Below are 272,242 nucleotides of genomic sequence, written 5' to 3' on the forward strand. Positions count from 1 at the left end.
TGGATGAAGTACTGGTTTATTTCATATTTGTGCACTCCCCCTATGTATGACCAGGTGATAGTGATGCAATGTGGTGGATGGGAGGATGACATGCAAACTGAAGCCCTGCACAGGCTGCATAGGTTTTGGAGCCAGCAGGTTTTGGACCTGCACAGCCAGCAGTCATTTCAGAGGTGGGCAAGAGGTGTGTTCTGGAGGTTGAACTGTTGCCTTGACTGAAAAAGTTAACTAGGATCAGTTGCTTGGATGGGAGATAAAGGCTGCTGGCATGTCTGTGTGGAGGAGTCAGCTGGTAAAAAAAAAATGGATTAACATCCTTGAGAAGCTGATCTGAAGCTTTGTTTGCAGCTGCTGGCAAGACCCTGGAAAGTGCAAGAGCTGGCAGCAAGGATGATGACTGCACTATGAAGGGAAATCTGGGGAAATGGAGGTTCTACGAGATGGTCTCATGGAATAACACTTGTAAAAATCTTACTGAGAAATGGATTTATGTTCAGTTTGCCTCTGTGAATTGCCTTGAGTCTATTGAGAAAGGCGGTATATAACTATAATAAATAAATATAATCTGAACTAGCTCAATAATTTCTTTAGCACTGGAAGCCTATGCATGTGTACTAGAAGTAAATCATATTGTGTTCAGTGGGACTTGCTCTCTGGAAAATGCCTAAATGTAGGAGCATCACCACAAAAGATTACTCAAAGAAAGCCACTGGTTTATGATGTGCAAAGCAATCTGTTATTGTTAGAAAGAGTTTAACATTAAATCGTATAATAATTTCCCACCCTCCCTCTGAATTAACAAATTGTGGCAGAAATTGTCTATGTGACCAAGTTATGCAAAGTATACATATACTAATATGTTTTGATCACCTGTGTGGGATACCTTCCATATAAACAACAAATATTAACATCTAGACCAGCTTCACCTGAAACTGGTAGACAAGAATAAAATCAGAAATTAAAATGTCTTTTTGAATTAGAGCAATGTTTCTCAAACTATGGGTTGGAACCCACTAGGTGAGTCACGAGACCATTTCAGGTGAGTGCCCATTCATTTTGATATTTTAGTGACTTGATGCTACCATGGTAGATGACTGTATTTGGGGAAATTTTACAGATCTGTACTTTAACAGGTGACTATATACATATATGCTTTTAACAATGATAGTCAATGGGACTTACTCCTGGGTAAGTGTGGGTAGGACTACAGCCTAGGATTGTTAAAAAGTTTCCTGCTTGATGATGTCACTTCCAGTCATGACATCACTTCTGGTGGGTCCTGACAGATTCACATTCTAAAAAGTGGGTCCCAGTGCTATAAGTTTGAAAACCACTGAATTAGGGAATACGTGTGAAGCTGAGAGAGGCTATGGTTGCAACAAACTGAAAAAAGGTATTTTTTTTTGCAAAATTCAAAATGGTGGCAGACAAGCCAGACTGTGGGGCTGTAACGTATCCATTTCCTCCACCACAAAAAAACTGCACATGCCATTAAAGCCTTTTTCATTTAAACTGGTCAGATAGTGATAATAAAACTATCTTAATATCACCCAAAAGGTCAGGAATAGTGCAACCCAACCTCCTGAGCCATAATTCCGTTTTGTAAAGATTCTCAAAATGAAAGCCATAAATTACAGGAGTTTGCCTCTCCTGAGAAAAATCAATGCTGCCTTCCTGCACCCGTTCCCCGAGGGGCGAATTTATTTATTTTTTCTCTCTTTTGAGATAAGATTTTGAAGAATGATGGAGATTTGTTTTTGATTTGAGCTCTGGTGAAATAGCTTGAAATAGCTTGAAATGGCCTTTTTATCTCCTTTCACTTGAAAGATCATAGCTGTGAGAGGCTACCACCATCATTATCCAGTGGCCCGGGAGCCCAGTCAGTCCTCTTAAGCATCTCCAGCAGACCCTCCTTACAATACTGGACACCCAGCTAGCTGCCACTGGGGTGCTGGCAGACATCACGAACAATGCTTAGGCTATGTTGGCAACTGGCCCGAAAATAAAACAGCCTGGACCGCTCTTCTGCCTTCAGCAACAGCAGCTTGATATTTAGAAATCAGCAAATGAAACTTTTCACAGGATGGGAAGGACCAGTAAGCCCACACGGAAGACCAATGATCCCAAAGTAAAATATCTCACCATGAGGTAGTTAAATAATTTGTATCATCCTGCTAAGTGGTAAGACGGTTTTCAAATATGCTAGAATATGTGATAGACTGGTGGTCTGCAACCACCAAATAGCCAATTCAGCCAAAAACAGATCTGTGTGTTATAAATCTGGATGCCAAATATTTGTAGCAGTGGGAAAATGGAAGCATGTTGACAGAACTTCCCTTGTGCTAATGTGTCCCCTAGCCATGTCCCCAGCTTTCCCCACATTCAACATTTATCCTTTCCCATGTTCAACATTTATCTGCAACATTTATATAAATAACTTTGACATTTAACAAGTGCTGAATTCAGTCAGTCCCCCTGGCCCCCCCCCCCCACACGCACATTCTAGAACCCTGGATTTTAGATTGTGCGGAGATAATCTCCCCACATTTAGAACTGGCATCTGCAGACAAATAGTGAACATGGGAATGTTCAGGGGGCACAGGTAAGTAGTGTGTCAACCCAGGGGGCAGCCTAGCTGGCATGGCTCTGTTCTTCTTCACTACAGGCACGCAATACACAAATTGGTTACACCCAGAATAGGTCTAATATAACCTGCTAATGTCAATGCAGAGCCCAGATACAAGGCTGCCAGCTCTGAAGAATAAGTGATAGCCTGTTCCCTGCATCCCAACCGTATTTGACTAGTTTGTCAGTGGATGTTGACAGGATACTTGGAGAAATAAACCTTCATCCTAGGCAGCTTTGGAGGGGATAACTTATGTATCCCTGAGGGAGGAAAATCTTGAAGACTTTAACGGGTCAGAGTGATCACGTGAACATCCAGTGTAGTCATTGTGTAGTAATTTTTCTTTGATTAGAAACAGCAAATGGTACAGAGTAAGAGCAAGGGAAGAGACTCCAGACATGGAAAAGTTAGGTGATGGAAGGGAACAGAAAGGAAGGTAGGGACAGACAGCCAGCAGCAAAGCAGTTTGCGGTTAAGATGTCCATAGGGAATTGGGGCTCCCTGCTTATTTATTGGGGCTCCCCAAAATGAACAACTATAATAAGAGTTGCGTTAGGTGAGGAAGCTAGGAAGTTGAATAACAGCCCAATCCTATCCCCTACCACCAGTGGCAATGCAGCTGTACCAAAAACACAAATTCTGCATCCTATGGTGGTGATGGGGGTGTCGATTGGACAGCCTGCAGGAGGTGCATGAAAACATTTTGCACTTATCTTCTGGTAGGCTGCCCAAGGGTCTCCTCAGACATGTGCCACCTATTTTGGTGGCTTATGTCCGAAGAGAGTAAAGGGGCCGGGAGGTTTGGAAAAGGGGGGATAGGATCCGGCATGCACCATTGCTGCTGGATCCACCCATCCTGCTTCCTCCCTACCCCCGGTTCTTCCCACTCCCTTCCTCTCATCACCCATGGCCTGCCACTAGTGCTGGGGGTTTCGGGGGGGGGCACTGCCTTATGGCCAGTACTGCTTGCCATCCCTGGCAGTAGTCCAGTCGTGCACTATAGGGAGTGTCAAGTGTTGTGATGTCTGGCCATGCTGTCAGAATGCAAGTTGCAGCAGTGCAGCCCAATGATAGGACTTGATTGCAAGAGGTTAAATAAGTGTGTAAAACTGTAAGCAAATAAAGCAGAAAGTTGTCCGACAGCCCAATCTTCACCTTATCACCTGACGGTGGCGAGGGCCCCATAACAGTACTGACTGCCATAAGGCTGCCAGCGCCTGATGCAAAAGGCATTCCGATAGTGTGTGAGTTAGCATGCTACTGAGAGCGCTGGTGGGAAGTCCTGTGCCATCCCGCCCCCACCAGCGAGGGAATCCCCCACTGTAAGGGATTTTACAATGCTGAAGCCTCTTGGCCTCCCCCTCCCACCACGGATGCACTGTTCACCAATCTGGCTACAATGGTGGGGGGGGGGGGTAAAAGAATAAGATTGGGCTCTGAAGCAGGTAAGCAAGTAAATGTGTAAGTGTACTCACTTGGGAGGAAAATGAATGAGCTCACTACTTAAGAGAAGAATAAACCATACACAATTGAGTGGTAAGAGTAAACAAGCCTGGTCAATGAGTAATACTATACTCTTGAACTTGGTGGGACTTGATGGAAAGTAAATATCTAAGTAAACAAGGAAATGAGCAAATATGGGATGAATGCCCTGAATGTGGGAGTTTGTAGTAGTGTTGCTTGTACAGATTTGGACTTAGGGAGTGCTCTCTTGAGGGCTACACTAGGGTACTACTGATTGAGCTACACCCCTTATTATCTGCTGTTGATTAACCATAAAGAATGTCACTCACTTGGTTAACTACATTTGCAGATGTGCGGCCCTTAAGAGGCAACTGACAGTCCCTTGTTCCCAAATGTGTTGTGAAGAGGGAGGAATGGTCCCAGCACTGCCCTGTGAGCATGTAGATCCGGTCTGTCATCTTTCTATAAGACAGCCCTGCCCCCAACCAAGGCAAAATGGAGAGGGAGCTCCTGCCTTTATGACTGTGCTGCTGGACATTTGGAGAGCCATTTCCTTTTCTTGCAGGGAGATAAAAAGAGACCAATACTATGTGGTCTGAGAATGCAGTGTTCTGGTCAATAAGGCAGGCCACAAAGGTCAATGGCTTTAAGCCGAGCCTGTCTGAGAGCCCCCATAAATTTTCATAGGTAGAAGAGAGAGATTTAGAGATTGACATATGCTGTCTGACCAAGAGGCAAGGGAAAGAGGTATAAACTGCCATTCTGTAAAAGAGAGCAGCACCTGAAGTCCTATTAAAAAACAAAAAAACAAAAAAACAAAACAATGTATTATAAGGTATGTATCTCCTTCAGAAGAGGTGGTTTTGCTCAGCCAATGTTTGGGTGGTGTTGATGATGCTGGAAGGCAATGAATTCAGTTTTGAGATTCAACTACAGAAGCCTTAGATTCACATACCATTTTAAAAAAATTCTTGACAGCAATATAGTACTTCCACAACAGACAGATATTATTTATAAAATCATGTCAAACTTCTATGGTCTACTTTTCCCAAAATATTGGTTATGTTTTCTAAACTTGCTTGATTTTGCTAAATCATCTTCCCATGAGACCAGTGAGGTTGAACCTAATTTTTATTTTATGATCTCATTCACATATGGAAATGTGTTGGGAATGGCAGAAATGTGGATCATGTCAGGATAGTAGTTGCGATTGTATGTTGCATGTCTCTTCAAAATTTCTGTTGGCAACTTCTGAACTTGTTTGTCTGGTCCTTTCTAGGGATTTGAGGTTGTAAGTACAGTATAAAATAGTAGTATTTTAAAAACACAGTGTAATGGATTTATCTAGAAATACAGACTGTGGAAAAAACTTTTATGAGAATGATCCCACTACAGACTTAACTATATTATTAAGACCATCACCTGATCAAAGAAATGACAGCTGATTAATCATGGTGTAGCGCAATCCTGAGCTGGACTTGGGCTTGTGCAAGTCCCTTGCATAAGGCACAATTGTGCCTCCTCTTGAGTCGACTAGGCTCAGCCGACGCAAGACTCTGGGGTGGGCAGGGAGGAGGCGGGAGGGACGTGTTCTGGGGCAGAGGGAGGGTGGATGGTAGGCAGCCCCGGGGGTGGGCAGATGGGAAGTGGGAGGAAGGGCTGGGATTCAGCAATTATGCGGGATCCCAGCCCCCGTTCCCGGGGGGTTTGGAGAGGCTTCAAGCTGCTCCGCTCTCCTCAAACTTGTGCCACCTCAGGAGGTGGCACAAGTCTGAGAAGACCCATAGGGACCAGGGTCTGGCTGAGCTGCTTTGGGCACCTATCCTGCGCTGGATACAGTGCAAGCCTCTTGGCTTGCCTGTTCCAGCACAGGATAGGATTGCACCCTTAGGGCCCAATCCTATCCAACTTTCTATCACTGGGGTAGCTGCAATGCAGCCCCGAGGTAAGGGAACAAATGTTCTCATACCTTGAGGAGGCCTCCAAGACTGCCTTCCCAACACAGGAGGCAGTGCACATCCCATTAGAACAGCTGCACCGGCACTGGAAAACTGGATACAATTGGGCCCTAAGTCAATTAATTTATACATTTTGGTTAGAAGCAACAGCTGTGAAGTTGGCAGCATACTTTCTTTGTTTTTAGATGGTCACACCTCTGTCATCTTCAAGAAGACATACCCCTCTGTGCAAGAGGAAAGGGGAAACCCCATTAGTAGAGCCTCTAAAAACCTTACTTATGGTATTTGCCATCTGCAGGTTTGTATAAGAACTTGGTTTAAAAGTAATAAGTTTAAAAAAATTATTACATGCTGAAGAATAAGAAAGAACAGTGGCAACATTAGGGAGGTGCAGGGTGTAGGCCACACAAAATGATGCACACAGAAGGGTGACACCACTACTGGCAAAAAAATTTAAAATCTTGATGTTTTTGAATAATAGCATCATGTTACATATCAATCAATGTGCAATTTCATGCAGAATTCAATGAAACAAACCACAATGAAATATCTCTATCTAAATGCAGGGGGTGGGGCAATGGACATCATCAATCAGACAAAACTATAATCAGACCTCCTCTAAGTTTAAACCCCCCACCGAACTTATCCAAGGGTCATAGAAAATTCCACGATTTTTGGCTCAAAACCTGCCCTCGACTTATCTGTGATATCGGCTTGTAGGCGAGTGTCTACAGTAGTCATAGACTTGCCGGGCACCCTTGCACATGTCACTCTTTCTCGCTGTTAGTCCTTCATCATAACATGGAAGATACTGTACTGTGCTATGAATAAAATCGGCCACTCTGATCTTAACACTTTTACTTGGAAGCAGATAACTAGTTCAGTAGCCCCTGCCTTCATGTAAAGATGTTTTGGGCCACAGATGACATCTGGGAGAATTTTCAAAATCAGGGTCTATGTTTATCATTATGGAATACTGAGAAAATGGCAGAATAACCTTTTCAATTGTGCATGGTTTTGTTCCGTCTGCTGTATGTGAAATTGATATTATTATATTACCAATATTTATATACCACTTTTCAACAAAAAAAGTTCACGAAAGCAGTTTGCAGTCAAAACCAAATAATTAACTGATATATCTTGAACTGATACATGATATGTTTACCAGTTCAGCTGCTTTTTCTTTTAAGTTAGCAATGAACTGGTCTACCCACCAACAGAATGGGAGAACACCATTCCACAAAATGTATACAGTCAAAGCCAGACACAAAGGAGAGCACATTCCAAAGCAAAGTTAAAAAACAACAACACAGAGCTGCCGGTAATTTCAGTGAATAGCTGACAAAATTGCTTTACACAAAAAAGAAAGGCCAGGATCCTACAAACAACAGAAGCGTCTGTGTCCTGAATGCTGTCCATAAATAAGAGCAATTACTCAGTCCCTCTGACTTCCAGGTGCTACAGTGTCTCCAGGCATTTTCTGTCTTGCAATCCTATTCAGAGCCAAGCCCAATAAAAGTCTTAACAGAATCCTGTTTAACATCCCTTTACATTCTCACTAGTCCACTGTGCATGCATGCCTTCTGTTTATTTATCTGCCATTTTTCTACTGGAAGTATTCCAAGATGAATATAAAAGTAAACACTCAAACCTCCTCTTCTGGCAAGCAGAGCCTGTACTTCCAACTTCATAGATAGATAGATAGATAGATAGATAGATAGATAGATAGATAGATAGATAGATAGATAGATAGATAGATAGATAGATAGATAGATAGATAGATGTTGTTTTGCTCTGTACTATACATACATCATGCATCCAACAAAGTGGGCTCTGTGCCACAAGAGGTTAAATGCTATAATATAGTTTTTAGCCTTTAAGATGTCACAAGACCCTTTTGTTCTTGCTGCAAAAACGTTTCTGTAATTCATGGTTTGATTTTTCCACTCTTTCAGTGAGACATCATGGCTCAATTCTGTATATTATGTATTATTGCTTATGGTCCCATTCTTGTGGCATGACCTCAGGGAGGCTCTTCTTCCACCTCACCCAGCCCACATCAAGGCTATGGTTCTTCTCATTCGTTACCATCTTTCAGTATAGACAGTACAGTATACACCCAAGAAATCATTCCCTCGGTTTGCCGCTAGATGGCAGTGTTTTATTTGGTGAAATGGGAATGCTCAGGTCTCATCTCAGAGACTTGCATTCTGAATCAACAGCAGTGCTGCAGAGGTTTAATGTAAAGAACACTAGTACCGTATTTCTTCTTGACATGACAGTGATTTGGAATGGAATTGGAATTGCTGAGTTTTGAATTGTGAAATCTAAATCTTCGGTAAGCAGCCAAGTAGGAAATGCCAGATTTTCTAGCATCCTTTAATGTACAGTACTACATCACCAAACTCCCCCTCCCTTTGTTCAGTGTGAACAAAGATACCAATTAGTTACAATAGCAGCATGGATGGGGATATTCATCCTCTGGGACTTGTGCTGAAACTGAACCTCTTTCCCATTAGCAAATGTTATGGGAATCAAAGAGTAACAACGATTGTTTGTAGACTGGAACAAGCTAGGCTCTGTTGTACATCTTGAGTCACATTTGTGGACAAAAAATGTAGCTGAAGAAGAACTTGATTTGTTTTAATGACATGTTTAGATTCATGGCACTTTGTAATGCAAGTGCTTTAGTAGATTTTGTTGTTGTTTAAATGCACTTGTTTGTTATAAATAAATGTTATTGGTCTAAACTTGAGTGTTTCTTGAGTGTGTGAATGATTCTTGAGTGCTGGAGTGTTTCTTGAGAAACTTGATTGTTTCTCAAACTGCGGGCCAGGACCCACTGGGTGGGTCATAAGCCAATTTCAGGGGGGTCCCCATTCATGTCGATATGTATTTTATTTTTAATAGATTAGACTTGATACTACCGTAGTATGTGACTGCATTTGGGAAATGTTACAGATTGTACTTATTACAGGTTACAATGTATATTCTTTTAACAATAGTCAATGGGGCTTACTCCTGGATAAGTGGGGATAGGATTGCAGCCTTTGGGATGTTTGAGGAATTTATTTTTAAACAGATAAGCAACTGCTTGGGAGGATTAGGAGGGTTTACATTTTCTTTTTAAATTTTCTTTTTAAACTTACACTGAGTGTAAACTTTTACTTAATCTTTAATTTTGTCATATGGGGGTTGTTAAAAATTTTCCTGCTTTATGATATCACTTCCAGGTTAATGACATCACTTCTTGTGGGTTCCGACCGATTGTCATTCTGGAAAGTGGGACCTGGTGCTTAAAGTTTGAGAACCACTTGTCTAAAGGACCAAGTGTAAGTGAATTGAGACCATGATGGGGCCAAGGGCTAAAGGTTATGGCCCGCTTTCCCCACACCATGATCCTAATCCTGATTACCCCTTTCCATGAATACCATTTACTCATAAAAAACCAAGCATGTCAGGTTGTTAATATAGTATGCAGTTTGGCTCTTATGTGTCATTGACAAAGACGTTGTAGAGGGATGGTAAGTGTCTTTCTATATAGAGCATACAGAAATAATCAAGCCCTTCACAAACATCCATTTTAACGCTGGGCAATTTGATAGTAATAAATAAGTTGATGCTGAGGGCCACCATCTTGTTAAAACAGTTTGTTCAACATCAGTGTAAAAACCAGAGTATGAAAAGTTTGCAAATGCAGGGAGAACTACATCAGCCCTGAAAGGAAACTATGTGGAACGAACCACGCAGCTGGAACATATGCATGTTTACTCAGAGGTAAATCCAATGTATTCTATGGTATTTGCTCTCAGGAAGCATAGCGTTAGTGAGTTCAAATGATCTGTCTCTATAACTGAAAAGGACACTTTTTAAATAAAAGCAATAATTGTGTTTGATCAAGGCTCCTGGAGCAGGGAGTTGTGTAGTTGCTAAACAATTGTATACATAGAAACAGTGTTCGTGTTCATTGACATTTACTGGGAGTCTGTTATTGGAAAAAGTTCCTCAGTCCGAGGCCCTATTTAATTGTATTGACTGTGTTTCTTTTTCTTTTATCTCTGGAGTTGACATTGTGCCACCGTATTCCAGATGGTCACAGTTGTTTTCAAAGAGAGAGTGTACATTCCTTTCAGGGGGAAAAAAAAAATCTGTCTTCCATCTTTCTTTACATCCCTACACAGATCTTAATCCTCAGATTTTAAGTACGGGGAGGAGGATGAGCAGATCCATGAGACCATGGCTAACACCGCCCAACTGTAATTAAAACAGAGTCTGGTATCATTGTTTCTTCTGAGGCTACAACCAGGTGGCTGTGCTATGCTTGACTAAGAATTAGACATGAAAAGGAGATCTAGATTTGAATAGAAAGAGGTATGATGGCTGTTTTAAAAGAAGCAACAGGCTCAAAATGAGATGGAGGAAACAAGGAAGAGATGAGCAAAGCAAAGTCAGACATCACTGACTAAACCAGACATGTCGATATGCCTACAGTTTTCCTACATTCTGTATAGTAGAATATGAATAGAAAGGTAAGGTCCTTTCTTTAGTCCACTGCAAGGACTCAGTGCATATTCTAGAAACATGTTTATAGTGCTCCATGAGAGCTTTCACACAGGCTGTATAATTCAGGATGTTATATGTGTATCTTTAGAATCTGTCTGCTACACTATGGCATAATATTCTTATTTAGAATCAAGGTAGCACCAAAATTCTTCTTTGTGAATCAAAGGATAAGTTCATACACACCCATGCCTTATTTTTATTAATTATTCTTATCTGAATAATTCTTTTAAAATGTATACTGTAGTCAAAAGAAAGAAAGAAAGAAAGAAAGAAAGAAAGAAAGAAAGAAAGAAAGAAAGAAAGAAAGAAAGAGTATTAGATAGACACAACCTATCATTTATGTGCTAATGCACTCCCAAGCTTTGCAAATAAACTTGGTATTTTCACAATACGGTAGAGGAGTCCTACAGGTTAATTGGCTTTTTGCTCCTCTTGAACCTGAACTATCCAGCATTTGAAAGTCGAACAAAAATTATACGGCAATTATACTCTTGCAGACAAAGTCTCAAGAACGATTTTAAACTCCAGGAAGCTTTTAGCTGCTCCTCAATATGTAAGGAACAAACCTCTCCAACAAATGATTTACAGTAAATGCTTCAGTGAAGGAAAAATCATAGTAAACTATATTTTGCTCTGTTCGTTACAAGCTTCAAAGAGCAGAGAATTTTCAATCAACAGGTGGCTGAGTGCTATGTTGATGCAAAAAGATCAGTATGTTTCAACAGTACTAATTTATAACCAACAAGGCTGAGCTGTCATCTAAGTTTGTGAACAGCAGTTACATTGACTGGCCTGGCCATATTTTCTAAAACACTCCAGATGTTGCCATGCAACCTATGGAATCTTTGTGTGGATCATTTGCTAGACCTAGGGACAGTGGCAGGGTTCAGATGTAACTCAAACCACGAGGAAAGTGTGGTCTAATCTTTCCCATCACAAACATTGCTGCTGGGTGCTTCACCTCCCCTTTGCAACTGGCAGATTCTGTTTGTGGTTTCAAACAACCCAGGAGCCACCATTGTTTCTGAACCCCACAAATCCCAGTTTGCTCAAGCCACCATTTGTGAACAAGTCAGGCTATCAGAGCTGTCATATAACCGCTGATCTTAGATTTAATCCCAGAACTTGCACATAGCTCATGTGCAAACCACCACTATACTGCACTATCCTTCTCTATTCAGGCAACTGGAAAAGAAAAGAGCTTATTCAAGCCAGTGTTTCACCAGGGTTCTTTCATGCTCACATGGATTTAGTGTATTAGTTGATTAAATCTATAATAGAGTTGGTGTTCTGGACTTTAATTAAACTCAGTGGCTCAATAATATGTCTCCATGGAACTACTTCAACGTGTTTTCTGAAGGTGGAAAGGTGTTTATAGATGATCTACTTTTATCTTCTTGACACCTAAGAGGAATATCTCAAGACAAAGGCACAAGCTACTCTTTGTAAGAGGGTCCCTGTGATAGGATGTGAACCACAATATAACACTTTGCGCCATATAGTACAAAACTTATGGGAAATAGTACAGATTAATCAGCCTTTGGACAGAGTTCATTCCATGCTCCAGATGCAAATGAGAGATTTATGCTGGCGAAGAAGATTAAAATGCAAAGGCCACACATTCAGTTAGAAGCAATCTTTCTATGGATAGCATGGTTTTTGTTGGAACAGATGAAAGCTGTATTATTTCTTGTGGTGGTCTGTTCTTTGAGATCAGTGAGGACTGGATATCCTTAATATATCAAGCCAGATTTTTTCAAGCCAGACTCACACATACACACACACTTTATATGAAGTACAAAAGTATGCATATTTTTGCATGCAACTTGTACAACTTTGCAAGATTGCATTGTGCTTTTCTACTACAGGAATAGGCAAAGAGCTTTGAAAGGACCCACACCTACTAATGTGCCCTTCGGGAGCAAGGCAGATTACAAATCCAATAAATAAATACTGGAAATCTCAGAACCAAACTTGGCATGATATCTCATTATTGGTGTACCCAGGGCACACCCAGGGGGCAGGGGGTGCAAATGTCCCGGGCACCAGGAATTTAGGTACCGGGGGAGACATAGTGATCCACTCCCACCGTCATTGGTTGTTTTTGCAATTGGAACTGTGCCGACAGTGGCTAAGCTCTCAAAGCCACTGTTGTCATGGTTCTACGCCAATCTGAGGGCTACCCTCAGATCAGCCGGGAACTGAGCCTACAGTAGCTATGCTTCTCTAGGCGCAATTCCCAACCATGTCTGAAGGCCACCCTCCACTCCACCCCTTTACAGAAAGGGGAAGGAAGGAGAGCAGCCTTCAGAATGACAAGGGAGCTGCTCTAGCCAGAAGTAGCATGCGTCTCCTCCAATTTTGGAGAAGGTGTGCACTGCTTCAGGTTCCGAAAGAGCCATTCACACTGCTCCTAGCAGTGCAGAAGGCTCCTTCAGAGCTTTTTCATGCACTGGAAGGTGCTTAGGAGGTGGGCGCACTCACCTCCTGGGTGCCTTCCAGTGGCACAAAACAACTCAATTGGAGTCTTCGACGCCACAAGAAGTGGTGCGAACAGCTCCTTTGGCGCCCAGGTTGTCGCCTCCCTCCCCCCTTTTTTTCAAAGGGGAAAAGGAGAAGGTGGCATGCCAGAGGTAATTGCAGTGACGATGATACCACCACGATTACTTCCAGGTTGGGGCAGCATGCCAGAGGTAATTGCAGTGACAATGATTTCACTGCAATTACTTCCAGGTTGGTGGGCAGTGCTTCACTGTGATGATGACTTCACTGCAATTACTTCTGAGTTAGGGGGGCAGCAGGGGGGCAAGTGGCCCCTGGTGGGAAAACCACCAGGACTGCCACTGAGTTAGGGGCTTAATTTTACTTAAAAATAGCAGTTTAAATGGGCCTAATCCAGATTAGGACCACAGCATGGAGGTAAGGAATGTTTCACTATTTAAGGATGCAATCCAGTGTGTACGTCCCACTAAACTCAGTGAGGCTTACTTCTTGGTAGGTAAGCATTGGACTGCACTGTGAGGCTGCAACCCTGAAAATCCCTGCAACTTTTCTGAAAATCCCACTGAACACATTAGACTTACTTCTGAATAAACCTATAGAGACTTGCACTGTAAGTCTGCAATGGTTTCCTGCTGAAAATCATTGCCCCTGCTGCTTGGAGCTCCCAAAAGAGCCATTGTAGCAATGAATGCCCTCCCCATGCACCTGATCTTTTACAGTAAAATTAAGTCTGAACTAGTCACCAGATGGTGGAACATTTAAATGGTTGGCAACCTTCAGTCTCGAAAGACTATGGTATAAACCTACAGCACCCAGTATTCCCAGGTGGTCTCCCATCCAAGTACTAACCAGGCCTGACGGAACATTTAACATCACACCTAATTTGGCCCTTCTTCACCTACCTCTCCAGTTCTGGGCACTACCTTTTAAGAAGGACACTGACAAGCTGGAGTTGGTTCAGAGAAGGACAACCTGGATGGTGAAGGAATATAGCCCTATAAGGAACGGTTAAGAGAATTTGGTATGTTTAGCCTAGAAAAGGCTAAGGGGAGACACAATAGTGTCATCATCTTCAAATACCTGAAGGGCTGTCACACAGAAGAAGGACAGGACTTGCTTTCACTGGTTCCTGAGGGTACATCTAGAACCAATAGGTTGAAACTACAGAGAAGTAGCTTTAGGCAGGACACGAGGGAAATTTTTCTAACTGTAAGAGTTGACAGCACTGGAACAGCCTGCTTTCTGCATTTGTGGGCTCCCCCTTATTGGAGTTTTTCATTGGTCATCTGTTAGGGATGCACTGAACAGGGGTTTGGACTGGATGACCTGCAAGTTCCTTCAAACCCTAGTCTTCTAAGTTTCTCTCTTGTTTGTGAGTTTTTGGTAAATACTGCCCATTCACTTTCACCTTTGCTGCATGAACTAAGAATGGATCTTAGACTACGCTGGGCTCCACATGTAGCAGGTTTGAGTGTCTGTGGGTGTTCGGCCCACAGCTGGAGGACCTCAGAGGGCCTACCAGACGTGACTGGAAGTGCCTTCAAGAAGTGTCCAGGAGACTTGTGAGTAGACTGGTAGGCTGCACACAACCTTCGGAGAGCCAGGCATGCACCCAGGTAAGTGTAGTTGCGGTGCTGCATTGGCCTCTTATGGATTTCGTTATCCACTGCTCTGTGTTGTGTGCTATAGAAACAGATAGGGAATGGCAAGGCAGCTATCTTTTGGGGAAGCTTTTCTGCTGTGACTGATGTTCTGATGAGGAAGATGTTCTGATTGAGGAACACTTGACAACTCTTCCTAAGAACTCCAGGCTTCCGGAACAGTTTGAAAACCACTGTGCAAGTGTAAGTGGGTTAAATACAATACATTTGAAGTGAATTTACTCCTTCTGGAGTCAATAACTAAGCGATTACAATCAAACAATTCATTGGGTTTGCATGTTTTCTATTTCTGCTCGGCTCTTTTTTTTTTTTTTTTAAGAAATCCAAGGGTGTCAGTATTACGACAGCGTGAGAAAAATTACAGAAAAGGAAACTAGACGATAAATAGCAATGATCGCCCAGGAAGAAAAAAAAAGCAAGCATTTTAATTACATCAAACAGTCATTAGCTGAACCACAAGTAGGTCTTTTTAGACACTCCTCAGGTATTGCATGCCACTCACCGACAACCACAAAGGAAACTCTCTTTTACTTCTGAGCTCTGGATTCTGTATTCAAAAGCAGTGAAAAACAGACCCCACTGCACAGGCCCCATAAAAACAAATTGGGTAGTTTAATTTAAAATCAAATTAAAATGCTAATCACTAGCGATAATAAACCTGTAAACAAGACTGAGTATTATTATTATTTATACAGCAGCATGTACGACATAAAGATAAATGAAAGGCAAAGGGAAGGCCCAGCATTCACCCTGGCATACACGGAGTTCACCAAGCACTGGTGTGGGACAAGCAGAGCTCAGTGAATTGCATTCAGCAGGGAGAACAGGAGACTGCAAAAGAAATATCCATTACTGGCAATACAGAGATCAACTTGCATTCTGCTAGTAGCCGCATGCAGGCCTGCTCTCATGCTTTCAGTGGAAGGGTTTTGGTTTTAAAAGCACTATCTTGCCAATACTGTTCTCCCCCATTGATTCTGCTGTGTAAACCACTTTGTGAATGTTTGTGTGGAAAAGTGCCATGTGTATATTTTATTAGTAAAAAGAGCAAAGCGGTACCTTTCAAAGTGGTGTCTTCTTCACAAAACAGAGGTTAAAATTGGCATTAAATACAACATGTACTTTGGCTCCTGGGTGGCTTTCAGTGGAGGGCCTGCCATTTCACACCCTGCAGCTGTTCTGCAGGGATATTTGAAACTTTTGGCAATGAGTTGTAGGACAATCATGTTTTTTGTTTTTTTTTAAAATACATCTTTCACCAAAAAAACAAGCACCCACCTGCCTTTTAAATCAGTGGAAGACGGCAGGATAAATGAATGCAGCAGGTAGAGTACCTATGCTGAAAGGCTCTGCTCTGTGTCCTGCACAAAGGGAGAGGAGTGAAGGGAAAGGGCAGAGAAGGAAGGTCACTTTAGCAAGACCAGATGGAGAGAGGCACTTACATCCTCTTGGAGCCAAGTAGATCTTCACTCACGGAAGTTCTTCCTTGAGCGACAGTAAAGCAAATCCTTCTTCCCATTTCTTCCAAAATATCACAGTTCAAAAGAAGGATATTCTTGTAACACCCTAGTGCTCATACCAAAGATCCCCTTCTGTGATTAGGCTTTTCAATCGAAAAGCCCATGGGCAGGGCCTGCACTTTCATTTTTATTTATATCTAGTAATCCAGCGCTACCCAAACTGACCTCTGTCACAATGCCCGCCGTGCCGCAGACACAGTGCTCAGAACTCAGAAATACGTGGCAATTATGTGTGACACGATGACACCATCGCCAGTTATTTCTGGGTTGGAGACCACAGAGTGACCCTGAAAACAGCGGTGAGAGGCTCACAGTGGGTGGGCAGGCCCTTCCAACAGTGAAAACCTCGCACATGAAGCCCTGCCTGCTGAGCCGCCTACCATGATTTTCAGGGTTACGTGCTCACTGCTGGGTGGCCACACCTCACAGATTTGGGACCAGTGAGTTAATCTAAGAGCTCTATCATTATTTTTACTGCCCCAGGACAACATATGCTTCTAGCCAACTCATCGTCTTCAGCATGGCCAGAGGAGTTGCCTTTATACATTCTGTATGCTCTCCTACGTGCTAGGTATGCATGTTGAAGAAAGAAATCTTTTTCTTCCAAAAATGGAAGAGAAAAGCTCACTGGGTTGTGCTGATAACATTGCTGGCATGATTTTTAAGAAATGGCCCTGAACATAATTTCAGCTTTTAAAAAATGGTGTTTTAATCCAGGAGTAGTCCAGGCTTAATCTGAACCCTTTCTCAACAGTTAAATAAGAAATGGCATCCTTAAATTTCTTTCGCCCTTTCCACTTCTTGTGTTGCTTTCAATTTTCCACTTGCCACCCCCCCCCCCCCCAGGTCTGGATGTCAGATCTAGCAGTGATGTATTTAATTTAATCTTGGAAATTTCCGTGGACATTCAAGACAATGGCAGTGTAGCATGGCTGTTCTCAAAGCCTGAAAGGCCACCTGCATCTGTCTATGAGACAAAGGAGATTTAAAAATAAACGTACTGGTTGTACTGGTGTCCCTCAATTTACACCTAGGGAAGCCCTCTCTACTTCCTGATACTTGACGTGGGCTTGCTAGATAAGCCTGCCCCAAAACATCTGTTCTGCTGACATGTAAAAAGGCAGTGGAGGCGAAAATGTACTGCTGTTGGCATACGTACGTTCCACAGATGCACTTAACTTCCAATGAATAATTATCTTGCTGGTAGTTTTGCTGGGACATGCCTGGGAGTTTCCCTGCAACCTTGGCAAACTTCACTATGCAATTAGTGCTGGGTCCTGTTGAGTGCCATTCTTTAAACACTTCCTCTTAATAGATCTCTCTAGGCTGCTTGAGGTTATATGTTGGCTGGGCTTCCTTCAACAGATCTTAACTTACACCAATAGTTGCCATTTATAACCATCCTTAAAAGTGCATTCTACGCTGTCAATAAGAGTCAAAGCAGTTTTACCCTCAGCCCATCTTTCTTTTTCACATACTTTTTTTTTTTACTGAGCTCAAAAATGCAAAAGCTGAAGTAAATCTCAAACTTCATTCTTTATTTTCACTCAGCGAATATTTTCTTTCTCTCCTCACTCTGCTGCCATGCAAGATGGACAGGAGTCTCACATAACTTTTGCAGGGTTGTACTGTATTAGACTGCAGGGGAATACAGGGGTGACATCATGGGGGGGGGGGAGACAGGACCTGGCTCATAATGTTGGCACGGGAATGATGATCATGCCTCATGCATGCACTGTGTGCTGCCTTCTGGGAACTGTGGTTCCCAGCACCAGCCATGATGGACAGCCATGCTTTATGCACAGTTAATCCCAGTGCTTTGTAATATTATTGATCCTGCCTCAGGATCACTTATACCTCTCCCCAACTCATGGTTTAATGTGGAGAGATGACGTGGCACCTTTTGACTCTTTCAGCCTGTGAGATCATGTCTCAAGTCAATGAGATTAAGAAATCAGAGTAACAGAGATGGTCATGGAGCCAACAAGGAGGAGGATCTGGTTACTGTTCCGTTTCTGTTACAACCCTATGAAGTAAGTGAGGCCAGGAGGCTTCATGACTGAGAAGGGATGTGAACCTGGATCTTCCAGGTCTAAGTCCATCTCCTGAACCACTACACAATCCTGGTTCTCTGTTATAGCCCCTTGCCCTGTTCATGAGCTCCCAGAGACATCTGGCTGGCTGGCCAATGCAAGAAACAAGACAACCAGCCTAGATGATCCAGCAAGTCAGTTCTCACGGCGATAGTGAAGTGTCTGTATGAGCCTATACAATAGATAAATTGCTATACAGAGAAAAATAGCATTAAGATATAGTTTTCCCCCTTCAGTACCAGAAACTGATACACATGTGTATGAAAAGGGGATCCTGGTGTTTCCACTTCCATTTTCTTTCCAATCTGTTCAAAGACCACCCAGCTGCCAGTCAGCTGCTCTCCGGCACTGCTGTAATGAAGTCTGCTTAAGAAGTGAATATGGATGAAAGAAACACAAAAAAGCTGGAAGAAAGCAAGCCAAGAAGTTTGTTTAAAGTATACACATAGTTCTTCTGAAGTATTCCAATATTAAGCAGCTGACAGACTTCTTGTGACATCTGAACTTGCAAAGTCTCCCAGTCTGCCAGTTTCTGACTTTTAAAGGACTATGTTTTGAGGGAATCCCATCAACCAATGTTTATTTTTCTTGTCCATCAAAAATGGTGTACAGTTTGCCTCATGGATATTTCAGAAGATGCTAATACTTGGCTTTGGGACAAATTATTTCACAGTCTTGAAGTTCCCAGGGTGCCGAGTTATGATATTTTTTTTAAACCTGAATGCCTCATGAAGAATTCACAAGGCAAATGTAAACCTCTTTTCCTTCCCCCCTCTGTGGTTCCCATTGTCACCTTATGGGGCTTCATATGGGATACACAATATTTGGCCGAATTCCCACTGAGGTGATAAATCTGCATCTGGTCTGGTTTGGCCTACAGCTAAATAATTAGGAAGAGCCCCACAGTAGATCTGTAGCCCAGCCCTGTTTACATTCATGTTTTCTAGGAGAGAGTTTTTAAAGATTAGGAAAAAGGATTCTGCCCCAACTTTAACACAGCTGGGCCACGGAGTTCCTCTGAGTTTGGTGAGACAAATTCAGGAATTGCACTGGCATTCCTGGAGGGAGGGCAAAACACTAAGTTTTGGCAGGCTCAGGACGCCTGTGCAAAGCTCCCCTCCCCTTACCTTCCAAACCAGTCATGGCACCTAAAGCCTTTGCTTTCCAGCTACAACTGGCTCTGAAGGCAAGGGGGAGGGACGCATCATTAAGTCTGCAAAAACTTAATGTTTTGCCCTGTCCAGGAATGCCAGTGAGAGACTGCAGAAATCCCTTGCCCCAATATTCCTTGGCATCTTACAAATCAGCAGTGATGCTTTTTGCATAGCACTGAGTCCAGAACAAATTACCCAGAGCATCCCGAAAACCAAGTGGACCCATAAATTTCAGAGAATGGATCATTCTAAATGGGCTACTATCTTGCAAGCAGCATGAGCTGAAAAATATCTAATGCTTTATAACATAATGATCTGGCCATGATGAAAATGACCCCACTGCTACTTGCCCCTAACAATATCCATGTATTTGTAGATCATTCAAAATAAAAAGTCCAGCGTTTGATCTGCCAACAGCCAATGACTATTACAGCCCAATCCTAACTAAACCTCCCCCTGCCAGTGCAGCTGCCCCAACAAAGTGTGTGCAGCATCCTGCTGGAGGACAATCCCTTGGCCTGGGACAAGCCTTCAGTGCCCCAATGGGTCTCCTCAAGTCTACACCAGCCATTTTTGTTGGCATAGGGCTGAGGAGAGTAAGGGAAAGGAAATGAGGAAAATAATGGGCTAGGGCAGTGGTTCTCACACATTTAGCACCGGGACCCACTTTTTGGAATGAGAATATGTCAGGACCCACCGGAAGTGATATCATGATCAGACGTGACATCATCAAGCAGGAAATTTTTTAATCCTAGGCTGCAATCCTCCTCACACTTACAAGTAAGTCCCATTTACAATCATTGTTAAAAGATTATACATGGTAACTTGTTAAAAGTTCCCCAAATGCAGTCGCATGCCATGGTAGCATCAAGTCTAATATATTAAAAATAAAATATTGAAATGAATGGGGACCCACCTGAAATGGGCTTGCGACCCACCTAGTTTGAGAAACACTGGGCTAGGATACCAGCACAAGTCACTGCCCTTCCTTCCCTGTTCTGCTGCCCACTCACCTCTCCTGCCCAGACATTCCCCTGTTCCACCCCTGCCCTATTCCTCTCACCAACTCCTCTGCCAGCTTCCCTGTGGCTCCCCATGTAGCCAACTGGCAGCAAGCCACCAACACATCATTTGTGGCAACAGTTCCAAAATGGATGCCATTGGTGTACTGTGTGTCTTGTTGTATGGCCATTTACAACAGCAGACCCGCTGGGGAAAGTACCGCCCGCTTCCCAAAAAGGAGGTATTTTCCTTTTTTTTTTTTTTTTTAAAGTGTTACAGTTCTTCCCCCAACTTCCTTGCTAGTTCAAACAGCAGCAGTTCAAAGTAGGAGGAGGTAGGCAGAGGCAGTGGCATAGCTAATGATCGTGTAGCCCGGTGCCAAGCTCAAAATGTTGCCCCAGAAATTATGTCACAACCGGAAGTGACATCACACCCCGGCATTTTTAAAAGTGAAAATTGGGAGAAACCCACCTCCTCCCCCCAGTAGCTCGCCACCCACTTGCTCTGCTGCCTCCCCCCAGTCAGTGGCATAGCTAAGGCATCTATCTGATACCTGGGGGGGTCAAAGAAAATTTGTTGCCCCCCCCAGACAAAATCAAATTTAATTAAGTAAATAAATAAAAAGTGTGCCCCTGATTGGTTCGAGACACTGTGCTGGGGTGAAGAAGGATGGTTAGTCTCCCCTTGCTAAATATAAGAGGGGCACCCCTTGAAAATGTGCCTTTTTACCCAGTTAGCAGGGGTAACTATTATGATACATGGAAATGTGAGCTGACTCACATTAACACCTTATTAGTTTCATGTTGTATCACGATAACATGTCATTGCAACATGTCAATAACATAATAACATGTCTTTGGCTCTCACAACAATCAGTCTCATAGGTCAGTTTTGAGTTAAGAAAATTCACTTTTTGTTTCACGTGGCAGTTGTGTTTTCATGTTCTGGTTAATTGGCCATAACTTTTGATAGACTACAGATATTCCAATGCAGTTTGCTTCATTGCATTCAGCATTTAATTACCTTTCCGATGATATATGATGGTACTATTCATACATACCAAGATTTTCACAATTTTGATCACTAGTGTCAAGCTCAGCTTGTTGCCCCCCTAAAGCTTGATGCCCAATGCAACTGCTACCCCTTGCACCACCTTAGCTACGCCACTGGGCAGAGGCAAATGAGGTGGCTGTCAAAGCGGACAATGGCCACAGGCTGCCTCTTCTGTTTGCCTGTCACCCAAGGCATCCAACTTAACATCAACTTAAGAGTTGATCTCATGTTTACAATAAACCTCTATTTGTTTAGGTCACAATAAATGTGTTGGTCTTTAACATGCAATGGGTAGAGGTGTTTGCTTTTGTTGATCAGCGATAAAAACAAAAGTGGCATTTCATACATTTTTCATAATATCTTTGCATATTGAGGGCATTAGAAACCTTTGAATGTGAATTTAAATTGTGAAGTTCACAAAAACACAAAGCACCACATTTTGTTCAGTTCAGTTTTATTACTGTCACCGACCAGCATAAAAATAACAATACATTCATAGTATACAACTGAACATACTTACAAGTGACCCATCACAGCATCCTAACATAGGCACTTAACAACATAAAACACTAACAATTAATAGACCTAAGTCTAGATAAGACTAAGTTTGGTCTAGTTATTGTGGATTGAACAGGGTACAGTAACTGAGGAAGGTACTTCTGAAAGTCTTCTAGTCCATATTGAATTAAAAACTTATTCAGAATATAAATACTCCTCTATGAGCAACATGGAAGGCCACAATCCACTCTCTTCCTCCTGATGCTAACTGCAGTGGCTAAAAATTTAGCCACCCTCCGCGTTACCTCTGGATTTGCATCTAATAGAAGAGAATGACTATAATCTTGACCTGGGCATTTGGTGAGCTCTTCTAACAATGGTGAGATAAGGGATAACCGTATATCCTTATAAAAAATGCAATCCAGCAAAACATGACTGGTGGTTTCTGGTTGGTTTGCCCCACAAGGACACAGTCGCTCCAAAAATGGGACCTCCCGAAAGCGTCCTTCCACTACAGCTGAGGGTAATTTTTGCACATTTTGCATTTTAATTCACATTTTGCATTTTAATTCAACAAGTTTTCTAGAACAATAACACCATTTTCAAACACCTCCAGCCATGGAACGTTTGACCAGATTAGACCACCTTAAATATAGACAAAGGTAGCAACTGTTACCCTGCAAATGCCTGATCTCGGAAGCTAAGCAGGGTCAGGCCTGGTTAGTGCTTGGATGGGAGACCGCCTGGGAATATTGGGTGCTGTAGGCTTATACCATAGTCTTTCGAGACTGAAGGTTGCCAACCAGCACATCTTACATTTGCTCTTAAGAGGAATTCTCCCCCATAAAACCTGGATATATGCATTTTGTCATGATGCACACGAGGGATCTGCTGCTGCAGAACAATGAAGTACAGATTTCAGACAAGAATCTGCACGTTTCTGGCAATGAATGAAAAGTTTCACTATCAATGTAATTTGGATGCATGTGAGCAACTTTCCACTCATTCACTGTTCACATTCTCTTTCAGGAATAATAACCCGAGGATGGCACCAGACCAGACATCAGAGAAACGTTCTTTTCTGATTCCCATCCATCTCCAAAAACTTTAAGTCACTCTAAGCCAGTGGTTCCCAAACTGGGCAGTGGCTTCATGGGGAACCACAAAAACCAGCCAGAGGAGCTTTGGAATCATTGCAAAAAACCCAATGCCCTATACATTGAATAGGGCCTATTCAATGTATAGGATTGTAGCCCTAATGGGGAGCTGCGGCCAATGGCACACTAGGTCAAAGGAGTTGCCAATCAAAAAAGTTTAGGAACCACTGCTCTAAGTGATCATGATTTGCTCCCTGAACTATCTCCAAGGATCTCATAGGTTTCTTAGATGTTAGGCTGATTTTGATTGCTTCTGAAAACACATGGTTATTCATCCCTGAGACTTTGGGAACCACAGAACTAGGATACAAGCATTCAACTTTATGGGATTTTGAAAGCAATGCACACAACCTCAAGCATCCCTTTCTTCCAATAACCCTCCTCTCCATACACTTAAAAAGAAACCTGGTTCCCCCAGGTTCCTCAAGAGACACTTCTGCCTTCACTTGCACATCTACCTACCTTTTCATTCTTAAGCACTGAGAGAGCCCAATTAGCACATGGTCTAGCACAGTGGTTCTCAAACTGGTGGGTTGCGACCCACCTGTTCGTGTAACGCTTCCCCTGTCCCTCTAAGGGGCAGGGGAAGGGGAGGGAGGCAGTGATGTGATCCCCAGGATTTTGTCATTAAGGGGGGGCGAGGGGGGTGCTTTGCACTTAATTTTAGAAGGCAGGGCTGCAGGGCTACTGGAGGTGCGGGCAGCCCCGCACAGTGCTTCCTGAGGCTTGGAACTTTCACTATAAGCAGGCACAGAGCAGTTCCGTTTTGCAGGAGGTGCTTTGCGCCCGCTTTTAGTGAACGTTCCAAGCCTCGGGGGGCACTGTGCAGGGCTGTGCAGGGCTCCCCACACCACCTGAGGATCGTGTCGCTGCCCTAGTCCCTCCCTAGAAAGAACTTATTGAGGGAGTAAAGCTCCCTCAAAGTTTGGGAACCACTGGTCTAGCACATGGACAAAGAGCTTCCACAGGCCACACCTGGCGTATGGGCTGTATGTTTGCCTTCCCTGTCCTAGACTCATAAACAACCCAGAACCAACACAGGCAAGGCACCACAGTTCAGTGGTAGAGCATTTGCTTTGCATGCAATAAGACCCATGTTCAATCTCTGGCATCTTCAGGAGCAGGAAATGACTCTTCTGAAGTCTTGGAGATCCACTGCTGCTCAGTGTAGACAATACTGTGCCAAGATGGACTAATGGTTTTACTATATAGCAGCTTCTGCTATATGTGAGTTAATCTGTTTTGAACCTGGCCTTTCCCAGTTTGAAGAGACACTTGGCCAACAGTCTGAGGCAAAGAGGCAAAGAAGGAAGGCCCATAGCCAGGGAGACAGACCAGGGACAGACTGCACTTGCTCCCGGTGTGGAAGGGATTGTCACTCCTGAATTGGCCTTTTCAGCCACACTAGACACTGTTCCAGAACCACCATTCAGAGCACGATACCATAGTCTTTCGAGAGTGAAGGTTGCCTACTATCTGTTTTGAACTGCATACAGTGATTGAACGCTGCCAATCCCCTCTGTCATTAAGAAATGCCTCTCCCTTCCAGAACCAGCAAAAGACTCTCAGAAATATAAAAGTGTTGACTTGTAAATTCTCCTTGCACTGTTTCGATCTTAAATATGTTAAATTATCTCAGCCTTGTATGCAGTGTGATGTAGCAATTATGCCTAACTGATGTACAGAGAGTTAGTGTGGAGTAGTGGACAGTGAGATGTGAATTCCAATGTGAATCAGTCCTGAAGTTCATTAGTGGCCCAGTTCTATTCCCTGCCATTCCAAGTGCTATTCCACCTGCCATTCTGCTGTTCCAGAGCATGCAGCACTGCTGAAGAAGCACATGCTGCATGGTGTGGTGGAGCGGGTGAACAGATGGCCTGGGAGAGGTAAGTAAGAAGCATTTTTATTTATCTCTCCCTCCAACAGGTCTCCTTGGACCTATGCCAGCTCTTTTGCTGGGGCAAGCCTGAGCAGACTCCTGGGGTCCAGTCTAAGCTGGGAAAGGAACTTGGTGTGTGATGCTGCTGCCATGATCCTCTTCCTTTTGTCCCCATTTGGCCCATTTTACACCTTGATCCTCCCCATATACTGCCCCCACACCAATTTACCTGCTCTGGCAGGGCATCCAGGAGCCACTGGCACATGCACTGGTGGCTCTGAAGCATATAATGGCGGTGCAGTTTTTGTGGCACCACACCAGGTTTTATGGTGGTAGATTGTGGGATCTGCTGCCATAACAGCACAGGACACTTTCGGCCAGTGTCCTTCAAGTTATAGACTGATGTGAAGCATGCTGCCCTGGGCAGAATATATTTCATCTGATCCAACAGAGGGCTAAATTATGGTCTAAATCAACAGAAGAAAATGGAAAAAAGGCTCTCTAGAAGGACGTACTAAGGAATGGCTGCTTTCATCCATGCTCCTCATGCCATTATTCTTCACCTTGTGGACAATTACAAATGCATTAACTGGAAAGTGGTAATTTAGCAGAGTCTGCCAGTGTCTTGAAATAATTCTGAATACCATTGAGATAACAAGGTCTCCAATGAAATTATTATTCAGCTCATATTTGCACTGGCCTGGCAAGAAGTAAGATATATGCAAAAGATGATGCCTGTGATTGTTTCTTTGGAAATTATTCATCTAAGAGCATCTTGGTGTACATTAAGGCATCAAGTAAATTGGCACTCACTAATTTGGAACACTATTGAAATAGCTCAAACACTATTATTTTCTCCCATCTGATGCATGAATTTTTTTGTTCGCACACAGTAATGGTGAATGTATTCCATCAAGGGAATGGCACTATTCAAATATTTGCTGTGATGCCCAAGTAATTTCCTATCTTCCTCTGTTACCTGTTAACCCCATTACTGTGGGTCGCTAGCCGGATTTTGGAGATAATGAGAAAGAAAAAACACAGCCATCCTAAGTATAATAGACAATTCTGTTACAACAGGTTCAAGAGGATCTTAGCTTTGTAAAAGTGTCACAGGCGTACAATAATTACAGCCTACACTAGCACAAATAGTGATCTGTAGGTACCATATTGCACAAGTTTGATTTGAGGTTTCCATGACCTAGTCCTAGACCCATCTTTGTAGCAAGACATATTTTAGTTAAATCAATCTGGTGCTGTTCATGGAAAACTAGAAAGGCAAGGATCTGTGTAGTGTGTTATCACTTGGTGGGATTACCTATGTATACGTAATGTAATGTAGACTAAATGTAATGTATGAGAAGCAATTAAGCCATAGCAAACATATAGTACAAGAGCTGTCACAAGAAGAGCCCAAACTATCAGTAACTGCACAGAGTGACAATCTATATCCAGCTACTACCTGCAAGCCATCTTGCAACTCAGTTACTATGAGATCATGGAATACGTCCAGAACAAAATTGTCCCTGGGGAAATTCCATGAACCAACCATGGCACATTGGTTTTAGCTCTCTGGAGAACCATTCAAGACACAAGGCAAGGTAAGAAGTGTAATATCTGATCACTTCAGTACACATACATGTACAGAACAAGCCTGGCTTTGCCAGGAGTGAATTCACTCTACTCCTCCAAAATACTATGGAATTTGGAATGAATTCCACAACTCACTCTGAGCATGCAGAAAGAGGACTCTTTGTACATGCTCCTCTGAAGTGAACCACGCTAATCAGGCGGCCTATACAAATGAACCAACCGCTGAATCCTAAGTGCAAGTGGTAGTGCCCAATGTGTCATGGGATTTGTGTGGGCATGTGACGGGAGGGTCCAGTGCAGAGCTTGCTCCAGGGTCCTCACAACCTGGCACCAGTACTGCTTTGAAGACTGGTGCAGTGGGGGATTGATATGGTCACTAACCTATTGCTGAATGGAGGCATTCAGGCCTGCAAAGAGGGGGGACCTCATATGCTCCAGGGACATCCCTAGCTTAGCTAGGCCTTGCCTTGCTGCTGGCTGTGACAGTCTCAGGCTGTGACAACTTTCCCCTCTCATCTTACCAGAGGGCCAAGATATACATAGAAAGCATAGCATGGCATTGGGTTATTTCTGACCACCAGTATTTATCATGGTGTTTCCATAATAGGCTTGGAACCTGCTGCATGTGAGAGGTTCTGGAATCACAGCAGTAATGCTTCCAGCCCAGCTGAAACCAGGGAGTTCAGCCCAAATTTCAAGTAGATGACCACTGCATGCCTACCCAACACATCCCTCCTGTTTGTAGCTGAACATTTCCTTAAATTCAGGCCCAAACATGCTGTGTTAATGCATATTAACCCAATTTCTATTTTACCTGATTGCTTTCAGCTCTTTTGACTCCTGTGGAGGATTATTTGTCATTTGTGATGTAGGTCATTTGTGTCTGAAGCTGCAACATACCCCACTCCAACCCACTCACATAGAGTTGGCTATTGACTGTGGTGGTATACCCAGCGTTACAAACAAGAGCAAACATGTTAGTCAGTACACAAGGAATTTAATCCTATATAATAAATGTATTATTACACAGCAGGAAGAGAATTCGATCGATATATTTCACACTTCTTAAGTTTTACTTCAAGAGCACCAAACTTCTCCTTTCAGGCATATGTTATATAGTGAGGACTTTCACACGTCTAGACTACATTGCAGAAGAATTTTTCATGGATGTAGGGGAGGCCATAATTCAAATAGCCATCAATAGGGTAATAACCAGATTTGATATATGATTCCAGATGAGTAATATTATACTGTACATGTAAAGACTTCTTAGAGAAAAAAGGCCAAAGCCTAGTGGTGCAATTTGTTTTATACCAAAATTGATCACATTGCCCGGCTGTGTTAGTCAGTCACTGTTTTGTCGGAAATGTGCCTGTAATTGAATAATCTCCCAGACTGAGTTTGTGGCTCAAATGACATGTTTCTGTAGTATGGATGTTTATGTCCATGCCCCACTAACCCATCCTAACGATGGGCAATTTTGCTAGTTAACAATAAAAAGATAATTTTGCTCGTATGTTCATTTTTAAACATTTAAACATTTTTAAACATTTGCTTTTACATCCCAGTAATGGGAATTCCAAAAACGCCTAGGCATCATAAGATTAAAACAATAAAATTACTTAGAATATAATCAAAAAGTAATACAACCCTAAATACAGTATTACAGAATTCACAGCAGAAACAAATTAAATTGTTTTATTTTAAAATATGGCTAGAGTCATTAAACACATGTAACATTAACACACAGCACATGGTTATGTAGCAGAACTTTGTGTATATTCTCCTGATACTATCAAGGCTAGCTGAACACAAAGTTTGGACTTGGGTGCAGAGTTGCCATCAGGTCATTTTCTTGTGTCCAGCTTTGTTATTTTTAAGGCCTGGTATCACTGTTTAATGGTCTGTTTCTTTGGGACAGTTGCAAGGCAAAAGCAAAACAAGATATAGCAACTGTACAATTTTTTAAAAGAAAAAAACAATCATTCTGTGAAAATGAGAAGTACTCCTCGGAGTGAAGACTGCAAAGCACTTTTGATATCTTCTTATAAAAATGCAGAGTTATTGCTGTTGGAGAAAATCCAGGAGTCTTTTAACACATCATTTGCACAGCCCTAAAGATGTAATCCAATTGAATTAGGCAAAAGTGCTGCCTGGTATAGAACTGAAGAGAAACTAAGGAGCTAGTAATTAGTTAGAGCACATTTGTGCCAAAGATGGGCACTTTTAAGATCCATTGCTTTAAATGGAAGAGCTAAGGGTGCAATCCTAACCAACTCTCTGTGGGCCAAATTGGGGGTCCCCGAGGGCCACAAATGGCCCCCGGGTGGGGTTTTGGGCACCCCTGCTCCATGTCATGGAACCCCACTTTGAGGCTGGTGGGTGTCACATTCCAACTGTCCTTCCATGTCATGGAACTCCACTTTGATTATATTTGACAGCTGACATGCAGCAGAAATCAACACGTCACAGCATTTGACAGCTGACATGATCTGGATGTCAGCATTCAACAGAATCAAACAGTCAGCAATCAATCAAGCAGGACGCAGGACAATGTGCTGTGGCATTTAGACAATCTTATTCATGCAACCATGCATTCAGTTTTCAGTTCCAAAATTAGCATGTTAAATGTTGGCGTTAAAGTCAGAAATTGTCAAATTTCAAAACTGTTATGAAGCTCTTGGGATAAGCTAGTATAGATCACAACTGGAGTCAAATAAATATATTGACCACATTTTATTCAATGCACATTCCTTTTCTGCAAGTCTGCAGAAAGGTCCCATTTGCTGTAAAGCCTGCCTACGCTTTACACCAAAAATGTGCACATGGAGATGGAGTAAATTCCACCTCCTAACCTGCTTTACCTTGCCCAGTCATTACCTGCTTGCAATCATTTCCCCACTGCCCAGCTATCTTCTGGTATTAGAATTGGGATGGAGAAAAACTGTTTGAAAGCAGTGAAGCTCAGCAAGGTAAGGGAAGGATGGAGTGGGTTTTACTTCCCTCCTGGTGCCTTCCTTCTGGTAGAAAAAATAGGTCCCCCCACCCTGCTTTATAGTTGAATGGGGCAAGAATGTGTTCAACAAAACATATGGTTACCCCTAAAGTAATGAGAAAAGTCCTGCTGGTTCAGGCACAAGGGCCATCATCCTGCTTCCCATAGTGACCCAACCCAGTTATCTCTGGGAAGCCTACAAGCATACAAAAAGGTATACCTCTCTTCCACCATTGCACTCCTTCTGCTGGCTATACCACCACTGAACTTGGGGTAGTGCATAACCATCATGACTAATAGCCATTGATAGCCCTGTACTCAGTGACTTTATCCAATCCCCTTTTAAAGTCATCCAAGCTAGTGGCCATCACCACATCTTGTGGCAATGAATTCCACAGATTAATTATGCGTGGTGTGAAGGAACACTTTCCTTTTGTCTGTCCTAAATCTTCCACCAATCCATTTCATTGGTTAATTCAGCCTGGTTCTAGTACGGTGAGAGAAGGAGAAGTTTGGCCCTGAGTGAAGGTTGGCGATTGTTCCAAGAACAATCGATGGATTGTTGGATCGGATGATGGATCGGATCAAAGGTGGATCAGATCAAAGATCCACTGATGGATTGGAAGTCCACTGAAGCCCTGTGCTTTTCAGGCAATCATACTAGTACCACCAGTGGTGCTTCACAGTATGGCAGGTGGTACTTGCCCCATTACCATCGTGAATATATGGCACTGCTCCAATTGGCCCCATCTCCACCCCTGGATGTGGGGATGAAAGGATGTATGCTTGGTGGGCAAGATGCTTGGCTCTTCAAAAGAAGGCATAGTCTGGATAGGAGGATGCAGAGGAATGCCCCAACTTCTATAGTGGGGCACTTCTATACTCAACTGTGATATCTGGTGGTCATGGCAAAAATGGTACTGGGGGGAAAAGACTAAAAAACCTTGATTTAGTCTAGCATCTTTCTTCCCAAGATGGCCAGCCACCAACTGCAAGAAGCCCACAAGCAGGACATGAAATTCACTAACAATTCTGCCCAATGTTACCCCCTGGTGACTAGTACCCCCTGGTGACTAGCCGCCCTGGGTCCCTTTAGGGAGAAGGGTGGGATATAAATAAAGTTTATTACTATTTATTAGTATTCAGAGGCATAGTACCTCTGACCCTGGGCAGTTTTGTATAGCCATCATGGCTAATAGCCATTGATAAAACTGTCCTCCATAAATTTCCCCTTTTAAAACCATCTGTAATAACCAACAGCTGAAATGCCAAGACCAAACAACAAACTTTCCCATCATCCTGCAAGTTTTCAGTTGAATAGCATCGCTTCCTTCCTCTTTTTTTTTTTTTTTTACACAAATATAATACAAAGAAGCAGCTTTGTTTAAATGGTAAAATAACTGGCTGGATTTTAAGCCTTTCACTTTGCCTATCATTGATCACTGGAAAGGGGGCATTTTTGTGGAGGGCCTTGTTAAAATACTGGCAACACATCAAGGAGGAATGCCATGCTGCAATTTGTTTTCCTTGCCAACTGTGTAATCTGACAACTATATTAAGGTGAATACGCTTATTCTGATAGCTTCTAGACTCTCTGTATTATGTTACCATCAATTGTCTAACAGCTGTAACAGCTCTTCCTCCTTCTGCTTTCTTTGCATGTCGTAACTTAGCCTCTATTCTCATTCACACCCCCAAGAATTTGCTGGTGGAAGTGTAATTTAATTGAAGCTCATCTGTTCAAGGCTGTTCTACATTCTCTCTCTCTCTCTCACACACACACACAAATTGTATGTTGCAACATATGCAAGGACTTTGGATACACTGGACTAGAGCCAGCCTGATACCTCTTGATGCCTGATGCAGCATGCCAACTACTGAGCCAGCCCTGCATCGGACCTTCTCAATATATTCTGGATAGTGTCATAATTGAGCAATATTTTGGTAACCTGGATAACTTCTTTTAAAGCTTTCTGAGGAAGACCAGTGTCTGAACTCCACTATAATAAAAGAGTCCAGGGCCCAGGACATAGTCTGAAAGCATATGATACAGGCACTTTGCTGATGTCCTGGCCAATGCCTGGATCGGTGATCATCCAACGACTTCATGTGCATTTCTATATTTCCATGATGGGAGAGCAATGGTAAATAGATGTGCTAAATAAATGCAACCAGAGAAGATTTGAGTTCCTCAAGTAGTAGCTTTTCCCATATGTATTTTTCAGTTTGCGTAGACTTGGCCAAGACTCTATGCCCTGCAAGCCATCCTCTTTGAAGGCAAGGACTGCATGGCTTTCTGCATAGTGGGCACCCATTTATCAAATAGCCTCTCTAAGTTAAACATAGCTTTTTCACAAAACTTAGGGCCTATGGACCTCTGTAGTGGTATTATGCTCATACTGCTGGCTCTATGTGTTACAAACTTACTGTAAATCACATTTGCAGCATCCTTGGAGTAAGCAGCACTGGTGGGGAACCCTCTGTTGCCCTGTTGCTGCTGCTTCAGGAGCTCCAGCCACTGATGGAGAGAAGGTGAGCGCCAGCGGGTGTGAAGGCACGGTAGGGTAGCAAGAGGGTGTGGGGGAGGCATTCCTGGGTGGGGGAGGGCAGAATGGGAGGAGGGACTGGTCCAGAGGGTTGGACTGGCAGAGGCCTTCTCCATTGCATCCTATCCCCCATGTCGGGCTTGGACGTCTGACATGGGGCTTCTCAAGTCTGCGCCTGTGATTTAGCTGGTGCAGACTCGGGAAGCCCCATTGCAGAGGCTGGGGGTAAAGGGACAAATGTTCCCTTTCCCAAAGGAGACCTCCAGCGGCTTCCCTGGCCCCACAGGATGCAGCGGTGGCCATTTTGGTGCCGTTGTAACCCGCAGTGCCGGGAAGCTTAAGATTGGGCTGCTCAATTGCTGACTAAATTAATAGCAGTCTTTGGTTTTGATATCTTATCTAGGTTCTTATTATGGTTCTTAGTTGATGCTTTTATATTTTTGGTTTTATGCGTCTTTTTGTGGTTTTAGATAGTTTCTTCATTTTAATCTATATGTTGCTTCAAGTGCCGTGTGTGTGTGTGTGTGTGTGTGTGTGATAGAGAGAGAGAGAGAGAGAGAGAGAGAGAGAGAGAGAGAGAGAGGATATGGTTAACAAATGTTCAACAGGACCAAATGTTGTTAAGAGAAATGCTGAAAATCAGAAGCAAAAAGCAGTGGGGGAGGGGTTGGATTGGGATTGGGATGTTTGGGGGGGTGAGGTTAATTATTTTCCTGGCTTTAATTTCTGTTTTCATATCTTTTTATTGAAATTTTTTTTGAAATTTTGGTTTGACATCACCAAATAGAAATTTAGAACAAAAGTCAACAACCAAATATGTACTTTTAACATAACAATGGTAGGTTAAGAGCTGACATGAAAATAACACAGGTTGAATTTTAGTACAAGTATAACCTAATTATCCACAGATTTTTCACCTGTGGTTTTATCTCCACACAATGAGAAGGGCCCTTTAAATTAAAGGAAAACAGTCATTTAACAATAGCCTCATTAATGCGAGAGAGGGCAGCTGGCTGACAATCCATCAATCATTCTCTCTCCAGGCACTTAAAACAGCTTCCCCCTGAGCATGTGAAAAAAAGCTAATCACTTTGCATTCTTTCCCAGCACTGCACTCTGGGTGAAGGGAGGGGTTGCTGACTCAGAGTGAAGCCTTTCTAAGCACCTGGGGAGAGACTGATTGATGGATTGCCTGCTTAATGACTCTGTTTTACATCATGAAGGCTGTTTTTAGCAAAGGGTCATTGTTTTTTAAATAGATTTGCTTTAATGCAATTTTGCCATCTATTGTGAGTTCTGGGAATGGAACCCTGGAGAATGAGACTCAACCTGTATTAAAAAATAAATTAGGTATCAACTATATCCAGTTGTGAAGTCTAAATAACAATCTATTTTTGTCTGTCTTCCAGGGCAGCAATCCTATACATGCTTACTGATGAGTAGGGTCCATTGAATTCAGTGGAATTTACTGCTGAGTAGATGTATAGTATATAACTATGCCAAATTATTAAGAATATTTATAGACTACTTTTCAACAAAATGTAGTTCACAAAACAGTTTACATAGCAAAATAAATCAATATGTCACTGGATAGTGGTTTAGGAGTTGGACTTAGACCTGGAAGATCCAGCCATGAAGCTTCCTGGGTGACCTTGGGCCAGTCTCTCTCTCTCTCAGCCTCACCTACCTCACAGGGTTGCTGTGAAGACAAAAGGAGTGGAGAAGCCACGTATGCCACCCTGAGCTCTTTGGAGGAAGGGAGCTATAAAAATGTGAAACAGAAATAAATATAGCAACATATCAAAAGATATCAGTAAATCACGTCACTGCTAACACCTGAGAATCCAGATAATGTATGAGAATCCATGGATTGCAGCCTTTCCCCTAAATATGAACAGCTTCACCTTTGAAGGCTCTGTCAGGTGATTAAGTGATACATTGACTGCACTTTTCAGTTCAGCTTTTCTAGATTTCCAGCTGTGCAATAGTCTGTCTGGAGGGAGGTCTCGTGTGTTAAATACTACTAAGCTGAACTGGGAGCCAATGCTTTTTGGAGCAGCTTGGGCCGCCTTCCACCTGCAGCGTAGCCCATGCCAAACCAAATTGTAAATTTATCCTCAAATACTTGGGAGTTCTGCTGTTGGAAATGTACTCTCTCCAGCAGTGCCGTTTGCCAACCCGGATGTCAATCCAAAGCTGTTTGGCCAGCAGCCTGTTTGTGAATATCAAGAAAACCATAGGGGTAAATAGGATCCACTGGGGAAAGAAATGTTTCATTTGGAAAACAGCTCTTTTTTTTCCTACCTAATTTAATATTGCATCGGAAAAGAAAAAGACACAAACTAAACCACAAGCAACTGAACAAGGAGAAGAAAATGTAGACCTACAAAGGGGGGGGGGGTATGCATTGCATAATTCAATCCATGGGGCACAAATGCTCATAACTTTAATAAATGACAACTGTCTTATATTTTGCAGAGTGGGGTGGATCTGTTTGACCTTTTGACAACTTGGCTGAAAGTATACATTCAGCTTTGCCTTCCCTGCAGCAATTTTATGGTGGTGTGCTAGTTTTTCTGCAGTTGAAAGAATCCCCCCCCCTATAATTAAGGGGGAAAGCATCCAGTTTTTTTTTTTAAACTAAGAAGCACTCATCACTCAATTTCCCCCTTAACCTCAAAGTCCAAAAGAAACGCGTTGAAATGGGCATTGTGTGGTTGTATGTGTGTGGCAGGGGACTCCTGGCACCCAGCCAGAATATCTTATTTACATTTGGTCATCAGACTTGCACCAGATAAGAAGCAAGGTTTTAAATCAACAATGAAACAAACAATGCAGATGGATTTTTTCGAAGAACTACATGCACTTGTGAAAATGAATAGACTCAAGAAAGAGCCCATTCTAACTACTAGTAATACAAGGCAAAGTTGTTTTGTTGCAGAGATATTTTCTACTCCTGAGAGAAGGCTGCACTAATTAAAACAATTCCTCCCCAATTAGGGGTGACAAGAAAATCATTGTTGCAAACACTAAAACACTCTTCACAATTAGACATTCTGTGGGTGATGAAGCCTTGCAAAGTATTTCTCATCTCTAAATTATATGGAGGGTTAATATCTACGCAAGTCTGGCATTCATCTTTTGTTGTCTTTTGGAAGGCCCAAGATTTTGCACATCTGAACCAGAGGAATTGATGTATGAGAATAAGCCAAGAGAAGAGCTACTCCCAACACATGCTGGAGGATAAAAAAGGAATTCTGCTCTTTTGAAGTTGACCAAAGTGTGATCTATGTGCCAGTACTCAGCATTTCTGGAGGAGATAAAGTGCGTGTCTGTGCCTCAAGGGTGCTATAAACTAGCTGATTTTTCTGAAGGCTACGAACACTTCCAGGCTGGCTCTATGTGGGGCCAGCCAGTTATTGCTTTTCTACTTACAATCACATGCAGAGTTGCAATGTTCCTTCTACACAACAGAATAAACCTCCTTTTTTTACACTTCCCTGTTGCTGCTGCAGTTGCCACATGCCTCTCAAAAGACAGAACAATAGCACTGATCACAGTCCGTACTGTAGCCATTGGGTTCCTGCACCTCTCTTCTTAGTGCTAAGGGATTTGCTCTGTTAATGAATGTGATTGCCTATCCATGGGAATGTACCTGTGGAGAACCGATGGATGACAATGTCTGCGACACCTACTGACTCTGTGGTAAGGAGTGAATGAAATGCAACAATCTCAGACTAAACAGTTTGGAAGTGCCCGATGAACTCTTGTCTGTTCTGGCATCTGGACCTTTCCAATGGATTCAGTTGACTGCTGGTGTTGCTGGTGGAAAAAGGAGCATTTCAGGACTAAGGGGATGAAGATCTACCTGCCTCCTGGATGGTGCTCAAGAGACATGCTCATAATCATATCTGTGACTGAGCTCTGGTCCCCATTCAGGACATTCCACTGAGTCTGCAGCCCCTCTTCCAAAGGTCACCAGTGGTATTTACTGCTGTTGCTGGAGAGGAGCATTCCACCCGAAAGGGAAGCTTTAACTCCCTCCTTTGTAGAGTTCAAAAGGTATCATTGCCACCACAGCTGGGACTGAGCTTTTATCCCACCTCACCCGCAACAGAGTCATTTAGCAAGTGTTCCCTCCTAGAAAACATCGGCCTTTCAATAGCAAAACTATATGGAAGGGGTGTTAAGTTTTTTTTTATTGAAACCTGTTGTCTATAAAATGTCATTTTACTTCCAGTTTGCCACTCTTATCCCTCAAATACTTAATAAACACTTGTGTCCCTTGGGGACAGAAATATTTGCGTTTGGAAAAACAGCCCAGATCCTCCATGAAGAGGGATATAGAGCCCTTGTAAAGGTGCTGGATTGGGTGCATTTCTGAACCTTTCCCAGTTGGCAAGAACCAGCCAGAATGGGCTCAGCTGACTGAGGAGACCCAGATTTGTAATAAATGCATTCCTCTGGAAAAGGATGGTTTCCATATCTTTTTCTTCAGACTGGAAAAGCAGCCTAGAAGCAGCAGAAAAAATGCAGGAGAAAAAATTAAGAAGACCATCCACATGTGCCTGTATTTCACTCCAGATTGTGCTCCCAGTAGCTGTATTTAGTTAAAAAAGAAAGAAAACATAGGAAAATCAATGTGTCTGAGCATCACAGTTAGTTTGAGTCATGGATTTTTTTCCCTACCCATAAACTGAGGTATTAGGAGGCCCTAACCCAGGGGTTACTGGGATCTTGTGAAATCTCACGAGATTCAGGCATCACCATTCTTGATCTCACAAGATTTTGTGAGATCCAAGATGGTAGTGCCTGGCTAAGCTGGGGAAGAAGATGCTGTGGTAGCATCATGACCCAGGTAAGTAGCCTGAATAGCAGTATGGAGAAAGGCCAGATTGGAAACAAGGAGTTTGGTCTTTGCAAAAATGGCTGCCTCACATCTTTTGAGCAGATTGTGAATAAGGGGGCTTGGGTGCACAAGCAGAGGGAGGTCTTATTGATTAACATGCTAGGAGAGGAGATACATTCTGTGGAACTCTGTTGAAAGTTTTAAGAATATTCTGCTCTGGCTAATTTGTAGTATCTATTTAAAAAGTATGTTAAATCAGTATGAATGTTTTATAACATATTGTTAGTTGCCCTGAAGGTTCCATGGCATCATAGTGGCGGGGTATAAATAACTAAACAAATTACCCTCAGCAAGTCTTACAAGACAGGCTAGATTATAAAGCTAAAGGAGAAATACTGCATTGTGTGTTTAAGAAAAAAAAGTTATTCTAGAAAGATCATGCGTGTACACCATGCTCCAGCTATTTTTATCATACAGGAAAATAACCAATTCAAATTTTCCAGCACAGTACAGTGACACACTAAGTACTTCAGTATTGTCATTGTTGTTAAATGGGTTTCAACAATGTGCACTTGAGATGAAAGCATGGCCATTCTTATCACAATATCATTATACAAAAATATGGAAATTGAAACTGTGGCACTATTTCAGAGCAAATTTCAATCACCAGAATTTTCCCCAGTGTCAGTGATATTTACACGTAGCAGCTACATAAGTCACAAACTTGCAGAAGCCCCCACAGCACATGTTTATGCATGGTGGCTCTCAAAGTGGCATCCATGGGGCCCTCAGGCAGTCGTTCATGCAGGCACTGACAAGCTCCAGACCTATTAGACCAGGGGTGCTCAATAGGTGGATCGCGATCTACTGGTAGATCACGAGGCAAAATGAGTAGATCCCGGAGCCCTGTCTCTCCAAACTGTTAATATGTCAGTTTCATCTAGTGACTAGACGAAACTGACATATTTAGCTGACACTAAACTGACACTGAAACTGACACTTTAGTTGCTCTTCAGGCATGCAGCAACAAAATAGACTAGACAAAACTGACTAGACTCCAGCAGGGGCTCCATAGATTAAAGGGGGTGTCTGTCAGACACTTCCTTCCCCCCTGGTAGATCTCAGGGCCTTGCTGGGTTTCAAAGTAGCTCTCGAGCCAAAAAAGTGTGAGCACCCCTGTATTAGACCATGTGTCCTCACATTATCCCCTGGAACTGATTTCAAAGCCAAGCTGGGTCAACTTTGTTCAAGATGTATCACAACCCAGTTCCAATTATTTACAGCCGGTTTGACTCCCTGCCAGTCCAAAGCATGTCGTACCCCCAGTGGCGTGCTTGCTGCATGCTATGGTGGGGAGAATGACCAGATGGTCTGGCTGCAGTAAGTAAAATTACTTTATACTTACCTTTCCAGAGGCCATCTAGCCATCAGTGGGTCTTCTCAGGCCCCAGTGCTATCCCGTCACCAGAGCCGAAATAGCCATGCCAAGAAAGGTGCATGCTGCATCCAGTGGTACAGGGAGCAACCCAAGAGTAAACAGGAGGTAAATAAAAATTATTTTTACTTCACTCAGCATGAGCCCTATGGGTTTAAAATGGCGGGGATAGGATCCAGAGTGTGCCATTGCCATTGGATCCATCCTTCCCCCTCCTTCCTCCACCTTCCTGCCCAGTTATGCCCCCAGTCTTCCCACTCCCTTCACCCTCCCCAACCACAGCCTGCCCTCACTGCTGACTTACTAGCACCGGGAGCTCCAGGCAGTCTGCTGCTACACTCCTGGCCCCACTTTTCAGTAGCCTGGCTGCATGCTACATGGCATCACATTCTGCAATGTCTTTGGTCAGGCCATGCTGCCAGCATGCTAGTTTGGCAGTGCAACCTGATCATAGGATTAGGCTGTCATACCCACACCAGCTCTTTTGCTAGTGTAAGTTTGAGGAACTCACGGGGCTAGTCTGGGCTAGGAACAGAGGATAGGATCTGGTATGTGCTGCTACCTCTAAGATTCATCACCTACTGCCCCCCAAAACTGCCCTGATCCTCCCCTCAGTTGCCCATGACCTGCCCCAGCCACCACCTTACTTGGTCCAGGGCATCTGGCTGGGCCATCGGTGGGCAGACAGAGCCTCAGGCCATTTGCCCTAGGGGCTCCAGAGTGCCTGATGGTGGCATGCCTTTTGTGCCACCGTAACTGGACAGATTGTGAGATGTGCTGCTGGAGACCCGGGATACGATTGGCTCATTACTGAGAATAATGATAAGCAGAGCAGAAGAACACAAAATGACTATTAGCCATGATGGCTCTGTAGAACATCCCTGTTCAGAGTGCAACTGAATAGAAATGTCATTTGCTGGAGACAGGAAAGGGCTGGTGCCTATATGTCATACATCTGGGCTTCTCAGAGGCATCATGGGAAGTAGAATTCTGAGCTAGATCCACCTTTAGCTGGATCCAGCAGAGCTCTTCTTATGCCCTTAAAATACACAGCAATTTCTTTTGCTCTCTTCATATATTCCTGAGTGTTACTGCTTATTCCCTCTCCTGCATGAGGCACCAACAGGGGAGAAAAGGATTGTTACACCAGAAACGCAGGCAGAGAGACAGGCTATATTTAATACGTAATCAGTTACACAATCAGTGTGGCAGCTACATTTTTGTCTGTCTCAATAGCTGCAAATTATTGTGCCACAATAGCAACCTGTTCTGTTAATTACCTTTTCCTTCTTGCAGTAGGGAAATGAAGAGAGGATTTTCACTGATAACTACACTGATGAATCTTGGGAGGCACCTTAAAGATGAACATTTGGATTTTGTTTTTTAAATTGAGCCACAACCAGTGGCGTCGCTAGGGGGATGCGGGGTGTGTGGGCTGCACCGGGTGACACGCCTGGGGGGGTGACGCACTAAAATCGCGCCTTTACGAGCTACTGCGTCATGCCATACACCGTTGGATGCAGCCCCAAAAACACCTGAGGAGGAGGGTCCCTCCCCCCAGCTGCGAGTGCTTGGAGCCCTATGGGAAGTTAAGCAGCCTCACGTAGTGTTTACTCACGCGTAGGCAGATGTGCCTTGGCTGGTGGTCAGGCCAGGCAAAGGGGAATGTGAGGACACCAGAATGGTCCCAATCCAATGGGACTGGAGTGCAACAAAAGCCCCAAAAGGCAGCCTCCCCCCCCCCCACTAGAAAGGACCAACAAGGAGGCTTGAACTGGTAAGGGGAAAGTTTTCTATTTTGCACTTGCAAAGTTTCCCTCACAGCCCAATCCTACCCACACTTTCCTGGGAGTAAGCCCAACTGACTCTAATGGGACTTACTTCTGAGTAGACATGCATAGAATTGTGCTCTGAAGCTGGACTCCTATCCCCACTTTCCTGGGAGTAAGCCCCATTGACTCTAATGGGACTTACTTCTGAGTAGTCAGGCATAGGATTGGGCTCTCAGACTTGTAAAGCCAGGTGGGTCTTTGTATTGATGTGCTTGAAATAGGACTTTAAACTGGGCACTGGGGAGGGCTGAATTCTTTTTGGGGGGTGTTATTGCAGGCAGACTACAGAGAAAATTCACTTGGTGGAATAGGACTGGCTCCCCCTTATTTAATTATTTCTTTTATTTTGATTTAACTATTTATAATTATTTATTTTAATTTGCTTGATGATGTCACTTCTGGCCATGACATCACTTCAATGGGTCCTGAACAGATTGTCATTCTAAAAAGTGGGTCCCAGTGCTAAAAGTATGAGAACTGCTGCAGTAAGGTGTTAGTAAGTTGACACGGGTGTGTGTGTGTGTGTGTGTGACTCCACAAGTTTTCAAAGTCACTAAAATCAGAATTTGGAGGAATAATACCATCATGTTATATATCAACCAATGCGTAATTTCATGCAGAATGCAATGAAACAAACCACATTGAAATATCTGTGTTCTATCAAAAGGTACTGCCAAAAAACCAGTGGGGGCGGGGCAATGGTACATCACCATGCCCACCACCTGGGGTGTTGTCCCGTCCACTGCATGGGGTGACGCGCAGGCCTTCCGCACCAGGTGACGTGAATCCTAGTGACGCCACTGGCCACAACTATAAAAAAGCCAAAAAGAGTGATGCTTTGTTGGTTTTGCTGCAATAGACTAACACAGCCTACACTTCTGAGAATGGTTGTCAACGAGAGAAGCTTCGGCACATGCTTTTGTTTCTTTGACAAACGGAACTCAGTACTTCCCCACAACTGGAGCAGCATATGGAAGCTGGAAGACTGGTTTAGGAGTGCCCTAAAATGGGGGGGACGGGACACGACAAATACAGCAGCTATTTGGTTTGCAAACACAATATCACCACCAGAAGAAGTTACAGTTGGTTGTGCCTGAGAAATGACAGCCTTATGCTGAAATGCAATAACAGCCGAGCAGCTGCAACCATTGTACTCAGGCACAAAAATGCTGATGGGGTCAGAAGGACAAAAGAAAGAAATAATCATTTATCATATTACTGGCACATCATGCCACAAAGCTTCAGAAAACATTACTTGAGACATTCCTTTGTCCTAGATGTGGCACTCTAAACCCATTGCTCCCTGGCATACAATGCTGAACTATTTAGAGTGTAATTTAAATTTAAATCATTTGCCATGTATACTTCACACTGCTGTGAGTCCATTGGGCAAAAGTGCAGTTTTAGATGGGATGTGAGCATCCTGAGAACCTCAATGCTTACTCTTGTATTCTGATGTTTGCCAACGCTGACCACCAAAAGCAACTTGGAACTAAAATTTATGGAAAGGTACTAAGTAATTAAGGCTGCAATCCTATACACTGTTTCCTGGGACAGTCTCATTTAATTCAAGGAAACAGGAAACAGGAAACAGGAAACAGTCTCATTTAATTCAATTAGGGCGCAATTCTAACCCACTTTCCAGCACTGGCATAGCTGTGCCAGTGGGGTATGTGCTGCATCCTGCAATTAGGGGCTGGTCATGGAGAACACCTCAAGGTAAGGCAATGTTTGTTCCCTTATCTTGGAGTTGCATTGCCCTTACATCAGTGCTAAAAAGTGGGTTAGGATTGCAGCCTTAGACTTACTTTTGATGCATAGGACTTTGCTGTTAGTGACATATTGGCATGCACAGCTGGGGGAACAATCCTTTCTGGGTCCCAGTCTCATTCCTGCACATTTTATCACAGGGATTAGGATCTAAGGAGGATAGCTTCTCCCACCTTAGGAGAAACCATATGAAGAAGCTCAGTCTTGGCATCTTTCATCAGACCCTGCACACTACACACACACACACACACACACACACACACACACACACACAGCCTGTCACACTCCTCCTCTTAAATTACTTTGTAGTTGGAGTGCTTTTCACTAGCATGTCAAAACTTACCAACCAGAATATAAACCTTACAATAATTTGTTAATGTCCTTAGTCATCTGGAACAGAGAACCTTAACACACCCAAGTGCCAGAAGAAGACAGATCAGGCAATAAATTTTCTCAGCTGGGACAAGAGAAAACAAACAGAGCCTTTTGCTCAATGAATGTCATGTTAACTAAGTGCAACTGTGTAGCTCAGATTGTCACTCTGCACACCATTTCTCTCCTCCTGTTTGGTCCACTTCAGAAACAAGCAGTGTAAATTCTTGTGTTTTTGTTTTCTTTGATTTTTTTTAAATAGCTATTTCACACACACACACACACACACACACACACACACACACACACACACACACACACACGAGATAAGGAATAGTTTATGGCTTCTGAGGACTTGCTAGTTTCCTGTTTGAATGTGCTAACAGAGAACAGTTAAGTCTGGAGAGAGAAAGATATATTTGAGAGCTAACAAAATATAGATGAAGACATTAAACAAATACTATTAATGAAGCTGAAGATATTAAACAAATACCATTGCAAATTAACTTTGCAGTGCAATCCTATCTTGTGCTAGTACTGGTTGGCCGCATGTTAGGAGGTTAGGAGCAGGCTGGAGGTCACCTCAGGGTAAGGGGTTATTTGTCCCCTTACCCCAGGTAATGCTCCAGCCTTAGCTGGGGCAAATCAAAGAAGGAAACTAGAATGTCAGCAGATATACCAGTTGTTCTGGTAAGGACCAATTGTACTTACCTGAACTGGAACAAGAAAACACAACATTTTGTTACAGAAGTTTAGATGCACCTGGAATTATTTTTCCAGCGGCACAGCTACATTATTTGATGTCCTCTAATAAAGAAATTTGAAGAAAACCAAGACATTTCACAGGATTTCTACCCTTGGATATAATAAATCAGGAAAATAGAACCAGGGCAGAAAGTGTGTGAGAGACTGTGAATCAAAGCTGGGTTACATGTCCATAGAGAAAACAAGGCTGGTACGTAGGGCAAGTCAGGCAGAGTGGAGCAATGGTGGAGGCTGAGACCTATTGTGGGTGTTTTGTTGCCATAGGTGTATTCACCCACCTCTCAAAATTCAGAAAAGAGAAGCTTTTAACAAGAGAAAAAATAGGACAGAAGCACTACATGCTCAAGTATAATAGAGAGGGAATGCCCAATTCTGCATTTTTGCTTAGTGACATCAAACTAACCTTGTTGTCACACAGTGACTGATCACTGGAAGGTGACATTTTCTGGACTTGCACTGTATTGTAAAAACTACCCTTGAGAAAAATTCAAGAAGTATACAGTACAAGCTGTAAATAGCTCTAGCCCCATTTTTGCAGAATAAATCAATTGACTTGGATCCTTCCTTCCATCATTCTTTCATCAAGGCGTAACTTAATTGCACTTGACACTAATATATCTTGAGTATGTGAAGGTTGAATAAACATTCCCTGGAGGAAAACAATTTAGCAGATGTACTGATTCATAAGAGGTTTCTTTGTGTGTGTTTTTTTAAATTGGTATTTTGCTTTCTTGGCAACATACAAACATTCTTGGATAGCAACTTATAATTATAAGCTGCTTTCCCTTGTATGATCTAAATGAAATCAAATAATGCCATCCGCGTAAGTAGCTGTAGGTCCTTAGATCCTGTTCAAATGCAGGAGGGACAGTGTTAGGTGTTGGCCAGGTTGAGCTCTGGCCAAGAGCTTGTGTCCAACAGAGGGCTCACTTGGCCAGACCTCAGTCGCAGACCTCTGCAGCCCTGCTCTCGGGGCAAAGCTTTATGATGGTCCCCCCTGCGGGCTATCACCACTCCCCCACACAGAAATCTGCCCCCCCTACTCACCATAGGCTCACAGAGCCTCATGCAACTTCTGCCCTCGTAGGGGAAACCTCTCTGAGGTTCCCCGGTGCTATAAACTGTGCTTCCAGGAAACCAGAAGCACAAGTTTCCACCCCTGTCAGGAGCCTCAGAGAGGCTTCTGTGGATCCTAGCAGCTGGCGCCTGGGGCTTTTGCCCAATCTCACTCTTTGGTAGGCATGCAGCTGCCAGAGCTGTCCAGACATGGACTCACCTGGGGCCCTAGAGGGCTTCTGCTGCCATGTAGCTCCTAGTGATGGTGAGAAGGAGCAAGCCCAGAGGATAGAGAGTTCGGCTGTGAGTCTCGCTGTGACTCAGTGTGTGCTGCTGTGAGTCTGGCATCTGCATCTTGAGGAGCCTCTGATGAGGTCAGGCATAGCCACAGCAACAATAAGTCCTCCTAAAAGGGCCCTCAATCAGCAGGGGGCTTTTTGGAATGGCCCAGGGGCAGCGGCCAGCTCCAGCTTGACCCCTCAGCAAGGGAGAAAGGAATACTCATGAACCAGCCAAGCACAGGGAGTCCTTGTGGGAGGGAACTCATGGAGGAGGGAAGAGGGAGGCAGGGCAAAAAGGGGCACAGAGGCCAATGGCTACCCAAGACCAAGGCCTGACCAGTGATGAGCAGGACAATGGCTGGAGGACTGGGGGAGTATCTGATACTAGGTGACAGGCAGACAAAGCCCAGGACTCAAAGAAGGAAGGTCCAAAGAAATGGAGGAGGGGGCAGAGTTCTAGAACTTCATCCCCACCCTGAACTCTTGGAAGCTTTGTGAATGTTTGTGCACGTATGATACACTCACTCTATGTTACACTATTAGACTGGCCAGCACTGGGCCATAGGTAGCCTGACCAGATATACAACAGTGGCCAAAACTGTGGAAACCTTTTGAAAACTTCATGTTTTGCAACTTTGCAGGCTTATAGGAACTGTTACGTTTCACTAAATGCAAATGTCCATCTATCATTTGAAACATAAGGCCTTCTGAGGCATGGGGGAAGCAGCAGCAGAAGGCCTCTCAGAGGCCGTCTGAGGAGCAAGGAAGATGTGTAAGAAACCACAAGTGCCTCTCAGATGCCTTCTGAGGTGCAGAGAGGCTGCAGGCCTTCCAATTTCTTGGCAAAACAGAAGTGTCTCTCACTTAGGCTGTGAAGACAAGCGCCACCGCTCACAAGGGTGAATAGAGCGGAGGAGTCTGCTAGATATGGAAAGCAGGGAGGTATGGTGGCGAGAAAACAGATTATAGGCAAGCAGAGCAGAGAAAAGGGAATCACACAGGCAAGGCCAATGATAGCTGTTACTTAATTCCAATCTGGAAGCATTATAGCAATGACACGACCTGTGTGTGGGGCTGTACTGCCTTCTAGAGAGGACAATGCTGTTTCTTTTCCAACTCTTTATTTTGTAAGTGGAGTGGGTCACCTAAAGTGCTAGATGTAGGCTAGCTAGACGGTCCCTCCTTCAAGTCCAACCAACACAAACATATGACCAGCTCGCAACAATCTTCAAGAATAAATATGCTTGCAGTCTACATTACCAATACAAAGCCTGCAGGATAGATAGTCATCAATCAACAGTCGGCCTGGTACAGATGTGGGTCCTCCCACATTGGACATTTTCAAGCAGAGGCTAGATGCCATCTGTCACGGATGCTGTTGTCGCCTGCACTGAGCAGGAGGTTGGACCAGATGACCTCTGCTTTCCAATTCTAACATTCTAGGACTCACAATTAGGTTTAGTGATTTTATTACTAAGTAAATAGCTCCAATTGTTCCTATGATTCTACGCTTTCCTCCAGATTGGTTGTTCTTTTTTCCTGCTTAAATCAGTATCTTCTTTTTAACCTGAAAAAGTGTTGTTAGGGAGCAAAGACTCTCTCTCTCTCTCTTTCTCTCTCTCTCTCCATGTCATTTTTCAGACAGAGTGCACCAAACGAGCCACAAAGAGGACCAAACATTCCCCATTTATCTTAATGGCATGTTAACCTCAAAGCAGAGCTGTGACCACTTAAATCCTGAAACTGTAAAACAGCTAGCCGAAACATAAACACCCAAGCTGGGAATTGTCAAAGGCTCCTGAGAAGAGACAGCTGGTTTGGGAGGTGAGTTGGATTTTACACAGAAAACAAAATATTCCATAATGAAAACTAGATTTATCATTGCAGACTTCACTATTTAATCCTCACAAGATTTTTTTTTTAATGAGGTTCTAGTATGCACAGACCAGTGTAATTCATCAACCAATATTCACCAGGATACCTGCATGGTTCCACTCCCACATCTCTGTTCCGACCCTTCCTCAAAATCTACCTGTTCTATGAAGACTTTCTCTTTCTCCTCAGTCTCCATGCTCAATCAACAAGAAAGGACATGTAACTTCATTTGTTCATATTCATTCTTTGACTCTCTCATCTCCTGCAGACTCAAAGGGAGAGGCCAAGACACGCTCATGTCATTACAGCATATACAGGGTGGCCCTTGGTATCTGCGAGGGTTCTGTTTCCAGAACACGCATGAATACTGAAATCCACAGATTTCAGGCCCCCAAGCCCTCCAAATCTGACTGGAGCTGTACTCCGGTAGCTTCTGGGGAACCTTCTGAGCACTGGAGATACCCGCCTAGCTGTCAGAAGACTTTCTGAGTCCTCCAGAAGGTCGAAAATCACTAGTTCCCGTTTTCAGCTGAAAACTGGAAGTAGTGATTTTCAGCTTTCAGGAGGCCTCAGAAGGTCCTCCAGAAACAATGGGAACACAGCTTCCATCACCTCTGGGGGGTACAGGCTGGACCCTCTGGAGGGTACTTGTGGCTTTGGAACCTGCGGATGATCAAATCTGTGGGTTCCAAAACCATGGGTAATGCGGGCTGCCTGTATCTTTTAATGTATGGGGCCAGTTAAATGATAAGAAGTGTTTACTAAATCACTCCTTTACATCAAATGTTTGATTGTGGATTGCTTAGGGCAAAAACCCTTCTTCATGCTTTCTCCGTTTTTGCTATAATAGACACACCTTCCCCCATGTTGCAACCGCTCTGTGCTGCTCAGGTATGGGGGCTAGGATCTGGCATAAAAGTCAGATGCCAGCCCCGCCTTCCACGCCCTGCCCACGGGGCCGCCCTCCCGCCATACTGGAATGCCTCCCTCCCACCTTCTTCCCGCCTTCTCCCCGCCCTCCCCAGACCCCTGTGTCAGCCAAGCTTGGCTGACACAACTTACCCAGGGCAGGCTGCCACGGAGGCCAGATGCAGCCTCTGTGCTCTATCGCACCTCCATGCACTGGTGCGGCTTCCTCCTGAGGAGGCGCAAACGTGCTTTACAGCATGTTTGCAACCCTCCCTGGGCCAGCGCAAGGGACTTGTGCCAGCCCAAGGGCAACCCAGGATTGCGCCCTTAGTCTGTTAAATCAGGAGTTCATTGTAGCGAGAAAATTTCCCATCTCTATATGGATAGTTTGATTCTTGATGTTATTCCAGCAGGGATTCTCTCTGAAGGCAGCAGATTTTTCAGAATATATGAACCTTCCAAAGAACATGCAGAGGTTTCTTGCCATCAAAGTTCACAGTGGAGAATTCTGAGAAGTCATTTGGGGAGGAAATTCATTTCAGGCCTACCATGGTGGTGGATGATTCAAAAAAACATGCACAGAGCATGCAGCAACAGTATACTTCGAAATACCTGTTAGCAAGGTGAGTCATGTTCTGCTTGCAGGCTTCTGGAACACAGGCATCACTAGGGTTTGCAACATCCAGAGCATCACCCCATCATGATGGACCTCCTCCCATGCAGTGGGCGGGGCAATTCCCCAGGTGGTGGGCGTGGTGAAGCACCATTGCCTGCCCCACTGATTTTTTGGCTATACCTTTTAACAGAATAGAAATATTTCAGTGTGGTTTATTTCACTGCATTCTGCATAAAATTACATGTTGAATGATATATAGCATGATGGTATTATTCAAAAATACCAAGATTTTAAAAATTTTGACCAGTAGTGGTATCACCACCCTTGTGTGTGTCACCCAGTGTGGCCCGCACTCCACACCCCTCTAGTGATGCCACTGTTCTGGAAGCATCTGGCTGGCCACAACTGGAAATCATATGTTGAACTGGATGGATTTTGGGGCTGATCCAGCACGGCCCTTTGTTCTTAAAAAGAGAATGCAAATATATTTTAAAGATTACAGTTCTACGACACTATCAGCAGACACCAAAGAGTTTCAGTTTGCTCTTTAGTGGAAAAAATCCACAAAGCAGATACGACAAGCTATTTAGGCAACATCATTTCACTGAAGTCAGCATGGCCTTTGGATGAGGCCTTAGAGGTTCAAGAGATGTATCCTAAGAAAGTTAGTCATGATTATCAACCAGTTCTATGCATGCGTACTCAGAAGAAAGTTCCATTGGATTGAATGGGACCTGCTACAATTCGGTACACACCTACTTGGGAGTAAGTTCCACTGAATCCAATTGGACTGCTGAGTAGACATGCACAGGCTTGAACTTAAGTTCCATGGAGGGGATTTAAGTTAGTCATGGCTACTTTGGTTCAATGGTGCTGAATCAGGCTTCATTTTCTTATGCTATAACCTGAAGTCTTGCCCACCACAGAGGGAATATGGCAGAGCAAGATTGCTGTCCCAGCACGTCATTATTTTTGAATCCTGCTTTCAAGTTGTTCTGTCATCGTTTGGAGAGACAGAGTGTTATTCGGAATGGTTAAAATTGTATCAGCACCTTTTACTATATTGATCACACTGTGAAATTGCAAAGTTCAGCAATGCGTGACATTCAGGTTAGAGAGACAAAATAACACTACAAATTGAAACACACATAAAAAGCTAGAGTTCTAGGGAGACATGGAACATGATCACACTAGGGTGACATTTCAGTTGTTCGCAAGTTAGGCTAAAACCAACCGTTGCTTCGCAAAAATTATGATTGCAACATCTGTGCCCATCCCTTGCTCCTCCCAAGGGGGCAGGTCTATGTCATCTGGGTCGGGGAAGAGATGGACAGCCCAATCCTGAGCTGCCCGGAGCGCCCAGGCTCAGCAGCACCGAGAAGGGCTGCTGCCGAATCCTGTGCCTCCCGCGCTATCGCAGGAGGCAGCTCGGGAGAAGGGGACATTTGTCCCCTTCCCCCAAGTAAGGTAAGGGGCTTTTGGTCGGCGGTAAGGAGAAGGTGCTTGTGTAGGGAGTGCAGCTCCGCGGATCCTCCTCCCACCTGCCCTCGGCACGCCTGCTCCCCGCTACCGTTCACACTCCTGCCTCCCATTCCGCTGCTCTGCAATCTGGTAGGCCGCTGAGCCACGGGAGCTGGGTGACCTTACAGCATTTTTGCAGTTGTGGTCGGCGGCACGCCTCCGTGCCACCGACCACAGAATTGGGCTCACAGTGGTGATCAAATAAGCAGAGAATGTTCTTCTGATGCTCTCTTATTTGATTAAGGAGTTCACTTAGCATTTCTTCACCAGCTTCCCCCAAAGCTTTCCTGACCTTTCACCCCTCACTAACACCTCAGTCTTCATGCTGTGTGGGAGGACAACATAGTGTAAGGGCATTACATTTAAAAGCTAGGACTTTGCCTGGCTCATGCTCCCTGAGGGCTGGAGGCCAAGTGGGAGCTGGTTCCATGGGACAGGCCATTGGCTAATGAGGATTGAACACTTAAGGCCCTCACCCTTCCTCAGCCGAGTTCCTCTTTCTTCTCTCCCCTTTCTTCTGTTTCCCCTTTTATTTATTTATTATTGTTTTTATATACCACCTTTCTCATAGATTCAAGGCGGCTTACATACACAGGTTGACCTTAAAGACCCTATTTTTCAATGGTTTTTTTTTTTACAAAAATGGGATCTCTCATTGGTCCATGAGAGAGACGCACAGAACCCTCAGTTTCTCCAGATGCTTCCCATTCACCATGCAGTCTCATCCTGGTTTGCCAGACTTGCGCTTCCAAGCATTAGTAGGTAGCTGCAAATCAAGCCTCAGACTGAATCCCTAGATGTCACCCATTTTACTCCGCAAAGATACATCAGTGGCCTCTCCATCTCACTCCCTGAAGGCTGCTCCAAGGCAGCAGATCCTGCTTAGCTTCTTCAGGCAGGATGACAGCTCAACCTCCAGACTGTGCCTTTTGCCTTCCTTCCCCTTCCAGCTTTCCTTTTCCATCATGTTTCCAGTTCTGCCACTCCTCTTCCTAGCCCCCTTCCAAGACTGCCAGCCTGCCTCCTTCCACTTCTCCTTGCCGCTTCCTCCCTTGTCATACTTTCTCGCTGTCTCCTGGCCCCTCTCTTGCTCCCATCACGTTTTCCCACCACACTTCTTTACCACTTCTCTCTCCCTTTCTCCTTCCTTGCATCTCCTACTTAAAAAAAATAAAGCAAACTTGCAGCATGACTTCTGTAATGTTCAAGCACTAGTCATCCAAGAGTCATTCATCAAATATAATGTTCAAGTTGTTGACACATCTCTTTTGCCTCCTGCAGACAGATCTCCATCTATGTGGGGTACATGGATCTGAGCACAGGTAGATTGGAGTGTGTCAGCAATTTTACTGTTATGTAATTAAAAGGAGGTGTTGAGGTGGGAACGATTAGCACATCTGCAATACCTATTAATAACCAAATGCCTGAATTAGCTCCGTCAGCTCTGTGAAACATCTCACAGCAGGAATGAATGTTAATGAGAAAAATACAAGCTGCGAATTGGCAGCATTGTGGTGCATGGCTCTGTGTTCCTCCCCTGTCCAGGGTGTCATTACATTTCTGCCTCTGAGTTCCTGAAAAGACCTCACATAACAAGCACTTGAGCAGATGCAGCCTAGTAATTATCCGATTGCTTGTCGTGTTGCAAAACAAGATGCTCTCAGAAGCAGTGGGATACTGAGCTCCTCGATGTCTCCCTGTCTGTGATATTTGGCTCACTAGACTGAAGCTCGGAACTTCAAACCCTCTTCAGAAAACTCCTATGGATGCCTCAAGAGAAAGAGATGGTAACACCAAACCTGTCGGAGACACAAACATCGACACAGGCATCGCCCAAAGCAGTATTTGGGGGTGCACAGGACCATCTGTGCTGCAAAGCAAGACAAGTGCACATGCCCATCGACAGAGGCTGCCTCAGGTTCAGACACCCACACTGCAATGCACAAAGGAATGCTGTGTGAGTCAAGCTCTTTGGTGCATATACTTTCTTTGCTGGATTGGGGAACTTCTCTTAACAAGTTACTGCACTAACACTGTGCAACAAAATTTGAACAATTTCATGTTTATCTGAATACGTTGATTTTTTTTAGTTTTGGTGCAAAGATTTCAAAAACGCTGCTGTTTCTGGTATAGCATCAATAGTTTAGTCACAATTTACGCTATGCAGATGTATGATATCACATGCATTACACTGCATTAGGCCAGTGGTGCCTAACATTTTAGCACCTAAAAAAAAGTTTCACTTTACCAGTCGCTCAGGCCTCTGCGGCTACAATGGTAATAGGGCTGCAGTGCTTCTTCCAAGTTAACCCTTGATGCATACAGCCTAATCTACCCTGTCAGTTTCACAAGCCACCAAAAATTGGGTCATGACCCACAGATGGGCCACAGACTCACAGTTTGAGAATCGAGGCATTAGGCAATAGGATAGGTACAAACACAAAATTTAAGATAACTAAAAAAGTTTTGATGATACAAAAAAGTTAAAATTGTGGTCAGAATCAGCACCACTGAATTGTATAAGAAACATTAAAAATTCAACATAAACAATTTTTTTTTTACACAGTGTATAATTCTTTCACTCTTTTTTAACCATCATTATATTACTTTAAAAAAAACAAACAACCTAACTTTATACAGAGACATTCAAACATACAGGTTCCTAATTTTTAAAAGGGAACAATAATCAAATAGCGACATAAGTTTAAGCTTCCAGAAGTACTATCACAGCCCATGATGAATGTAAATCAGATGTAATTTGGCCATTTTGATTGCTTCTTGGAATGTCATTTCATGTTTCAGAAGAGGGAGTGTACAGATTTCTGTGGGAGAGGGAAGATTCACTACAAGGTATAAAGATCTGCTCTTGGATATATTCCAGATTAAAATGCAAAAAAAGCCATGCATTTCAGGAACATTTGTTGTGGTTACAGTTTTCTCTCACCTAAAGCAGCGATATAAGAACGGCAGAGGAAAAATCACATATAGTCTGAAATATGAGGTGAGGGCACATGCCCCCCTCCACAACCTCTACAGTGCTTATTATTCTGAGCAGGACATGGAACTGTTTTTCTTTTGCTCATTTCAAATGACATATTCCAAAAGCAAGTAATCCACAAAAGTCAGAATTTCCGAGGCAACAAAAAGGTTTTTACCTTATGTTTAAAAGGTGGGGGGGGGGGGGGAGTCAACTATAGACTGTTGGCTGTCCCCCTACCTTTTAAACATAAGGTAAAAACCTTCTATAGATTATAATCTATAATCTTCAAATGGCAAAAAAGACAAGGGAGCCCGTTTACTACTGTAAGCTAAAATCTTAAAACAGACTCTTACAAACAGACTCAGAGGATTTTCAGTAACTAAATCAAATGCCTTTCAGAATGAACCTTAAAAAAAATTTTTTTTCCTTCTATTAGTGTTGGTTTATGTTGAAACTTCCAAAAGCCAATGTTAGATCTGATCCTACCATGAAATCCATTTGACATTATGATTCTTATGGATGGTTTGAGCTATCCATTTTGAGAGGTTTCATCAAAAGGGGAACTTTTAAGGGGCCTTGCGCTTAGCATAGCATGATGCTGCCTTTGGAAAACTAACAATGAGCCCAATGAGGGTCCCCAAGAGTTTGAATGCTGCACAGTTTCCTTAGTACCCAAGGCTAAAGCCCCTTTTATCTCCCCATGTAAAGCCTCCCTTGCATTCAAGCCTCAGATGCCAGTGGCTAGGCCTTCACTTGGGGCAGGAAAAGGAGAAAGAATCAGGGGGGTCTATAAAAATACTATCTAAAAAGGACAATCTTGCTCCAGCGAAGGCTCAGTGGATCTGGAAAGGGTGAAGGTCAGGAGAGGCACCATTTAGAATATGAGAGGGCTACAATAGGAGAACTATAAAACTATCTGGGAGGAATTACAGCTTAATTACAGGCCCCGCTGGGCAGCAGGGGTGTAGGTTAATTCATTTCAAAGGCACATGATTTCTTGGATCAGTCGTGACAGACAGCTTGCACCAGCTGCAGGAAGCCTCAGCGCTATGGCCAGCACAAGACTGGACTAAGGGAGAATGAAATTAACTTGTGTGTCACCTGCCACACCCAGGCGGCAAGGAGGCTGCCCCTGTGACTGCTGCTTCCTGCATTCCAGTTTCCCAGCTGTGCTTTGGCATTATGGCACAATGGGGGGGGGGGATTTCCTATATAACATCCTAGCCTTTTACAGTTACAAGCCAAAGCACACCGGAAACCATGCAACACTAGAACTATGAATGCTTGTGCTATCCTGACACATACCTCACAGGGTTGTTATGAGGACTAAAGGAGGGAACTATGCCTACCACCTTGAGCTTCTTGGAAGAAGGGCAGTATAAAAGTGTTTTTAAAAGTAGTAGTAGCAGCAGCAGTCGTACAGTGTGTGTTTCTTTGCTCTTAAGTTTAAAGTTTAAGTCATTATGTCTATTCCCACATATTAGAAACCTTTTTTGCAAGCAGTCAGCCCCTCTCCTTTTGCAGAGTTTATTCCCTAATAAGTAGAGGCAGTGTTTTTTTTGTAAAAAAAAAAAAAGGTGCAAGAACTCACAACTTGTCAATCATTTATTTATTTATTTTTAAACCATTTTTTATTGGAGAAATAAAATTTTTATGTGCTTCCCCCCCTAAAGATGAACTTACTTCTGAGTAGACATGCATAGGATTGGGCTGTCAATCTCCACATCCCCTTCCCCCTAGCTACTTTTTCTACACACGGGGAAAAATACTGTACAGGTGCACTTGTAGCATGTAGTATGTAGTGTGGCACTACTTCCAGGAGAGGAAGAAGTGAATGGATTCAGAAAAATGGCTTACATGAGTTCCATGTAGTAAAATTACTCTAAGCAACTATGGGAGTAAGAACAAAAAAGGAATTCTTACACAAGAGGGGTCCTTAGGTGCACATAGAAACAGCTACATTTGCAAACAAGCCATTAAATATGGTTTAATTCAGGTATCAGAATACTCTGTGTCTTTGGGAAGGCGCTTGGCATGCAGTTGTATGTTCTCTGCTGCCCTGAGCAGCTGCTGTGCATTGCTGGAGAGGAGCTGCAAACGCTGGCTGGCGGAGGGCATGCTTGTGGGGGGAGGATGAGGAGGATCTCTGGCAAGGCTGGACATCACGTTGTACACACATAGAATCCCTTTTCACCTGCCCTTAGCATGCGAAAACGGGTGCAGATATATATCTCTGCCAGGATTAAGAGCCCAATCCTAGGTATAAGTCTCATTCTAGTCAATGGAGCTTACTCCCAGGAAAATGCCTAGGACTGTAGCCTAAGAGCCCAATCCCATGCATGTCTACTCAGAAGTCCACTTTAGTGAATGGGGCTTACTGTGGATAGGATGGCAGCCTCAGGGCCCAATCCTATGCCTGTCTACTCAGAAGTCAGTCCCATTAGAGTCAATGGGGCTTCCTCCCAGGAAAGTGTGGAGAGGACTGCAGCCTCAGAGCCCTTCCTCTGCCTGTCTCCTCAGGCTGCGAGGCTATGACACTTTCCCAGGAGTAAGCCCCATTGAACACAATGGAACTTACTTCTGAGTAGACATGCATAAGTTTGGGCTCTCAGGCTGCAAGGCTATGCACCCTTTCCCAGGAGCAAGCCCCATTGAGCACAATGAGACTTACTTCTGAGTAGACACGTCTAGGCTTGTGCTGCAGATTGGCATGGGGGCTGCACCAGCCGCTTCCTTCCCCTCCTCCTCTGCCAAACCAGTACCTGGGTGTTCCGTGGCTGCCGCAGCCTGGCTGGCTGTCCATCCGTCTGTCCTCCTTCTCAGCGTCGGCACGTGTCCCCCACGCCCTCCACTGGCTTGGAAGCTGTGTGGGGAAGCAGAGTGCGGGGGGAAGGGAGGCGGGCTGGGCTCAGGCGAGAGCTTGGAGATGGGGCAGGAGGGGGTCGTTGTGCGGTCAGGCAGGGGCCAGGTGCCCGCCCACCCTGCACCCCCCAGCACCCATCCAGCGAATGCCTGTTTTGCTCCCCCTCTCCTGGAATACCTCCGAAGGGGAGGGGCCCCTGCAAAAAGGTGCTGAAACTCCTCCCCCCCGCATTCCATTAGAAAAAAAGCCCTGAGCAGAGGTATGATAAGATTACAGCCTAAGTCTTACTGAACACAATGGGCTTATTTCTGAGTAACAGCAGCAGTTCTTTTTTTCCCTTCAGAGCCACAGCTGGCTTTTATAGGGGAAAGACTCAAGTTTTTTTGAGCTGTAAAACCGCTCTGGATGACTTGGAAAGTCTGCCCCTTAGGACTTGTTTTTGAGTTGAGTTGCGGGGGGGACGGATGAGGACAACTCATGACTCGACTTGAGTCAAGCCACTCTGGATTTGCCCATCCCCGTCAGTCTCTCCACAAGCTAGATCTGGTCAGGCAGTCATAAAAGACCATAGTCTACCTATGTGCTTGCTCTAAATTGGTTTGAAGAAAACCGAACTTTTTCTTTGAACATTTTGCAGCATTTCTTGAGTGCATGAGTAGGCTCATAGGGTGGCCTTGGAAGTAAACACTCCCTTACCTCATATAAAAATTGACCCTAATGCAACCAGTTCTCTGGGAATTGCAGTTTGTTTGCTTGACGTATTTATTTTGAGATCTCCACAATAGGGCTTCTAAACTACTTAGAAAAATATGTAAAGCAAATTTCAGACCCAGCAAACTGTTCAAATAAAAACAGGCAGGTTCAGCTCAGAGTTATGTGTGGGTTCAAATACATTTGTTTGAAGATTCACACCTGTGACATGAAAAGGGAGACTATTGGGGGGGCCATGATACACCAGTAGTTGGCATAGTGCTTTTCCCAGATGAAACTTTTTGCCTCCCGTGCCATAAATCACCAAAATGTGCAACTGTTACATGCATTTTTTTTAAAGGTACAGAAGATTTAAGGGTAGTCAGAAAACGTTCGAATTGTGCATTTCAAAGATGGCATGCTCCAGATGTTTCCTACACACCCAGAGACAGTGCCAGATGTGGCCTACTGGAAGAGAGCTGCAGAGCCTGAAGTGGACAGCTGTAGTCAGTGAGGTCATCAGCACACTTTGGGGATGGAAAGAGTTCACTGGAAAGAATCAGGCCTCTTCGCTCTCTCACCCCCCCCCCCCGTTTGAAGTCACTAAGCTTCAGGGTTCAGGGAATTGTTGCTTTGACTTTATTCTTCTGTAGGCGGGTGGCTGGCTGCCAGTGGCAGCTGCATATGGGATCATTTGCATTGCATGTAGAATCTCCAGTTTGAAAGAGAAGCTCCTTCCTCCCCTTAGATCATCTGCTCCTTTAGAGTCAGGGCCACTGCTCCGCACAGATTGTATTCTCCCTTTAATCTTTTCCCTGACTTGCTCCAAAGACTTTAACAAGCATCCTAGAGTCAGGTCCAGCCGGCCCATCTCGATAGCTGTGAAAGCCAGTCCAAGGGACAAAGGAGGAATTATTTGATATTCTTATGGTGGGACACATGCAAGAGGCTTTCTGAGGCACTCGCCAAGTGATTCTCGGAGTAAAAGAGTAACTGCCAGTCAATCCACCCACCACCCAGGACATAGTGCAGAATGTGAAATCAGCAATTTTCTGTTCACACCTCATGCAGACAAGAAAGTGCATGTAAGCTCACAGGTCAACATCAAACAAAGCAGTGACTTTCATCTATGAGAACAATGCAAACCTCTTTACTTTGCACCTGATAAAATGGAACTGGTTCGATGCTTTTAATAGGGCTGTGGGGGAGAGAAAGGAAGGAAAAAGGAGTTCCCTGAAGTGAACTGATAAGAGCTTCTGACTGTGTATTAACAACATGAATCTTGCTTTGGCAACAGTTCTTCAAAAATTGGAGATACCGGGAAGAAGAAGGCGATGAAGATGCATCTTAGCCTGTCATAAGAAGAGCCCTGCTGGATCAGGCCATAGGCCCATCTAGTCCAGCTTCCTGTATCTCACAGTGACCCACCAAATGCCCCAGGGAGCAGACCAGATAACAAGAGTGTCAAGGGGCACATCCACATGATATGCTTTTCATGTGTGTGATCCCTGAGTATTTCTGGGGTGAGGAGGAGGTGGGGAGTGGGTGGAACAGGGTGGGGGTGGGGCAGGGGCAGGGCAGGGGGAGGAAATAGCCCAGGAGGGGAGTTGGGACTGACATGGAGACTCTGCGCCAGCAAAATAGCCAGTGCAGACTTGAGAAGAGAGAAGGAGAGAAATGGGAAAGACAAAAGGCTCCCTTAGGAGACCTCCAGTGGCCCTAGTGGTGGTACTGGATGCAGCAATAGCCATTTTGGTGCCACTGCATGTATGCAGTGGAGCTGTCAGGGATAGGATTGGGCTGCATGAGTCTAATCTTAAGTGGTGTTGCCAGAATTAGTGTTCCAGAACACACTATACAGCATTTCGAACAGTATTCTAGAAAATGCATATGGCCATGTGATTCCAGACTGGCTCTGCAGACACCACGGAATATCTCGCGTACAGTGATGGGAAAAAGACACCCACCAACTTCAACATGTCAATGGGGTGAGTGGAATGAGGTGGGAGTGAGAGGATTGGGGTGGAGGGCTGGGGGCATATCAGGAGTGGGAGGGAGTAACACATTGCATGGGAAACTTGCACCGAATACTATCCTCTCTGGATCAAACAGACATACTCCTTTGTCTCCTCAGACTTGTACCAGCTAAAGAGCTGGTGCAGGTCCAAGGAGACCCATTGGCAGTTGAGGGGCTTACAGAGGAGTAAGAGAAAATATTTTCCTGTTCCGTTCCCAAGCCTCCTGATTGGCTCCCTCCACCATAGCATGCAGAGCAGGTTGTTTTGGCACAGCTGTATGCTATAGAAAAGCAATTCCCAAGAACAACATATATGATCTCCCTCAAGGCCAATTTACAGAAAACAGTTCAACAGCACTTCATGCCTTACATTGTACATGCATAAATCTAGGTACTTGCATACATACATCGAGGTACTTGGACATATACACATGTTTCTGTGTGAATGTTTATACAAGTGTTCCTTTTAAACTTCACTGCATGGATTGAATCCCTTGTAAGAACATGCTGCTCAGTGTGTCTTTAATGTAATGTATAAACAACTTTGTGTGTATAGATGAACAATCATGCCTACACTGTACACAGTTTTCATGAGGCCTGAACACAATATGTAAAGAGGGCTACAGTGAACAAATGATGGGGTAAAAATTCCTCAATTTTACAAAAGAAAGTGGTCTTCTACTAGTAAGTGATTTAACAATACACTATGATTGCAATTCACCATGTTTTGGGTCAATGCACTTTACCAAGATGGTGAAGTGTTCAGTTTGGCATCTCACCATGAGAGAAAAATTTAAAAAATCATCATCCCAAAATTGAGAGTGGTGACCGGGGGGAATGCACAGAATGTTTAAAAGTAGGGGCATAATCTTTGCAGAGTTGTGGTGTCTTTGTATTGTACTGAGAAATGGTTATTGCTGATGCATGTTCTTCAAATGCGGTTATCTGTCTCAGAGTGCAAAACGTTCTGTATAATGCAGCCTGAGGACTTCAGGGACCAATGCCCTTTATAAACAAGTGCCCCATGATTTGTTGTGCTGTGAATACAGGGTTGCCAACTAAACTATTCCTCTCCCCCCCCCCCCCAACATGATATAATGTTGGATATTCCTGGACACCCTCTTAAAACCAGTCCTAGTTTTTAGTAGTCACATGGATATGGATTCCTGGAGATTCCAGATCAATCCTGGGAGGGTTGACAACCCTATGTGAACTCATAAGCCTACATACTCCCCTTCCCCCCTCTGACCTCTTCTGATTTCACACTGCCAACATCCTGGTTACACAGCAGCTGTGTGTGTTGTGTGAACCTGGAGTTGCTGTTTAACTTGGTTTGGATGTCACATTTTTAAAAATAACCAAGATGTTCCAAACTCAGAGCTGTACACCCTGGCATCAGTCCATGGTCTTCCTGATAAAACCTGATCAACAATTATAGGTACAATTATGTGGCACAAAGTGTCACTATTAAGGCTTCTGCTGTCCCAGCCATATTCTCAATGCCCACCCAGTATGATGATTCTGCAATCCCCCCACCCATGTTGATCTCCTCTAGACCCACCCTCATCAGTATAAAAACCAAAAGCACAGACGTGTATGTGGAAACTACTGAAAGCAGACAGTAGGAGAAGAAGCTAGGATGCAGAGAAAGAAGAGCATTTATTTTAAAATATTTATATCCCACCTTATTTCTCCCAACTGGAAGGCTTCCAAGGTAGCTCACAACAAAATTTAAAAATACCCTGTAATACAATAACATCAAAAACTTTAAAAATCAACCAAACATTATAGCAGTTGTAAGAAAGAGAGCATTAAAATAAATACTCAAAACAACCAAGGCAACTCCAAAAAGAAGAAACAAACAAGCAATTGATAACTAAATCCCCAAAGCTAAAGAATTATTTTTCAGTCTTCAGTTGCCTATCAAGAGATAGGCAGAGAGGGAGCCAATCTGATATCTTCTGATAGGGAGTCTCACAGAGAAGGTGCCACCAGGGATAAGGTCCTTTCCAGATCATTGCCAACCAAGCCTTCCTGATTGTCTGTGTTTGTCAAACGGTGGGTCGCAAGGCAATTTCAGGTAGGTACCCATTCATTGCAATATTTTATTTTTAATATATTAGACTAGGATGTGACTGCATTTGGGGAAATGTTACAGATCTGTACTTTTAACAGGATACTATATATATGCTTTTAACAATGATAGTCACTCTTGGGTAAGTGTGGGTAGGATTGCAGCCTTGGATTGTTAAAACTCTTCCTGTTTGATGATGTCACTTCCGGTCATGACATCACTTTCAGAGGGTCCTGACAGATTCTCATTCTAAAAAGTGGGTCCTGGTACTAAATGTGTGAGAACCACTGGTTTAAGTGCATGGAAGGGACGGAGCGTTACTGCAGTTAAAGCTATAGGCTTCCAGTCTCTAGCATTTTGCAGGCCACTCAGAGAATGGAATGATGGGGGAAATGGGCACAAAGTCACCTCTTGATAGATAAAAGCAATGCTAGCACAGTACTAGTGAAGCATATGGCTGGAACAACCTCTTCACATCTGTTCAAGCCCATTGTCTCATGAGGACAGATTGTTGCCAACTGGACTGTCTGCAAACAGTACTTCAATAGGTATCCATATTTCTGATTATCCAAATGTTTTTGATGCTTCCTATAGTTATTTGGTTCTCTAACCAGTTTTGCCAAAATCTGCATTGTACCTTTGACTTTTTAAGAATGAAGCAGTTTAGAGACAAGGGGTTTTTTTTTTAACCACTTCAGTAGCAGCAGCAGGAGCTTTCAGATAGCATTTAAGATCACATGACTCACGCTACAAACATGCAAGTTGGCAACTCCATATTGTCCAGAACAGAGGAAAACACAATTGAAGAGCAATGAAGTTTTAATAATGGGTCATTTATGAACACAGAGGAGATGTAGTTTTAAGAGCTCTTTCTCATTCCAATATGTTTTATAATATGCTGGGCTCAGTGGCGAGAGGGAAGGGAAACAGGACGTTTTTCCTTTAAAAAAAATCTTGTTAATCTCTCTTCTTTTCAATCTTTTTGCTGTGTATGTGTACGGGGAGGGGGGGAGGTGACCAAGTAGAACAAACTTGAAAAATATGCTAGCCAGTTTGAGCATTCCCTATTTCTTTGCAGTCCATGCACACATCAGTGGTTGACTAGAAAGGGGGAACATAGAAAAAGGAAGGCCAGGCCAAGCCTCTAATCTTTGGGAAAGCAGCCAGAATTCATTTAGGATCAGCCAATTCAGATGGCTTGGCTGTGATTTGCTGTCGTCGTTGTCCCCCCCAGCCAGGCTGACATGGTGGGCAGGGACCTTTCTCATGTCTCAGTGAATTGCTGGGAAATGCCAGGAACAACGAAATGCAACAAATAGTTGTAACCCAAATGGATATCAAAGACCTACTTTCTGAGTATTGTTCATTTCAGAGCGAGCGTGGGGGGGAGGTGGATGGGAAAGAACCTATTCTGTTTCACAATGGAGAGAAAGCAGGAGAATAAAAAGCATCATAACTGCTCCTTCTCTCTTTTTTAAAAATATTTTGTTAACACCCACTCTGTTAAAACCTCTGGTGTATAGTAACTGGAGATTCCACACTTGGTCTGCTGCCTTTGAAGTCCGTTTGCTTTTGTTCTTTACCTAACACGATGGCATTTTCACAAGACTCATTTGTATGCAGCACCGGTCAGAGCCTGCCACCCAGAATTCTGTATAGGAGTTTCACTAGCAGACAAAATGAATTTACTGTAGGGATTAAAAAAAAGGGGGGGGATTTTGTGGGTTTAGGCAGGACTATGGAAAATGATGGAGTGAACAGCCATAATAAAAATGGACAATTGCTGGCTTCTCTAGATCATACCTGAGAAAAGCATAGTGTTTCATTATTTTACTTATGCTTTCATTCATTAAAAACATACCCTGCTTTGTAACACCGAAAGTACTTCCAAAGCAGTACTTTGCTTTTATAAGTGAACATGTGGATCAAATCAGAATAAAAACCAGCACCAAGCACAATTAAGTGCAACCCTGTTATAGATAACTGCCAGTGCTTATACCCCAGGGAAAGGTTGCCTAGAAAGCCTTGACCATCTTACACAAGCATTGGAAGGAGCTGGCCTCCCTGGGAAGCAGATCCCATTACAAGAGGTCTGCAAGCATGACGCTATTCCTTGTGGCCTTATTTCAGAAGTGGGAGACACTCTAAGTAGGTCTTCATTGAATGATCTTAAAGCATATAGGGGTAGATACAGGAAGGGTGGGGGGTCCCTTGAGGACCACCATCAAGGCCATATCAAAAGATGCCTATGAAATCTAGTTCCATGTTATTCCTTGCTATTCTTACTTAACACAATTGTTTTCATGTGGCAATGCATATACAACTTAAAGAAGTGGTTTCCAAACATTTTCAACTACTGGCTCTATTGACTTACTGGGCCACTGGCCATAACTCCCCATTAGGGCTACAATCTTGTACATTGTATTGGACAGTGGGTTTTTTTGCAAGGATTCTGCGGCTCCCCTGGCTGGTTTCCACAGCTCCCTGGGGAAACCACAGCTTACAGTCTGGGAACCACTGGCTTAAGTGTATACCTCTTACGTCTTTTAAACCCCTCCTTAAAACACAGCTCAACCCCTTAGTCTGCACACTATATTCTGAGCATGTGAAATATTCTTCCCCAATTTATACCTATTTCCATTTCCCTTCTCTTCTTTTATCATATATCTTGTGTCTTTTTGTAAGCCCTTCCTAAAAAAATATATCCAGAATCCTTTGCAGCATGCAGGGGTTCTGTGGCAGAGACACCAATGTGAAAAGTATTCCCCAGAGGCAAGCAGTATAAAAACTGCTCTTTAGCCATTTCCGCTCCTTACCTCTTCACTCCAGCTTATTTAAAATGCATTCAGATTGCTTAGTAAATTAGTGTACGCCCTTTACTGAAATAAGCGCAAAGCCTTCAAATCAATTTTCAGTCTGCAGGACTTAGTAGTTAATGGTTCCCTTTTAAACAAAGGCACAGGGGTATGCCTGATCACCAATATGCACCAATATGCTAATCCAGTTTTCACACTTTTTAGCACCGGGACCCATATTTTAGAATGGCAATCTATTGGGACCTACCAGAAGTGATGTCATTAACCTGGAAGTGATGTCATGGTTGGAAATGACATCATCAAACCAGAAAACTTTTAACACCCCATATGACAAAATCAAAATCAATCAATCAAATAAAAAATTTTTTTACAATAAGTATAAGTTTAAAAATTTACTTAAGATAAGGAAGAACCCTCCTAACCTTCCCAGAGCCCAATCCTATCCAGTTTTCCAGTGCCGGTGCAACTGTGCCAGTGGGGCATGCACTGCATCTTGTGGTGGGGCAGCAGTCACAGAGGCCTCCTTAAGGTATGGGAACTTTTGTTCCCTTACCTTGGAGCTGCATTGTGGCTGCACCGGTGCTAGAAAATTGGATAGGATTGGGCCCCCAACCAGTTGCTGATCTGTTTTTAAAAAATATTCCCCAAACATAAAGGCTGCAATCCTATTCACACTTACCCAGGAGAAGGCCCCATTGTTAAAAACATATACACAGTAGTCTGTTAAAAGCATAGATCTGGAACATTTCCCCAAGTGCAGTCACGTACCATGGTAGCATTGATCTAAGCTATTAAAAATAAAATACACATTGAAATGAATGGGGACCCACCTGAAATTGGTTGTCACCCACCTAGTGGGTCCCGACCCATAATTTGAGAAGCACTGTGCTAGCCCAGTTCCCTTAGTTTGTTCCTAAGTGACAGCAAGGGTGGGGAATGCCTTAGGCTTAGTGGCTTAGGTGGACTTGATGATACTGACAGCACAGCTGAGAGACACTCAGTTTGACACACACAGTCACACAGGTACTTGGCCTTGATGAGCTGCCTGAACCTCTCCTATATTGTGATGGCCCACCTCCTGCTAGGAAGCTCTGATTCAGCTATTTTGTCCATAGACACTGCTGCTTCCTGTAAAATTTCCTCAGTTCTAGTTATCAGAGCTGATCCACAAGGCCCCATATCTTACTTCTACTCATCGCTTTTCATTTTCATTTCAGTATGCGCGGCTTACTTGGAGCCACATTTTCTGAAAGCGCTCTCTAATTTTGTACAGGCAATTACTGCAATCGACATCGAGAAATTAAGCATGGAGATGCAAATTAACATGTGCACATGCTATCAGTGTGTGTGTGTGTGTGTGTAAATTTCTCTGAGCATTTTTGATTGGGGGGGGGAACAACTTCCAGAAATTATTAACAGCTGCAGGAGCAAAGCTGCAAGAAATTGGGGGTTGGGGGGAGGTTTAATCCATTTTGCAAGCCAAGTCCCAGAATAACAGGATACGGCATCGTCTCTGAATTATAGATACGATGAGTGGCAGAGTTCATTTTTTTTCTAAGCAACATAGGTATTGAATGGCATAGTGGCACTAGACTAGACCCTAATCTTTTTATTTATGCTGCAAACACGACCAGCTTTTTTGGGTGCTTCTGCCAACTCCTGCTGAAACTTCAGGACAATGACATTAGAGGCCCACAAAATCTCTGTTGAATGACTCCCATTTCTCTGACCTAAAAATCACACAGGAATTCATAAACATCTGTCATGGGTAGACAATGGTTGGCAACCTTCAGTCTCAAAAGACTATGGTATAAGCCAGGGGTGTCCAAACTTTTTGGCAAGTGGGCCACATAATCTCTCTGACACTGTGTTGGGGGCCAGGGAAAAAAGTATTAATTTACATTTCAAATTTGAATAAATTTACATAAATGAATATATTAGAGATGGAACTTATATGAATGAATGAAGGTTTTGCAAAACCAGCCTTTCCTTCACTGCCACTGCCGCATCACAGACATGAAACAGCAAGCAGTGGAGGGAGCCCTCATCCCACAGCTCACATGAGAGGTTGAACAGTTGCCCTCACACTGAGAGCAGTTGCAACAGGCCAGCATGGGCTCCAGCAAGCCTCTGGAGGGCCAGAGTCTCATTGGAGACTGAGGGCTCCCTGCAGGCCGGATTGGGAGTCCCCAAGGGCCGCAAGTGGCCCCCGGGCCGGGGTTTGGGCACCCCTGGTATAAGCCTACAGCAACCGGTATTCCCAGGTGGTCTCCCATCCAAGTACTAACCAGGCCTGACCCTGCTTAGCTTCTAAGATCAGACAAGACCAGGCATGTGCAGACAAGCATTACTGAATTCAAAGACAAGATGGGTGCTTTCTAGCCCAGCTCCCTGCTGGGTCTAAGTCAAATTCTGCACTGAGCAGGATGGACGGAGGTGAGGGTGGCAAAGGTGAGGGCTGTGGGGGATGGCAAGGCAGTTGAATGGGAATAAGGAGTGTGTATGTGCTGGGGGAGTGCAAGGCATGTTTGTGTGTGTATATGTCTGGAAGGGGCATGTGTGGGTGAATGATTGGGTGAGGTATATGCATGTGAATTGGTAAGTGGACGTTGAATACAAGCATTGTTTTGTGCCTGTGCATGTGGGTACCGTAGAAAGCAGGTGTGATATAGCACTCACTCACCATCCCTTCTGTGGCAACCACAGATACTAACAGATTAAGGTTCTTGGGAAAGAGATTATTCCCTTCCCCCTGAAAGCACTTTGGGACATCTGCTCCTCATTTGGTTAATGAATTTGCTTCACCATATTTCAGGAGATTTCATTAAGTGAGTCTGCAGTGATGCTTGAGAGGGGCTGGGGAAGCAGTGGCAGAAACTCCAGAATCACCAAGGGGCTCCCCAGGATGGCCAACATAAACATCACCACTCCACTGTTTACAAAAATAGCACCACATCCACAGGTACAGATTACAGAAAAAAATAAAATCAGACTTTTCTTACTTTTGTGTTTTTGTCTGTTTACACTTCAGGGACTCTCCCCGCCCCGCCCCCCTTTTACGAAGTTTTTTTTTTTTTTTAAGTTACACAGAGTAAACTGTGGGACAGATGCTTTCACAGCTCTGCATCTGCTCCAAATATTTACAGAACTGTCACTGTCTGAGGATGGTAGGAGGGGGGAAGAAGTCCGTCCTGTGTGAATACCTCCGACGTCTCCAAGCTCAGTGTTGCTGCAACCACCTTCACAGAGTCATCTCTCTCTCTCTCTCCCCCTCCCACAATAGAAAACACTCAAAAGCAAGCAGTCGGTCAGCGGCCTGGTTTCAAAAGAGATCCTCTCCAAGAAGCAACAGGCTGGTGCTAATGAGGAGTGGGTATTCCCCTAAGAACCGCAGCACATCATTTTGAGAGGAAGGGAAAGCAAACATTCTCCAGTCTCTTGGGCCATATGCACAGAGACGGCTGACTTCTGGACTCTGCTTGTTTAAAATGACAAGGGCCCCACCCAGTGAGCCAGAAGGCCCAGCTTGCTTAAAAGACACCCATGCAAAAAAACACGTTTGGTGACAGTGTGTAGTTTCCTTGTAAACCACATGCCATAAAACGCTTTCTAAAAGAGCTATTTCCTTATAGTCAGGCAAGACGGGGCTTAGACTTCATGTGCAGCGATAACACTTTCATCTTAAACAGGGAAGTCTTGATCACCACATCCCTTTTAACCTGCCTCCCACATGCACTGTTTTCATTCAGAAATACTTTACCATTCATTTGCCTCCTGCTACCTTTCTGAAGCTGGTGGTGGTCCAGTGGTCAGTCCTGTTGCATTTGGAGCTGGGAAACTGGGCTTCAGGTAAGTGGGCTGTTATTTCTCCAGCTGCAAGAAATGATAGTTGTGTCCAGCGTGGTTGTGAAAACAAGAGATGAAAGGACTCTGCAGATTTATTTCTTCTTTCTCCAGTTTAAGGGAATTATGCTATTAGATCTCCCAGCAACCCTGTGAGGAGTGAGCTTTATGGCCAGGTAAGGATTTGAACACAGATCTCTTGAGGACACCACTGTCCCATCTGTGCAGTGCAACATAGATGTGTGTTTATACTCCGAACATAGATAGATGGCTATCATGTGGATGAGACCTAAATGTAAACATGCCCCTCTTCCAGCAGATTGGAAGAGACATCTTTAGACAGCCTGGCAAACAAATCATAAAAGCTGCTTGATTTACCAACATCCCCACACACATACATGCACCTGTGTAGTGTTGTATAACCCTGATGGGGAAAGAAGAAGCACTTTTAACAGTGGCGATCTTCTTATATTTAGCAGAGGGAAATCCGTAGAGGAGCATCTTTTCTAGAGACTGTTGCTAGAGTTCCTTTTGCATCTTCTTAGATTATGAGTCCTTTTGGGACAGGGAGCCTATTTAGCAGTGCAGACTGCTTTGAGAACTTGGTTTTTTTCTTGAAAAGTTCTAAATTCGGATGGCTGGATGAATGGATGGATATTGGTTGGCACATCAAAAGCTTAAAAGTACCACCACCAGGAATTCCCATTTACAAAAGTTTCCCAGCCTAGTCACTTGGAAGAAAGTCTTCCACTACAAATAAGCAAAAACAAATATATATTTTCAAGCTAAGTTTGAAACTTAAGTTTCAGAAATTCCTTAGTGCATGCATATATCTGTTTGTGTGCACACAAGAGAGGAAGAGGACTACTACATGCATTCATGTACTTTGCCCTGTCTCCTAACTATGGTAAGCTAGATTCTACCTTGATGCAGTTGTATGGCAAGTATGCCTGTTTTTAGCTGACAAATTGAAGACCCTGCTATTAAAAATCTCCTTTTAGGTATAGGTCATACCCTAAGAGCAGTCTTGCAGCTGTTGTTTAGAGCCTTGTATTAGAACAATTAATTTTCTCCCACTCCACTGTATTCCACAGAGCCATGCTGCAGGATTTTTCGAACTGGCTCTACATCGCTGGAGGCCCTGGGCAGAATCTTGCACTGGGTCCCCAACCCCATCAGCAGCAGATCCCATGCTAGAAGATGCTTCTACGTTCCCACCAGCTAACATAGCACATCCTCTCCAATGATACAGGAGCTTCTGGTGGGAGGGTGCTCCCATTTATGGGCGTCAGGTATAGCAGCAGCCAACATGAGTCTCTCAGTCAACTTGTGTCACTGCTGCCAGGGGTCGGGTTCACCTGGCATGGTGGGTCACCTGATAGCACAAACCCTTGGCCGTTGCCTGACCCAGCTGACCTTTAATTCTGCCTCTAAGTCTTTGCTTTGTTTTATTTTAAGCAACTTTTACCCATTCGTTAGCCAGCAAGTCTCCCAGAATGGCTTGCATAAAATCAACACGCACAAGAACAAATAAAACACTAAGGGTCAGCCTTGGTCTTCAAAGAACCAGCGATGATGGCGGCAGAACTTACTGGCTGCTGCTTCTTCTCCTTTTGCTCACTGGGCAGTTGGTTTTTCTATCTGTTAAGAGAGAAATCTCTCTAAGTCAGATGTGTACCATTTGCTGTTTAGGCTCAAGTGCCTTATGACATACTGCACCTTAAAAATTAAGCAGCACTATTACATGTATATCACATGTTTCTCTCATGCTGGAATCCCACATGGCATACATGGAATCCCAGGTGGTCTCCCGTCGAGCCACTGACTGATCAAGGTGATTGTATTATGTGCATGCACTCAGACTGTGCTCCAGGATAATCAATTCAGGTTCCCATCACACTGCATTCTATAGGGATGCTCTCTCACCCAGACAGAATACGAAAAGAAAATCCACGTGCTAGAGTATGGGTGCCAAATAAAAAATAAAAAGAATGACCTGGAATTTTATGAGCAGCCCAGAGGATGTTTCCATAGAGGGTTTAGTTGGTCACCTTAAGACAGAATGGGAAAATAAAGGAAATTGAACAAATGAGAGTTTTGATGGTGCTGGTAGTTTAATGAGTTTGCTTTCGGCACTCTTTGACGCCTTCCAAGGAGCAGTCTGCCTTGGTCCGTTTTTGTGGTACACCAGGCTTGGCCAGGTGCCAGCGTGACAGTCAATGTCTGAGCAGCTTCTCTTCTGTCAGAGATTATTCCTTGCACTTCTTTGTTTTATTGATGGGGGGGGGGGAAGAGGGAAGGGGGGCAATTTCTAAACTGAAACAGGATGTCCTGCTGGTATCTCAGACTCTGAAAAGGCTCCATTTCAGCGCCTGCCCTGGCAATGCAAGATGGCTTAAATTAATCCAGTAGGACTTAGGCGGCTGCAGGCTCTCTTGAGGCTCTCTCTTTATGATTCTAAAACCTCAGAGGGATGCCGCCTGAGCTGGCAGCACAGGAGAGGGGCCACTTAGGAAGGACAAGGAGAAACTATCACTTTTTAACACGCTCTCTCTTCAATGTATAGCAGATCCAGGTTTCATTTTGAAAGGAGAAGCACTACGAAGACGCAGAGTGGCACTTACCCCCTCCCCACCCGGATCTATGCAAGTACTAAAACCAATGACTTTTGACAGCACTATAAATTGCACATGTTACAACCAATGGTGGTTTTAATAACTCCAGAATCTTAAAAAAATAAAAAACGAGAGAGTTTGGAAAAACTCTCAGTATGAGATTAAGGCACACGTTTTACTATTGTCAACACTCTGTTGCAGTCACTAGCAACAGATGTACAGGATGAAATGAACTCAAGTTACAACCACAGAAACATTGGAATACATGGGGCACAATACACAAGCCAGCTACTTGCTAGCAAACAATCCCACTGATTTCCAGTTCCGTGCAAGGAAAGGGTCTGCAGGCCACAGCCTGAAAGTTCTACTCACAATGACGGCAGCAGCAGGTCTTGTCTTCGGTTTCTGCAGTTGAGTAATTAAAGTGTAGTGATTAAACACATCAAGCATACACATTCCAAGCTAAATTTGTTGGGGGAAGTGGTTAGGTGTGCTGCTTTTGATAATTTAAGGGCTGATTTGCCACAATCATTGTCATGTAGACATGTGAGCATGACTTATTCTCTGGCACAGATTCACATGGAAAATCTACTGCACGCCCCGCCAGGCACAGATATGCTGGCAGCAGGTTGCAATATTGCAGCAGTGCCGTTTCCAAGGCACTGTAGTTGGTGGCTTTGCTCACATTCAGGATAGACGGTGGGCTGCAGGAAATAAGGCTTCAGCTTGGGCCAAAACAAAACCAGTCACTGCCCTCACATTGCCCCCTACCCAGGGGGTGACTCAGCCATGAGACAAACAGCAGTGGCTTGCATCAGTGGCAGATTGTGAGGAGAGCAAGGGAATGGCAAATTTTGAGTGCCCTCCGTGCCAAGTCTGCCACCACCTCCCTCCAGACCACCATGGAGGCAAGCTGCATCCTCTGCTGTACCTGTGGGGGGGGGGGTGTCAGGGTTGCAAATGTCCAGGGGTGCCACCTGGTGGGGGTATCACTGCAACCCCCTCCTCCTGCCACCTTTTTTTGGTTTCTCTTAAGGTCCCATTAGAAGGTCTGAGAACTCCGGAAAGCCTAAAAACATCACTTCCAGATTTTGGTAAAAGCCGGAAGTGTCTTCTTAGACCTTCCAGAGACCTCAGAAGGTCTACTGGGGGTCAGGGAGGCCACATGCTGCCTCTCTGGCCCTCAGAAAGCCTAAAAACGTCACTTCTGGTTTTATCCCAAAACCAGAAGTGACGTTTTTAGGCTTTCCAGAGGCCTCAGAAGGTTTTCTAAGGGGGCCTTAAGAAAAACATAGTATACATAGTCATGAAGAGCTCCTGCACATCAAAATTTACTACTACACCCTTGACATGGGCCCTCAAACGGTATCCCACGTGGCTGACTCCGGACACTAGGCCTGAACTCTCACTGCATGCATGGAGATCACCTCTCCTTGCATTTGAGCCGCCCACTCTTTGTTGCTAGTGGACGGTTTGCATATATGGATATTTGTGCATTTATCACCATTCCCACCTAAAAGGCAGAAAGAGAAAACAGGGGCAGGTCCCAGAGGATTGAGTCAGAGCTCAGTAATGGCATGGAGAAACTGGAAACAATTTTAATGCCTCTTCTGTCTCTTGGTCCTGACCTGTAGCATCGCTAGGCAGGTGTGGTCCACACTGGATGACGTGCATGGGGGGGGGGGGGTGATGCCACTACTGGCCAAAATTTTAAAAATCTTGTTATTTTTGAAGAAGGCCATCATTTATATATCAATCGATATGGGATTTCATGCAGAATTCAATGAAACAAACCACATTAAAATTTCACTATTCTATCAAAAGTTATAGCCAAAAAACCAGCTGGGTGGGGCAATGGGACATTACCATGCCCACTGCCTGGTGCGTTGTCCCACCCACTGCATGGGAGGAGGTCCATCATAGGGGTGATACGCTGACCCTTACATGCAAACCTGGCCTAATTCACAGCTGTTGATGTCAGGAAGTTGGCCCAGAACAGGGATGGTCAACTCTTGCCTAATGTTCCTCCCATGTTGGTGACACAGCTTCATACCCCTATGTAACGTATCATCTTTAAACGACTGAGAATGGAGACATGCCTACACAAGGATCGTGCTATCAGAAATAGTCAAACAATATATTTCATCTGATGAATTGTAGTCTTAATTCAACTTCCAAGGTTTTTGATCAGAGTAATTGCTAGATTACACTACTAAATACAATTCCTGCTACACAGAAACTTGGATGGTCGAGTTTCTGTCAGACTGGAAGTGAAATGACAGAAATCTTTCTATGTAAGGTTTCTACATATATAGTCTTTCGAGACTGAAGGTTGCCAACACTCAGGGGACTCCTGATAACACTTGGATTCCTCACAATAGGCCCGTTTGCATGACCCAACATTCCTCTTCCTGTAGTGGAGGAATAGGGCACATTACCCAGAGAGCGAATAATGGATTGCACTTGTGCTGATGAAGCCTCCACTATCAGTTTGCCCAGATGGCTATCATGACCCATAAAACACTGCAGCTGCTCAGGAAATGAAGATGTCAGAACATTTGCAGTCATCTACCTTATGGAAAATTGCCAGACTGAAATTAAAAAAAAAAACCTCACACAAGCCTAGAAACAGGAGCTCAAGGGGGGGGGGGGAGGCCTGAGGAATAGGAAGATGGCACAAGAGACTGGGAGCTCCAAGGCAAAATGACTAAAAGAAAGGTGTTGCACAGGTAATTAATGAGAAAATAGGTAGAGGCGAGAAAGGCTTTTGTTGCATGCAAGGGATATTCTGTCAGTGACGGCTTTATGTTGGTGGGAAAAGATGTAAGGTGAGCTGAATTTCATATGTCGATTCAAAATAATAAAGAACAGCATATTTGATAGCATGGCTCTAGTGAATGGAAAATTAAGAAATTGCATCATCTGGATCAAGTAGAGAAAGATCATCCATTGAATCTGAGCTGAAAGCATTGGGACAAATTAGGAGTGATTAAGTATAGCCCCATTGAACTCAATGGAACTTGAGCATGATTAACTTTCTCTGTACGTACAGAAAAACTGTACATTGGGTTTGGCTGTTGTTTAGACAATACAAGTAGAAATAAATGAACATCAACATCCTACTAATCTGCCCTTGCTAAGAATTTGAGTCAGCCAATTAGTCTTCAGAACAGTTGGGAATTATTATGAATTATGCTGTCTTATCGGCCCTGATATTTCAAAGTTGCTGAGGTATGCCCTTGGCTTTTCCTGTCAGCTCTCATTATATGTTTTATCAGGTTGATCACCGTCCTACTATATTTGGAGGCATCCATAAAAAGGTTCTGTGACGGTCATCATGCTTTCACATTTACCTTTAAGTATTTTGAATTATTTTTCCTAGTAATAGGCTGAGTTGGAAGCAAATTATGCTTGTCTGTTACTGCATCCATTAACACCTGCCCCCCTCCCAGTCTTGCGAAAGGTTTTCTAATCACAGACACCACCGTAGACAGGCTTGCTTTGTTTCACTGACCCATCGGTCTGTGTTATGTATAGGTTTGGTTGGTCTAGAGACCACATCATCCCACCGTTAGTACATTCAAACCTGTTCTTATTCCATTACTGATGCTAATGATTACAAGCACTGGAACAGTTGAAGACTCAGGAGGTCTCTAGGGGTATCCTGAAAGGGGTAGTCCTGCACAGTTGCATCTGGAGACTTGCCAAGAAGTTTCAGTGGTCTCATGGTCCAAGGCAATCTGTGTATCTATTATTTCCCATGACTAGGTAAGGTGTTTAGCTTGCAATGATGCATTTAGGTCAAAGAAATCGCTTGCCATTACAGAAATGGAGGGTCCCAGTGCTGAAACATAAGTGATGGATTCACTTCAGCCCTGGGAGCCTCTGAGGGCAGTTGAGAAGAACACAAAAATATGGTGTCAACTTATTAAACTCTAAATTCCCATTTCAGCCCTATTAAAAGACAGGCAAATTCAATGTGTTGAAAATTATAGTATGCCAAGCACATTCATGTACACAGCCGATCCTGTTTCTTATACAGCATTTTCTGCAGTTTTGTCAAATGGGAGATTTAACTTATACCTCACAAACCATATTTCTTCAGTTTGGCAAAAGTGTAATCATTAATTGATGATGATGATGATGACGAAGATGATAATAATAACTAGGTATTTATATACTGCCTTTCTGGTCATTGGATTACTCCTCTGACTTTATTCAAGGCGGTTTCTAAATCCCTCAAGGGGATTTTTACCATCATAGAAGTTCTCTCTTTCAAGAACCTCAGAATGGATCTTCCTGGTTTGGTCTCACTTCTGGCCTCCAGTTCTCCCACGCAGGCTGACAGCAGCTCCATCTCTCACATGGAGGCAGCCAAGCCAACAATTGATCCCTTTGTTGAAATGTTGCAACTTGTTTCCTAGGTCCAGACTGCAAGAGGAGAAGAAGATGCTACTTACTGACCAATTATAAACAGGAGACTATGATCTCAATCCTATGCATTGTGCACTGGCTCACTGCCAGCATGCACTATCGCAAATGTGCTGTAAGGCACATTTGCGGTCCTCAGCGCTGGTGCTAGCTCAGCGCTGGCCAGCACTGGGCTAGTGCCAGTGGAGCATTGGTGCTCCGCTGCTTGGCAGTCACATGGACTGTTGGGCAGTGAAGATGTAGGTGGATGCGTGGGGGCAGGTGGGGAGGAGGAGTTCCGGGGCGTGGGAGGAGGCGTGCCGGGAGAGGGAGCAGGGTGGGAGAGAGCTGGGACTGATGAAGCTTTGCTCCACCAGATCCTGAACCTCTGTGTTGGGCTGCCCGCACAAAATGAAGGCTCTTAATTCTATGCCAACCCTTGGGTCACTATAGATCAAGTAGCCCCACTGCAGGGCTACTCACCTTACCTGGGGGATCCCCTTCTTCTGAGGAGCCTCTGGCGCTGCCCACTGAGTGCACAAGATACAGCGGCAGTCATTTTTGGAGCCACTGCAGCCCTGGGCACTGGGCAGCTCAGGATTGGGCTGTATGTTTTTTAATTGCCAAAGGTGATATGATAAATACTTTCCTACAAATCTACTCCCCTCCTTAGGAATTTGCAATTATTTCAACAGCTTCGTTCCCTGAGAAGTTGGACTGATTATGAATATTCTGTGTCATCACAGCAGTTCAACCAATCACTGTCAGAGGAGGAAAGCAGTGAATGTTTGCAACTTTAAATTACACACTCTTTTTATTGTGGCTCCTTTTCCCTCTTTTATTTACACAGGCACCAGCAGGTCAGAAACAGTTCACTTATAGTCAACATTGTTGCATGTAAAAGGAATATGTGCCAACTTATATATTATTATTATTATTATTATTATTATTAACAGTACTTATATACCGCTTTTCAACTAAAGTTCACAAAGCAGTTTACAGAGAAAAATCAAATAACTAAATGACTCCCTGTCCCAAAAGGGCTCACAATCTAAAAAGATGCCAAGGAATACCAGCAGACAGCCACTAGAACAGACAGTGCTGGGGTGGGGTGGGCCAGTTACTCTCCCCCTGCTAAAAAAAGGAGCGCCCACTTGAAAAAGTGCCTCTTACCCAATTAGCAGGGGTAAGTACATATATAGCTTAGTAATACAATGAATCCACCAGTTCCGCTAGATCATGAACTCCATATTGGCCAGAGGGCCCGACACAGAGTCCCACAAGTCTGCACCGGCAAAATAGCCAGTGCAGACTTGAGAACTCCACTGAGGATCTTGGGCCTTTCCCAGGGGGAAAATATGAAAGTCTCCTTCCACTGAGGACACCCTCCAGTGGCCTTGGTGGTGCCGCTCAATGTAGCGGTGATCGTTTTGGTGCTGTTGCACCTGGCAGAGCTGCAGGTTTTAGGACTGGGCTGTGAGATAGTTGTCTCTCAAGCAGGAGACTGGGAAAGGAGCACTCTCCTCTACCTGCCCACTCATCTCCATTGCTTTTCTAATTCAGGTGGGGAGGGGGAAGGACAGAGACTGGCACATCACATGCAGCAAATGGCGCTCTGCCTCAAGTACCAAGGCCCCTTGGATTGGCCCTGGGAGCCCAGTTCAGTCTGCCACCAGGCGGCCTTTGCTTTGCCCTGCCTAGACTTCCACAGCCTTGGGACTTTTAGCAAAAGTTTTAGCTTTGGGACTTTTAGCAAAAGTTTTAGCTTGGGACTTTTAGCAAAAGATAAAAATGGAAAAAAGAAAACAAACAATGAATAGTAGCCATTGAGGAAAACAAACAGCACCTGGGGAAGGGAGGGGAAGGTCTTCACCTAAATCTTAATGTCCTTTGGCTTTTCAAAAGTTAAACTTCTTTAAGACAGGCTGGCATCATGTGTTGCCTGAATTGGGCACTGGTCTAGGGCCCATGCCATTGGGTTGACTTCTGAAGTTCCAGTACCATTGGCAGTACACCATTGAGGGCAGGCAGGAGCACCCTGGCAGCCCAGTGTAGGGCTTTGTCACAGAGTTCTCAGCCTCCTGGTGCTGACATAGTCCCGAGGGGGTGCCATGCTTTGTAGCAACACACACACTGAAGAGTCTTGTGGCACTTTATTATATTTATTGTAGCACAAACCTTTGTGGACTACAGCCCATGGTCAGAAAGAACCATAACAACCTGCCTCATATTGGGTCAGAGCACTGATCCACTTTGCTCAGCTCTATCCATACTGATTGACAGCAGCTTTTTTCAATTTCAGACAGTGGTCTTTCCCAGCAGTGCCTAGAGATGCCAGGGATTGAACCTGAGACCCTCTGCCTGCAAGATAGGTGCACTACCACTGGGCTATGGCCCTTCCCTGATGGTATGGTTTCTCATTTGCCTGATGTATGGGCTGGTCTGTCTGGACACTCTCACTCAAGGGAGATCTAGACCAATAAGTAGAGGTGTTTGAAGATAGTGTTACTTGCCTTACTCAGAAGTAAGCTCAATGTGTTCAGTAAGACTTAGACTGTAATCCTGTGACTGTAATCATCGGAAACACACACCTCTACCCACAATCCAGTTTAAAAATGCATGAATGTTATTGGCAGGTATGCACAGAACACAAGAGATATGTCCCTTCTTGCATCTCTACAGAGCCATCAGCAGTGCATAGCTCTCTCACTTTTTAAATCTGGGTTTGCCAAGTCTGGAGGGAACTAAATGCTTAGTCCTGAGTGATGTTCATGTTTTGTAGTAAGGCACCACGAACATTTGAAAAGCGTGGCAAAAAAATATTTTGAATGAATGAATGAATGAACGAATGAATGAGTAGCGTCTTTGGCAAAGAATTGAACTGAACATGATCTAGTGTTTTGGAATAACACACTTGACTGAGTTATGGAGATCTGCCCTTGAAGAAGAAAAACATCTTTCTGAGAGCCTCACCGAGTTAAAAACTTACCCTTAAAGTCAAGAGGAAAATGGTTCACATGTTAAGATTGTCAACTGAGCTAGAGAATTCTTACAGAATATTCAATCTGCATGCAAGTTCCTAGAAGTGGAACTCTAGACTTTACATAAGGGATTAAAAACACCGATTCAACAGCTTTGGTAACTTTCCTCTAGCAGTGTTTAGAATCAGAGGCAGATGCAAAGCCAAAATGAAATGTGTTCTCTCTCAGTTAATCAGATAAGTTGCCTTTGATCCTTTGAAACACGTGTGGAAACACCCCTTAATAGATTTCAGCAGATTACACAATTACATTCCAAGATTACCACTGTCTCTAAGCAGTGCCCAAGGATGCCTTCGCCTGGACTGGAGCTACATGGAGAAAATACTTTTCTGCTTGTCTAAGGGGGAATGCTTTTGTACTCCAAAAGGATGCATGTAATATGGGAATGGAAATGAGCTCTGTTGCCCTGAATTTAAATGCAAATGGCACTACTCCTGCAGCCAATTCATTTCAATTTGGGCTTTTGAAAATGAATGGCTTGACCAATCTATATGGCTGTTTAGATTGCTTGCAAGTAGGGGCCATGCCCATTTACATTGCGTGCTTGTCATCTCATCTCCTTAGTGCATGGGCTGCCACAGGTGGCAGGCACTTTTGGGTGGGACAAGGGAGTGGGGCACTGGCCTGATGAGTCAGAGCTGCACTCCTGCTTGCCTCTTCTGCATTGGGCTGCTCTCTGCTCTCCATCTCAGTATGTTCGAGGCAAACAACAAAGGGGGGATCTCCATAGGAACCTAGGAAGCTGCCTTGTGCCAGGACAGACCACTGAGCCAATTTCATCTAACACCATTGTGTCTGATGAGCAGCAGGTTTCCACGGCCATAGGCAGAGATCTTTCCCAGTACCTGCTGCCTGAGATTCCTTCCTATTGAATTGAACCAGCAACCTCCTGTGTCCAATGCATGTACTCCACTCGCTGAGATATAGCTCATCTACCTATGTACTTTCGTGCTGTAGACCAGTTCCCCCCAAACTTGGTCCGGGGTTTACGTGAATCCTTCCACCCCGTGACCAGTGCTTACTGTTCCGGTACATTGTGGCTCGATACGCCCCCTGATCAGGATAGTCACCTCTCCGGGCAGTTGTGTCTTGTCCAGAAATCGTGGTGCCCCACTGGGACATTGCACCATTGACGTGACTGCCCAGAGTGTCATGTCGTCCCAGTCTGGGGACATGTCAAGCTGCAGCACATCGGAACAGTTTGGTAAAGGCATTTCCAGTGCGCTGTGGTTTGGAGACTGCTGCTGTAGACTGTGGCAGTCTGAATGTGACTTGTCAGGCACCAATGCTCTCATGACTCTGGGGCAACCTGCTTATCACTGGGCAAAGCTTGGGTGTAGCTCAGTTTTCATTCCTCCTTGATCTTTGCTTTCATTCTCGCTCTTCTACTCTTACAAACTTTGGCAAGCATGGTACAGGTAGGCAATGCAAGCCCCCAGTTTAGTGGCCCTAATTTAACAGACTTTAGAAACAATGGCCATTTTCTGCTTCTCCAACAAATCAAAGATGCATGTGTGTATGTGCGTGTCCACATATGCATAAACACATCTGGATTTTATGGAATTTGGGCCATAACAGACACTCTTTCCCCACATTAATATGTGTAATTGAGGGTTTATTGCATTTGTACCCAGGTTTTTCTTGTGCCTGGGAGATTAGAGGGGGGCCTCTAAGAAAAAAATACTGATCTCACTCGCCCACATCCCCTCCCCAGTCTTTTTGGCCCCAGTGATTTTGCAACTTACAAAACCCAGTAGCGTGTAGATGCCGAACCCAGCTTTCTGTGAAGGCCATTCATCTGCTCCTGCAGGCTTTCCTTCCTGGGCTCACCAGAACTCTCTGATTTATAGGACATTTTCTGTTTGCATCTGCTGAAGGGCTAATGCTGAAGGAAGTGAAAGGAATATTCACATGGTTTTAGAAGTAGGCTACCTCAAAATGCCTGAGGCAAGGGAGGGCATCAGGATGCAGGTCTCTTGTTGTTTTGTGTGCTCCCAGAGGCATCTGGTGGGCCACTTTGAGAGACAGGAAACTGGACTAGATGGGCTCTTGGCCTGATCCAGAGGGGCTCTTCATATGTTCTTAATCCATTCCTGCCCAACCCACAGGTGTGCATATTTGATCCCTGTTGCATATATGCTTAACATGGGTAGTTGCCTTACACCAGGTAGGGTCCTTTGGTCCATCTAGCTCAGTATTGTCTTTTCTGACCAGTAGAAGCATTTGAAGGCCTCAGGCAGGAAGTTTTCTCTGCCCTACCAGGAGCTACTGAGAATTGAAACTGGGACCTTCAGCATGCAAAACACAGGCTCTAGGTCTGAGCTAAAGCCCCTCTGCAGAGGAACTCCCAGACCAGAAGTCCAATCACAGAGGGCCATTGCTCCAACTGCACCATGGTGTGAACTTGCAAAGCTGAGTATTCAACAAAGAGGAAACAAAGTCAGACAAGCCATTCTAAAGCAGGGGTAGGCAAATGTTTTGGCCTGGGAACCAAAAGAGATGCAGAAATTGTATGGAGGGCTAGAATGTAGACTTCTTGTTACAGTTACCATCGTAACTCAGAGTTTAACTCTGAGGGGAAAAAATGCATTTTGCATTACCATGCATTCCCCAATAAATACAGCCGACAACAGGTATGGGATTAAATGGGCCACTTTATTAACTTACAGCAAGCGCAACAAGGCAAAATAGGAAACAATACCCAAACTAAGTGCGGGGTTCTAAATGGGGGAAACGGCCTAGCCGTCTACGTCCCCCAGTCTCATGGGGCGTCCACCCAACACCAGGCGTAGCTCAATTGTTATTAAGCCCGCCTTTCACTGTCGCCCAAAGAGGGTAAGCCAGCCAAACTACTCTGCCTTCAGGTCACCCCTGCAAAGCCCCAAAGTTCAGACCAGGGGCTAGCCAGCCTGCCTCCTCGAGCCAGACAAGCATCCAAAGAGCGGTTCTGGCTCACCCCTGCCCTTGCTGGCTTAGATTGGACGCTGGAGAAGGTCTTCTGTCTACCCACCCCGCACTTCTACCGCCACAAGGGAAGGTCAGCCTCGCGCTTGGCCTTCCCTACACCCAAAAAGAGGGCCAAGCCTTGTTGCAACTCTGAAAGAAAGCGCCCATAACCCAAAGGAGAAAGGTGAACCCCATCGCCATGGTAAAGAGCAGGCTCCTCAAAACCAATACTGGGATGATGGATAGCCGCTCCACCAAGCTCCGTGACGACCCTGCCCAGGTAAGCATTGACCCGTTTTCGTGCTACCTCAATTCTTTTTACACAACTCGCCCAGCACCAAATTCTCCTAGGCAGCATGTCAGACCACAGGATAGTAATCCTGGGACACTGACGGACTAATGAGTCAAAATCCTTGCGGGCCTGGAGCCTCAAGGACATGGATGTCCTCTGACCCAAGTCATTTTTGCCCAAGTGCACCACGATTACCTGCGGCAGGGGGTTAACAGCAATATACTCCAAAATGGCTGGGAAAAATTGGCCCCAACACATACCCCTCTTGGCCAACCAATCAATGTGTGCCACATCACCCAGCGCCAGCTGAGAGCCGAAACTGGATGACATGGCATGCTTCTGGGCCCAAAAAATTATGGAGTGTCCGCAGATCAAGACCCTAGCTGGGCAGCTCCTTCGCGGACCTGTGGGAAAAAGAAGCACATCGTGAGATAAGCTCACTGGACAGGTCAAGAGAAAGGAGGAATCCTTCCTCCGCTCTAATACTCACTCCCATGGCCAGTCACGGACAGTGACCTGGTCCGCCTTAGCTAACTTACAGGACCCCACCTACCCCTTGTGCCGACACTGGCGCGGCAGACGCCCTCCAAGCGCTGCCAACAGAGCCTACGCGGCTCTGACACATCTCGCCAACACTGGCGTGGCACACGCCCTCCAAGCGCTGCCAGCAGAGCCTACGCGGCTCTGACACATCGTGCCACACGGCACTACACATGTTGCGCCCTCCTGGCGCTGCACACGCCCACTGGCGTTGCACATGGAGCCCTTGCGGCACCTTAACGGACGTAGTATTTAAAGGCACCAGAGCGCCATCTACCGATGCGCCTGATGCCCTGGGGGGAGAAACCCATGCTGGCTGCCGTGGATGCTGCCCCAATCCTAAACGAATGCAGCCCAAACAATTCAGGCCTCAGGCCTAATTGACCCAGCGCTCTTTTAAAAATGGCCTGAAACTGGTAAAGGGTAAGGGGGGAACGGTCCTCATGGCGAAAAAGCGGGCCCACTCCAGCAGGCGCCATTGAACAGTACTGTTCCATGACAGATACTGGACAAAGACACCGGCTCGTGGCCTGTTTCAACTGAATCCACTGCCCACGCCCTAACTGGTCCGTTTTGGACACTCGTAAATGGAGGGATAAATTCCCAGGCCTTAACACACAGTCCCCCCACTGAAGGACTCTGTCAGTGGGGGCAAACCGTGACCGTACCAAAACCTCACCAGGGCAGAATGCCCCATAAAACAGTACCAGAGTCACTGCCCTAAACAACAGCGACTCGTAGGCTGGGGAACACATGGCAATAAACTGTATGTGTAACCCCTGTAAAATGGTGGGCGTAATGAGCAGGCGCTTGTCTGCGCCTGTGGGGAATTGCCGGCCAAAACCAGCCACCATCTTATGCACCCTAAAATCCTTGGTAGGATCCTGAATACCCCAGGCCTGGGACTGGAAGGAGATGGCCGCCAAATAAACTGACATAGATTTGCTGGATAACCCCCTATTATGCAGACCCAAAATGAACTGCATAAGAGTGTGGGTCGAAAATGGTCCCTGCTCTAGAGCCCCAGCCGACCTACAAAAAGCACCAAATTCAAGGGACTTACTCAAATAACTGGCACGGGTGGATGGAGCCAGCGATGCCCAGATGGCTTCCTGGGCCTCATCATACCAAGTCCCCAGAGCCATGGGGGCATGGGATCCGGATCCAGCCTTGCCTCGGGGGCTAGCATCCGAAAGCGCTCCTCCTGAAAATGAGAGAGAGCATCGGCTATGCTATTCTCAATCCCAGGCACATGTCTGGCTGAGAAAACATGATAGCAAGACACTGTTTGACAAAGACTCTAACCAGATTCATAACCCAAGGGGATTTGGAGGTCTGCATGTTTACTATGTGGACCACAGCCAGATTATCGCACCAAAAGCGAACTGAAGAGTTGGCAAACTCCCCAGCCCACAAGTGTACAGCCACGACAATCGGGAAGAGCTCCAAAAATGTCAAGTCCCTGGTGATCCCCACCTGGGCCCACACCCGTGGCCAGGGGGCAGCACACCAGCGTCCTCGAAAAAACACACCAAATCCCAAACCTCCCACGGCATCAGAATGAACCTGGAGCTCGGCTTCAATCAACTGTACAGATCTCCAAAAGGAGATCCCGTTGAAATCTTTCAAAAACTCCAGCCACAGCTCCAGGTCCTCCCTCATACCAAGTGTCACACTCAGTCTGTGAGTCGGGCGCCGTAGCCCCGCCATGGCATCACATAACCGGCGCACAAAGGCCCTGCCGGGGGCAATGACCTTACATGCAAAGTTAAGATGCCCCACCAGACTTTGTAATTCCCTCAATGTCAACTTGCTAGACCCTAGGGCGCTAGTCAGCATTGCGATGAGATTATCTAATTTGTCCCTTGGCAGGCGGCTGGTCTGAGTAACCGAGTCCAACTCGATACCTAAAAAGGTGAGCTTGCTAAGGGGGCCCTCTGTCTTCTCGTGTGCCAGGGGGACCCCCAGCTGCTCACACAGCGATGTAAAGTCACCCAGGAGCCGAGCACAGACGCCTGACCCAGATGGTCCCATAAACAGGAAATCATCCAAGTAGTGGGCAGTGGATTGCAACCCAGTTCTGAAACGCACAGTCCATTCCAAAAATGTGCTGAACGCCTCAAAAACCGAACAGGAAATAGAACACCCCATAGGCAACGCTCTATCGACATAATAACCACCCTCAAACTGGAAACCCAACTGACAGAAATCCTGGGGGTGCACAGGAAGCAATCTAAAGGCGGACTGAATATCCGCCTTGGCCATCAAGGCCCCAGGGCCACACTTCTTGAGGCGGGCGACTGCCTCATCCAAAGAAGTATATCTGACTGAACACAGGTGGGACAGTATCCCGTCATTTACAGAGGAACCCTCTGGAAAGGACAGGTGGTGAATCAGTCTAAATTGGCCCTGGGCTTTCTTAGGCACCACACCCAGGGGGGAAACCTGCAAGTTCCTCAACGGAGGAACAGCAAACGGTCCAACTACTCTACCCGCTTGTACCTCCTTGGCTATTTTTTCTCGCACCACCTCCTCCATGCCAGTCACTGACCGGAGATTGTGTGCAAACGTGGGCCTAACTGGAGGCGGGGCTTGGATCTTGAAACCAAACTGAAAACCCTCAAACAACAATCTGGCTGCAGAACGATCCGAATAAAATTGCAGCCAGTAAGCCAAGGAGGGAATCTTAATTGGTGTTGGGCCCCTTGCCAGCACCAGCTGAGGGTCCACCACCAGGCTTTTTTCCACGGAAGGGGAGAAAACCTTGCCTGGGACCACTGATTCGTGGACATTTTGCCACGGGATGTCCAGCCCCACACATGGGGCAGCCATGGGAAAAGGAACATCCTGGCCTGTTGCATTTTCCCGTGGCGTTAAATTGAAAGCATGCGCGGGGGGATTGAACCCACTGCGCACCCTCAGGTGCCGAAGGCTGCTCGGGTCTGGAACGAGCAATCAAATGCCCGCTATCCACCCTATCCCCCAATGCTGCCCTAGCCGGCAGGACTAACTGCACCCTGAGTTCCCACTGGGGTATAGTCCAGTCCAAAGATGGGTCCTGCGGGGCTCTGATGCAGAATTGACGGTCATAAGCCATCCAAGGCGCACCAGCATGATCGCGCAGAGTGCAATGGATAATGTCCAGATATTTGAATAGCTTCCCCGCCTTTTTGGGGTGCAACTGGACAGTGACCCCAGCATAGACAATGAACCCATTCAGCCAATTGGTCCAGTTCTTGTCTATTTTCCTCTGCCTGACGGTTTCCTCGTCACGCACAGGGTCTCCCACTATGGGGGTAGGCTCAGGCTCGATGTGAAGGAGACTGAACATGTCCACAAAGTCACCCCGCCATATCTTCTCCTTGACAGACATGGCGAGGTGAGAGCCCAGAGGGATGGCGATGATGCCATACGAAACCGTAGGCTTCTCCCTCTTTATCACCAATCCAAAGGTATCATCCCCCCAGTCCTCATCCTGCTGGCCCAACTCTGTGTCGGCCATAGCAGGATAATGACCACACTGGGGGGGGGGTGCCCTGCTGGCCCTGGGCCCAGATTTGTAACATGGATATGTCCAACACAGGGCCCAGGGGTACTGTGGGTAATTGGGCCCCTGCCAAAAGGAAGGAGGCCCCCACGGAGACCAGGGCTGATCTGGTGCAGGCCGGCTAGATGCCCAAGGAATGCCCTCCTTGTCCTCCCACACAGACTCAGTATCATGGGCAAAGCCCGCCCATGGCTCACCTTGCCCACCGCAGCCACTATAAGCCTGTGGCCAGGGCCTTTTAACAGTACAGACCACCTCCTCCTGCGCTTCTAGGGTGTTGCCGTCCTGCTCCTCGCCCTCCTCGACAGTAACGTGCTTATCTTCCAGAACATGAGCCTGTCGGGGAGGGAGAGAGGCCCTTTTATTCATCCTACCTGATCTGCGAGGCACGGGGTCCGCCCTTGAGCTGGAGCCCCCATCACCCCGCCCTGCTTTGCGAAGGGCCTTCTCCTTTTTGCGCGCGTCATAGCGAGCCATTAAGGCACGCAACTCAGCCATTTGATCTTCCTCATCTGATGATGAGGGAGGGGAGTGGATAGGCCAAGCTGGAGCTGCCTTTTTGGTGGCCTTGCCACCCGACTTCTGGGCTTTCTTCCCCATGTCCACCCCCCAAGTGAAGGAATATCCCGAGTGGGGCCCACCGCCCCCTGTGTTCTAAGTTTTAACTGGATACGATACGCCTCAGCAGTACGGAATCTTGTCCTTTCGCGCTGCGTCCGCAGACCGCTGTGACTGGAAGTCCCCCAACTCTGGAAATAAGAGACCCTTTCGGCAGTTGGGATCCGCAAAATGGACGAAAGGCTGTATTTAAATTTTCAAAATGGCGGAGCGCCACGAGGCGGGGCCCAAAATGGCGCCCAGCCACAAGGCACCCCCCCAATGGCTGCCAAAATGCTCCCTAAGCGATCCAGGCCGCGGAGGAGGAACGCGGGGCAGATGCCTGCCTCTGGCGCCTGCCGCCCCACGGACCACCGCCGCCGCCGCCGGGGCAGCGGGCCACCCCTTCAGAGCACACCCTGCAGAGCGCACAGCGGGTCACCCCCCGGCGCTTACTGCAGAGCGCGCCGCGGGTTGCTCCCTACCGCTGCCGCTCAGACAGAGCGCGCAGCGGGCCTCCCCCCTCGAGTACCACCCGCAGAGCACGCAGCGGGTCACCCCCCTGGCGTTTGCTGCAGAGCGCGCGGCGGGACTGTCCCTCGGTGTCGCTCACGGGGCCGCTCGTCGCTGCGCCCCGGAGCGAAACCGCAGAGGCTACCCACTGCCGAGGTGACGGGAGCTTGCAAGCGCGGATCCCCGCGCCTCAAGCCCCATCGTGGGGCAGCCTCTCCGCTCCTGGAAAAGCGACCTGCCCGGTCGCTTCCAGGAACGGAACTGAGCCGGGTCTAGCGCCTGCGCGCTAGATCAGGCTCAGTTGTCCCACCCCCCCAAGGCCAGCCAGCCAATCAGCTGGCAGCAAAGCCCTGCTGCCGGCTGATAGGGGGGTTTAGCCTGGCAATCAGCGCTAGCATGCCCATACGGGCACGCTAGCTGCCTTTCCATCCTTTTCTGAATACACCAATGTCTACTTTCCGTTTTTTGCAGCATTCATTTTTGAACTGGAAAAGTTCTGGGGAGCAAAAAAAGAAGTTATCCTTTCTTCCTTGTTCTCTCTTGTTCGTGGCCAGTTTTTTTAGACCTGCACTGCTCCCAGAGAGCACACCTGCACTTTTGCTCATGTCCAGACATGGCAAGACTGCTTGCTTGGTTTGCACCTGCGCTTTTCTTCCACAGATCTTCACACAGTGTCTGGGAGCAAGGCTGCTATGTGCGAGTGGCCAGCAGCAGCACTGGGCTATGCACACAGGGGAGAAGAGTCTGGCAAATGGATTGTTAGCCATGGATAAGGAGCAGTGAGAGGACTGGACTGGAGACTCTTGAAGGTCAGATCTGGGCCTCACTTTACCCATTTCTACTCTAAAGTATAGTTTATGTGGTGTCCAGTTGGAAGCTCAGACCCTGGTGTGACCTTGGTGGGGTCAACTATAGCACAAACAATTGTTTCATCATATGGCTGCACTCAGCTGGTATGTGTGGCTCAGGCTGCACTGATCTGTTCCTGAGATGGGAAGAGTACCACATTTTCCTTTCAAGTCTTGAAGACAGTTGGGTGGCAGAAATAGCCTTTGCCCAATGGCAATTGCTACATACCGCCCAGGGGTTTCTGGTCACACTTCACACACATTTCCTGCCCTTAAGCCTATCGCCCGCTGTGACCATAGGATGAATTGTGGTTTGACTTGGAATACATGGAGATAACAGTATGAATCACAACCCCCAGCTCTACCAAGGCGGCTTTTTCTCCAGTTGCTGTGATCACACTCTTGTAGGGTTCATAAATCAGCCCCTCCATGTGATTCTAGCTAGGCTTTGAGCCTGCTGTATTTGAAGATCAATGCTTCAAAGTCAAGTGCTGTTTCCATATAGATGCACAGATGTTCTTAAAAATGTACCCAAGAGATTGCAGCTTCGACTTGGAAAAGTACTGATCATAAAACAAAACAGCCACTTCGCGACTTGTGCAACAGACTAAAGCAAAGTTTAATATTAGGAAGAAAGAAAACATCAAGTGCCATCGTATTCTCCACCTCTCCAAGAACTGCAGGGATTTTTTTTAAAAGAGGTCACTTCTTTTTAACTGTAATGGTACAGTGCATTACCAGACACTGGTAGCATTCATGTTTCTCTTGCATCTAACCAGCCACAAGGTCAAATGCTCAGTGCTGTGTCCACCCCAGACACGAACAATATAAGACAGATTCTCTCTGAATTTGTTATAAAATGATTTTCTGCTCCAGTTCCTGATTTTTGACCTTTTCAGTGTTCTAGTGATTGACTTCTTTCCCCTTACTTAACTTCCAATTTGTTAGCTTGAATTCATTATGCTCCCATTCCAGTAAAAAAAGGTCTGTTTCTGCATTGATAGTGAATGAAAATCTCACAGCAGGATTGCAGGCACAGATGGGGGGTGGAAATTTCAAATGCCTGATACTTTGATTCTGAAATTTTTCATTACCACGGTTAACTAGTTTTGGTGCTTTTAATGCACAACACAAACTCTGCTGCCAAGTTTACAGTGACAGACTCCAGATGGTCTGTGTGATGTCTGTTGAAATCAGCCCCCTCCCCCATTAAATCATTCAATGTTAGTTTAAAAAAAAAATCAAAATAGTTTCTTCAAAAACAGTAGTAGCCATTTATATTCCAGAAGGGAAAAAGAAAGTCTCTCTTCCACATGCAGCCTTTGATTGGCTGCCCACATGAGCATCTTTTAAACAGTGATGAAAATGGGAAGTAAAGCTATTTTCAATTACTTGGTAGCAGGAACAGAAATGGTCTTGCTTAGAAAGTGTAACAGGAGGAGACTTGTGAAACAGTCTCTCATCTATCCCACACTGACAGTGTCATGACGGAAAAGGGGAGTGGGGTTGAAAAGTTTTGGCTGGCCTGATAGGTATAGACCAGTGGTATTCAAACTGGGGTGTTGCGACACCCCAGCCTGTGGGTCCTGGCCTCTGCCCCCTTAAGGGGCGGGGGCAGCCAGGAGACAGGGGGAAGGCAGCTGCGCAATCCGCAGGATCATGCTGCTCAAGGGGGCTGCAGGGCCTTAGGTGCACTTGCCCAGGCATCCTGCAGCCTCCCAGGGGTGCGGGGAGCCCTGCGCAAACTTTGGCAGGGCTCCCCAGGTCAGGAAAAGTGAAAGCGGAGCAATCGCACCCCGCTCTGCAAAACCGGAAGCGGAGCACGATCGCTCTGCTTTCCCTTCTGACGGGGCTGCAGGGACTGTGGTGCACCCTCCAGTCCCTGCAGCAGCCGTACCTCTGTGCGGGGAGCCCTGCAGGGCGCCCCAGGTCAGGGAAAGGGAGAGTGGGGCGATCGCATTCCGCTTCCGCTTTTGCAGAGGCAGAGCAGATCGCCCCACTCTCCCTTTCCCTGACCTGGGGTGCCCTGCAGGCGCTCGCGTAGGGCTCCCCACAGACAGGGACGGCTGCTGCAGGGACTGGAGGGTGCACCAGTGCACCCTGGGGATCGCGTCACTGCCTCCCCCCTGCCCCTGCTGCCTCCCCCCGCTCCCACAAAGACTTACTGCAGGTTTCAAACTCCCAGAGAGTTTGAAAACCGCAGGTATAGACTATTATTATTATTATTATTAACAGTATTTATATACCGCTTTTCAACAAAAAGTTCACAAAGCGGTTTACAGGAAAAAAAAATCCAATAACGAATGGCTCCCTGTTCCAAAAGGGCTCACAATCTAAAAAGATGCAACACCAGCAGACAGCCACTAGAAAAGACACTGCTGGGGTGGATTGAGGTGGGCCAGTTACTCTCCCCTGCTAAATAAAAGAGGAGCACCCACTTGAAAAAAATGTCTCTTAACCAGCTAGCAGGGGTAAATAATTACCCCTATATAATATAGGAGTAATTCCTATATAATATAATATAATATAATATAATATAATATAATATAATATAATATAATATAATATAGGGGTATTATATAATAATATAGGACTATATAATTCCTTCTAAGCTTTTGCCCTCATTAAACACCTTTTCCACATCTAGCCACTTACAATGAAAAGGGTGCTCAGCATGATATAAAATAAACTGGTTGGCAAGTGTTCTAGTCGGGGTCTCCTTTTGCAATCCAACCTGAAGCGGAGTGACAAAGATATTGATCTTTCCTGTTGTGATGCTTCAGACAAATGTATGGAAAGTAGTTTGTCAGTTCTTCAAAAGCTGGAGCATCAGCTAACCAGTAATGTCTTGGAAAAAATGAAGTAATTGAGGATGAGGAATCTTAATTTTACTAGTTTGGGAAAGACACATTTCCCTACATGTGTCTGATGATCTGATATGGCTGAAAGGGAGAAGATCGCTCTGGGTGAAGGCTAGGCTCCAGAAACTGCAAGCTGCCCTCTGGTTTCAGGCTGACCTCCATATGCCTTTAGATATAGGCTGATGGGTTCTGAGCTGTCTGTGACAGATCAGGAGAGAGATCTTGGGGTGGTGGCAGACAGGTCGATGAAAGTGTCGACCCAATGTGCGACAGCAGTGAAGGCCAGTTCTATGCTTGGGATCATTAGGAAAGGTATTGAGAACAAAACGGCTAATATTATAATGCTGTTGTACAAATCGATGGTAAGGCCACACCTGGAGTATTGTGTCCAGTTCTGGTCGCCGCATCTCAAAAAAGACATAGTGGAAATGGAAAAGGTGCAAAAGAGAGCGACTAAGATGATTACGGGGCTGGGGCACCTTCCTTATGAGGAAAGGCTACGGCGTTTGGGCCTCTTCAGCCTAGAAAAGAGACGCCTGAGGGGGGACATGATTGAGACATACAAAATTATGCAGGGGATGGACAGAGTGGATAGGGAGATGCTCTTTACACTCTCACATAATACCAGAACCAGGGGACATCCACTAAAATTGAGTGTTGGGAGAGTTAGAACAGACAAAAGAAAATATTTCTTTATTCAGCGTGTGGTTGGTCTGTGGAACTCTTTGCCACAGGATGTGGTGATGGTGACTGGCCTGGACGCCTTTAAAAGGGGATTGGACAAGTTTCTGGAGGAAAAATCCATTACGGGGTATAAGCCATGATGTGTATGCGCAACCTCCTGATTTTAGAAATGGGTTATGTCAGAATGCCAGATGCAAGGGAGGACACCAGGATGAGGTCTCTTGTTATCTGGTGTGCTCCTGGGGCATTTGGTGGGCTGCTGTGAGATACGGGAAGCTGGACTAGATGGGCCTATGGCCTGATCCAGTGGGGCTGTTCTTATGTTCTTATGCACTAAACAGAGCTCAATCCAGGGGACAGGGTGTGCTGAGAGAACACAGAAGAAAGACCAAACAGGCCAGCTCCATCTGGTTAAGAAGAGGAAGCAATCAACACTGAGTTGGACCTGGATAAGGAAGGAGATGACTCCTGACTGAGGAGCAAAGGGCCAGAGAAGAAGGTGAACAAGGAACACAGCAGAGCAGCAGAGTAGAGACTACTGACCTACGAGTGAGGTAGCATGCACACCAGAATGCTGGCTTCAAAGACTGTGGTACACTGGAGTCCATTTCAGTCCATTTGAAAGGCTCCATTTCAAAGATCAGACCATTTCCACGCCATTATTCATTGTTTTAGTGGCTGCAGTGTTCTCCATATGCTCAGTCTCCCATTCCACTTCAGAGGTAACATCTGCTTGATACTTTTTTAGGTACTTTGTAAAAGTTTGGTGGCTAAATTGGACATTTGGAGGTCAGAGACCCGGTGCTTATTGTTTTATATTCTTTGTTTCTTCATGCCATCCTTCCAAGGCTATCATTTGGAGGGGAAGAATTATTTTCAATTTTGTACCAGGTTAGTGTTGCTTTTAGGTTTCATTCTATCAGACTTGCCCATTTCTAAACATGAAAGAAACTGTGCAGTTATATAAATAGGAAAACAGCAGTTGGGCTAGTGTGTAGAGCTCAGACAACCACCTTGGTCGACTGAAGCAACCAGCAGGACTATAAACATTTATCTACCAAATTTACTTTTTTGTCTAAAGTAAACCTGAATCACTAATTACATTGCATACATTGATGATGAACCCAGTGTCTCCTTATACGTGCAGTGATTCCCAGGCAAATATTCATCTTGAGTTGTTAATAATAATTCACTGTTCACCACAGTATGGAGGTCCACTCTGCAATGCATATGTAAAACTGCCCCCAGCACTGTGGGGAAAGGAGAAGCTTGCATTCCCAGCATCTCCATGTATAGATTGAAACCCATTATGGTTTTGGAATGGACTCTCCATCTATAATTATTCAGAAACTGTACAGTGAATCCTTAATGGACTAATAGGGGGGATGGGTGACCTTTGATGCTGAAAGTCTGTTAAATCTGAACACATGTAATTCAAAGATGCACATGCGCAAAACTTATGACTAGCTTTTACGAAAGCAGAAAATGTCTGTTAAACCAAGGTCCATTAAAACGAGGGTTCACTGTATTGTAGAAGCTTATCCGTTAGCCTTCTCTTCAGATGAGCAGTGGTCTCGACAAACAGAAACATACACTTGAAAAACACTGTTCATAAACAAAGTCTAGCAATGCCTTAAAGACTAAGAAAACCCATTGAAGTAGAATCTTTGGTTGATACATGACACTCTATGTTCAACTGCAAGGTACATGTGTACGCATGGAGAGAGAATATTATGTCGCAGACTACAATTCCTGTATTTCATAACTATTTGACTCCACCGTTTACAATCTTTTTCTCTATAGACACACATGCATGCATGTCCTCATGTGCATTAAGTATTTTCCTCAGTTGGCACCTGATAAAGTGGGCTCCAATCTATGAAATCATATGCTGCAATAAAAGTCAGTCTCTCTTTAAGGTGCCAGAAGACTCTGTTTTTGCTGCAAGATGGCTCCGACAATGGAAGCTAATATTTGTTCCTGAACAGGAACTGGGTAAAACAGCTGTAAAACAAACAAACTGGTACACATATTTCCACAAAACTCACTATGCAAAAGTGATTCAGCAAAGCACTGCAACATGTGCCAACATGGAAAGTCAAATCACCTGGCTAAATGCAAGCCAACATATTAGACAAGCACTTCCCAAACCTTTTAGCACTAGGACCCACTTTTTAAAATGACTATCATGACCCAGTAAACAAAAAAAGAAAGATTTCAATAGATATGTATTGATTTATGTAATTTATGAATTATCATTATCATCATCATTATCATCATCAGGGTTCTATGCTCCTGAGGTTGCTAGAGACATATAGTGTGTGTGTGTGTGTGTGTGTGTGTGTGTGTGTGTGTGTGTGTGTGTAGATATTTACTAGACTCTCCCTAGAAATGGAGCTCAAGAACTGTTTCTCCAAACTGTTACAGTCATTCCAGTGCACCCGGAAGACTGAACTGGAGAGCAGGATGTGCAGTTAGGGACTTCTAGGTCAGACAAAAGGCTGAAACTGGGTTCACACATGATCTACAGCATGCCAATTTCTAAAGAAAATCATAAAATGTGACATTTTAATTTGGGGGTTTTGAAGATTGAGAAAGGTTATGGTTAGCATTCAACAGGTTAGCATTCCAGCTAATTATGTTCTTCTGCAAACCGGGCAAGGGTGCTTGCAAAGTCTTTTTTTAATGCTTCATAAACTTTTTTGCAACCCACCAAAAATCAGCTTGCAACCTATTGCTGGGCCCTGACCCACAGTTGGGAAACACTGTACTAGACGGTCTGGACTTTGGGCAAGCTAGACTTAACAATAAGCAGAGGGTGTGGCTCCTTCATGGATGCCCCTGATTTAATTCTCCTGGAGTAGGTCACCAGGAAGACGCCATTCTCTCACATATTAAGGAAGTTTTGTGTTTTTCTTAAACATATCAAAAACATCACTTTTGACATTAAATATTTACACCAAATGAAATCTTTCACTCAGTGTAACTGTTACGGTCCTGCTGCACTGTCTGGAATCGGATATACTCTGTTTAGTCTAAAGGCTTTTCAGTATGAACATTTCTTGCACAGTAACTGAACATTTGTTTCCTATTTGTTGCACACAGTCTGGGCATGTTATCAAAAGCTAGCGCTTCAGTTTTGAGATCTATCAGGATCAGAGATAGAGAGTGGGCTTGAGCCCTGGACCTTCTGGAAACCAGACCTTGGGTAAACTGCTTCTCTGGTCACTTAAATACTTGGGTTCAAGTATTTTACTTGGCCTTCTCTTCCCATCATGCACTTTGGCCTTCAGACCCAACTGCTTATATTTAGGTATTTCCAAGCTCAGCTCACCCTTCACAGTTGTGATTCTCATTTTGTTCTCTTGAGCCAAACTCCTCTGCTCTTATTTCTTTGCAGAAAGACCCTACCCAGTGACAGAATATTGCGTTTTCTAAGCTACAGTATCTGGAAACATAGGATACTTCTAATGAAGACAAATGCATTGCTCCTGAAGGTTTTGGGGACTGGATGGTGTTGATGGCACTGTGGTCACTACCAGGATATTGTTTGCAGCATTTGAACAAGGAAATCCCAGCACCTCTCACTATGGCCTCCCTTGGCTTTGAGAAACATTTTGAGTTGTACTTTTGTAATTTTTAAGAAAATAGTATTTTTGTTGGCATGCCCTCGCTGTACAACTCCTATGTGGAAGCATACATTTTTAGCCAAAAACAACCGTTTTAGGATGAGAGCATGGTCTGAAGACATCCCAAGCAGCAAGCAGGCTAACATTCAGCTGGTCTGGGAACAGTCAGTGCTCAGATGGGAGACTGCCTAGGTATCTCCTGTGTGCCATCTTGAGTTTCTCAACTGAAGAAAGCTGATTAAATTTATGACACATGCCTGTTATCCAACTTCATGGTCATCACCTCGGCAACCTTGCCACAGCAAGTCTGTCCTCATCTCTACTATATTGATGATATAGACTTTCATCACTGAATGGCAGTACCCCTACATTATTTTTAATATAGGAACTACAATGACCCTCTTGGCTTCCCAGGTCACACGATTCTTTCTGGGCAGGTTATGATTTCTCTTCCTGCCAGCGTGGAGGGTGCACACTGTGGAACAGCAAGGTTTAGATTTTGTATCCTTGTGAAATATTCCGGTGTTACTGAAATCAAGCTGCCTGAGCTCAGCTGCCAGAATGCCTGGTTTGAGAGCCCCAGTGCCTTACACCTCTCTGGGATAGGTACAGTTCAGATACAAATTTTTTCCAAATGCAAGTAGTCGCCCCCCCATCTTATGCAAGGGTTATGTTCCAGCATGTAAAGTATACTCAAAATTGCCTTGAAAATCCATTACATCCAGAAAAACATGTACTGTTTAAAAATTACAAGAGATGGGCAGGAACCGAGACTGACAGAGGGAACAGCAGCTTCATTCTCTGATCTCACGCTCATTCCCAGGCATGTATGTAGTAAGGGGAACAGCCGACAGAATCACCTGCACTGTTTAAACTGCTGGATTCTTCTCTCTCCCCCCCTCCCCACTACATTAAGTATTTGAATTTGCACAAGTCAACTGTGCCTAAGATGAGGGGTGACTTTATAGTTTTAACTAAGCAGACATACAGTACATACACAGAAGCATGGGGAAGCTGTGTGTAATCTCTCCTACCCTCTCCTATTCACCCTTGGCCACATGACAAAAGAATGCACCTTTCCTGACTTGCAAACATTTCTGTATTCAGGGAAAAACACCATTAAACACACCTCATAAACTGTAACGTCTCTGGTTAGAAATAGTCTAGATAAGCCTCCAGTCTCTACAAATTGCCATCTTGTGTGGCATTCAACCAGCTGCTATATATAGACTCTTCTACAGGATTTATCTTAAATGCGGCTTTTCATAACAGAATTAACTTGAAACAGGTTTCTCCCCCATCCCCTACAAAGGAGCACTTAAAACCAAGAGCTTTGAAGGGAGATTACTTCACAGACAGAGCAAATAAAATAGGACACAATGGATAAGACTTTTTTGTAAAAAGGAAAACACACACACATACCACCACCACAACACACTCGGCCATTTCCCAATTCCCAACAAGTAAAACACCCTTCTTAATACACACCAACAATAATTAGCCATCACAGACAAAATCCCTGCCATGGGGATAGCAATAATACTGAACAAGAAGCTTAAATATGCAAATGAATAAATTTGAAGCTCAGTCTCACAACTAAGAGGAAGGCTACTTTAGGGAGAGCCCAAGGATCTTTGGAGGATGCTAGCTAAGCCCCTGAGTTTCCCTCCACTGCTCAGAAACTAAGCCATCTTGCTGCAGTTAGCATCATTCCCTTTCCACCAGAACAGACCACCCACTCAGACAGGAATACAGAAACCACATGGGCTAGGAATGTCTACTCAGTGCCCGAATCAATATCAGTATTACAACCTTATTACTCCAGCAGCCTGGCTTTTAGCAAAACTCATTTGGTTTTTTCTCCTCTTTTCTTTTGAGTTCTTTTCCCCCCTCCCCATGGTATGTACACAGTCCTTACAAAAAAAGAAAGGAATGCAGAAATAATGGTTGCAAAGAACACATGGTTATTACACATCATCCTTTCTTCCCGTTGTTATTGAAACATCATTTCCCATCCACATCTCATAGGAACCTGCCACTGACAATTTTACTGAACAAACGTTCAATTATATGTTCACTGGGGTATAATAAAAACTGTAATATACATCACAGGAGATGGAAGGTATGGTGTAGAACAGTGGTTCTCACACATTTAGCACTGGGACCCACTTTTTTGAATGAAAATCTGTCAGGACCCACCGGAAGTGATGTCATGATCAGAAGTGACATAATCAAGCAGAAAAATGTTTTACAATCCTAGGCTGAAATCCTATCCACATTTACCCAGGAATGTCCCATTTACTATCAGTGTTAAAATACACATCGTACTTCATTAAATGTACAGGTCTGTAACATTTCCCCAAATGGATTTCCCCAAATTGGACATGGTAACACCAAGTCCAGGTCTGTAACATTTCCCCAAATGTTACAGTCACATGCCATGGTAACACCAAGTCCAATATATTAAAAATAAAATATTGAAATGAATGGGAACCCACCTGAAATTGGCTTGTGACTCACCTAGTGGGTTCCAAACCACAGTTTGAGAAACACTGGTGTAAATATCGAATATCAAAGAATATCGACTTTGAAGTCCAGATTAAAGTCAAAGAGTGTCCAAGATGCTCCAAAAGGAGAAATGAATCAATTTACCTGTTCAGAGCCCAAAGAGAAACTGAGCAAGTAAACAAAATATTATGAACTTGATTGAAAGAAAAAACATAAAATATGTTTTGTAAAAAAGTAAATATTTGCATCCTACAGCCACTAATCAGATCCTCAGCTGTCCTAGGTGGTGACTTTTTAATTGTCAGTTATAAAGGTGGTAGTAATATTCTGAGTAATTCTTATGACAGGCACATAAGGCAGGTTTACATATCGCAAACAAGGCTGAGAGATACGGACTTGTTTAGGGTGGAACTGTCTTTGGGATTTCTCACTTCTCTCTCTCTCTCTTTTTTAAACAAAAGAGGAAACAGATTATGACCATGGCAAAGGAACGTAATCATTTCCCTTACAACATTTTCCTATTGACAATTGCCCCCAGTTGCTATTTGCTAATGCTAATGTTAAAGGCTCTCCATTTGCTATAACAACTGTCCTCCTATGACTGCTCTGGGTCCCCCCAATGACTGGAGAATTTCAGGCACCAGATTCAAAGATGGGTCTTAAGTCACATCTACTTTGGCCCTAAGTGAGCTCACAGCTGAGATTTAGTTCAGCAGAATTCGTGATTCAGAAATGTCAGACACCATACCGAACCGATTTGGATGATACATCCCTTTGCATTGTGTCAGGAAGGAGTAGATACATACACACCTTCCTCCAGCCAGTGAGCCATCCACATGATTACAAAAGGGAGGGTGTGTGAATTTTGATGTAGTATTTGAATAGTGCATGAAGGGCAGTTTAATGTGATTATACAAATTACAACAGTGCAGTAGGAGAGAGGAGCGGGATGTACACATTCATGCTCACTGCATGATAGGCTGGGCCAGGTCACCTATACCACCTGGCTAGCTGGGGCCTCTGCATATTTGGCTAATTTACTGAATGGGTGACAATAGAGGTATGTACCAAGACAACTCTTATGGAAGTACATACATCAGCTTTCTATTGTGCACCAACAAAGATAAGGTTCAAACAAAACTATTCAAAATACAATCTATGTATTGCAAAGAAGGGGATAAAGAAAAAGCTCTGCAGTTGTGAAAAAAACGATTATCCTGCTCAAAAGATTACAAATCCTCCATAGGTTATGTTCAAATTTCTCTTGCAGTGGTTCTCAAACTTTTAGCAAGTCCCATTTACTATCATTGCTAAAAGCATATACATAGTAGCCTGTTAAAAGTATAGCTCTGTAACATTTCCCCAAATGCAGTCACATAACATGATAGCATCAAATGTATTAAAAATAAAATATTGAAATGAACGGGGACCCACGTGAAATTGGCTTGCAACCCACCTATTAGGTCCCAACACACAGTTTGGGAAACACTGTTCTAGGTGTAGTGCATCTCAACTATCCAATGTTAAGGATGGGCAATTTTTTTTCTAGTGTGCCAGAGACCGGTGCCATATTTTTGCCATATTATTATTATTGTCTGTTTCTTTCCTGGAAGTTCACAGCAGCCTGGCACAGCAGAATGGTCTATGGACCACTACTTTGAGAAGAACTGTTTTAGGGCATTTTAATCAAATGTTCTCTAGAATTGCACCCATACTTTATCCTTCAATATTGACATCAGCGTTGGAAAATGTACTTATTCAAAATCTAACTATGTTTTCTGGTGTTTGTTTCAGGATTAAATTAGATGTTACTTTAAATGAATCCCTGCTGCTTAAATGACTACCATAAGATGAGCTATCCCTTTATAATGTTGAATACAACTTACCTGCATCCTTACATCATGGTATTGCGTTATCAAACTCATGCTGGTGAGAAACAGAAAGCATTTTGACTTCACAACAACAGTTAAATATTACTGGTGGTGGAAAATAGTGACATGGTGGCCATTTTGGCAAAAACTGCACGTTTAGGTAATGTATTTTATGCACGTATTTCAGCTTGGACTGAAGCATTTTATATCTTGATGTTAAATACTGGCAAACCCAAGTTATACATTATGACAATACATCATCAAAGCGCATCATAACTTTTTTTTGTTATTAAATTTGTGAACCCAGAACATTAATCCAGCAACCATGACTACTCCATCAACTCATGCTTAAATAGTGTGGCATTAAAGCAAACCCTAAATAAGTTACTCCTTGATTTCAAGGGGAGGGATGCTGTTGGTCAACTCTCCTTAGGGGATATACCCCTAAATAGTCTGAAAAATCCACCTGGAAATTCCAAATGTGTGGCAAAAGATATTGGCCCTCTGTGCCTCTGAAATACTGCTGTGACTTGACTGCTTCCCTGGACTTATTTGTTCCCCCAATGCAGGCCCTCTGAGAGGAATTTTATCAGGGGGTACAAAGTTTCTTTTGGGCCCCTTTGCAAAGGGGGGGGTGTTAAACAGAGCAGGGGGGGTGGCAACTGGCGAGCAGAATAAGAGCAAGGAGGGACGAAGTAGGGTGAGGGGACGGTAGAGACAGCTGGAAAAGTCTTTGGAGTCCAGGTCTACCCACCCATGTGGCATCAGTAGTGTCTCCAGCATCCCGTATGGGCAACAAGTTTGAGTAGATAGGAAAATGTCAGATGCCAGGAAATTCCTGGGCCCCTCTTTTGATTCCTGGGCCCCCCTTTAGACCCTAGGCCTGGGTACAAATTACCCCCTTTACCTCTCTCTCCTACGCCCTGCCCCAAAGGCTCAACAATATGTGTAAAGTCTTGCTTTGTTTATTGTTTCACTAATTAATGTTAAAATTAATGTTTTTAATGCTTTGTTTGATGTTTTTTTCTTCTGATACTTTGTACTTTATTATGGAGCTTTGTAAGCTGCCTTGGGCATTTGCTTTGGCATGGGAAAGGCAGGATATAAATTTCTCAAATAAAAATATAAGGGCTACAATGACTCAAATTACATGAACTCAGAAATGCTCTTTTTTATCATCACGGGTTCAAGGACTGGCACTGAAGACAGTTCTGTGCTGACCTCCAATTCAGATGACATGCTGCAGTGAAAGAACAATGTTATAATTGTACAGTCATAGGTCATGCCTCATCCACAGGGGTCCCGTTCTAGAACCTCTAGTGGATTAAAAAATATCAGTGGATACCAAATCAGTGGAAAAATAGCTTTAAAGGCCCACTTATAGGTTTTTGCTCCTTCATTGTCACCCCAGAATGAATTGGTATAGATGCTGTACTGCATTTCAGCCATTAGATGGTGTGAATAATGGAATCTAGTGGACTAAAATTAATTATTTAATAGCTTGAAGGTAGGAAATTGGATTTTGGTGCTTTTTTTTCCTTGTTAAAAGGCATTTAAAGGTGAACCTTGGTATCAGTGCTAAATCAAATCAGTGGATAAGGAGGCATGACCTGTAGTTACAAGTGCATACTACAATGGTTTAACCAGCCCCTTTTAAAAAATCAGTCTTTTTGTATGCAGCTGAGAAGCTGATTTGCCAGAGAAATATGACTATTCAAAATTAATTGAAAAAGAATTTATTTTGTTTCAGCATACAAAATAACTAAAGAATTTTTTATTTTATTATTTTTTTTAAAAAGGACACCACTTACCAGTTCTTATTCTACCAGAATTTTGTGGAAAACACCCTCCACTTTCAACACACACAAATGCAGCTGAAATGTGTTTATTCCATCCTCATTCTCATCAAACTAGAGAACTAACATTTTATAAGGATGACTGATGAACTACATGCAAGTCAGATTTAAGAGTCTACTGTAATTGCAGTAATATTCCCTTTACATAGTTAACCCTCCACCCCCAACAAATTCTGTACATCAGCTACTATTTTTGTGGCTCAAAGGACTTATTCTTTTTAAAAACACAAAATAAAAAACAGTGACGTATCCAATATGTACTCAAAGTTATGCAGGTCTGTGCTCCTTCTGACAACCTCGTAAGAGTTTTTGCCAGAAAATTTAGTTAGAAAAGTCAATGGACCAAAAAAGCACATGGTATGTGTTTAGCTGAAATGAAACAGGTTGAATGTGCACTATTAAAAAAAGTGAAAGCCTTTAAATTTTCAAATGTTTCATATAAAAAACTGACAAAAATGTAAAAAAACCCACTCAAAACACCCCCCTTCCATACTCCAACATCACATCATATGCCCGATGTCAAGAGATTTAAAAAACCTCCCACCCTTCCCCTCCCTTCCCCACAATTGCACATTAATTAACATGTGGACTTAAACGAACTTAATGCTTCAAGTATGTTTCATGCCAATCATCAATAAGAGTCATAACATTACTGAAGAAAAGTACACTTGTTCTTCTGGAAGCCTGAGAAAGACTTTCCATAGATTATGGTCAAACAACATTTTAATTTAAGAACACACACACACACTCATTCTCACACACACACTTGCACACACAAGGAAATAAAGTTCTTTGGACTTAAAGAAACAGTGTTAAGAATTCCCATTCAATTATGAAGAAATACCCCTAATAGGAGCCTAGCCTTAAACTACTGCACAAAAACCATGTGCATGAAACACTAAAACTCACAGATGCTACTGCAGGTTTACTCTGTAGCAAAAGATGACATCTGGCAAGTAAGCAGACCCTGAAAATACATTGGTTGCCTCTGAAACACAGGCTTTTCTTAAAGCTGTTCAATCCTTCGGACTTTGAAGTATTTCTTAAGCAATTTATTTTTTCGGGCAAAAGAACTGAAATCCTTAAGCTTTAATGGCTTCTTGAAGGAAATGGTGTCCTCCTCACCCTTCCCAATTGGGTTCCTATTTTATCTTTCTAATGAAAGCATTTTTGCTGTAATAGGAAATACTTCTGGAAATTAGGGCTGCAATATTCAGTTGATTGATCACTTAAAGAAACAGTCAATTAAAAAGGTGCCCCCAATTAGACAAATTTAAAAACCTTCCAAAACAGTTTCTAAATACACGTACTTATGAAAAATGTGGATGACAAGTGCCATTTTAGAAGAGATTGTCCCCCTTCTCTTCTAAACGGGAGGACAGGCTTCTTCTGGAGTGGTGCTTGCTGTAACATGGACATGCATCACCTAAAAACAAAGAAGTCTTTTTTCCTTCAGAATTTTATTGTTTATACACATGCAAATTTATGCAGATTTAATTGATTAATCGATTAAAAGTCATCTGATTAATCAAATAATTTTTTTAATCAGGTTGACAGCCCTACTGTAAATAAATGTAGGTTACTGAGCAAGTACTTAGAACTTGGAAATTACTTCCGAACATGTTGTCTAACAACTGTTTAAATGAAGACGCTTTAATTTGTCAGATAGAAAAAGAGCCAAAACATAGATCTTAAGAGACCATATATTGTATCAGCAAAGAACAAAAGAAAAAGGCCTCTATTTTTATAACAAAAGAACTGAGCTGCACATCTGGGCAGCTGAGTGCTGGAACTCATAATAATAAATAGCTCCAAATTAAGGATTTTCTACAACATTTCCATAGAAAACTGGACTAATATTCCTTATTTTTATGGCAAACCTATGGAGTGCCTTCACTTTCATTGATTTCTAGTAACACTAAAACAGACACAAAGTTGTTGGATGGCAAAAACAATGGTGAATTAAAGATAGTATACAGTAACACCTTTTTTTCTTCAATAAAAGTTCTACTGGTTTATTGACTAAGGCTAGAAAGCAAGTCATGATCCTATTTGGTGCATTTTCTACCATGGTCCAAGATCAAATACACAATTACAGCCTGGGGACGCAATGCTGCTGCAGCAGACTCAACATTAAAAGAGAAAACTGGGCCACTTTTTGGCCCCCTCCCCCCAACTCTATCTTCTTTCTGTGCAGAAACAGAAACAAGATGGCAGGGCTTGGAAGTGAATTGCAAAGGTCGGGAAAAAAGCGACACTGAAACAAGAGTAAGGTCAGAAGGCTTGTGATGGTGGTGGTTTTGCATTAAAGGAGCGAACACGGGACACGAGGACAAGTAACATCTGGTAGTGTCATTCCCTCAAGGACTTTAGAAGATGCGTATGTAATAATAAATAGATCAGTTATGTAATAAGGCAGTGTGTTGAACATGCATTCGTCTTGTGGCCTGGAATACCACAGAGAGAGATACATGATACCATACACATTCATTTTTTTTTTTTCAAGGCTATCCAGGCTAACTCTTCCAGAGCTTTTCCTTGGTGAGAAGAGCAATCCTCTGAGGCTTGTTATTTTTCCTCTCCTTTATCAAGAGATGATGACTGGCTTTAACAAAAAATAAAGCTGAAGAGAGTTGATTTTTTTTTTTGCCATTTTGGTTGCATCATTCTGAATGTTTTATTCCTTCTTTTTTTTCCAAAAAAAAAAAAGAGCACAGTGTTTGACGCAGCCAGGAGCTATGTCCTCAGGATGCTCCAGATGTTTCCAAGTAACTCTGTAATTTTCTAACTGTGGTTTTGTCCAGTGAGCAAAGGTCAAAGTCAAAAGTTGTGTTTGTGATATGAAAGTGTCCCGTTTCTTCTATAAGGTTTACAATCTGTCATTGGAAACAAAAATGAAAAGAGAGGAGTGGTTACTTTTAAAATGCTTAAGATGTTGTGAGTGGAACACACCTTAGGAACCTCCATGCTTGCAAGAGCTTCAGATGAGAACTGGCTTCAATCAAATATACATGAACACACACCATGACCTCCTTTGGTTGAGGATCTTTATTATGGAACCTCTTTACCAAGGGAAGCATACCTGAACACCAACTTTACATAAGTTTAAGAATACTTTTTCTAGTGTTCAGGGTATTTGCCATATTCCTTCCCTGCCTTTCTCCCCAAAGGGACCCAAGGCAGCTTACAAAAAAAGAAGAAGTAAAAATACAAAAAGGATAGGCTCTTACAGGACAAAACCTCTGTTCTAAATTTTTTTAATTACTTATCTCTCTTTTGTCTGCATTACTACTAAATGTTTTAACTTTCTGTAATTGGTTGAATACCTCTCAGTTAGATGAGGAGAAATATGATGTTACACTGGATGACTAACAAAAGCAAAACACAAAATTTGAAGCTACCTCTTTGTCCTTCCTTTGTTAGAAATGGACAGAAGAGGGAAAGTGCACAAGCGAAGATGTGCAAGGAGGAGGAGAAATTTGGTCTGCTCCCCTCTCCAAACCACTCGACCTGTTTCTGATAACAGAAGAAAGAAGGGAATCTTGTTCAACAAATTCTTTTCAGTCATTACATCCCATTTGAATTTCTAGATAAGAAGGAGGTTGTACAATTTCACACCAATATACCATGTGAAGCATACAGCATTACTAGAAATTAACCAGTCAACTCTGAGAAGTGCTATCTTTAAAATCACTCACACTTTCACTCACCTGTGTGCTTCGAGTTAAACTTAACATTGCAGCACTGGTTTGTACTGTAGCTTTAGCCACAACACTCAATGGCTAATGTGGAATACCTGCTTTCTTTTCTAGAGTTACAAATGGAACCCTGACTTATATTTCACTTAGCTATGACCACAAAAACTAGCTCATAATTTAAGAAAAACTTGCGAAAGTGATTCTTCTAAAAGGAACTGTATTAGATATGCTTTCTTGTGATATTGTGCCAAATGGGGCCTTCTACTAACTCCCACAATAATAAATTTCATGAATTCAAAAGCAGTTAGGAAGTGTTAACAGATGGATTTTTAAGCAACACAAGGCTCTTACAGGAAAGGAGAAATAAAATCTCATTTGTTGATCACTATCTATGCTTTTTAAGCTCCTAGCTAAGAGCAACATGAACATTTGAACCCAATTCTTCATCCTGGACTCTTGGAAATATAGCCACAGCGTCAAGGCCACCTGGTACATCTGAGCGATACTAACCCCTCAGTTTTAACAGAGGCACAAAATACATCAAGATTTAGCCAAGAAAGCTTTAGGGGCATTCTTGACAGCCTGCCAAGGGGAATCATGTTAATGCCTTTAATATTAGCACTCACGTTCTTAATCTACTAAAAACACTGGGGGGGGGGGAGACTTAAGATCATAGTGGACAAGTTTTCAGATTAAGAATGTTAAAAACACAACATTAAAAATACTTTAATTGGAGACCCAGGATGCAAGGTCCAAGGAACTCTTACTCTGTTCTTGATTATGTATACTGCAGTTTATCATTTTAACTGCACAGTCCTGTTTACACACTGTCATTGTTCCTCACTTTCATTGCCATCCATCATGCTGTAGCAATTTAAATGCCTTTCCAGAAGAAAGTACAGGTGCAGCCTATTTATCCACAGATTTTTTATCTGAGGATTTGTCTCAAAGTGAATGGGGCGGGGGAACCAAAAGTCACACACACCTTTGCCCTGAACTGGCATCTGGATCCTTTTCCAGGCAGCCCAAAACACTGCAAAAAGGCTCCGCCTCGCACAGAGTGCCAGAGTGGAGGAATGCCACTGGTGCCTAAGGCCACTCGCTGAGTTAAAGGGAACAGAAGGTCTACTCTGGTTTCCTATATCCCAATTCAACATCATATAATTCCAACGGATTCAGAGTTCATCTGAATACTAAAATTCCCCATTTTAAAAGTAATGTGCTAGTCACTATATTATCTACTATTACACATCAAGTAATAGTAACCTTGTAACTTAAAAATAGTTACTTGTAACTTGTAAAATAGTAACCTTGATTTTAATTACCTTAGAAATGATTTCACTGGCAGTCAGTTTCAAATGAATGACCAGAGTGACATAACTGAACTATTAATTTGTATGGAATGCAAAATTCTAAAGAGAATAATTCAAATTCTCTTTTTTGGCATATATCTGTTATTTATTTATGAAAACACATAAATGATGTAAACTATGAAAATGACAAAGAAGTGTTTAAAATCAAATTATATAGTACACCAGATAAGGGACTGACACTGGATCAGTGGCGTAGCTAAGCCATTTGCTGTCCAGTGCAAAGAACATTTTGTAGCTCCGCGACCCAACGAAATCAAATTTAATTAATTAAATTGGGTCTTTTTTATTAATTAAAGTGAGTGAGAAATGTTAGTTAATATTTTGAAAAAACAAGCATTTGTTGAAAGGTAGGATTGGGCCGTAAGTAGTATGAATTAAAACTAAGTTGAGTTATTTATTTACCTATTTAATGTTTTATCCCACTCTCTTCTGAGGGGCATCTAAAGTGGTTGACAACAATTTGAACATATATACATCTAAAATAAAACTGTAAAATGCAATGTAAATAAGCAGTAAACAATCACAGGCATAATGGATGAACACATAAGCACATAAAATACAATAATCAATAAATCATAAAACCATCAATAAAAGTAGCAGGTGTCAGGTGCTAGAGAAGACTGAAATTAGAAGGCTTGCTGAAATAGAAATTTTCTTAGAGATCACTGGAGGCTTCTAAAAAGAGAGGAAACCAAAGGGCCCCTCTTTCAAACCACCACTCCTCTTATTTCCACAAATCTAAAAGGCATATCTAATTTAGAACCCAATCCTGTGCCTGTCTACTCAGAAATAAGTCCCAGTATAGTCAATGGAGCTTACTCCCAGGAAAGTGTGCATATACAGTTTGAGAGGTGCAAGGAGCTAGAGACAATCATAAGAGCCAGCAGCTTACCTTTAGGAGCTGGAATAGAATAGGGATTGATGAATTACAAATAAATGATGAGATGATGATTATTACTAAGAGGCCAGGCCAGGCCTGCTCTCAGTGCCAGGTGCTGCTCAGTGCTCCTACTGCAGCTTGCCTTGCATGCCTTGCCTTGTGCCTCTTCAGGTTCCTGTGCAGGGAACTCATCACAGCCAGCCAACTGAGAGCCCAATCCTATGCATGCCTACTTGGAAGTAAGTTCCATTATAGTCAATGGGGCTTACTCCCAGGAAAGTGTGGATAAGACTGCAACCCCAGTGAGCAACTTAGATTGGGCTGCAGTTGTAGGCACTCACTGGCTAAACTTTTGCCCCCCTCCCTTGCGCTGGTCCCAGCACCAAGTGTCTGGTTGCCAGCTCTTCCCTCCCACATGACAATGTTTGGAGGGGAAGATTGTGGCGTCTGAGCCCACCGCAACTGGCACTGGCGAGATCGCAGACAGGAAGGTGAGAGGAGAACAGAAGAGGAGTAACATCAAGCAGTCCCCTCTTGGTTGCCAGCCCACGCCTGCAGCCCAACCTAGGCTACAGTCCTATGCAGTTTCCTGGGAGTAAGCCCCATTGACTATAATGGGACTTCTGAGTAGACATGCATAGGGCTGGGCTTCTAAGTATCTCCTCTCTCCTGTATGCCTCCCTCCTGTGTGCCTGTCTGGAGCTAAATTGTTGCCCCCTCCCCCCCGGCAGCAGAGATCGAACTTCTTGCTGGACATCACAGCAGTCGAAGAGGGCAAGCAGCAGCAGCAGACCACACAGTTCCCAAATGCTGCTGCTGCTGCCGCCGCCTCCACCATCTCAGCTGCTGGGCTGGCTGCTCCGCCCCCCACTGCCCTGCACCTGCAGCCCAATCCAAGTCACTGGGTTGGGGAATGGGAATTGACTGTTGCCCCTCCATCTCCTCTCTCCTGCTGCCTCCCCCAATCTCCTCTCTCCTGCTGTGTGCCTGCAGCAGCCTCTCTCCTCCTGTGTGCCTGTGTATGCCTTGCCGCAGCCCAATAGTCACGAGGGCATTGTTGCCTGTGCGTTGTAGCCCCCCGCATTGTAGCCCGCATGCTGTAGCCCCTCCCACCCTGTAGCCCGGTGCTTTGCTATCCCCTGCACCTCCTTAGCTACGCTACTGCACTGGATCCCCACTAACCATATGTTTCTGACAAACCAACTGTGATGCATTATCATGTCAAATAGTCCTAAATGAACCTAAGTGCAGAAAATCTAGATTAACGTTCATTTATTAGAACACACGCATGTACACACAGGACTGACATTATATCAAGTACCAACAGGTATGCAATCATTGTAATCTATGAAAGACAAGGACATATAAGCTGAAGTTTTATCTATGATAACACATATGGCCAGCAGCCTAATCATCACTAGAACGGTGTCCATTTTACCAGCAAAAGCCACACTTTAGACAAGCATGTATTATTCTTAAATGAAAGGTGATCAATAGGCAGGACTTGAGAAGTTTCAAAAATACTGAGTGTAACCCTTGAAGTAATCCTTATAGGTAGACTATGGAAAACAAATTTTGATGCCTTTATTATTTTGTTTTCAAAGGAGAATGAAACCTATATGGGTTTGAAGAGTTGGTGCTTTACAAGTCATGTAGCAAAAGACATAATCCAATGAAAAAGCAGCTGCTTTGCCACTGAACAACCACTACATTCAAAATAGCAGTACACCAACTCCATAAATAATGACTGAAAAATAAACCCAAACTGCAAATTCAAACTTCAGTATTAGGAAAATAGACTGAAAATGTTTGTGTTCTGAATTCACTTAAAATCTCAATCACTTGTCAATTTTAGGTGAATTATCCTAATATAAAGTATGCTTTTACAGGCGAAATTAATGCTTGTAATTTAGAAAAAAAATGAAAATATAGCATTATTCTGAGTATACTACATGTCAAATCTGTTCACAGATGATCAAGTTGTAGGTACCTGAAACCTAGATCTGAGGAACAAATATAATGGTGAGGCCTTGGTATCCATGGGGGAAGTATTCTTGGTCCTGTTGCCTTCCGGTTGGCTGCCAGAAGCCCTCTATGGGCTTCAGAATAGTCTTTATAGCCAAAAAAACAGCTACTTCCGATTTCCCTCCAGAGGGTTCAGCTGGCGCCAAGTCTGGCTCCATGTGGGTCTGGGGGGACCCTTGTTGAGCTAGATTCGTGGAGGAATAATCCATGGATAAGGAGGCCCCACCTGTGTTATGTTTAGGTCACAAAAAAGATTTCCTTACCTGTTGCAGTACATGTCTTTCCCTTAGTGTCATTAACCTTCTGTGGAGCTCAACTAGTTCATCAAGATACGCCTAGAAAAAACCCAGCCCAAAATTAAAAGGAAGAAACACAGATTTGTTAAGCTGTAAAACTAACGTGACATCAGAGATACAAAATAATTTGATCAGCTAATCAGAACATGAAATATTACGAATATGACACTGCACAAGTATAAAATGTGGGGGTGACAAAGTGTTGAGGGAGTCACTAAGAAATCCTGAATGAAGATACATTCCAACACCTATTTTAATATACTGAAAGACTAAGACTTTTACAAAGATTTTAGAAGACTCCCCCCCCCCATTCCAATATTGTTTCTGGCCAGCTGTTCCCCCATTTACCTTGTCACAATCACCATTCTTTATCTGTTTATCAGATTTGCTCTGTTTTACAGGACTCTTAACTTCTAGAATCTAGAAGATGAAAAACACAAATATTTAAGGGCATCACAAGTACATTATATAGTACATTGATGGTGAATTGCAGAGAATGAAGAATTATTAGACATTCTATAACTAAGCCTCTTTATTGTCCAAGCACGTTTAGCAGTCAGTCTATCTAACCTACATATTCTTCCTGTCACAGACCCTACTAAAAACAATTTGAAATACATGAGAATTATAAATCACTTTAAACACCAAAAAGGCCTTTAGGAACGTTAACTAAACAAACAGTAATAGCAAGAGAAACATTCACTCATGAAATTTTCATTGGAAGAAGTTAAATGACGCAGATGCATTATCTTGAACATCAGTTTAACAGCTCTTTGAACAATTCGTACATAAATATGACCATTTTTAGAAGTTTAAGTAAAAACTGAAGCAGATTTTGGCTCCTTGATAAATGGCTACACAAATCCTACATGCACAACAGCTGTGCTTTTAGTGCATCACACAGACACACTATAATAATTACAGTAAACTGCAATGGTTTGCATTATAAAGACAAGTAATGACCATTAGTAGGGGAACTCATTAACTCACTAGCTCATTTTGCTTCTGTACAATGTATAATAATAATAATAATAATAATAATAATAATAATAATAATAATAATAATAATAATAATAATAATAATAATACAGGTATTTATATACCGCCTTTTTCTTGGTTGTCAGATTTCTCCTCAGACTTTATTCGAGGCGGTTTACATAGGCAGACTATTTAAATCCCTGTAGAGATTTTTACAATTGAAAGAAGGTTCTATCTTTCAAGAACCACAACATTTCAGATGTTTCTTTCTGATCTGGTTTCATATTCTGGCCTCCATCCTCCCACGCTCAGAGCAGATAGAATAACTCAGCTTGTCAGCTGCTTCAAGGTCGCACAGTGCTGGTGGCCTCGAACTGGCAACCTGTGGATGTTATCTTCAGGCAAACGGAGGCTCTACCCTCTAGACCAGACCCCCTGCCCATGTATGTTTTGTATATTTGGGATATATCCAAATGTCTCAAACCAGGGATTCATAACAGTGGTGACAGAACTGTATAGAATTCCCTTGCCTTTTCCATTGAAATTAACAAGGATGAGTTTAAGTGTCTCTGATCCAGAGAAAATCAGTCACATGTCCCAATGAGATCAATAAGATGCAAGTTAGTCACAACTAATTGTCCCATTGATTTTAGTAGGACATCAGTGTGACTAACTTTGTGGTTTGGAGTCTAAGTGTTCATAACACAAATAAACCCCGGAAAATAACTGCAGCTGTCTAAATGGACTCATATATACATGTACTTGATAGCTCATCACTTGCCAACTTGTAGCTTAATCTATGAATACCTCTGTGGAAAATTATTGTGTCTGAGGTGATTTCTGGTGACATGCAATCTCTGATGTGTTTAAGCCGTATTGGCTGAGGCATGTTACACACCTAAATCACCATCTGCAGTTCCTGACTTTTGAATATGCATAAATCATTTATTTTATTTTATTTTATTTCTTTATTTGTAGAATTTATATCCTGCCTTTCCACTCCAGAAAGGAGCACTCAAGGCGGCTAAACAATTAGCCCATAAACTTGTGAAAACCAGAGTTATAAATAACCCTATTAATTCTAAGCTTTTTTCCTAAATATTAAACCAAAAGATTAAATGCTCTGCAGCTGCTTTGGGGCTTGTTCTCTGCCTTTTCACAGCTGACAAGCCAACTTCTTGCAAGTACAATACAAAATATACCACCCACAGGCTGGTATGTTTCAACAGTTTCCAGTTTCATTGTTTAAAACAAGTATATTGCTCTAATGGCAGGCAAGGAAGAAAAATTCCAAATATGACTTTGGGGCATCCCTCATTCTCAAACTGAACTAAGAAGTCAGACTATTTTAAAACTGTGTTCTGCTTCCAGACCTGCCCCACTGTCTCACAGACTCCAGCTGCTCCATCACATCCCTGGTGGGGGAGCAGTCTCCAGCACCAAACAGCCAAAGCATGGCTATACCTTCGGTTTTCCCAATATCCCCTGGGCCATCAAGGCAAAGTGTTGACTGCTGCTCACAGGATGAGGGCCTCCCTACTCTGGGGTGATGCTGACCCTTTAACCCCGAGGCTGGATCAGCTGAAACTGATGGTGGGGATGGGAGAGAGACAGCAAGGAAGGAGAGAGCAAAAGGATTCATAAGACAATCAAGGCTGGTGAAGAGAGGTCTCTGGACAGACTACCTGAGGGCTGCTCTGTGTCTGCTTCCCTGGGACTGGGGCAAGCTCAGGGAAGGAGCCAGGAGACAGGAGGAAGAAGAAGGTGAAGCAACCCCCTCCCCACTGCTGAACTCTGAGGCCTGGTTGAAGAGATCCTGGTTGTTGAGCCAGCAACACCCCTTTTTGTTTCTACTCTTTCCCTAGAGTATAGAACAGAGAAACTAATTTTCAGGAGAGTGATTAACCTTTCTAGGAGTTGAAATTTCAACTTCCAATAATTCTAATTTCAATAAGTTAGAATTATAAGACGTTTTGGAAACATTAGCAAAATGCCAAATAACATATGAAAACTAATGCCACAGATGGGGAGGAGGCAAGAACTTCCTTGGATGCAGAGAGGTTGCTTTGGGCAATGGTTCAGTAAAAGTATTATATTTGATTTTCATTAGATCATATCCAAAGAATGAAAACTAACACAACTGAAATCAATAAGACAAATAGTTGTGACTACCTTACTTAAGTACCACTGATTTCAACAGTGTTTAGTCAGGATTCAGTTTTGTTAAGGATAATCCTTTGCACTATAAATCCAATTCGAACAAAATATAAAGTTCATCAAATGACGCCTATAGGTTCTTCACACTAAAATACTTGGAGAGGAAAAACTCTAAGTTCCTTTAGCAAATGTTACAAATTCAATGATCAATTAAAAATTGCTGATGATGTTTCAATTTGAAGCAATTAATCTGTGTTTTGCTTGTTTAAAGGATTACTGGAAACACATCTATGAAGAGCTTTAACACTTCAATAAATATAATATTACAAATAGTTTGCCTGTTCTGTCAAAACTATGATATGTGAGTTGGGAGCAAGTTGTTTACCTAACTTTACATTTGCTATTTAGATATCATAGCCATTCCTCTGTGTATGGAACACATTCCTCAGGAACACCATGCCAAACAAACACATTTGAAGCCAAACTATAAGGCTTGCACATGAGGTCAGGTGCTTTTGGATATTATGCTTTGGGTATCAGGTGCTTTGGATATTATTTTGGATATTTTTTTATAAACACTACCCTTCTGCCCAAATATGAAGGAAACAACACCAAAACTACCTCTTAGTGTTTGGTTTGAAGGAAAAATAAACAGAATCTTGGCCTTACCCTGCAGTGTCTTAACAAGAAGCTTAAAGGTGAGAGAAATTCTTTTTTTTTATTTTTACAGTATGCAGAGTTTGTTGTACAACTACTCTAGAGGTGACTGAAACCCTGCAGGTCACATCCATGCCTAAAATTAACAGCATGCAACTTTCTTCCTCCAAACTCTTCAGACATTATATAATTTGTTACTCTGAAAAAGGTTAGTTAAGCAGATATGAGATTTAAGGCACTAGTAATGAACCTGTTTACATATGAATACTTAAACAAAAATAATAACTGAAAACTGGGGAAAGCAATTGTAAGTTCAAACAGGTTCCTCACTCTGGTTTACCTGGCTCATTTGTACAACCAAAAGCCTCCCAGACTTGAGGAAAGGAAGTCATTACAGATTTAATGATCACAGATGCAGTTACCATTCCACTAGCTAATACCTGGTTGCTGTTGGTTTTTAATAAAGGTGGTGGTTCGTGGCGAAGTGGTGAAGATGCTGAACTGCTGTCACTGTCACTGCCATCACTTAGACTAACCCTAAGAGAAAGATACATGAGTAATAAAAATAAAGGCGAGAAACATATTTATTATTAACAGAATGCGTAAAGGCATTTTTACATGGACCACAACCTATGTCAGAACGTTGATCCTTTCAAGGAAGAAAGTTATACGACCCTCACTGTTTGGAAAAGCAGTCTGAAGAATAAGATGGTAACAGTATTAAGAAATCAGGAACAATGAAGCAAGTCGGAGAAATCTAAATTCGATTAATCTGCATTTCCAAGGTTTCACTCAACCCTTCCACATTCGAGGGGAAAATTTTCAATAATAATATCAAAAGAACAGCAACACCACCTCTAGTATTAGCTTAAAATCCATGATAGTTTGATGCATAGCTCAGCAAAGCCTCCGTGCCAAGTTGCCATGGCAACTAGTAAGTTCATCACAGCGCCTAGTATCCATCCTGTCTGGCAGTCAGAGGTCTGTTGCAGACCCAAGCAGTGGCATCAGAACTGCCATTCCATTCCACCTAAACACTCTGCTGCCTGCCTCTAGCACAGTGTTTCTCAAACCGTGAGTTGCAAAACACTAGGTGGGTCGCGAATCAATTTCAGATGGGTCCCCATTCATTTCAATATTTTATTTTTAATATTTTAGACTTGATACTACCATGGTGTATGACTGCATTTGGGGAAATGTTACAGACCTGTACTTTTATCAAGCTACTATGTATATACTTTTAACAGTTATAGTCAATTGAACTTACTTCTGGGGAAAATGTGCATTGCAGCCTAGGCTAGCTAAACACTTTCCTGCTTGATGATATCACTTACGGTCATGACACCACTTCCGGTGGGTCCTGACAGATTCTCATGCTAAAAAGTGGGTCTTGGTGCTAAATGTGTGAGAACCACTGCTCTAGCATTTATGTTGTCACATGGAGGCCTCAAAAGGAGCAGCGTAGTGAGGGTGAGCTTTTGAAGGTAGCTGCTGCAGCCTGCCAATTATAGCATGCGGTGGCAGTGGTGCCATTGCTGCTTTGCATCAATTTTTGTCTCTCTTCCCACACCCACCTGCACTCATGGCCCCTACCATCTCTCTCTTAACCAATTTCTTTCTCTGGGGGAGACTGAAGAAGAGAATAATTAAGGGCATCTACTCTTGCAACTCTATCACTATTTTTCTTCTCTATCACTGTCCACAATTCCACTCATGCAGGTCCTTAAATTAAAAATTCTGTCTTCTCAATCTTCCCCTCTCCTGATGATAGCCATTCACAGAATTGTGGGTCCCACAATCTCTCATCCCCACACTCCCCATCCAATATTCCTCATTTTTTCCACTTTCTTTCTCTCTGAAGGTCTGTTCCGCTCGTCAATGAGACTCAATGAGTCTTTCTCTCCCCTTTTGCTTTCCGCCTTCCTGCTCACCTGTGCACTGAGACTCTTTCCTCCTTCAAAATCTCTTACCTACATGCTACAGTGTCCTGTGCATGTTTACTTGCAAGTATGTTCTACTAAGTCCAATGGTATTTACACACAGGTAAGTTGCACAGGTTTGCAGTTCTCATCTCTACTCCCTCACTGAGGCACTGTGCTACTGTTTATCCTTCAACCAGGCTTCAAGCTCACCAGCCCAGTTAAGCAACAAACAGGATGGGATACCTTCCTCCCAGCCCCCATGAGTGTGGTTATCTACTGAGATAGGGGCATATAGTCATCATGTCCTATTTAGTTCCTTTCTTTCAATCCTAAAGAGAAGGGGGGATGGTGGTGTGTGTTTGCCTGCATACACATTTCTAGACTTGCTTGCCACAACTAGCCCTTTCCTCATCCCTATCCTACCTTTCTCCTCCCCCTTTTAGTTGTCAAGATCATTTTTTCCTCTTCTCTACAATTCTCTCTTTTCCCTATTTTCCAAACTCACTTCTTTGCCTTTCTATTTTGGCCTTATTACTCTTTAGTTGCGGATGACTGTGTGAGTTGTCTACATGTCGCAGGAGGAGACAGACAGGGAGAAGAAAGGGTCTGGCTTCTACATTTCTGGGCTGGGTCCTGGATCCAATGTGAATTTGTTGAGTCCTGCCTTAATTACACAAAACCAAAACTGTGGTTGATGGTTTTGGCCTGTCAATCCATGCGATATAGTTTCAGTGAGATCATTAATACTGAACAAACTGTACATACATGAGACACAGTAAGAATACTGCATGTAATGCATTCATGACCACATTTTTGAGCAGGACCACATACAAGCTTCTGGAAAACACTGCCAGTTTATTTTTATGCTATAAATTTCCTTTTTCAAGGTAGCATAATTCCCACAGGACCCCAACAGCAAATCTAGAATGAGTCCAAATTCCCATGATGCAGCAAATTAAAAATAACTTCCTAAATGAATGAAAGGATCTTAGAAATGTTTTCACTGCCCATGACTCCTACATCCCACATGCTATGCAATCAACAAACACTTGCAAGTACTTGGTATTCCAAGGTGGAATTTACATAATCATTATCAGTGTGCTTCTTTTACTAGTTTTCAAAGTGCAATTTTGATCACTTGTATTACAATCCAACGTAAGTGAAAAGATCAGATCTCTACTACAGATCAGAAATAGCCTTTTTCCTTGCAAGTCATGGTTCATGAATATTGTCTTCTCCCTCCACCTTTTCCAGCAGTACCTATTTAAATGTAGCTTGGTAATGGTCTCCTTAGCAAAGATCTTGAATGGTGTGTGCTATCCTACTCCCAAAAAGCAATTCTTTCGGTGGCATTATTTGATTTCTTGCCTTCTCTGTCGTAGGAAGCCTAATGCTGGAGCTGATATTCGCAGCTTTCGTCTGACTGAAAACTAATACAGTAAGCCAGTAGTTCTCACCCATTTAGTAGCAGGGCCCATGTTTTAGAATGAGAATCTGTCAGGACCCACCAGAAATGATGTCATGACTGTAAGTGATATCATCAAGCACGAAAATGTTTAACTAGCCTGGGCTGCAATCCTACCCACACTTATCCAGGAGTAAGTCCTATTGACTATCATTGTTAAAAGAATATACATAGTAGCTTGTTTAAAGTACGGATCTGTAACATTTCCCCAAATGCAGTCACACACCATGGTAGTATCAAGTCTAACATATTAAAAATAAAATATTGAAATGAATGGGGACCCATATGAAATTGACTTGTGACCCACCTAGTGGGTCCCAACTTACAGTTTGAGAAACACTGCAGCAAGTTGCAGTGTGGTGGTCTGAACCATAACAATACCACACCCACATGTCCTCGTCAAAGTTAATGCAGTGAGTTGAGCTTTGAGCAAACAAAACCACACCTGCAACATCCTCACTGACAGTAGAGGCATGTCTAAAAACAGAACATCTAAGCTCAGGTAAGCAACTACAGAAGGATAAACACAAAGAATGTAAACTCAGTCTAGGAACTAATTATAAGTGTTTGATGAAAGCCACAGAATGGTTTAAAAGGCTATCTATTTCAACAACGAAAAGACAGAATCAACCACCTATTAAGTGCCTGACAGAACTATGACCAAACGTGATGTACAGGGATGCCAGAAAAAGATGTCTCCAGAGCATTAGCTCCAGAAGATTCAAACAAGTCTAATGCTACAGTACAGGGGAAGACAAAAAAACAGCCAAACAGCAATTAACCAAAGGAGGGAGCAGCCAAGTTGGCATTTCAAATTAAAAGGATCTTCAGTTTCAGGGCTGAGTGACTGACAGTATTCACCAAGGCACAAGGCAGAGTAGACAATACTGAATCAGAGCATTAGTACAATTCCCTTTAAGACTGTGCAGCCCCACACTTTGAAGCCCTGGGAAGCTGAGCTTCATGTAGCTCAGAGCTTGGCATTACTGGAAATCTAGTGATGGCGTCGTCGCTGTCCGTTCAGAAATGCTGCTATACAGCAGCCGAAGGAGCCTGTGCAGTGGTATGCATTGCTTAGAGGGAATACTGACCATTGGTCTATCTAAGTGTCATATACTATATGTTCACATGCATCTGGGCCACTTACAGACTTAGGAAAAATTAGTGCCTAGAGGTTAAAACCTCAGATCTTGGGGCTACTTCCCTTTTCCTCTCCCCATGCCTTCCCATAAGCCTAAGATTCAAGGAGAGGAGGACTAATTTTCACTACCTTTCCCTCCTCCATTCCAAGAGCACTCAGCTGAAAGAATCAGGGAGGAAACCGATATACAGCTAGAAGCCCTGATTCAAATATAGCAGGGGTGCCCAAACCCCGGCCCTGAGGCCACTTGTGGCCCTCAAGGCCTCTCAATGCGGCCCTCAGGGAACCTCCAGTCTCCAATGATTCTCTGGCCCTCCGGAGATTTGTTGGAGCCCACACTGGCCCAATGCAACTGCTCGCAGCATGAGGGCGACTGTTTCCTCTCACGTGAGCTGTGGGATGAGCGCTCCCTCCACTGCTTGCTGTTTCACATCTGTGATGCAGCAGCGGCAGCAAAGGAAAGGCCAGCCTTGCTTTGTGCAAGGCCTTTTATCGGTCTTGAGGTATTGGAAGACCTTCATTTATTCCTATAAGTTCATCTTTAATATATTCATTTATGTAAACTTATGTAAATTGATTCAAATTTTAAATGTAAATTAATTCTTTTTTCCCCTGGCCCCTGACACAGTGTCAGAGAGACAATGTGGCCCTCCTGCCAAAAACTTTGGACACCTCTGAAATACAGCATGGTGAGTCAATCAATCATTTGAGAGGCTCCTGGTTTCTTACAAGACCTCTAAGCCCTCCAGGGGGCACAGCTGTAGCAAACAAGCTGCAGACACCCAAGCATCTACCTGAAAAGCTTACTGCTGGGCTGACCTGGCAATAGCAGTGCAGGAGTACATCCTTGCTGGGATGCAGTTCCCTTCCCTGCTCCTGACTGCAACAAAAAACAGTGACAATTCCCTATGTGGAAAACACAGGAAAATACAATAAAAACATTGCTCCCTGCCCTACTACCTCGCGCTCTTCAAGATCTGTATCTTACATTGAGATTCAACTTTGGGGACTGGGCACAAAACCCCATTAACCCTTTTCAAACACCCACATCAAATCATACAAAGGGATTATAACTCTTTATTACGTACTTGTAAATAAAACTACCACATGTTCCCACAACTAGAAATTTCAGTCACGTAAAAAAGTATTGAAGTAATGCTCTTGAATTTCTGATATTTTCCTCCTTTTAGAACGCACAAACACTGAAGTGGCATTGCTTTGTCATAAAGGATAACACATATCCTTTCTACGTATGTTTACATATACATTATATTTATAAATGTACAGTCAGTTCTCTTTATATGCAAATTTGCTATATGCAAATTTGTTTATCTGCAAGGTGCAGAATTGCTATCTACCTCTCATTATCTGAGACCCTGTTGTTGTTATCCACCAATACTGTGCCAGTGTGCTCGGGGACCCCAGCTATGAGCAGGCAGGTGGGTCCTTGAATGAAGTCGGAGGAGAAATCTAACGACAAGAAAGGCAGTATGTAAATACTGATACTATTATTATAGCGGCCTCCTTATGAACAAAAGGTAGATCCGGTGCAGTGCATGGGGGGGGGGGAGTTGGGGAAGACACCTATACAATACATGGCCGATGAGCAGCGGGTTGTTGTAAGCAGGTCCAGTCAATTATACTCTTCATTTTTTAGAAAGTTGTCCACACTGGGTCAATTTCCCACATCAAATGGGCATTGCTATTGGCCCATGGAGAATTGTTGGACACATTTGGGTCTGCTTCCAGACTTGCCCCACCATCTCGGGGACTTCATAACCCTGGCGATAATGAGAGACTGATGATGAGAGGTCTCAGGGAGCCATTTTCAACCACTGTGTCATGGCACACTGGTGCCCTGCAGGAGTTTGGTGGAGTGTCATTTATTAATAGGACTACTGGGGGGATGTGAGCCCCCCACCAACAGCATGGTGTGCCTTGTCAATTGTCAAAAACAGATGGTGTGTCTTGACAATTTTAGTACTTTGTCAGTGTGCCATGATACGAAAAAGGCTGAAAATCACTGCCCTAGCAGACAGCGAGAACAGACTATTTACAGCAGTTATCTTTTTTATTTAAATGCCTATCAGTCAAAAGGGGACACACATGAGCATGTATAAGCATGCATACCCCAATCTGAAAAAAAATTGTAACAATTCTTAGTATTCATGGAAAACCATGGATAAATGCTGTGTACCCATGATTGCTGGCCTGTCCAACAAAACTGCCCTTATTTTGTGTAGAAAAGTAACTGGAAGTGAAGTGTCAGTGAAGTGAACTAGAAGTGAAGTGCCTGCTCAGCAGCATTCAACTAAGGGTACAATGAAATCAGAGGCTTGCCCTTACATACACCTGTAAAATTTACAATAATGAGAATTCAGCTCACAACCATTTTCTGTTTTCTACCACCCATTAAAAATATTCACATGACACAAATTGCACCAGAGATGTTCAACTGTGCTTTTCAATATCTTCTGCAAAATAGGATTATGTATATGGTTACACGGGAGCATCAAGCACCCTTTATTCAGCGCTGCGTAAAGCAGCATCTTAAAACATGAAATTTCAACCTAAAACAATATTGCTCTGTATAATATATTATGCCTTGTTACACTGAGGAGCACTGACATCAACTATAGCCATCGATTCCTTAACAATCTAATCTATGTTTTCTTGTTCCACATGCACTTTGTTTCCAAGTGAACTAAGTGAGTTTTCTCTTTTCCTAGCACCTAAGTAGTAGAATCTTTTTACTGCCCCATCACAAAATTTCAGCTTTCAATCAGCTTGAAATTTTGTCTTCTTAAAACCCTCACCTGCGACTCCTGCTTCCTCCATGAGTATTTACAGGTCTCTCCATCTCCGAGTCATTGTCATTCTCATCAGGGTCATCAGATTCATCTTCATTATCATCAGAATGCAGATCTTTCATTATAGACCTCAAAGGACCTAGCGAACAAAAACAAAATGGAACACTAATCAACAACGGGCATTCAAATGCGAGTCTACCTATTGTTCAGCTTTATAAGCAAAACAAGACCTAACAGTTTTTACAAGGGGGAAAGATGACTTGGGCATTAAACAAAAGATCTAATGGGGGGGGGGAGGCTGATGTAGTAAATGCTTAAACAAAGTCAATTTATTCAAAGACCAGTTGATTTAAAGGGATTATTTCTGTCAACAAAGAGATTTGTGTTTAAGTCTTTGCAGAATTAGCCCCTTGGAAAGTTAAGCAAGTTAGCTTTCTGCACAAGAAAATGCATTTTACAAAAGCAAAGAGATTTTTCTATATGAAAACATTCAAAGCCCAAAAGGTTATTATAAAGCTATCTCATACCTGAAAAGATCTGAGACTACCAGTAATAGTACATTTTGTTAGGTTAATCCATGTATTGAAACTCATAGACTAATAAATCATTGTGACTGCAACTTGCTCTGGCCAAGGCTTTCTTTGTCTGTGTGTTTTTGATCTACTTAGATTTAGCTGTCCTCTTTATTCTAAGGTCAATGTCAGGTCAAGCAAGCTCTTTTTTTAGAGCTCATATGTATAAAGTGTGTCAGTGCTAGTAACAGAGACCTAACTTTATCTTAGAATTGAACAAGATGCTAAGCCTGCTCCACTAATAAAGTTGCATTAAGAGAATGGTTTTAGGATAAGGTTCTTAGCACTTTAATGTTTATTTTTATCGTGGTTAAATATGTGTTTTGGGTTACACAAAAGGAAATTGTAGTTAACACAGCTGAAAAACCAAGTTAACCTTGGGAAGATTAAAATTGAGAACCACCAGGTTATAATATGTTTTGAGATTGGCTGTAATTTGAGATCCAAAAAGAAAAAAAAGCTAATGATGTGTTACTAAGGAACCATCTTTAATCCAATTTTAGTTGAATTATAAAGTTCCCAAATGATAATGCTTCCTAGCAAAATTAATACAACTTTTAAGTTATGGTGACATTTGAGATTCTCATCTAGTTTGATTATATAAATTAGTTGAACTGCAACATAAATTTATATGATCTGCTAGATTTAGGTATATTAAATGCATTTTGAAACACTTGTTAATATTAAATATTATAGATTATTAAAATATGGTGATGTGACAAAAATGGTGTGCATGTATCATAGGTGTAAGGCAGAAATTGAACCAAGGTCCAAAACTCAGGGTTATGAGTCACATCCAAAAATAATTATATGGGAGATAGACTATCAGCAGCTTTTACTAAATCCAATCTCCTTTTCTTTCTTGAAATATTTATGAAATGTGCGGACTGTAGGAATTTCCTCTATAGGAGGTGGGTCACAGGTGTCTGTATGGTGCACATTTATAAGCTGGTGGCACCAACTCCTAAAAGAATTGTTTTTGAAATCTTAACAATGCAGTCCGATGCATGTGTACTCAGAGCCAGAATGGTGTAGTGGTTATGGAGTTGGACTTAGACCTGGAAAATCCAGGGTCAAATCCCTGCTCAGCCATGAAGCTTCCTGGATGACCTTGGGCCAGTCATGATCTCTCAGCCTAAATTACCCCACAGGGTTGTTGTGAGAATAAAAAGGAGGGAAGGAACTAGGTATACCACCCTGATCTCCTTGGAGGAAAGGCAGTATAAAGATGTGAAAAACAAAGTAAATCTTGCCGAGTTTAATAGCCTGCAATCTAGGTTTATAAATACAATCACTTATTTTTTAAAAAATTACTAGTATGGCATTTTGAGACTATAATCTTGTGAACTGGCAAGTTTCAATTTTAAAGATTTCAAATTACAAAGTATATTTTGGTGCCTATATTCCTGATGTGAATTAAAATATACTAGGAGTGCTATAGCCTATTGGTATACAGCGGTTTTAGCAAAACTATCTGCTTTGTTTCAGAAGTCTCATGACACACTTTATAGCCGTAGTTCTGAAACACAAAAAAAGATTATTTAATTTCACTGGTGCCTGAATTCCAGGAGTTTGCACCTGCATACCTGGCTGCAAAACTAATGGGGCAATGCTGATGCAATGGTTTGGGACACTGTACTGCATGGTTGCACAGCTGTAACAGCTGCACAGATTTTGATAATCTCCCTAGTAAGAAGTGGTATGTTGGTAAAGAAAACATTAGGAGTGAGCACCTACAATCACAATGAAATATATACATTTGAGGGACTTTTAATGCCATAAAATAGAACTAAACGCTTTAGGGAAATGGGTCCAAGATCTGTTTTAAAATTTCCTGCATTAAAAGTAGCTGGTTAAGAATATACAGATTGTCCTATCTATAATAAACACAGCTGAACAAAAACCCTCTCAACTATTGACATGTAAACTGGTTAGGGCAGGGTCTCTTGGCAGATATACATTCCAACTTCCTTGGAACTAAAAAACGATTTGCTACAAGGCCAAAGTCAATAAAGTAAGGTATGCTTCCTGCAATCTTTTAACAAACCTTTAAATCCATGTTTTGAAAGAGGCTTTATATGCTTATACTTTTTTTTCCAAGATTCAGATAAATTACTTTTCGAGGATGTGCTCCTTATAGCCGAGGGAGTGTTAGTTTCAGGCTGTTCTGCTCAAAGGAAACTACAGCTTCACTTCTTTGTTTCAGATCATCATAGTGCCTTCCTACTGCCATTAAGAACCAGTTCATGCTTGACCTTGGACTTTTGGAACCATGGCCCATTTGGGTGATCAAACCCCATATGGACCAAAAGCTCACATCTTTCCACAGCAACCACTTCAATGACACTGTAACAAGTATATCAGAGAAGATATCAGATCCAAAACTACACATTACATGTAATGCATTACCAGTATTGAAGGTTCAGGAGATAGTGTAGCCAGGTGGGCCCTGAGTCACTGTCTGACTCAGAGGACTCCTGACACCTCCCTGCTTGCGTTTTAAAAGAAAAAACAAAACAGCAGAGACTAACACCTGCATTATACTTAATACATGGTTTGGCTCTGAGTTGAGCTTTGAGATAACAAGTAGAGTGTAGCAACTCCTGTAAATGAAATCCAACATGCAAAATATTGTGCTTTAGTAATTCATCAGATACTCTGCTTATGCATTTGAGTATTTTGAGATTAACATTGTTACCCACCCTCAGTCCCTGGCTTAAATACCGAAGGGCATAAATATTTAGAAACAACTATTTAAGCCATTTCTGCCCAACGTTGCATATATGCAACTGGGACCAAATATGTACACCTGTGGGCCGGGCAAAAACGAGTTAACAGAAAAAAATAAGGGTTAAACAGAATCTACTACTTCTGAATTAAGGCAGCAAGAAAAATGCAGTCCTGGCATGACATCTGTTATCTTTGCCTGGCTTTTGCGCCACCATCAGTTCCTTTCCCTTTAATGGTACCTTGTTGTCGACTGTTCTGAGATGGTGTAAAGCTGGAACTGGAGCTGGAGCTTGAACTTGCAGGACTGGGCTGCTCAGACTTGGGGAGGGGATAGGGGTGGGGACACAAGCACAACAGGAAAGGAAATTAGCACTTCATTTGCTCACAACTAATTAGAATTTACTTTGCAAAAAAAAAAAAATCTCAGGTCTGGTCAATTCCCCAGTAGACAAAGCTTTTCTTGCTATATTCCATTGCACTGAGATGTCCAAAGTGCATGAGATAGCTCCAAAGACAATGGACGCGCTGTTATGGATCATGACTGAACAGCTATATACAGTTGAGCGAGTGGCTATGGAGTTCACAAAAACAAATAAAATGCATTTAACATTCAAGCAACCTAGCATTAAGTTGTGGCATGTCACATTTTAGTTGCCATGTTTTCACTGAACAAATCCCAATTCAGGAAACCTAGGATGGAGATGACTATGGACTGAACTGGATATGGTAGAAATGTATAGGGAATATAGAAACAAGTAGAGCTTGCATTTTAATAGCACTATTGAATAAACTCTGTCCCCTCAGCTTTCAACTAGATTTGTAAGAAACTAAGGATTTATTCAGAATAAAGATATAACATTACTAGGCAGTACATTTTCTGTATGTTGTGGACGTATTTGTCCATAGCAAGAGCAATGAAATTATCTGAATCTATCCCATAATACACTAATACATCCCTAATTCAAGTCAAGGCTGTAGCAAACCAATCTTGGTCAGGTGGGGCTAACACATTTGTAGACAAGGCTTCAAATAAATGAGGGGAAAATCAGATATTTTCAAGTTTGACTGACCCATGTGATATATGGACCCTTGAGGTGATATATGGTAACCTCAAGGAGTGGTTTAGCAAACAGTAACTATGGATGTCTACCTTCCATCACCACTATCATGGCAGAATGTAGCACAACTACCATCATGAGGCAGGCCAGCTTTTTATTGACCACCACTGCCACAGAGCCAAGTTGCTGGCCACCCTCAGGTGAGCACTTCCCAGCAAGGTACAGGATAAGCTACTCTTCACACTGAGAGGGGAAGGGAGCTGAAGAGAAAGAAAAGAGTGTGGTGGGACATCTTGAGTCCGGAGAAATTCCTTATTGCAATTGGGGGGGGGGGAGGCAGAAAGAGCACTAGATGCCTTGGGTATTTTTAAACAAATGTGCTGTTCTTAACAACAAACTCTCATTCTTTAAATAGAGGATGTTCTGTTGCAAACGAAAAAGCTCAATTTGCAAAAAAGTCTCCAGGTGGGGCAGTGTATCCACTATCCCCACCCCAGCTAACCATGACTGAAGTGGTTCTCTGAAAGACATTTGCAGAGAAATGTATACAGTATACGCTTCACACCCATTCCATTAAAAACAAAACAAAAGCAACACAACCCCAAAGAATAAAATGTTCAGGAAATGTTACATCTCTGCTGCCAAAGACATGCTGTATGCTGCTGACCTTTATGAAGCCACATTCTGCTGCTGTATGCTGCTGACCACATTCAAGAGCAAGATGTGGGAACACAAACCACTTCTATGGGTAAAGTATACAAGTACTCAACACTGTAGACAGTGCTTCCTCTTTCCCACAGCAGCGCTTCATGGAAAAAAGAAAGCTGTTTTGACCTGCATTTCAGTAATTTCTCATCTTCAGGATGGTGGATAGCAAAGGTAGACAAGGTGTCCTTTGATAATGGGATGAACAACTGAAATGATATACATGCATGCCAGAAAATAAAACACCAGAGCAATGGTCAATCTTGCTCTAATCATATTTCAGGCACACTGTCGGCCTTTTAGAAACTTTTAAAAAAGAGATGTACCTTTATATATGTTTCTCAGTTATTTGTCCCTTATTGATTAGAAAAGGGAAATATTTGGTGTTCATATAAATACAAAAGATACTCTGAGAAGGTTTCTTGGTGACATCACAAGCACCAGCCACTCAGTAGTGGGCATTACAAAAAGGTGTAGAACCAAATTTTTCAGAGTTTGTCCCTGTAAAAGAAATATATGCTACCACATCCAAATGAGATCTATTAATTAAAAATAAAGTTTTAAACTGTCTTTGCTCTTAAGACTGCAATCCTGTACAGTTACGACTACTATGAAATCAAGACATGAGTTTGGGTTAGGAAAGAGACATCTGTGGTGGATAGCATAATGCAATCCTCAGTATTTCTGAGAGCCCTCCAATGCCTATCTTGTTCTGGCTGAAACACAGGCCTGCACCAGCTTTGCTGCGAGAGCTTTAAGCAACATAAAACTGCTCGGTTTTTGTCCAAGTTAATATCCTAAATCTGCACTTGTTAATACTATAAATTCCCTTCCTAATTAATAAAACAGTAAAACCCTGGCAAAAAATAGCAGCAGTAATATCTAGCTCCTGTAAAATTCACCGCTAATTTGCACTTTCATGCATTCAGCTTACATAAGCCCAACAGTTGCACTTCAGTCATAAATCAATCTATTGTAATGAGAAGGCAGATTTATAGCCTTTTAAAGCTTTGCTTCACAATCAAACAGTTTGTGAGGCAAGTTAATGGAACATCTCTCATTTTCTGAGGGTGGTTGGAGAAAACAAATGAGGGGGGAAAAGGGAGTTAACATCTGTTCCTCTTCGATGAATGACCTCTGTAGTTCTCACAACTGGGACTGAGTCTGGAGAAGCAAGTCATGCTCTCCAAAGCAGACATGAACCTCCAAGCGTGTACAACCATATACAATGCTTGCTTGCTCTGCTACAGTAATTCTTACATGCACAGGTAAACCTGCTGCAATTTGTAACTCTCAAAGCCAGTGGCAAACATTGTGTGAACCAGGCCTAGACAAGTAAGATTCCATGTGCAACTATCTAATTGGTTTAAGGTGGACCCAGACCACCTTATGGTCTGCTCAATGGGTGCTCAAACTGAGTGGGGGAACAATTCCACTCACTCTATGACCTGTAGAGTCTATATTCTTGGACATTTCACTGAATAAGGCACAAGTAAGAACTAAACGGGATGGACCCAGCTAAGTGGTTTAGGAGATGAACCAATTGCAGACTGAAGAATGTGAAACATATGGAGAATCTGGTGAGACACACAGCAAATGCTGTGAATGGGTACAGAGATGTAGCCACAAAGTACCAGTCATTTCCTTACTTCAGGTTAACTGTGGATATATAAGATTTGATGAATATATGCCTGGTTAGTACGCACGCTGCAATATGACTACTACTTCACCCATCATTGCTATTAGCCATGATAGCTAAATGGAACCTGAAAGTCCAGATGCAGTATCTCTGTCCAGTGAGATAGTAATATCTGGTATATTAGGCACACACAAAAAAACAGAACAGGGCCATTTCCTTCATATATAATTTAGGAGCTTCCTAGAGGCATTTGGCTGGCTACTATAAGAAGGAGAATGCTGAATGGACAAGGTCTGATACAACTCCACCCTTTCAGAGATCAAAGCGGGATCTATACCAACTATTTTGGAAACTTTGACATTTAGGCTATTGTTGACAAAGCGTTCAAAACACTTTGTGCCTTACACCCTCCCAAACCCCTCCTGCCTGGGAAATACACAATGAAACTCACACACAACTAAAACATACATGAATTATTCTTCAAATTCAGATTATGCTGAGAGAAAAAAGCAATCTCATGAGACTCCATTTAAAATGTTTCCTAAAGGAAAGGCTGAACTCTTTTACTTTATCAGATACAAAATTAGTAGGAGAATTTAGCATTAGTTCCTGAAATTTAAAAATAAATTAATGCACAGCATTCTAAGCACAAAGTCAGAGCTTTTACTATACCAAAGAAAATTAATAGTAAGAAATGTTTGCCATATATAAAAAGATGAAAATAAGCCTCTGTGCATTAACATAGATTAGTGTCTACTCAGCTGATAGCTTCTGGTAACAAGTATTGTCTATCTCTTGAGCAATGCTCTGGATGTTTTATTGGCTGTTATCCCAAAGATTTTGGTATTTATAGCATATGTTTCTATCCTTATCCACTGCCTTCTAAAAATCAGAAACCTTCCTTTTCAAAGCATAGGGTTGAATCAAAGATTGAGCTTCTCCAGTAGATATCCCAGGAGAATTTGCACGTTTTCACCACTTAGTGACCACAAATGTTGATGTGTATGCAAAAAGATAATTAGACCACACACAGATCACCACCAGAGCTTTTACAATACCTGATATCACCTCAGACAATACTTCAGATGGAAGCCATTCAGCATGTTCAGCCCAAAGTTGGAGGATAAGACAGCAAAATACTCATGGGTGATAAAGTAGACAAAGTGCTACTAGCAAAAGGTCACTTATAAATTCCTCACACTCAAACAACATTAGTATATCAATAATATTAATTTAATGATTAAAGTTTAATGCATATTACTACATTACTATATGTGATCCACTGTACAGTGCTCTTTACAGTTGCACAAGAGGAAGCACAGAAAGGAAGTCTACAGTTGAAATATGTGAGTCACCTTGAAATTGTTTCTGGATAATTTCATTTGCATTCATTTCAGGCTGTCCCCAAGTATCAAAAAGCCATAAAGCAAACAGCTGCCAGCAAATAATGACTGTTTAAAAGAGAGAGATTGAGTGTACGACTATAAACAAGGAACAACACATGTCCTAGGTGTTTTTGAGCCTCTAGGATAAGTGGCTCCTAGGCAAAATCCAGCCACTTTTTGGCTATGTCCACCCACCCACGCAAAATACAGAGGTGGCAAAGGGTGTGGGTGAACAGCATCAGTAACAATAGTACTTGACAGTAGGCCAAGAGTCCGAAACTTGGTATTCCCTTATCATAGTGGCCTTCTGGCAAAAGTAGCTGCAAAATACTTTCTTTTGTTTTCAGTAATTTGTTCCTCTTCTAAGGCATGAAGCCAAGTTGTTGATTTTCTTATAGTTCACTAGACACGCAGGTTGCTAGGCAAATCCATTATGCACCATGTTTGGATGTGAACTCCTGTAGGTCTGAAAACATATCCCTTTAAAATAAAATTTTGAGATGTACATGTCAGAGCAAGAATGTTATGCAGCAAGCTAGCTGAGGGAACTACTTTGGATAGTTTGCAGAGTACAATATTCATATTGGAAAAGAAGATGGCATGCACTCAACCTTGTTTTAATTTTGTAAACTATTTTATGTTACAGCGATACTACTGCACATTTGTTTTTGCATTCAGGATACCCTTTCCACAAGAAACAATTTATGATGCTGTATTTCTCTCTTATAGCAACAGTATAACGTTTATTATGCAAGTCCAAATATATGCAGCACTGTGCAGAAAAGCCCTTAATCCCTCCTGTGCTTCCAAATGTGAAATGTTAGCATATTTTCTTTTAAATCCAGTGAAGCCTTAATGTGGTCTGCATGAAGAATGCCCAGTCATTTTATTAAATCAAATTTTCATAATTTCAGACAATGTCTCTCAACTATCCACATAATACTAAACATATTGTAACAAACCTGCCTTCCAACCTCAGCTAATCAAATGTAAACCTTTCAAAACATTGATGGTAGCCATAGTCATTCTATCATTACAAAATTTTTTCGAGAATCAAGTGATAAACACAACTGGGATCACAATCACGGCAGTTGTTCTGAGGGCACCTCACGTTAATCAATGGGATTAATTAAGTAGTCAGAAGTATGCTTGTTTTGCATTGTTTGAACACAGAATGAGCCCTCCTGAATCAGGCCTAAAGCTTGGTAGTCCTGCATCTAGCTTCCCACAGTGGGCAGTCAGCAGTGTCACAGGGGGAAGCCTCTAGAACAGGGGTGTCCAAAGTTTTTGGCAGGAGGGCCACATCATCTCTCTGACACTGTGTTGGGGGCTGGAGAAAAAAAAAGAATTAATTTACATTTAAAATATGAATTTACATAAGTTTACATAAATGAATATATTAAAGATGAACTTATATGAATGAATGAAGGTCTTGCAATAGCTCAAGGCCTATAAAAGGCCTTGCACAAAGCAAGGTTGGCCTTTCCTTTGCTGCCACTACTGCATCACAGTCGTGAAACAGCAAGCAGAGGAGGAAGCCCTCATCCCACGGCTCACGAGAGGTTAATCAGCCGCCCTTACGCTGAGAGCAGTTGCATTGTGCCAGTGCGGGCTCCAACAAATCTCTGGAGGGCCAGAGGCTCATTGGAGACTGGGGGCTCCCTGAGGGCCACATTGAGAGGCCTTGAGGGCCATAAGTGGCCCCAGGGCTGGGTTTTGGGCACCCCTGCTCTAGAAGGTTGACAAGCAAGGCGTGAAGGTAATAATGCTCCCCTGCAACTGGTATTCAGGCACATACTGCCTGGGTACCTGAAAGGTGGACGATATCCATCACAACTAGTAGTCAGAGATAGGTACCTATTCAATGTACAAGAATAGCTTGCCCATGGAGAATTTGTTTATCAGCAACATCCCAACTTTATTAGGTTACCTTCAATGGTGTCTTCTCTAACAAAGCAAACATCAGAACTATTTAAGACTGTATCAGCTAAGAGTGCAAAAATACGTGAGCTCTGAACAACATCTAACAAAAAATAGTTAATAAAATTGATACAATAAGCAATGAGATATCTAAGATCATGTCATGATGCATACACTGCATTCAAAGATTATAATTTGGCATGTCATTCCCCTCCCCCACAGATACTGTATATATTAACAAGGAGTCTGTCTGTACTTCAAGAACATTAGATAAGAACATAAGAACAGCCCCACTGGATCAGGCCATAGGCCCATCTAGTCCAGCTTCCTGTATCTCACAGCGGCCCACCAAATGCCCCAGGAAGCACACCAGACAACAAGAGACCTACATCCTGGTGCCCTCCCTTGCATCCGACATAGCCCATGCATAATTTTGTATGTCTCAATCATGTTCCCCCTCAGGCATCTCTTTTCTAGACTGAAGAGGCCCAAACGCCATAGCCTTTCCTCATAAGGAAGGTGCCCCAGCCCAGTAATCATCTTAGTTGCTCTCTTTTGCACTTTTTCCATTTCCACTATGTCCTTTTTGAGATGTGGCGACCAGAACTGGACACAGTACTCTCCAGGTGTGGCTTTACCATTGCTTTGTACAACGGAAACAAGCAATAAATGTCACCCAGTCTATGATTCTGCTCTATATCACTACTTTAAAATTTATTTTTAAAAATGTATATCCCACCTTTGCCTTGCCAAAGCAAATGCCTAAGACAGTGTACAGGTTTCCACAAAAACAAAAATAAAGCATACAATAAATAAAACTATATATGAAACATCTGAATTCTATCCTCTGTGCCTGCTTACCCTCTCTTGATACTGACTAAAGAAAAGCTATGTTGCATTTGAGTTTTGATAAAAATTTTCTTCTCCCCCCCACACTCTTTCTGCTTATTTAAGGAGATTTTCCTGACAAATTAACTGAATGCACATAAAATTTACCAAATGCGATTGCAAGTCAGATACTGTCTAATATTGACCATTACAGCGGAATCATTGATTTCAGATGTAGATGCTGAATATTTGCATATCTGATAGCATTCAAGATAAATATTTATGCAGGAGTCTTGGGGGGGCAGGGTGCTTCAGTTCTTCCATTTACTTATCAGTGCTGATGCCATAACAAGGTCCTGAAGGCACTGGGTTTCCATTGGCTTAGCTGCTTTGATTGAAGGACTGGGCAGCCTAGTGCTAGGCAGTTGAGTACTTAATGAGTCCAGTAGTTCTCTGAATTCTAATGTCCTTGAGCAAAATTTAGCAAATTAAACAACTTCATGCATGGTAGCTTGCCAAAGACTTTGAAATGATACCCTTGTTGCTGGAAATAGACAGACAACACTGGTAACTTATATATGAAGTCCCTAATGAATATTTGTCTGTTTAAATGCATACACATCAAACACTGCTGAAAATAGTATTAATAAATCAAGCAAAGCTATGAAATACAGAAAGTGTTTTCTTTGGCTTGAATTATGATGTTTTACTTGCAGGAATTTTCTGCTGATTATGGTTCACTGCCAAAGCAAATTTTGTTAATGAAGGTTTCTAATATATATGTATATATAATCTCTCTCTCTCTCTCTCTCTCTCTCTCACACACACACACACACACACACACACACAGAAGTAGACTTCCTACACAAACAGTCTTTTCTTTCCAGCTTCCTTTTCACATGATAGTCTTTTCTATCTTTTACACTATTAATTATTATTTTTACACTATTATCTTTTACAAAATGACTATTACACAGTCTTTTCTTTCCAACTTCCTCTTCACATGATAGTCTTTTCACAAATAGTCTTTTCTTTCCAGCTTTTCCTTTTCCTTAAATGTGATCTTAATATCCTACTGTTTATTACTGAACACACCAGTACAATCAGTAATCTCTTCAGACTACCTATTTGCACAAGATATAACAGAATGAAATTATGCTATACACTCAGAAGTGCACCAAGCTGAAACTGGTAATAGAAAGTATATTTATACACTGAGGAAAACTTGCTGACTAAATATACACATCCAATGGTCCTCTCTCTGCACATGGAGATAAACAACAGTATTTTTTGCAGCTAATAACAATAGTCATTTAGTCAAACACTGGCTGGAGTACTCTAGCGCTCATGCGGAATTCCAAATGCTAACAGACTCAAAGCAGTGATTCTTACATTTTGATTGTCCTAAATGCCATTTCCTGCTATGAAAAATGGCAAAACAGGGCTCAGAATCTCACTCAGTCCCATGGCTGTTCTTCTCTGGTTTCCATTATCCTCAGCTATGTGAAGAATTCTCTTCTCTTGTATTAAGGTATCAGAAAAGATATCCCAACACTTCAGCTAAAATGTCTTTGACCAGATAATGGAGCACATTATCACCTCTTTAAAACTTCCTCTTCAGATTTATCTCTTAATTACCAAATTATTTTACAGATACTTTACCCAGAAGCTGGTGAGAAGTGGAGACTGAATACAACCACCATCTGCCATGATCCAAACTGACACCATTTTATCTTTCAAAATGACAAATCTCAATTCCTCCAAATTTGTCTACAGGTTTAACAGTGCTTAATGGCGCCCTCTCTCTTTCCCATGTAAACTGAACATGTGCACCTTACTTATCTGACTACATGGGGCCATGGATTTCATAGCAAGGTTAACATTTCAGTAGCTTCCTGAATGCCAATTGCAGCCTTTCTGAGGTCATGTCCCAGTGATACTGTCACTTGATTACACAGCAGGTTTTGTTCCCAATTTCACAGAATCTAATATGCAGAAGGGGCTGCTTCCCGACTGCGATCACTTAATGACAGTGAAATACAGATGGGATCATTCCTAACTAATGTTGTCTTGCCAAGTACCTAAAATTGAACGTGCCAATTAGAGCTCTTAATCTTCCCACCTAGACCAGTAATTCAATTCACAATAATGTGCTGTGAGCTAACTGCAATAGTTTCCTGCGGCAAAAATTATAAATTAAAGGTTCTTGCATGATCCCAAAAGAATCAGCTGACATAGGAGTCTAGTTGCTTTGCTCTGCATGATTCTTAACTAACTTATATCCATAACCAGACTCTACTAGTCCATTGGGGCAGGGGTGCCCAAACCCCTGCCCTGGGGCCACATGCGGCCCTCGAGGCCTCTCAATGTGGCCCTCAGGGAGCCCCCAGTCTCCAATGAGCCTCTGGCCCTCCGGAAATTTGTTGGAGCCCGCACTGGCCCAACACAGCTGCTCTCAGCATAAGGGCAACTGTTTGACCTCTCACGTGAGCTGTGGGATGAGGGCTCCCTCCACTGCTTGCTGTTTCACAACTGTGACGCAGTAGTGGCAGCAAAGGAAAGGCCAGCCTTGCTTTGCGCAAGGCCTTTTATGAATGAAGGCCTTGAGCTATTGCAAGACCTTCATTCATTCATATAAGTTCATCTTTAATATATTCATTTATGTAAACTTATGTATATTGATTCAAATTTTAAATGTAAATTAATTCTTTTTCCCCCCAGCCCCCGACACAGTGTCAGAGAGATGATGTGGCCCTCCTGCCAAAAACTTTGGACATCCCTGCATTGGGGGATGGATGGACTGTCTGTAGTTAAAGCATTAGATTCGATTTCAAATTCCGAATCACTCCAGATACACAAATGCAATAGAATAATCTGTCTTGGGGGATGTTTCCTGTATTGGCATCAGTGGGCATGTCCAGATGGAAGAGGGTCCCAACGTCCCAGTATTCAGTGTGAGATTCATGGCCCAATCCTATGCTGGTTACTGCTGGCGGACCTGTCATGTGTGCTGCCGCAAACATGGCATAAGATGCAGTGTGGCAGCCTGGAGGCCTGCTGCGCTGTTGGCAAAGCCTGCACCTGCTACAGCAAGTAGGTTCTCCACTGGCTGGGGGGTGGATGGTGGAATGGGACAGGGGAGATGTTACAGGGTGGCGGAGTGTGGCAGTTCAGACCCAGGAGGGACGGGGCCAGCAACCATGGGTACTGTCACATTCTAACCTCCCAGGACCAAAAAACCTGATGAGATGGTCCAAAGTTGCACCAGATATATCACTGGAGCAGATCCAAGTAGCCCAATAGAGGCTTCTGGGACTTTACTTGGCATAAGAGGACAAATCCCCCCCCAGGAGACCTCCAGCAGCCTATGTTGGTTTCATTGGAGGCTGCACCAGCCCAGCTGGATTGCAATGAAGGACTATCATTAGGATTGGGCTGTCTGTCAGCTCTGTCCACTGTTTGCCTAGCTAGTACAATACAGGTCCAACCTTGTTATACACAGATTTACACGGATTTGACTCAACACGAATGGCCACTGCAAATGAGAAGGAATGTGCTGATCCCTGGAGAAGGAGAAAAATGAAACCCCTTTAAAATGTTTTTCTTACTGTTGTAGAGATTTTTATCTCAACATGATGAGAAGAGCTCTTTAAATGAAAGGAAAACAGTCCTTTACAATAGAGAGAGGGCAGCCAGCTGACAATCCATCAATCATTCTCTCTCCAAGCGACCCCCTCCCTTCCCCCTGAACACCTGAAAGAAAGATAATCCTTTCTAAGGGTCTGAAGAGAGACTGATTGTTGGACTGTGGTCTTAATGACTCTATCTTAACATTACAAAGATCAACAAGGCTGTTTTTAAATCACCTGAGCAAAGGCACTTAATTTTTTTAATTGATTTGCTATAGTTTGATTTTTGCCATCCATGTGAGTTCTGGGAATGGAACCCACGCGAATAATGACACTCAACCTGTACAAGTATTTCATAATTCAGATAGAGTGGAGAAAAGGGGACACAGTTTTAACTGGTAGCAGGGCATTTTTTTTTTTTTTTTGTAACTGTAACTGTTTCAGCGCACATGCTGAGAGGCCTTTTGTACCTTGCCCAATAAAATGTAAAGCTGAAGAGACCATTCATTTTCAAGAGGACAATTATATTGTACTGGATGTAAAGAAGTAAATTAATCTCATTAATTTCATGTGAATTTTGGCTGCAATACTTTGATATAATCCAAGCTTTTGTGGCTTGTTATTCTTTAAGTAGAGATATCACATTGAGTTTTCTTTTTCGTTTAAATCAAATGTGTGCTCTTTTTTCAGTCTCTTATAGATGTTATAACTCACGCTGAAAGCGTACACTAAAGAATGAACCTTTTTTTGGTAAACAACTTTTATAATGGCAGAGTTAAGAAAATGTTCACTAAAATATATGACAGAAATAATGATGCAACTCTGATATTTATGCTTGCCTTATTTCCCATTCATGGCACAAGTTACTGCTGGATGGTGGCAAGCATTATGGAAAATTGGGAGGACCACAAGCTGGCAGCATGTGAGAGAAGACCAAGAGTCTTTAACTCATCTTGAAAAGTTGATAACTGGTAACCTAAGAGGTCAGCACTCAGGTGTCAACTCCTCCACATACACATCCAAATACTTCACCCTGGCTAGACCACCCTGACTAGATGTTTTCTTCCAAGTCTGCTTGTCAGGCGCAGAAAGATAAGGACAAGAGCTAGGATCCAAAGAAACGCATATTTAATCCCATCTTTTCATCATTTAGCATCGAAGGAAGAGATATGAAGTTTCCATTATCATTCACAAACAGGGTTTGTGGGAAACAAAAACCATCCAGTGAACCTTACTTTGTATTGAAATTAGTGCCCTTATATCTAGTTTGTATTGAAACTAGTGCCCTTATATGAAATATCCCCTTCTTTATCTGGCAGACTTTTGTAATACAAGTCAGCAAAGGCACATACATTTTTTAAAAGGCTCAAGTGTTTTCTTAAATCTACTATGTTTCAACTTGGTGCAAATCTATTTTAATAAATCAGAACAATCAAGTCCCTATCCTTTATTAAGTGACTACACCTGAGAGAGACGGAAGTCAAAAAGTTGCTTAGGTCATGCCTAGCAAGACTTTTGCCCCTAAATGCATTTTAACCACTGACTCAGTCTGCAAATATCATTTCACCTTTTAAAGGGAGTGTATAAAATAAACTTGGAACATAATCCTGTCACAAATGCGCAATTGCGCCTCCCTGATTTTAATGAGAAAGTTCAACACATGTTTAAATCTCTTCCACTGAAATAAGTAATGTTAGGACATTTTGGTTGAACTGAACTATGTTTGAGTGTAAGCATCAAATGGACATTCAGTTATTACATCTTCACATGAAGGCTGAGAACGCTATGAATCAAAAGCATGCATCAGCTTTTCCCAGTTATCCAGTAATAGATATCCACCAATACAGCGTTTCCCAAACTGTGACTGGGACCCACTAGGTGCATCATGAGCCAATTTCAGGTGGACCATGTAGCACCTAGCTCAGCCATCATTGAAAATACAGAGCTGCTGGACAGGGTAGGCTCCCGGTGGGAAAGAGGCATGGTGGAAGACAGGATGCTGGAAAGGGGGGGCTGTGTGGTTGGAGAAGGATCCAAGGCAGGCAGAGAAGGACTGTGGGGAGACTTCTAGGGATGATCAGGCTTTGTCCCAACCTCAGGCGTGCAGCAACTCAGCTGCCCAGGTGGGAAGTCTCAGGGCTGGAGGACGTCATCTTGGAGAGGTGGGAAACAATCCCCTAGGGGGGACCCCTTCTTCAGGGGACGGGCCCGTATCTGAACGCACTCAGGATACTCCTCAGCAGGAGGGGGATTGGGGGCTTCTTGTAGTGGAGGATTCGATTATTAGAAACAGAGAGGGGGCTTTGCAACGGATGTGAGGACCGCATGGCGACTTGCCTGCCTGGTGCGAAGGTTCTCGTCTAGACAGGCTGGTAGACAATGCTGGGGAGGTGGTAGCGGTTGTGGTGCATGTTGGCACCAACGACGTGGGCAAGTGTAGCAGGGAGGTCCTGGAGGTCAAATTTAGGCTTTTAGGAAGGAAGCTGAAAGCCAGAACCTCAAAAGTAGCATTCTCTGAAGTGCTACCTGTTCCACGCGCAAGGCCAGCTAGGCAGGCGGAGATCAGGGGTCTCAATGCGTGGATGAGACAGTGGTGTAGAGAGGAGGGTTTTAGATTCGTTAGGCACTGGGGAACGTTTTGGGACAAGCGGGGCCTGTACAAGAGGGACGGACTTCACTTGAACCAAAATGAAACCAGACTGCTGGCGCATAACATTAAAAAGGTGGCAGAGCAGCTTTTAAACTGATGCCTGTGGGAAGGCGGACAGGAGCTGAGGGGCATCTGGTTCGGGACTCCTCATCCCTATGGGACGAGGATGGGGAGGTTAGAGAACAACAAGACAAAGACAGAGTAGGAGAAGAAATTGGGAATGGTAGCATGATGGGATGTGATAGACGGTTTGGCACAGTGAGAGGATGCGGGGACAAAGGAGCTAATAAGCAGTCCATCCTGGGGCATTCCATGTACAAATGCTTTTATGCAAATGCCCGGAGTCTCCGAGCAAAGATGGGAGAACTGGAATGTCTGGTGACAAGGGAAAACACTGACATAGTGGGCATAACGGAAACCTGGTAGAATGCGGAGAATCAGTGGGATACCGCAATCCCGGGCAATAAACTCTACAGGAGGGACAGGCAGGGGCGTGTTGGAGGTGGGGTGGCCGTTTAAGTTAAGGAAGGGATAGAATCCAGCAAAGTAGAGATTGAAGGCGGGTCTGACTCCACCGTAGAATCTCTGTGGGTTAAATTGCCAGGCCTGTGGAACGATGTAATACTGGGGGCGTACTATCGTCCTCCAGACCAGAAATCGGATGGGGACCTTGAAATGAGGAAACAGATCAGGGAGGTGACAAGGAGGGACAGGGTTGTAATCACGGGGGACTTCAATTATCCTCATATAGACTGGGTCAATTTGTGTTCTGATCACGAAAAGGAGACCTGATTCCTTGACATGCTAAATGACTGTGCCTTAGAGCAGCTAGTCATGGAGCCCACCAGAGGACATGTGACTCTGGATTTAATATTGTGTGGTACTCAGAACCTGGTTAGAGATGTCAATGTTATAGAGCCATTGGGAAACAGTGATCATGCTGCGATCCGTTTCGACATGCACTTCGGGGGAAGAATACCTGGCAAATCTCTCACAAAAACCCTTGACTTCCGACGGGTGGACTTCCCTCAAATGAGGAGGCTGGTTAGAAGGAGGTTGAAAGGGAAGGTAAAAAGAGTCCAATCTCCAGAGTGCATGGAGGCTGCTTAAAACAACAGTAATAGGGGCCCAGCAGAGGTGTATACCACAAAGAAAGAAGGGTTCCACTAAATCCAGGAGGGTGCCTGCATGGTTAACCAGCCAAGTTAGAGAGGCTGTAAAGGGCAAGGAAGCTTCCTTCGGTAAATGGAAGTCTTGCCCTAATGAAAAGAATAAAAAGGAACATAAACTGTGGCAAAAAAAATGTAAGAAGGTGATACGGGAGACCAAGCGAGACTATGAGGAACGCATGGCCAGCAACATTAAGGGGAATAATAAAAGCTTCTTCAAATATGTTAGAAGCAGGAAACCCACCAGAGAAGCAGTTGGCCCTCTGGATGGTGAGGGAGGGAAAGGGGAGATAAAAGGAGACTTAGAGATGGCAGAGAAATTAATTGAGTTCTTTGCATCTGTCTTCAGGGCAGAAGACCTCGGGCAGATACCGCTGCCCGAACGGACCCTCCTGACCGAGGAGTTACATCAGATAGAGGTTAAAAGAGGAGATGTTGCAGACCTCATTGATAAATTAAAGATCAGTAAGTCACCGGGCCCTGATGGCATCCACCCAAGAGTTATTAAGGAATTGAAGAATGAAGTTGCTGATCTCTTGACTAAAATATGCAACTTGTCCCTCAAAACGGCCATGGTGCAAGAGGATTGGACGACAGCAAATGCTACACTGATTTTTAAAAAGCGAAGGGGGGGGACCCTGGAAACTATAGGCCGGTCAGCCTAACATCTATGCCGGGTAAGATGGTGGAATGCTTCATCAAAGATAGAATCTCAAAACACAGACGGACAAGCCTTGCTGAGAGAGAATCAGCATGGCTTCTGTAAGGGTAAGTCTTGCCTCACAAACCTTATAGAATTCTTTGAAAAGGTCAACAGGCATGTGGAGGCGGGAGAACCCGCAGACATTATATATCTGGACTTTCAGAAGGCGTTTGACACCAAAGGCTACTGAAAAAACTCCACAGTCAGGGAATTAGAGGGCAGGTCCTCTCACGGACTGGGATCTGGTTGAAGACCAGGAAACAGAGAGTGGGTGTCAATGGGCAATTTTCATAATGGAGAGAGGTGAAAAGCGGTGTGCCCCAAGGATCTGTCCTGGGACCGGTGCTTTTCAACCTCTTCATAAATGACCTGGAGACAGGGTTGAGCAGTGAAGTGGCTAAGTTTGCAGATGACACCAAACTTTTCCGAGTGGTGAAGACCAGAAGTGATTGTGAGGAGCTCCAGAAGGATCTCTCCAGACTGGCAGAATGGGCAGCAAAATGGCAGATGCGCTTCAATGTCAGTAAGTGTAAGGTTATGCACATTGGGGCAAAAAAATCAAAACTTTGCATATAGGCTGATGGGTTCTGAGATATCTGCAACAGATCAGGAGAGAGATCTTGGGGGGGTGGACAGGTCGATGAAAGTGTCGACTCAATGTGCGGCGGCAGTAAAGAAGGCCAATTCTATGCTTGGGATCATTAGAAAAGGTATTGAGAACAAAACAGATAATATTATAATGCCATTGTACAAATTGATGGTAAGGCCACACCTGGAGTATTGTGTCCAGTTCTGGTCGCCGCATCTCAAAAAAGACGTAGTGGAAATGGAAAAGGTGCAAAAGAGAACGACTAAGATGATTACTGGGTTGGGGCACCTTCCTTATGAGGAAAGGCTTCGACGTTTGAGCCTCTTCAGCCTAGAAAAGAGACGCCTGAGGGGAGACATGATTGAGACATACAAAATTATGCATGGGAAAGTGGATAGAGAGATGCTCTTTACACTCTCACATAACACCAGAACCAGGGGACATCCACTAACATTGAGTGTTGGGAGAATTAGAACAGACAAAAGAAAATATTTCTTTACTCAGCGTGCGGTTGGTCTGTGGAACTCCTTGCCACAGGATGTGGTGATGGTATCTGGCCTGGACGCCTTTAAAAGGGGATTGGACAAGTTCATGGAGGAAAAATCCATTACGGGTTACAAGCCATGGTGTGTATGTGCAACCTCCTGATTTTAGAAATGGGCTATGTCAGAATGCCAGATGCAAGGGAGGGCACCAGGATGAGGTCTCTTGTTATGTGGTGTGCTCCCTGGGGCATTTGGTGGGCCGCTGTGAGATACAGGAAGCTGGACTAGATGGGCCTATGGCCTGATCCAGTGGGGCTGTTCTTATGTTCTTAAGTCTGCATTCTGCTTTGACTTCCGAACTGGAATGTTTGCATTCCAAGCTTTGCAAAATAACAACATGATGCACGTTGTGTAATGGGACCTCTTGGTGACTGTGACTTCGGTCTGAAGACTAAATTGATAATGTCACTTCCAGCCATGACATGACTTCTAGGTTAATGACATGACTTCCGGTGGGTCCCAACAGATTGTCATTCTAAAAATGTGGGTCCCAGCGCTACAAAGTTGTAGCTACAAAGCTACAAACCACTGTACTAATAGATACCCTTAACAACTTTCTATGAATGACATCGAAAGCAGCACAGTTAAAGCCCAAATCTCACATTTCTTTTTGATGTGATTCTCACCATGACTTATCTTTACCATGCCACTGTGAATATTTCTTCTGAATGCTCCCTTATGAATTCAGAATCCTGCTGAAGTGCATTAGTAGTCACACATTCTCAGTTTGAGAGCGAGAGATGCTGCTTAATAATGGTATGCCACACGCCTGAGAATTACAGCTGAACACCTGAGGCAGCTTAAAGGCACACCATATTTTAATCAAAAACTGAAAATGAAAAAGACTGCTTTACAATAACTTTTTCTAACCCCCCACAATGTATTTAAAAATGGAATGCAATTATTCAAACTCCATATGGGCTACTATTTCATAACTACTATATTTTCCGTACATGTTATCTGCTAAAAGGATCATACTTGGCTTCAAGTCTTAGCAGAAGGGAGGGGTTTTTTTTTTAGTTAATAAAGACTGGAGAATGTACCATGGTTCTCCTCCCTCTCCCCCCCCCCCAAGGCAAAATAGTAGATGTAATGCCAGAAGTAAAGTTGCATTTTTATATTTAACTATACAGACATTAATGGTGAACCTTCTAAAAAGTTATTTAAAATGAACAAGCCACTAATTCTATAGAAACCTTGACTCCTGCAATAGACCATCTAGCACAGGTGTGCCAAATAAAAGGCCTGGTCCAGATGTGACAACATAAGTTCTTTATCTGGCCCACATGATAGTTGGGCTCACTTGGCATCACCATCAACTGCTGAGCAGCAAAATGATGCTCAGCAGAAGTGGCACACAGGCAGAAGTGAGGTATCACTGCTGAAAGTGCATCCCATGTGATAACTCGGCTCTCCCAGTGCTGCCCTGTCTCTACCAAGGCACTGGGAGGAAGAGATGGAAGGAGGCTTCAGAAGGTGAGGAACAGTATGAGGGAAGAGCAGACCAAGAGGGGTGAGAAAAGGAGTAACTGCGGATGCACTGGGAGAGCTCAGTTATTACGCTGGCCACCCTTTCAGCAGCTAAGGCATTATTTCGCAGAGCACTTCTCAGCGGCTGAGCTGTGAAGTAATTCCTCAGCAGCAGTGGCGCCTCAAAAAGGGCAGCCCATGTGATAGTTGTGCTCCCCCATATCTTGAAAATATGATCAAGATTCTGATATTTTCTGTCATTTGCAGCTAATGAGTTTCTAAATGAGAAATGCCTATTTCAGGTCATAACCTGCTTACTGATGTCACTTGCTGCTTAATGACAAGCAAGCAAGCAAGCAAGCAAGCAAGCAAGCAAGCAAGCAAGAGAAAGAAAGAAAGAAAGAAAGAAAGAAAGAAAGAAAGCAAGAAAGAAAGAAAGAAAGAAAATTCATCATTGTAATATGTAACTTGGCTCCAAGAGTAAAATGCAACTTCTCTCAATATCTACAGTAAACTTACACTTTAATTCTGCACCTTTCAGTTGTTTGCAGGTATTAATATTATGCACCGATCACAATAATGGCCCAGAACAGGGGTGCCCAAACTCCAGCCTGGGGGCCATTCGCAGCCCTCGGGGACCCCCATTATGGCCTGAGGGGAGCCCCAGACTCCAATGAGCCTCTAGCCCTCTGGAGACTTGCTGGAGCCCATGCTAGCCCGGTGCAACTACCCTCAACATGAGGATGACTGATCTCTTGCTTGCGCTGGCTAAGGGTTCCCTCCACTGCTTGCTGTTTCATGTCTGTGATGCAGCAGCAAAGGAAAGGCCAGCTTGGCTTTGTGCAAGGCCTTTTATAGGTCATGAGCTATTGCAAGACCTTCATTCACTCATATACGTAAGTTCCATCTCCAATATATTCATTTACATAAATTTATGCAAATTTTAAATGTAAATTAATTCTTTTTTCCCCAGCCCCCAACACCATGTCAGAGAGATGATGTGGCCCTCCTGTTAAAATGTTTGGATACCCCAGGTCTAGAAATTCAACTTCTCTCTATTTATTTTGCCCAGTTCTGTCACTAATTTAAAAAAATATTCAACTTTATTTTTTCCACCTATTCTGCTCTTCATTTCTACTGTATTAATTTATAGGTTTCAATTCATATAGTTAAGAGCATTTGTCAAAAGATTTACTTCTAACTTTCATTTTTTTTCTGTTTGATAAGATACACAGGAACAAAATTACAAATCAACACAAAACTACCACTACCTTCCCTCCCAAACTACAATTATTTCATTAACAGCCCTAGCCTGAAACAATCCATAACTGGTTCCAGGGTTTCAAGTTTTCCACTTTCTACAACAGCTAGAAATTTGTGTAACTTTTTGTAAGACCACCACCATATTTAATGATCATATGTTCAACAAAAACAAACTCTCAAGTATTCTGTTATCAAGCTGTTGCACTGACCCACAGAGGAAACTGGCAGGCAAAATTTTAATAAAAATCAAACATCCTGTGATTGAAGTTTTTCACAAAGTAGTTTAAGAGGGGGGGAAATCAAAGATAAAAGCAGAGCTTTTAGAGTTTTGAGTAGACTGGGCTATTCTCCCATTGCCTCAACAGCTATAAATTTTACAGGCTTTCCTTCCCCTCCCTCTCCTTGTTGCTTTACACTCTTCTGGCAAGAGCCAACAAAAGTCTCAGTGTGGAATTTCAAACGGCCTGAATATACAAGGGATTCTGGATAGTTTTGCTACTTCATATAAAAGGTTACTGGTATTTTAAAGGTACTATCACAGTGAGGAATAGTAAGAATGCTGTAATATTGATATTCAACTGATTTTATAGCCACAAGGTTTCTAAAAGGCAAACAGCAATATTCAGTTAAAATACAAGTGTATGAGCTACAGTGTATTTCAGTTTTGCCAATGAAACAAAAACAGGCACAACCTTACACTCAAGTGTCTAGCAAAACACTGTAGCCATGAACTACTAGAAACTCATGACATCATAGTAGATGTCCAGTAGTAACTACACCTGGACATCAGGGGCAATAGAAAATTGCATCTTCAAAAGATGTCATTGAAGATGTTACTGGAGATGTGGGTTGTTCAACAATTTTGCTTTGTAGGTATTTTGCTTCTGAATTACATAAAACGTTTACATTTTCCAACTAAAGTACAAAGAAAGCTGGCTGACATTTTCAGATGCTCCCAAAGTCACAATAATCATTCCTGTCCATCCAGGAGTGAATGCTGCCCCTGCAAATGGCACCACAGAGCACTACTGTCAAGATGATTGCAACCTGAATCTAGAAAATAGTTACCCTAGTAGCACGTATTTCAATTCTCAGCAATTAAAAAAAATATATATTGCTTGTGTAGAACAAAATAGTTCTCTAGAATCTACCATATTCCACATTCCCCACAAGGGAATTGTGTTTAGCTAATACTGTAAAAGCCACCATTTCAGCTACATTATTTTTCTCAAGGCCATTTACTATACTACTAACATGTAAATCTTTTTTCTTTGTTACAAATTATATTTGTAAGCAATTATTTTCCATATGCGGTACAGTACTAAATTGTTTGTCTCTAAGATAACAAAAACAAAGTTCCCGCTTGGAACTTATTATGCACTGTTAGTGGAAAAAGTTTGGAAGGGAAACACTATCTCAGCTATAGTTGTAATACAGCTAGTGCCAAATAAAGGAGGCTATTTCATCAAAACCCTTCCATATTATACAACTTTTACCAACAGTAAAAAAAAGTAGACATTATAGACCCACCTTAGAAATAGCATGACAGACCACCTCTTTGTGAGAAGCTTCCATCGGGTAAAAAACCCAACACTGATGTCTCTGCAGTGGGTAATTTATTGCCTGCTTGAGACAGTTCAAATAAGTCTATGAACAGGATGGAGTAAGAGACAAATAGACTGTAGGAGAGTTACAACTTACTCGGTTCGAGTGCATTGAAGACTTCCCAATCTCTGACAGGCACCATCTTCATTGCTAACAAAATGTGGGCATCTCATTCTACCTCTTTTACGCTTTTGGATTGTCTTGAATTCACTTCCTCTTAAAAGATGCTATTACAGACAAATTTTGCCCAGAATGCTGGAAATGCAATTTGCTTGTGAACTATTAGCTTGAATCATTATATTTTATGTTTGGTTGGGGGGGGGGGGGGACCTCTCTAAAATCCCAGACACGTCTAAATCCTTTAGCATTCTTCTTAGACATTTAGTTTCAAAGAGTCACACCTGGAATCTTCCTCTAATTATATTTAATTTTTAAAAGAAGGTAGTTAAACAAGTGAGCCTATTTAGAATTCTCTTTGCAAACTGAGTCCTTTGTTTGCAAATGCTGTTCCATTCCTTCAACTCATTAAAATGTTATTCCTTGCAAATAAAAAAGTCAACAGTAATAAAGGAAATCTAAATGCTCCTTCTAGCTAGGAAGCAATGGCATTTGGTTGATAACATGGCTATGCAAAACATAAGTCTTCTCAGACCTTTAATCTACTAAGCACTTGGATTTTTCCTAGTGCCACATACCTGTTAATCAGAAGATCATCATAATTATGCACACCAGCCCTAATCTCTCCACCAATTGTGATTTAACAAACAAATGAGCATGATTTCTGTTTTGTAAACCAACAAGAGAGAGAACGTGCTTTGAGCTTCCTTGTTTGCTATCATCCACATACATTATGATGCCAAACTACTACTTTTCATACAAGCTTTTGAAACAATACACATAAGATTAATGTAGTCTTGAGAAAAATTGTGCCCAATTATACGTCAAAATGAAAACAGTCATTAAAGTATTTTACTTATTTTAACCAACCTAGCAATGTCTATGATGGAAATGGACAATATATAGTCAACAACTTTACCTGTCTTCTCTCAGGTTTCAGTTTTTCATTAGACTTCTGAAAATTTAAGCTTATGGTATTTCTACACTTGAGGTTGCACAGACATTTGAAAATGATGGCAACATATGCAAACAGAAGAATTAAATGCCCAAAATAAAACATTATACTGTTTAGATCTTATGATTTTAAAATCTGCCTTAAAAATCAAATTTCCCCCTCTCCATTTGGCATTAACAATATTCTCCATCAGTGGCCTGGTCTCTTGAAAATACTATGGCAAAACTAAAAGAATAAACACAGCCTGAAGACTTTCAGTCTAATATGAAAATAACATAAGGTATTTAAAATAAAAAGTACTATAGTAACTTAGGGCCCAATCCTATCCAACTTTCCGGCACCGGTGTAGCCGTAATGTAGCTCCGAGGTAAGGGAACACCTTGAGGAGGCCTCTGTGACTGCCTCCCCACCACAGGATGCAGTGAACAGCCCATTGGCACGGCTACACCAGCATTGGAAAATTGGATAGGATTGGGCCCTTAAACTGCAGCTGATAAAAAAACATAGGCCAATGAAGAGTTACCTGCAGGTCTGGTATACATAATAAGGTCTTCAATGTGATACTAGATTACAGATTCCTTTTGAATGCTTTCTAAAATTAGGCATCAACATCTCCTCAGTCTCTTGAGTGTATATATTATTAAGACATGAAGGGCAAATGTTCACACTCTTACAAGACCTCAATTATTTCTCTTCACATTAAAGCCTTGATGTGTTCACCTATGATCTCACAGCCATATCAGAAGTCAACTTAGTCTGTCTCTAATCTTCCAGTACCTCTACTTCTATAGAGGTAATCTTCCAATTTACCTCTATAGAGGTAATCTTTCCAATTACCTCTATAGCGCAGGTAATTATGTTGGGGAGGGGGGAAGAAGGTGGCCTAACCTCTACTTCTGATATTACATTTGTCTCACATTCTCACCCTTTTCTTTTCCAGTTAAAATTTCAAAATCCACTTGAATGATATTTTAAACGGGAACAGTGTTTCAATGGCCACTTTTCCTTCTGCTAGTCTTTTATTTCCAAATATCTTTAAATCTAACCTTTTATTTCTTAGAAGTCACACATGAGTAATTACATTACACACCAGAGGTGTACCAAATGTATTTCCCCAATTTATATAGGGTGTCTGTGTGTGAGGCTGAGCCAGATTCATACGCGATTTTACACAGGAAAGATCACAGTTGAAACTTCGAAGTATTTGCCACTGAAACATCGCAACCTATTTTATTAAAATAATTATATTCTCCCTGCCTAACACTTGGTAACCAAAGGTGGCTAACAACAATTGAAAGGCCCAATATTAAAATGCCACTTTATCAAAATATGAAGTTAGGCTATTGGGACATCTTTTCTTGTATGGGCCTGGAAAGGTCCCATGAAAAGGACTCTCTTGGCTCCAGTTCCAGATATCCTTTTTTCATTATGGATGCCAGAGGTTGAACTGGGGACCTTCTGCATTCAAAGTATGTGCTGTACTAACAACTGGTGGCCTCTCCCTTTCCAGCAACTTTTCACCAACTCCAAATATTTAAGACACCACTTGAGCTTCATTCTTTACTGATTTCAGGATTTCAAAGTACTTTCTGAACAGTACACACAAGGCTATACAAGGTAGTCTTATAAGGAATTTTATCTAATGAGATAGATTTTGCCAGTTCAGCCAGAACAGCAGGTTCCAATTTAGAGACAGGCATGATGCAGCCACTTTCTCCCTACCTTGCTTTTGAAAGAAGGTGAATGGTCTTTGGACTCACTATTTGAGTTTTGTTTTACATGTGTCTTCTTTTACAATAAATGGACTGTGCTACCCATATGTGATGGCAACACCACAAATCTACTTTAAGGGATGGTTATAAGGATTACAAGCTCTGCAGGTGAAGCACTTTCAACATGCAAAGCAGTATATAAATGTTAAGTATTATGCTAATTATCTTTAGAGATCTGTGTTGGAAATTCACAAAAGACTATCTAGTTTCATCCATTAATTGAGGAAGGGCTATTCCACACCTCCCCACATGATAGCTACAGTAAATGAAGATCAGTATGATATGATAAAATGATCTTATAAAACAAATAGCTCTGAAGTGATCAAAGCAGGCAAGCAAACCTGCAGAACACATGTTGCAATCGGCAAGGTGATGGTGGTGACAATGATCTTTCACTTCTACTATCTAACCAGGGGAGGGTAATAGAACTCAAACTCAAGCTTAAATTTCCAAACCCAAACCTGGGTTTTCCACTCATTCCATATGACAACTCACCAGTTCAATATTTCATCCCCTTCCTTCAACAAAGTACATCATTCACACAGCCATTAACTCAATAGTGTGGTTCTTCATCTAGTTTGACTGCGACAGCTCTGAATTCTTAATATACACGAGAAGGACATTCTGTTTTCTCACTCTTTTTCAGTTACCAAGTATCTAAGCACAACTTCACAGAAACATGTGTTTCAGATGTGCGAAGCACCCCCCCCCCATATTTTTTAAAATTTCTCTTGCAATCAAACATCCGAAAGCCTGTTTAAACATGTACCACTCATTAATGGTGGTATCAAGTAATGAACTTGATTATGTAAATAAACCTTAAACAGTTTAACCACTACAAATATAACTTTTAAATCACCTAGTGCCAACTCAACACAAAACAGTATTCAAGTGGAGAACATTCACAAATTCAGTTTAAAGCCAACAGGGATCAATGTGCCTTTGGGAATGAGCCTGAAGTGATCCTAGGATTCAGTGACATTTAGGACACAAGAGTTCAAGCAACAAGCATTCTGACTAAGAAAAACAACTTCTATCACATACAAAATTTACACAGTCCTTTCAAGTTCAAGGATGACTTTAATGTACTACTCCTTGCATAGTATTGTTTTGTATTCATCAAGCATCACGAATCATAACAAGACCATCTTAAAAAAAATGCATAAAATTTAACAGTTTCAGGGAAGTGAAAAGTGATCACAATACAAGTGCTCAACTCTTAAACTTATATGAATATTCATATGAATAACAAACTGATGTAAATCCCTGGCAAGATTAAAAACAACTAGTCAAAGAACTGATCAAAAGTAGCTGCAGCCAATTTCCACAATTTTGCATAGCAACGCTGAATCAGTCTTAATATACATATACATATTATCATTATGCACAAGTTTTTTGTGTTTTAAGGCCCAACATGCAGAAAATCTTGTTAACAGGAGAGCAAAGTAATGACAGAAAGATCAAACCTTACTTCAGATTTCGAGGACATGTTCTCCTCCATATCAGAATCATTAGGGTCCACAATATCATCAAATGGTGGTAATGTAGACTTCTTCTCCAGTGTCTCGCTTTCCATTTTGACTTTCCCAATCTTAAACTGAGATTTGTCCTTTGTCTGTTTTTTGTCAGCAGTGGAACAAGTAAGTATCAGGGGGGGAGCACTAGAAAAACTTTTAAATAAAGCCTCCGAGCCACTTTTCTTCTTTTTTTTGGCAGCAAGTTCCTCAGAATCCATACCAGGAGGCCTCTTTGTAGGGGCCTTTTTTTCTTGCTGCTGTCCACCTGTTATGGTCAGTATGTTATTTTCCGATTTTGGCTCCTTTGACATAGGTTTGGGTTCCTTGAAGGCCATCTTAGGAACAATTTTTTCATCCTTTAGAGGTTTGTTTTCTTTGGGTTTCTTAGAGGATTCTTTGGAAGATTTGTTATGTTCCCTGGAAGGTTCTTTGAAGGCACTTTTATGTTCTTTTGAGTCTTTAGAAGGTTTCTCCTTGTGCTCCTTTGTTAATTTATGTGGTTTTGAAAAACTGTTACTACTGTTGCTGCTAGTGCTTATACTCTTACTTGGGTCCTGCAACAATGAAAATCACAAAGTTAAAACTTAGAAGATTTGACGTAAATTTGGAACAAGCAATTCTACTGTGTAATGCTGACCACTTTAATAAGAGCAGTGGATAAGAGATTGTCCAGTAGCACAGGGGCCCAATGAATAGTACTTCAATTCAAAAGCCAGGGGATAGTGTTTTGAGAGTTTAAGGAAACAGTGAAAATAAAATAATTTTTTTTAAGTGGTCATATAAGGTACATTTTTTCTAATTATGTTTCAGACATGAGATACCAAAAGTGTCTCAATATATTTAAAAGTTATGTGCATACACTATACTAAACGAGGTTATTAATCACATTGGTTCTAAAAACAAGTGTTCCCAGAACCTTATAGAACCAGTGGCAGAAGTATACAAGTGGCATGGGAATACTGAAAGGAGCATTGCAGTTTAAGTACTTAGAAAATCTGTGCATGTTGCACATCCTGATTTTATTTAAAAACGAACAAATTGTGGGCTGTATCCTGAACACTTGAGGCAGAACTGGAAAAAGTTCCATTTGTGCAAGAGAGGTGGGGGGAGGATAATTTTTCTTCACTTTCATTAATCCCTACCTCTTGCTGCAACCTGTTGTGCTACCCTACTTTGGAAGTTCCCTACTCAGGAGCAGATTTTTAAGGGTCATAGATAGCTGCTGAGGTAAGCAGAGATTTGCAAAAATCACCTCTCCCCTTTGTGCTATGATTTACTTAGGAGTTAACCCATTGCTACCAATGGGCAAACCTGCCCGTTTTCTTCCAGGACATACTTGAGAGGAAACTGCTCAGGAGTGGCAGCAAAGGCCAACAAGTCAGGCACAGAGTATGGCAGGGGTATCAAACTCATTTCATACACTGGCCAGAAAGCATTCATGATGCCTGCTGAGGGCTGGCAGTGATGTCATTAGGCAGGAAGTGATGTCGTTGAACAAGTAATAACCAGAAATAAGCACTTTTTGTCACTTAGGAACTGATTAGCCACAAATGACAGAAGAGAAAATACAGAAATAATGATCATATTTCAAGATATAAGAGAGCCCTATTATCATTGGGCCACCCTTTCAGTTCTGATACCTCAGCACTGCTCAGCAGCTGAGATCCCGAGATCCAAATAAAAAAATTCTGTGGGCTGCTGTTTAACACCCAATACTCATCACAGAGCACACTATGCCAAGTACTGCTGACAGTTATTGCACCGAAAGCCCTATCAGAAGACAAGTGGGGGAGGTTTCTATAGGAGCCCAGAGGAGGACTTTGCCCCAGGTGTGACACTAGTGACACTGATCATTTTACTGTACCTTTGCTGGTCAGCCAAAAAGTAGTAATAATAAAATAAATTCAGAATCCAGGCTGTTCTAGAGCAGATCAGTCACTATTGCAGGAACTCTTCTACCAGAATCTGGTCCCACGTGCATCTATTGCACAGGTTCCCTGGACTTGTATGACCTCCCCAAATGTACTGAGATGTGAAGACAGCAGGGTCATCACTTTAATCAGTAAATAGCATTATTGAATGTTTGAACTGAGAAGACTTGTGTCCTAATCCCTGCTCTCCAATGGCCTTGAACAAGTTCTATACAACTAAAGTGATTATGCACTCCAGAAGATGAATGATATCAAATAAGACTGTCAAACATTTTGCACGAATAAAGTGCTATACATTACTATTTGTTGTTTTGCCCCAAATACAGCAGATAAAGAATTACTTGATCATTCATTAGCATGTCCAGTTGCAATCCATGGCTTCACTATTCTTAGTGGGGAAAAATTACTTCACCATTTTAAGAACAAAAAGAGGTGGGAAAGTTAAAAGTTTCAGAAAACAGCATCAGCGCTGCATTTAACATAAACCAATTCAAGACAGACTATGATGGCTTTGAGAACCAGGATGAGTAAATCATTCAGGCTCGCTGTATACCAATACCAGGCTCACTGTTCCTTAATGCCAAATACTGAATGCCTTCTACCGCTCCCCTTTCTTTGAAGAAATGCTGCAGACTATATAGTCTGCTCTTGGCTGCAATGAGAAAGTCTCACACTCTATATTTATTTGTAAACAACATTTCCTAGTCTGACTTTCACTTTAATAAAGTACACAAAAAATCAACTACAACTTATTGGCTATACTATCAACATACTGGCTGCATTCACACTGCATTATCAGCATACAAGGAACTTTTAGACTTTCCCAAGCAAAAAAATCACAAGAGCAAAAAGTCCCCCACATAAAGAAGCCTGTAATTTAAAAGCCACTTTTCAATTCTTCAATCAAATCAACAAGACAAAGAAACTGAAACAAATAGTGACATATCTCAAAACAGGATTTAGAGAGGATTGCAGGTAGTAGGTATGGGACAGGCAGACTTCTGAGTGAAACCCTGATGAGTTTATTGTTTATTATGAGTAGCCCAGAACTGGGCTAGGCTAAGATATCTTAGCTAGATAGACTAAGGCTGCAATCCTATATATATTTACTAGGGACTAATCCCCATTGAACTTAAGACTTACAAGCAGTCATGCATAGAATTGTGCTGTAAAAGTCTGATGTAGCACAACCAAATCAGGCCATAGTAAATCAGACATGGGAAGGCTGCAGTGGTCAAGCACATACTTTGCACGCAAAGGTTCCAGGTTCAACCTCTGGCATCTCCAGTTAAAGAGAGCCAGGAAAAGACCCTTGAGAGCTGCTTTCTGTCAAAACAGTACTGGGCTAGATGGACCAGTGGTCCAGATATAAGGAAACTCTATACATTCGAACTGCAGGACCAAAAAAAAATACTGCTTGAGTGATCATAACACTATTCTGTGTTACAGTTTATTCAATTTATATGCAAAATAATTGTAAGTTACAGATTCAGAATGAGATAGTCACATTCATACATGAACACCAATTAAGATTTGAAACAATTCACCATAATAATAGGTCATATTAATAAAGTATGTCTAGCACAAAGAAACTGGAGTCCAGTTCAGACATAACATTCCTGGGAACAAGGTTCAAGCTCTTCTTCCTCCAGATGGTGTACAACCCTGAACTGTAGGAAGTGCTCAGCTAGAGTTGCAAAGTTCAGATGTTATGGCATGCTGTTATTTAACAAACCAGGAAGGCTTAGCTCAGAATGAGTGCACTAGGGTAGAGAGAAAGGAGCAGGGGACATTTGAACTTGTTACTCATTCGCAATACAACAAACCATAATTTGTTCAACTGGGAATATAGTATCTGAACTGGGCCTTCGATTTATGCGCCTAACAATGTGACTTAAACTGGAACTTTCTTCCAACTAAGCAGGAGCAGGTCCGCAGCTTGGGGGTCCACCTGGACTTGCAGCTGCTCCTGGATTCCCAGGTGGTGGCTGTGGCTAGGGGGGCCTTCGCTCAGCTTCGGCTGGTGCGCCAGCTGCGGCTGTACTTGGATCGTGCAGACCTGGCCACGGTGATCCATGCCTCGGTGACATCGAGGTTAGATTACTGTAACGCGCTCTATGTGGGGCTGCCCTTGAAGACGGTTCGGAAACTGCAACTAGTGCAGAATGCGGCGGCCCGTGTAGTTACTGGAGGTAGGCGGTGCGACCCTGTCAGTCCGCTTCTCCAGCGGCTGCATTGGCTGCCCATTCGTTTCCGGGCCCAATTCAAGGTGCTGGTTTTGACCTTTAAAGCCCTATACTGCTCTGGGCCAGAGTATCTTAGAGATCGCCTACTCCCATACAATCCGGCTCGTCCTCTTAGGTCATCAGAGAAGGCCTTTTTACAAGTGCCGCCATCTAGGGAGGTATGTGGGGCCGCGGCAAGAAATAGGGCCTTCTCAGTAGTGGCACCAACGCTATGGAACTCCCTTCCCCTTGACTTAAGAATGGATCCCTCTCTTGAGACCTTTCGGAGAGGCTTGAAGACCCTTCTGTTTAAACAAGCCTTCTGAGTTCTCGGCCTTGTAAACATCTTTTTAAACATCTTTTAATATTTTTTACAGGCCTGATTGTTTAATGATTTGCTGCTGCTCTATGCTCTTTTTACCTATTTTTTATCTAATTGCTGTTTTTATGACATGTGTTAATATGTTTTTATTTGTTTTAAATTATGTTTTTTAATCTGTTGTCAGCCGCCTTGAGTCCCTTCGGCGAAAAAGGCGGGGTAAAAATAAAGTTGTTGTTGTTATTATTAAGCACGTAAAAGATTCCAGTCTGATATTATAACACATACAGTGCTGTGTTCAGTCTTCTTCTGACTGCCTTGCCACTGTGACTTCATGTTGTGAGTGTGACATTTGTGTTTGGCTGACAGATTCTGTAGGGTAAATGCCTTTAAGTGAAAAGCATTACCTAGAATGATAGAAATGCAGGAAAAACCCAATTCTTATAATATAAAGCAACAAATTTTAGTGGTTCATTAAGTACCTCATTATGTTTAATTACTTAAATTTACATTGATAATACCAAACTGAACTGCTGAACTGCACAAGTCTTTTCAGTTTAATAATGTCTGTGTGGGCTTAAATAAATTAAAAATTAATTAACTACTTTAGAAGTTATTAGTGGCTATAAAACATGGCTTCCTAACGCATATAACAGTAATTTTTTTTAAATCTTGCAGATGGATTAAGAAAAAACCTATTAAAATTTCAACAAGGGGAAAAATCTATTCTGAATCTATTTCAGCACAACTAGAAGGGATAGAAAATTAAAATTCAGCATAACATTATACTGTACCATTATGTAGGAAGCATAAATCAACATTAGCATATGGGAAACAGAAGGTCAAATTAAGGAAGCATGACTGTAACAGTAGTGTACACACTGTCCATTTATGTGTACACAGTTGGGTCAGGTAAGAGGCCTCAGGTAGTTCGGTAATAGGGCACTTTTCCAATGCCCTTTAGCAAGTAACACTCCTTTCAGTATGTAATATGCAAATAGAAGAAATGGTAAAACCATTTTATATAGCCAAAAGTCAAAGCTATTATGTCAAATGAAAGATACTTCTTCAAGAGCATGGTTTTTAATTTTAAAATTACTTTCTAATTGCCTCCAGAGTGAATTTAAATCAGAAGTACAATATAGTTGCCCTTATTTCCCCAAGTGTACAGGCAAAATCAAATGTAAATTAATCTCAGCTAAGTCCCTTAGAAATCAAATAAATTGAACTTTATTTTTTTATTTACAAATTTATACCCCGCTTTATCTCCCTCTTGGCATTATTAATTAGGAGACTGTCTCCCTACAGGCTTGAAAAACCACACTCACTTGAATACAATCAGCACTCAGCTATGTAAAGTGTCAATGTCAATGTAAAGTGAAGTATTTGGGGACTTCTGGTAGCCCTTATTAAAGAAGTTTGAAAACTTGTATACATTCCATTTATAGAGGCTCGCAGATGAAGGAAAAGAATTATTGCAGGCTTCCATTTCTGACCTTATGTCAACCTTATGAGTACCAATTGCAGAGCTTTGCAGCAAGAAATAAAGTGTGGACAATAGTACCAAAAATATTCATACTTTGTACCTGTATTTTATTATGGAATTAACTTCTGTGTTAATCTTTAAAAAACAAAGAAAGAAAATCATAAGGAAGCTTCTAATAGTCCAAGTGTCAATAGCTCCTTGAACTGATGTTAGTTGTTCAGTCATCTAATTTAAAGAATACTCTGAATTTGTTCTTTCTTGACTCACTGGCCAAACAATGTTCCAGACTATTACTCAAGGCATTCCTGAAGTTCTAATGCCAACCCATGACCTACCTTTAGCCCATGAGATGATTTCTTCTTCACTTCAGAAAAAGACAGGGAATTACTGGGAAGGTTGGGGAGATGAAGACTCTGCCCGGAAGCAGCTGATGTTCCATCTGACATCACCATGATCTATCGTGAAAAGAAATATATTCGTAACATTTGTAAAATAGCTGAGGATATAGAGCAAAGCTCTTGGAAGCAGAGCAGCAATTGTTACCCTGCATGTGCCTGATCTCGTCTGATCTCGGAAGCTAAGCAGGGTCAGGCCTGGTTAGTACTTGGATGGGAAACCGCCTGGGAATACCCGGTGCTGTAGGCTTATACCATAGTCTTTCGAGACTGAAGGTTGCCAAATTTTACTTGGAAGCAGACAAATATGGATGAATGGGTAACTTTGGTTTTTTCTCCAAGTTGCTCACAACTGCCATTGGTTTTATTAACAACATTTGGCTTTCACCATAATTTGAAATGACAGCCTAAAACAATAAAGATATATCAGACAGTGCTGTTGTCATCCCTTCTAGAAATACAAGGCGGACCCCAATCCTCCAAAGATAAAGAGAGACATTCAAATGTTTGAAATTGTCAAAAATCTTTGACTGCTCGTAAAAGGATCTTCTGATGGCAACACAGAGCTGTGCCAAGCATCTGGATCCCACCCAAAGAATACACACATGACTGACTTGTACAGCGAAGTGAGGATATACTATCTTCCCTCCTACCTCAAGGAAAAACTCTGCGATGGACCATAAGGCCCAAAACAGTTATTTGTCTTGGTTTCATTTTTTAACCAACTTGTTAGTTTTGCATCCTAGAAACTAATATTACTAATATGCAAATATAATAGATATAGCTATCACCACAAGTGTTCAGACACCCCCCCCCCCCAAAGATGACTCAACTGTGCAGAATGCGGCAGCCCATGTGCTTGCTGGAAGTTGGCAGTTTGGCTCTGTCAGGTCACTGCTCCAGGGGCTGCACTGGAGCACCTGAATTTCTGGGCCCAATTCAGGTGCTGTTTTGACCTTTAAAGCACTATATGGCTTGGGCTGAGGATATTTGAGAGACCATCTTCTTCTATACAATCCATCCTATCTTCTCTGGTCATCAAAGAGGGCCCTTTTGCAGGTGCCGCCACCAATGGAAGTGAGAGGGGTGGCAGTAAGGAGTAGGGCCTTCTCTGTAGCAGCACCAGTTCTATGGAATTCCCTCCCCATTACCTTATGAACTGTTCCCTCCTTGGAAGCTTTCTGGCAGGGCCTAAAGATACTTCTTTTTACATTTACCTTCCAAGTTTAGGGCTTTTAATTAGAAGGATTTTATGCTATTTAGTGGGCTGTTTTTTTATCATTTTACCATCTGCTGCTGGTTTTAAAAATCCTACTCTGGGCTTTTAATGAGTTTTTTAGGTTGTCTACTTTTTATGACTTTTAAACATTTATATATGTGTGTTTAATTTTCTGGAAGCTGCTTTGAGTGCCCAGCAGGGGAAAAAATAAGAGAGAAAGAGAGAGAGAAACTGATTTTATAAAATAAGCCCTCCTCCACTTACATAAATATAACAAACTGGAAACATGGGCAGGCTTGCAAGAGTATAGTTTTCTTTAAATACAGTAGTTTTGAAAAATGTTCACACTGCTGTTTTTGGGACAGAAAATTCTGCAAGTGATTTTTTTTTTCTTTTTTTAAATATCATGTAATAACATTATTCAAATGTTAAGAAAATGTTACAGTCTCTGCTAATGCTCAGCCTTTGCTACACTCGTTTTACCCTTTCAGCCCTATTTTCTTCCCACTGTCAAAACTGAGACTGTAAGCCCCTTGATGGCAGTGACCTGTCTTGTTCGGTTTATGAAGCTCTGTAAAGCACAACACACACTGATAGCGGCAGTGGCAAAGAGTAAAAAATATTAATAATATCAGCAGCAACTACTCTTAAGTGTTGCTTAAGAGTACACTTAACTTACTCTTACTCTTAACTTACTTAACTCTTAACTCTTACTTAACTTACTCTTAACTACACCACACACTGTGGTGGAGATAGACTAGAACAGTCAAAATCAGTTACATTTCAATAACACATGAAGAGATAAACAATAAAAGGGTGGGGAGCTTGTTTAAATGTTACACAGTGAAAACCGCTTTAGCTACATATTGGGTATCTATCTACATGTTTGACAAGCACAGACATCAGGATGAGAGACCTAAAAGCAATCTGACTTTAAGCAGACTAGCTGCGTAACCATCACTTCACTAGAACAGAAACATGATACCGTGGGGATAGGAAAGTATTGATCATGTACAGTTTCTCCATTAACTCCTTCTGAAACCATATCCTAACCCAAACTTCAGAGGGACAAAAACAAATTCCCACAAAAACCACCTTGCAACTTTGTGTCAACTCTTTTAATTAAATCTAGTTAACAGGATTGTGTAAAGTTTTCTTGTTTTTTCCTTCCTTCCCAATAAGGATTGCTTTTTTGTTTAAGCCTTCCTTGCATCAGGGCGGTTACAAGAGGAGGATAAACAGTGCAGAATTCTCACTACAGTTTTTATATAAGACTGACAGTTAGCTTTCCACCAATTCTTTTAAGCACTATATATTTGGATTCAAATCTGGTAGCATGCTTTCAGGATTATTGTACTGCTCACACTTTTTACCTAGCTGTAAACATAAACTCCATCTAAATCCATAAAATTATTCTCAAGATCCAGATGGTGGAATTTTGGAGATGGGACAATAGTAATTCAGTAACACAGCATATGCTGTACATGCAGGAGGTGCCAGTTGAATTCCTGACATATCCAGAAACATCCCTGCCTGAAAGCCTGGAGATCCACTGCCAGTTAGTGTAGATAACATTGAACTAAATCCATCAACTGTCTCAGAAAAAGGCAGCTTCATATGCTCATAGTGGACCTGCAGTAGCAGCTGAATTCGGGCCCAAACCTATTAAACTTTCCAGCTGCGGTGCAGCCATGCCAATGGGGTGTGTACTGCATCCTATGGTGGGAGGGTAGTTACAGAGGCCCCCTCAAGGTAACAGAACATTTGTTCCCTTGCCTTAGGACTATGTTGCAGCTGCACTAGCACTGGAAAGTTGGATAGAATTGGTCCCTCAATCCCTTGCTTGTATTTTGCATACAGTTTCTTTGTCCATGCTACTGCTGTTTTACTTTTAGTTAGTGCCAATGTGGAATATGATTTACATAGTAAATATATACATTTGGATTTAAGGTAGCTGGTACGATAATTGTTTGGCCAGCATTCCACTCAAACAAATGCTTTGAAGAACACACAAAAAGCAGAGTATATAGAGTATATCCATGAGTAGAGTATATCAGTTTCATACAGCAAACCTCCTTCACATGTTTGGGGGTTTTTTTTGTTTCTGACAGAGGACACTTACACCGCCTGCTTTCAGCAGCTTTCTTCTGAACTCCTCTGTTGGGTTGTTGAAAGTAAGCTTTTCACAGCGGAGATGGTTTACAGGTGGGTGGCCTTCCAGATGCAGGAACAGATCATAGTCAAAACGGACTTTCTTCGGTTCTTCCTATGGATTAGAAAACAGTCACGCACGGACAAAACATTTTCTGACTTTTATCCAGTTGTTACCATAGATTCATTTTTATTCATCAGCTGCAGGCTAAAGAGGATATTAAACTCATAATGAACAGTGATTTTAGCAATTTTGGTACTGGGTTTCCAGTTGAGTCTTGGCCTTCCTAAGACTGAGCCTTCAGGAACTGAAAATGATGCAATTGGATATAGATTTTCCTGGGAGTAAGCCCCACTGAATACAGTGGGACTTATTTCTAAGTAAATATGCATAGGGTGGCACTTTAAGTCTCCTTAAGTTGAAGTAAGCAAATACACATTTAAAGCTTAGAAAACAGATTCTGGAGTTCCTATTATTTCTTACTATTCCAAACTAAAATTTTGTGTAGTATCAACCTTCTCTAAGAAGGAAACTGTTTTTTAAATCATAAATTGTGACTTCTAAAGAAGTCAATCTCTGATAATTGGAGACTAACAAAATTAGTGAGAGAAGGTAACCAAGTTATTCTGAGACACTGACAAATCAGTCCTCCATGGAGATTATCCTTAATTCACCTAAATTCATTTTAAATTAACAGTTATTCCCACAGTATCTCAACAGTACTGGGTAACAGCAGGAATTTACTATAATGAACTTATTGATGTGACTGGCTCTGGCACTGTTTATAGAGTCCATAGCTTGTTTAGAGTTGGCAGTGGCTAAATCTAGCTTTTCAAGAAGGTGCTAGCTATAATAAAATGCTGGTGACCTACATAACTTAGACATCACCTCCTGCCCTAAGACCCATCACAAGATCATACAAAGGCTCCTAATTAATGGCATCCTCAAGACAGCAGATCGAATTGGTAAGTGCATACATATAAGAGTTCTGTCCCCTGCCCAAATTAAAGAGCTCAACACAGTCCCTTGCTGAATACTTGGCAAACTACAAACTGCATTTGTCAGCAAAATTTTGGGCCATAATGGTAACACTGATAACTTTTCATTAACATTTTATGTTTAACCAATATTATTTGCTCAGAGCTGCGATCCAAGGAAGGAGATTTATGAAAAAGCATTTTATCATTCTGTTCTAATCTATACTAAACTCATACATTGCAAGAGACTGCTGCTTCCATTTTAGAACCAGGGAGACAAAGATGAAAGACAGAAAGTCTGGTCCCAAAACTGCCTGGTGAGTTCATGAGTCTCATGTTGAGAGTGGAATCTAGACAAGTACTAATGACTGAAGTTCAGTGTTTCAAATTGGCTTAATATAATTCATTCCTGACACTGAGACCACTGATGATTTTACAGAGTTATGTGGGCATCAAACCATCTTTTGGTAACGGCTACTGTGTACTGTCAACTAATATTCTCACTCGGGATCAATGAAAAGTTCCGTTGTTCATGTATTGGTTTTAGCTGGTTAGTTTTATAGCTAGAGATAGATGAAAACAGTTTTTTATTTCTTTGCTTTTTAAAAGATTTTACTTTTCCGAAGTGCAGAAAGTGGTGTTAAGTGTTTTTATTCCAATGGTGCATTTTTATAAATATAATTATAAATTTTCATGGCTTTGTCACAAGGAAGCTGCATCAACCAATCAGGCAAAACAGATGCCAAATATACAAAAGTATAGGTCTAACCTTTAAGAAAGCAAATTGTGTGGAGGCCTGTGTTATCAGTGCTTCCTATCATTTAAGCAGCTCTTCACATACAACACACACAGGGCAATAATAATCCCCCTTGTAGTACCAGGAAAAGGAATCAAAATTACTATCCTGTGGTAAATTTCACATAAATTTTTTAGAAAACCAGAACAGGACAATGGTTCAATAAGAAAGAGTACTTAGAAGTAAGATAACAGCTTTTGTCTTCTAGCGTGTGTCACACAAGCTGCCAAGAAACAGAAACTCTGAGATGCACTTTTTAAAAAGCAGCACATGTTCATACAAAAATCCTTCTTTTCTGACTAAAATTTGAGTATGCACATAACACATTTATTAAAAATACAAATTTGTCACAATAGAACAATACAGTTGTGCACCAGTTAACAATGGGCTTTGGGACCGTGAGCCTCATCGTCAAGCAGCGCTTGAAGCAATCTGAACCTTCCACAGGGAAGGGGATGCTCTGCTCCCCACCCCTTCGAAGGGCACGTCCGAGCACTGCCTCTGCGAGGCTCAGACTGAGGGAAATCGTGCCCCTCACATGACTTCCAGTTTCATGCAGAAAGCCAGAAATTGCACGAGGCACAATTTCCCTCAGTCTGAGCCTTGCAGAGGCAGCACTCTGATGTGCCCTTTGAAGAAGAGGGGAGCAGAGTATCCCCTTCCTTGCAGAGGGTTCCAATTGCTTCGAGCGCCACTTGACGACAAAGCTCAAGGTCCCAATCCCCATCATTAACTGGTTCAGACAACCCTCTGGAGGCAAGGGGAGCAGAGCTCCCCTCACACTTGGAGGGTTGGGGTGTGCATCCCCGACGGGCAAGTGGTTACATGTGGTCGTCGCATATGCAATCCCAGCATAAGCTGGTAGGTCACTAAGGAGCGCACATCTGTATTAAGGTTCAGCATTCATGGCACTTTGGTCCTCTCCTCAGCTCTACCTTGGGACTTTCAAGGTGTATTATAAACAATAATACTACAAAAAAATCTAGATAGGTATTATTATAACAGTCAGATAAAATCCTCAAAACTGTCTTTTGTAGGCATGGGAGGCTATGTCTTCTTTAAAACACATAACACAGTATTTTCAAGCTTTTGATATAGGCCAGTAACAGGTAGCTCAGTTTGAAGCATGATGAGAAACAAGATTTCATGCTTCTATAGACATTAGATCACTTCAGGGGAAAGTAATGCACTTCCCATTCTACAGGTTGAGACTAATTATTCGCATTCCAAGCACTCATGTGGATAGCAAAAAACGCACTATAGCAAATCAATTTAAAAAACAAAGTTTCTTTGCTCCAGTGATTTAAGAACAGCCTTGCTGACCTTTGTGATGTAAGATAAGAGTCATTAAGAAGACAATCCATCAATCAGTCCTCCTCCAAGAGCTTACAAAGGCGCTTCACTCAGCCTCTCCCTTCACCAATGCAAAATGATCACCCTTCTTTCACTTGCCCAGGGGGAAGGGAGGGGTCCGCTGGAGAGAGAAGGATTGATGGATTGTCAGCCAGCTGCCCCCCCCCCTCATTAAGGAGGCTATTGTTAAAGGACTGTTCAGTTTTTTTTAACTGATTTTAAAGGGATGCATTTTCCCCTTCTCCAAGGATCAGCACATTCCTTCTTATTTGCAGGGGCCATTCGTGTTGAGTCAAATCAGTGCATAATAAATCCGTGTATAAATAGGCTGGACCTGTATACAAATACAGGTGTGCGCCACTTACCGATGGGGATACATTCTCTGATCCCCATTGTTATTAGGTCAGTAAGTGAACATTCAGTCCAATTGCCTTTGTTGTGTAAACAGACACTCCCTGCCAGACATTAGTTGGCTGCGCAGGCTACTGGAGAGATAGATTGCTTCTTCTTTGCATTAAGGGCCTCTTTGTTGTGTGAACAGACACTCTGCTACAGGCTATGGGAGATGTGATTGCCTCATTTAGAGTATCTTTATTGCGCTTTGACCACTATCATATATGCAATCTGTTGTTAAGCAAACGGTTGTTAAGCAGCATGTGTCTGTAGAGGCAAACCACTTTCTAGGCCTAGGAGCAATAAACCGCAAAACACATTGCAAAACACTTTGCAAAACACATTGCAAAAGTTCAATAATTAAGTAATTCCGCATACACAATCATGTGTTCCATAATAGTTCTTTTCTCTGTTTATCGGAGGCAGTAATTTGTTCAAGCCATTAGCAAGGACTTGTTTTAAGTCTATACAGTGTCTATCTAATACAATTTCAGGAATAAATTTGTTATTTTAAGAGTACACTGAAAGGACCATCCTTGTAAATCTGCAGAACTGACAGAGAAAAATGAACACAAAATTTTAGCTGTATAGCCGATTCACAAAAACATTCATTATTTTCCAGATATTGGAATCTTTTAGGATAAATGCACTCTCTCAGTAACCACTGTATATGGCAGTAGAGCTTCATACACTTAATTTCCTCCAAAATAATCCACAGATGAGAAATACAAGTGGTATGATTTTTATAGAGTGCAGAAAAAACAGTACTCAATGCAAAGAAATTACTGTCATTCTCATCACTCTCTTTTGTAAAGAATCATTTAGAAATTTGCTGTTAAGTAGGAGTTGACTATCTTCTCACTTTCAATAGAGCTCAAAACATTCTCAGTAATTACATCCAATTTCTTTATGTGCCTACCCTATTTCCAGAGTAAACTTCATGTGCTAAAAATGGCTTCTAAAACTATGAGAGCACCTTAGTTTTATTGCAAAGTACATTTTATGCTGACGTTTTACTGAACTCTCTCTTAAAAGTACCCATTAAGATAAGAGCTAAAAGAGTATGAATATGTTCATGTGTCTTAGAAATTTAAAAAAAACACCACAACAGAATTACACACCTTGTTCTTGAAGTAAACCTCTATTGGCAAAATGAAACCAGCATACCCAGATTCCTCAACTTTGTATGGTGGATCTTTGCACACTAGGAAGGAGGAAAAAAAGAAAAAATATTTACACATTTTGTGCAATTATCTATGGATGAAGAACATCTAATTGCCTGAAGAAAATTATTGTTTGCAGAGTTTTTGAAAGATTATTGGAAATATAAGTTCACAAAAGGATCACAACCCTTCTTCTCCCTCCTGATTCAAGATAGGAGAACAACTAGAGCAGGGGTGTCAAACTCATTTCATCCAGGGGGCCACACTGGATTCATGACACCTGCTGAGGGCTGGTACTGCACATCGTATTTGTATAACAGACACTGACTTTAGAGTGGGTAATCACTATTCACAACTATGTTATTGGCTATATCCACCTACACCTATTGCTATTGCTACCCCTGTTGCTCACAACTGAACAATTTTGAAACAATAGAAATAGAAAAAGCATCACTTTTGTACCATGATGTGATTGCTGTTTATTTATGTTGCTACTTGCAAATGACTGCAACCCCCAGAACAGCATTCACACTGAGCCGAGTACAATACTTTGGCTTGTTCATATGAATAGAGAAAACAGCAGTTAACAAGAGTAAGTTGTCCCAAACATGAACATAAATTCTTGCAGCAAAGGCTGCCAACTGGAGGGATTTTGAACTTGCAAAGCAGTAAAATGCTCCCACATCAACCACACTGAAATTTACCCCTCAGTACAGAACCACACTGCATATCAACTGTAAATCAACTCCAAAGGGAGTTCTTATGGGGGAAGACACATGCACATGGCTAAGGGCAGGATCCTAACCAGGTTTACTCAGAAGTAAGTCCTATTTTCTTCAATGAGGCTTACTCTCAGGAAAGTGTGGTTAGGATTGCAGCCCAAGAAACTTATTTTGCAGAAATTGGGGCAGACACACATGCACATGGCTCTGATTTTTTTTTTTTAAACAGAAGAAAAGAGCAGGGGAAAAACAGCAGGTAGCTGCTGGCAGATTCACCTTTCTCAAAGTATCAGAGAGGAGCGTTTCTTAGTGCCTGGTGCAGGAGGGTGGATGAAGCCCTGAGCAGGAGTGCTCGCTGGTGCAGGGGGCGAACCCTGACAAGGAGCGGTGCCTGGTGTGAGGGGGCAGTGAAGCCCTGAGCAGGAGCACTCGCTGTTGGCTGGTGCAGGCAGGGGGTGAACCCCAACGAGGAGCACTTCTTGATGCCTGGTGCAAGAGGTTGGATGAGGCCCCCAGCAGGAGCGCTCACCGGTGGCTGGTGCGGGGGGGGGCAAACCCAATGAGGAGCACTCGCCAGTGGCTGGTGCGGGAGGGGCAAACCCTGACAAGGAGCACTCGCCAGTGTCTGCAAGCTGCGCTAGTGGCTGCAAAGCAGGAGTGCTGGTGCAGGGGGAGGGGCAAAGCCCTGAGGAGGAACTGCGCTGAGAGGAGCGAGGCAGGAAGGAACCTCACACCTCAGCTGCAGCACAGGAAAGGCGAGCGCATTCTTGCGCATGGGATTTTATAGGCCTTGAGCTCACGCGAGACCAGAAGGTCTCACGTGAGCTCAAAGTCTATAAAAGCCCATGCGCAAACAGGAGGCCGGCAGAGGCAATATTAACTTAACTCATGCTTAACTCAGGCAATATCCAACATACATTCTAGGATTAAAACTGCACTTAACTGTCAAATCAAGCTCCATGAACTACCTATAAAGTTTAAGACAGACTTACAGACTACTATTTTTATTTCTGCAGCATCATTACAGCTCCCTGTTCTAGGCAGAAATGTCAACAACCATAACACCTGATGAGAGTTCCCTTACAAACCAAAACACAACTCTTAGAGTATGATAGTAAAAAATTAATTTAGACGTGGGTTAAAATATTATAAAGCAGCCTGCAAAATCCCCCTCCAGAGACGTCGTTAGATCTAGATTTTAAGTAACATGAGCAAAACAGCTCCACTTTGACAAGTTTGGCTGGGGGGGGGGGCGCAAGATAAAAAAGTGACTGTACTAGAAAGATGCTGTGAAATTGTCTTGGTGACATTGTTCTCTTCCTGAAATAGCCTCAAAACTCCATGGGCTAACAAGATAGACTGAAACCAAAGGCTATGAACCTCATGTTAAGAAACTAGAAGTTTCCCAAAGCCTAAGAGTCAAAATACAAATGGTAAGCATGTGATTAGCCCTTATGCAATCCCTCTCAAATAGCAGCACCCCCTCAGGGGAGGGAGTTGATATGGATCATAACCATGACTGAGAAAGAAGAAACTTTAACCCTTGCCCCATCACAGCCCCAATCCAGCTCCCTCCCACCACTATTTGTCTAGGAAGGAAGCTCCCATGGTTACAAGTTTGCACTCTCCCAAATACTGACAGGATTGGAACAGTAGCAGCTAGCCTAAGTTCACGAAGAAAATGCAACACTCAATGAAGAACTTATGGGCCACTTCACTCTTGCATGTTCATTGTTCAGTAACTGCATGTATGGTGATTCATCACAGTTGGATTGCTTATCTTATCTCAGAACACCTCAAGCAGCAGGCTTTCAACCCAAGTTTGTTCATGCGTTTCAACTGGGATGCATCAATCCTCAATTACATCATCAGGATTGTTGTGCACAGAAACACTAATTCTTAGTATGAATATACAGTAGTACACATTCATGTTTATAAGGCTACACACAGATTATTCACAAACTGTTGCCTTTCCCCTAAGCAACCGTATGCCATATCTGGAGTGGAGAAAGAACCCTAATGGACCAAAGAAAATCAGACGATGGAACACAAACAGCTGGTAACTCTCATACACAGGACCTTCTACTAGCCCAGCTGAATTGCACTTGTTCTTTTAACAGCAAACCTTCATTAACGTCCCGAGGATTTCAAAACAATTTTGTTATGTAGCATGGAGTTAGAGATGAAAACAGATTCAAAAACCAGAGGTGCAGTGCCTTCAGAGAGTGAAACCAAGCATGAATCTTAACCAAAAAATGAGTTCAGAGATGTTTTTCAGCAAACCACAACCTAAAGCCAAATTGAAAGATTGGCTGAGGTTTAAGACAACCAAGACAATCTCCCTAAGCCAGTGGTTCCCAGACTGGTGGGTCAGGATCCACTAGGGGAACTGGGAAAGGAAGAAATCACTAGGGAAAACTGGGAAAGGAAGAAATCAGGTTGCTGTGACCCTACTGCTGCCGGGCAGGGAGGGGTTTTTCACATATGTGGGGGTCGCTATGGCTCTCCAGAGGTTCTGAGGAGCCTGCAACCCCCTCTGCAGTCCTCCCTGAAGCTTCAAAATGTTGAAAAGAAAAATAAACCACTTCTGGTTTCCATCACAAAACAGGAAGGGTTGTTTTTTTTTTTCTTTTTACAACATTTCCACGTCTCGGGGAGGCCTGCAGAGGGTATCACAGGCTCCCCGGACCCTCTGAAGAGCCATACTGACTCCCAGGTAAGTGAAAAAACCCTTCCTGCCCAGCAGCAGCACTATCATTGCAATCGTGTTGCTGTCCTCCACGAAAAGACTTACAGGGTTCCCAGAGTGCAAGGAGGACTTTTGGAACCATTGCCCTAAGCACAAAAAGTGATGTCTAGCTCAGTAAGATGGGCAATCAGCATTCAATTGCAGGACTACTACTCTACCTTCCTATGGCATGTATTACGTTTGTTGAACTCTTAGGAATTCAAACACAAGTTAAAAATCAAGTTAAATAGTTATCATTGAATTCACCTTATAAAGTTCCATTGCAAGCAAAAGAGACTTTGAGTGTCTAAAGTTAGTTTTATATCTAAACCAGTTTTGAAGTATCTGAACCAGAGCATTAGAAACCAATTAACCCAGATGGGAACCCAAATGGGAATCAAACACAATTTTTAATGGTTTGATTCCATAAGAACTTCATTGAACTCTTGGAGACAGTTTTACTCTTTTATGGATACTGGCCAGGCTTCTTTCTCTATGTTTAAAGAATCACAGGTGTTCACACCAGTTTGGACTCTTTAGAATCAAATTGTTTCCCCCCCAGACTTACTTGGAAGTTATTTTTATATGCCCTGATAGGCAACACTGAGCTTCTTAAAATAAATTAAGTGGGTAGTAAATATGTTAATCAACTCTCACGACGTTGTTCTCTATTATTCCCAATTCTAAATAAAAATTGGAACATACCTAGACCAGGTATGAAACTTTTTTTAAAACCCTTAGGTGACTTTAGAATCTAAACAAGTCTCACATACCTGTAGAAATCATGTCATTCTTCTGCAAAACATGAAGTTTGTCATCTTAAGCTTGTTCATACTGTGTGAAATTTCATGTTTCAAGGCAAGAACTCAATTTGCCTTACCTCTAAAATTTATTATTTTCACTGTTTGCAGTATGGTCCAAAGATCTGCAACTTCTGAGATGGCTATTGTGCATTTATGCAAGGCTTGGACAAACTGGTTAAATGTGGCTGCTTGAACTGCAAAGGTATACAATGACCATGAAGCAATACAGTATGCAATCTTTACATTGCTAGGAATGGCTAAATGACATCATACTAGGAGAATCTGTGGACCTTATTAATAGTAGTTAAAAAAAATCAAAACACATATACAGGCTAGACATCCCTTATCCAAAGTGCTTAGGACCAGAGGGGTTTTGGATCTTTCTGTATTTTGGAATACTTGCATATACCTAATGAGATACCCTAGGGATGGGGCCCAAGTCTAAACACAAAATTGTAATGTTTATATACACATTATATACATAACCTGAAAATAATTTTACATAATATTTTAAATAATTTTGTGCATTTTCTGCAACCCGTCACAATGAGGTCAGATGTGAAATTTACCACTTGTGGTGTCGGGTCAGGATTCAAAAAAGTTGCGATTTTCAGAATACTTTGGATTTCAGAATTCCAGATAAGGGATGTCCATCCTGTACCCCCCACCAAACCTGCAGCAGACTGAAAAATGGAAACACACACACCCCATAGTTTCCTGAAGTTATTAATGGGATCTAACACACATTCTTACATCAGGTGCTATTAACGGGATAGCAGTAAATACTTTCTTCGCCTCCAGAAGGAAAGAGGTAACGCGAGTACAGTCTGAGCAGCAGCACAGGTGTTTACACCATGCCTCCACCTGTCCAGAAGGGAGCATTTTCACTTAAATTCTTGCCGACAGTGTAGACCAAGTAGAACCTTTGTGTTCCACTGTAACACATTATCAATTCACTACAAAATCCCTGAATGCGTAACACAGACTATTTATCGCAGCACCCAACTAAGACTTGGTATTTTTGCACAGTTTGATCAATATCAAGGAGTAGTGAGGAAAGGGGAAATGCAGACAGCTTCAGCATATTCTTTTCTTGTTTATGACAGTAACATCTGAAATCCCCAGCTGATTAAGGCTCCAGTCAGTTAGGATCTCTCAGGAACAGTCTCATTTGCAACACCAATCATTCACTCCTTCATGATAATTTCATAATCCAGAAAACATCTACAAGCAAAGCAAATAAACTGAAGATGACCATTTTTACTACCCTTGACCTTATACTATACTTCATCAGATCTTTGAGAAAATGGCTGTGTAATGTTGCAAAAGCTAGCTTACCAGGACTTTACGGAACCATTGTTAAAATTTTCTTCTTAAAAATGGCCTGGTATGAAAACTTGGTAATAACTGAAAGGCAAAACAAAGTCACAAACACAAAGGATGACACACACACACACACACAAGAATGGGAGGAGGGGCAGGTGCAAGGATAAACAAAAGTACAACATCCTCCTCATTCACTGCTGTAAAATTAGGTGAGAAGTCTCACCATAACAGTTTCTGGAAAACAGGTCATGTGGGAAATGTAACTATTTATTTATTTATTTATTTATTTATTTATTTATTTATTTTTCACATTTTTATACCACCCTTCCTCCAAAGAGCTCAGGGCGGTTGCCTATATAGCACCTATTCAGCACCTATAACATTTTTCAATGTCACATTGCTGATGCATTGATACATATTAAAATAAAATTTACTTTACATAACAGCAAGAGGAAAGACATGCTAGTCAAACACAGTCACGTGATTGGAACACTAGTTTTTTTTACAATATTCATGACTTTTAAAAAGCAAAGTACAGAAGATTTGAATTTACTGAATCTACCTGATTGAGCTGAATCCTCCCACAGCTTCCTGAGAGTTGAATCTCCTTAGAACCAGGGGTGGATCCAGTGTCTGTTTGGGAGGGGGCCATGAGCACTACCTTCAGAGCCTAGGTCAACCAGGGCTCTTGACTTGGAGCAGCTGGGTAGACCTGGGCTCCCACTTGAGCTTATCGCCTCTGTGGTCATTTGATGGGTGGATAGACCTGGGCTCCCACCTGCACTTGGAGCCCAGGTTTACCTGCTTTGTAGACCTGGGCTCCTGCTTGAGTTTATGGCTTCTGTAGACATTTGCTGGGCAGGCAGACCTCAGTCTGGGCTCGCACCTGCACTTGGAGGCCAGGTCTACCTGGGCTCCTGATGGAGCTTATAGCCTACATAAGAACATAAGAAGAGACCTGCTGAAGCAGGCCAAAGGCCCATCTAGTCCAGCTTCCTGTTTCTCACAGTGGCCCACCAAATACTTCAGGGAGCACAAAAGACAGCAAGACACAACCTGTATCCTGGTGTCCTCTCCTGCATCTGTCATTGAGGTAGCCTACTTCTAAAATCAGGAGCTTGCACATACCTATCATGACTTGTTACCTGTGATGGACTTTCTTCCATAAATTTGTCCAATCCCCTCTTAAAGGCATCTAAGCAAGTTGCCACCACCACTTCCTGGGGCAAGGAGTTCCACAGACTAATTACACGCTGGGTAAAGAAATATTTTCATTGGTCCATCCTAACTCTCCCAACACTCAATTTTGGTGGCTGTCCCCAGTTCTGGTGTCATGTGAGAGGGGAAAGAACATCTCTCTAGATATCCCTTACATAATTTTATATGTCTCAATCATGTTCCCCCTCAGGACTCTTTGGTTGTTTGCTGGGTGGGTAGATCTGGGCTCCCACCTGGACTTGGAGCCCAGGTCTGCCTATTTGGATAGACCTGGGCTCCATATTGAGCTTAAAGCCTCTGTGACTGTTTGTTGGGTGAGTAGACCTGGGATCCCATTCCAGCCAATCTCCTTGACGCCTGATTTTGCTCTCTGTCCTGGCGGGCGCCCTTTCCTGCTAGCAGGACAGTTGGGGGGGTATACACCCATGGCCTCCCCCGGATCCACCCCTGCTGAGAACCTTTCCCACACTTAAGTTCTTAGTTCTCTTTAGCTCAAATGCTTTCCATGTTTCCTCCCACCAGAAAAGGGGTCTCCCCAGCCCCCAAGCAGCAGCCATTAATTTTAAAAGTATATCTGAAAGGCAAGAACCTGCCCCCATGATTTCTCCAAACAGAAACATTTCTCCCTGCCCCCCACCGCAGTACCATTATAGTAATTAGCATGTTCCACAGTAGAAGAAATAGCACCCTCCCTTCCCCCAGCCAGTACAAGTAGAAATCTCTCCAAACCTTCTTGTAGCTGCTCTTGACCAGCCCCGCTTTCCATGCGCTCTGGATGGCGGCAGGGTGATCAGAGGTCATAACTTCCAAGGAGTCCCCCAAGACCCTGTTCTACTCACTCTATGCACATGCACTCCCTCCTCCCCAATCCCCGCCAGAGGCACTTTCCTGTGCACAAAAAAATGTTGCAAAAAGGGCTTCAAATCACCTCCATCTGATGCCAGATTAGATAAAGAGCTTTGGAAAAAATGCTAGGTGGGGCAAACTACTGGCTCAACCCCCCCCCCAGCTATGGCCCTGGCTTCCACACCAGAACCCTTTAGCATAGCTGAGGAATTGCCTTTCCATAGTTATTTGCAAGCAAAATTACAACAGAAGATCCACAAAGCATTCAATATAACACTTCATTAACGAACAATAGCCTTCGTTATGGCCAAGATTCTTTAGGAGTGGCTACTCACAAGTTCCATTTAACAAAGGTCCCTGGCAATTTCAAATGTATTATTTCTGTTTATTCCAGCCAGAAAACAGCAAAGTAGTTGGCCCTTGAACAGCTTCTTTATGAACTGCTCCATGTCAGTTTCTATCCTTACTCACTTCTATATATTTACTTCTATATATATATTTACTCACCTTCCATATATTTACTCACCCATTTCCTCATGTCTTCTTTAAAGCAAAACATTTTCATTCTGCTATTTACACACAAGAATGGGAGAGGGATAGGGAGGAGGGGAGAAAAACCAATAATTAATGCCAAAGGAGGTCCTGCCCCTTCCATGCTTCTGATAGATTTTTTGCAGGACAGGGTACGAAGCATAGATGGCGTGTTTCTGGGGGCTGTCACAGGATCCATGTTGGTTGAGCTGCTCAGCACTGAGAGTCCAATGCAGTGTGCTAGAGCAGGGGTGCCCACACCCCGGCCCGGGGGCCACTTGTGGCCCTCAAGGCCTCTCTATGTGGCCCTCAGAGAGCCCCTAGCCTCCAATGAGCCTCTGGCCCTCCAGAGATTTGTTGGAGCCCACACTGGCGCGATGCAACTGCTCTCAGCGTGAGGGCAACTGTTTGGCCTCTCAAGTGAGCTGTGGGATGAGGGCTCCCTCCACTGCTTGTTGTTTCACGTCTGTGATGCAGTAGCAGCAGGAAAGGAAAGGCCAGTCTTGCTTTGTGCAAGGCCTTTTATAGGCCTTGAACTACTGCAAGACCTTCATTCATTCATACAAGTTCATCTTTAATATATTCATTTATGTAAATTTATTCAGATTTGAAATGTAAATTAATTCGGCCCCCAACACTGTGTCAGAGAGATGATGTGGCCCTCCTGCCAAAAACTTTGGACATCCCTGTGCTAAAGCAATATGTGGGGATCTGGAGCGAAGGGGTTAGGCTGCAATGATTGATGCACTTTTGTCTTGGCATCTACTGTATTAGACTACAAAGTGGACAGAAAGATCTTTTTTAAAAAGGAGGCTAAATTATAGTTAACAAGAGCAACTGCCCCAATTCCTCTCAGGATAGCATCCATCATAGGGGTAGCAATGGGCTACCTGGGGTAGTCCTGTGTGGTGGTGATTTTTTTTAAAACGACAGGATGTTAACCCTTTAGGGACACATAACCTTATTTCTTTTGCTATGTAAACTGCATTTAGTGGAAGAGTAGCAAACAGAACAGATAAAATAGTACATTAAACAAAACAGGGAATGTCACAAACAAGCTCCACTCTCCTGAGGAAATCCTTTTAAATTTCCCCTAAATGACAGCCCTGTGTATACACTGAGGCTGACCTAAGAATCAGTTTGTCACATTCTCCCATTCTATCCAGAGCTTTGGATCACACAACACACACAGGATTCCCCCCTCAAATATATACACTGGCATCTCATGACTATCTAGTTCCCCAGAGAACAACAACCTTGTATCCCTGGCATGTTTAGCCCACACCTAGTAATTTATCCAAAATGCTCACCTAACCCAGGAGCATAAGACCGTAAATCCATTAACTTCAAGTTAACTAATCAATCAGAGCTGTCGGGTGGGGGGCTGGTATCCTTAAAATGGGAGTAAAACGAGAGATGTCCAGCTGTGTTAAGCATGAGATGCACACAGTGTTGTGAGATGCCAACAGTGTTATGATAAAAAATAATGAGGAGAATAAAAAGTAACATAAACTGTGGCAAAAGAAATGTAAGAACGTGATACGGGAGACCAAGAGAGACTATGAGAAACACATGGCCAGCAACATTAAGGGGAATAATAAAAGCTTCACATATGATAGAAGCAGGAAACCCGCCAGAGAAGCAGTTGGCCCTCTGGATGGTCAGGGAGGGAAAGGGGAGATAAAAGGCGACTTAGAGATGGCAGAGAAATTAAATGAGTTCTTTGCATCTGTCTTCATGGCAGAAGACCTCGGGCAGATACCGCTGCCGGAACAGCCCCTCCTGACCAAGAAATTAAGTCAGATAGTGGTTAAAAGAGAAAATGTTTCAGACCTCATTGATAAATTAAAGATCAATAAGTCACCAGGCCCTGATGGCATCCACCCAAGAGTTATTAAGGAATTGAAGAATGAAATTGCTGATCTCTTGACTAAAATATGCAACTTGTCCCTCAAAACGGCCATGGTGCAAGAGGATTGGACGACAGCAAATGCTACACTGATTTTTAAAAAGCGAAGGGGGGGGACCCTGGAAACTATAGGCCGGTCAGCCTAACATCTATGCCGGGTAAGATGGTGGAATGCTTCATCAAAGATAGAATCTCAAAACACAGACGGACAAGCCTTGCTGAGAGAGAATCAGCATGGCTTCTGTAAGGGTAAGTCTTGCCTCACAAACCTTATAGAATTCTTTGAAAAGGTCAACAGGCATGTGGAGGCAGGAGAACCCGCAGACATTATATATCTGGACTTTCAGAAGGCGTTCCAAACAGTCCCTCACCAAAGGCTACTGAAAAAACTCCACAGTCAGGGAATTAGAGGGCAGGTCCTCTCACGGACTGGGATCTGGTTGAAGACCAGGAAACAGAGAGTGGGTGTCAATGGGCAATTTTCATAATGGAGAGAAGTGAAAAGCGGTGTGCCCCAAGGATCTGTCCTGGGACCGGTGCTTTTCAACCTCTTCATAAATGACCTGGAGACAGGGGTGAGCAGTGAGGTGGCTAAGTTTGCAGATGACACCAAACTTTTCCGAGTGGTGAAGACCAGAAGTGATTGTGAGGAGCTCCAGAAGGATCTCTCCAGACTGGTAGAATGGGCAGCAAAATGGCAGATGCACTTCAACATCAGTAAGTGTAAGGTCATGCACATTGGGGCAAAAAAATCAAAACTTCACATATAGGCTGATGGGTTCTGAGCTGTCTGTGACAGATCAGATCTTGAGGTGGTGGTGGACAGGTCAATGAAAGTGTTGACCCAATGTGCGGCGGCAGTGAAGAAGGCCAATTCTATGCTTGGGTTCATTAGAAAAGGTATTGAGAACAAAACGGCTAATATTATAATGCCGTTGTACAAATCGATGGCAAGGCCACACCTGGAGTATTGCGTCCAGTTCTGGTAGCCACATCTCAAACAGGACATAGTGGAAATGGTAAAGGTGCAAAAGAGAGCGACTAAGTTGATTACGGGGCTGGGGCACCTTCCTTATGAGGAAAGGCTATGGCGTTTGGGCCTCTTCAGCCTAGAAAAGAGATGCCTGAGGGGGGACGTGATTGAGACATACAAAATTATGCATTGGAAGGATAAAGTGGATAGAGAGATGCTCTTTACACTCTCACATAACACCAGAACCAGGGGACATCCGCTAAAATTGAGTGTTGGGAGAGTTAGAACAGACAAAAGAAAATATTTCTTTACTCAGCGTGTGGTCGGTCTGTGGAACTCCTTGCCACAGGATGTGGTGATGGCATTTAAAAGGGGGTCGGACAAGTTTCTGGAGGAAAAATCCATTACGGGTTACAAGCCATGATGTGCATGCGCAACCTCCTGATTTTAGAAATGGGCTATGTCAGAATGCCAGATGTGAGGGAGGGCACCAGGATGAGGTCTCTTGTTATCTGGTGTGCTCCCTGGGGCATTTGGTGGGCTGCTGTGAGATACAGGAAGCTGGACTAGATGGGCCTATGGCCTGATCCAGTGGGGCTGTTCTTATGTTGGAATCTGTGATGCTTTTCTTCCAGGCTGATCCTTCAGAAGATCTTTTTCTCTGGAGCGATGAGGATGCCAATTGTAAGCAGATTTCTTTCAGTCAGAGGAAGTTTTAGTTAGAATATGCTTTATACTTTATTTTAAACTTTACCTCTTGATCTATACTCATTTAGAATTTAGAAGTACAGAATGTGACTGTTTTCTCACTTATCTCGTTTTTGATTTCTAAATAAACCTGTTTCATAGGATTAAAAACAATCCTGCCTAGTTCGTTAATCCAAAAGAGTAATCAACCTCTCATTTTCCATGGTCTTACTCTGTTAGGCACTACCCAGAGAAGGCTGGAGTGTGCTGTGACACTGACTGGGATAGGTGGGGCAAAAGAGGCAAGGATACTGGTCAAGGCACTCCCCCTTCCTTCCTCAAGAGAACTCAGTATGAGCATCATCGGTGGCACAACTAGGTAGAAGAACTGCTACACGGGCTTCTGTTGTGGAGGAGGTGGTAGCTGGAACCTACTCAGATGTATGTCAGTAACATATTGTATGTGTGGTTTTTGATACAATCTAAGTGCAGGGGAGAAGCTTAGGTTCACAGAGGTGAACATGGTACTTCTCAGGACTACCCTGAGAATCACCACCTCTATTACAAGGAGTTGTTTTTTTAAAAAAAACAGTTGTCCTGCAAAGTAAGTCAAATCATAACATCACTCACTTAAAGGTATGTTAATACTGCCAACTTCAGACACTATCCTGCATTATGTACCAAAGAAAGAGCTATCAAAGCAGGTGTATAACATAGTGGGACTTAAATGTATCTGCATGTAATGACTAGTAAACCCAACAGACAGGTAACATGATCATCAAGTGTTGCCAATAGAAAATGAGGCTGTTTTGGCTATCACACATATAAGATCTCAGATATTGAATTCTAAACTATTTTAACATCTGATTTCTTCTACAGGAATTATCAAAGCAGTGCAACCACTATTGCTGAAATAGTGTACAAGAAGTTGATCTGTGAGCATCACACATACAACTATGAAATGTAAAAGCGGAACTTAAGAGTTAGGACTTCCAGTCCATTTAGTGCCAATTCAAATCTTATTCCCCCCCCCCCCACGAATCATGCAAATTATCCCCCAAATGCATGAGAAAGCAATAGACAATTCAAGAGAACATGGTCACTAGCTGATAAAAACATTTATGATCTCAGAGAGGAAAGCTCTGGTAAAAAATCATAGTCGCATAGTTGCATCTAAAAGCTTTATCTTCAATGTAATGATATTTTTGCTTATAGAAGAATATGCACAAAGTACAGCACAACTCACCTATGCAAAACAGGGAATGTCTGCACTTCACATTTGACCAATGCTGTAAACCTGCACATGGGCTGTACCAATTGCAAGAAGGAGCTTAAATGACAGTCCTCCACACAAAAACCCAGATGTCTAATAGAAGGCTAGACTACAAACCTTCACCGGAGGGAACTGATTCACCCAGAAAGCTCACAGGAAAGCAAGATTTAAACTAATTCACAGCTCAGTCTGTTCAACTCTATATATCAGCTCTTATAATTTATCATACTTATATTCTGTCCTCTAAGGAGCTCAGAGCAGTATTCTCCCTTCTTAATCCTCACAACAGCAGGCTGAGTGTATCCGATTGGCCTAAGGCAGGGCTTCTGAAACTAGGTCGTTGCCTAGTTGCCCCAACCGGAGGGCCCTGAAGGGGGAGGCTAATGGGGGCACAGGGACTGGCATGCACTTACCAGTCCCTGCTGCAGCATCCCAGGGGTGTGGGGAACCCTGTGCGACCCTCCACAGAGCTCCCCAGCCTTCAAAAAGTGAAAGTGGAGCGATCACGCTCACTTCCGGTTTTGCGAAGGAGGTGCACAATTGCTCTGCTTTAACTTTCTGGAGGCTGGGGAGTCCTGCAGATGGTCGTGCAGGGCTCCCAGCACCCCCGGGAGGCTGCAGCAGGGACTGGTAAGTGCATGCCAGTCCCTGTGGCCCCATTAGCCTCCCCCTTCAGGGTTACTGGTAAGTCCCCGCAGCCCCCTTAGCGATGCGATCCACAGGATTGCATCGTTGTCTCCCACGCGCCCCTGCAAGGACTTACTGCGGCTCAAACTCATCCAGAGAGTTTGAGAACCGCTGGCCTAAGGTCACCCAGTGATTTTTATAAACAAGCAATCCTATGCACTCTTTCCTGGGAGTAAGACCTATCAACCACAATGGGACATTTCTGTATAGACATGCATAGGATTATGCTCTAAGGATCTTGAACCAGGGACTTCCTGATCAAACACTATTCAGTGGGCCCTTGCTTCACACTCCATTCTGGAGACATCACTGAATTGTGAAAATATTCAAATGTGAACCATGTGGGTTTTTTTTTGCAATTCGATCCAAGTTGAAGTTTCAGCCACAGAAGTAGGTTATTTCCCAAGGAGCCTACTGTGCTCTATAAGGGCCACAGTTATCAGATTACACAGTATGGTAACAATAAAAGACAAATTACAAGGTTGTATCCTTCCCTCCACATACACAGCCATGATGTTAAAAATGCTGCTGTTGGCCGAAATGCTACTAAACCCTTGCATTTGCATTGCTGATGGCTTATCTATCATCCATAAGGCCCTGTTGATGGCAATTGTGAGCCCATCAAAAGTGAATAACTTGTGAACCTTGTTTTACTATGAAGTCCACTGTAAAGTGAGGGTCCACTATACTGTGCTCTCAGTGTATCCCAACCTTAAAAAAAAGAAAAGCCCTAATGGAAAATCAGGATATTCTGTTAGCTTACAGACAACCAGCATAAACAATATAAAGAAAAGACTAGGCTACCAGCAGAGAGGCTTTACGTTACAACCAGAGATTGCTGCTTATCCTAAGTACTTTTCAAAATAAGTTTCCAAAGGGGCCACTTTTCTGTATCATGGATCAAAAAGGGATGGGGCAGGAGGGGGAGAAAGGTGCCTGGATGTTTAACATTTACAAGCTTTGCAAACAAATGACAAAAGTAATTTTTGTTGTTAGGAAGCTACAGATTATCAAAATGAATGTTAAAGCTCTTGCTTTCATTCTAATTCTTGCATGTAACTATATCCATAGTACACATGCTTCTTATTTCATCAATCTGCAGACCACTCTTGTCAAATCAAAATGCAAGTCTGTTTAAACCAAAAGTTGCTATTTTAAAAAACATGTCCCTTCTCTACCCGACCCCACCCCACCCCACCCCACCCCCGCTCCAGACACTCCAAAGTTCTGGTATGTCAACACTCTAAGGTTTTTTAACAGTTTTGTCTTTTAAAAAATAACTCATTTGCCCTAATAAGGTGTCACAACTGCAAAAATGACCACAACATTTCTACAATTAAAAACCTATATCTCCCTTGAAAATATTTTCTAGAAAACTTGCAAAGAACTCTCAAATTTGATGACCTTAAAAACTCTAGCCCACCTAAAACAACTGGATAGGTAACTAGAGGTATAACCTAATTATCCACAGATTTTTTCACCCATGGTTTTATATCAACATGATGAGAAGGGCCCTTTAAATTAAAGGGAAAGAGTTGTTTAACAATAGCCTAGTTCAGTGGTTCTCACACATTTAGCACCAGGACCCACTTTTTAGAATGAGAATGTCAGGACTCACAGAAAGTGATGTCATGACCAAAAGTGACATCATCAAGCAGGGAAGTTTTTAACAATCCTAGGCTGTAATCCTACCCACACCTACCCAGGAGTAAGTTCCATTGACTATCATTGTTAAAAGAATATACATAGTAGTATGTAAAAATACAGATCTGTAACATTTCCCCAAATGCAGTCACATCCCATGGTAGAATTAAGTCTAATATATTAAAAATAAAATATTGAAATGAATGGGAACTGTTTCATATTCTTCATATACTCATACATTTAAGATTTTACATAATCAATGCATTTCTTAAATTTTCTTATGTAAATCAAAGATCACGAAGTAAAGAGATTATAATGAAATGAAAGAAAAAAATCTGAGAAACAGCACAGAAGGTTTTCTGCAGACAAACAGACCAAATACATTTGGCTAAGATTCAAACAGTTTTTGTAGCCAGGCTACCCTGAGCTCCCCAAAAGGAAAAATAAGACACATGTTAATAAAACTTTAAACCCATGCCTGATACATATGGTGACATGGGAATTAACATAACACATGGTTATGTGTTTGATGGACATCCTTGTCCATCAAACACATAACCAAAGAAGTCAGCATGATGTTGCAAGAGTCACTTTGTTCTTGCTTTTGTTCCTTGTTTCATAGTGCCCAGACATACGTGACACAGAGATAATATACTGAATTACCCCTCATACAAGTTCTATACGAAAAAAGACAGATACAGGAAGACACAAATCGCTTCAAAGGGGCAATTCATACAACTGTTTTTGACACAGAAGGTTCATTGGAATACAATTTTCACTGTCAATTTTCACATGATAAAATATAGGGTAATAAATTGGGTATACACAAGAAATTGTATTTTTTCCAAAAGGGGGGTGGCTTCATATATGCACAAATTTTTTTCCCCAAAAACAGAAATGGTTTAAATGGTTCTTAAAAATTAGAAAAATTGCTAAATACAATTATTTTGAAAAAGTATTATAAATCTATGCAGTACTATTGTTGGAAATGTCTCAGTAGCAACAGTTGCAAAGAGAAACCAATTCAGTGCACACATAATTTTTAACTATGGTTAGTGTTAACCCTGACTAGGATTTCAAACATACTGTGAAACTATGATTTAGCTTGCAGAACTAAGTTCTGCTGTTGACTTATGCCAGGTGCACTGAAATACCCACACTGTGGCACCAGTATCTAAAACATTTTTTAACCATCATGCTTGTTTTAAGTTCTCTAACCTTGGATACTGCTTGTGAATGATCAAGAGCAAATAAATAAATTAAAATGATTTATTTGCTTTAACTCTACTTAGTTATATTTCTTTCTAAATCATTAAAGGTGATGAATTTAGAACAGCTAACTAATCATTAATAGTGATGGCAATGAATGAATCAAAAACATGTCCATTTCATACTTTATGCTACAACATTCTGTGCCAATTTTGAGTTTTACATTTTTGTTTCTTAATAGGTTCAAACAAGAAATTTCAATGGACTACAAGCCCAATCTATTGTTAAATTAAAAGACACATATTGAGGATCAATACAGGCATTTCTTGCTAAACTACTACAAATTTTATCCCAGAAAGAAAAACCCTACAAAAGATACTAAGGGTTCAATTCTATGGGCCTCTGAGCCAGCAGTATGCTAGTACTGCCAGCTCTGGGTATCACATTTGTGGCACCCTCAGAGTAAGCAGCGTCGATGCAGAGTCCGGCACTGCCCCCTCACCACTGCTGTTGGAGCCACAGCTACTGGCAGAGAGAAGGTAAGTGGCAGTGGGCATTGGGAGGGTTGCAGGAGAGCATGGGAGAGGCATTCCAGCGTGGGGGAGAGGGTGGAATGGGAGGAGGGGCCAGCCTGGGAGGGGGTAGGACTGATGGACACCTCCTCCATTGCATCCTATCCCCCATGTCAGGCGTGGAAGCCCAACATGGGGCTTCTCAAGTCTGTACCAGCAATTTAGATGGTGCAGATTCAAGAAGCCCCAATGCAGAGGCTGGGGCTTTACTAGGGGTATGGGGACAAATGTTCCCTTCTCTTGAGGAGATCTCCAGCAGCTTATCTGGCCCCACAGGATACAGCAGCAGCCATTTCAGCGTTGCTATAACTCACAGTGCCTGGATGCTTAGGATTGAGTTGTAAATCTTCTCTACTAAATTCTCATTCTACCACACTCCTCAGTAGCAATGACTTAAGAGTGAATTCTGATGACCATTTACCAAGTGGTAATTTAAGATGGGGCACCACTTAATTTGTAACCACTTCCAAACTCAACCTTCAATGTCATCCAAGTTGTGCAGAAAGAGTTACCATACATCTGCACCTGATCAAAAATCTTGAAAAGCAGGTGAACAGTAAAATTCTCCTTACTACTTCACAGAATGTTTCAATCTGCTTACCAACTGTTTACTGCACCTCATGTTATTACTGTAACCAATTCAATTTTATGAATCATGTTAACTTCTACAGTTATATTCTACACTAACCTTTCTTACTGAAGTCACTCTCTGAGGCTTCATCCGTATACATCTTGAATTTTTGGCACTTCTCTATGATGCATAAAAATCTGGAAATATTCTTTTATAGAGGTGGGGAAAACACAGAAAGGTAGCTTTGCTGTCTTGAGAGAAAGCACAGACTAAAACAAGCAATTTCAGTAGCTCTTTACTCAAGTGGACGAAAATAAAAATTTACCAGCAACAAAGGAAATAATAAAAAGGAATGTCCACCACACTGTACCATCTGAAGTAACCAGAGGGTATAGAAAAAACATAATCAAAAAGAACAGGACAAAGACTGCATTGTTTGATGCATAGCTTCTTGGTATTACCATCTCTCTTTCTGTCCTAGATTACTTTAAAAGGGGTAGGGGGAGGAGGAAGAAACTTCAAGCACTGATACATGCTATACTACAGTAAGCAAATGAAGAAAGTGTATTGTATGCAAGTACATGAGGTAGTGCTTATGTCACAATCTAGTCAGCTAAACTTAGGGGATTGTTTTGGCACTGAGTTCCCAAGGCATTCAGAGTGTCCCAGCAGCTCAGTACTCAAATGACAAGCTCCAGCTTTCTCCAACAGCAAAGAAGGTCAGAGTTCATTATAGCATAGGGTTGCTTAGAGCCCTTGGGCAACTTCAATCTTCCTGTTCAGCTTGAAATGGTAGTGGTGGTGGTGGGGAACCTTCCTAGATGTTGAGCTGCACTTCCAAGGGAAGTACAACCAAAGAAATGATCCTCTTCTTTCTTCAGCCACAAGCTAGGAAGGAAAATTTTCTCATGCTCACAAAAAGACAACGGGCCATAGTGAGGGTGGTAAGCAGAGTTGCAGAACACTGCTTTATGCAGAAGGGAAAATACATAGCAGAATTGTAAAAGAAAAGCAAATGTGTATAGGGAAGAATGAATAATAATGAAAATGAGCAAATATCTTTAACAAAGGTAAAGATATTATGCACCTAAGGAAAAGAAAAGTAAATAAAGCACTAATTATTTTTACTTACACACATACACAATAACTGGAAAAGATACTATACTGGGGTAAACAGGAACAGTTGCTCTCATCCTGCTAAAGACAAGAGGAGCAGCATTTAAAAGGCATCTCATAGGGCACAATCCTAATCAGGTATACTCAGAAGACCTGTTCAAAATAGAAGACCTATCTTGTTCAATGGGGCTTACTCTCAGGAACGTGTGGTTAGGATTGCAGCCTGAGAGCCCAATCCTATGCATGTCTACTCAGAAGTAAATCTCATTATAGTCAATGTGGCTTACTCCCAGGAAAGTGTGGATAGGATTGTAGCCTTAGTCCAGTATGCAGAGGATGTAGTAGTTAGTAAACCATAAATAAGGTGTCTGAGCAGCAACTGTTAAAAGTTAGAAAACTGCAGGAATTTCAAAAGAAATGAATGCAAGCACTAACCCAGAAAGAAAAAATTGAGTAAAAGCCCTATCTTGAAGAAACGGCTAGCAAATTTATTCAAATATAATTTATAGAATTGTATTAAAAAATAATAAAAGGGTGTTCATATATCCAGATGGGAATACACAGAACAAGCCAATGAAAAGGAAAAAATGGTACTCAGCCTAAGTCACAAGGCATTAACAACAGTGTGAAAACAAATGCACATATACGTTTCTAAACTAAAGTAGCATTTGAAAATGGCTAAGATTCAGTAAGCCAACGACTGGAAGTTCAGAAATTATAGCAAGGCTGTCAAACTTTGTTCATATGGCAGAAATAGTACTCATAGCACCTGCTGAGGGCTGGAAGTAAGCAGGTGATGACAACAAGCAAGCACTTTTTTCTCATTATTAACTCACTGGCTGAAAATCAGCTGAAAGAAACTATGCAAATCTTGATCATATTTTCAAACTATGAGAGAGCCCAATTATCACACAGTTCACCCTTTCAGACAAGACACTTCTGTCAAGATACTTCACAGCTCAAAGGAGCTCTGCAAAATGATGCCTGGGCAGAAGCAGTGCTGCTGAAAGGGCAGCACACCTGGTAATTGGGCTCTCCCAGCACCTCATCAGCATCTCCCTCTCCCACCTCTCTTGGTTCACCTCTTCCCCTGTGGCATGTCTTGCCTTCTAAGGCCTCCTTCCATCGCCTTGGCAGAAGCTGTGCTGTGGAAAGGACAGTGCTGGGAGAACCCAACTGTCACTGCTAAAAGGGTGGCCCACATGATATCTAAGCAGAAGTAGCGCTGCTGGAAGGGTGGCCTGCAAATTGGGCTTCCCAGTGCTGCCCTTTCAGCACTGCTACTTCTGCTGATGTGTCACTGCACAGCTCAGCAGCTGAAAACAGCTGATGGTGGTGCTGGGAGAGCACAATTATTATGGGCACCAAATAAGAGCATCTGCTGGATGTATCAGGCCCACAGACCTCATGTTTGTCACTTCTGCTCTACAGCCTTGCATATTCCTTCCTACTCCACCTTTGTCTCATACACGACGTCCTTGTCCATACTGTTTAGTACCAGCCATAGTTTATCATGATGCTTGAACTGGCAGATGATTCTTGTTTTGCAAACTGCGGTTGGTGCAAAACCACAAAACAGAGGAACCACAACCACAAAACAGAGAAAATACATGTGAAAGAGGGGAGAAAATAGGTTGAAGTTGGAGTGATCAAATCCAAAGTTCCTTCATAATCCTTCAGGTAGTTCCTTGCCCAAATTCAGTCCATGTTGTCAAAAAAGAAAATAAAACACAGACATGTATCTTTTTACAAAAAGATGAGAAACTGAAATAGTTTACATTGGGAAAGCTAAAAGAAGAGAAATAAAATGCCAAGAAAAAAGGCAAAGACCTCATACATCTGCAAAATTTAACATACTAAGGGTGTAATCCTACCCTGCACTGGAACAGGCAAGCCAAGAGGATTGTACTGTATCCAGCACAGGATATGGGTCCAAGGCGGCTCAGCCAGAGGCAAGGGAAAACCCTTCCCCTTACCCCTGGGTAACCACTGTCTGCTCTCCCCCTGTCCAGAAACGCCTCCCTCCCACCCATCACAGAGCCTTGCGTCAGCCCAGCTGGGCCAAAGCAAGACTCATGGAGGAAGCTGCCATGGAGGCTGGATGCAGTCTCTGTGTATCGGTGCACTTCCGTGAGCTGACATGCCTTACTCCAGAGAAGGCATAAACATGCCTTATGGCACATATGAAACCCTCCTGGGCCGGCGCAAGGGACCTGCGCCAGCCCAAGTGAAGGGCAGGATTGCACCCTAAAACAGTGAAGGCACTGTTCAAAAATACAGCGGTTTAGATCTAGATTTTAAAAATCCACTTTATCCAATATTCTATACCAGTGGTGCACAGTGTCTGCGCACCAGGAATGTGTTCCCCGGCACAGCCAGCACTTCGCATTCTGGAGCACTGTACAACCACCATTCCTGAGATCAGGACAACACAACATTCTGGCCCATTGCATCTTTGTGGAAATCCGGTTGCAGTGCCTGCTGGGGCATTGTACTATAGGCGCAAGGGGCCAGAGCATCGCATCATCTCAATCTTTGGACTGGCAGTTACGCGGCTCTCTGGAATGAAGTGTTCCAGACACAGGAGGGATGGATTCGGCTGAACGCCAGATCCAGCCCTTGAGCCAGGGTTTGCCTATCCCTATTCTATACTGACCCAAAATATTCAGATCCGAGAAGAATGCAAAATTTAAGCATGGAAAATATAGAAAATTAAGTGTTAAAGATGAGAATAGAGTTTAACATTGAGAATTCAAGAAATCAAATATTTTCCACAAGGACAAAGGAATTTAGTATATAGTCTGTGGAAGAACTGTGGCACAAATATTACAAAAATACACATTATATTGTTTCAACAAACAGAAAAAGCATACAATGGGCCTAGCACTTGTGCAGAGACGGTCCTAGTGTAAGCTCAACAGAACTCCTTTCTGTTTTTCCTTATGTACGAGTGCACGTTAAACATCTCCAGTTTTTTTAAAATACAAGGGAAACGTGTTAATGGCAAAAAATAGCAAGGAAAAAAGTAATTCATTACTAAATGACAACTGTAACTAAATTATAACTACATTAATTTTTCTGCATAAAGAATATAAAGCTAAAAAAAGTATTTAAAAATCCAAAGAATATTGGGTTTAATTTATAGTAAAAGGAGTATGTGAGAGTCAACATCATAATACACAAATTGCAAACTTTTTCAAAGGGCTTCCCTTTAGAGATTGTTTTCGCAGGACAATAGCTAGACTTTGCTGCATTCTCTGAGATGTGAGCATTATTCTTACCTCGTAAAAATCCCCCACTGCACCCCTCCCTACCCACCGCTAGCTGTTTGTTTGAAATGCCACATCTACGTTATTTAATTGGCACCACACTAGGGACCATCACAGCTGCCGAGTAACATACCTTACATGCCCCTCGTTAAAGGGACATTAATGACTGCAATCAGTCCAATTCCACTTCCTTGCCCAATGATTTAATTTCCTGTACAGTATTGCTTTCAGCTCCCTTTGAAACTCTCTCAGCCAGCATTCTTTCTTTCAGACCTCTGTTCTCTATTATGTAACAGAACCCATAATGGCGGGTCACAGGCAGACTACAAGTTGTAACAAATTATGCCTCTTGCTGCAGTATCTTACTGAAACAGAATTGCATAAACTTAGTTTAAAACGCTGGCTGCTCCTCAATACACAAACATGTGTCTTGTGACCAGAAACAGGTAAACCACTGGGAAAAGAAGCCACAGACTCTCTCTTAAAAGCAGAAAATGAAGCCCAGATGCCAACAAGAGAAATCTAATCAAAACATATAAATGCATACACTGAAATATAGCAATGTAGATGATGCTAGTGGTATAAGAAAGTGGGCTTGAATACTGTTGGCTCTGCCATATGTGCAACAGGCTAAAAAGGAAATTAAAAGCAGAAGCAATGTTCTTGACTGAATATTAATTGCATGAGGTTATTTAGAAGGAAACACACACACCAGTTGGTTTCAGACCAATATTCCAGTCAAGGTTACTTACTTAAACTACACAAAAGCATGATTTTTTTGTTTTAATTAGTGAGATAAATGAGTATAAAACAAAGCTTTCCCTCCCCTGTAAGATACAATTGCTATCCATCAGCTGAAAAGCACTTACGGACTTCACAATTAACCAACCAAATAGAGACTGAACAATTTGCTGTTACATCTTCTATTCCAAAACAACGGGAAATGGTCAATTAATCTTTGAGAGTTATACTGTTGCCTGTTCTCCCTTATATACACCATATAATTAACCATATTCTTCCATACACCCAATTTCTTTAAGAGACCACCTACTAATAACTCATCTGGTGATGAAAATTTGATTATTTCTTTGTCTATCAAGATCAACAGCAAAGCAAGTTTGGTAAAATGCAAAAACTGAATCAACTTGACCCATCCATATTTACATGCTCTAATACAGGGATGTTAAACTTGTTTCATACAGAGGGCCAAAGTTAGCATTCATGGTGACTGCAGAGGGCTGGAAGTGTAAAAAGTGCCATTGTTAAGCGGACAACGGCCAGAAATAAGCACTGTTCTCACATAGAAATTCATTAGCTGCAAGTGACAGAAAATGTGAAAATTTGTTCATATTTTCAAGATATGCGAGAGCCCAATTATTGAGCTGTAACAGCCCATTTATAATGGGGAAGGGGGATAAATAGCTTCCAGGGTCTGCATTTAGCCCATGGACCTTATGTTTTGCACCCCTGCTCTAATACAACTGAAGATGCAGGTACTCCTGTCTTAGATTATCCTCTTAGCTGCTAAAGTGTAAACCAGCCATTTTCAACCACTGTGCCATGGTACATTGGTGTGCCACGAGTAGTCCACAGGTGTGCCACAGGAATTTGGGGGAAAGTCATTTATTAGTAGGGCCAATGGGGATGTGAGCCCCCCACTGGCAGCATGGTGTGCCTTGGCAATTATCAAAAACCTGATGGTGTGCCTTGACAATTTTAGTGCCTTGACAGTGTGCCATGAGATGGAAAAAAACTGAAAATCACTGGTGTAAACAGTGAGAGTCATAGGTTTATACAGGAAACCCTCTGATACTTATATTCGAACTGAAATTCCTTTCACATGGAACAACTGAAATTGTCTACAATTTGACCCTTAGAATCTGCAACAACCATGAAGACTGGCTCAAAAAAACCCAATGAAGTGAGAAAACACTTCCTCCACAGAAAATGTTTTCACCATTGATTACAGACCCTCAAGGGGCAAACTCACTTTCACAAAGGTAAAAATTACTTAAAAAAAAAAAACTACCATATGCCTTCTGTGGTAAACTTCATCCAGCATTTCTCATTCTATAAAAGGAGAACTATACACCCTGGTAGACAATTCACAACTTGAAAAAAACAAAACGCAAGCCTGCTTTCATTACTTTCCACCAGTCTTCAAACCTACACAAATTACTTATGAGAGCTGAACAAGAAGTAATCACTAATCCTGACTGCTTCACAGTGAATCCAAACGTTTTATTGACTGTGCCTATCTTCAAAAGCAGGGTGGCTAGCAAGACTTATTACATAAAACAGAACAAGGCCTACAAGTCCAACCATACCACCGAGCAATACAGAAACACTCTAGAGGCCTCGTGCACTTTCATTTCTATTAGAGAAATTAAGTCCACAACTTCCAACAAAAAGTGGGAAGAAAGCTGCTTCGGGTCATGCTGATGTATAAGCCCACAGCCTTACAGATTTGGAAATATTTCCGGTAGGAAAAAAAACCATCCAATTTCAAGACACAAGAAGCAAGAGAACACTTGTACCCTAAATATCCCATGGTCTTAACTTAGAGGCTATTACTTAAAATTCTTACCTATGCTCTTAATTCTTTTATAAAACTTCTCGTGCAGTTATATAGCAGACGTCACCTTCCCGAGAGTTCTCCCCATCCTCAGAATTCTTAGGACTGTCACCTTGGCTCCCAGGGCCTGGTTTGAAATCCAAATGCGTTACTGATGAAGAGCCTCAGTTTTGTCAGTCACTTATTACATACAACCTATTTATAATTTATATGTCGCATACAAATCAATTTCAGATCAATGCTTCTAGAAAACCAAAGCCCAATGCATATTAATCTAAACCAGGGGTGTCCAAACTTTTTGGCAGGAGGGCCACATCATCGCTCTGACAGTGTGTTGGGGGCCAGGAATAAAAAAACTGATTTACATTTCAAGTTTGAATAAATTTACATATATTTACATGTGAATATATTAGAGATGGAACTTATATGAATGAATGAAGGTCTTGCAATAGCTCAAGGCCTATAAAAGGCCTTACACAAAGCAAGACTGGCCTTTCGTTTGCTGCTGCATCACAAAAGTGAAACAGCAAGCATTGGAGGGAGCCCTCGTCCCACAGCTCATGCAAGAGGTCAAACAGTAACCCTCAAACTGATAGCAGTTGCATCAGGCCAGTACGGGCTCCAGCAAGTCTCCAGAGGCTCATTGGATACTGGGGGCTACCCGTGGGACAGATTGGGAGTCCTTGAGGGCCACAAGTGACCCCATGGGCCGGGGTCTGGGCACCCCCGATCTAAAGTATTCAAAACAAAGGAATGAACAAAGATTTCTATTTGTTTTGCAGTGCAATTCTTTGCAAAATGAAAACATTTAGCTATGGGTAGAGTTTGAGCCTCAGCCACCCAGTAGAACAACTATACTTCAAGTGAAAAGTAACAGGTTTGCTTGCAACATGATTGCAACTGGAAGTCACTTTTAATTTGTGTTAATCTGCGATGACGGAAGGAACACCTTGATTTTTCATGCTAGACTTCATTACTAGATAATGTCACAGGAAACAGCGTCCTTGATGGTTTGAATCGCTCCATATGCCAAATTTTAATTTACTTTCAAAACCACCAAAATTTCAACTCTTCCAATTACATTTCTAACATATGCTTTTATGGATACATTTCACAGAATTTCTTTGGTCTACAAAGTGTTATTGGTACAATTTTTGGAACTGATGTTCTTTTAAAACTGAAGCAATGCATAAACACCCGAAACATGTTTAAAATCATGCTGCCACACAATTTCTCAAAACGATGCATTTTGAACTGAAAAGAGTCTATAAAAGACAGTTCAAACCAACAAGGATGGACCCTCAAGGAAAAAAGCAGTAACTCCACAGTAGAGCAAACCCTGCAGTCTCCACTTAAAAGATGTCAGAAGTGCTAGGAAAGAACTCAGATTTTGACCTTGGGGAGCTGCTGCCAGTTCAAGTAGACTGTACTACTAGATGGGCTAATAGACTATCCAAGTTCAAGCCAAACTTGAAGGTTCACATCTACATGCAGCAAGATCAAGAGCAGTTTTCAGGCTCAGACAGTTCTTTCCCACCTCAAAGGGTGCCCTGCACATTGCAGTGAATGCCTGAACCAGGTAATCTGAGTGTGGATCTCTTAGTATTGGCATTTGCTTCGATGGCTGGGGTGTGAAAAGCATAAGACTATGTACATCTAAATCTGAGAGACGGAGGAGAGTGTAGGAAATAATATCTTGGCAGCCCTTAAGAAATGTGTGGGCTTCACATGTTAACTGTGTTTCAGATTTAAAACTACAAACTTAGCACTAAACCATTACTAAAAAAAGGTCCTTTTTAGCCCAGTCAAACAGTGACCAATTTCTCTGAAAATTCAAGAATGTACTTCTAATAAAGCTACATGGGAAATTCTAAGTTGGAAACAGCTGGCAAGGGAAACAAGGCTGCCTTCACACTGATACAGGTCGAGCATATTTATCCTTGGATTTTGTATCCGGAGATCTGGCTCAACCGAGGTCCCCCAAACCACATTGAACCAGATGTGGCCCAACCCAAAAGCCTCCACAGGCCTTGCAGTTTTGTGTCAAAAATGGAAGTGACATTTTAAGGCCGTATAAGGACTTTGCAGTACCTGGGAGGGCTTCCCCAGCCCTCCAAAAGCCTTATTTGGCCTTTAAACATCATTTCCAGTTTTGACACAAAACTCAAGGCCTCCCAGAGGCCTTAGAAGGTTTCTGAGGTCTACAGTGGCATCCACAGGTCTCAGAAGAGCCTCCAGAGGCAACCGAAGTGCAGCTCCAGTCGCCCTGAGACTTTAAGGGGTGCCTAACTGCAGATTTTTTATCCAGTTTTTTTATCTGCAGGTTTTTTTTTTTGTATCCACAGGGGGTCCAGGAATGGATCCCCCATGAATATCAAGGCACCAACTGTAATCTGAACATGATCGGAATATTTTCATCCATCTGGAAGTACTTTGCATAGAAAGCATTTTTTTTATCCTTCCTTCTTTCCAACTTATTCATTTTACAGTCCAATCTTATGCAGGTCTACTCAAAAGACAGTTCTATTGTGTTCAGCGGGACTTTCTCCTCATAAAGTGTTTATAGGACTGAAGCCTTAGTCTCAGAGACTCAGACCTTCAAACATCATAGCATATCGGTTCCCAAAGTTTCTGTGCTGCAACGCTCTTGAAACCCAGGAGTGGCAGCAATGCGGAATGCATCATGCAATGATATCACCAACCACCCATATCCAGGTTCAGAGGTTGCCGTAAACCTGCAAAGACCTGTGAGAGGGTCAGGGCAGGCAGGAGAATCTCTGCTGCTCATGGTTTTCAGTGTGCTTCAGCTCTTCCCACCATGCTGAACCTGCTGCCGCTGCTTGGAGACTCATGTGCAGTCTTCCTACCAGGGCAGTGGACAGCCAGCGATGCCCCAGCAAACACCTTGTGACTACACAGAGCATCACAACACACACTTTGGGAACAACTGCCACAGAGTAAAAAGGAAGTGTGAATAAAGAGCTGGTGGGAGAGTCACAGGTGCTTCCACCACTTACTTTTGTTCTTTGCCAAGAACTAATATTATTCTGTCCAAGAATCAGGTCTTCTTTGATAACTAAATGGTAAAGTGAAAAAAAAAAATGTGCAAAGTAGGAGAAAATTACAGTACAGGTAGAGACTGTTTATCCATAGATTTCACATCCACAGATCTGGCTCAACATGAGTCCCTTGGACCTGTGTTGAGCCAAACTTGGCCCCACCTAAACCCTCTGCAGGTGACTGCATCTGTGCTCCAGTCATCTCCGGAGGGCTTCCTGAAGCCCACAGAGGCCGCCTGCATCAATCCGCGGGCTTCAGAATGACCTGTAGAGCCAAAAAAGCGACTTCTGTCTGAGGCCCAGGGAAACCCCCAGAGGGCTTCTCCAAGCCTCAGAATGCCTTAAAAGGCATAAAAACATTACTTCCAATTTCCTGAGGCAAATAGGAAGTTGCGTTTTTTGGCTCTATGGATCATCATGAAGCTCGTGGAGGCCGCGGGTGGATGCATGCAGCCTCCTCAGGCTTCAGAAAGTCCTCTGGAGGTGACCAGAGCACAGTTCTGGTCACCTTTGGTGGGTTTAAGGGGCCCAAAAACCACTGATTTTTGGGCCACCGCTTTCAGCATCTGGGGGGTGTGTGTCCAAGAACAGATCCCTTGCAGATACAGAGGCCCCACCTATATAAGTGAAAACACCACAAGAGGAATAGAAGGTATCTACATTTCCCCAATATTGAAAATAAATGGGAGCAAGCAAGGGAAAGGAATGAATTAAGGCTACATATAGACACTTTTCTGGAAGTAAGCCCTACTGAAGACAATAGACCTTACTTCTGAATAGAGCTGCATACAATTACTTATATAATTCAACTGATAAAAGCTAATATAAATTCTTCACCCCACACACCTGAAGGTACCATCTTATTGTGGCAAACGATGAGATAATCAGGCATCAAATTAAAGCACATGAAAAGCATAAATTCATAACAATTGTGGATTGCCTGTTTGTTTAAAAAGAGATGTGCAAAGATCTCTAGACTGGAACAAAAGCATTTAAATAGATTCAAGCACAAAGGGCTTAAATTGAGCATATGTGACAAATGTTATACTTAGAGACTGCTATTAACTAAGGGCCCAATCCTAAACTGGTCCAGTGCCGGTGCTGGGTGCCGTAAAGCATGTTTATGGCACCAGGTGAGCAGGGAGCACTAGTGCTGGGCCCAGGGCCCAGAGCCAGGAGGAGGAGGATGCGCCACCGCTGTGGTAAGTGCAATTGCCAGGCAGCGGTGTAACCCCTGGGGCGGGGGGAGGGCAAAACGAGGATGGGTAGGGGAGAAACTGGGGTGGGATTGGCAGCGTTCTACTCCACTGGATTCTGAACCAAAGTCCCCTTTCCCAGAGGAGATCTCCAGCTGCTTTCCAGCATTTGCTGGATACAGCCATATTCACTTTGGTGCCACTGCTCCAGTAGGTGCCAGGGTGCTTAGGATTGCTTCAAGAGGGATAGCAGTGTTACTGTGCTTCAGGAAAAGCCCATTATCTCATATTACCATCAAGGTTTAATTAATTTCACCATAATCCTATATACAAAATGCATGCTATTTCAGTAAAGTTATTAAAAATATAGCACAGATATGACTAGGAAAGGAAGGGGGCTATTGCTGTTTATTTTAAAACTATGCATTTAAAAAAGAAATGTCTTCTGCTGGAAATGGTCTCAGGTCCGTTTGGTTGTCTTACAAACACCTGCCTATGAAGTGGTTTTGAGGTGGGGGAATGTCAGGAACTATTTCTGTTGGGCACAATTCTAACCAGGTCTACTCACAAGTAAGTCCTATTTTGTTCAATGGGGCTTACTCTCAGGAATGTGTGGTTCGGACTGCAGCCTTTAGATCCTTCTAACCTCATAAGAGCACATTTTCCAAATGCCACTTTGACAATGAATAAGGGTACAGTATTCCAAAAAATATATTTCACTGTATGAATGCTTGATAAAAAATTCTCATTTGGAAACTGCACTTGAAAATTGCACTCACTGTTCATCTAGGAAAAACAAATGGGTTCTGCCTGTCATACAATAGTTGTTCAATTTGCCAGTATTGTTTACTTAAAACTAGTCTTATCAAGTAATTCCCAGAATTCACCTGTATTGTCAAATAATTACTTAGCAACTGCATTGTCTTGATTATACGATGATTAGCTTTAGTACATTGCTGTGAGTTATTTCTGCACAACAGAATCCCACCGATATTATGTAAGTGCCTATTAATTTTAATGAGAAGCCGTATGGAGAAGAGTACACAGCAAAATTAGTGCCTTGAGTGCTGTATAGAAGTTTGAGGCAGAACAGTAGCCTTAAAGCAAGTTAGGTTACTACCACTGTTACATTCCAACTGTGAGGAACAAACATTTCCTCAGATTTACATAGCACCGGGTGAGACTAGTATGCATACTTTCCAGCCGTTTATTGTAATTGTTGCATTACAATTTTTATATCTTGTGGATGCTATTATTCAATGTGTCAAGAGATGAGAGGGGTTATGATAAACGGCATGTTCTCAGGTACACTGCCAAGGTCAGTTAGCTAGTCAGAATGTCAGTAAAACATCTTAAGTACTTGTAAACTTCAATGAGGCATTAGGGTTTCAACACTGAGCATCCTCCAAGCCAGAAAGTGCTTGTGACTCAGTAGAAAGAGAAAAAATATTTCACTCAGCAATGAATGCAAGAAATGATGGGCGAAGAAACAGGCAAGGAAATAGCAGATGAACTGTCTAGTGTAGCACTAGACTCACACAACAACTTTCTTCGCATTATAAAGGAGATTTTTGCAATCATCTACCAACATGACCTCAAATGGTTAAATTTATTCATAAGGTCAACAAGAGGGTTCTTATTCAACCACATGCTGACAAAGGGACCAAAAATTGCTTAAATCAGTTAAGAAAAGCTCCTACATAGAACAAGCCACAAACAATTTTTACAATCGATCACTTCTGTGTTGACAAGGCATCATTTTAATCTGTGCTGTACATTGACAGACCACCACATTGGCCTGTTTCAAATACAGAGAATGAAAGATACTTCTGGGCAACAGAGTGAAACAGGTCAGAGAGTTTCCTAGCCACGATCATAATTTGCCAGGGGAATAAGAATGGATAACTTTTGTTTCTATCAGGAGGAAGCCAAGACCCAAGAGACAACTGCACACAGACACTGTCAGTGATGCTGGATACATAATAATCCACAGCAACACCACAAAAACTATACAGACAACTCTTTATTCTCATCACTTCTGTCATCACACAATTTTTTGGGGGGGGGGTGGGGAACAACTCAACTAGAAATTAAACCTACTTCCAATATTTTTCTTGTTAGCAAAATGTAGGTTCACTGAAGCTTCATTTAGAAACAGGAACAAAAAACCATGTTTATGTTTAGATGAATAAATGAGGCAACCCACCAGATTTGGTTATCCTAGTAATCAGTTTACTTAGGGCTTATTTGACCACCACCCAGAAAGCTCTTCATTTACCCCACTAAGTATGTACACAATTTTATTCTGGTCATTCCAACATCAGAGAGGGGCCAGGATTGGCGATAAGTAACTTATGCGAAAAATCCTGATATATTGGGCAATATAATATCTGACTCCTTTTATAGACGGGTCCTTGGGGTCCCTAATTATATTAAATTGTCTACTTTGTCTCTCGAGCTGGGTGTACATCTCCCTTCAACATGGGCTTGGAAATTCACTTTTAAATTTTGGTTATGCCTTTTTTTTAAGACTGTCCCTGATTCCCTTCTTGCTCATTCTCTTATGGATTCTTTTCAATCTGCTTGGTATGAGTATTGTGTATCCAAATTAGCCTCTATAGGCATTCTTTTAGATTCACTTTTTAATTGTAGTAAAACTACAAAACTACAATCAGGCCCTATCCCTTATATATGAAAGACTCTGGGAATCTGAACGCCTATGGTTATCCTCCCATTTGAACTGGGTGTGTTCCCCCATTTACTATGGAATTTTTCATTTTTTTGCCAAAGGTTCTTCTTATTTCCAGTTTCTTATAAATCCCTTAGAGAGGAGGGCTTTTATGTTAGCCCGGTTAAACATTTTCCCCTCTGCAGTGCTGTCTGGTCGATATACATGGGTACCTTTTGACCAAAGGCGTTGCAATCATTGCGGCATAGAGCCTGATTCTGTCACCCATTTTCTTTGTGTTTGTTCTGTGTTCAGTAAGCTTTGCTGCTCTATTTTGGGCCCTGTTATTTCTAGTTATTCTGGCCCCCCTAACCTTCTTGCAGCATTTTTTAATGTGATTTTTCGCAAGAAATCACGCTTCTTGTTGCTAAGTTTCTTGCAAATGTTTTTATCTTTAACAGTTTAAGGCAGTCTTGATTGGTGTTTTAGCATGTGTAATTTTTAATAATCTCGTTCTTGTGGTTTTTAATCTGTGGGCTATATGTGATTGTATTTATTTATTCTGTGTGATGCCATTAAAGGTTGTTGATTGATATAATATGATATGGTCCAATGGAAAGGCAGAAGCCAATATGGTTGGTTCCCTTTGACATCTGAAGCAGAGTGAAGCAGGGCTGTGTTCTTGCGCCAACCTTGTTTGGGATTTTCTTCACTGTCCTGCTGCAGCAGGCCTTTGGAACTGCAACAGAAGGCATCGATCTCCGGACCAGATCAGACGGAAAGCTCTTCAACCTCTCCAGACTGAGAGCAAAGTCCAAAGTCCAGCTGAAATGTCTGCGTGACTTCCTCTTTGCCGACGATGCAGCTGTCACTACCCACTCTGCCAAAGATCTCCAGCAGCTCATGGATCGTTTTAGCAAGGCCTGCCAAGATTTTGGACTGACAATCAGCCTGAAGAAAACACAGGTCATGGTTCAGGATGTGGACTCACCTCCCTGCATTACAATCTCTGCGCATGAACTGGAGGTTGTCCATGACTTTGTGTACCTTGGCTCAACGATCTCCGACACTCTTTCTCTCAATACCGAGCTAAACAACTGCATCGGTAAAGCAGCTACCATGTTTTCCAGACTCACAAAGAGAGTCTGGTCCAACAAGAAGCTGACGGAACATACCAAGATCCAGGTCTACAGAGCTTGCGTCCTGAGTACGCTTCTGTACTGCAGCGAGTCATGGACTCTTTGCTCACAACAGGAGAGGAAACTGAACGCATTCCACATGCGCTGCCTCCGATGCATCCTTGGCATCACCTGGCAGGACAAAGTTCCAAACAACACAGTCCTGGAACGTGCTGGAATCCCTAGCATGTATGCACCGCTGAAACAGAGACATCTGCGTTGGCTCCGTCATGTTGTGAGAATGGATGATGGCCGGATCCCAAAGGATCTCCTCTATGGAGAACTCGTGCAAGGAAAGCGCCCTACAGGTAGACCACAGCTGCGATACAAGGACATCTGCAAGAGGGATCTGAAGGCCTTAGGGATGGACCTCAACAGGTGGGAAACCCTGGCCTCTGAGCGGCCCGCTTGGAAGCAGGCTGTACAGCATGGCCTTTCCCAGTTTGAAGAGACACTTGGCCAACAGTCTGAGGCAAAGAGGCAAAGAAGGAAGGCCCATAGCCAGGGAGACTGACCAGGGACAGACTGCACTTGCTCCCGGTGTGGAAGGGATTGTCACTCCCGAATCGGCCTTTTCAGCCACACTAGACCCTGTTCCAGAACCACCATTCAGAGCGCGATACCATAGTCTTTCGAGACTGAAGGTTGCCAACAACATCATAATATATGAGAGAGTGTTTCTACATTACCCAGCCTGCACCGGCAAACTATCTGCAGCTGGAATACATCTATATCTTCCAAATAGCTGCTCAGATGGAATGATATTAGGATAAATGCCAATAGGGCCTATAAATAGAATCACAGATTAGGAAGGACCCTAATGAGTCATCTAGTCCAACCCCCTGCCTGCAACAGGAAATTCTCCTAGACCTAGAGCTTCTCCAACAGGTGGTTGTCGAACCTCTACTTGAAGATCTCCAATTGGAATCTCTTCATATCCTAGATATGTCTAAGAATGCATTATTAGACTACATTTCTAGAATAAAAGAAATGCTGTGGGAAAACTAGCTGGAGTGAGAATGAAAGTTAGCAGGAATAACCTAAAAAAAAAAAAAAGTAAGGAAAATGGAAAACCAGGGGTAACAAACATAAGGCAAACTATGGCCTGATATGGCCCCTGGAAGCTCTTTATCCAGCCCTCAGGCTCTCTCAGCAGTACACCATCAGCTGCTGAGCTGTCACTGCTGAAAGGGTAGCCCATATGATAATTGAGCTTTCCAGTATCTTAAAAATACAATCAAAATTTGCATATTTTCTCTTCTGTCATTTGCAGTTAATGAGTTCCTAAGTGCTTATTTCTGGTCATGATCTGCTAATGACATTACTTCTGGCCCTCAGCAGGTATCATGAATGCCATTCAGCAAGCTGGGAGAAATGAGTCTGACAACCCTGGGGTAAACTAACAGTCAAGGTACAAAGTTACCTCAATGGGCAATGTAATTCATTTCTAGAGTACAACTGTACCTTTTGGGGTTCTCAAAGGAAGGAAGCTGCTAATGGTAATTCATTTTAGGATATTTTGAGAACAGAGCCACTAACTTCCGAGTTGGGCTCCTATGGTAAGCAGCTACCTCTAAAATAAATCAATAAACTTGATTATGTTGGTGGGTTTCTGAAAAAAGCACACCTCTACCTAGCCTACTGAAGCTTGGTCCTTGCCTTGAATAGATTGCACTCAATCCTCAGAGACTGAGCATTAAATAAAGTACACAGCATGAATTAAATAATATACTGGAACTCTATCAATGTAGGAATAAGTTTGAACCATTTTTGCTTTTTCCATAAAAACATCTGGTTCCAATTAGTTCAGGGCATGCAAGAAGAATGTCATCAACAGTATGCCTGAAAGGCATTATCCACTTGGTTTTGTAAACCATTCTTTGCCAAAAGATAACCACTGTACAGCAATGCAGGAAGGTTTTAGTTCAATATAAGTATAATAAGCATAGGATAAAACTGCTTTTTGTTCATGTAAAGTTGGTTAGAATTAAATATCACACACTTCCCTCAAAAGCAATTTTAAATTTTAAAAAGTGCAGGAAAGAGCCTGGTTTGAAATTCCATCCCAAATAATCAACTGAAATGGGGACATGCTAAGCAGCCCCAAAGTATATAAGGTCAAGTAAGTATAAGTACAGGTCATGCCTCGTTATCCACTGATAGCAGGATCCAACTTTAAATGACTAATAACAAGGAAAAAAGTGAAAAAAAAATCCAATTTCCTACCTTCATGTTAAACCTCACTGGTTGCAAGTTTCTCAGGGTTAAAGATAGCTTTAAAGACCCACAACTGGGTTTCTTACTCCTCCACTGTGGACCCTGAATGCATCAGTATAGATGCTATACTGCTTTCAGTCACAATTTTGTTCGAATGGATTCCATTATTCATCCCATCTAGTGGTTGAATGCAATATAGCGTCTATACCAATGCATTCTGGGGTGACTATGGAGGAGCAAGAAACCTGGAAGTGAGTCTTTAAAGCCATTTTTCCACTGATTTGGTATCCACTGATTTTTTTTAACCACTGAGGGTTCCAAAACAGAACCCCAGTGGATAACAAGGCATGAGCTGTAAAGAACTACTTATGATAGGTTCCTTAGCAGAAAATCATTACTGCCAACTGGTTATCTCTACTTAGTATCAATTTTTTATGTCCGATTTTAAAACAGAACTACAGAATACCTAAATTCAAATTTAACATGTAGAAATTTGACATGCCCATTTCCTCTTGAACGGCTTCAGAGGCCAAGACAGCTAAGGTACCAAGAGATCTCAACTTGGCCATGACCTTCCATCTCTGGAACCTCCCTCCCCACCTGCAAGAATGCCTTTTCCCTGTGCAAGAGTGCATCACAAGTGTTTGAAGGTACAGTATAAGGTCTATTTTTTGCAAAACCAGAAGTCATGACACCAATTCCTCAGGTCTTGTTTTTAAGGATTATATCTGTGAGTACCAACAAACATTTGCTATTTGTACTATGTACTAGAAGTACTATGCTGCTTAATCAAGAGGCCAGTGAGTAACAAATTAAACTTCATTTTAGACAAAGTTGCTCATTAACGCTAGAGCTTTGGGTAGTTCTACAGCACTCAGGGATGCACAACTCGTGTATAAAATTATTAACAAGAAAATGGAAAGGAATAATGTTTGGTGGAAGAACTGCCATGCATTATTTTTATTCTAAAATAATTGGGGGGGGATCACACATGCTAAAATGAAAACAAGATTGAAAGAGTCCAAGGAATCCCACCCCACCTCCACCCAGCTTATCCTGGCCACTGAAAGCTATTTCAAACAGGCTTATTCTGGGAGATGCTCCAACAGAAGCTTTGGCAAATTGCCACAATTGTGCAAAGTTGACTGAATGCCTGCGCACTTCATACAAATTTATCACACTGGTGGAAGCTGCTGTCAGTTTAACTTCTACACTGTGGCATGATAGAAATGGAGATTACCTTTTCAGTTTGCAGAACTCAAGTCACACTATGAATTGGAAGTAAAGATTACAGGCACATAAACCCTGTTTAAAGCAACAGAGCTACTATGCTCAAGAAAACTAAGTTGTATGTTTGTCAAATTCTATTTTCTCAAATGAATTCTTTTAAAATCAAAAATTCCACATAACACTAGTTTTAGCAACTTGGAGGCTCAGCACTCACATCTCATGGAAATCCCCTAACCAGGCCCTAGTGCACTGACATGGTTTGTATACATCTGTGCTGTGCAAAATGACTTACATACTTTAAAAACCTTTTAAAAAATGGAATTTTTTTTCCAAAAAAAAATTGGAATTAAATTTTCAGAAATTTGGACTACTACTTAGGAAAGTGTCCAATTTATTTATGAGATAGGTACATACTGGAGTAAAACTACCTTCCTTCTGAGACTGGAAACCCTCCCCTGGGTGCCTTTACCTTTAGATATTAGACCTGTGGGAACTGGGTATCATAAGACCTTTAATTTCTATGGTGTGGAGTGCCCACTGAAAAGATACTCGTATGACACTAACCTTATTCACCAGTAGGAACCAGATGAAGACAAATGTATTCTCAAATGAATTTGCCATTGGCTTTATTGGTTTTATTTTCTGAAGCACTGGGGCAATAGGCTGGATCAAATACGTTAAATATAATTAATACTTCATGCAACTGTAAAATTCACCAATGCCTATAGTTCAGAAGCATATAATTAAAGCAACTTTTAGATACTAAACATTACAATGAAGCAGATTTCCACCCACAGAAAACAGAATGTTGTTCCACAATAGATTAACACTACCTTTGTTTTTGTTTTTTTAAATCTTTTTGGTGATATGCTGACTTCAGTGAACAGAGAAAACATTATTTGTTGCTTGTTATAGGAAAAAATTAAAATAGAAATATATTCATGACAAGTTACATGTCAGAATGTTAGATAAACAGCATCATAACGGAGACCCTGTTCTTATCTTCAGTAAGTTATAAAGCAGGTTGTCAAACTCCCTAGTGACACCTGGATAAGAAGAATGATTATATGAGAAATTTAACTAGCACACTCCTGGGGAAAAAAACTGAATTCATTGTAATAACACTGCCAAGACAAGCAGCACTTTTTGGACTGCAAATTGTACTGTTATTTTTATATACAGTATGTATTGGCAACCTTCAGTCTCGAAAGACTATGGTATCGCGCTCTGAAAGGTGGTTCTGGCACAGCGTCTAGTGTGGCTGAAAAGGCCAATCCGGGAGTGACAATCCCTTCCACACCGGGAGCAAGTGCAGTCTGTCCCTGGTCTGTCTCCCTGGGCCTTCCTTCTTTGCCTCTTAGCCTCAGACTGTTGGCAAAGTGTCTCTTCAAACTGGGAAAGGCCATGCTGCACAGCCTGCCTCCAAGCGGGCCGCTCAGAGGCCAGGGTTTTCCACTTGTTGAGGTCCATCCCTAAGGCCTTCAGATCCCTCTTGCAGATGTCCTTGTATCGCAGCTGTGGTCTACCTGTAGGGCGCTTTCCTTGCACGAGTTCTCCATAGAGGAGATCCTTTGGGATCCGGCCATCATCCATTCTCACGACATGACCAAGCCAACGCAGGCAGTACTGTACTAACAAGTATACTGGGCACTTTACAGAAAAGTATACATAATGAACAAAACCCATGTTATGGAAACATAGTCTAAAAGCATTAACTCAATGTGGATATTTGTTCGTCTGAAATGGAACAGATCCATGGACAAGGGAGTAGTTGAGCTTGAAGTTTCTTTTGGCCTCTTCAGCATTAACATGCATCTTTGGATCCCCAAACTCTCTGCATTTGAGAAAATTAGTCCTTGGCATCTGTACTGAAAACATTTTTAGAGCATTTGTAATTTTTATACATGATAATAGTCTTTGTATAACATTGTTCCAGATACAGGACTTAAAGCAAGCTCATTTTATGTATACTTACTGCTGAGTCAGCAGTAACACCCAGACCTTATTGCCTGGGTTGAATCTTTATCAAAGGCCAGTGCTGCTTCAATTACAAATTCCCAAATTATTTTAAGTTACATCATTTACTTGGATCCTTGGTTCAAAACTAAAATTTTATGGAAAGAAGAAATTCTGAACCATTATGGAATATTAAGCCCTCACATAAGGGGTTGCTTGTTTGTTTAGTTTTCCTCTTTTAAAATATGTATAAACCTATTTAACTATTGCTCATTTTTTTATTCCTCAAGGCATAATACAACCGAATTACTAAGGAAGGCCAAGAACAACAGAATGTGTTAAAGACTCTGCTCTGTTGTACCAAAAAAATTATTCACACCAAAAATGTAAGCAGCTTAGCTTTTGTTCTCCAAGAAGAAATACTACATGAACCTTAGCTTAAAGTAGTGATGGTGAATCTATGACATGGGCATCAAAGGTGACACACCAGCATTCACCAACATCCAACAACTATTAAAGTCCAGGGTGAACACATGATAGTCTCCTTAGTTTCCCTTTTCTCTTAACATACTCGCCATCGTACCCATTCAGAGAGATCCATTCCAGATGCGATTCTGCTACAGCAGGATATGTGCATTTTTTTTTTCAGAGCACCTTTCAACTGCAGTGGTACAAGTCCTGCAGATATGGTGGGCTCGCTGTTTTGATTTAAGACAAAACCAAGTTTCACCACATCTTAGTAACGAGTCTTACTAAAACAAAGTTAGCATGTGACATTCAAAATTACAGAAATCAAGGATTAAAATAGTTATACAGTGTTTTGCCTGGGTCAGAAATAGCATAATCAATGGCAGCAATGGTGGTAGAAAAGAAGGTCTTTTCAAATAAAAGTTTGTGAAGTGATACATTCAAAAATGAAGATTTCTCAGCCAAAACAAATTAAATCAAAACTTCATAGAAACTATTTAATGACACTGTATCCTAAACAAAACGTATCAAAGAACACCCACTGATTCTCTGTGGAAACTCATTTACATACAAGCATGTTTCAAAAGGATAACAGATTAAACCTGCTGGGCAAATTTTTGGTTAGCTTGCGTTAAAAGTTATGCCTCCACCTGAAAAAACAGAGGATTTAATATAAAACTGTTCTTATGGGACAGCCTACCATGCACTAGCCAAGGTACTGTTAATAAAGTCCATTGGTCAGATAATGCTAGATAATTACTAGGACTAAAAGGAACCATTCTAGTGCCCAACAAAGACAATTCAAAATTCTCAACATACCCTCCTAAATATCAAATGCATATAGTTTTTTAGGTTAAAATATCACACCCACAAGACATGGGTGTCCAATATCAATAGTGCTAAATAAAACTCCAAAACATTCTTTCCCATTAAGGTTGGAAAGGTAGAAACAAGCATTCTATAAAAAATATTCTGTCATGTGACTTTGCTAAGAAGAGGCTGCCCACATCACAGAGAGGTGATCACCCACCCTTGTCTCTCAGCTCCCCATGCTGCCACCTCCACTGTCAAAAATAAACTCTATGGGAACATGGTTCTGTCATTCCTCGTGACATTCAGTAAAATGAAGTATATCTGGATGGTGCTGCATAAATAGATGTATGTACAGTGGATCCTTGTTATGCATAAGGTAACTCCTTGTTACCCATGAATTAGATTATCCATGGGCCCCTTGGGTGTATGTCCAAGGGGTGTATATCCATGGGCCCTGATGAGAGCTGTGCTCCTGTTGCCTCCAGAGAGTATTCTGAGGCCCTTGGAGACAGCGTGTGGGTTTTGCAGGCCTCAGAAGGGCCTAAAACACTTCTGGTTTCCCCCTGAAAACCAGAAATTACCTTCTAAGGTCTCCCAAAGGCCTTAGAAGGCACAATTCCCATTGCCTCTGGAGGATTGCAGGTGCCCAAACTCACAGATCACATCATATGCAGGTTTTGGCATCTGTGGGGGTTCTGGAGACAGAACCGCCACAGACAATGTGGAGCACCTGTATTCTTTACACCAGTGAGATACACAAACTGCACCTGGGGCTCATGCACCTTTCTGTGGGAAAAATATGCAAGCTTCCCATTTGGACACAACACAAAACACACAAAGTTGCTCCTGTAATTGTTGCTGCTGCTTTCTTTTAATGTTGAAAGGCACATAGAATCATTTACCTCACAATCTGTTTATAGTTTATTTTCTTTGGGTCTATCTGAGTCACCTGCCCATGTACTGAATAGGGTGACTGAAATTCCTTATTTACATAAATGAGAGAAGAAAACAGTCTGCTTTATCTGAAGTGGAAACTGACCGTATAAAATAAAAGTGCTCGTCCATATACAGTGTTCATAGGCAGATTAAAATCTTTCACTCAGGGCACACTTCCCTTCCCCCACAACTAGTTCATTTGTTATCCCTTTGAAATTATGACTTAAGGTGCAGACGCGTGTGGCCTCTGGGAATCAAGTGCCTCTGGGAACTAAGTGCCAGGTAAGGCACAAGAGTTTAGCATCTGGGCGAGGAGAAGGCAAGGAGACCTCTGAGTTTTGGAGAAGGAGAGGAGGAGGAGCAGGAGGAGGAGGTAAGTGTACTCATTCTAACGCTTTGTCTTTCTAACTCCCTGTCTTCTAACCTTAATCTTACCTTTAAAGCAACCTTAAATCAAAATTGAAAGTTAGCACCTAAGGGAGGTACATAGGGCTACTCGTGAGCAGGAGCAGAGTCCTACTCGTGAGTAAGTGCCCAAGGGTCAGGCATTTAAACCAAAATTGAAAGTTAGCTGCACCTAAGGTAGCACTTAATCGAAGGAAGGGAGGAGGATAAAGTGAAAAGCAGGTTTTCTACTTGTTTAAATTAAACCTATACTTAACCCAGGTTAAACCTAATCTAAGTTAGAACATAACCTAAACAGGTCAGTAAATTGGGACACAGGATCTAGTGAGCAATAAATAATTAAACAAACCCAAAAAAAAACTAGCTTGAGGTTACAAAAACAGTCCAGCCTAAGAGAACAGAACTAGGAGGGAAAGGACCTAGGAAGGGCCAATTCCCAACCCATTAAGAGCCCCAGTAGGCTAATCCAAGCAGTCCATTCAGGAGCCTGCAGAGTAGGTCACGCCCATCAGCAGCCATTTGCCTTCCTGAGCTTTTGTAAGCTCACCTGGGAAGGCCAGCCCCCTTTCAATCAGGAAGGAAGGAGGGGGGAGGAGCCAGCCAGGAGTATAAAGCTAGGCAGGCCATCGCGTGAGGCTCTCTGCAGACGCGTGTGGCCTCTGGGAACCCAGTGCCTCTGGGAACTAAGTGCCAGGTAAGGCACAAGAGTTTAGCATCTGGGCGAGTTCAGCGGCAGGGCGAGGAGGCCAGGGCCCCATACACTGCCCTTCCTCTTCCCTTGAGAAGAGGGCTGCTATCCAGTGTACGGTTTTTAAAAGGACCCATAAATAAAACAACAACAACAACAACAAAAAAGCTATGCAGTCAGACAGCCAGCAGCAGGGTGGGGGCTATCCAGTGTTCTGCATTGCGTGCCACATGTATGATTATATGCCTCTGGGGCATAAGTCATGGGTGTGTCCTCGGTGCAAGGAGCTCCAGGCTCTCAGGGAACACGTCCGCTCCCTTGAAGCCTTGGTGGCCGACCTGGAGAAGCGCAGGCAGCCAGAGGAGGACCGTGGGGAGACTTCCGGGGACGATCAGGCTTCGTCCCAACCTCAGGCGTGCAGCTCCTCGGCTGCCCGGGTGGGAAGTCTCGGGACTGGAGGACGTCATCCTGGAGAGGAGGGAAACAATCCCCTAGGGGGGATCCCTTCTCCAGGGGATGGGCCCGTATCCGAGCGCACTCGGGATACTCCTCGGCGGGAGGGGGGTCGGGGGCTTCTTGTAGTGGGGGATTCGATTATTAGAAACATAGAGAGGGGGGTTTGCGACGGATGTGAGGACCGCATGGTGACTTGCCTGCCTGGTGCGAAGGTTGCGGACATCACTTCTCGTCTAGACAGGCTAGTAGACAGTGCTGGGGGAGAGGTAGCGGCTGTGGTGCATGTCGGCACCAACGACGTGGGCAAGTGTAGCTGGGAGGTCCTGGAGGCCAAATTTAGGCTTTTAGGCAGGAAGCTGAAAGCCAGGACCTCAAAGGTAGCATTCTCTGAAGTGCTACCTGTTCCACGCGCAGGGCCAGCTAGGCAGGCGGAGATCAGGGGTCTCAATGCGTGGATGAGACGGTGGTGTAGGGAGGAGGGGTTTAGATTCGTTAGGCACTGGGGAACGTTTTGGGACAAGCGGGGCCTGTACAAGAGGGACGGGCTCCATTTGAACCAGAATGGAACCAGACTGCTGGCGCATAACATTAAAAAGGTGGCAGAGCAGCTTTTAAACTGATCCCTGGGGGAAGGCCGACAGGAGCCGAGGGGCATCCGGTTCGGGACTCCTCATCCCTATGGGATGAGGATGGGGAGGTTAGAGAACAACAAGACAAAGGCAGGGTAGGAGAAGAAATTGGGAAAGGTAGGGTGATGGGATGTGATAGACGGTTTGGCACAATGAGAGGATGCGGGGACAAAGGAGCGAATAAGCAGCCCATCCTGGGGCATTCCGTGTATAAATGCTTTTATGCGAATGCCCGAAGTCTACGAGCAAAGGTGGGAGAACTGGAATGTCTGGTGACAAGGGAAAATATTGACATAGTGGGCATAACAGAAACCTGGTGGAATGCGGAGAATCAGTGGGATACCACAATCCCGGGCTATAAACTCTACAGGAGGGACAGGCAGGGGCGTGTTGGAGGTGGGGTGGCCCTTTATGTTAAGGAAGGGATAGAATCCAGCAAAGTAGAGATTGAAGGTGGGTCCGACTCCACCGTAGAATCTCTGTGGGTTAAATTACCAGGCTTGTGCAGCAATGTAATACTGGGGGCGTGCTATCGTCCTCCAGACCAGAAATCTGATGGGGACCTTGAAATGAGGAAACAGATCAGGGAGGTGACAAGGAAGGACAGGGTTGTAATCATGGGGGACTTCAATTATCCTCATATTGACTGGGTCAATTTGTGTTCTTGTCACGATAAGGAAACCGGATTTCTTGACGTGCTAAATGACTGTGGCTTAGATCAGCTAGTCAAGGAGCCCACCAGAGGACAGGTGACTCTGGATTTAATTTTGTGCGGTACGCAGGACCTGGTTAGAGATGTAAACGTTACTGAGCCATTGGGGAACAGTGATCATGCTGCGATACGTTTTGACGTGCACGTTGGGGGAAGAATACCAGGCAAATCTCTAACAAAAACCCTTGACTTCCGACGGGCGGACTTCCCTCAAATGAGGAGGCTGGTTAGAAGGAGGTTGAAAGGGAGGGTAAAAAGAGTCCAGTCTCTCCAGAGTGCATGGAGGCTGCTTAAAACAACAGTAATAGAGGCCCAGCAGAGGTGTATACCGCAAAGAAAGAAGGGTTCCACTAAATCCAGGAGGGTGCCCGCATGGCTAACCAGCCAAGTTAGAGAGGCTGTGAAGGGCAAGGAAGCTTCCTTCCGTAAATGGAAGTCTTGCCCTGATGAAGAGAATAAAAAGGAACATAAACTGTGGCAAAAGAAATGTAAGAAGGTGATAGGGGAGGCCAAGCGAGACTATGAGGAACGCATGGCCAGCAACATTAAGGGGAATAATAAAAGCTTCTTCAAATATGTTAGAAGCAGGAAACCCGCCAGAGAAGCGGTTGGCCCTCTGGATGGTGAGGGAGGGAAAGGGGAGATAAAAGGAGACTTAGAGATGGCAGAGAAATTAAATGAGTTCTTTGCATCTGTCTTCACGGCAGAAGACCTCGGGCAGATACCGCTGCCCGAACGGCCCCTCCTAACCGAGGAGTTAAGTCAGATAGAGGTTAAAAGAGAAGATGTTTCAGACCTCATTGATAAATTAAAGATCAATAAGTCACCGGGCCCTGATGGCATACACCCAAGGGTTATTAAGGAATTGAAGAATGAAGTTGCAGATCTCTTGACTAAGGTATGCAACTTGTCCCTCAAAACGGCCACGGTACCAGAAGATTGGAGGATAGCAAATGTCACGCCTATTTTTAAAAAGGGAAAGAGGGGGGACCCGGGAAACTATAGGCCGGTCAGCCTAACATCCATACCGGGTAAGATGGTGGAATGCCTCATCAAAGATAGGATCTCAAAACACATAGATGAACAGGCCTTGCTGAGGGAGAGTCAGCATGGCTTCTGTAAGGGTAAGTCTTGCCTCACAAACCTTATAGAATTCTTTGAAAAGGTCAACAGGCATGTGGATGCGGGAGAACCCGTGGACATTATATATCTGGACTTTCAGAAGGCATTTGACACGGTCCCTCACCAAAGGCTACTGAAAAAACTCCACAGTCAGGGAATTAGAGGACAGGTCCTCTCGTGGATTGAGAACTGGTTGGAGGCCAGGAAGCAGAGAGTGGGTGTCAATGGGCAATTTTCACAATGGAGAGAGGTGAAAAGCGGTGTGCCCCAAGGATCTGTCCTGGGACCGGTGCTTTTCAACCTCTTCATAAATGACCTGGAGACAGGGTTGAGCAGTGAAGTGGCTAAGTTTGCAGACGACACCAAACTTTTCCGAGTGGTGAAGACCAGAAGTGATTGTGAGGAGCTCCAGAAGGATCTCTCCAGACTGGCAGAATGGGCAGCAAAATGGCAGATGCGCTTCAATGTCAGTAAGTGTAAAGTCATGCACATTGGGGCAAAAAATCAAAACTTTAGATATAGGCTGATGGGTTCTGAGCTGTCTGTGACAGATCAGGAGAGAGATCTTGGGGTGGTGGTGGACAGGTCGATGAAAGTGTCGACCCAATGTGCGGCGGCAGTGAAGAAGGCCAATTCTATGCTTGGGATCATTAGGAAGGGTATTGAGAACAAAACGGCTAATATTATAATGCCGTTGTACAAATCGATGGTAAGGCCACACCTGGAGTATTGTGTCCAGTTCTGGTCGCCGCATCTCAAAAAAGACATAGTGGAAATGGAAAAGGTGCAAAAGAGAGCGACTAAGCTGATTACTGGGCTGGGGCACCTTCCTTATGAGGAAAGGCTACGGCGTTTGGGCCTCTTCAGCCTAGAAAAGAGACGCTTGAGGGGGGACATGATTGAGACATACAAAATTATGCAGGGGATGGACAGAGTAGATAGGGAGATGCTCTTTACACTCTCACATAATACCAGAACCAGGGGACATCCACTAAAATTGAGTGTTGGGCGGGTTAGGACAGACAAAAGAAAATATTTCTTTACTCAGCGCGTGGTCGGTCTGTGGAACTCCTTGCCACAGGATGTGGTGCTGGCGTCTAGCCTAGACGCCTTTAAAAGGGGATTGGACGAGTTTCTGGAGGAAAAATCCATTATGGGGTACAAGCCATGATGTGTATGCGCAACCTCCTGATTTTAGGAATGGGTTAAGTCAGAATGCCAGATGTAGGGGAGAGCACCAGGACGAGGTCTCTTGTTATCTGGTGTGCTCCCTGGGGCATTTGGTGGGCCGCTGTGAGATACAGGAAGCTGGACTAGATGGGCCTATGGCCTGATCCAGTGGGGCTGTTCTTATGTTCTTATGTTCTTATAGCATTTATATGGCTTATTTCAAGTGTCAAAGTGCTTGAAATACATTCTGTCAATATTACTTAACAGTCCTGTAAGATACACTAGCATTATCATCACCATGGTACAAGATGGGGCAGAAGGAGGAAAGCTGAGTGAATAATGCTTGTTTGAAGTCACCTAGTGAGTCTGGCACAAAACTTGAAACAGGGACCTCCTACCTCACACTTGTAAACCACATTATTACTTCTGAAATTTTTTTACCATTTTAAGTGCCTCCTGACACTCACAATACGAAATCAGTTGACTCAGAATTTTCTTACAGTTTCTTTTGGATTCTGCTGAGTTACTATTCATATATTCACCATGCATAGATAATTATGTTTCATTTTCTAGCATCTAACATGCAAACATTTTGGAAGTGGTTTGCATGTTAGAAGTGACCCAACTTTATTTCAAAAAGTATTGGTATATGGTAACTGTGTCCCACTGCCTGGTAGTTTTAACATTTCTACAAAATACTTTGTTCAAAAGAACCTGAATTAGCCAAGGCTTTCTAAGAGATCACCGGCATGTTTTATGTTATAAAAATGCACATTTCAAATGTTAGAGATATCTTTTTGTAAATTACAGTGTTGACAGAGTTCATGCTGAAAAATGTCAATATCAATCTCCTCAAGAAGCTTGAATGTAGAGCAAGCCTTGCCTCTTAACATAAAAAAACCCTAATGAATCAGGCAAAAGACACATCTAATCCGGCATTGCATTCTCCACAGCAGCCTACTGGTTACGTCTGCCATTCCTCCCTGGCACTAGTATTCAGAAGCATCTACTGCTGAACCAGGAGGTAGTGCATTGCCATCGTGAATAGCAGTGATTGATAGACCCGTCCTTTTGAATTTGGCCGATCTTCTTTCAAAGCCGTACAAGCTTTGACTTGTGGCAATTAATCCAACAGACAAATTATGAAATTATGTACCACTTTCTTTTGCTCATCCTAAACCTCCTACCAATCAGTTTCAATGGATGACCCCTGGTACTAGCATTAGAAGAGAAGGAGAAGAACTTCTTCATTTCTGCATCATGCATAATTTTATTATCAGACTTGTTCCTCTTTAATCACCCTTTCCCCACTTCAAACTAAAAGGCCCAACTGTTTTAACCTTTTCTTGTAAGAAAGTGGCTCAAACCCTCTGAACATTTTGGCTTTCTTCTTTGACACCACGGCACCTACAATGTCGTTCTTGAAGTATTCCAATGTGATGGCACTCACAGATTTCTATACGAACAACATGATAGTAACGGTCTTGATCCCTTTCCTAGTGACCCCTAACATGGAGTTTGCCTTCTTCACTGTTGCTGCACATTGGATTGATATTTTCACCACAGCCTTTAGAATTTTTTTTTTTTAATTCATCACCAATAACTCAGACTCCATCAGGATATATATGAAGATTGGGTCCCCATTTTAACTTAATGATTCTGAAATCATACTGACCATTTGTCCGTTAACCGAGTTTGAAGAAGTCTTTTTGGAGCAATTCACAATCTGTTTTGGTTTTTACCACTCTGAATAGTTCTGTGTCATCTGCAAACTGGACCACCTCAATGCTTTGCTGCCCCTAACTTCAGTTCATTTTTAAAACAAGTTAAAAAGCACCAGTCCCACAACAGATCCCTGATGGACCCCATGCCTTGCTTCTTGCCACTGTGAAATTCCTATTCTCTGTCTCCTTTAACCAGTTACAGATCTAAGAATGGACATTCTTATTCTGTGACTGCCAAGTTTGAGAGTTTTTGGTGAGGGCCTTTGTCAAAAGCCTTTTGGAAGTTTGCATGTACAATATCAACTGGGTCACCTCTATTCACATGACAGCCGACACTTGCAAAAAAAAACACAACGCTTTTAGAGAAAGCACTGTTTCTCCACTAGCACATGATAACTGGCTGCCATCTGCTCAGTGCAGTACCACTCCATGCATGTGCCAGCACTCTGAAGCTCCTCAAGACCCCACACCTGCACCAGAAGGGCTCCCCAGGAGTCTGTTTAGGAGTATAAAGGGCTCCAGAGCCCAAAATGTTTGAAAGCCACTGCTCTAGAGAGTTAGTGAGGCAGGACTTAGCTTAGCAGAAACCATACCAGTCCTCATTCAGCAGGACTCATTCTTTCACATGCTTTATCTTTAATTATGCTTTCCAACAGTTTACCTGGAACAGACATTAAGCTGATCAGCCTGTTGCTACCTAGATTCTCCCAAATCCCTTTTTTAAACATTGGTGCACAAGTTGTTCTTTTTCCCTCCTAGTAACACCTCTACCCTCCCAACCCATGGATCAAGATTCTTGTCATTACCTTCAAGGTCTTTTACATGCAGCAAGCGAGGAGATACAGTGCAACAGGGTTGGACAACGATGAAAACACAACAATCAAGAACTAATGGAAGAACTTCAACATTAAGGGCCCAATCTTAACCAACTTCCTTGCACTGATGCAGCTGTAATGCAGCCCCTTGCTAAGGGAACAAAAATTTCCTTACCTTGAGGAAGCCTCCATGATTGCTTCCCTTGAGGAGGCCTTCACAATTGCTTCCCCACTGCAGGATGCAGCATGCCCCATTAACATGGCTGAATCAGTGCTGGAACGTTGATAGGATTGGGTCCTAAACTGGCCATTCACAATATCGCTATTGCTTAGAAGATCACTCAGCAATGCTGCAATCAAGTTTAGAAAAATCTGCTGCCCAGACTGGTTGATAAATGCAGTAGTTTCCAGGATGTGCTTGCAGACATTTGCAAGATAACTGCAGCTTGCAAAGAGAGCAGGCTTCAAAGAGGTTGAGATTGATGATGCCGAGTTGATTACAGCTCCACAGAGAGAGAAATTAACAAGTGAAGAACTGATGCAACTGATACAAGAGAATGTTGAGGAGATGTGATGTCATAGAAGTCATTTAGCACAGAAAAGTTGTCAGAATTATTCATTGACTAACCAGATGCGCGAGATAATGGAAGATAATGATACAGACATGACTCGAAGGTCTATTTAAGAATGTATTGCAAGATACCCTTGACTGCTATCAAGAACTCTAGAACAGTGTTTCTCAAACGGTGGGTCAGGACCCACTAGGTGGGTCGCGAGCCCATTTTAGGTGGGTCCCCATTCATTTCCATATTTTATTTTTAATCTATTAGGACTTAGTGCTACCATGGTCTGTGACTGCATTTGGAGAAATGTTCCAGACCTGTACTTTTAACAAGCTACCATGTATATTCTTTTAACAATGATAGTAAATGGGACTTACTCCTTGGTAAGTGTAGGTAGAATTGCAGCCTAGGATTTGAAAAATGTTCCTGCTTGATGATGTCACTTCTGGTCCTGACATCACTTCCAGTGGGTCCTGAAAGATCCTCATTCTAAAAAGTGGGTCCTGGTGCTAAATGTGTGAGAACCACTGCTCTAGAGGATAAAAAAGCAGCATTACAACCACAATTGATGAATTTTTTCATCCCAAGGAAGTTACTTCTTCAGATCTCCAACCATCTACTTCTGGTTATCAAGCATCTTTCTTCTAAATACATGGAGATCATCTGAAGATAAAATCATAAATAGGTAAGCAGGAATCGTATTCATTTATTCTGTGATCTATTTGGATTTGAGTTCAGGAACAAATTTGAATTCTTGAGCTCAGGAACAAATTAGAAATTATAACATGGGATCCTACAGAAAAATATATTTGTTATATGAGTTTTTTTCCTTATGAGCAGTTTTCATGGAAAAGCATTCAGCTCCTACAGCAGGATATAACTGTACAAGGTATGACCTTTCAACAATGCCTAAGGCTACGCAGAGTCTCTCCACCTCAAAAAAGGGAACACAGTTGGAATGAAGTCCCAAAGCACAGCTTGAACTACCCAATACACATCAATCCACCAACACACACACACAACATTATGGGTTTTATTTTTCATTGCCCTGATGTTCAGAAGCAGCAGCTTCAGTTTCAGGGAATCACTGCTAAGACCACCAGATATCGGAGAGTTTGGGGAGAGACCAGAAGGAGGGACAGTCTTTCTATGATGGACCCTCCTTCTCCTGCAACATTTCATCCAACCCCCACCACCATTCAATGGACTGTCACTCTCATAATAGTGACACCATCATGTTGGAGCTGTATGGGAGAAGTAGCCCCCCAAAAGCCTTAGATTAGCCATGGACGAGCACCCGATGGCTTCTGGACTGGCACTGGTCTGCAGACCACATTTTGGAAATGCATAGCCTAGAGACAGCATATTACAGTTTTTAGTAGCTGTCATAATAGACTGGGGCTAGTGGTGTGCTCCACAATGATAATACACTTAAGCTCAGGACTACAAATTTTCCACAGACATGATCTAAGCAGTGCTTTTTTTGTAATAAAAAAAAAGTGCAGGAACTCACAGCTTGTTAATCTTTTATTTATTTATTTATTTATAAACCATTTTTTATTGGAGAAATAAAATATTTTTTATGTGCTTCCCCCCTAAAGATGAACTTACTTCTGAGTAGACATGCATAGGATTGGGCTGTCAATCTCCACATCCCCTTCCCCCTAGCTACTTTTTCTACACACGGGGAAAAATACTGTACAGGTGCACTTGTAGTGTGTAGTATGTAGTGTGACACTACTTTGAGGAGAGGAAGCAGTGAATGAATTCTGAAAAATGGCTTACATGAGTTTCATGTAGTAAAATTACTCTAAGCAACTGTGGGAATAAGAACAAAAAAGGAATTCTTACATGAGAGGGGTCCTTAGGTGCACATAGAAACAGCTACGTTTGCAAACAGGCAATTAAATATGGTTTAATTAAGGCATCAGAATACTCTGCGTCTTTGGGAAGGCGCTTGGCATGCAATTGTATGTTCTCTGCTGCCCTGAGCAGCTGCTGTGCATTGCTGGAGAGGAACTGCAAACACTGGCTGGCGGAGGGCATGCTTGTGGGGGAAGGATGAGGAGGATCTCTGGCAAGGCTGGACAGCACGTTGTACACACGTAGAATCCCTTTTCACCTGCCCTTGGCATGTGAAAATGTGTGCAGATATATATCTCTGCCAGGATTAAGAACCCAATCCTATGCATGTCTATGCTGCAGATTGGCACGGGGGCTGCACCAACCAGCTTCCTTCCCCTGCTCCTCCGCCAAGCCAGTACCTGGGCATTCTGTGGGTGCCGCAGCCCGTCTCCCGGCTGGCTGTCCGTCCTTCTCCTCGGCATCGGCGTGTGTCCCCCACGCCCTTCACCGGCTTGGAAGCTGCGCGGGGAAGCAGAGCGTGGCGGGAGGGGAGGCGGGCTGGGCTCAGGCAAGAGCTTGGAGATGGGGGCAGGAGGGGGTCGTTGTGCGGTCAGGCAGGGACCAGGCGCCTGCCCATCCTGCACCCCCCAGCACCCACCAAGCTAATGCCTCTGTTTTGCTCCCCCCCTCTTGGAATGCCTCCGAAGGGGAGGGGTCCCTGCAAAAAGGTGCTGGAACTCCGTCCCCCTGCGTTCCATTAGGAAAAAAGCCCTGGATCTAAGAATTTACTTTTTGCAGGTCTCTTCATAGCTTTCTACATCATCTAAAACAGGGGTTCTCAAACTTTCCCCCACTGTGATCTACTTGTTCTGTGGTTGAGGGTGCCTCAACTCACCTCCTTCTCCAGCGCTGGAGCTCCATAGGCCTCTCGAAGCACACAACTAACACAACTACACAGAGGCCAATCCCTATAAAGTAACAATTAACCTATGGGGCTACATTTGCTCCTCAATAAGCATGTATTTCAGATTTTTCACCCATGTCAGTCAATGTACACAGCCACACCCCCTCTATTTCACCTTAGTGTTGAATTACAGACTTGTGACCATCTATTGCAGCCATTTTCAACCTTTTTCAGCTCATGGCACACTGACAAGGCACTAAAGTTGTCAAGGCACACTACTAGTTTTTAATTACATTATTATGTTACAATTAATTTAATTGATATAACTAAGGGCACAATCCTAACCAGGTCTACTCAGAAGTAAGTCCTATTTTGTTCAATGGGGCTTACTCTCAGGAAAGTGTGGTTAGGATTCCAGCCTTAGATCATTACATGGCAATGAAAGAAATTCCCAAGAAGCTTGGAGAGGGAAGTATACAGTATGTGGTTTCTGGAAAGGAGGAACAACATTTTGAAGTAGGTGATCACATTGTTATCAGTTGATATGCCAGCAGATGTTGGCAAAGAGAGGAGAGACTGAGTACGTACTGGAGAAATATAGGGTGAGGGGCAGTGAGGAGATGTGGCTGAAACAAGTGCAAATTCAATAGGGGGGGACACAGAATGCAGGCACCTGATTGTGGACTTTGGAAGGTAGGAAAGAGGGAGGGAGAGGTAAGAGGGGTTAACTGCAGTTATGATGGGGGAATGTGTGTGCAGGAGGTGGGCTGGGGGGAAGAAAAAAGCATCACTTGCCTGCTCATGTATTCAAGAAAGAGTGCGACCAAGCCTTGTACGCCTACTTGGAAGTAAGCCCCTTTATAGTCAATAGGGCTTACTCCTAGGTAAGTGTGGATAGGATTGTGGCCCATACCCTTAAAGCCAAAGCCTTGCCACTAGAGGCAAGGCAGACAGGGCCACTTTGGGGCACTGCAGGTGAGGAAAAGGGCCTCTCAGGAGCCTTTTCCAGTCAGCTGCTCCTGGCTTCATTCCTGCTTCCACCTTCAGGCTTGCCCTCACTCTCTCCATGCTCCCCCCCCCCCCGCTGGGAACTCTTCCAAGTTTCTCCGGCTGCCTGGCAGGCTGCCCGATCAGCAGGCACCAACAACAGCAGGAGCTTGGGTTGCCCCTTCTTCTCCTGCTGCTGCACCAGGCTCTAAGCTGCCACTTCTCCCATGCACGCAGCTCCTGCTGCTGCTGCCTGACTCCTTGTCCCCACTGCACAAATGAGGCAGCCTCGCGGCACAGCAGTTGAAAACCGCTGATCTATTGGTTCCTTCTCTATACTGCATGGTTTTGTTGCTTTTTAATTGTCGTTTTAGTTACAGCCATGCTTACTTATTTCGGAAAAAACCTACATACCACACAGCACAACTACTATTTTTGCCTATCAACATTTCCCTAATACTTATTCCTAATGAATTTGAGAGACTTTACCTCACAGGATTTTCTTAGAAACGCATTCTTACTTTGATGTGTGCCATAATACTGATGCATTCTACCATTTTAGAATGATCTGTCTTCTCATTAAAGCAGGAGTATCCAAACTTTTTGGCAGGAGGGCCACATCTCTCTGACACTGTGTCGGGGGCCAGGAAAAAAAAAGAATTAACTTACATTTTAAATCTGAATAAATTTACATAAGTTTATATAAATGAATATATTAGAGATGGAACTTATATGAATGAATGAAGGTCTTGCAATAGCTCAAGGTCTAAAAAGGCCTTGCACAAAGCAAGGCCAGCCTTTCCTTTGCTGCTGCATCACAAATGTGAAACGGCAAGCAGTGAAGGGAGACCTCATCCCACACCTCACAGGAGAGGTTAATCAATCACCCTCATGCCAAGAGCACTCTCATTGGGCAAGCATGGGCTCCAGCAAGTCTCTGGAGGGCCAGAGTCTCATTGGAGACCAGGGGCTCCCCCGGGCCAGACTGGGAGTCCCTGAGGGCCACAAGTGGCCCCCAGGCCAGGGTTTGGGCACCCCTGCATTAAAGTGAATTTAAGATGGAGAAGGGGCAAGTATGACAATATCAGCTTTTGAGTGAAATACCTCTGAACAAGGAAGCAAAAGTATCCTACTCAGAGCACACATGATATGATCATGCCTTATAAAACATCCACCTTCAGTAAATGGTAATATGAAAATACACTCCATTAAGACAAACTTGGTCTACCGCAAGCTAGGAGAAGCTTGCGGTAGACCAGCATATTAATTACAGACAACAGATTTAATGCAGCAGTTTCCTCTCACAACAATCCAAGCTGTGAATGACTCCATTCTTTCCCACCTATTACACATCATAAATGCCTCTTTGAAAACTCTCTCTAAAACTCCCTTTCTGTCTATTTATTCTTCAGAAATTGCTACTGCATTCCAAAAAATAAGAAAACCTGGGAACTGTCATGAGCAAGACTTTGCTCTGTAGTCTCAATAAGTTCTTGGCTTGCTGAAACCATGGAGACCAGTGATTCTCAAACTGTGGGTCACTTGGTGGGTCACGATGCAATTTCTGGTGGGTTACGAGAAGCTGGCAGCCACCATCTTGGAAGATGGCAAAATACCTGGGTGGCGCCATTTTGGAAGCGGGCAAAACCTGGGTGTTGCCATTTTAAACTTCCCAGCATTGCTAAGTAACTAAGAGCGGCTTGTACATGTGCAAAGAAAGCAGCGTGCTGCTGCTTTCCAGCTGGACCTACCTCTGCACTCGGAGGCTTCCCCGGGGGGGCAAAATGCAGAGTGTGGGCAAAATGCAGAGTGTGGGCAAAGAAGGACAGGGAGAGACTTGGAAGAGCCAGCCAGGCTTCACCCCACCAACCTCTGTCAGCTCAGCTGCCTGGACGGGATGGGCTGCCTCTGGGTTGCAAGATAGAGCAGCTTCCCCCCCCACAGCTGGACTGGGGCAGACCCATGTGATCTCCCCTCTTGTGAGCCTGCCTTGAAAGCAGCATCGCCGCCGCCACCACACCACTACAGTTTGCACCCCTTATGGTACTGCTCTCTCCCCCTCTGCCAGCATTTCTTCTAGGGCTCTTTGCAGGAGTCTCCTCTGCATCATCTCTTCCTCTCTGGAAGCCGCAATCCTTTCCTGCCCTGGCTAGCACATCCTCTCTTTACATCTTTGCTGGGTGAGGGGGGACCCCTGATTGCCTGGCTGCTGAGAGAGCAGCTAGGAGGGGGGGAGGAGGGGGCCAAGCCTGGTATGTGGGGGAGTAAGCCCCATTGCCGATAATGGGAGTTAATTCTGAGTAGGCATGCTTAGGAAAGCAGCTGAGAGGGGGAGATGAGGGGAGGTGTCTCTCCTTATCTTCCTTCTGAGGGGAATACTACTGTTCTTATTTCCTTTATTTACTAAAGCTCAAGCTACTTCTTCTATTGAGGTGCATGAGTAGGGTGCACTTGCTTCTGATCAGTACTGAGCACAGTATCAACATCCACATAATTGTCAGTTAGTTTCAAGCGTAATACAAGAAGTATTATTATTAACAGTATTTATATAGTGCTTTTCAACAAAAAGTTCACAAAGCGGTTTAAGTAGCTAGAGCTTTTGTAAATAAAGACGGAAATAAAAACAGTAGTAAATACAAATATTTTATTCCAGATGTTGTTTTATTTTTATTCTTTTTGCTTGATAGCAATAGTAGTGAGGGCAAGGAGAATTGGAAGAAGCTTCTGAGCTGGAATACTTTCACTTGTCATTTACGGTTCGAGTTCCTAGGCAAGAACTTCCTACTTGATGACGTCACTTCCAGCTCTGACATCATAGTGATGCCACTTCCCGTTTGATGATGTCATTTCCAGCTATGACATAACTTCCAGGTTGATGACATCACTTCCAGTGGGTCCCAGGCTAAAAAGGGTGAGAACCACTGATGCAGACAGTAGACACTCAGAAGGGAAGCGAACTGCTGGCTATTTAGGGTTGCTTCTTCCATTATGCACCAGTAGCATAGCTGGGTTTTTTGCAAGGAACTTTAAGGCAAAAAAGGAAGAAAGTTTCACATCTGTGTATGTTGAATTGGCAGAGTAACTTACTTATATCTGACACAGATACAGCAGTAGGCATTCCCACTACTTCCCACTTTGTACGCAAAAGCATATTTGGAGAAGCAATTCAATGATTTTAAAACACGGTGCACAAAGCACAGGAAGCCTGTGCTGGCAAACTGTGAAGGATGAAGGGTACTGTGAAACAGAGATAAGGAGATGACCAAGAGCTGTCATGTAGCAGCAACAATGCCACATCTTCCAACATCTTTTAGCATAGCAATGCTTGGTGCAACCACAATGAATACAAAAACAATGCAAGTGTTTTAAAAGTGCAAACCGTTTATGTTCTGCTAATACTGATAAGAGTCATCCTTTTTCCAAGAATCTCTCAACTTGCTTTTCGATTCTTCCTAGTAGTCATGGAAACCTGTTTGTCTCGAATTCCACTAAATATGGAATAGTAGTTAGAAGACAAAATAATAAATTAACTCACAGTGTGAACCTTTTTATTGATTACATCAACATGTTTAAATTCCTTCTGCAAATCGAAGATCACTTCTAAGTAAAGGACTTCTGTGTAAAAAAAAAGAAAGAAAGGAACAAGCAGCTAGAATAGTTTCCTCTAAATTTATTCCCCATAAAGATGGCTAGTGGAGATCTGTTTGGAGGTATTTTACTGCCAGACACATCTAAAATGGCATTGCTCAGTGATGGTTCGTTTATATTTAACCTTTCAGAACAGACACTGGGAGGAAAAAAAACATTCAAAGCCATAAAACCCTTACAAAAGTGGTCTTTAACGAAAAGCCATAAAAGCACACTGCTCAACTCAGGAATGACTTGAACACCAACTTTAGTGATATTTCCACACTTACATAAAAGCTGTGTTAAGATCAAAGAGAAAAAAACAGCTAGCTCTACCAAGCTCTCCCGTATCCAGAGGGCAGTCAAAGCACATCAACATTCTGGATGTCAGCAGGCAATGTGTTCTGCAGTGCTCTAGAAAGTGAAACAATTAGCCGACACCACTATCAGCATGCTGCCATGCCTAGCAAAATACAGTACATAAGGAAACGCTTCAAAACAGAAATGCAAGATGCTCCAAGTATAAATTGCAATAGACCACGATATAAACATTGGTTTCCAACAGCCAAGGAAGAAGAGAACCAATGCTACCAAAAAGGTATACTAAGCATGAGCTTGTTGAAAGCTATGTGGACAAGAAACCAACAACAAGTAGTATCTGAACTCAAAAAATGCAAATACTGCACCAGTTGTAAAAATGCTCATCTCATAGCACACTTCATACAAGCATTCCAAATAGCAAATAACTTTACTCTGGCAACCAACATGACCAGTTTCTGCATGCACGTGTTCAGCAGGCTGCTGAAAAACTTTATCTTGGTGTTACTGATAAATGCACTGGTTCTCCACAAAGTGAGCAACACAAGAGTAAGCCAAACAACTAACACTTCCAATAATAGGCACTCCTTGCTCCATATTTCTCAATCTTTATTGCACTGGTCCTCAATCTAAGCCTGTGAAAACCTCACCTACAATTGGGAAACAGGCAGAGAGTAAAAACTGTAGTTAATCCATGGTCACGTTGGATTTTAAGCAAAAAAACTTTAGCATTATTTCCCTCACCAGCTGCCACATTCATTAAAAAAAGAACTTCTTTATTTGTGCATATGTATCCCAGCATTCCTCCAAGACATTTAGAGGAAAATAAATGGGACTCTCACCTTGGCAGCATGGTCAATATGACAAGTGCATGGATATATAAAGATATACAGAAAAAGTAGTTCAGCATTTTGGACAGCCAATTGGCAGCTCTCTCTTTAAGTAATCATTTAGCTGGACACAATCAAGTTTCCTGGATTGTAGCCATGTGTCTTCTACCAGCAGGCTAGCTGGCAGCCAAAGATTTAAAATTTCCACTCTAAACTGTACAAATCATACACATATAAATGAGGCAGTTACATCTGCCAATGTTCTTCAACTAATGCTGCAAATGAAACACTCACACTCTTTAAAATTTCCTGCTTGACTCATAATCTCGAAATAAGGTAAAATTTCAAAAATATTACACTTAACTTTCTATATGTACACTGCAACACATTCTCTTGGCTCCCCTATTTTTGGGGTATAAAATATAGCTATGATCAACATGGTTGCCTTCTCCTTAGATTTGTGCTCACTGCACATGGTAATTTTAGTCAATGTTTATCAATGTTTTCTAGTGATTATATGGTTCCCATGTCCTTCAGACATTTTAAAAATAGAAGATTCAATTCTTAATCTTCCTTGTACCGTAAACCATAAATTAAAGATTCATGATCAGTAGCCAATGAGAGTCAGGTTACAAAACTTACACAAAAGGTTAAGTCCCACTGAATTTGCGCCAAGTACACATGTAATAGGTAGGACCAGGCAGTCAGGCATGTAGTCTACTGATAGAAGCAAAATTTTTATTGCTATTCATGATGCCACCTTAAGCGAACATTCTGTGCCCGTTTCAAAACACTTCAGATGAACTATAATACTGTAGTCACTTTGAGATTACAGAATTACAGAAGCACTAAAGAGACTACCAGACTGAATCCTGAAAGTGTGGGTTCGAAGTCCAGCTCATTCTTTACTGATTTAAGGCTATCCACCATCTCACAGAAACAGTTTTCCCATCTGCAAACTGGGAAATGATCTAACCCACAGTGTTTCAAGAATCATAAGTAAAGGAATGTAAAGTACTTTCCATCTCACAAATGTTTTGAAGTCAAAGCCAGTCAGGTATGTTTCCTGTTGTACAATTCCACCTGCCCTTGAAGATCAATTCAAGAAGACTTTTTATGCTGCCTGACTGCCATCTGAAAAGATCTGGCAAACTTGAAGAGGACTTTCTCAGTTATGATATAAAAATTCGCCGTAGATACTCGCCTATAAATCGATCTCACAGATAAGACAAGGGCAGGTTTTGAGCCCAAAATCATGGAATTTGCTATGACCCTTGGATAAGTCGGGGGTATAACTTAGGGAGGTGTCTGACTATAATTTAGTCTGATTTTACCTGAGGCCAGATCCTGAAAAATGTCTAGTAATTGTTATCTAAGAACTGTATCATCTAATTTATTAAGAATAAAGTGAAAGATCATAAAATACATTTGTATTCAGTAGCTTTTTTAATTCTGGTCTCCACAACCTTTTTGTAAACACTGTCAGAGTATTAAGTGCACTGTAAACAACATACTAAATAGAACAGTGGTTCCCAACCTGGGGTTCATGTACCCCCAGGGGCACTCAACAGGACCTTTAGGGGTACTTGAAAGAGAATGGAATAATGGCAGTGCTCCAGAATGCCTTGCAGGGCCAGCAAGGCAGGAAGGGAGGTAACTAGTTGAATGTGAAAGCCCCACCAATAGCTAATTTTGGGTGATCAATTCATGTTTGGACCAGTGATTGAAGACCAGCACAGGAAAAAAACTAAAACATAAAGTGATCTATCACTCAGAATTTCTCAGGACATATCTGGTGCAAAACAGTGCAAAGGCAGAGTCCTCTGCTCTTAAGCCAGAAGCTCTACATATAACAAACAACTTAGAACACAACTGGGAGTGTGCAATTCAATTCACAGCAGACACAAGCAATAGCAAATGGCTGTGACCAAGTGCAGCTGCACATAACTGAAACCCTGTTTACTCAGAAGCAAACCCATTGCTTTCCCTGGGTGTTATTCCTAAGTAATGGTACTCTGAATTGTAGTTTGTGAGACATTTGATGGGAGTGTTTCCACTTTCAGGGAAGGTGCATCCTGCAGCTGCAACAAGCCCACCCTCACCTGGTCTGAGGGCTGTTTCCTCCTCTTGATTTACATCAGGATCAAGGCTGTCAGGGGAGTTTCAAAGAAGTGGGGTGATTCTGCCCTTTTCCTCTCACCCCCACCCCCCACTGCTGGCTTAGCTTCACTGACATCTTTTCCTGGGAATAAGCCTCATTGACAATGGACTTTACTTCTGAGTAGGCATGCACAGGCTTGGGCTCAAAGGCTGCCATCCTACGTGCACTTTCCTGGGAGTAAGCCCCATTGACGACACCTGCTCCAGGCTCCTGCTCCCCTTTCCTGTCCTTTTGAAGACTAGCAGGGGCGGAGGAGGAGGAATGCCTGATTGCCTGGAGATACTGTTGCAGCTGTTGCAAGTGCTTTCTAGCTCCTGCCAGCATGCAGCTAAGATCTCTAGCTAAAATACCTGTTGCTGCAGAATAATGCTACTTTAAATTCTACTCTCTGCTTTTCCTGTGTTTTGCATCTTTGCAACGTCTCCAGGACTCTTCCAGTGAAAAGGACACACACACAGGGAGATTGCTTCTCTCTTTCACAGATGCTCCCCCCCATACACGCACAAATGCAGGGACTTTTCCCCTCCAGTCCAACTTCATTGGTGAGGATAGGGGGAAATGAGGTTAGCAAGGTTTGCAAAAAGTTTTGCAAAGGAGAGACTGAAGTGTGACTGTATACAGTAAGGGGTGGAGAGGAAAGCAAGAGGAGGGAATAGACTGGGAGCCCAATCCTAGGCATGCCTACTCAGAAGCAAGTCCCTTAATAGTCAGTGGGGCTTACTCCCATGAAAGTGAGGCTAGAATTGTAGCCTTAACTGTTTTAAGTGCGCGCTCGCGCGCTCTCTCTCTCTCTCTCTCACACACACACAAACTTTTCCTTTTATAAAAGTTAACTCTTCCTCTCCCCCCCAGTACAACTTAATCAGTGATGAATGATTATGGGGAGAGGAGCTAGCAAGCCTTAGCTTAACAGAGAGTTTAAAGTTTGGATTCAATAAGGGGGAGGGGGCAAAAACAAGAAGGAAAGAGGAGATGGACTTAACCCTTTCAATGGCTTGAGAAACAAAGATACAGCCTTCTGCAGGCTGCCTCTCTCTCTCTCTCTCTCTCTAAAAATATCACTCTCCCCCCTTCCCCACCCTGTCCAACTTCATCTGTGGGGAGATGGGAAGGGGGTTAGCAAGTTGGGCTTTCCAATGGAGTGCTTGAAGTTTAAATATAGTAGGAAGGAGGAACAAGAAGGAAAGAGGAGATGGACTCAGCTGTTTCAAATGACTGCTTTTCCCTTGCTCAGACACCCCCTCCCACACACAGATCATTGTCTCCTGCTGTCTTGGGTGCTGCTCCAGAGATGCCTCCATGGGCGCTGGTGCTGAGCGAGGGGGGCTGCTGATGGCTGCGGTGGCAATTGCCTTGCCCTGCCCTGTGTTTGGAGCTTCTGCAGCTGGGCAACAGCCTGAAAGAGCACAGAGCACACCCGCATGCAGCTTTGAAGATCACTTGTTCCCGTGTTCTTTCCCTCCCTCCCACAATAGTGATCAGCTGGCTCACTCGCCACCTCCCCCCCCACCCTCACTGCTTGCCTGCCCCAGAGATAAGGCAGGGTAATAATTCAGGTATTATTGTATCTACAGTATGTACAGCGAGTATCTACAGCGAGTACAGTATGTACAGCGAGTATCTACAGTATGTGGCAGGAGATCCATCAACCCTCTTCTCAATGCAATTTTGTCACCTCCTGAATTCATTTTTATTCTGATAAGCATCTCCCTGAGTGGAGGCAGATAATTCCCAACTTCTTTCTAGGGATATTTTAACTGTTTACCTGCTGCCCTGTTCATTTTTAAACTGTGTTTTCCTACTGATCTTAAAGTTTGTATTTGTTTTTTAATTGGAATTATAAGAAAAGATGAAAGTTTGCATAGAAATGCTCGATACATAAACTGAAGTCAACCACCAATACACACTTTTATAATAAGAAAATGGTCAGAGACTAATCCAATGTGTGTGTCTGGAGGAGATCCTGGAATCTCTCCCTTGGCTCTGGCATTTCTGACTCACCTGTGACTACTTAAACTAGCTACACATTTATTTTTTTCTGGACACCTGCACATATGTACTTTGAATAATGCAACAGAATTGGAAATAGTCCCAAGATACTATAAACTTCTGCAACAGCTTATCAAAGTGCTTTGCTTCCAATAAGCCAATTTAAAGTTCTTATTTACTATAAATCCAACAATTACATCCTTAACTATTTTCTTAACTTGAATGAATTGATTGGTCATTGCTAAAAAGCAGCAGCCTTAAACAACTCAAGTTCCTTGGAGTACTTCAATCCAGTATTTCAAAGATTACTTTAAAAAACACACACACAAAAAGAAATGTTCCGCCTTTAACAGAGAGTTGAATAATCAACTGTCCTAACTTAGTTTAATCTTCCCCTTTTAGGAACCTTAGACTGAGCACACAAAAAAATAACAAAACAGAATATTTTAAAATGTTAAGGATTTGTTATTGCTTGAAACTGCAAGTTTTTTTTACTGAGAAGTGAGCTTTGGGCTGCAATCCTGTCTTACACACTGGAAACAAGCAGCTCTAGTTGCTCCAGTTGTACTTGAATGAAATGTTGTTTTTGTATTTTGGAGGAAGCATCAAATCACCAACAATTCAATCAGATTACCAATCTAGTACGGTATGGTACCATAGTAACCTATTACACTATGAGTGCACAGAGGCCAATAAACTTAACACGTTGCTATCTAAACTGGAGCACTTAGATTGCAACTAACTGAAAGAAATTATGTTTTAAATGCTCTAGCTGCGCTCTCTAACTGGTTAGCTGAAATTCCCAAAGTATTACTCACTTTGGCAAGTCTTGCTTCTATGGTAAATGGAAGCAGGTTCCAAAGGAACACTTTCAAGATCAATTGCAATGCTGTACAATTAATCCTCTCAATTCACTATGCAATTATGATCGGTCAGTGAATTATCCATTAAACGCTTAAACAAAAGAGAGGAAATTGATTTAAGAATAATTCCTAGTCTAGTCACTAGTTCAGAAACAAAAAACTTGGGCTAAGTTTCCAGGTGTGACAAATGCTTCCCCCACTTCAGGTCAACCAGCAGCTAGTTCAAGCTTACTTTCTCCACTGTTGACTGTCCATATTCTGAAAATCCAAGTTTCATTTTGTGACTAGCAAAAGGTTCTTACTCACTATTCATTATAAACAAACACTGAACAGTCTCTCACAAGAATAATTTACTGCTGAAACAGATTTGATAATCTTGTAATACTTGTAACCCCCTTACTCCTCTGCAGGCCATGGGTTTCCATTTCTCTTTTAACAAGTAAACAGCTCTTTTTGCTCTCCGAAAGGCTTATTTGGTTGCAAAAAGGTTCCATCCAGTATTCTTTCACTGCCCAAAACCTGCCCCAAACTTTCTCAACTATTTTATTCACATTTTTTCACCATGCTTAACAGCCAGTCAAAAGGTAGGAAAACGTATATAAAGTTGTAGGTTTATTTATTTACTTATATTCTGCCTTTCCCCTTAAAATATAGGGATCTCAAAAGGAGCTTACATTTTCAAAAAGAACTAAAACAATAAAACAAATGCAAAATATACTATGGAAATACAATACACAAACACAAAAAGTCTAGGTTTACCATAGACAATGAAAAGTATCTTCCAGTGTCTGTGACATTCCACAAAAATATTCAAATACTGCATCCTTGGAAGCTAAAGCCTTCCTTATCCATTTGAATAAGCATAGCTTTATCTCTTCTTCAAAGAGAGAGCTCCTCAGTAAATTGCTAAAATGATCTCTAAATCATGCTCATTTGAAAAACTAAAATAAAATAGATAAAATAGATCTATTCATAAAATAGATTCCAGATGGATTACTGATATCACTTTTAGTCATATGAGTAATTCTCCTGTAATAATGAAAAATTATTAGAGGTAATTAACAGAGGTAAGTGTATTCAAGCTATTCTGCCATGGGGGGGCGGGGTAAAGGAAAGTATATGTACACAAACATTCAAAAGCAATGCACATTCTCATTTGGTAAATTCCAAACATGCTTTATCATCTGTGTATATACAGTGCTGATGCAATTCTGTTTCAACAGGGCACAGGAGCTGATGTACTTTTACAGAACAAGTACAATCTTAAGACAAAGAAGGAGACAGGCTCCTTTAAAAACACTCTCAATAAAAAGCTCTACTCTGGGGTGGGGAAGGCAAAACAATTTGCATTCATAGTTTAGTTCCTCTGTACCCTTTAACTTCTTCTTTTCTCTTTTTATGAGGGATATAAATGGCACCAAATTGTCAACTCGCATATAGTTTGCATGCTACCTAAACAAATAGGCTTATTTCTGACAAGTCATAAAACAATTACTCCTGAAATTCCTAACTACCTTTGATATCCCAGCTTGCCTGCAAGGCTTCAAAGCTGCCCTTTTTTCCCCTGCTCTTTTTTTTTTTTTAACTAGTCTTGGGATACTGCTAAGGGGGAATAAAAATCCCTTCAAGGGATGCAGACAAAAAAAGCATTTACAATTTCCTCCTTTAAGTACCAAAAGTAAAGAATACCTCCCAGATATTGGAACAACCATACCTGAACCAAACACAGCAGAGCATCTTGTGGCACCTTAAGGACTGACAAAAGCATACACTACAATTTGTTAGTCTTTAAGGTGCCACAAGTCTGTTAGGTTTCGCTGCTACACAGTTTAACATGGCTACACCTCTGGAAACATGTACAAATACCAATATTTTCAATGTCATTTTAGTCCCATTACCCATTTAGTCCCATTTCAATGTCATTTTAGTCCCAATTTAGTTACCATTTGGTTGGTATTTATATAGTAAATGTTCTTTACTACAGCTCAGTTAAGAGAAAAACAAACTTTAATATATTGGTTTTATTAATCTCTCTTAGTGCTTTTAACAGGTTCATCAGCTTAAAAAAGAATACAGTACTAGGTGCTTATTGGCACACTGTATATAATTCTGTAGTTAACTGATGTATATTTAAACTATTTTAACAAAATTTCAAATAAAATAAGGTGTAAATACAGGGTTTGAGGATGATCAGGAACTCAGAATTTATGAATATCAGAAAGAGGAAAAAACAGGTTTAATATGAGTACTATAACCAACTCTAAAGACATAAGCGTTTTATATGGGTCTATAAAATATTTCTCAACAAATCCACCAGTGGATAAAACAGGAAATAGTGCAGGAAATAGTGAAGATTGACTATGAACAATGAGGTTGTCAGATATGATGCAGAGAAAAACGAGAGAAGTATTTTCAGTTACTCTTTCAGAATTTATGCACAACAATAATAGGAAAGTATTTTCCATTCATTAAAGATTAGCAAGAAGGTGTTAGGCACTTTTCAAGTTAAAACTAAAAGGACAGTGTAAATTCAGCATACAACAGATGGATTTAGCCTATAGTTAGGTGCCCTTTAAACATTTTCTCAGCTGCTTGAAAGCAACGGAGAGCTTCAGCCATGCAAGTTGGAGAACATTTGTAATCATGAACACACTTACGAGGGATTTAGTGAATACAACAGGGCTTACTTCTGAATGCATAGGATTGCATTAAGTGAGCTAACCATTGACCAAACAGGATGGATTAGGCACTGGATCAGTGAAGCAGGCCTCTGCCTTATCCTAACCCCCCACCCCGTCCACCTGGAATTACACAAGACTTCCTGTATTTGCATATCAGCTAAATAGCTGATGTGGATCCAAGAATCCCTATAGGGCAGCGGTTTTCAGAATGGGGCATCGTGACGCCCCAGCCTGAGGGCCCTGCTCTTTGCCCTTAAGGGGCAGGGACAGCCAAGAGGCAGGGAGGACGCAGAGGCGCAATCCCCAGGACCGTGCCGCTCAGGGGGCTGTAGGTTGCACTCACCACAGCCTCCTACAGCCTCCCAGGAGTGCAGGGAGCCCTGCGCTGCTGTCTGCAGGGCTCTCGAGCCTTCCAAAGTGAAAGTGGGGCAATCGCGCCCCGCCTCCACTAAACCGGAAGTGGAGCACAATCGCTTCACTTTCACTTCTCATGGGGCTGTAGAGACTGGGGTGCACCCACCAGTCCCTGCAACAGCCTTCCCAGGGGTGTGGGGAGCCCTGTGTGAGCCTCTGCAGGGCTCCCCAGATCAGCATCAGTGAAAGTGGAGCGATCGTGCTCCACTTCCGGTTTTGTGGAGGTAGGGCGCGATTGCTCACTTTTACTGCTGCTGACCTGGGGAGCCCTGCAGAGGCTCGCACAGGGCTCCCCGCAACCCCAGGATGCTGCTGCAGGTACTGGTGAGCGCACCCCAGTCTCTGCAGCCCCCCTGAGCGGCACGACCCTGGGGATGTTTAATTTCATTTATTTCTTGCACACTGCAATCAGTTAACCAGTGGTTCTCAAACTCTCTAGGAGAGTTTGAGCCGCAGTAAATTCTTGTGGGGGCAGGGTGGGAGGTAGCAACGCAATCTCCAGGATCACATCACTAAGGGGGCTGCAGGGACTGGCATTTACTTACCTGTCCCTGCAGCAGCCTCGCAAGGGTGCGGGGAGCTCTTCGCGACTGTCCACAGGACTCCCCAAAGCTTAGAAAGTGACAGAAGAGCAATCGCGCTCTGCCTCTGCAAAACTGGAGCGCGATCGCTCCGCTTTCAATTTTTGAAGGTGGGGAGCACTGTGGACAGTCGTCTGCAGCCCCCGGAAGCTGCTGCAGGGACTGATAAGCACATGCCAGTCCCTGCACCCCCCTGCCCTTTAATGGGGCAGAGGCTAGGGCACTTGGGCTGGGGCATCACGACACCCTAGTTGGAGAAGCCCTGAGTTACACTGAAAGATCTTTAACTCTAGCCGAACCAAGCTCCCTGAGTTGAAGTGACTACCAGGCACTAATTGTGGGTGGAGGCGTTCTTCCCAAATTGATATATACTTTCCTTTCCAAAAAAATGTATTGTTTCACAGAAGTAAGTAGGAACAAAATGAATGGATACAATACCAATCAAATTGGTCAGATTTACAGTTGAAAGTAGTTTATTTAAGCAATCACCCCTGGAACTATGATTCAATTGTAACCATGCATGATTCTTTAAGCATTCTAAATCAGTATGTTAACGTTCAGCACCTCCACTTTTTTATGGTTAAACAAGACAAGAAAAGCATATGCTATTGAGCTGACATACCTTAAAATCCCTATAAGTATTCCAATAAAAATAATTTCCTAGTCAAGTTCTGACTGAACATTTAAATTACCTTCATTGTTCTAATCTAACCCATTTGAAAACAATTCCGTTCAAATACTTTTGGCTATTGGAAAAACTTCAGGGCACAGCATTCTCCTGCACAGCATGTAAAATTATTTATTAAATAATTTAAACATAAACACAAGCAATTTAGAGGATTGGAAAGTTTTCAAATCCTCCCTCCACAAGCCTCAAACCTTAAGACAAGATTTAATTTTCATTAACGGGTCTAAAACGGCATCCCTGCAATCTGGCTTTTCTTATAACCCAATGTATATAGAAAAATAGCACTATTACAGAATGTTTTAGTCAAAGAGATGTACTTTTGGCCCTGTAGAAGTATATTGAGAGAAACATTTACATTTTTTTTTTACATCTAGTCAAGGAATTTTATTTGCAAACAAAACTTGCTGTATGAATTTGCAATATCTTAACCATAATTTCAGGTCATAATTATTTCATTCTAATACTTTTGAAGAGTCTCTCATTTATTTGTTCTTGTAGAATCCCTAATGGATACAAAGCCAGAGAGATTTTATAGGTATTTAAAGTATGCTCAAACATGAGTGCACACGCATATAACCTGTACATGTCTCATGCTTCTGCCATCTATTTCTGCAAACCCATAACTCAAACATTACTGTTAGGAAAACAAAACATTTGGCCCTGGACTACGATTATGTATGGTTAACCAATTTATTTTGCAAATGTTCCAGCCGAAACTATTGCAACGATTAACTCTGCCTTCAGTGTAAAAGCAAGAATGCAAGTAAGTGATTTAACACACTACTCTGCTTCTTAGAAACCAGTTGTGGCCATTTAGTTATCTATTCCATTTGCTGAAATGAAAACAAAATTATTCCATAGCCTATTTGCTTGACGGTATACTTTGTGTGCTATGTAAACTTTATTGTCCTGTGTGGTTTGCAGAGTTGCTTTGCTGGGTAAGATTCAACATTTAACTTTCAGTAGGTAATGTAACCATCAGGTATTTCACATGTATCTGTACAGTACACAAATCACAGTGAACAAACTCAGGACTTTTTTTAATGCAACTGTAGGCTAAGTGTATCAAGACACATGAAGTATTGCCATAACCAGTGGACCAGCGGTTATGAGAATCCAGTGGACACAGAATAACAAAGGTAAGTAATATAAAGAAAACATTTGTAATACACTAGACATGTGAATTACATCTGTATTCACAATATATCATGTATATTATGTGTATTAAGTTTACTTCATGCATACAAAGTTAAGAGCCCTTGCGTTTCCATAACGCAACTGTGTAAGCCGAGAAATCTTTTGCCCTATTTTAAGAATCCAATCAATTTATACTTGATTACTTGGGGTTGTATCTTAAGGAATATGAGCAGAGAAAGTTTGTGGAAGTGAACTTCATCTCTTCTCACAGTAACACAGTAAAAAGCCATTTGGAAAAGGGTTGGGGAACCTCCACAATAGCATTGTGTGAGACACAGTGGGCTGCAGAGCAGCATTAACAAAAGTGCCTTTCATTTGTGTTGGAGAAACAAATACAATCTACTAAAACAATCAAACTAAAGATTTGCAGTACAAAAACATCATAAGAACTAATTCAGAAACAGAACGAAGTTACATAACTTCTGAAAAGCAGTATCAGCACAGACATAACTTTGAGGGATTCAAATATAATCCTATAAACTACAGTTATTCTTGGATAGCTCAAACTGATGAGCTATCCCCCCGGATCTCATGGGGTTCAAAGCAGGTAGATATGGTAAAAAAAGATAACGGCACTGTGACAAGTAGGCCATACTATATCAAAACAACGAAGCACGTTTAAAGTAATTGCTCTCATTTTCCATTTTGTTCAAGCATAACTCTCTTCAGTTAGTCTGCGATCAGGGCCCATTACCTTCAAAAGTATTTTAAAGCAACTGTTTTTAAACATGTGACAGTGGCATGCAAATGGATCTAATGACACATCACAAATAAGGTGGGCTATTTCACAGTAAAATATATGTTTAAGAACTATCAACCTTTGAGTAATGCATGCTTAACAATGAGAGACGTACAGTGGCAAGACTTCTCCCTAGAAAATGTATTTGCCCACGTGCGGTCCATTTCCAATTCTTATCTAAACAAGCCTAATTCTAGCCTCACACTGGAGTCTAAGGCTATACATATGAATAAGATAATTGGTTCCAAAGCATTAATGTTATCATTTTTAAAACCATACTGGACAACATTTTGTAAATACATCCATGCACAGCAGTTCTCAACGTAACTGTCCTTGCGAAATTCTATTTGTCTGGTCATCCTTGATGGCTGCATAGTTAAATTGTAGTAACTGGAAGAGTACAACGTTCCTCAGTCAGTGAGCTCATATCAGAGGCTGAACCTTCTGAACTATGGTTTTCCAGGGCCAAATACCAGTTCAGAGTAGAGAGAATGGAATTTCATATTACAAACCTGGAATTTTTTCTTTTTCCTTTTTTTGTAGCATGCAGAGGGCCAAATGCATTTAGATCATATTCAGAGATCATTCTCTTTTACATTAAAGAAAATTAGTCCTTGCTTCCAAGTAAAACTGTCCTAATTAAAGTAAGAATTACCTATTACAGTAAAACTTTGTGGAACAGAGGTTTCAGTTGGTTCCCAAACAACAGAGATGGTGCTGACTTAACTCCCCGGGGAGTTCCACAGACTGGATGCCACTGCAGTCACTGACTCAAGTTTCCAACAATGATTAATACCAACACCTTGAACTGCACTCAAAAAACAAATTGCAACAGTACACATGACACAGCACAAGAACAATGCAATCATTACAAGTCATGCCAATCAGAAGCTATGCAACAGCATTCCAAACAAACTGATGTTTCCATGTGGTCTTCAAGGGCAGCCCCACATAGAGTGTGTTACAGTATGTGATGTAAATCAGTGTGTGGACAACAATGGCTCAGGTATGACACATCCATAAAAGCATGCAGCTAGTGCACTAGCTTAAGATAGGCAAAAGTATCCCAGGCCATGGCCATCATCTAAGCATCCATGTGTATAGCTAGGTCCTGAGTACAAAATGCATCATGCAAAAACTGGGAGGCAGATACACTGGTAAGCAAATGGTAAAACATTAAATTGTTAAAACAAGGCGGAACATACTCATTTGTTATCTTTGAGAATGAACACATACGACTATGGATGTTTATTAATGCATAATTTATGCGAAAGTATTAACTGTGCCCAATTCAGCTTGAATTAACCACAGTATAGCTTTGGCTGAATAGCTGTGTGTATATGTGTGTTTAGTTAGCTGGCAATCAAGGCTGAAGGACCAGGCATATACGCATCTCCTCCTGCCTGGTTTCCATTTGCAGAGCAGTTTTGACATAATTGGACTGCCTTGAAATCTACCTGGAAACATCTTCCAAGGTAAACTCTAGTCCAATACTATACCTTTGTGATTATTCCAAAGGAGCTAAGAAGTAATGTGTACCTATAATTTCATCAACCCACACAATGATATCATGAACAAAAGGGAAATCCAGAAAATGATAACATCTGCATGGGGTCTGACATGGGTGTACACTTATTTCCCCTTCAGAAGAGCCAATACCAATTACTGGTTCCAGATCCATCCCTATTCTTTCCAAGTCTCTCCGCTATTTCTTTATAAAATTAAAGGGCACATCAGAAATGTAACAAAGCATACATTTCACTTTATCAGACCTCTGGAGTTTACCTTTGCTATAAGCCATTCAAAAGGGAGTTCTGGATCTTAATCCCCTACATTTCCACAGGAGTGTAAACCTACGTCTCACCTGCAAAAATTGGAAAGGGATGATCTGGTTGCAGTGCACTTTAACATAACTAGACTGCCATGAGATTTCTATCCACAGAAGCCTCCTCCAAGGTGAATTCCAATCTACACAGAGGCTCTGAAGTAGACAAAATGTGAAGGCCATGCAAAAGCAATTACAAAAGATTAATGAATGAACAGAACAAGATAAACTGAGTAGATATCAGATTTTAAACTCCTGCAAGGTAACCAAACTCCTTTTTAGTGTTCCTCAGGACCACCTTCATGCAACATTTCTAGACTTAGTCTTAAAAGCAGAATTCTTTCAAATATACATCCACTGAAAACATAGTATATAAGCAAAAGTATAACAAAAAGTGACTTTTTACAGGGAGGTTTAATTTACTCTATTCAAAATGCATGTGTGTGGATTAAGTTTGGAACATATTTGAAAGAGCAACAGACCTTCCACAACCATGATCCATTCCACAAGCAAGACAGAGTGTGTGCATGCATGTGCTTTAGCAAGTTAAAACAGAATTATCAAAAAGGAATTCCTCACAAGATTAGAAGGAAACCCCTGTTGTGGCAGAATGATTAAGCATTACCACCATAATTGAAATTTCCAGGTCCTAAGTTATGAATCATGATATGTCTTAAAACATAACACAAAATTCTTAAGAGTAAAAATCTGGCATGATACGTGGGACTTTTCCATCAGCTCATTAAAACTGCAAACTCATCCTAAATATTTTATGCACTTTTACCACAAAAAGTTGCATCTTTTTGACCTTTGCCAACACATACAGTCAAGTATGAACCATATTTCCAATCCTTTACATCACTGATGGGTACTTCAAACACTGAGCAGAATTATTCCTAAAGGATGTGCACCAAGCATTCGAAAACATGATACAAGGAGCACTGTACTTTGTTTCGGAGTCACAACATAGACAATAAAATAGGTCTGCTAGAGAAAGAGCAAGGAAGCCACAACTGTTATCCACTAGCATTCAACAAATATGAGCGAACTGCTGGTATGTACTGATCAGGTTCAGATTACAGACTATGGTTTGTGTTAACAGTATTTCACAAGGTCAGATCATTATTTGATGTTCCAGGTATGCAGGGAAACCATTATTTTGTTGCTATGCAAAGCTCTACTGTACTACATAGTCCTTCATTTCACCTGCCCCCTGTCCAACAGCACCCCCAGCTGCTGTGCCCTGCCTAAAGGCTGGCAAAGCAATACCATGTGAGCTCTCATCTTACCATTGATTGGTTACAGGGGTGGGGGGGGGAGGGGAGAACAAGTTTTCTTGAAGTTTTGCTTTTTAGCAATTTGGGGGCAATTCTTATACCATGTGATCAGCAAAGTCATTTCTGTCAACAGCAGCAAATGTTATTCTGCCATGTTCTCAGCCGGTGACCTTAAGGACACAAACATCTGACTCTGGAGAATTCCTCACCCCATGTAAAGCAAGCATGGAATCCTAATACTTCTCCTTCAGCACAGCTCCTTCCCACCTGCAATGTATACCTAAACTGTGTGACAAACAGCCATCTACTACTTTGTGCTGTGTTACTGCAAGGCTGAGCCCTTGGACCATTCATTAAGGTCAGGGCTCACACAGGAATATCTTAACACCAATGAAATTGCCCCCTAAACAGGTTATTCGACACACCATGAACCAGGAAGCACAAACAAATGTTTCCAAACTAAAAGGTGCCATTTCCAGACACACTGGAGCATTGGTATTCCTTTCTCTATACAAGTTATGTCAAGAGCAGCACATGTTACTCTGTCAAGTTCTCAGCCAGTGTCCTTATGGAAACAAATTTATTAAGTCCAACACCAGGAGTAGTTGTCATTGATTCCAGCAGCATTTACTTAGCAGTATTGCACACATGCACAGGATATAGGATGTAAAATTCCACCTGCAATCAACTGTTTTGAGCTTGTATCCCCAACACCGAAGTAATTCACCTATCACCCTCTATACCAGGTATGTCAAACTTGTTTCATACAGAGATGCCAACGTTAGCATTCATGATGCCTGCTGAGAGCCAGAACTGACATCATTCAGCAGATGATGACCAGAAAGAAGCACTTTTTTCTCACACAGAAACTTAGTAGCTGCAAGTGACAGAAGAGAAAATGTGCAAATCTTGTTCAGATTTTCAAGATATGAGAGAGCCCAATTATCCAGCTGGGAAAGCCCAATTATAATGGGAGCCAGGTAAATTGTTTTCAGGGGCTACATATAGCTAACTGGCCTTATGTTTGACATCCTTGCTCTGTACCAGTTTAAAGTGCTCTACAGGGACAACACTTTAAAACTTTTGGTTTATGACAAAAGGTTCGTTGTTGCCTACTGTCAACACCTGCAACATCCCCCTACTCCTTCCCACCCACCTCTGACTTACCTTCCCTTCATTCATCATTACACTAATGAATAAACATGGTTAACATTCAGCAGAAGTAGCATAAACGAATATAGCACACCTATTCAGGTGCTACTAGGAACTCAACTTTAGCTAATATAAGGTAAGGTAAACAATGTGATTATCCCAGATTGGTGTGTTGATAGCTAAAGACAAAGGAGGCAAGAGCAAGGTGAAAACCTGTTGAAGATGGGGTGTCAGTGTGTTTGGTCCAGCTGCTTTGTTTCCTCTACCTGTACTGCCAGCAGGCCATCTGCATCTTCAAGTACCACATCTCCCCATGTCTCACAACTATTATGCATGAGACAACAAGTTTCCTTAACATCTGTCAGAATATTCTCTTTCAGGTGCAAGAGAAGGACTTATGATTTCCCTTTAGCAGTTCCAACACTCCCTCTGCTGGTATTCTCCTATGGTAGTAAAGTTCCCCCCCCCCCCCACAGACATGTGAGGAGTCAGGTAAAGAGACATGAACTATAGTTGGAGGGCATGTGAGAGAAGAATTTATGCTCCTGGACCTTTGAAGCTAGTGGAGATGTCAGAAGACTGTACAGATATCCACAATTCTATTCACCAGGGCTGAGAGCCCAGCCCACTGTCTGCAGTATCTAACAAATTATTTTTGCCATGCCATTTCAGGTAGATACGGGGGGAGGGGGATGCCTCTCCCATTTTTTTTCTTATCCAAACTTTCATGCATGCAAGCAAGAGGAAATTTTACCTCTCTGTCAATCCCTCCAGCACAGAGCACTCAAGGGAAATGCAGAGTCTAGCTTTATTTGGACAAGAAAAGACAGAGCAGAAGACAGTTTTCTCCCTTCTCTAATCTTTGTGCAAGAAGTCACTGCCTCAGTCAGGTGTGTTCTACAAATAGGTACAGTGTATTCAGATGCAAGGGAATGGGAGAACAGTGGTAGCCACACCCCACACCAACTGCATCCTGTAGACACATCCCCTGCTCTTCCCATGTTATGCATTCATCTGCATAGGCAAGCACTGAATCCCAATACAGTTTCTTCTCATGATCTGGAACATGGACATCTGGGGAGAGCTCCCATTCTGACTGTATCTATTTGTAGAATGCCTGGGTAAGGCAAGAGCAGAGAACTTCAATGAGGTGTAGATTTTTCTCATGGTGTCCTAAGAAACAGCAGGAGAAATTCATGTCTTATTCAAAATTCCACGCAAGTGACACAAGGCTCTATCCATACCCTTTATCTAGACATAAACTAAACAATACATTTAACTCCTTCAGAAAATCTTTTATGAGCAAAACTAACAGCATCACTATGTATACATATTGGAGAGAGAACTGGTATGACAGCTTGCCTATCTGACCAGCTATTCTTCAACAGCAATACCTTGCACTTTCATCTGGTTAGGGACCAGAGCATGGACAAGAGTAAAAAAAAAAAAAAAAAAAAAAGGATGATCAAAGCAACCCCGTATTTAGCTAGCAAATTTATTCTGTCCAGAGAAAAACGTAAGCATCTATATAGCACATGCAAATGCATGCAAAACCTAAATAAACAGAACTAAAATATAAACATAAGAACACTGATAAACGTCATGGAAGGTTGAATGAAACTGGGCTAATGAGGAAACCAAGTGGGCCAAATTTGAAATGTGGTTATAACTGAAAATGGCTAAAAGAGCAAAGTGATGAAAGTCAAGGTATTGCTGTATTTACAAGTGGCATTAACCACTTGAAGTCAGAACCACCTTCACGAACAGCATGTTCTACTCTACATACTTTACTGATAGCTATCCTCATCTGTTTCAACAAAAATCAACACTGCTACTATGTAAACAGCTTTGAACGTAATTAATTAACTCCCAAGGGGTTGAGTTTTAGAGGGTCAAACATAGATTTATACTCTGACCTACTCATGGATGGGTTATACCCCTCTGACAACAGGCAGCTATAATGTAGCCAGTTGCATTGCAACTCAAAATCCAAAAAGATTTCATAGTTCTTATAAGTATGAACACCTGCATAAACACATTTTCTAGTTACCATAATCAGTTTAGTGCAAAAACCAAGAGCAAAGTTTGCTATACTATGCCAGTATTTAGAAACTGGGAGAAAAATATGGTAGGAAGAAAGCCCAGAGTAAGAGCTAGGCAGTTCAATAAATTGTTGCAGCCAATTATATGGAAGGGAATAGGGAGATGCAGAACAGTGTGATGTGTGTAATCAATGTTACAGGGCTTGGGAGCCAGGCACATAGCTGCCATTTTCAGTGATAGAAATGTGGTTATCATAACATCTAGCTTGGTCCCAATATGAACAGGACAGACTGGGCTCAGAAATTTTCAATAGCAATAACTGATCTCTCATGCCAAGGTGAGCTTATTATTCCAAATATTTTTTTTAAGACTACTCAAAAATGAATTAGTTCAGGAAATGAATATGAAAAGTTTTAAATCAAGTGGTTTCCTGAAAAAAAAAAAAGAGTGCTTTACGCTGGTGGCACCATTGTAAATGAGCTGTCTGTACCCTGATTTAGCAAATATGTTTAAGAAAATTATTCAAATAGCAAGTCATTTTGTGGTATAACGGAGGAAAAAGCTCCTCTATATAAGTGATCACCTATATTGATATACTGTAATATTTCTTTCATTAATAAATCATTTAAAAACCAATTGGCTTAAACTCACAGTCAAATTTTAGGGGTCCATTTAGCTACCATGCTTCAACCCATACAGCTAAATAACCATTAATTCATAACATGGCACTCTGCTACACGTATCTACATCACTTGAACAAATAAAGAGGGTTAAATAATATAATCTCACTAGGAATGAAAGGCACAATCCTCATCAAATAAAGTTTAGTTATGATCCACCTTAATGAATAGTCATTTTAAACATCTAATCATTTTAGGAGGGGAATAGAGCAAGGACAGGGGAAGGAGAAGGACTGTCTCAATGAGGAGATGAGACAAGGCAGAAGGTAACATAAAAGCAATTCCTTGGGTAGAAACCTCTTCTATTTCACTCCTTTTCAGGTAATAAAGTACTGCATACATTTTCAGTGAGAGTCTACAGTAAGTCTGTGCTTCATTAAAAACTCAGGTGTTTTAAAGGGATTCCAAAGAATTAAAAAGTGTAAATTTTCCTGTGATATTAAGAGCTAACCCACACCATATACAATATGGCTAAGATGTAAGGATTGTCTGTACAATGCTGTACAAATTATTACAGTACAAATGAAAACAAAGCACAATTCAATTACCGCTCATAGTAAACTGCATTCCAGGCCCCAAAATCTGTGTCTTTACCACACTACTGGAACATGACACCATCAGTGACATTAACAAATGTTGCACAAGAGTATAGCAAAACAAATACTGTACCTTTCAAAAGGTAATACTTTACAAAGAAATGATGCACTCCAATTTGATCTCAAGTATGAATCAGGCTGTGTTAAGAAATGCACAGTACCAAATCTTTTACTGCTACATAGTAAAATTAATCCAGTACCAACATTCCTTCCATTTATATGTTTTAAAACAATCGCTTGCTGAAAACCCTATATCCATGTGAAAGAGATGCAGGAGAGTTACATGAATTGTAATATTCATGGTCCAAAGAAAATAGATAGGAACCAAAATAATTTCAGTCTTCACAGATGGTAGCATCATGTCACTAGTCCCTTAGCCAACCACATACTTCCATGAACCTAAGGTACTTCTACTTCTAGTTGGGAGGGTATTCAGAGGTACTGAATTTCAAGACAGCACTATTTCACTTGTGTATATATTGTACATTTATCACCTCACATGCCATCTGAAAACCCATCAAAGATCACTCATTATGAGTTTTCTAACAAACAGTAAACAGCACATTCAGCATTGTAAATGACAAAGTGATAGCCACAAAACCAGTAATATTGTAAGTCAATGGTTCTCACTTTTTAGAATGAGAATCTGTCAGGACCCACCGGAAGTTATGTCATGACCTTCCGGTGACGTCATCAAGCAGGAAGATTTTTAACAGTCCTAGGCTGCAATCCTACCCACACTCACCCAGGAGTAAGTCCCATTTACTATCATTGTTAAAAGAATATACATAGTAACTTGTTAAAAGTACAGGTCTGTAACATTTTCCCAAATGCACATACCATAGTAGCATCGTCTATATATTCAAAATAAAATACTGAAATGAATGGGGACCCACCTGAAATTGGCTCGCAACCCACCTAGTGGGTCCCCACCCACAGTTTGAGAAACACTACTGTAAGTGAAAGTTAGCTTCTTAATACATTTTATTGCAAATTCAATATGCAAGGATGAGGTGCCACCAGCACAAACTGATAAAATAAGGACGGTGCCACTGACCAACTGCCAATTACTAAAGTGAAGGAGCCCTCTTTCACTTCCTAGATCATAAGGGACATGTCGGGTATCAACACCAGACATTTTTATTTTAACAGGAAATAAATGCTGGGTTTCTAAAACAAAATCAGAAGCTTCACTAGAGAGCACTCATCTTCTGTCCTTTGACTCATAAGAGGTCAGAAATGACCAGAAAGATTTCTGGCATATCTCTTGATCTCTCTTTAGTTTTGTTAAGCCACAAAAGCTGAAGTCAACTGTGCAGGAGACTGGCATATTTAGCATAGCTTTAACTCCATGCTACGTATCCCCAATGAATAAATAATGCTCTCTTACAATCTGAGTCATGTGTAATTACTATATGACAACCCCTCTCTGGGGCTATGTGAGCTGGCATTTTTCCTAGCACTTGTCACATCATGGAAAACACACACATACAAATAAAAAAAAAACCTGAATCCCACACCAGCATTTTTAAACAATGACTATAGAAAAAGGAAAAAAAAACACGAAAAGGAAAGAAAACTCAGCACCACAGAGTACACATCCAAGAACTTCAATTGCCAGCTGCAACCGTACATCTCTTTGCAAACCCTAGGTTACAGCGCACATGCTCCACACCACCTAGCAACAATCCCCAGGTCTGAGCTGGAGAGCAATGTTCCCTCAGGCTGGACAGAAAATCATTAAGCCTGGGGAATCAAGGCAGATTGTCACAAACCGCCAGGGCAGCACAGAAATGAGCTTTAAGACTGAAGAAGACCAAACAACTTGCTACCACCAATTTCAGTGTAGGAGTTTACTGTACCAAAGTGAAATTTACCAAATCTCTTTGTTCTAATACACATGTACAAGAGAAGTAGCAAAAAGAACACATACTGAAGAAGGCCATTCTTATGCACAGCTTTTTTTGTTTCAAGGACTGCAATAACAACAGATGAAAAATAGTGCCATGGACTGATTCTTGGGCAACACTGAAAATGTGACACAAAAGGAAATGTGCAATGGTTGAAATTAAGCTGGTAGCTTCTACTGCAAAAGGAAATATTTAACACTGTAGAAAATGAAGCAAGCAAAGTCATATTCAACAGATTATAAGTTTTCAAAGAGGAATGCAGCTCTTGGGAGTGGAGAGCAAAAGAGATACCATAGCTGACTCTATTCAGTGGAGGATCTTTTCTTTCTTAAAATGTTTCCCTTTAAAGTCATAAAAAAAAGAGATGGAAAGGCTTAACAAATCCTCCTCCTCCCATCCTTTTGTCTTCACTTGGTCCACTGTATTTTCAATAATTCTCACATGATGCTAAGCAGAATGGATTTATTTGGATGTTGTTGCAAGGGACTGCAGGAGTTCTAGATGCCAATAAAGATTACAGATCAGACAGAAGATAACTACCCCATTGTGCCTACTTAGATAAACAAACCTGTTCACAAACAAAGCACCTTATTGTATTTGTACTGCCACCTCTACTAATCCAACTAAAACACTCAAGACTACAGCTTGGCAGTCAAAAGAACAAAAACTGAAGACAAAAGCTTCCTAAACTACCTTAAATTAAGGAAATTATCACTCTCATTGCTTCATATTTTAGTATCCCTTACATGTTTGGGATTTGTTTTTTAAAATATGCCAATGACCACATACTCCCAACACCACAATCTAAAAGGTGCCTAAAACAACAACAAAAATAGCTAAGTCCATATCTGCAACAAGTTTTAAAGCGCACAGTATTTAAGAACACAATGCAGGACAGAAGACAAAAGGTGGTGCAGAAAGAACAGACAGCAATAGAAACAAAACAAACCTGATCAACATGATGTACACCTCCCATGAAAGGCAGAGAACATGAACACCATTCATGCTAATTAATAGTGCCAGGGAATACTATGGCCAGTCATCAGAACTGAACACAACCTTTGCCCAATGAACTGCAGTCACAGGCAGCACTGATTAAAGACCATTGCAGCAGCAACTGAGTGGAGTCATGTCATTGCAGGGGGCACAAGAATAAATTGCTTTGACAGAAAATGCCCAGGTGCCAGTTCCTTCCCAGTGAAAGGAAGCTCAAGGCTGCTATTGTCTGTGCACCTCAAACTGTAGCAAACCACTGGCTGCCAACTCCAAGATCTGAGAGATTACAGAGTTCCCCCCTCCCTCAGTACACCTGAGGGTCATTTTCCACCCGGCAATCATTTCCTGAAAAGCTACAGCCCAGGCTGTAGTTCTTTGCAAAGAGCAGTAGCAGCTGCCCCTGCCTGCCAGCCAGCTCCAAGAGTGTGCAGGCAGAGCCAGGAGTTTGAAAGGCAATTGTTTCCTCTGGCCCCCCTTATGCAAACACATTAAATGGGGATTTATCAAGACACCTTTGTGTGGAAGCCCTACCTCTTTTTGGCCTGGGGAAGCTGTCATGCAAGTGAAAGACGACTTTCTCCACAAAGTGCTGAATGTTACTGTGCTCCGGCCCTCTTACAAACACCATCCAGTCGTGGGTGAAGCCCTCCACGGTGGGTTTCTTCCTCACCTGGGCTCGGTGCCCAAGCTCCAGTTTCACCTGAACAGCACACTAGAGCAGGAGAAGAAAGAAAGACAGGACCATGAAGGGGAAAGAAAGACAGATTCCAGGCTTCCCTGGAAAAGACAAAAAAGGAATACACACAAAGAGAGGGAGAAGAGCTGTGCGCTTAAGGTGGGTGGGAAGCTTTCCCTGAACCCCTGAAACAGGCAGCTGGGATTGTAACGGAATGCAGGCGGGAATAATGCAATCGAGACCAGGGCTGGGGACGGGGAGGGAAGTCATCCCGAGTGATGCTGTGCAAAGCACAAAGAGGGCAGCATCATTAAATAGAAATAATTATTCATCTGTGTGTAAATCAAGGGGACACACTTCCTGCATTCAGCCAGGCAGGCATCGCTCCACAGCACCTGGAGAAAGCGCCCAGTGCGCTGCCCGCTGAGATCCAAGCTGGAGCAACAGTAGGAGAAGGGGGTGCAGAGGAGGAGGGTGGAAGGGAAAATCCGGGGGGGGGGAGAAGAAAGAGGCGCAGAGATTTAAGTTGGAGGGGGGAGGGGGGCTGCTGCTACCTGCTAGGCACAAACACACGCGATCGCATGCAGAAGGGGAAAGAGTGCGAGGGGGAGGGGGGCAGGGTGCCGCCGGCTGTCAGAGGGCCACGCCGGGGCGAACGCACCATCCTGAGCGGCGCCTTCCTGAGCTGCGAGCCAGTCCCCTGTACTGTACTCACGGCTCCCCCTGGGCGCGCGCGGCGGCGGCGGCGGCGGCGGCTGCTGCTACTGAGGCGGCTGGCTGCTGCCGCAGAAATATGGCTGGATTATTATCCGCCTCCACTGTGTGTGTGCGCGCTTCATGCAACTGCACGGAGAGGAGGGGAGGGGGAGAGGAAGCCACACACACCCGAGAAGAAAAAAGCCCCCACCCCACCAGCACCGCCACCCCAAGCAGCCAGCCAACCAACCAACCAACCAACCTCTCTCTAATTGGAAGCACTAAACGGTGCCTGGGCAGCTCCGGGGGGAGGAGGGAGGGGAGAGGGGCGGGGGGGCGCCTGTACTCACCGAACTGGCCATGCCTGGGGGCCTTGGGGTGTCTCCTGCTCTCCCCGCCCCCACCCCTTCAGCTCCAATTCATGGAGAGACTGAGAATGCGCACAGGAGCGCAGTGCCCATGGCGGACACTCGCCTTCCTCGCTGGCTGGCTGGCTGGCTTGCTCTTCCCACCCTTCTCCAGGCGCCGTCTCCTCCTCCCCAGTCTGGAGGTCTGTCTTGTGGGCTCCCTTATTCAGCGGAGCCCCCTCCACCCAGCTTTGGCTCTTGCTGGCGGCTGCTGCTGCTGGGAGCTACCCAGAGCATGCGCCCTGCTGCACCCCTTGCTCAGCTCTGGCACACACAGACACAACACGGGGGGGGGGGGAGAAAGAGAGCGCGAGCGCAAGAGCGAGCGAAGGAAGAGGCAGGCGGAGCCAATCAAAAGCGCCGCCAGTCCCAGGGAAAGCGCTACATGGAAGGAACCCGCTCGCTGCCTGGGGCCACACTGTTGCAAGGAGCCCAGCCAGCCAGCCTCCGCCCCCCTTCCAGTGCTGAGGCATCAAGTCACAGGTTATTGAACCAACCAGGGGGGACCGACTAGAAGCCTCCAAGTCAAGTCCGGAGATCTGACAATAAAAACCGGATTAAAAACTGCTGGAATGTAAGCCAGCTCTAGAGCCCTCCACTTAAAAAGGGGGGGGGCCGCAAGGATGGACAGCACTGGAGCTACTTGTGTGATGGGGCCAAGCGCCTGGAGTTCCCCCTGAATCATCATCATTTTTTTAATTATTAAAACCAGCCAAGCTCTTGAATGAATGGAGATGGGCTGTTTAGGTTGAAGAACCGATTTAAAGTTCTACTGCAGTTGCGTGAGAAATGAAAAGCATACCACCTTGAGGCTCAATCTTTTTTTTAAACCCAAAAGCTAAAGAACACTTGGGAGTGAAAATAAACACGCCCTCCACTTATAATGTTTCATTATGATGTTTAACATAATGCAAGGTAGAAAGTTAAAATGACTTGCAACGATTAAAAAAAATTATATACATCTTAATGGACCACAGCATCCATATAAGTATTATTCCTTTAGATCTCTGAGTCATAACTAAGAGCGAACGTTCCCTATTTGAAAAGTAGATGTTGATCCGGTTTCAGTATAAAATCAACTCTGTGGCTGGCTTCCCCCAAACAGCAGCAGCGAACCAAAGGTCAGCTTCTAAAACAAAAGATGCTGAGGGTTAAGCCTCTTTGGCAATTCATCTGTTTTTCAGTCCATTATAATATCAGGTACATAAGGCTGGGCAGTGACAAAGATGAAGCACTCCGCATGTGCTCAGAGGCATCCTCATTCTGTCCCTGAACAGAATAGGTTCTGAGGTCAAGGCCTGGTTCACATTAAACCCTGCTGGTTGCCTTCTGAAAAAATGCTGACTGGGGCCGGTGGCAGAAGCCATTCACCTTTCGATCACGCAATGCCAAATCTCCTGCATAAGCCCTCTTAGGAAAGGCACCCAGTGAAGTAGCAGTCTCAAAATAGCAAATAAAGTTAATTCTTGACCGTAATGGGTATAAACTGTATTAGAAACTTGATGCGCTTTAGTAGTCAGCATGCATAATCCCTATAAAGAGCACTAATCTGGTTAGGTTCCTAAGGGACAGGAAACTATCTGCTTGCCCTGGTGCTACTCAGATTAAGAATCAAGGCTGGCTAATGTCTTGTATGTTGTAGGGTTGAAGGTAGTGGTGGCACAGTTTCATTTCAAGAAAGGTATCTTTCTTATGGTGAAACAGCTTTTCCTCTAACCCTCTACCTACCAATTTGGCTTTTATTGACTTCACCTGGTCACATAAAATTAGTTAATAAAATTAATCTCCAAATATTTGTCTTGATTTCTCCCCTCTGCCTCATGATGGCCCTATGTGTTGTGAGTTGTGCTGGAGACAGATCTCATACATCTGGCCTTTATCTTTTCAACAGAAAATCAACCATGTTTCTCTCAAACCCTGCAGCCTTTGGTCCAACCAGAGATCTTTTTGCAACAAGCACAGTTTAACCTAATTAAAGATGCATTTCTGTACACACTTTCTTGGGAGTAAGCCCCAATGAACACACTTGGACTTATTTCTGAGCAGATGTGCATAGGATTATGCTGTTAACCTGCATAACATCTCCTCCATTCCAGTCTGATGATCCCATTTTGAAGATGAGAACTTCTTCACAATGCTCAATAAGACCCTTTTCTCTCCCCCCCCACAACAGAACACTGTTTTTATCCTTAACATCCAGTCTAATTCTGAAATCAAAAGTTTGATGTAACAGTAGGGATTTTGTTTTTTAATAAATGAACACACACTTACCTGCAACTTTTGATTACATACTACTATAAGAATCATGCAGCACAATAAACTATTTAAATAGTAAACTATTTAAAAATGCAGAGTGGAAGCTATTGACTTGGTACTTACTATTACGTAACTTTAAATGTTTGATTTCATACTCAGACTAAATGTTAGGGATAAAAAGTCAGAGTGGGGGAATTCTCCACAGATTTCTATTTTTGTACATTTTTCTTCTGCATCAGAAGTTACACTAGTGTCTGAACTGTTATTTCTAACATATTTTCTGGTCTGTCAAGGATATTGTAATTAGAAACTAAACAGAATCCTGTCATTTTTTGAACCACTCTTTCCATTAATATTGTGTCTTGTTGATCTCATGGGATTATATACACTTATTTTGTCAAAGTGGAATATTCGTGTCTTTCATCCCAATCCTTAAGGGCATTCTAGAATAAAAAATCAGCCAGCCCTACATAACTTTTGCTCTGAACCAACAATTTATGGACAAAACTTTGCGCCTGAAAGTAATCCTGTGGCACTTAATAACTTGCACACTTGCTCCAGCAGAAGGTGGTCCTTAAATTATTTTGGGCATTTTAAAATACTGTACATTTGATCCACATCTTCAGTTTATAAAGTTTCTACAAAATGACTTTTTGTTGTTGTTACTACTTCATGTTTGTTCTCTATTGAGCAAATATCCCCACAAAGATGTTTTCAAACTGTGGTCTAAGCATTCCTCAGGAGCTTGTTAGGGATCCCTCCAGAGCCAGCCTATCCTTTAGGCCAGGGATGTCAAAGCCATTTCATACAGAGGGCCAAAGTTAGCATTCATGGTGCCTACTGAGGGTCGGAAGTGATGTAATTAGCCAGAAAGTGACATCATTAAGCAGATTATGGCCTGAATTACGCACTGTAGTTCTTACATAGAAACTCATTAGCTGCAATTGACAGAAGATGAATGACAGAAACGACAATGACAGAAGAGAAAACGTGCAAATGACAGAAGAAAAAGTGTGCAATCTTGTTCATATTTTCAAGATATGAGAGAGTCCAATTATCACGTTGGGAGAGCCCAATTATAATGGCAGCCATATAAATTGCTTCTGGGGGCCACATTTGGCTCATGGGCCTTATGTTTGACACTCCTGCTTTAGGCCAACTGAAATGGTCACTTCAGATAGCAGATTTATTTTATAAATTTCCTTTATTAGTGAATAATAAAGCAAAAAACAATAATACAATTGCTAAACAAAATGTAGCATTAAAACAAAAGGGGGAAAATTAAAAAGAAAGGAATATATAATCAGTAAACATACAAATAAACATAACCACATATAAAATGGATTATAAAGAATCTATACCATTTCTATAAAGGGCTTCCAAATATCCAAAAATGCATCATTATACAACTGTCTTTCATAAGCTATAGATCAGTGGTTCCCAAAGTCCTCCCTAGGAGGAGGGAACCACATAAATCTTGTGTAGGGGGATTGCTGCATGCAATCTCCAGGACCATGCTGCTGCTGGGGAAAGGGGGGGGGGGTTCTGGTTTGCTTGAAGCCAGTGATGGGCTCCAGGGGGAGCAGGGAGCCCCGCATATAACTCCACAGGGCTCCCCAAGCCTGGAAAATTAAATTGCAATCGGAAGTGACTTTCGGTTTCAGATTACGAAACTGGAAGTGATTTCTGATCACAGTTTCTTAAATTTTCCAGGGTTGGGGAGCCCTGTGGAGGTGTCCGTGGGTCTCCCTGCACCCCCTGGAACATGTCGCTGGCTTCTTTCTCCAGCAGCAGTGTGATGCTGGAGATCACATTGCTGCAATGCCCCTGCCCCCACCCCTTAAGGGACCAGACCTGACTGCTTCCCAGGCTGGTGGGTCGCTACCCACCAGTTTGAGAACTAATGCTATACAGAGTTTAAAGGTCAGTCCACTGAAATATACTGGGAGGCAATCAGACAGTAGAGGCAGGGAGGGTGGGGGCAGGTTTGGCAGCAGTGGTGGCCACCTAATCCTAACCCCCTTCCTGGACTCAATCCTGTGGCATGGGTTCAAGCAGACCTGTCCCAGCAATTTCGCTAGTGCAGGTCAGAGTAGACTCCCTTGCGCTTACTCCCAGATAAGGGAACAACCTTTGCAACTCCTACCTGACCCCCCATTCCTGCAGGATGCAGCAGTAACCATTTCAGCATCACTACATTGGCGGGGTGGGGGAGATAGAATAGGCTCCAGCTGTTATAGACTCAGGGCCCAATCCTATTCAACTTTCTAGCACTGATGCAGCTGCAATACAGCCCCAAGGTAGCAAATGTTCCATTACCTTGAGTAAGCCTCTGCATCTGCTCCCTGCAGAATGCAGCATGTGGCCTGTTGGCACAGCTGCATCAGTACTGGAAAGTTGGATAGGATTAGGCACTTGGGGCGCAATCCTAACCCCTTATGTCAGTGCTTTCCAGCACTGTCATAAGGGCAATGCAGCTCTGAGGTAAGCTAACAAACATTCCCTTATTTTGAGGAGGCCTCTGTGGCACCCAACTGCAGGATGCAGCACACGTCCCATTGGCACTGCTATGCCAGTACTGGAAATTACCCCTGCTAATTGGGTAAGAGGCACTTTTTCAAGTGGGTGCTCCTTTTTTTTAGCAGGGGGAGAGTAACCGGCCCACCTCACCCCAGCACTGTCTGTTCTAGTGGCTGTCTGCTGGTATTCATTTGCATCTTTTTAGATTGTGAGCCCTTTTGGGACAGGGAGCCATTTAGTTATTTGATTTTTCTCTGTAAACCGCTTTGTGAACTTTTAGTTGAAAAGCTGTATATAAATACTGTTAATAATAATAATAATTAATAAGGGGTTAGGACTACGCCCTTAGTCAATGCTTCATATGAACAGCCTGAGCATCATAGAAAATGCTCCTGTACGACAAAAGTACAGAGCAAGCAATTTGATGTAGTAGGAATTCCTTGAAGATAGGAAGCTGAAAAGCACTATCCATATGTACTGAGAACCTCAGCTAGGCTCTATGAATGGCCTGAGAGTATCTGCAACTAATATTGCTGAAGCTAAATAAGCAGACTTCCATCAGCCTCTAGATGGATATCCATAAATATTTCAAATCAAATCAAAACCTTTATTGGCATTAACAATAAAACCAGGATGTTAAACAGAGAATTTACCATGTACATCAGATTCAACTTCTTGAGATAATTCTTGAATATATACAATAAAAGTACTTTGCCATGATAGTCGTTAAACTCTCGTTTTTTGCCGGTTAGTAAATGTCTAACCACGTCATTTTCAGATCTACTAAAAGACTTTTAAAAAGGGTATAAATACTGGCTCCGTAGATCAGAATAGTAATCACAGTTAATAAAATGTGAAGGAGTGTCTCAATAGAACCTGAACCACAACAACATACTTTGGATTGTTGAGCATTGAACCTGGCTTTCATCTCATTTTGGACCCATAAATATTTTTAAAACCCAAGATTTGGGGGAGGGGGAGTAGAGCAGCAGAACTAAGGCAGGGGTGTTAGTATAAAAGTGATTATGAGCTGAAATTTGTGATTAGCAAAAAGCCCCTTTGTACAAGGTCAGGAAAAAAAGTACATATAGTAGATCAATGAAAATAATTTGAACACTGACTTGGGATAAGTCAGATTCCATGGCACTTACTTCTGAGTGAAACTGCATAGGACTGGCTTGCACAATTAGTTTAAGTCTGGGGAGGAAAAGAGAAATGAAGTCACAAATGTTGAATATAATACAAGCACTTGATGTTAAGAGGGTTCCATTAAAGTCTATGGAAGCAGTATATCTTCACTTCAAATAGGCTTCGGTTTTAAGACAGACTGCAATCCATATAGTTTTACACTAGTTTCCCACTGAGCTCAGAACTGCATGTTAAAGTGCAGCTATAGATAGTTCATTGTTAATTGTGGCATAAATGGGGCTGTAACTCAGAGTATCTGCTTTGCATATGGAGGGTCACCAGTTCAATCTCTAGCATCTGTAGGTTGGGTATGGGAAAGCACCCCCCATCCAAAACCTTGGGAAGTCACTGCCCGTTGTATAAAGCAGCTTCATGTGTTCATGAAGAACTTTCTAGAGAAAGTGGAACAACTTGTATTACAAGTGTTGATTCTATTACCCACCCACCCATCCACCTCTTAGTAAAACACTTTTAATTCACCGGAGCTGCTTACTTGAGTACAATTATACAAACTGAGAGGTAAAACAATTAATCAGACTGAGGGGTGAAAACCGGTCACAACTAATAATTCTGCCTTAAATGTACAATTGAATCTGTTAAAAAAAATATGTTCTGCTTACAAGTTTCTAAGAAGCATGATCTTTGCCTTTCCTATTGATGGACTCCACGGCCTTCACTGTCAAAAAGATCTACAATGAAGGGAAAAACACACACACACAAAAAGAATTGACAAGTGTTTAAATACTTGAAAGGAGGAAAGATTTTAAACACACGGACACACACACGCACAAGGATACAAAGAACCAGAAAAACAGACTTAAGAAACAAAGAGAAAGAAAAATGCAAAGAATGCATGAATAGAATAAATGCAGCCAGTGATGATGGACTGGAGAAAGAAAGAGGCAATATTCAATATTATTTAAGTACTGTTTGCGTAATTACTCGCCAAATCATACCATTCTCTTAATGTTTCCAGAAAAATGTTTCTTTGGATTATCTAGTACAAAATCTTATACTCGACTCAAAAACAAGTCCTAATGGAGGCACTTTCCAAGTTGCCAAGTCACCCTTTAGTGACTATAAGAGACTCAAGTCAAGCCCCCCCCCTTAAAAAGTCAGCTGTGGAAAAAATAGGGGTGTGTGTCAGGGTTTTCTTTACTCACTCCCCTGATGTCCCCGCCCATCTGTAAAGAGGGCAGGAGGGGTGGGAGGGACTGGGAGAGAGCAGGGACAGAAGTAGCAAGAGGGAGGAGGTTCATGCGCAGCAGCTGTAATGCTTACCAGGACAACCCCATCCTTTGCAGCTCTACTCAGAAGTAGTCCCACTTCAACCAGTCATTCAATGAGGCTTCTCCCTCTCCACCAGCCACGGTGGAAAGCATGATCACTATTAATTGCTTCCCCACCTCCTTTCCCCCCCTCCAGCCAATTGTAAGGCAAGAACCCCCTTGGGCTCCTCCTCCTGCTTCTCTCCCTCAGTCAATAAAAATACCAGATTCCCCATCCTGCATCCAATGATCATCCGTTCCTTCCTTACTATCACAGATGAGCAAAAGAGCTTTCTCCCGCCTCCCCCCTCCTGCTCAGATGCATTAACTCTTTCCTGTCTCCCGGCAGGCACTCCCTACTGCTTGCCCAGTCAGAATGCTGACCCACAAGGTTTTTCACACCACGAAAACCGTAAGGAAGCACAAGACACAGACACATGCAGACTTGAGTCAGCATGTATGGGGACGAGTGCCAAGTCAGGGGGGGCCCTGACTCAAGTCTTTTTCAGAGTCTTCTACATGTGTGACTCATGAGTTGCTGAGTCACCCAAAATCACCCATTTTCACAACGTGAGTTCCCAACCCTGACACACACACCCTTATAGTACAGTGCTGGGTCATAATACAATATTCCAATATATAGCAAGGCCATGTGGAGATTATTTTTTTTTCCATAGGCTATCAGAGGTACAATTTCTCATCTGAATCATTAAAATTGCAATACATAATTGAAAAACCAACACCATCAAGCAAAAGATATTCAAATAAAAAGCCCTCTCTCTTTAACCCTGAATGGGAAGAAACGCCCTCTTGGGAAATGATACATTTTACCAGCAGATGGTGTAAATAATCTTTGAGCTGTTGTCTTCACTTGACCTTTACTGAAGGAGTTATCCCAGATTTCCATGGTCAATTTGAGATTTAACAATGCAAGAAGTATACCAGCACAGGCAAAATTAGCAGTTATGTTGCAATAAGTTGAAAAATGTGTTTCGATATACAGTATATATACACATAGTATTAAAGATGCATGCCTTCTGCCGAGGTTTGGAAAGTGGGCAGATGTTCATCTGGTGTGCATCCACTGTACATAATATACTTCATCCCATGGTAGTACTTCTGCCTGTCCACACTCACAGCATGAATCCAAATTGTATCATCCACATGGCTACACACACACACACACACACACACATATCCTGCATTTTTAGGCACCCACATTGCCAAACAGTCAATTTTATGTGCTTCTGGCTATTCCATAAATACCAAACTTACAGCATAGGATGTTGCTGTCTGGGTAAATATGTGAGACACCTCAACACATGCAGACCACAGTGGTCCATCCTACTTTGTATTCTTGATATGATACCTGGGATTTCAAATGAGATATCCTGGTTTATGAAAACAAAGACCTATATCAGGGTGTCAAACTCATTTCGTACAGCGGACCGAATAGCATTTATGATGTCTTCTGAGGATCTAAAGTGATGTCATAAAGCAGGAAGTTGAAAATATCAGAAGAGAAAATATACAAATCTTGATCATATGGAGATCTCCCATATTCGCAGATCACGTGTATCCATGGATTCATTTATCCATGGATCGGGTCCATGGGCCCCTCATATGTGCCCTCTCTGGAACCAAGGGGAACTCCACTCCCCTTGCCTCTTGATGGTCATCTGAGCCCAGCAGAGGCCGCACACATCTGTCCTCTGCTGGGCTCAGAGTGAGCCTTAGAGTCAAAAACACGACTTCCTTTTTTTTTGCAAAAAAACCTAGAAGTGACATTTTTAATGCCTTGAAATGTCACTTCCGGTTTTTTGGAAAAAACAGAAGTTACATGTTTTTGACTCGAAGGCTCAGTCTGAGCCCAGCAGAGGCCACAGAAGATGTGTGTGGCTTCTGCTGGGCACAGACAATCCTCCAGAGGCAAGGGGAGTGGAGCTCTCCTTTGCTTCAAAGGGTGGGGGGTGGCATTTGCCTATATCCTCAGTTTCACTTAACTGCATGGGAGTTCCAGCACAGAACCCCTGTGGATATGGGGGCATGCCTGTATTTTCCTATATTGTACATTGCCTTGAGCGCTCCAATTATTTGGAAGGAAAGGCAGGTTATAAATAAATAGGTGTATGGCTTTTATTATGTGAGCCAAATAACTGTGTGCCTTAACTGTGTACCTTAAAGATGCAATCAATGAGCAGTCAACATGCCCTCTAGAGCATGAAGATTTCCTTTCCTCGAGTTTTTTTCTTAGCTAAATATACTTTATCAGTGGTAGCTTCTATAGCTAGAAGATGTTTCTTCAATAACTTTTGATGCCCAATGGCTGGTAGCTATGAAAACATCCCCAGTTACTGGGGACAAAACCTCATGATGCATTTTACCGCAGTAATGGGTACTGCAGGTTCAAGGGTCAGCTTGGTCAAGTGGGCCCTTGGACAGTGTCCAACTTGGCCAACCCCCTAATGCCCCTCCCTCCACATACCCCATCTGTATGAGTGAAGGCTGAAGAGAGACAACTGGAATGTTGCCAACAAAGCAGACAGAGACAACTGAGTTTTTGTACACTTCCTACCATTTGTGCAGGATGTGAAAAACTACCCTTTTCCCAAGTTTTATCCTTTTCCCAAGTCTCATCAGTTATACAGTTACATTTCGTCTACTTGTATGAAAGTGTATCTTTGAACCTAATCTGAAACTTACCAGCTGACCTCGGGTCTGATGCTCTGCTGGCACTGACCACCTTAAAGCAGTCAGTGCCATTTGTAAAAGGTGCTCTGTCAGCATGCTATTTGGAGCATGATGAGCTATGCCAGAAGGAAGGCCTGTGCCTTCCTGCTTGTATTGATATGCCCCAGATGCCGAACAACTAAGGTAAGTCAGCAGGAGAGGTGTGGGTGGCAGGAGGTTGGAACAGGGGCAGGGGAGAGTAGACCGGATCCTGGAAGGGGGATGGGATCAGCGGTGCTGGCACCAGCAGTATCCAAACCCTTTCCTGGACCAAATCTGTGGCACAAGTCAATGGACTTGTGACAGCTATTTGTATTGGTATCACGGAAGAACTGGCGAGGAGGTGGATGTGGTGTCAGCAGTGGCCCCTTTAAGGGTTAAGGCCTGGGCATTCAGCAGAGTGTGCTGCACAGCTACAGCCACTTGAAGGCAATAGGGTCCTCAGGGATATAAGGAGCACCTGGGGCAGAAAGGGATTGTGGATTTTGAAGGAGTGCAGGTTGGAGGTAGGGGAGGAGACTGACTTGGCTTATGGAATTTGGAATTGGACTGTGACTGGGCTTTGGACTTTGAATGGGATACCCTGAGGGATTTGACTGACCTACCTGGAACCTGACCTTGGACTGTAACTTGGCTTATTGGCTCTGGACTCTGATTTGGCAACTCTGATTGATTGGACTGGTTTACTTGGCATCTGTAGACTGGAATTGGACTCTGACTTTTGCTTGCTGCACTGGTGAGTTGCACAAGGGGGGCTGATCAGCCTTAAGTGGGCACAAGGCCCAGTGGATTGGGATTTTGCAGAACACTATTTAGTTGTATTTCTCCTTTTTGGTGCCAGTGGATGTCTGTGCTATAGTCATTTCATCCACACCCTCATAACAGACCTTGCACAATCTTACTATTGTCAGAACTTTTACTTCAGAAGCCACTTGAAGATAACTGTAGGAAAGTTAAATGGGGCTTTTCATTTTAAAATGTGTGATGTTTCATTCCATTGTTGAGATAGAGGTGGATGAAGAGAGTATTCTGCACGGCTTGGAGATGCCAGCTGGCTTTGAGAAAACTGTTTAACATTCTAATACTTCCCAACAAGGGAAAAACGAAACAACCGTTCAACAGATAATTAACTGACTAGTTCCTGAAGCTAACAGGAAGATTGAGGATAATATGAAATTCAGAATCATTTAATCAAGCAGGAGAAGACACAAGGATCTGCATAGTTGAAGGAGGAGAATACACTGGAAAAATGAAATATGATTGTCAGGGAAAGATAACCTTTGAATGTGGAGTGTTTATTTTCAATAAAAAGTTCCGGTTGGAATCCTAGCCTAGCCTACGATGTGGAAAAGATTGAGATTGGTATTTAACCTCTTTTACAGAAACACATAACTGAACAGAGAAAAGAGCTGACTTACCATCTACTGATCTAGAACTTCAGCAAGCTATAATCTGAAAAAATGGAAAAAAGTAACACAATTAGGCTGAAATCTCACTATCATAAATGTTTAGTTCTTGTTATTAAAAGTGAGATCAAATAAGAAGGCATGGCAACATTTCCCAAGAATGCTTAGCCTAGAGCAGGGGAGCTCACACTTTTTTTGGCTCGAGATCTACTTTGAAACCCAGCAAGGCCCGGAGATCTACCAGAGTTTTTTTTACAATGTTCGCGCCATCATAACATATAACATTTATGTGTACAATGTATGTTGGTGTACCTTGAGCCCCACTGAGTATAACAGGACTTACTCCTGCATAGACATGCCTAGGATTAGGCTGTAAGGCTGCAATCCTAGCCACACTTACCTGGGAGTAAGCCCCATTGAGTACAATGGGCCTTACTCCCGGCGTTGCCTCCCAGAGGCACCTGAAGGGGGGGTCGGCATTCCACGATCTACTCCTTTTGCCTCGTGATCTACCGGTAGATCACGATCCACCTATTGAGCACCCCTGGCCTAGATGCTGTTGGAGTTTTCCAGGAACTCCTGTGCACATTTATTAGGGAGCAATTTCTTCAATTTAGTAGAATTCTATGCAACCTTCTAAGCAAAGGGGTGGTCAAGGGGTAGCAGAATGTTAAGCAAAGTTCTGGAATTTCTCCAACAGCACAAGCAATGATGTCATCAATAGGAATGCACAAGTGCTGCCCTTGAAACACTTTTCCCAAAGAAGCACCAGACTCAGCATGAGGCGAACTGAGAAATTTGCCCAGAGGCATATGCCTGTATTACTATCTCTAGACCGGTGGTTCCCAAACTCCTACAGGGGAGCTGGGAACCAGGTAAGTCTTTGCAAGGGTGGGGAAGGGGGCAGCAACGCTGCCACAGTAACTGCAGCAGCGCTGGGAGCAAGGGGCTTTTAAACGTACCCACACTCCCCTCGCCTCCAGAGGCAGTGGCATACCCAGAGGGGGTGCAAGGGGGGCAAATGCCTCAGGTGCTGCACTTAGGGGGACAGGACTGCGACCCTCTTCCCCCCAGGTATCCCAGGAATTGCACCGAGAGTGGCTGCAGGAGCGTCGTCACTGTTGGAACAGAGTCCTATCCCAGACATTTGGCAATGAAGCCCTATCCCATTCAGGATAGCCACCAAACAGTCTATATTAGATTAAAACTTTGGTCTAAATACATTAATATTCTGATCCTTTGCAACAGTTTGCGACAATGCAGGGTGTCTGAACAGTGCCATTGGTAGTGGCCAAGGTCTCCGCTCTGATGTGGTAGGAATGCATTTCATGTGCTGTCCCAGTAATCAGGGGTCAGCAGAATCTCTTCTACATATATTCTTCTAATGCCTGCAGCAAGACAGTGCTCACTCTACCTACCTGATACCTATTCTGGTTAACAGGGATGAACTTTCAGACGTGGTAAAAACAAAGTTTCTCTAAAATGACTGCCCATCTGATGAAATGAAGAGGTCTCGAAGTCTGTGCTAGAGGTGATAAACAAAATTATGGTATAAGATAGTGCTTTAAAGCTCCTTGGTGGTTTGGAAATAATCTAATGTAAATCGTTAGGTGAATATGGATACTATGGATATTTTAGGATTTAAGTTTAATTTAATTTACCCTTAATTTACCCTTTTTTATTCTTATTTTATATTTTGCTGTTATTAAGAACAATGTTTAGGTTTTTTTTTAGCCTTGTCACCTGATTTAACTGTAAGAAACCATTACCCTTCCAGTAATATTCCTTACTGGGTTGTTGTTTTTGAGATGTCAATACAGGTGACAGATTTCTAGTCTTGTCAAATGCACACAACATGTGCTTTGAGGGCAATCACCAACCATACTGGTGATTTACCAGGTGGAAAGACTGACTCTATGATTCATTTCAGGGAGGGAGAGAATTAAGCTGCAATGGATACAGTTATGCCTAATCTCTTGGTAGTGGCAATGTATCCTTTGGCAAAAACCTCTAAAATGAGAACTGGATGTATTACTACAGCTTCATACTGTATTAACCACCTTTAAATATGTCTTGATAAGCCTAAGTAAAACCTATACCACCTAATTGGTATGGGTATTTGGGGAGTTGGGGTCCTATACTGCAATGTTCAGCCAATTTACTTTGCAATAAGTTACTTCCTTACATGAGAACTACATCATGCATGAGGCAGCGCCATACAATTTGATTTGAAAATTGTGGAATATGTAAAACAGTGGTCAGTGACAATCACCTTCTCTAGTGACATCTAAACAATTTAGTATATATACTGCTCTTACTAATTAGGTTCCTGCTCGATGGAAGGGGCAAGAAATCAAGGCTAACATAACATGCCATAATTGCACAAGACATTAACTATGGAACTTGGGGGGGTTGGGATAGATGAAAACATTAGAGTCCTCTAGAGACTAAGGAAAGCTGTTCAGAACAGCAAGTCCGGCTGCAAGACCTATAAGGAAGCTATTTGGCTTTTCATTACTTCTACGGTCTTAACTGATAAAACAAACGCTAGCTCAAATAATTCACCGGTTTCAATAACTGCAGTATGGAACTGACAGGAATTCATTCTGATCTGATGACACTTTTACTAGATTAAACATAATTAGTAGCTCTCTGCAGAAGCCCATTATCCTGATTATTTTCTCAATTATGTACTAAGTACAGGAGAGACATTAGTAGCTCATACTACAGGGAAATTTGATCAACATCTACGGTTCTTCTACAGCTTTGAAAAGGAAACAGAAGCCTCAAATCTGTATCCTCTACAAACCTCACTAAACTCTTAGGGAAGGGCCAAGGGAACTTTAAGTAAAAATTATCAGTTCCCAGGACTGAAAAAAGGGAAAAGACTACTGCCTGCTGAGACAGACCCACTTGTTGACCTAAGTCTGAGCTCTATAACCTTACATTTGCAACAAGTGAGGCCTCCCTGCAACAAGGGAGGTAGATATAATCAGTTCTCTTTATATGCAAATTTGCTATCTGCAAATTCATTTATCTGCAAGGGGCAGAACTGCTACCTTTTCTCATTATCTGCACCTCTGTTCTCATTATCTGCTATGCAGAAGCCTTCTGAAGGTTGCAGGAACCTTCAGAATGGTGCCTGTGACCAACATGGACCCTTTGAAAATGGGTGGCAGAAGCTTCCAGCAGTCATTTTAAAGGGATATGTGCTGGTTGCAGGCACCATTCTGAAGGTCCCTGCAGCCTCTGGAAGGTCTCTGAGGCATTGAGAGATATTTTGGTACTTCCTGCTGCATTCTGATGGCTTCCTGAGGGTCTTTGCTGGATTCTCTTGATGGTACCCCTTGTACCTAACCCGATTTATCCTATAGGATCAATGGTTCATTATCTGCAAATTTGCTATCCACTAGGGTTTCCAGGAACCTAACCCTAGCAAATAATGAGAACTGACTGTATTGCCCTTCTTAAAACCGCATGCCCTTTTGTTACCAAAAAGGGCTGTTATGTTTTAAGGGGAATTATTATATTACTCTTTTGAAAACTTCAGGCTAGATAACAAAACAGCATAATGCAAAGAAATTCCTTTTTAGCTTGAAAAGAGACTGGGAAAAAGAGAACTTTCAATAGGATTATATTTTTATTGCAAAAACACATAGGTATACATAATGCACATGGAAAATTGATAAGTATATGTTTCTAGTACTTGTGTCTAGTGTACCTAGCTTCTGGTGGTTGCATGTGAAGGGTATTTGGTGCATCCGAGGAAATCAGGAAAAGGGAAAGATTTTAGGGAAGGATTTTAGGGGTCCCTGATCTGCCAACCCAGTTGCTGACTAAAGATGGGTAGAGAAGGGGAGAAAAAGGGGGGGAGAAGGGAAAAGGTTCCAGACGCAAGATATAGTTACCTATCCTGGGGAGCAGATGGGGGGGAAGTCCTGGAAGGAGGACCCCTGCCTTGCAGGGGCAACCAGAGAGAGAGGGAGCACATGGCAGCCTTCTCTTTTAAGGGTTTTTGCTGACCTGAATGACCTGGATGTGGCCTAAAACTGTCCTGGATGTGCATGCTCACTACACACAGTGGAACATGTGGAGCATGCAAGAAAAACAGGATGATCAAGGAGTCAGCTATCAGCAAAGGCTGGCCTCCTTGGGGGGGGGGGTAGCTGGCTGTTCAAATCTGCATACGGTGATTAAGCTACAACAATAGGAAACATTTAAACAATGATTCACTATGCCAGATTCCTTGTTGTCACAAATGAGCTTGACTTGACTTGATTGTCCTGTGTGTTGAGGTTTAATGGGTTTGCATAACAGTGATTGGATCAGGAGACCATTTCTTAAAACAATACAATGCTTTAGACTTTGTTGCTGTGTGCATGGAGAGGTAGAGGTTGTGTAAACTTGTGACTTTTACCAGGGTTTTGGAAATCGGGCCTGTTTGCTTGGCCTGTATGATATTTTAGTCCATAATAACATAACCAGATATAAAAATCACAACTTAAAAGGAAACAGTGGATTTTCACGTAACACTTTGTCTTTCACATTTCTGTGAGGGACACATCACATACAGGCAATTTCTGCTACTTTCCCCACTTAATGAGCTGGATGCTGCAGTCCTCGTGCAGCCCTCCCCAGGAGGCTGGAAAAGTTAGACCTCGTATTTCTGTCTGGAGAAAGGGATGGTGATCTGGATGTGGAGGAGATCAAGATCACTCCGTTGTCATGGACAGATCACTTCCTGATAAGGTTTAGACTTGTTGTGGTCTCCTGTCTCTGCAGAGGCAGAGGACCTTATTGTATGGTCCGCCCCCGAAGACTAATGGATCCAAATGGTTTCCTGAGGGCTTTGGGGGATTTTCCTGCTGCTAAGGCCAGTGACTCATCAGAGGCTCTGGTTGACCTCTGGGATAGGGAGTTGGCCCTAATCTGGATGAGATTGCTCCTAAGCGGCATCTGCCACATAGCAGAGTCAATGTAGCTTCTTGGTTTACTGAGGAGCTGCGGATGATGAAGCGGCAGGGTAGGCATCTTGAGCGACGGTGGAGAAAGACTTGTGGCAAGTCTGACAGAACATGAGCTAGGGCCCATTATAGGGTGATGTGGCGATGATGGCAGCAAAGCATTCTTTCTTCTCTGCCACTATTGCATCCGCACAGAACCGACCAGCAGAATTGTTCCATGTTGTACGGGGTCTTCTCCATCAGACCCCAATAATTAATCTGGAGGAACACTCGGAAGTCCGCTGTGACATGTTTGCTAGGCACTTTGCAGATAAAATCGGTCGGATTTGCCATGACTTGGACTCTATGTTGACAATGTCTAGTGATGTCCTCGTGCATCTGTTAGTCCTGTTTTGCGGGATTCTTTTCAGCTCGTGGAACCTGAGGATGTACACTGGATCCTTTGGGGTGTGAGTCCGTCCTCCTGCCTGCTGGATCCATGCCCAGCATGGCTGGTTAGATCTGCCCGGGAGGGTCTGGCCAAGTGGACAGAGGGTAGTAAATTCATCCTTGAGGGAGGGGGTGTTGCCTTTGGCATAAAGCAAGCAGTGGTTCACCCCCTCCTGAAAAAGCCCTCTCCAGACCCCTCTATATTAGACAACTATCGGCCAGTCTCGAACCTCCCATTTCTGGGCAAAGTGATTGAGTGGGTGGTGGCGTCTCAGCTCCACTGGATGAAGTGGATTATCTGGATCCCTTTCAATCTGGCTTCAGGCCTGGCTTCGGGGTGGAGACGGCCTTGGTCGCCCTGGTGGATGACCTACACCGAGGGCTGGATGGAGAGAGTGCATCCTTGCTAGATCTTTTGAACCTCTCAGTGGCTTTCGACACCATTGACCACAGTGTCCTTCTGGGACAGTTGGCCGAGGTGAGGATCGGGGGCACTGTTTTGCAGTGATTCCGTCCTTCTTGGCCAACAGGTCCCAGATGGTGGTACTGGGGGACTCCTGTTCGGCACCCTGGCCCGTGAGGTGTGGGGTGCCACTGGGTTCAATATTGTCCCCCATGTTGTTTAACGTCTACATGAAACCACTGGGAGAGGTCTTCCGGGGGTTTGGAGTGGGGTGCCATCAATATGCCGATGACACCCAGCTCTATCTCTCCTTTCCACCGGACTCCAGGGTGACTGTCTCTATCCTGGAGTGCTGCCTGGAGGCAGTTGGGGTCTGGATGAGGGTGAATAAGCTGAGGCTAAATCCTGATAAGACAGAGGTCCTCCTGGTTCAGAAATCCACGATGCGGATACTAGACTATTGCCCTGCTCTGAATGGGGCTGCACTCCCCCTGAAAGAACAGGTTTGCAGCTCAGGGGTTCTCCTGGACTTGCAGCTGCTCCTGGATGTCCAGGTGTCAGCTGTGGCCAGGGGTGCCTTTGCCCAGCTTCAGCTGGTGCACCAGCTGCAGCTGTACCTGTCTCGGGCGGATATGACCACGGTGGTCCATGCCATGGTGACATCAAGATTAGATTATTGTAATACGCTCTACGTGGGGCTGCCCCTGAAGACGGTCTGGAAGCTACAACTAGTGCAGAATGCGGTGGCTCGTGTAGTTGCTGGAGGTTGGTAGTTTGACTCTGTCACGCCGCTGCTGTGGTGGCTGCACTGGCTGCCCATTCATTTCCAGGCTGAATTCAAGGTGCAGTTTATGACATTTAAAGCCCTAAATGGCTTGGAACCACCATATTTGAGAGACCACCTTCTTCCGTATAGTCCAGTTTGTTCTCCGAGGTCATTGGGGGGGGGGGGCCCTGTTGGTTGTGCCGCCATTAAGAGAGGTGAAGGCAATGGCGGCCAGAAACAGGGCCTTCTTGGTGGTGGCACCTGCATTCTGGAACTCTCTCCCCTTTGAATTGAGGACAGCCTCCTCACTATTTACTTTCTGGCAGAGCCAAGAAAGTTAGCCAAGTTAACCGGCCAAGTTAACCAGCCAAGTTAGAGAGGCTGTGAAGGGCAAGGAAGCTTCCTTCCGTAAATGGAAGTCTTGCCCTAATGAGGAGAATAAAAAGGAACATAAACTGTGGCAAAAGAAATGTAAGAAGGTGATACGGGAGGCCAAGTGAGACTATGAGGAACGCATGGCCAGCAACATTAAGGGGAATAATAAAAGCTTCTTCAAATATGTTAGAAGCAGGAAATCCGCCAGAGAAGCGGCTGGCCCTCTGGATGGTGAGGGAGGGAAAGGGGAGATAAAAGGAGACTTAGAGATGGCAGAGAAATTAAATGAGTTCTTTGCATCTGTCTTCAGGGCAGAAGACCTCGGGCAGATACCGCTGCCCGAACGGACCCTCCTGACCAAGGAGTTACGTCAGATAGAGGTTAAAAGAGAAGATGTTTCAGACCTCATTGATAAATTAAAGATCAATAAGTCGCCGGGCCCTGATGGCATCCACCCAAGAGTTATTAAGGAATTGAAGAATGAAGTTGCAGATCTCTTGACTAAAATATGCAACTTGTCCCTCAAAACGGCCACAGTGCCAGAAGATTGGAGGATAGCAAATTTCACGCCTATCTTTAAAAAGGGAAGGAGGGGGGACCCAGGAAACTATAGGCCGGTCAGCCTAACATCCATACCGGGTAAGATGGTGGAATGCCTCATCAAAGATAGGATCTCAAAACACATAGACGAACAGGCCTTGCTGAGGGAGAGTCAGCATGGCTTCTGTAAGGGTAAGTCTTGCCTCACGAACCTTATAGAATTCTTTGAAAAGGTCAACAGGCATGTGGATGTGGGAGAACCCGTAGACATTATATATCTGGACTTTCAGAAGGCGTTTGACACGGTCCCTCACCAAAGGCTACTGAAAAAACTCCACAGTCAGGGAATTAGAGGACAGGTCCTCTCATGGATTGAGAACTGGTTGGAGGCCAGGAAGCAGAGAGTGGGTGTCAATGGGCAATTTTCACAATGGAGAGAGGTAAAAAGCGGTGTGCCCCAAGGATCTGTCCAGGGACCGGTGCTTTTCAACCTCTTCATAAATGACCTGAAGACAGGGTTGAGCAGTGAAGTGGCTAAGTTTGCAGACAACACCAAACTTTTCTGAGCGGTGAAGACCAGAAGTGATTGTGAGGAGCTCCAGAAGGATCTCTCCAGACTGGCAGAATGGGCAGCAAAATGGCAGATGCGCTTCAATGTCAGTAAGTGTAAAGTCATGCACATTGGGGCAAAAAATCAAACTTTAGATATAGGCTGATGGATTCTGAGCTATCTGTGACAGATCAGGAGAGAGATCTTGGGGTGGTGGTGGACAGGTCGATGAAAGTGTCGACCCAATGTGCGGTGGCAGTGAAGAAGGCCAATTCTATGCTTGGGATCATTAGGAAGGGTATTGAGAACAAAACAGCTAATATTATAATGCCGTTGTACAAATCGATGGTAAGGCCACACCTGGAGTATTGTGTCCAGTTCTGGTCGCCACATCTCAAAAAAGACATAGTGGAAATGGAAAAAGTGCAAAAGAGAGCGACGAAGATGATTACGGGGCTGGGGCACCTTCCTTATGAGGAAAGGCTACGGCGTTTGGGCCTCTTCAGCCTAGAAAAGAGACGCCTGAGGGGGGACATGATTGAGACATACAAAATTATGCAGGGGATGGACAGAGTGGATAGGGAGATGCTCTTTACACTCTCACATAATACCAGAACCAGGGGACATCCACTAAAATTGAGTGTTGGGCGGGTTAGGACAGACAAAAGAAAATATTTCTTTACTCAGCGTGTGGTTGGTCTGTGGAACTCCTTGCCACAGGATGTGGTGCTGGCGTCTAGCCTAGACGCCTTTAAAAGGGAATTGGACAAGTTTATGGAGGAAAAATCCATTACGGGTTACAAGCCATGGTGTGTATGTGCAACCTCCTGATTTTAGAAATGGGTTATGTCAGAATGCCAGATGCAAGGGAGGGCACCAGGATGAGGTCTCTTGTTATCTGGTGTGCTCCCTGGGGCATTTGGTGGGCCGCTGTGAGATACAGGAAGCTGGACTAGACGGGCCTATGGCCTGATCCAGTGGGGCTGTTCTTATGTTCTTAGCCTGAAGACTTTTTTTATTTAGGAAAGCCTTTGAGACCTTATAATGGCTGCTTTTATAAATCAGTGTTTTTACTGTACATCTTATTGCTGACTGCTGTACATTTTATATTGTGTATTTTATATTGTTTGTTTTTATAATGTTTTTATTTGTATTTATATTGTATTTTAATCTATTGATTGATAGCCGCCTTGGGTGCACCTCGGGGAGAAAGGCAGAATATAAATCAGATAAATAAATAAAAAATAAAAGAATGCTTTGATTCTGCTTTGCTTTACATTTTCTAATCATGGTTAAATTTGTGCCTAAATCATACTGGTTTTACATTATGAAGTGCTTATTGTACTTGTAGGTGTTCTATTGTCTCCTGCTGTACATCATTCAACTAGAACTGCAGTACAAAAACACTGATTTTCTAACTTAGTTCCTAAATAAAAAACAATGACCCGTTATAACTGAAGAGTAAACAATAAACAAACCCATATTTCCCAAGCATAACCTAACAGCGTGCCCCGCCCATTCCCTTTCTTTCAACAGGATGAATGGAGAGCAAGGGAGAAGAAGTAGCAATGGGGGATATTGGCCCTCCTACCTGAAAGGGAAGGGAAGGAGGCATGGGTTGGGCTGTGGATAGTTTGCTGTGCTGCTCTCCTCTTTCTCTGTCTGATCACTTCCTGAAGCAGCTAGGCAGGGAAGGAGGAGGCAGTGGTGTTGATCGTGGTGGTGGCGGCAGCAGCAACAGTGGTAGCAAGCCACATATACTAACATGCACGCAAACTTTAAAAAGAAAAAGGGAATGTGAATGCAGCAGGGTTAATGGATCTCCGAAAACTCAGGTGGCAGGTCTGCAGAGATCATCTCTGCCTCCGCCTTTCAAACAAACCCTTTTCTGTCTGTAGCCATGACTTTGTTGTTTTGGTATTCTTTCTGTATAGTTTCCAATTTGTAGTGACGGCTCAGATCCCTTAACAATCTAATTACTTGCACCTATTTTGGTATCCCCATTAAAAAAAAGTTTGCAGGTCACCAAAATAATGTCCCATAGAGAGAGGTGGTTGAAAACAATGTTATTTATTTTGCTTAGAACTAAGGGCCCAGTCCTATCCAACTTTCCAGCACCAACGCAACCGCAATGCAGACCCAAGGTAAGAGAACAAATATTCCCTTAACTGGAGAACTCTGTGACTAGCTCCCCACCACAGGATGCAGCATGCACCCCATTGGCACAACTGCACTGGCACTGGAAAATTGGATAGGATTGGGCCCTAATCCCATTGTGTTCAGAAAGACCAAGAATTCTTCAATTGACTATTGCTGGTGTTCTTACTCATGCTACCCTTATTCAACCTACACCTCCCTGCTTTTGGCTACTTGTTCAAAAAAGTCTCCCATCTCTTATTAGCATCTCTGAGAAAAGACTTGAACATTTTTAGACAGATAAGCAGTTTGACATGCCATGTAGTTTTGCCTGGTATGGTCCACACAATTAACATCAGCACCAACAAGAGACAGAATTTCCAATGTATCTGCACAGATAAAAGATAATACACAAAAAAATACTCATAATTTTAAACTAACAATGCCAATGGTAACACTGAATTTTTCATATAGGACCCTTACATTCTGCTGTTCTCATACAGAACATCTGTTGCCCAGTCAGAGTACGTTTTCCTAGCCATGGAACACCTCAAATGCAGTTTATTCTGCCTTCAATTTAATAGTGTGCCTATCAGTTGAAACTAGAATCTAAGAAGTCTCTTTCTATTTAAGCTATTTCTGCCCAACATTGCATATACACAAGTGTGCATACATGCAGCTGTGGGCTGGGCAAAAATGGGTTAATGTAGCATTCAGCCTCAGCCGTCTTAATTTATGCTCCAATTTGTTGATCAAATTGGACGACTGTACTTATCAAATGCTATGAACAGACATGCATCTGCCCATTATCTATTAATGTTAATTTGCAACTCTCCTGCTCACATTAATTTGTCAGACCCAAGTCAAATTTTGAATGAATTAAGATCTAGTATGTTTATGGCTTTCATTAAGCTTAATCTTTCTGGATATCATTCATGAAGGGGCAGGTCACGAATTCCTGTTGCTGATGTTCATTTTCATGCAATCCTGTCAAGTCTGTGCAGCAAACACGAAGGTTTGTGGCACCTTTGTCACTCTGCAGGCCAAGTTTTTGCGCATCTACTGAAGTGGAATGTCGTCCACAAAAAGCTTAGGCTACCATAAACATGTTTGTCTTTATAGTGCCACAGAACACTTTATTGTATTTATTGAGAATTAAGAACCTTTCCTCTCCTTCAACTAAGATTCAGGTAAACATTTGCTTTCTCCCTTCAAAAGGTGACCTTAATAAACAGTGTTTATGACTGAAAGCCCAGTTCTAACCAACTTTCCAGCACTGATGCAACCTCAATGCAGCCTTGTGGTAATGGAACAATCATTCCCTTACTTTGAGGAGGCCTCTGTGACTGCCCTCCCCCCACTGCCAGTGGCGTCGCTAGGGAGGTGCAGGGGTGCGATCTGCACCAGGTGACGCGCACGGGGGGGGTGATGCACACAGGGGGTGATGCGCACTGGGGGGTGACACACTAAAATTGCAGTGGTTAGGAGTAACCCCATCATATTATATACCGTTGGATGTGGAATTTTGAGTGGAAGGCATTGCAAAAAACCGGAATGAAATACCTCCTTTCTATGAAAAGTTATGGCCAAAAGACTGGAGAACAAAAAATGCATGGATCTCTATGGAAAGTGAAAGTGAGCTGTATTGTTCGTTTACTTGTGAGTAGGTGAACCTGCCTTAGTCCTTCGGAAAGGGCAGGCTGAGAGAATCCAAAGACACCAGAATGGTCCTGATCCAATGAATGCAGCCCCCAAAAACACCGGAAGGAAGAAAGGAAGGAAGAAAAAAAAAGGAAGTCCCTCCCTCCATGCAGATGAACGTATTGAGACGTATGGAAAGCTAAACTAAGCCTCACGGTTGCATTTACTTGTTAGTAAGCAAACATGCCTTGGCTGGTGTGGAAGATCAGGTGAAGGAGAGTGCAAGGCTACCAGAATGGTCCTGATCCTATGCACCTGGAGCTAAACAAGTGCTCCAGAAGGCAGCCCCCCCTTTAAAAAGGATTAAAAGAGGCTTCAGCTGATAAGGTGAACCTTTTTGAGACTTGCACAGCCAGGTGGATCCTGACAGTGATCTGGTTTAAACAGAAGTTCTTAAATTGAACTGGGCACTGGGTATGGCTGAAAATCTTACTGGTTTTGGAGGGGGGGTGTTATTGCAGGCAAGCTACAGAGGAAATTCACTTGGTGGAACAGGGTTGGCTTCTGCTTATTTAATTATTTGTTTTACTTTAATTATTATACTTATTTATTTTAATTTGCCTGATGATGTCACTTCCACATAACATCACTTCTGGTGGTTCTTGGACAGATTGTCATTCTAAAAAGTGGGTTCCAGTGCTAAAAGTTTGAGAACTGCTGCAATAAGGTGTTAGTAAATTGACACCCTGGGGGAGGTGACACCACTAGTGACCAAAATCACTAAAATGATAATTTGGAAGATTACCATCATATTATATATCAATCAATGTGTAATTTCATGCCGAATGTGTTCTATCTTTGTTCTATCAAAAGGTACAGCCAAAAAACCAGTGGGGGTGGATTGATGGTACATCACCATGCCCACCACCTGGGGTGTTGCCCCACCCACTGTATGGGGGGGGTGATGCGCTGGCATCCCGCAGTGGGTGACGCGAACCCTAGTGACGTCACTGCCCACTGCAGAATGTATGGTGCCCCCCCATTGGCATGGTACCAGTGCTGAAAGGTTAGCTAAGACTGGGCTGTGAATGAGGTCCCTGGCATTTACTTTTAAACACACCTTCTGGGTTCTCTCATGGTTTCAAAATTTACTGCACGTATTGTTTCACATCCTTTTGTTAATTTTTGGCTGTCATTTGACTTTCAGTAAACATCTCCAGGTATTTGCAGCACTTTGGTGGCCTAAGTTACAGGTCAGTGCTATGAATTGGCATATGGTCTTAACTGGAACAGTTACCTTCAGAATGGGTCAGAAGGGAATTATTGTCCCATAGTTATGTTCCGTTGCCTGATCTTAAACCCTACCAATTTCTTCAAGCACATCTTCTGCACTTGCAAACGTGGTTGAACCATGCATTCCAGTTTAGAAAACCATCATTTCCCCAAGCCTTTCTTCATTTTAGCCTGCCACTTTGAACAACAACCACCTGATCATACCCTAATTTTCAGCCCAATCTTATACTTACCATAGGGGACCAATGTCAGCTGGTTCCCCTGTTGTGATGGCGCTGACTGCAGTAAAGCAGGCAGTGACTATCACAAAAGGCACTCCATTTAGTGATTTAGTGCACTGCCAAGAGCACCAGTGGGAAGGCCCACACCTTCCCACTCCATCATTGGAGATTTCCCTGCTTGATGGAACATGTAAGATGACAGGGGTGGTGGGAGGGCAGAACAAAGGCAAGGAGGGGGCAAAATGGGGTGGAGGAAAGTGAGGAGGATTCGGGAGATGGGTAGATCGGGTCCCAAAGGGTGAGATCAGTGGCACCAGCGCTGCTGATGTCCTAACCCCCTTCCCAGGCTCCATCCTGCGGACCTATGCCAACAAAATAGCATAGGTCTGAATAGACCCACCCACACTAAGGAAGATACCACCAGGTAAGGGACCTATTTTTATCTGGCCCACAGGCGTACACATTTGGTCCCTGTTGTGTATATGTAACATTGGGCAGAATGGCTGTAATAAAAAGGCATTCATTACAATATTTGCACAAATTCCTCTGGGTTCCATTTTAACATCTATTTCTCTCTCTCTCTCTCTACTACAAGGAGACAGAATGTCTCCATGTCATTTAGTCTATGATGTTGTTAATATTTGAAAACTTGCTGCTGCATATTCATATTAGTTGCCAGTATCATCTGCATAGGGATAATAGTGATATATCACGGTGGAACTGTATTGATTTTCAGACTGAAGGAACACAATAGCATTTTACCATTAACAGGAACATGGGAAAAACTTCTGATGGAGTCAAGAGAGAAATGCTATTATCTCCTGGCAAATTATTCCAAGATCCACTTCAGCAAGTGTTTATAGTGCATCTTCCATCCCACAACTGAAAAAAAATAAGAAGGAATATCCCCCCCATTTGTGTCACATTCTCACCAGACATCAACTTCATAGTTGCCATAACAGTTATAGACATTGGTTACAGAGATAGGTAAACCCCTAAACAGGGTGACTAATCAAGGCTTCAGTTTTTATGTTATCAGTGTGGCAGCCAGATATGAAGCAGAGATATAGCAAGCCACCACTAAATCAGAGGGTTCTCACCTTTCCCAGGAAGAGTTCCTGTGCCTTTATCAATTGTAGGACAGACAGAAATTCAATCAGTAAAGTTCTTCCCTTCACTGTATCTCCATAGCCTGGTTAAGCCTATTAAATTTCTCAGTGGAATGTGCATGTCAACTACGTAAGAGCCTAGCCAGAAGAAGAAAAAAACAAAGTTGTCAGTCCAGTGTCTGCTAAATATTTTCTCAGCACAGCACCTGACATTGCTTGCTCATAGTTTAACCATCAGGGCATAATTTCCAAATTTGGTAACTGAAATAAGTAAAATAAAATTCAATTAGAGTTTTAAAAAATTGTTTTGATTGCTGAATGCATGAGGGGCAAGTGAGAGGAGGATGTGTGTGTCCAGTGCAGAAATTCGGGCAGGTACCCTGGCAGTAGTAACCTAAGCTAAAGTCTATGAACTCTTTTCATTAAGTTTAATGAGACTTGGCTTGGGTCCACTTGTTGGGGTTCTTCACAAAAGGATCTTTCATGTGTAGTAATGGATACACTACTTTGTGTTTAGGACCATAGAGCAAATAACATTACAGACAACATGGTTCTGCTGTCTACACTTGTTGAAGTGCAAGTCAAAGCAAGTTTAACCTATATAGAATATTGAGGCCAGTGACTCACATACAGATCCGCATGACAGTGAATTGTATCACCTTGGTAATAACAGATTGTTAAATTATTTTTCATCATTCTTCATGATTATGATGAGCATTTTATCCCACTTAAAGGGGTCAGTGCACTGTACATAGTTTTCCTACCCTTTATCTTATCACTTGCCCTGAGTAGGGGGTTGGCTTAGATGACTTACCAAAACCCATCTAATATTCTGTGATTCCTTACAACAACCGTATGAGGTAGGTTAGGCTGAGAGATTCTGATTGGCTCAGGACACCAAGTGAGCAGTAGCATAGCTACCGCGGGCAACAGCAACGTAAGGACTGCAAGTGCTACAATGCGCCGTGTAAGCCACCCCTCAGAGCCATTTGGGGCAATGATGGCAACATGCAGGCACTCACCAAATTGAACAGTGTTTCTTGTGTGTTGCGGACGCTGCCCCCAAACTGCTCCAATGGTGAGTGGGAGGGGCTGCTTACACTGCAGTAGTTACCAAGCCACCACTCTGGTAGCTATGGTACTGCCAGTGAGCAGTGATTCAAACCCAGGTCTTTCTGGTTTTAGCCAAGCACTCAAATCATTACATTATCTCACTTCCAAGTGATGGATGAGTCAAAGAAATTTGCCTTAATGCTGCCACACTGAATGGGAGGGCAGCAGACAAGCATGTCAGAATTGGGTCATCATCCACTGATTCCCTATAAAGCAGGGCACAATCTTTGGAAAATGAGGCTAAAGGAAACCAAAGTGTGGAACAAAACACATTTTACTCACTGGGACACACTTGACAACAACTGATCTTGCAATGGCTGCTGCCCTGTGTTCCTATTACCTGATGGTGTTCCTCAGAGCCTCTCCCTCTACGTATCCATTCACAGAACTCACCTCCTGCTAGAAATCCATTCCTAAACCATCTCAACTTTAAGGATGGCTGGTATTTATCATCCCAATATTGTGGTGAAATGGGTTAATTATGGGCTTCTATAATGGTCTCTTCATCCTGTAATAGGTCTTTGTCAGGTATTTGAATAAAGGCCATCTACTTTGCATGGCCTTTCCCTGGGGCTGGGGATAAGAATAGGCCCTCAGTTTGGCTGTACTTGTCCTAAGAGGCGACTAAACAGCCACCGGGTAGATGGGACTCCTCAGTCAGCCTGGGAAGGCAGCTTATCTGAGTGAAGGAAAACTCTGATCCCAAACCTCCACTGCCTTGTGGCTACATCCAGTTATGGAAAAGGCTTCAGGAGTCAACCTTGAGGCAAAATCCGGAGCCGGAGTCCCTGAGGCAGTTCATGGCTGAACACAGTCACGTTCTAGCAACTCCTGCGACGCCGCTGGAACCAACCGTATTGGCCTCTGCCTTTCCATTGGACCATTTCAGCGACATGGAGAGGGGGGATTTGCTGCATGGGTAACAGTCTATCCTCCATACCTACTTTACCCAGGCTTCACGCACTGGAGAGGACACTGTGTTCCAGAACCACCATTCAGAGCGTGACACCATTGTCTTCTGAGACTGAAGGATGCCAACTTTGCATGGCAAATGGCAGCACAGCCAACTACCATTTATGTGAAAAGTGGCTGCACTTAAAAGTTTACTGTGTCTTAAATCACCCTTAATCATAGTAATAAGGAAAGATCATTTGATCAAGTTATACTGCATGTTACTGCCTGGATTAAAGCTTTAAAATAAATTACTGTTTTTGTTTTCTTTTTTAAATAACATGGTTTACTTGCCTGAGTGATTCCTATAATAGATTCTAACCTGTGTCACTCCTGTTCTTTGATTCTTTTTAACTACAATTTTACATGGAGTGCTGTTTAAGAGAAAATGAAAACATGAAGCTGAGCCAGACCACAAATCCATCATGCTGAGTTTTATGTGATTTAACCTGCAGTGGTTCTCCAAGGTCTTATATCAGCACTATAGTATCAGTGGTGGCAATTCTTTCAAGAATGTGAATTTAGCCAATATCCCTCTTCATCCCTGAGCTGAAAGTTTTCCAGAAAAGTCACAAAGAGAAATCTGTTAACAGCTTGAGTTCTTTGAGGGTCTAGCTTTGCAATACAAACACATTGGTTCACTTGTTTCCTGTTGGCCCTTGAGTGGGGTGGCTCCACAGCTAGGGTCTGGTAGGGAACAAACTGGAACTGGAGTCCACATCTACATAAGGGCCAGCAGCTGTGCTAGGCCATAGCTGGAGGCAGTGTGGATTCCAATTACCACCAACCGGTAAGGAATGCTCACCCAGTGATTATGGTGGAGCAATAGCAGACCACCATTTTCTTCCATCTGTGCCATTTTACCATTCCTTGATGTCCTGTCTGTTAAAGCTGTGTCATTGGCTGAAGCATCTAGGATTTGTTGAAAGGTGCCAGGGCAAAAAGAGAATGGTCTGCTGCCGCCACTGCCTTCCCATTGCCCCACTGCTTGGGTCACTGGGAGAAAATAGAAAACTGCTACATCAGCTGCCCAACCTCTTCTCTCTCTCCCTGGTGTCATTCTACAAATTGTGCTGCCTAAGCTCTTCACCATCACCTGCTAAGCCAACTAAAGACCCAGGTGTTAATGTGGAAGCTTACCAGGAGCAGATGGTTGTAGCAGGTGTAAGTTCTCTACACCACCATTCATAACTGTAGTAGTGAAGGAAGATTGTTGCCTGCCTACTGCCCAGTAAAAGGGGGGGGGGTAAATGGCACATATAGTTCACAAAGCATGGAACAGGCATTGTAAGGCTTTTGCTCCAGGGCCCCCTGAAGCTGAAACCATCACTGCCCTTGACTACTAACAGAGGCTCCACACAGCTGATCACAGCTTATATTATAATCACCTGTGTGGTTACGATCAACTTGTTGGTTAAC

The 272,242-nt window shown here is 42.7% G+C and overlaps 1 protein-coding gene and 1 pseudogene across 1 annotated transcript; one reads left to right on the top strand and one right to left on the bottom strand.

Moving 5' to 3' along the window:
• Positions 1-100,150: 100,150 nt before the first annotated feature.
• Positions 100,151-243,203, bottom strand: MLLT3 (MLLT3 super elongation complex subunit). Its single transcript, XM_066614726.1, has 12 exons — positions 242,908-243,203; positions 241,717-241,897; positions 162,177-162,259; positions 157,507-157,650; positions 154,106-154,225; positions 147,764-148,363; positions 122,530-122,608; positions 118,995-119,127; positions 112,091-112,187; positions 108,207-108,278; positions 107,826-107,897; positions 100,151-102,462 (listed from the first exon to the last, which is right to left on the bottom strand). Exons 1-12 carry the CDS (start codon positions 242,917-242,919, stop codon positions 102,331-102,333), a joined length of 1,725 nt encoding a protein of 574 aa, XP_066470823.1. The 5' UTR covers positions 242,920-243,203; the 3' UTR covers positions 100,151-102,330.
• On the top strand, positions 154,295-154,415 carry LOC136642364 (5S ribosomal RNA; annotated as a pseudogene).
• Positions 243,204-272,242: the final 29,039 nt, after the last annotated feature.

The sequence above is a fragment of the Tiliqua scincoides genome, chromosome 2 (assembly GCF_035046505.1).
Source record: "Tiliqua scincoides isolate rTilSci1 chromosome 2, rTilSci1.hap2, whole genome shotgun sequence".
In the NCBI taxonomy this organism is placed as follows: Eukaryota; Metazoa; Chordata; class Lepidosauria; order Squamata; family Scincidae; genus Tiliqua; species Tiliqua scincoides.

What these genes read in the sequence shown, in the direction of transcription:
- MLLT3 (XM_066614726.1), bottom strand. An exon ending in CTTCCCCAGGCCAAAAAGAG is followed by an intron (nt 162,260 to 241,716) that starts GTAGGGCTTCCA and finishes CCTCCTTCCTAG; the next exon opens with TGTGCAAAGATCCACCATAC. An exon ending in ACATGTCCTCGAAATCTGAA is followed by an intron (nt 122,609 to 147,763) that starts GTAAGGTTTGAT and finishes CCCCTCCCCAAG; the next exon opens with TCTGAGCAGCCCAGTCCTGC.